General features: G+C 37.7%; 1 protein-coding gene and 1 pseudogene across 1 annotated transcript; one reads left to right on the forward strand and one right to left on the reverse strand.

The window, feature by feature from the left end:
- Positions 1–117767: 117767 nt before the first annotated feature.
- On the reverse strand, positions 117768–240015 carry DPY19L2 (dpy-19 like 2). Its single transcript, XM_030922428.1, has 25 exons — positions 239856–240015; positions 238988–239087; positions 227473–227618; positions 213361–213385; positions 211279–211366; positions 208885–209022; positions 192049–192169; positions 189206–189299; positions 184889–184946; positions 182122–182213; positions 179377–179476; positions 176278–176355; positions 175433–175519; positions 167023–167082; positions 159104–159184; positions 156698–156799; positions 154863–154934; positions 152878–152924; position 152441; positions 141986–142009; positions 140575–140694; positions 138848–139022; positions 128849–128950; positions 127314–127437; positions 117768–118612 (listed from the first exon to the last, which is right to left on the reverse strand). Exons 3-25 carry the CDS (start codon positions 227531–227533, stop codon positions 118462–118464), a joined length of 2001 nt encoding a protein of 666 aa, XP_030778288.1. The 5' UTR covers positions 227534–227618; positions 238988–239087; positions 239856–240015; the 3' UTR covers positions 117768–118461.
- Positions 194084–198900, forward strand: LOC104653520 (annotated as a pseudogene).
- Positions 240016–243793: the final 3778 nt, after the last annotated feature.

A 243793-nucleotide genomic window follows, 5' to 3' on the forward strand; every position in this document is an offset into this window, starting at 1 on the left:
GATATCAGCTGCCAAGCAGTAGATAAAAAGGGATTTCATTTTTCAGAGAACATTGAAGAGAAGCCATTTTCTAATTTTCAGTAACACTTCTTAAGAGCTCCCTTTCTCCACTATCCAACTGTTTAGTCATTCTCCATATTCTAAATCACAAACAATTCAGAGGCTGAAACAGGCTAGCAAAATCACAGATGTAATACATGTGTGCTTATATGAATATGTATGCTAGGTATGATACACATGCAGATATAACGTGTAATATATACATATATATCACATATACACATATTAATACAAATGACTACATAATACATGGGTATATATATACACACACACATGCATATACGTGTTTCAGTTTAAGCATAGATATTCATATAAAAACTACTGAGGCTGGGAACAGGGGCTCACACCTGTAATCCCAATATTTTGGGGGACCCAGGAGGGAGGATTGCTTGAGACCACTTCGAGACAAGCTGGGGCAATAGTGAGACTCTGTCTCTAAAAAAACACAAAAATTAGCCAGACATGGTTGTAGTGCATGCCTGTAGTCTTAGCTAATCAGGAGGCTGAGGTGGCAAGATCATGTGAACCCAGGAGTTTGAGGCTGCAGTGTGCTTTATTTGTACCATGGCACTCCAGCCTGGGAGACAGAGCAAGACACTGTCTCAAAATAAAACAACAACAAAACAACCAACCAATCAAGCAAACAAAAAACCCACAACAACAACAACAACAACAAAACTACTGGAAGTCATTGTAGCAATACACTTAGGATGAGATAATTATCTCCCAGAGCCCCCAGCTTCATATACGATCCCTTTGGGGGTTAGGGCTTCAATATATATATGAGTTGGGGTGGAAAGAGGAGCACAAACAGTCTGTAACAGAGGCCCTCCCTGGTTTTGTTTCTAGGTAACTCTTCTAGGCGTATGAAATATCTTGGTGGGAGGTTTTCATGGACACCCAGCTTCGTTTCTGTTCCTAACTCTAAGATGGCTGAATTGGGCAACAAGATCGATGTCAAGGTAGCACGAATGTCTGTTCAGAGTCCCCTGGGGTGAAGGCAATATTAATCTAGAAATGGCAAAGAACCCTTCAACCTCACATGCTATTTTCAATTTAATGCTAGGAAAAAGAGGCATACACAGAAATTAAAAGAAAAACAAATTCAAAACAGATGTCAGGAAATACTTTGCTCCCCAGAGGAAGAAAAAAAAAAAAAAAAAACAGATGAGAAGAATATTTTAACAAGGCAGTTTACTGAGTTAAGAAACTGTGATCATCATTTAAAAATAGAGACCTGGTGCTGGGCTGGGGGTGAGGTAGGCAGACACTAAATTTGGAGTGAGAAACGTGACCTTCCATAGAGAAAAATAAGCCCAGTGTGAGTTAGTCCCATTTATCATGCACCACTGCCCCCTGCCTTAGTCTCTCCTTGGGTGTTTGAAAAGGTGTGCTAAAGTTGTGTTTATGAGACAGGAAATACATGTTTTAGCAAGAAATAAATCTGTCCCTACAGACATAGATGGCTGTGTATTTCATTAAGTTGGGAGCCAGTTGTACCCCTTTTCACCTTTGTTTCCACTTTAGATGCCATCACATGGACAGACTTTTCCAGACGAAGGTCTCATAGCCAGTTTTCTGAATGACTTTAGGTCGGGTTTACAGACCAACATTTCCTGAGTGATTATGGCGAGTAAAGTCGCCATTCAGCCTCGTGTTTAATCCTCTCTTTTGGCCGGGCGCGGTGGCTCAAGCCTGTAATCCCAGCACTTTGGGAGGCCGAGGCGGGCGGATCACAAGGTCAGGAGGTCGAGACCATCCTGGCTAACACAGTGAAACCCCGTCTGCACTTAAAAAATACAAAAAATTAGCCCGGCGAGGTGGCGGGCGCCTGTAGTCCCAGCTACTCGGGAGGCTGAGGCAGGAGAATGGCGTAAACCCGGGAGGCGGAGCTTGCAGTGAGCTGAGATCCGGCCACTGCACTCCAGCCCGGGCGACAGAGCCAGACTCCGTCTCAAAAAAAAAAAAAAAAAAAAAAAAAAAAAGAAAGAAAATACTCTCTTTTATTTCAAGGGTGAGAGGAGAGTAGCATGGGTTGAGAAGTTGAGGAGAAGTTTTGGACCAAAACATTTTTAGTTCATTTTAGAAATGCTTGTCCAAGAAGACCAAACATTTTAAAGCTTCTCAGACAACATATCACTGTAGTTTCTCCATCTGTCTTGTGAAGTCACCCTCAAGAATGACTCAAGAAATAAGGCTGCTGAATAATGATGCATGAATTAGATGCAACTTTAGAAATGGAAGGTTCTGGCAAATTCTGCATGAATTTTTTTTAATTGTAGTTCTCAATGTTAAAAATATTTACAATATGGTAGAAAATCAATGAAGTATGTGCAGTCTAGTATAGTGAGTCCTGACAAAATTTCATAGAAAATGCTGTTTTTATTGACATGTTCCCAATGTCTAGTACATAACTTGGGATGCAGTAAGTGCACTGTAATTTGCATTGAAGGAATAAATATCCCATGCCCCCACTCGTTGTTGAAATTATTTCTTACTCTTTGTTTTTCACGCAGCGTGCTGTTATTGGATGCATCTCTCATCAGGTAAGTCCCCTTTTGGAATCATTTCAGAGTAAGTCCCCTGCTCCCCCTGCCCCTGCCCCACAAACAATTTGTTGTTCCTTCCTCTGAGCTCCCATAAGCCTCTGGGCAAGCTGCTATTATAGCAATTATAATATCCTATTGTGCTGATGCATCTGTTTGTCTCCCTTCTTCAAAAAAAAAGCTACTCCCCCTTGAGATCAGGAGAATGTGTTATTGCATTACTTGTCTTTAGCCTCTGGTACATTTTTAGCATCGAATTAACAGCCAATGAAAGTTTATTGAACTGAAATGATCTGAGAAATTGTCTTAGTTTGGGTTCATTTATAAAAGGAACCTGAGATAAAGTCTTGAGTGCCTATGGTTTATTTGGAAGATGATTCCAAAAGTGAGGGCTTGAGAAAGTGATGTGAAAATGGTAAAACCTCAGTAAGGGGTGGATTGAGCTGGTATCACCGTGAGCAAGTGAGGTTCATTCCCTGTGAGAACCTTCTGAAAAACTGCATAGCGTGTAATTCATAATTCCCCTCCACCTAAAGAGAGGCTGGGGCATTTCTCTATCCATCCCTCTACCCATCTATTAATAATGGTTGGCCTGGGAACAATCCCCATTATTGCCTGGCTACCCGGACTGCATGAGCTCCCAAGACTTTGGAGACACCAAGAGACAAAAACGCTGATAGTCACACAGGACTGCTTGAGATCAAAGCTATCAGCAACTGAGGACCTGCCTATCCCAGCTGCAGATAAAGACTGAGGTGGGCTGTGGGTGGGGTAAAATAGTATCTACTTAATCCCCAGGAAGTATTTATTGAACAATTTGACTGAGGAATGACTGACTGAGGAATGAACGAGAAGTCTTGTGAAGGTTGAGTGGATGGACTAGTCATGTCTGATTAACAAACGTGCACATAGAGTGCTAGATTTCTTTCACTCCAGCTGATAGGTAACTTCTTTAGGGGTCATAGCATAAGAAAACGCAGACCTACAAAGCCAATTTGCAGCTGCGTATGCATGCATCGAAGAAGTAGGGAGATCAACAAGTTATCTTTCTTGCTGCCTCCAGGAGTAAAGAGGGGCATGCTTGCACGTTTTTGTATATGCGTGGGTGTGTGTCTGTTTAGTGTTCACGTTTATAACCCTCAGACTTCTGGTGCCTCATGTTAAGCTGTAGAAGTAGTTTTTAAAAACCTGTATTAGGTAACCTACAGAATGGGAGAACATTTTTGCCATCTACCCATCTGACAAAGGTCTAATATCCAGAATCTACAAGGAACTTAAACAAACTTACAAGAAAAAAAAAACAAACAACCCCATCAAAATGTGGGCAAATGATATGAACAGACACTTCTCAAAGAAAGACATTTATGCGGCCAAGAAACATAGGGAAAAAAGCTCAACATCACTGATCATTAGAGAAATGCAAATCAAAACCACAGTGAGATGCCATCTCATGCTAGTCAGAATAGTGATTATTAAAAATTCAAGAAACAATAGATGCTGGTGAGGCTGTGGATTAGGAACGCTTTTACACTGTTTGTGGGAATGTAGTTCAACCATTGTGGAGGATAGTGTGGCAATTCTTCAAGGATCTAGAACCAGAAATACCATTTGACCCAGTAATCCCATTACTGGGTATACACCCAAAGGAATATAAATAATTCTACTATAAAGACAGATGCACACATGTATGTTTATTGCAGCACTTATCACAATAGCAAAGACTTAGAACCAACCCAAATACCCATCAATGATAGACTGGATAAAGAAAATGTGGTACATATACAGCCTGTACTAAGCAGTCTTAAAAAGAAATGAGATCGTGTCATTTGCAGGGACATGGATGAAGCTGGAAGCCATCATCCTTAGCAAACAATGAGATTGTGTCATTTGCAGGGACATGGATGAAGCTGGAAGCCATCATCCTTAGCAAACTAGCACAGGAACAGAAAACCAAACACCACACGTTCTCACTGATAAGTGGGAGTTGAACAATGAGAACACATGGACACAGATAAGGGAACAACACACACCAGGGCCTTTTGGGTGGTAGGAGGTGAGGGGAGGGAAACTTGCTAATGGGATAATAGGTGCAGTAGACCATCATGGCACAGTACAGCTATGTAACAAACCTGCAAGTTCTGTACATATATCCCGGAACTTTAAAAAAAAAACTGTATTATGATTTGTCTAGTATCTTTGAAAACTCTTAAATATTCACTTACTCATGCTAACCCTGTCTTTTCATAGACCAGAGAACTCACGTCAAAGGTGAGAAACATCCATGCAGAAATGAGAGTATTCACACTCAGTGGTAATGAGGCAAACAGTTTCTTTACCTTTAACTCCCATGTTACAAAGCAAACAAATCCTTTCATACAAGCCACAGTGAAGGAACTTGCTATAAAGGACAAGTGAAAATTATCCAATTAATGGAGCAATCCAGAAGTTTTTGGCAAACTTTTATCAGATATTTGTAGAATATTTTTGCTGTCAAATTGTTTGCTCTTTTTTTTTTTTTTTTTTTTTTTTTTTTTTTCTTTTTCTTGAGACGGAGTCTCCCTCTGTCACCCAGGCTGGAGTGCAGTGGTGCCATCTCGGCTCACTGCAGCCTTGGCCTCCCAGGTTCAAGTGATTCTCCCACCTCAGCTTCCCCAGTAGGTGGGATTACCGCCCCAACACACCAGGCTAATTTGTTTTTTTTTTTTTTTCTCTGAGACGGAGTCTCACTTGGTTGCCCAGGCTGGAGTGCAGTGGGGCCATCTCGGCTCACTGCAAGCTCCTCCTCCTGGGTTCCTGCCATTCTCCTGCCTCAGTCTCCCTAGTAGCTGGGACCACAGGTGCCCGCCACCACGCCCGGCTAGCTTTTTGTGGTTTTAGTAGAGACGGGGTTTCACCGTGTTAGCCAGGATGGTCTCGATCTCCTGATCTCATGATCCGCCCGCCTCGGCCTCCCAAAGTGCTGGGATTATAGGGGTGAGCCACCGCGCCCGGCCAGATTGTGTTTGACTTTAGAGCGAGAGGAAACTTGGTATTTTATTTAATAGAGAATTAACCTGCTTTAGAATTTAAAGGTTAGGATTCCATAAAAGAATGAGAATGATGTTTAAGCAAAAGAGAGGGTTTCAAAGATTTGGAAAGTTGTCTAATTGGAGATATAAGGCTATAATTTAAAAATAACTGAGCTTTGTGTTTTCTGTAAGACATATTCAGACTAACAGTACATGTTATCTGTGTTTACGTTGAATAAAAAGCAAAATGTTCTATTTCTAAGTAAGAATTCTAGAGCTATACCACGTGGTAGGGGCCCACCAATGCCCGTGGCTTTGAGTGCCTTTGGGATCACAGGTGAATCAAGCGTAGTACTTGAGAAATAAGTGGAAAAGAAGACACTAATGATGAATAGGTTGTTTCAAAAAATAAGGAATAGCAAGTGCTAGGAGATAATTTTGGAAATACATCTTTGAAGGTGTCTTCACAAGTTAGCTGAATTTGGACACATTTATTGATGGGAAATATTTATTCTGTCCAATCACATTTTGAGCAGTGACCTTCTCATGGATAAACCCAAGCTGTACAAATAATGATGTACCAGGTAACAAAGATTAAAGCTATTCAGAAAAGATAAGTTCTGTGGCATTAGAGCAGAATAGTCAATAATTTATTTGGTCTGAAACACACTCTGCATAGCTGCCGAAGCTAAGTAGCGTAAACCAGGGAGTTTGATATTTATCCCATTCTTAAGAGAATAAGACTATAAGAAGACTGGCTAGATTTTTGCAAAGAAGCTTTGAGTTATTCATATATACATGAAATCTAAATGTAAAGTGTAGTCATGGTTCATTCTCCACCGAAGGCTCAGAAGGCTCATCTCTCTCACCTTTCTTGTAATGAACTTAAGCCGGGTGAAAAAAAATGAATTATTATTTTAAGAAATCACATCCTCTCTGGATTGGAAGGAGCATCAGTATTCAAGTCTAATTACTCACATAAAGCTTAAGACTTGTCAGTAACATCCTTATCAATAGTCTGCAGGTATGTGCTTGAGTTTCAGCGTTATTTCAGTATTATTCAATGTTACAAGCATCTCAAACCTCCTACAGCAGTTTATTTTGTATGGAGGTAAATGATTTTTCTGATAGCTTACAATTCCTTGAGTGTTTCTCAGTATGGACTTAGATATTCTTAAAATGTAGTCTCAGGACATTCCAGAAATGATTTTAAAGCACAGAGTATTAAATTCATCATTTTCTAAATTATTCAACTCTTAATGCAGCTGAATAACAAATTAACTTTGGTTTGGCAGTCAGTTCCATTACACTGCTAATTTATAAAAAGCTTAATCTACCTATGACCCCAGAAGGCTCTTTTATGCCTGCTACCATTGAGGCATGAATTGTCAATTGCCTCGTTATAGAGGAAGTATTGAAAAGGGAAGACTGTCTAATAATTTTGAATCCAGAGGGTAATTTTGCCACTGACATTTCAGTATGTTCTAGCATGTCAGACTCTACCTATGCCCTGTATACACACCATTCCAACCACAAAGGCCTAGTGCACCAAGATTATATGGCTCATTCAGGCTGGAATACTCTGCAGGGCTATGCCCTTTCCCTGCTGTGGTCACCTTTATGACCAGCTACTGTGCCGACATGTATCTAGAGCAGTGGTTCTCAGTCAAGGATGATTCTCCCCCGCAGGAGACATTTGGCAATGTCTGAAAACATTTTTGGTTGTCATATCTGGAAGGGGGTGTTACTAGCACCTAGAGGATATTGTCCTCTAGGATACTACTAAGCATCCTACATTGCATAGGACAGCCCCTGTGACAAAGAATTCTGTAGCCCCCAATGATAATAATGCCAAAGTTAAAAATGCTAATGTCAATCATTTATTATCATCGATAATAATTAAGTGCTTATACACATTCACAAGCACCTTCTGGAATTCCAGAAGTGCCTTCCTGTGTGCACCCCTGGACATAAAGTGTTGGATTTAGCTCTTGTCCTCAAGATAGTTATCTTCTTAAACAACCACTCCTAATCAATGGAGTATACGATGTGCTGAGAAACAGTACAACAATCAATACAAGCATGTTTTCTATGGTTTCACGTGGACACATTTAGCAAGAACAGCTGTGGTGATTTCTCCTGAGAGATTAGATATCATAAGTTCCTTAAGTTAGATTTGCACTGCAACACGCAGAAACAAAACCATGTGAACATTTCTGTGAATCATGAGTGCTGGTTTCTATACTATGAACTATAGGTATAAGAATTTATATTTATCAGATTGATGTAAGGTATAACCCTATTAGTAGGTAACACTGATTATAATTCCAGAAAGATAAAGCTTTGTACAAGGCTCTTTTACATCATTTTAAATACATATACACACATACATATATACACACACACACATATATATGTATAAATTTACCAATGCAATCTCAAATTTCAGAATGTATGGCTTCTCGCTCAGCTTCAGTGAAGCTTAAGACTCTGTAGAAATGTATGTTTCTAATGGAAACATTAATTAATTGTTCAATGTAGTAATAAAATGCCCTGATGGATTTGCAAAGTAACTTGATGGAGTCTGCTTTTTCTATGTGATAGCCATTTTTCTTGCAGTGTTCCTTCCTTCAAATTTTAAATTTTGAGACATTTAGGAGGTAGCATCCATAGCACTTGGTGACTGAATAAAAAGGAGGGCTACAAGGACAGGGAATGACGGAAGATTCTTCAAGGTCTCACTTGAGCAATGGCATTCATGGAAGAGACATTCGCCGGATATTGAGGGGAAGAGCAAGAGTTCAGATATGGACATATTCAGCTTAAGACACCTGTATGACTTATAAGTGAGAAGTTCCAGTTATCTAGTTGGATCCAGAGCTCAAGAGAGATGTCAGAGTGGAAATGTAGCTCAGGGACTTTGTATGAGAAGTCATGGAATTAAACCAGAACATCTGTTGGAAATATACAAATTAAGGAAGTGAAGTCAGCAAAGGAGACAGAAGAGATTGGTGGAATTCCAGAAAGGTGCAGAGAAATGGAAACAAAAGAGCAGAGGGTCTCAAGGAGCAAATCATCAACTGTTGTGTGCAACAGAGTGGCCAATGAGACTGTAAACTGCTGCATGTCCATAGGAGAGCTTATACACATTCACAATTAGGAATAAAAAAATAAATTCCACAGCAGCGTCTGAGCTGTGCATAGGCTGAACTTGAGCACAGCAAAGAGAGACTGGGTAACTGTGCAGTGAGAGTGCAGTATTAAAGCTGGGAGTCAACCAGCCTCACTGTTGATGTGAGATATGTCAGTGGATAGCAGGATCAGAACAGTGACCCCAGAAAAAATGAATCCCAGCCACACCAGCTACATTTTCTTTACCACAATCTCTATTAGAGATGTGTCCATAACTGTGGAGCTAATGATCAGGGTTCAGGTTCTGTCTTTCATGAGACCCCATTCAAGACCCTGGAAAGCCACAGAAATTTGGAATGCATCATTTTAAATTAGTTTTGTTAAAGACAGTATGCAAAATTCTTAAACTCTGGGCTTTACACAGCCTGCCATAGCCCAAGATCTTTACCATTACTCATGTGGAAAGACAGTGATGAATATATTTGTTTATATTTAAGGAAACTGTTAAGTATACCTCTGTTATGTGTAAAGCAGTACACATTTAGTTCTATTCAATGAATTGTTTTCTAATCTTTAAAAAATATCAAAGTAAAAAAGCCCCAGCATATCCTTCAGATATTAACTACCAGGTAAATCCAACTATCACTAGTCATTGTGTCAAGATTATGTAGGTGAGATGATGACAATCACTCAACATTTCACAAGAGGATTGGTCTGCTTTTGTTGCTCTGTATTTAAGCCAATACATGCAATATGTTTGGATTGTGACCGGTTTAAAATGTAAACATCCAAAACTAAAGCCATCCAGATTGGCAGCAAGCTACTAGAAGGTAAACACGAGAAGTATTTTTTTGAGTGCACTTGCAAGTTAATCCTTAAAGTAACATGGTATGTATTAGAATGCATGGTGAAAACCAGAGATTGAATGGCAAGTTTTGATTGATAGAAACAAATTGGTACATCTTCCAAGTAACACTACAGCATGTGAATAATGTCCATTTTATGGTTTATTTCCAGAGGCTAACCTAAAGATTGGTTAACTAGCATCCTATCATTTGATCTTTGCAGGAAAGGTGCTGGATGAAAGCTTTTTTTTTTTTAAATTTAATCTTCTTGACTTGTCTATGATGCTTTACTTGGGCATCTTCCTCCATGTGACAAGTAGACACAAGAATGAATAAAACCCATCACTGGTTCCTGGGTCTGGAAACCTTAAGGTCAAGATGCAACCCCGTTAACTTTTGTATACACAGCACTGCAAACAGTGAGCCCAGCGGAGTAGGCTTTAGATAAAGTATGTGGGAGCTGGGCAGAGATTGCAGCCTGGAGGAGTGGGAAAGGCAAAAAGAGGAGTAAGACCAAAGCAAAAGGAGAAAGGCTGCTGAGCTTGGGGCTATCTGGTCACCCACAGCCTCACTCCCTTTGGATATGAAAAGACAGTTCGATGATTTTGATTTCCATCTTCTCCTTTGATTTTAGTTTTCCTTCCTCCTTTTCTCCCTTTCTCTCTTTCTTCCTCCTTCCATCCTCTGTTTTTTTTTTTTTTTTTTTTTTTGGTAAAATAACTAAGATTAAGCTGCTTTTTGTAATTAATGGACTAATTTGTAATCAACTATTTGTAATTAATGGACTAATTAATTTGTAATCAACTATTTGTAATTAATGGACTAATTAATTTGTAATCAACTATTTGTAATTAATGGACTAAAAGTTGTTTTTGTTTTGTTTCCCTAAGTTCAAAGCCATTAATGGCAAATGGGCTTCAGGCAGTCCTTCATCCCACCACACTTTGTTAGTAATTTTCTATTTTTAATTTAGAAAACAGCACTCTCTGCAGAACACTGAATGTGATTTACTCAATTATTTTCCATTAAAATGATAAAAGTTTAAGAAACAAAAAGAATGCAGCATGTCATGTTAGAAATCAGGGTAGATACTCTTATAATTCAGTGTTGTTTCACATGGTTAATAGACCAAGTCTGTGGCTACATGAGACAGGTGATAATAGTTACCACAGCTCCGATCATTAAACTCTCTAAGCTATATCTTTATAAAACATTACCCTCATAGTTGTAAAGATTTCTTCTGGATAACACACATGCCCATGCCTTAATGTCATTCTGACACTGGCCAAATAACAGGCCAATAATTGGATGTTTGACCATTTATGAAAACGGAAAAAGGGCTTTAAAATCACTTAGTGTACATTAGCCCAGGAAGTAGGAGAGGACATCTCACTCTTCAGATTTCTCTGTTTGGCAGATGGCTTCACTTATTCTTAGTGATTGATATTGATGGGATGATTCTTTATTGTAATATGGCAGTTTATTCAATCTCAGGGCCACCCATCATAATTTATGTTGCTATAGTTTGAAATATTGAAGCTAGAATTCATACTTGAGATATTCTTGGATGTGAGATGGAGAGGAAAGGACACTTCCCTTCTAACTTAAAGGCCTCCCTCTTCCTCTTTCTTCAGTTAACGTAGCTTTGCATATATAAAAAAATTTGTCTGTTTTTTTTTTTTTTTTTTTTTTTTTGAGACGGAGTTTCACTCTTGTTGCCCAGGCTGGAGTGCAATGGCATGGTCTTGGCTCACTGCAACCTCTGCCTCCCAGGTTCAAGCGATTCTCCTGCCTCAGCCTCCCAAGTAGCTGGGATTACAGGCACTCGCCACCATGCCCAGCTAATTTTCATACTTTTTGTAGAGGCAGGGTTTCACCATATTGGTCAGTCTGGTCTCGAACCCCTGACCTCAGGTGATCCGCCCACCTTGGCATCCCAAAGTGCTGGGATTACAGGTGTGAGCCACCGCGCCCAGTCCCAAAACTTGTGTATTTTAACATCTGACTGGACATTTTGGAAATTCTTATCACCTTGCCATGATGGAGTTCATCAACCTGTTTTGCAAAATTGCTTGTTTCTCTGTATACAGCCATCTCTATTGCCCATTTATTTTATTACTTCTCCATGATCCTGAAAAGCAGACAACAACAAATATTTAAAACTGGTAACATTGGTTTACTTAAAGAAGTAAAGCTCTTAACAGCTTATGAAGCACACTTATTTTGTAGGTTTTTGTGACTTTATCTCAGTATAAAAAACATAATTAACAAATAATAGGTAAATAAAGAATGACTAAATAGAGCCAACTAAGCAACAAAATATCCATATTCTAGCAACTGCCCTGCTTTCTGCTTCCCCTAAAAGCTTCTCATTCCAATTAGTGGCAATGCCTGCCTTTCAGTTGCTTGGGTCTAAAACTCTGGAGTCATCTTTGATGCCTCCATTTCTCTCATTCCTCATCAGTAAATCTTATCCATGTTGCTTTCAAAGTATCCAGAAATCGACGACTTCTCACCACCTCTGTGGAAGCCATGCTGCCCTCAGCCTCCATCGTCCCTTGCTGGACATTCCAGTAACCTCCCTGCTCTACCCTGGCTTCCTCCTCTTGTCCCTAGAATACAAGTTCAACAGATGAGCCTGACAACCCGTTCATCATCGAAGTAGATCGGGTCACCCACTTCTCAATCTTTTGAGACTTCTCAAAGCAATCTAAGTAAAAGCTGAAGCCTCTAAAATGGCTGATGTAGTTGTCCCTGTTCTAGTTCGGACAGCTCCATCTTTCCAACCTCTTCCCCTTCTTCTCCACCTCTTGCTGATGCCTTTCCAGCTGCAGAGTCCCCTCACCACCCTTCCAACATGCCAAGCCTGCTCCCAACCCCAGGGCCTTGGCACTTGCTATTCTCTCGACCTGGAATGCTCACCCTTCCTGTGTCAGCGTTGCTCAGGGCATCTGCACCTCTTTCTGGGTGGTCCCCACTCAAACAACACTTCAGTGAGGCCTTCTCGTGACCACCTGATTTAAAATGCTCAGCCCTCATGTAACATACAGTGTATTCATATGGCACATTTTGTGTATTATTTTATTACTATAGAATGTGAACTCTCTGAAGCAGGGACGTAGCGAAGCAGTGTGCTTCACTCAGAGCTGTACCACCAGTGCGTGGAGCAGTGCTTGGCACATACATGGAGCCAAAACATATTGGCAAAATGAATGATCCGTAACAAATATGTCTAAACTCTGTTATTAAAAACTCCTGCAGTCCTATTTTCTATTCGCCACAGCACAGTTGCCTTCACATTACCTAAGCTCGCCCACTGCCCAGAAGGCCCTGCTGCAGCCTTTGCAAGCCCCAGCCCAGCTGCTGTCCCTCTTCCTGACACTTCCTGACACTTGCTACTTATCCCTGCTTCTTGAATATTTATACTTCCTAACTTATAGGTACATTAAATTCCTCTAAAGAATTTAATGTATCTTTCCCCTTTCTTTTTTCTTCCTTCCTTCCTTCCTTCCTTCCTTCCTTCCTTTCTTTCTTTTCTTTCTTTCTTTCTTCCTCCCTTCCCTTCCCTTTCTTTCCTTTCCTTTCCTTTCTTTTCTTCCTTTCCCTTCCTTCCTTCCTTCCTTCCTTCCTTCCTTTCTTCCCCTCCCTCCCTCCCTCCCTCCCTCCCTCCCTCCCTTCCTTCCTTCCTTCCTTCCTTCCTTCCTTCCTTCCTTCCTTTCTTTTCTTTCTTTCTTTCTTTCTTCCTCCCTTCCCTTCCCTTTCTTTCCTTTCCTTTCCTTTCTTTTCTTCCTTTCCCTTCCTTCCTTCCTTCCTTCCTTTCTTCCCCTCCCTCCCTCCCTCCCTCCCTCCCTCCCTCCCTCCCTCCCTCCCTCCCTCCCTCCCTCCCTTCCTTCCTTCCTTCCTTCCTTCCTTCCTTCCTTCCTTCCTTCCTTCCTTCCTTCCTTCCTCTTTTTTTGAGACAGGATTTCACTCTATCGCCCAGGCTGGAGTGCAGTGGTGTGATCATGGCTCACTGCAACCTCAACCCCCAACACAAGTGATCCTCCCACTTCAATTTCCCAAGTAGCTGGGACTACAATCAAGTGACACCACACCTAGCCGATTTTTAAAAATTTTTTTTTTTTTTGTAGAGACAGGGTTTCACTGTGCTGCCCAACGTGTTCTTGAACTCCTGAGCTTAAGCTACTCTCCCACAACTGCCTCCCAAAGTGCTGGGATTACAGAGGTGAGCACCGCACCTGGCCTGCAAGAACATAGCTTTTTCAGCAAGGGGTGCGTGTTGTTATTAGTATTTGCTCAATAAATACATGTTGGCTGACCGAAGGAAGACATGCATAAAGGAAAATCAAATGAATGACACATGTTCTGCCCTTTAGCGAGTAGGAAGAGTGTGCAAAATCTGGAAAGGATTTATTTGTGGGCGTATTAGAAATATCCCAAACACACTGTGATGGATTAGGCTGCTGATACTTTTTAATCATACACATCTTTGGTACTTTTTCATCTGATTGAACTTCCTTTGGAAGAGATCATCTATTGAAAAATTACATTATCAAAGCTAAGAGCCACATTTCAAAGACGAAACTCCCTCTTTCCCCCTGCTCCTAGAATTATTCTTTTTTTTCCCCTATTGGAAGTTAACTTTTAAAATTAATTTTATTATCATTAACTATCTTGTTTAGGTACATTCAACTTGAAGAAGTTTTCTAATCAAAGCTAAAACTCATTGTCACATATTCCTGAAAAGAAATGTTCTCAACATACTAATTCAGGCATTCATTACATATTTTATTTTTGATGCAATTTAATCCTAGGAACTTACATAACCTACAATTAGCTACTCCAAGAACTGAAATAATATTTAAGCTACTGCAACAGCAAATTTTCAATTCTTTAACCATGGTTACTATGCAAATACCAACTAAGCAAACTCTCTTAATTTTTTTATAAAAGTAACATACATGTGAATTTAAGTTTACTATTTGTGTGTGTGTACGTGTGTGCATATGTTCACACATATCTGTTTAACAGATATATCTATATGGAATTCTTAGATGTTAAAAGCATGAGAAGCATAATGTATTAGGAGTTCTAATCTAGAAATCCAAATTCATGGATTCTAAATAATATTATGTATGTAACTGGAACTATTTATTAAATACATACTTTGTGCTAAGTGCTTTGCAGACATACCTCAATAATCCTCCCAACAAATGTGTGAAACAATTACTGTTATTCCATTTTGCTGATTAGGAAACTGAGGCACAAGGAAAATAAACGATGATAATGATGACAAACATGACGACCAAGGTTATTCAGCTTATAAATGCTCATCTAACTCTAATGCCCATGTTCTCGCGCTGAAGCTTTGCCAAGATTCAGTCCTATTATTCCAGCGCTGTTAGTGTCTAAACAAGTCACTTGACGGCTACGATATGAATGGTGTTCTCTGGAATCATCTGGAGTACAGCTCTGGAATACAGCTGCTATTCTTCTATGGTCTTGAATGTCTTTATCTGTAAAATGGGGACATAATTGCTGCTTTGTTATCTCACAGATGATTTGCAGTAGAGTTTTCACACCAACTCTATAAAGGACATGAGTGTCAATGGCAGTACTATGGTTGCATTTTGAATACATAAGTGCAGCAATGACAGTGTTCCAGTTTGAATTACTATTTTTTATACAACTAATTGTAGCACAGCTATTATCAGACTCAGCTCCAAGGACACTTCCCTGACTACTGATTCCTTTCTTTCCTTCATATGACTGATGTACATTCATTTTTTCCATCCTAAGTTGCTTGCTTCTTTGAGTGCGGGTACTCTATATTTTTCACAATGCTAAGTGTTCCTGGAATCGTCAGTTCTAATGTACATCTAGTCATCTGTTTCCAGTTTGGGAATAGAGTGATCTCAAACTTTTCCTCGATTGTTTTATTTCATTATTAATTACTTAATAAAGGAATTAATGTACCTAATTCCTTTAATGAGCAAGGTGACCAGCAATCAAGGAATGGCATCTAGGGGCCTTGTGTGTACTCCATGTTATGGCTGTGTTACTTCTCATCTTTTCAGATTTCTTGGCTATGTGCACATAGAATAATAAATCTTTTATTCATATACTTTTTCTGTTCCTGCTTTTAAAAGACATGATTAAAATTGTTATTAAATATATGACTTAATTATTTGCATTTCAATTGAACACAATTACAGGTAAGGGTTCACTTTTATGAATTAACATGTTTATTGACTTTGTATGTATTCACAATATATGGAAGTTTTCTCACTTTCAGAAGTCACATTACATACCACTGCATTGAAGAATTTAAGTTGATAAATGGGTTTTTTAGATCTACCCTAGAACGGTATTTGTTATGTAGCCTCTTTGGAGTAGAGGGAAAAGTTCAGCGTCTGAAATTTGTTTCCAGGCTTCCTGTTTGCCTCACGCACTGGGAAGGGTAGGAAGCTCCCAAACTGCATGCCTGGCTCAGTTCTAGAAAGGCGGGCAACCAGGTGCTTTTCTACCTGTGTCCAACTGCAGATGCTCTCAATCCAAGAGAATGAAGCACTCAAGCCACCTTGAAGTCATCACAATTTTACCTCTTGGAGGAGCCGCCACAGCTGAGATTTACACTTGACCTCGGACCAAGGTCTGTGTCATGGCTCTCACGCATGGACAGTGGTGGAATGTGCAGAAGCAACACCGTGGTGATGCTGCCAGTCGGCCTCTACTGCGTAGATAGGATGGGAAAGGAATGCCTTGTGAAGGCCTGAATAGAAACAGGAATGGAAAGCAGAAACCATGGCTAGCATCCTCCATGTTTAGCTCAGCATTGACACTTGACCCTCAGACACTTTAATTAATGAGTTAGTAATAGTGTATAGCCATTTACTTATTATTATTTTGAGAAATCAAGACAGCCTCATTTTCAGTAGCATCCACTACTGAGTATCATTCATCTACTTAACAGGGACCTGACATGGGTCCACAATTCTTCATCTTGTGCAGGATAGAAGCGATCCAACACCAGGTTTCTACTTCACAGCCTCTTGTACTCTATGTTAGCCTCACTGGGGACTGGATAAGTTATCAGAAAGAATTTACTCATTTATAGTCTTATGGTCTTTTATCATATCCTCACAAACTATAAAGCAATAAAACACAACAAAGTCATTGTAATCTTAGTTTAAATAATTTTAGAAGCAACAGACTCCACTAGCCAACTATGTCTGAACACTCTGATAAAAGACAAAGTGTGATACCCTTATCTTCAGTTTCTTTTGAAGCTTACTTTTTAGAAAATAAATGCATATTGAAATATAACTTGCTTCATACATTCCATTGTATTTAGAACACCGAACTCAATGAATGTCTGTATAAATAAACTGCAGTACAGACATACTTTGCATTCTAAATAATGAAACACTATGGACAGAAGTAACTGTAATGGAACACACATTTCTATAGTTAATATAAATTTATATTGTTTCTACAAAGGACCAAAAAGTAGATATTAACAGGTCAAACTAATATAGCTATCCCAGTTAATTAGTTTAAGGGCTTCACTTAGAGCCTGCTCTAGGTGCTTATGTGTTTACTTTGGCAAAATGTGCACTGTATCAAACCAAAAAGCTAGAGAAATAGATTTCTCAACATAAATATATTACCAAGTAGAATTCCATAATTAGCAACACATAAAATCAGATATAGAAAGAGTAAAACTAGGCATGAAAATTCAAAAATATTTGGGGCTTTAGATTTGAGAAAAGGCACCTGAATTATACATATCTCAGAGAATATATGCTTTTAGCAAACATGGAACACATACACACACATATGTATACATACATACACAGAACACACACACATAAAGATGTATACACACATGCAAATATACACATAGAACACATTTTCATACCAACACATATTCAAATACCAATAGTATTAACTCTTGATCAACAGTAAATTATAAACTATTTTCTTTCTCCTGAATTGCCTGTATTTTTTATTCCACAGGACCAAGCACATTTGGGGCACTCAATAAATATTTGTTAACTTTAGCTTAATTGAATTGCATGAGTTTAGGACTGTGCACAGAGTCCCTGATTTGGGAAAGTCACTTAAATTGGTGTTGGAGGACAGAACTAAATACATTTTTTAATGTCAGTTTCTCCTACTTTGCTTTCATAGTATGTTCAACATTTGCATACCCCCAGGTACAGTGGACAGATTATTCTGAAAGTTTAAGTGTGCCAATTGGTGGCTCCTAACATACCACTAAAAAAAGCAAAAACATATGACTATTTCGAATTCATTTGTCTATTTATGTTTTCAGCTTCTCTGACAATATCAGTTTTCTAACAAGTCTGCAATTGAGAATGGAAACAATGCCCAGCCTTCTGAAAGAGGGAGAAATCGTTAACTTTCCTAACTAAAAGAGTGCATCATTTTGTCAAGCCTGAAGAAGACTTAACATGAAAGGAGGACAAATGAAAACACCCTTCTTAGGATTTTCTTGTGCATATTTTCAAATTTGGTCACAGAAAGACTCTTGTAGAACCTATATTTCTCTTTGAAGCTTTAAAAAATATTTTTTCTCATTGAGGAATAAACTATAAAGAGGGCTTCTATTTTTTCCCTGTGGGTTAAACTGGCAGAGGCAGTGGTTCACTAAGTTTCCCTGGTGTTGCGCCGTTTGCTGCAAGTAAGGTGCAGCCCGTGGTGTCTGAAGTGGAGGTGCTTTCCGGGCAGGAAGTGGACACACGATATGGCTCCTTAAGCAAGACTGTCCTAGACACCTAATCTAAAGCAAATAATGTTTCAATATCCTCAGGTAGAGAGCCCACATTCCTAAAAGCTTTCTTGGGCAAGAAAGGGGTCAGCAAAAATAGCCAAAATAAAACAGCAAACCAGATAAGGCTATCTCATGACAGACCTAAGAACTGCTTGGCAGCGATAGTCAATCTCGGGAAATGTTTGGTCAACACAGGAGCCTTAAAAGGAAGCAGGGGTGCTCCTGAGGGTATTGGTCTCATGGAAACAAAATATCGATCAGGCAGGTAGTTCCACTTGATAATCTTCAAACACTGGTCAAATAATTGGTGACTGATTTGAAGAATAAAACAGATAATGTTTTAAATAGTTGCTTTGGTGTGGAAAAAAATACAATTTCAGTATACAGTACCCTGGACAATGTGCTTATGGTGAATTGCTAATTTAAGGTGATTTTATGTTAGTGGTATAGTTTTCTTTTAAGATAGAATCTTTACCAGCAAAGTACCCAGTGGCAGGACCCCTCTGGCTCATGCATCTGTGAAAACAGACAGAAGTGAAGGATGGAGGATGTCAAACCAGTTACATGCATGCAAATGCCCATATACAGGCACATTAATGTAAATGCATAGTCTCTTTCCTAAAGTGGGAATTGATCATACAATGATTGGGAGTCTTGAATTTCAACTGTGGGGTAGACTTAACTTTACCTGGATTCCAGGTGTGAACATTCATTTCTTGCAGATGTAACACTTTCTGAAAGGGAACTCTTTTGAAGTATGGGAAAAAAGATGAGCCTGGGTGGATGTTTTCTCCTGGGGTCTGTGCTTACAGTCACTGGATAATGTGGACCACGAGGGAAAGCATTTTCATAAAAGCCGGGATCGTTATGATTTTCAGCTATCTCTTTTGATAAAGCAAAATGAAAGGTTATTTTCTGGCATCCTGAGATCATTACTTTTCCCACCATTAAGCTGTCTGAGAAGAATCGAGTCAGTATCTACCAGACACCAAAATACCCTAAGAATGTCTCATCCATTTTGGGTGTTTCTAACTCACTTGTGGTTTATTTCGTGTTCAGAATTTGTGTAGAGTTGCCAATTTGACAATATAAAAGGAAAAATGAAATAGTTTGTTTTTGCTTCTTTGGTTTAAATTAACATCTGCCATCTTTCTGACCTGAATTCTGACAACACAATTGCTGTGAAATATTGGTTTAAACTTAAAACCAGAAATCCCGAGTGTAGCCTCCTGTGAAATAGGTGCTAGTTAGAACCAGCTGCCCAAAGCGGAACTGCTGAATGCTTCAAGGTTGCCTATGATCTGAGCAGATCCTGGACAGTGCCTTTTCAAAGAGGAGCCGCCACTTCCAATATTTCTCCAAGATGCATTAAGATTTATCTATAGCACAACCTATGTGTTGTTTCTCTTCTTGCTTAATTTATCATTGTGGAGATCCCAAACTTAAGCAGAAATAATTAGGATTTGGGTGGTGGTGGGAAGGTGTGCGTGTGGGGGAAATGAAAGAAAAAAGATGGAATATCAATGAATCTGCAAAGCACCGTCATAGAACATATGTTTTGGAAAAGAGGCATTGATTGTGGACATATAACAAAAATTGCAAGTCCAAAAAGGCTCATACCATACCTCTACATATCTTGCTTGCGCAACAGGTGACCCTAGATCATCAAAAAACAATAATAATTTTAACTAATCGAAAAAATCATCTGAGGGTAGAATTGGCCATGGTCATCTCATTAAGCACACAGTTCTGTTTTCAACATAATTAGTCATCTAATTACTTATCCAAAATTAGTTAGTGCATTCATATGCCTAATTAATTATAATTTCATTCAGAGTACCCCGTTGGTAATGCTTTTGTTCTCTGTTCCAACAAATCAAATTACTGAGGGACAGATTTGATTTGGAAATTGGTTTGGGTTGAGTCTCATCATAAACATATTAAAATATTAATGAATAAAACAGTGAGAGTATCAATTTCCATAATGAAGATAACTCCTCAACTGTTAACTATTTCCAAGGAATACTGCCTTTACATGGCGTCATAAATCCCCTAACTTCTCAGATTGAGTGCTGAGGTTGAAGGAGCAAAATCTAAGTTGAAATGGCCCCGTTTCTGTGATAGGGCCCTGTGCACAAAGGACTGAAAATTTCCAGGAGTGTAGCAAACCTGGTGGTGTAAAAGACAGTCTGGTTTCTAATCATCAGTACCGACTGCTCACTACTGTCTGTTCATTATCCATGGCTATCTTTTATCCTAAAAGGTAATCTGCTTATGATAGTTAATTTGTAAGTTAAGCATTTTTTTAGGGAAAAAGAGTAAACAGCTATTACGAGTCTGCTCAAATGGCTTTACATGTTAACTCATGTAATCCCCAAAACAGACCTTTGAGGTAGACACTGTTGTTAGCCTCATTTTACAGAAGAGGAAACTGAGGCAAAGAAAGATCACTTGCCTCAAACCACCAGAGGCAAATAATAAAGAACTGTTTTCTTAGAAAACCAGCCTTTAATGATGCAGCATTTCATGAGCTTTGTCTGAGAAGCGTCATGGAAATAAAACAACTCTGAATATAAAGATGGATTATGGAGAAGGTCAGTAGGGGTTTGCTCTTTTTGTGGGGAGGGCCATAGTTGTGATTTCCACCCACAATCAAGCATGACAACAAGGGAAGGAGATAAAAGCCCACTGTCAGCCTCAACGTCATGGTGCCATTGAGACAAGGTAGGAGAATGTCATCTGATCTTTTCAGAAAACATAAAGGATAATTATCAAGGCACCCTTCTTTGAAGTAAATCTTCATTCTAATAGGGAATAAGAAAGTGAAATGAAGAAGGGAATCCTCATTGCATTCAGCAATCACTGTCAGAAAGACAGAAGTGATGGGACCTACTCTGATATTTCTTATCAAATATCTGTTACTAGTTGCTGTCCTAATCATTTTCCCAATGTCCTGAACTACTGGGGGTACATTATATGACCTAGGGCTGGCCTTGAGGTGTCACCTCTACCATACTCTCATAATTTTATGACGTCTCTAGTATCATGCAACAATATCCAACATAGGTTGTGTGCCAGAGTTCTCTGCTTCATGACCTAGTTACATACAATTCAAATATGTGTGAAATATTTGTATTTCCATGCTGGTTGGATCACCACTGTGCTAAATAACAAGGTGGCTTAGCCTGGTGGGCAGAGCCCTCTCTAGCAGGTCTGAGCCTTGGTTTCAATCCTTCCCCTAGTTAGTTGTGTAGACTTGGGCAAGGGGCTTAATATCTCTGAATCTCCATTCCCATTTTGTAAGATGAAGACTTTTTTTAAGTCTAAAAATGTACCCCATACATAACCCAGCAAAAATTATATATTCTTAATTGCCTTACACACATGATGAAACTAAAAATAGAAATAATAATGAACATACCTTACACCAGGGATTAATGGGTGGTGATAAGTGAAGCGATTGTTTTGGTAACATAAAATGACTTGATTAGGGTTGTCTTGATGTGTTATATAATATCATAACATAGATTTACCTTTTTCTCCTCTTAATTCAAAATTAGCAGCTAAATGCATTTCCAGGATGCTTTACGCACAGAGAAGTCCCTGGTATTGGGGCTTAACTATATTGTAAACTATGTTAAAAAGAATCTACTTTTTAAAAAACTGGGCCACTGACTCATCTTTGTATTATAGTCATAAAAAGAAAAATTTAAACTCCTCAAGGGAAAGAGACAAAGCAAGAGAACCCAATTACCAGCTGAAACTGTACAAATTCTCAGCTCACACACCCAGCCTCAGCACAATAGGTATTGTAATGAATTACCTCTTTTCACGAAAGCCCTGTGTTTCTATCCCCTGGTTTGCTATTTTCTCCTAAGGTTGCCATCTCATTTGAGCTGTAAAGAAATGACGCATGGGTCTCCTTTCCTCAACTCCACCTCTAGAATTCAGTACAAACATTCAACCATACCTTTTCATTCTTCTCAACAGTTTTCTTGCCTTAATGAATGTTTTTATGAGAAGAAAGGAAGGGAAGGAGTGAGAATGAAATATGTGAATAGACTGGAGAAAATCTTAAAAGAGACACACGTGAAAAGAAAGGTGAAGGAGAGAGAGTAAAAGCGTAGAGAATGAGACAATTAAGAAAGAAGAATGGAGCTTGGAAGAAAGTTTCATGTGACCTTTCTTCGTTGTTGGTTTCCCCATCTCTCCTTTCCCTCCTTTCGTTTTCCCCTCCTCCCTCTTTCAGACTGTACCCTTCTTCAGGACTCAACCAGAAAGGCTCCTTCCTCGTCTTTCTTCCCAGATCCACTGTGAATGACAAATTAATCTGAGGTCTATGCATAATTGTTCTGTGCTGTGCAAAAAGCATTTTCTTGAAGGGAGCTTTACACTTTATCTGTTTCAGCGATTAATGTGTGTATAATATGCCTTCATTCCTAATTATTTTGTCACCATTTTGTTAAGTGCCCAGGATCTACATTTGAACTAAGACACTCTAATTACCAAATTAACACAGTTTCATGGTTGATATGTTCAATTTCTCACCAGTGAACTTTTTATATTTTTATGTTTTTTTTGTTGTTGTTTTTTAATTAACTGGCTCCTTTCTGGTCCTTTCCCCTAATGGTACAAAGAGACAATGCCCATATGAATATGTTCCATAAATATCCAGAAATTAAGGGTTGCTAAAGAGCGCCCACACTGGCAACAAAGTCACTCCTTGTGTTTTTTATTAAAACAGGTTAGGAGCTTCAGTTCAGTTGGAAATATAAAATTTTCATAGCTTTTTCTACAACTAATTGCCTGAACTGAGTAGTCCCACAAACAAAAAGAAACAAACAAAAAGAAAAGAAGTCCCACAAACAAAAAGAAAAGAGCTTTGTGTTGATGAAAAATGGGCATCTAAGCCTCTAGCTGACGTTAAACTATGAAAAGAAGACATACAAGAATTTACTTATTTTTTCAGTTGTCAAACAGAAATGATAGGAGCAAAGGGGCAATGACTGAATAAAAAAGTCATTAGAAGAGCCAGGATAATTTCTGAAGTTCTCTATTGAGCTTCTTTATTGTACAATACTTAGCACAGTTTCTATTATGTGTTAGGGGCCCACATGTATTTGCAGTTTTCCTTCTGCCTCTGATAAGCAGACTCAGAGGCAAAGCAACTATAGTAATTCTCAAGTTTAGACATTTATCTTGATGATGCCAAGCGGCTGAGCTCATCTGCCTACGCTGCCATCTTGATAAACATCATTTTTTAAAACAGCTTTATTGAGATGTAATTTGCATACCATAAAATTCTTTTAAGTGTATAATTCAATGAATTGCAGTAAATTCACAGTTATGCAAACATCACCATAATCCAGATTTAGAACATTTTCATCCGTCCGTAAGGAACTGCTGTATTCATTTCCAGTCAATCCCTGTTGCCATCCTCTGGCCCCAGCTCATAGTAATGTGCTTTCTTCTCTATATATTCATTCTTATAGACATTTCATGTAAGTGACATCATATAATATGTGGCCTTTGGCATGAGACTTCCTTTACTTAGCACAGTGGTTTTGAGGTTCATCCACGTTGCAGCAAGATCCTATTATTGACCTCACCTTTACTGTTGCAGCTGCTCTTCCAAAAGTTTTGGTTCAAATTATTTCTCCTGGAGTCAGTTTTTAGTTGGTTACATTGGGTGACGCATTTTTTTGAATTACAAAGATGAACAATACCAAATTATGGAAAGGTGAAAAGATAATTTTTTAGATGATCAAGAGAATATTATGCAGACGTTGTTGAGTGAGAGGCAAGGAAAAGTGTAACTGGAAGAATGGGTTGTTATGTGTTTCGATACGATATTTACAAGGAAGAAATGGCAGCATTCAATGACAGAGTATTTGTTGAAGAAACCTACTCTGAATGAGGGCAGAAGGCAGCGCCTGTGAAAAGTACTTGGGCTGAAATATTTACCTATTTCAGTGTGAAAAAAATCAGAAGTGGAAGTACCTCACTTGGAGAGTGAACAGTTAAGAGGCATCAAATAAGATTAAGTAAGGAACAAAATTAATGAGATGATATCGAGTATTCATCATTTTAGATACTAGATACTTTAAATATACAAAAACACGTTTTCCTGCAGTATTAAAATATATAAATGTCTCTATTAGACCTTGCCCTCTCACTGAATACATTTCATTAAAATCTAGAGTGAATACAGAAGTAATGTGCATGAGAGGGAAAAAAGCCCTCTCTCATGTTGGATGCTTCCTGCCCTCGAACATCAGACTCCAAGTTCTTCAGCTTTTGGGCTCTTGGACTTAAAATCAGTGGTTCTTCAGCCACAGACTGAAGCCTACACTGTCAGCTTCCCTACTTTTGAGGTTTTGGGACTTGGACTGAGCCACTACTGGTTTCCTTGCTCCTCACCTTGCAGACAGCCTGTCGTGGGAGTTCACCTTGTGGTCATGTGAGTCAGTTCTCCTTAATAGACTCCCTTTCATGTATACATCTATCCTATTAGCTCTGTCCCTCTGGAGAACCCTGACTGACATACTGGCTTAGGAGGTGTTGTCAGTTGCCTTTACCCCAAAGTTAGTTTTTCTCCCTTTTCATACTATACTCTGTCATAGGAAGTCACTACTCACAGCCCACACTTACCAAATGAGAAGTATGCTTTATCCTCTTGAGGGTAATCTACGTAAATGATTTGAAATGCTTCTGAATGGGCGATTTGTCTCTTTTTATGTACTTACTAATGCGAGTGCAGGCCCACGGATGTCTGGATGTTCGTTTTACCCTTTGAGTTATATTCCAATACCACTTTATATTGTTGCTTAAATTGTTCTAACTTTGGCCACTGAAACCTACTTTAGTGGGCCTGTGTATCCCTTTGACATACCTTCATAAGCGTAGGATTTTATTTTAGTTTTTGTTTGGTACTTTATTATTTTCTGGCGCTACCAGATGCTACAGCCTCATCATGTATGTTTCCTGTACCAGTCACAGATTCATCCAGTTCTCCAAGGAGCCCTGCTTCTTTTTATTAAAGAATTATACCAGAAACCAAGGTCTGGGCATTAGGTGTTCTTGCTACTCCAGAGGTGTCATTTCTTTCAGATCCTCTTAGCTGGCAGAGCAAAGGAATATATATATGACCACAATATTTTTAAACAATTAAATGTACTTTTTCATATGTGCTGAGATAGCTTTCAAGCTCAAAATAATTATTTTAAATGGATAATATTCTCATTTATGATTTGTTTTTATATTAAAATATTTACATATTTCAGACTAAATGTTTTAGGATATTTTTATTCAACATTTTCACAAGATTGTTTTGAATTTTTTTAAGGGAATTAAATTTAGATGGTACTAATCCATAGCCCTTCTCAGGTTCACTTTAATTTGTTACAAAATATAAAGTTATTCAATTAAAAATAGGACTCTAACAAATGACATTATGCTAAGTTAATTTATTCTAAAATGCAATTATAGAATATCAAGTTTAAATCTTGAACATCATTTAACTGTATGAATTAATTTGTTTGGTTCATTCCTTGCTTTTTTTCAGAACAAGTTAAAATAACTTTCAATTCAAAAGTTTTGTTTTAAATAATTGCAATTTGCTAAAAGCTTCATACGTTAACTTTTTTTGGCATTTCATTCATTAAATAGTCTCATTAAAGATTTTCACTGATTTTGAACAAGATGGTAAACTAAAATGTAAAAAATCTTGTTACCAATGCTCAATAACATTCTAGATATTAAATTGGGATTCTTCAAAGGCTCAGATATGTTACAACCTGATTCAAGATGACTAGCAAAGAGAGTGAACTACCATACTAAGGATTTCTTATATCACGCATCAGCTTTGGGCAATAAACATGTAGGTGAATCTTTCTAAGTATGCATATATCAAATATTTATAATCATCCTACATTGATCCAATATTAAATTATTATTTGGATGCCATTCTAAATTACGTGTATATTTCAACCAAGTCCTTTGATTTATTAATTTAGTAAAATCATTGTTTTATCATAATGTTGACCCAAATTTATATTATGTATTATCAATAGAACCAAACAAAACAACAATACATATTAACTTATCTTTAATGCTGAACTCTTCATTTGATTTTATAACAACATTTGCAATCATGTTTTCCCTGTGGCAGAATTAACTTCCCAAAACCTTACTCTGATTTTGTGAACTGGATGAAAAAGTATAACCGTTATTGGAATTAGCTTATTCTTCCTTCAAAGAATCGGATGACACTGATATAAAACTGGCACTATTTAACATTTGACAAATTCTTCTGCCAATGCGTGAACAGGGATTGCTTCACTTATTTTAGATCCATAAGAAAACCTGTAATATAAAAATGAGTGACATTTATTTAAACAAGAGCCACGATTTATCTGGCACGTCGTGCTTCCTTCACTTTGGGATAGTCCCTGGACCTCTTCTAACGCTGTTAAATAATACTTGGGCCAAGTCTCAAAAATGATAAGGACCTTGTGAAGGAGATGCTGATGCGTCCTTAGAAACTCTGTCTCTTCTGGTGTTCAGGGGATCAGTGGCTTTCCCATGGGCCTGCTCCTCTGCCCTCTGAGGATGATCAACACTGAAAAAAATCTGACCCATGCAAGTTACATGTTTATCACCATCTTGAAAACCAAAACCCCACTGCTTTATTTGCATTAAAAATGCACTAGCCCGTCGCAGTGGCTCACGCCTCTAATCCCAGCATTTTGGGAGGCTGAGGCGGGTGGATTACTTGAGCCTAGGAGTTTGAGATGAGCATGGGCAACATGGTGAAACTCCATCTCTACAAAAAATACGAAAAATACCTGGGCATGGTGGCACACCCATGTGGTCTCAGCTACTCGGGAGGCTGAGGTGGGAGGATTGCTTGAGCCCAGAGGGGTTGAGGCTGCAGTGAACTGTGATCACACCACTGCACTCCAGCCTGGGTGACAGAGTGAGGCCCAGTTTCAAAAACAAACAATCAAAAACAAAGACAGAAAAGCTTAGAAAAACATGCAAAGAGCAAAATGGAGAGAGAACAACATGTCCCACATATAGAACTGGAAGAAGCTGCCTGGGTGAAGCATGATTTTGTAGAGAAATAGTGGTGAGAAAGGAAGCCAAGAAAAGTAAGCAGAAAGTGTCATTAAAACCTTCTTTAAAAGTTTGATCTTTTGCCGTTTTCTAAATAGGTCTTTTAATTAGATTTCAACTAATAATGTGATCCAGTTGCACTATAGGCAAGAACTTTTGGATGTTTTGATTGGAAAGGCAAATAATTTTTCTTTGCATTTACCTACCCCCTCTCTCTTTCTCTCTCTCTCTCTTTCTCTCTTTCCAAGACTGAGACTGGAAACATAAGCCATGAACTCTAACCTTAAGGTCAGGCAAAATGATCCCCACACTTAAAATAACTATGTCGTGATACAAACAGATATAAATAAAACCATAAATTATTTTGCATAGAAAGTCAGGAAGTGAGATCACAACGTGAATTAAGTTAGAGAGGAACAAGAGATGAGTGACTGTCAGCATATTGAGAGACTGAGGAGAAAGGGAAGATGTATTTACGAGAATGATTTTTAAAACTTATATCCCAAAAAATTCCTTTAAAATAAAAGTTGTTTATTTGTTTCTAAGTGGCAATGAACAAGTGACCACAAGCTTACATATCACATATTTTAAGGTGTATTATACAAATGGCAAAAAAGAGATGTGCTTTAAAATATCTCATCCCTGAAAGGATACCCTAGGAATGTCTTTGTGCATTTCCAAAATTTCTCAATTTCCAAACATTTGCAATGCCAGTGTTTCAGGAATAAATTACTTCAAAGAAATAGATGAAAGTAATTTACCTCATTGAAAATTATACATTTGTAACTCCAAATATGTTAGTATTCTGATATCATGTTTTCAGACTACATTTTACTACAGTTTTTTTAACTTTAGTTTTTTATTTTTTTCAATTTGTACATATTTGTTTACCAGTGGAAAGGGTTAACTACAATTGATTTCTTTAAATAGCCTTTAGTTGTTAGGTCATAGCAGAGCATTTTCTCAATAGAAACCCCTCAGGCTTGTTAATCACACTATTTGTGATACTCTGCACACCGTACAGAGAAATAGCCTCCTTCCCAGTGCTGCTTCCATCTGCTCAGCAGGCATTTAAGTGAAGTGAAATGAAGGAGAAGACATTTTAGGCTTTCCTTAATTAATTCCCTAATCTACTGCTGTTTGTGTTTTTAAAAAATCAATCACAGCCTAGCTTCTGAAAAAAAAATTATTTCTGTTGAAACTCCAGTGAATTTAAGAATTGAACCAACTACTGAAAGGATCTAAGACCATCTTTATTTAAGGGTTATACATTTATTTAGAATCCTATCTTTATCTGCAAATCTCAGCTATTTTTGGTAGTATGTTGTTGAGGTCTATAGAGGCAGATACTTTTTACTTAGATTTTACAAGTAATTATTTACATACAAACATAGTACATAATCCAAACTTACAAATTATATTGTGCTTTTTATACAAGCAGGATGATAACTAGATAGATAGACGGTTGAACAGTAAGGAGGAACATTGAACAGTCTATTCAGAAACCTGCGGTGAAGCTAAAGAAAAGAAATACATTTTCAATTTTAAAACATGCTAAGTGATAAGTGAGAAAATTCTGAGACTGTGTTTTCCGATAATATAAAACATAGGTCAGAATGAGTGAGTGTATCAGTCCCTGGCTGCGAGTGCTGTATTAGGCTTTAGGGAAGAAGAATAATAGATCTGGTCTAACTGATGGACAAAGTTTTTAAGAATGGAGAAAACAACATTCTTTGTGTTGTGGAAACAGAAGGGAGAGATTTGAGTCAAACCAACAGAATAAAAAAAAAATCCCTAAATAAGACCCAGGGACAGGAGCGTTACACATATTTGTGTTGGAGATAAGAATGGAAAAGTCATTTTGGTGCATTGTAGAGGGTAGAGAGTGTAAGCTAACTGCTAAGGCGACAGGAAGAAAGTCCTGTGTGAAGATAATCTTAGGTGCATATGCCTGGCAGGAGTATATAAGATTCACCGAAGTTCTGGAAAGGTTGATTTTTGACTATCCCTGTGGTTGAGGGCTTGGATAATGGTGACGACAGAGGAAGCTGAAAAGAAAGTTTAACTGACAGAGGTATAGCGGAAGAAAAAAGTGAAGATGACCTAGCGGTTGGATGTGGTTTGAATAAGCAGAGTACTATCCTCTTATCTGAATGTATGGGCTATTTATGACTGTGTATGCTCTCAGTGCTAACAAGTGGCATGACAGAGAGTGGAAAATAAATATTTGTTGAATGAATGAATGAAAGGATGAAACTGAAGATAACTCCAGAATGTTGACCTTAGGCAACTGAAAAGGATAATTCTATCACTTAGAGGAAAAGAGGCTATAGGGCATGAAGTTGTTTTGGGAGTAAATACAAGAAGTTAGATTTAAACATGCAAGTTGGAAGTGAGGGTATTCTATCCAAGAGAAGATATTCAGCAGCCAATGTAACGAAATGAATTTGGAATGAATTGAATTGCATTGAAGAGGAAGGATCTGGTCATCTTTTGCACAGACAATAGGGGAGGACTTGAGACTTTGGGGAAGAGAGAATGGAAAGCACATTCAGATTCAAATTTTAAAATGCGGTTGCCATTTACGTTCATACTACACACCAGTATTTACACTCTCTCGTAATCATCAGTATAATCCTGTGAGATGAGCATTATCAGTATAATCCTGTGAGATGAACCTCACACACAGAGGAGGAGGAACCTGAGGTTAAGAAAGGTAACCTTGTTGAGAGTCACAGTTTGTGTACAGTACAGCCAAGGGCAGAGCTCTGTCCTCGGGGTAAAGCAGCTTCCTACTGGAGGCCCAAGGAATAGATTACTGGAAACTGAATGCAAGGAGTCAACAGTCAGTCATCACAGACAAGCTCAAATGTAGTTTGCTTTGGGTGGTTTTGATTTCAAAACCAAATAAAAACCAGACCATGCTCTTATACATGCTCTGATTGCTTGTTCATTTCTTTGATGATTTTCCTGTTCCAGTAAGAACTTTCTGCATATTTTTAGTTGCTGGTTTAGATACCTCACATTTCAGTTAAACATGAACCATTAAAATGAGTTACAAGGTTAAATGTAAATATTTTTCCCAGTAAGAGACTTACTTGTATTTTTTTCTTGAAAACAATTAAAGGCCTATTCATGCTTTACAGATTTCTTTCTTCGGACATGCATTTTTATATCACTATTAGCAATTGGTATCAGACATAATATGCTCTCCTTTTCCAGCGATTCACAGAAGAAAAATAAATATGCACTGAATCACACTTAAAGTTATCCACACCTTGGCTAAGTCTTTTATTCGTTACTGTTATTTAACAATGAGATAATGAGACAAATCCTAGTCTGATAGTATAGAAGTAGATACACTAAGATAGCAGAATGGGCCTATTAAGATATTAGGTTCTCACATGCACAGAGCATCACTAGGAAGAATCTTTAATTGCTGTGGATCAAGAGCACCCAAAAATATGGAGGCTGAAATCAAGAAAGAGGGGTTTGCAGAAGCCTTGACTAGTTCAGAAGTGAGAGGAATTAAGCTCAGATTAACTCTTTGCCTCAAAGATTGTGTAATTAATTACTGAGTCTAGATGATTATTTTTCTATCATGTGGAATTAAATAGCACTACATACCTGTAATAGTGCACTGCACTGAGATATCACCTTAACTCAGATGGGGAAACCAAGGTCTACATAATAGGTTGATTTTTCAAATAGTTACTTCAAAATTTTTCCTACATTTCTCTCTTTCCAGGATTATTAACATACTTATCACAGAAATTCATAGTTTTTTTCTTTGAGTCCCCAAATGACTGTCACCGAACTTGACAGATGGTAGGTGCCACAAAATATTTTTTAAATTAATGCATGAATGTGTCACTAGATAAAATTTATAGGAGGCCATTGGTTTGGATGGAGCTCCTGCATTAGGCCCAACGGACCAAAGCGAAATGGAATTACTCATACTGAAGTTCTGCACCACCAAGCTGAAACTAAGATCGTTATCTTACCTTCTGAGAAATCAGGAGAGGGTAAGACAACAGCCAAATTCCCCAACAGGCCAGTTTCAGCAGGCACGAGGAAGTCCCCTCTACTTCAAGCTTTACAAGAAAAATATCCTTGCAACTATCAATCGCCTTTTTGTTTTCTGTTTCTGCTCTCCTCTATGGACAGCCCTTGTCGGTCTATAAAGCCAACATCCTCTGCTCAGCTCATCAGAACATTCATTCTATTTTACAGAATGAGGTGTTGCCTGATTCTAGAATCACAAATAATATGCAATTGAGGTCTCTAAAACCAAGGTAAAGGCCCAAGAATGTGAAGCTAGATGACATTAAAGTCTCTTTTACCTCCCACACTTCTTGAAGTTCATCTTTCACCCTAAGACAATGCTCACATGGTCTGTGGTCCTTTTGTCGCCATCACCCTCACTCCACAAAAAACAACGCAAAAGCAATCTAAATATAAAATGTATTAATGCACAGATAAAAGGAGTTTGAAATTTGACAGCATCACCCAGATTGATAATATAAATTAGTCAAAATAGCAAACATGGATATAATGGTGAAACAGCGGTTTACTCTGTAAACTAGCCTTGTACTGTTTGCGCATAGTTGTAGCAGAGGGTGATTATCAAAGTATTGTTTCTTAAACTATGACTGAGTCCCATAGTGGTTGAAGAAATGAATTCATGGTTTGGAGTAGTGTTGAGCAGTGAAGTGAAGTGAAGAGATGAAAGGAGAAAATTCATGAAACTTTTGATTCACTTATACATGTTAAAGTGCCTAGGCCATGATCACATGGGTGTGATGAGAAGGTCTGAAAAACACTGGTGGGCCGGGTACGGTGGCTCACACCTGTAATCCCAGCACTTTGGGAGGCTGAGGCAGGTGGATCACTTGAGGTCAGGAGTTCAAGACCAGCCTGGCCAACATGGTGAAACTCTGTCTCTACTAAAAATACAAAAAATTAGCAGGGCGTGGTGGCGGGCGCCTGTAATCCTAGCTACTCGGGAGGCTGAGCCAGGAGAATTGCTTGAACCTGGGAGACAGAGGTTGCAGTGAGCCGAGATTGCACCACAGCACTCCAGCCTGGGCAACAAGAGCGAAATTCCGTCTCAAAAGAAAAAAATAAGAAAAGAAAAGAAAGAAAAAAACACTAGTGTAGAGGAATGCTAAAATAAATTATGCTTTTATAGTTGGGAAATTTAATTTTTTTTCTGGGCCTCGATAAAAGGCACAAGAACTTTCTGCATAATCATTTCTGGCAGGCCATATCTACGCTCTGACAAGCCGACCAGTCCCGTGAAATCATTGACTTGGTGTGATATAGGCGTAGCCTCACCAGATAAAAGGCCCTGCCTTTTATGTAGCTTTTTTTTTTTTTCTTTTAAACACTGTAAAACAGCACTAGTTGTGGGGAAGGTCAGACTTATTCTGTTCTACAGCAGAAAAGCCTGTTAAAAAACACATTAAAAGAAATGCTTTTCATTACTTTCTCACCCGTTTGGCTCTCAGCTGACAGGCAAAGGCTTAGAGCATCTGCTAAGTGCTTCACAGAATAACTTAGAAGCAATTGTGAGCACTCATTGTTTGAATGCAAATTATGGCTAGAATGGCCCAGCAAGAATTTGTTGACCTTTGCTGCAAAAAATGCTAAATAATTACCCTTCATTTTCTTAGAAAACCCATTTTCACATAGCTTGCTATTAAATACACTATGTGAAGATTTCCCTTATGGATCTGTTACATATGTTAATAGTATTTAGTCAGCTCCTGTTTACCTGCATTTGTTCATTGACTTTTGATCATATCCCAGGTTATGAGCTGGACACCAGGGAACACGGAGACATGGCTTCTGCCTTCAGTAAGTTTGCAGTCTAGGAGAGGAGAAAGACACGCAGACCAGCCATCACAATGTGGTGCAATCTATTTCATAACAGATGAGGCAGGAATATCAAAATCATTCCCAGAGTCAGGGTAAGCCACCCTGAGGAAGTGATGCTTGAATTAAGGTTTGAAGGATGAAAAATCGCTGGTCTAGTGCAGAAGGAGATAATGGCTGGGGTTCAAAGTGGTAGAGTGGTAGAGGGAAGACCAGAAGAATGGGAAGGGCCAGCACCTTTATAGTACACCATACCCAACCAGTAGGCCTCCTCCTGCTGTATTGTCATAGCCTTTTAACTGGGTTCCTTGACGGCAGTTCCTTCCCCTACAATGTATTCAGCACTCTACGACTGATTTTAAGACCCCAAAGCCTTTGTTCTCATCTATAGTTTCCCTCAGTCATGGAAGATAAATATTATTCTGCCAGCAGAGATCCTGCTTGACTAGGCCCCATCTCCCTTTCTCCCCTCGTCGTCTTCTCATCTCATCTATGTATTATATGCATCACTAAAGCTGGTCTATTGGCTGACCCTGCTTCTGTTATAGGAGTTATTAAGAAATTATTTTAGGCAGATAAAGAGGAAAAGGGGTCCTTGGGAAGTTTTTGTTTCTTTTAAAGCCGCTCCAGAAACATTTCTTGTCTACCAGGAAAGCCCAGGCTCTTGCTAGGCCAGAAAGCTTTGATATGCAAATGCAGGCCATTAGAAACTGGGTCCACCCAAACATGGCTCCCCTCATCCTCTGCTTGCCTGCCCCCACATGTGCCTGGCAACATGGCTGCCCCCACATATCCCCATGTGTGTAGAACATCATGGCGCCCTGTATTTGCATATGAAAAGGCTAGGGTGGGAGGGCCAGGTTTTTCCATGGGCTACATGAATGACATGCTTGGTCAAACCAATCCCCTGAGCCTTATGCAAATCAGACACCACCTCCTCCTGCTTCCTCATATAAGCAGCCACTTTGCTCCCGCACTAGGATTTTCTCTTTGTTTGAATCCCGCCTCCCTCTGTCTCTATACAGGGGAGCTGTTTTCTTCTTCCTTCCCCCTCTCCTGCCCGTTAAACTTGTCGCTTCTTAAAACCACTCCACGGCCGGGCGCGGTGGCTCAAGCCTGTAATCCCAGCACTTTGGGAGGCCGAGATGGGCGGATCACGAGGTCAGGAGATCGAGACCATCCTGGCTAACACGGTGAAACCCCGTCTCTACTAAAAAATACAAAAAACTAGCCAGGCGAGGTGGCGGCGCCTGTAGTCCCAGCTACTCCGGAGGCTGAGGCAGGAGAATGGTGTAAACCCGGGAGGCGGAGCTTGCAGTGAGCTGAGGTCCGGCCACTGCACTCCAGCCTGGGCGACAGAGCGAGACTCCGTCTCAAAAAAAAAAAAAAAAAAAAAAACCACTCCACATGTGTCCGTGTTGTTAATCCTATCAGTGCGAGACCAAGAACCCTCGTGTTCCTCCAACCATCGGAGCCGTATCACTTTGACTTGTGCCTTACTTTCTATTAATTACCCTAAAATATGCATGAAAGAGAGCAGAGATCATTAAACATGCCAATTCCTTTCCTTAATCTCAAGTAAAATTGTTGCTGTATTTGTACCCAATCCCTAGTACCATCCTCCTGGTTCAGGAAAGAGACATATTTTTTCCTTCCTCTCCCTGTCCCATACTGTAAGTGTTCCCTGTGGATTTGTCTTCTCACTGTGTGTGCACATATACACACATGCAAAGACGACTGCATGATGTCACCCATTTGTGTGGCTTCAATTACTACGTAATAACTGGTGAGTGGAAGACCCAAGAGCTCAAGCTGCATTTCCAGCTGTCCACTAGACACACCACCTTATTTTTAGGAAGATGTTTGAGACTGGAGTTAGTCTTGCTTTTCAGCTCAAAGGAGATAGGTTTATGCGTATGTGTGTTTGTGTGTACGTCTCTAATTAGATGAAAATGGATTAATCCACCGGTGCTCATGCAGGAATAATGGTCATCAGTGGCAACTGAGCCCTGAGAACGTAATGCTGCACATTTTCTCTCTCCTATCTCACATAATCCCCATGACAACCCTGTGTGGTAGGCATGATTGTTATCCTAATTTTATTAATAACTAATTAGTCTTAGCGAGACTAACTTATTATTTCCTCAAGGTCATGTACCTCATATCCAGCAGAATCCAGTCACAAACACAGGTCTAATTATATTTCAAAATGCTTGTTTCTAAATATTACATCATACTGCTCTCTCAAATATCTGTGCTTTTTTTTGTTTGTTTGTTGATTTGTTTCAAAGCAGTCAGAAGTGATCTCTGTTCATCTTATTTAAACTCCTATGGGTAAATATGTTGTTTATCTTCCTGTTTTGCCAACTAGAAACTAGAGCACAAAGAATATGAGGAGGGGCTTTCGAAGTCAGTGTGTTGATACAGTGAATGCCAGATCCAGGAGTAGAATGCAAATTTAGGAATGTACATAATACAGCATCATGAAACAGCACAGACTACAGAAAGAAAGTTTTTTAAAAAATGACTCTAACTTGTTATATATTTGAATTTTCATAAAGTTGGAAGATTGTCTATACTATTGATAGAAAAAAGTATTTATTTGATCAAATATAGTTTTTCTAAGCTCACAGAAGCAGGACAATCTCCAAAGAATTAATCGAGAGAGCTTGCCTTTTTCTTTTCACTATTATTTTTGAATGGGCATTCTTAGGAAATATTTACTTTGAGTACATTATAAAGCTACAATTTTTTATGATCTGTCATCTGTGATGACAAAATGAAATATTACTGCAAAATTTCTTTTTTCCCTACAATGAGAGCTAACCGCTGAGACAGCTCCCACGAAAAGGCAGATAACCCAGACTTTAAATGTCAGAAAAAGCAAAAACTAACGTATGAAAATGCCTTACAAATTTAAGCAAAGGAAAGATCATTTTGTTCCTGAATAGTCATTAAGGTCATGAAAAGAAATGATATTAGACTAATTGCTCAACCCAAGGAACTAGGTTTTCATGCTTGTGGCCACATATCTGTACTCTGATCCTCTGAACTCTCTCACAGGGTCATAAAGAAAAGAGCCTTTCCCATGTTGTTGACAAATCAAAAAAAAAAAAAAAAAAAGTATCTAAAGAAGTAATACAAATGAAAAAATAACAGGAAGATGATAAAATGATAAATGCTGGAGTTGAAGAAACTTCTCTCGTGTTGGGTGTAAAAGTATTTGTGGAAAAAAGTTTCTACTTATTTTCAAAGACTGGTGCAGTGTGTCATAATTTTCTCCCAGAAACGACGGAGTCAAAAAATATACATAGTAGCTAAATATAGTACTTTATCAGTATTTGCATTACTTCTGTTCCCAAAGGAAAAACTATTAAATTTCCCCAGCTTAATACCCTTTGCCATCTATTGCTTCCAGAACGTTCCAGACAAGTGCTGATTGAACCTGTTGTGCTTGTTCCTTGGATTTCAGCCAAATGTCCAGTCACTAGTTGATGCTTTTGACATTCTAGGTTGGGACTGAGAGTCTCTGTTGACTTCTATTCTTGTGTGATTATTCAGATTGCTATGGGCTAAGGCCCAAAGCCATGGCAAGTTGCCCCCGCTGCTTCAGGAACAACACCTCACACAGAGCTGGTTGTCTTATGAGTTCTCAGCCACCATTTTCAATACAGCTTAGTAGGTAACTCTATAGCTTTGCATACAGTTTGTAACCAAATTACCCTTAGATAAGATAAGAAGTTTTGTACTTTCTGACTCTCAGTTTAAAGTGTTGTCTGTCTATTTTGATTCTTACACACACAGTCCCATTATGCTGTACGAAATATCATGTTATCAATTTGACAGGTGTTTTAAGAAGAGGTGGCAAAATTTTTCTTGAAAGCTGTTCTTGAGTCTTTTCTTAGAAATATTGAATTTAGATACTGACTAATAAATAAAAACCCTCAATGTCCTTTCTAAAGTAGTTTGGGACCTAGAACTGAAAGACATATTCTAAAAGTTGTTATAACATAAAATTAGTGAGGCAACATTTGACTGAAACATCTTTCTAAAACAATCATCAAATCAAATTAAATATGGAACATAAGCATTCAATTTCACAAAAACTTAAGTTTTTGGCACATATACACCACGGAATACTATGCAGCCATACAAAACGTTGAGTTCATGTCCTTTGCAGGTACATGGATGAAGCTGGAAACCATCATTCTGAGCAAACTATCACAAGGACAGAAAACCAAACACTACATGTTCTCACTCATAGGTGGGAATTGAACAATGAGAACATTTGGACACAGGGCGGGGAACATCACACATGGGGCCTGTCATGGGGTAGGGGGCAGGAGGAGGGATACCATTAGGAGAAATACCTAATGTAAATGATGAGTTAATGGGTGCAGCAAACCAGCATGGCACATGTACACCTATGTAACAAACCTGCACATTGTGCACATGTACCCTAGAATTTAAGTATAATAATTTTTAAAAAATTATCTTTCATAGTTAATTGTGACTTCATAGTTAAAATGTCAGTCATGATGCTGATACATGAAATTCTTGCTACCTGAGTTTAGAAAACAATCACTTCCTCAATAGTTATGGTCATTAGAAAAGTGAGTCCTCACATGTAATGAATGCACACTGCTTACTCTTAGGTTCGTGATTACTATTGTTTTTCCTATTTGATTCATTTGAGAAATTTGACCAATGATAGCAAATTTCTCCCTAGAAAGTTTCTCATTTGAACTTGACATTATCTGTTTGCAAAGATAGTCGAGTTCCGTGGGCTAATCAGCGGTTCAAGCCATTATCTCCCAATTCCAAAGTCAATCACTTGTGATTCTGCTACCAAAACTCTCTGGTTTCCAGCCGTGGAAAGCTCATCCTCTCAGGGAAGTCTTTCTGTACTGCCTCAGGGGAAACTTGAAGCTGACTTGGTTCTGGAGGCCTCCCTTTGTAGCCTTCATAGCAACATGGCAGCAGAAGTTAATCGTAAAGTGCAGAGCACATCTAGTGACTTGTTGAGGTAGGATTTAGTCCCAGGACTGGATTGATACAAAGGCCAACCTCACAAACACTCCTGATCACAAGACAATATTTAAGTGGTTAGATGGTTATATAGTTAGAGTTTTCCTCAGAAACAATATGAGATGTGTGTGTGTGTATGTGTATAGTGTATATACATATATAGTGTATATATAGTGTGTGTGTATATAATACATATACATAGTATGTGTGTGTATGTGTATATATATAGCATGTGTATATACATATATATATTGTGTGTATGTTTAGAGAGAGATTAGTTTAACAAATTGGCTCACAGAATCTATAGAGTAGGCTGAAGACCCAGGGAAAAGTTGCCATCTGGAGGCAGAATTTCTCCTTCCTCAAGGGAGATTGGTCTTTTCTCTTAAGACCTTCAACTGATTGAATGAGGCCCACTCACATGATGGAGGGGAACCTACTTTACCCAAAGGTTACATAGTTAAGTATAGATCTCATCTAAAACATATCTTTGCAGCAATGTCTACATTGGTGCTTAACCCAAAATTCTGTACCATGGCCTAGCCAATTGGAAACATGAAATTCATTATCACAATGTAGTCAAATGTCAAGAGTCTGATTGGTAATTGATGGTTTGGGGGTCCTTCCAAGGTTCCATGATTTCATTGTTCTACACATGAAGGAAAATGCTGGTGGAGTGGATGATTATAACCAAAGGAGACACATAATTGTCTCAAAGAGTTCACTAGCAAATAAGAAAATTGATATGGGCATGAAGAAGTTGTATTAAAGGTCAAGTTCATGCAGTGGTTTTCTTGATCTCTTATAAATAGGTTGTGAACATTTGCCAATGGTTTTCGGTCTTGACCCTTTCCTGAGCTATAGCTGCTGGCCATTTTTCAGGATGAGGGAGCAGAGATCAGAAAGGTCAGTACCATAAGTCAGTGTGACTGAGGGTGAACTGAGAAGTGTTATCTCCCTCCTCATCCTTTTCCTGCTGTCTCAGTTTCTCTGTTTTGCGAGTCCAGTGCAGATTGGTTCAAATGAATGATTCTGGGCATGCAATCAACATTTGTGTATAACTCTGCCCCGGATTTCTAGCAGAGCAGCAGAGCTACTTAGTGGTCAAATAGGGACCCTCCTGTTTTAGACCATATGATTTCATTGTCCACTCAGTTTCAGGCAGAGAACCTGGGGTGTGGTTAGTGGGTGAGAAGATATTGCTAAGAGGAGATCAACTCTACTGACCCTGGTACAGTTGATGAGACCAACATCTCAGACAGTTGTCATTCATATCCGTGATCTAACTTTGACCTGTTGTGCCTCCAGTGAAATGGGTTTTGCTTGTTATCTGGGACCCCATGATGAAACCTAACCTGGGAGTAACACTGCTTGGATTTTAAATGTAAAGTCAATTGACAGCAAATATGATTAATATACTCCCCTACCCTTGCCTGCTCCAAAATTACTCTTCCAGGAAATCTCAGTAATGTTTGGAAAAAAATGATTCTCTTTTATTTCTAACCAAATTTATTGTGCCACCTGCTTTACAGCCCCTTTATCTTGCTGAAGGTCTCAAATCATGACCTGAAGAACAACAACATTTTATTAGTAAAGCTTTTTATACACGTTCTTAATTTACTTTAAAAATGAATAAGCCATTAAAAACCAGACCAGTGTACTGAAAAGATAAATCAACCCTCAGCACCTTAGAGTTTCTAATGTAAAGATAAGATTTTAAAAACCAACTTACTTAAAAATCTGAACAGAAACTTCACACCTGCAGATCATCTTAGAAATGTGCAAAATGCAGACACATTTTTAACAAATATAGAAATAACATCCACACATTGGAAATAGAAACTGAGAAGCATGAAATCTTACAAACTTGCAATAAACTTTTGAAATGAAAAAATTAAATGGCCCCCAAAGAACAGATCAGTGACTTTTAATCATTCGAATGCTAAGATGGGAAGACATTTACTATTTTTTCTAACACATTAATTTTTATCTGAAGACGTTTCAAAAAAATCACTTGACTGAAAATATAAATTTAAAACACTAATGGTTTTACTTACAAGGGAGGCTTTGCTTTTGCTAAGTGCTGTACTGAACTTGAATGATGAGATTAATTATGTTATTGGATTATCCCACTGTTAACCCACCTCTAACTTGTGAAGAGGAACTGCCCTCATGAAGATTATATTAGAAGTATTGGGAGCTTTAGAGTAACAAGCAAGAAACATTTAGAAAGAAATATATGATCAAGTATTAAGTGGTATGATAAAGTCTCCAAACATAGCAGATATCTAGGCAGAGAGGACACTGGAACCAGTCGGGGGGATATCATGATAAATTAAAAATCTTCCTAAGGGAAATGAAGTGTGCGTTTGACTAGACTGGCGTGTACAGAGACAGCAGCAAACTTCATGGTTATTAGCTTGTCAGTAAATAAGTAGATTTAAAAACTGCCTCTTCAAATTTTTGAAATGTTAATCTGTATTCTATGGTTTGATAATGTTAACCTAAAAATGAACACTGTAGTCACCCAAATACAATTTATGGAAAAACTATAAGTAATCTTCACTACTTCTGTCATAAACCATAAAATTAAAAAATCCAATCAGCCAGCAAGTCCAATTCATCACTCTTACCCAAGTAGCTTTCATCTGGCATCTACTGTTCATTCCCAAGGTCGCTGCTACAGTTCATGCTGAGGCTGGCCCGCCGCCTGACCCCGGGGGGCCGTGTTCGTCTTTGTTCTATCAAATGGTTCTCATGGGGTCTGTGTGAGCGGAGCATGAGGTGTGCAGGGCCCAGCCCTGATTCTTGTCCTTACTGTCCCGTCCTTGGGCTCTTGTTACTGTTCTATCTGGTCCCTTCTTTTCTGTTTTGTTTAACGTCCCCTTCTTGCTAAACTGACACAATAACTATCTTTCAGAAACAGAAATGTGACTCTACCATTCCTCTGTTCTGATTTCTTACATCATTTCTTCCTTCCTTCATTTATTCAATCATCAAAACCTGCCATAATCCCCAAATACTCACAGTTTTTATAAGAACTTTACAAAATAACCTTTGAATTACTTGTCCTAGCTTTTTAACTCCATTTCAACAAATACTTGATTATGACATGCCAAAAATTTTGGCAGACCCAGGAGTAGTCAGTGCCGTCTTTATGGAACCCCTTCCACCTCTCCCAAACTCCCAGCTGCTCCTTAGCTTACATATTACACTCCAGCATTTTTGAAGAATCCACAGCAATTGCCAATAACCCATCATGCTGTTCTCTGACTTGCAGCATTAACACATGCCAGTAGCTCTGCCTAAAGTTTCTTTTCTCCATCTTTTCATCATTCAAGTCCCACTGGAATGTCTGCAATGTTAAGCTGCAGGAGGGCTGTTTGTTCACCAATGGATCCGGAGCACCTAGGACAGTGCCTGGCACATAGCAGATACTCAATAACCGTGTGTTCAATGAATGAATGTATGAATGAAGGCCCAGATTATATAGCTTCCTCTGGGAAGCACAGGACATTTCCTAGAACAGATAGCAGGGTGGTATTGTGGAGGTGATTCAGGGGATCCTAGAGGGTTCCCATCCAAGAGTAAGCGGACCAGCTACCAGCAGCTTTCCCAAGAAACCTTTCCTGCAGAGCAACTCATCAACGAAGAAGGAAATGGGAAGGCTGGGAAGCGGAGTTCTGGAAGTGGAGTATGCGGATCTTCAGATGTGCCAGTCTTGTAAAAATGTGCACTTCTTGCTTTGTTCACATTTTGAATTTCACTCATGTATGACTGGACTTCCGACGACTCACAGAAAACACGTTTATCTTCCATATGTGGGATGTATGCATGTGATACATTTCAAATGAAATGAAATGTGAGGAAACGGTAAAACAAACTTTGAACAATGTCAGGAAAGGCTCAAACCCAGGACAAATGAAGTTCATGAAAAATAACAAGTCTTTTTTTTAAATTTGTTTATTTGAAGCAACAAGAACAAAGAAAGCACAGACCTCTGGGAAATATGATGTAATGTTGGCCAAAGGCAAACTGTGCACTTCCATTTGGCCCCAAACTGGAAAGGGTAGGGAAAATCTGATGGAAAAACAAAAAAAGCAACACTCAAGTTAGATGCAAAGAATATTTGAAACAAAAGACACCCAGTTTAAATAAGTTCAAAACTCTGTGTCCATGAGATTACATCCAAATGTGTTAAATAAGTTTATGTAATCTCAGAAAAATTGTTTACAATTTTAAAAATGTGTTCTCAACACAAATAAAAGATGAATGAGGTGATGAATATTCCAGTTGCTCTGATTTCATCATTACACTTTGTATACGGGTATCAAAGTATCACATATACCCCAAAATTTGCACAACGATTATATATTAATTTAAAAAGAAAATAATAAATATATGTGAATGATATGAAGGGTTTTAAAATTTTATTATTTTTTGGCTGAAGAATGGCAACTATTGCAAATCTTCTGGAATTTCTAGAAACTAGGGACTGTTATGAAACTATAGACAACAGTCTACAGTTTCTAGAAATTTTGCCAAACTAATATAATGAATGCTTTTCAGAAGATTGGTTGTAAGTAATTACAAAACAATCTGGTGATTCTAGATTTACCAAGACTATCTCATGCCTGACCAGACCAATTTAAAATTTTTTGTTAGAATTTCAAGGCACACTCTTCATATGTACAAAATGCCAGTGACAGTTACCTTCATAGCAGTGTGACTGTAATGTTGAAATGCCAAAGGAGTAGAAGATACTGGGACATCACAAAGAATTGTGACATCTGGATTCTGTAGGAAGAGTTCATAAGTTCAACATGCTCCTGTCCTTAGAACCATCTTTTTCAAGAGGTTTATTAATAATTTAAATGAAGGCATAAAAGAGAAGCAAATATATTGTATGTTGACAAATTTTTTGAGAAATATCTAATATTCTGTACTGCAAAATGTTTTTATTATGTCTCAGATAATCTAAAATAAATTCTTAACATTGATGTTTATAATTTAGTTCAGATTATCTGGGATACAATAAAGGCGTATTTGGGGGAAAACATTCAATTAATCATGCTAGGTGACAAATAATACAATTTCTAAGCACTTGAAAGACTTTCATTGTTATATAACTAGTTAGGTATTATTTTCTTTATATTAGGACATTCATGGACTAGATTGAGATCTACTGATAATAGGCCATCTTTGTTGCCCTTGTGACCACGGCTGCCATCACCAAACCATTGAACACCTCTTTCTCCAGGTGCAGCTCTACTAAATGCCATGTAAAATTAGTTAATCCAGTCCTATTTCCTGGGTCTCTAGTATGCACGACAGCAAAGCTTTAGCAGAAATCATGGAGAAAGGATGATATTCAAATACAGGAAATAGTAGAAACTTTACATTTTTAAGGATCTGTTTCTGCATTTGTGGGAGCCCTACCATAGGACTCAGAAGGTATGATGGGGTTGAGAAGCCTAACGTCCCCACAGCTGTCATCCAGTAATTATGTATCACAAATTATGTTTATTTAAATGGCTTCACTGTATCTGAGTACTAAATGTCAGTAATTCTGAAATATCACAGCATCAGAGAAGATGTGAAATACCAGTACTGACTCATGCGTCTTCATTTTTCCCACCTTAATTTAATTTAAGGTCAGTTTTCTAAGACAAATCCCTGGTAGCTCGTTGACTTTCCAGTGCATTTTGACATGACCTTGCTCTTTGAAGCTTAGATCCTCTTAATTTCCAACTCAGAAAAGGGATTGCTTCAGTAGGCAGTGGGTCTTTCACTTTTTTTTTTTTTTCCTTTTTTGAAACTACTCTTCGAATACAATTTTAGAAAAAGCCAGTATAGGCTTTTTGGTATAAGCTAAAGCAACAAGTCTGTCCCAAGAAAGTTCAAATAGAGGCCGGCATCTATAGACACAATTTAAAAATTAACTTAAAAGCAAAACAGTTTAGACTTTCCACTCCTGATATATAGTACTTTTATTTTAGACAAGAGGAGGACTATGAAATCTTTTGAAAGAGGTCAAAGTTATGTTCTATTCTCTACTTAAAAAAAAAAAAAAAAAAAAATCCCCACCTGGAGGGCTTTTCCAACACATTATGAACAGTTTTCAGCAAACACATTCTTAAAGATTCTTTCTACTCTGGTTTACACGTACGGTGAGTGGATACATATGTTAATGACGCATGTTTACTGCCAAAGCTGATGCTGAAATAAAACCACTGGCTACTCTTCCATATTGATTCCAACCTCTGTGGTTGGTACAGCAAACTGTGGCTTTTCTTTTCAGTTTTTGCATTTTCTTGTTCTCTCACCCTCGGTTCCTCCACCCACGGAGACAATTTATACACACTCTGCATTGCTTTGCTCCTCCCGCTCTGCCACCTGGAATGTGTTCCCGGCTCCGGATCAGGCTCCACGCCGTCTTCTGTAAAACATTTCCTTTTCTACGATCCATTCCCTCGGTGCCTGCTTTATCACGTTTTGTTGGCTGATGCTCCAAGATGAACTGCGTAAGCGACTGAGTCAGTCACTGAAAGAGACGGATGACGACACAACCAACAGAGTGAATAAGGAAACCCTTTGTGAGGTGGAGGCAGGGTTAAGAGAATCCATGAGAGGAAATGCGGCCTCCCCGAGCTGGCTACGGTAGGAAGCTGCTTCCACCCCCGGGCCAAGCTGCAAGGGTTTGCAACCATATTTCTGGAACCTAGAGAAAGACTGGAGCCTTGGGGAAAGTGACTCCCAATAGAAATTATAGTGCAGCCACTGTTAGAATTACAATCACGGAGGACCCATAGTCTTCGGTTGACCTCACAAGAGGGCAGAGGACAAGGGAGTCTGGCTATAATTGAGAGCCCGTTCTTCATGTTTTAGTGGCCAGTCTCCTGAGCCTATAGGCGTGCGGCAGGGGAGAAGGGGGTGAATAATGGTCTTGGCAGTGGCGGGGTAAATGGAAAATACACAGGACACACCCAATGAGGGACTCCTGGGAACAGGATATTTTAACCTAAAATAATTGGTTTCCCCAAACGTTCCGTGCCTGGAGTTTCAGGCATGAAAAGGACTGCTCGCTTTCAGACAACACTAGTAGGAGCAGGCTGAAAAAGTCCCAAAGTTTGCATAATGCACTGTGCGATGTGAACAAATCTAAATGTGGTAACCAAATTCTTAAATTGTTCAATTCATATGGTAATCTGAATTCCCCCTGGAAATCCTGGAAAGATAAAATAGTTCACAGCTGATACTAAGATTTGACCCACACGACTTGTAAGAAGCAGCACTTGTTCCTGATGAGAGGTAAGGGAGGTTGCACAGTGTATTTTTAGGAGCAGTACAATCTTGACTTTAGGAACCACATAAACACAAGCTCCGAAGTGGTTGCCTGTCTGCTTCTTAAAATCAAATTCTCCTGATTGCCAAGTTTCAAGCTGAGCTGAGGACGGCACCACCAGACAAGTTTCTCTTCTATGACTTTTCAGTTAATTTTAAATTTTTTAATTTTGAAATGATCTTTTCTTATAGAAAAGTCACAAATACAGTACAAAGAATATTTTCTTTCCTGAACTGTCCAAGAATATGTTGTTAACATGATGCCCCATTACTATTCATATTTTAGTGTACATTTCCTATAAACAAGACATTCTTTTATATAACCACATCGCAAACATCAGGAAAATCACATTCATGCTGAACCTACCATCCAACCCTCAGAGCCCATCCAAATTCCTTCCAGCTGTTATAAAAATATCCTTTATAGCCAAACATTTCGGTTCTGAATCACACATTGCATTCAGTTGTCACGAGCCTTTTGCTCACTGAATCTGGAAATGTTCCCCAATTTCTCCTTTGCTTTCATGATTTTGAAGGTTGTAAATATTATAGCCCATTCATTTTGTAGAATACCCCTCAATCTGGATTTGTCAGGGTTCCTCATGAATGAATTCAGGTCATGTTTATAACTGGCTGGAATATCTGAGAAGCCCTGCTGTGTCCTTCATATCACATCTTACCTGGTAGAACAAAACTTTAATTTGTCCCATTACTGATTAAATTAACTTTGATCATTTGATTAATGTGGAGTCTGTCTGGCATCTCCACTTTAAAAAGTCTTTTTCCCCCCTTTGTAATTGATAATTATTTAGGTGTATGGAGTACTTTGAGATTATACATAAATCTTACTCCTCATCAAACGGTGAACATATTCGTGAGCATGAGCATACACCATCAGTATGCACTCATAGATTGCTATTTTATTCAGTGGTTACAATCGGCTATTATCATTATTTATTTTAATGCCCAAGCTGCCCCATATTTGGCCGGTGGGAGCCTTTTAAAAATGATTTCTGTGTCCTTTTGACATGTTCCCATGATTTTTAAAGAGCTTTTTAAATTTTTCTTGCACAAGATGTTTGGGGCTGATTGTGTACTATCTCTGCTCCAGTCTTAGACTCAACCATTTCTTCCAGAAGCCCTAGTTCCTTGTAGTGGAGAATAGAATTAAAAGCCAAGGTCCCAGGCACAAGACCTGCTTATTGTTTTTGTGGATGCTACTAATCTCAGGCCCTCTTAGTGGACACAGCTAAAGACTCCATCAGACAAGTAACTAAATTAAGGGTTATATGAGGCGGTTTTCTCACTGCTGGGAGAGAGGAATTATACATGTATACACACCTTCACAGTCTAAATAATTTCCCATATCTATTTGTATGTTTTGAAAACCATGAGTTCACACTGATACCTTATTTCCAATCCAACTGCACAGGATTCTTTTCTAGTTTTCTCTCTTTTCATATTCTTATGCCCTTCCAACGGTGAGAAACATGCCTCATTAAACCCAGAAATTATTTGCTCATATGATAAAGTCCTCTTTTTGTAGTCCATCTTCCATTGCTACTGCTGTCTCTTCCCCACACAGGCTGTGACACCCCAGCTGCACCAACCTCCATGTGGACACCCACCTCACCTTGCCTGAGCTGCAGCGCTCATCCTGGGCTGGGTTCCCTCCTCATGGAAAGTACCATCCTGGCTCCACACAGGCTCCAGCTCCCTGCGCTGGGCTACCTTCTGTCCAGACACCCTTCTTGCCACCTCTGGTTCCAAAACCCCCCAATGGGCTGTCACCTTCACCCCCATTGAGAGGGTGCCCGCTCATGCTAATGGCCCTTCCTGGCTTTTTATAAGACTTTTGCTCTGTTCTCTGAGAACTCAGAATACATAAAAAGTAAATGTTAAGCTAAATATCACCATAGCATATTCAGGGCAGTAAAGGGTTGGTACATTGGACCATGGCATGCAAATTGTTCAAGAGCTTTTGCTTTGTAAAAGATGATATCATATCAAAAATAATTCCATATCACTGGGAACCAGAAAGATATATCACAAAAATCTGCAGTTTAATGATGGTGGTAGAGGCCATTTGTTCTACATCTTTCAATGTGCATCTGAGCATTTTAAAATATGAATTTCTATTCTTTAGTTTTCCATTTGCAGTTTAGGAAGACTGTTAGCAGGTAGTGGAGATAACCTAGTCATGTGGATATCTCTGCTCTCTTATGTATAAAAATCAAACTTTTTTGAAATGTAAATATTGTAAAGTAAACTTTACACTCAAAAGGTTTTTTAAAGTACAACTTTACTGTCAACACAATTATTTTTCAGTTTTTTAAGCATTGTTTATTCATAATCAAATTTCATGCATTCATTATACTCACTCACTTGTTTAACTGGATGTTGAATGCTGCATCGAATAATACATCCTCAGATCTCTGGACTGCAGAATTCTTCCAACCAGATTCTCTGATTGTGACCACAGGATCCTTTGTTTCTAACCTAGTCAAGTACCACTTAAACAACATTGCTCGGAAAATGGAAAAGGTAGTATTTTTGATTTTGTTTCTCCACTCAATATCCTAAAATTTCTTGCTTCTAAGAATAACATGTGCAGGGAAAATTGTTTAGCCCCAATCAGAGGGAACAGTTTTCAGTGTTGTCTGTTTAGGAAGAAGAGGGAAATTCTCACTCCACTTACTATTTTGGTCTCTCACTGGAATTTAACAACGTTTCATGAGCATATTTCATTGTGACCATAATTCTTGGGAGGAAAAGGTCTGTTTTTTTAAAAAAAGAGGAAATGAAACTGATTTTATTCCAAGTGTGGTTATAATGTTCTTTATTTTGTGGCAATACATCTAATCAAAAGTTCATCTCCAGCTGGTATCATTGATGGGCATTTGAGTTGGTTCCAAGTCTTTGCTGTTGTTAATAGTGCTACAGTAAACACACGTGTGCATGTGTCTTGATAGTAGAATGATTTATAATCTTTTGGGTATATACCTAGTAATGGGACTGCTGGGTCAAATGGTATTTCTGGTTCTAGATCCTTGAGGAATTGCCACACTGTCTTCCACAATGGTTGAACTAATTTGCACTCCCATCAACAGTGTAAAAGCGTTCCTATTTCTCCACATCCTATCCAGCATCCGTTGTTTCCTGACTTTTTAATGATCACCATTCTGATTGGTGTGAGATGGTATCTCATTGTGGTTTTGATTTGCATTTCTCTAATGACCAGTGATGAAGAGCTTTTTATCATATGTTTGTTGGCCACATAAATGTCTTTTGAGAAGCGTCTGTTCATATCCTTAGCCCACTTTTTGATGGGGTTGTTTGCTTTTTTTCTTGTAAATTGTTTAAGTTCCTTGTAGATTCTGGGTATTAGTCCTTTGTCAGATGGATAGATTGCAAAATTTGTCTCCCATTCTGTAAGTTGCCTGTTCAGTCTGATGATAGTTTCCTTTGCTGTGCAGAAGCTCTTTAGTTTAATTAGATCCCATTTGTCAGTTTTGGCTTTTATTGCCATTGCTTTTTGTGCTTTAGTTATGAAGTATTTGCCCATGCCTATGTCCTGAATGGTATTGCCTATGTTTTCTTCTAGGGTTTTTATGGTATTAGGTCTAAGATTTAAGTATTTAATCCATCTTAATTTTCGTATAAGGTGAAAGGAAGGGGTCTAGTTTCAGTTTTCTGCATTTGGCTAAACAGTTTTCTCAACATCATTTATTAAATAGGGAATCCTTTCCCCCATTGCTTGTTTGTGTCAGGTTTGTCAAAGATCAGATGGTTGTAGATGTGTGATGTTATTTTTGAGGCCTCTGTTATGTTCCCTTGGTCTATATATCTGTTTTGGTGCCAATACCATGCTGTTCTGGTTACTGTAGCCTTATAGTATAGTTTGAAGTCAGGTAGAGTGATGCCCTCAGCTTTGTCCTTTTTGCTTAGGATTGTCTTGGCATTGCAGGCTCTTTTTTGGTCCATATGAAATTTAAAGTAGTTTTTTAAATAATTCTGTGAAGAAAGCCAATGGTAGCTTGATGGGGATAGCATGGAATCTATAAATTACTTTGGGCAGTATGGCCATTTTCACAATATTGATTCTGCCTATCCATGAGCATGGAATGTTTTTCCATTTGTTTATGTCCTCTCTTATGTCCTTGAGCAGTGGTTTGTAGTTCTTCTTGAAGAGGTCCTTCACATCCTTGTAACTTGGATTCCTAGGTATCTTATTCTCTTTGTAGCAATTGCGAATGGGAGTTCACTCATGACTTGGCTCTCTGTTTGTCTATTATTGGTGTATAAGAATGCTTGTGATTTTTGCACATTGATTTTGTATCCTGAGACTTTGCTGAAGTTGCTTATCAGCTTAAGAAGATTTTGTGCTGAGACGATGGGGTTTTCTAAATATACAATCATGTCATCTGCAAACAGAGACAATTTGACTTCCTCTCTTCCTGTTTGAATAGGCTTTCTTTCTTTTTGTTGCCTGTTTGCCCTGACCAGAAATTCCAATACTATATTGAATAGGAGTGGAGAGAGAGGGGATCCTTGTCTTGTGCCGGCCGATTTTCAAAGGGAATACTTCCAGCTTTTGCCCATTCAGTATGATATTGCCTGTGGGTTTGTCATGAATAGCTCTTATTATTTTGAGATACATTCCATGAATACCTAGTTTATTGAGAGTTTTTAGCATGAAGGGGTGTTGAATTTTATCAAAGGCCTTTTCTGCATCTATTGAGATAATCATGTGATTTTTTGTCATTGGTTCTGTTTATATGCTGGATTACATTTATTGATTTCCATATGTTGAACCGGACTTGCATCCTAGGGATGAGGCCAACTTGATCCTGGTGGATAAGCTTTTTGATGTGCCACTGGATTCAGTTTGTCAGTATTTTATTGAGGAGTTTCACATCGATGTTCATCAGGGATATTGGCCTGAATTTTTGTTGTTGTTGTTGTGTCTCTGCCAGATTTTGTTATCAGGATGATGCTGGCCTCATAAAATGAGTTAGGGAGGAGTCCCTCTTTTTCTATTGTTTGGAATAGTTTCAGAAAGAATGGTACCAGCCCCTCTTTGTACCTCTTGTAGAATTCGGTTGTGAATCTGTCTGGTCCGGGGTTTTCTTTGATTGGTAGGCTGTTAATTACTGCCTCAATTTCAGAACTTGTTATTGGTCTGTTCAGGGATTTGACTTCTTTCTGGTTTGGTCTTGGGAGGGTGTATGTGTCCAGGCGTTTATTTATTTCTTCTAGATATTCTATTTATTTGTGTAGAGGTGTTAATAGTATTCTCTGATGGTAGTTTGTAGTTCTGTGGGATCAGTGATGATATCCCCTTTATCATTTTTTATTGTGTCTATTTGATTCTACTATCTTTTCTTCTTTATTAGTCTGGTTAGCAGTCTATCTATTTTGTTAATCTTTTCAGAAAACCAGCTCCTGGATTCATTGGTTTTTTGAAGGGTTTTTCATGTCTCTATCTCCTTCAGTTCTGCTCTGATCTTAGTTATTTCTTGTCTTCTTGTAGCTTTTGAATGTGTTTGCTCTTGCTTCTCTAGTTTTTTTACCTGTGATGTTAGGGTGTCAATTTTAGATCTTTTCTGCTTTCTCCTGTGGGCATATACTGCTATAAATTTCCCTCTAAACACTGCTTTAGCTGTATCCCAGAGATTTTGGTATGTTGTGTCTTTGTTCTCATTGGTTTCAAAGAACTTATTTATTTCTGCTTTCATTTTGTTATCAACCCAGTAGTCATTCAGGAGCAGGTTGTTCAGTTTCCATGTAATTGTGTGGTTTTGAGTGATTTTCTTAATCCTGAGTTCCGATTTGATTGCACTGTGTTCTGAGAGACAGTTTGTTGTAATTTCTGTTCTTTTACATTTGCTGAGGAGTGCTTTACTTCCAATTATGTGGTCAATTTTGGAATAAGTGTGATGTGGTGCTGAGAAGAATGTATATTCTGTTGATTTGAGATGGAGAGTTCTGTAGATGTCTATTAGGTCCACTTGGTCGAGAGCTGAGTTCAAGTCCTGAATATCCTTATTAATTTTCTGTCTCATTGATCTGTCTAATATTGACAGTGGGATGTGAAAGTCTCCCACTATTATTGTGTGAGAATCTAAGTCTGTTTGTAGGTCTCTGAGAACTTGCTTTATGAATTTGGGTGCTCCTATATTAATTCCATATATATTTAGGATAGTTAGCTCTTCTTGTTGCATTGATCCCTTTACCATTATGTAATGCTCTTCTTTGTCTTTTTTCATCTTTGTTGGTTTAAAGTCTGTTTTATCAGAGACTAGGATTGCATCCCCTGCTTTTTTTTTTTTTTTTTTTCTTTCCATTGCTTGCAAAATACTCAGCTGGGTATCACCAGTGGAGATTGCAGAACAGCAAAGATTGTTGCCTGTTCCTTCCTCTGGGAAGCTTCATCCCAGAGAGGCACCTGCCAGATGCCAGTAAGAGCTCTCCTGTATGAAGTGTCTGTCAACCCCTGATGGGAGGTGTCTCCCAGTCCGGAGGCATGGGGGTCCAGGACCCACTTGATGAGGCAGTCTGTCCATTATCAGAGTTCAAGTGCTGTGCTGGGAGATCTGCTGCTCTCTTCAGAGATGGCAGGCAGGAAATTTTAAGTCTACTGAAGCTGCATCCACAGCCACTCCTTGCCCCAGGTGCTCTGTCCCAGGGAGATGGGAGTTTTATCTATAAGCCCCTGACTGGGGCTGCTGCCTTTCTTTCAGAGATGCCCTGCCCAGAGAGGAGGAATCTAGAGAGACAGTCTGACTACGGTGGCTTTGTAGCACTGTGGTGGGCTCTGCCCAGTCTGAACTTCCCAGCATCTTTGTTTACTCTGAGAGGGGAAAACCTCCTACTCAAGCCTCAGTAATGACAAAAGCTCCTTCCCCCACCAAGCTCGAGGGTCCCAGATCAACTTCAGACTGTTGTGCTGGCAACAAGAATTTCAAGCCAGTGGATCTTAGCTTGCTGGGCTCCATGGGGGTGGAATCTGCTGAGCTAGACCACTTGGCTCCCTGGCTTCAGCCCCCTTTCCAGAGGGGACCCTGAGGTATGGAAAAAAAAAAAAAAAACCTCCTGCAGCTAGCTCGGTGTCTGCCCAAACGGCTGCCCAGTTTTGTGCTTGAAACCCAGGGCCCTGGTGGTGTAGGCACCCAAGGGAATCTCCTGGTCTGTGGATGGTGAAGACCATGGGAAAAGTGTAGTATCTGGGCTGGAATGCATTATTCCTCACTGCACAGTTTCTCATAGTTTCCCTTGGCTAGGGGAGGGAGTTCCCCAACCCCTTGTGCCTCCTGGGTGAGGTGACGCCCCACCCTGCTTATCTTGTCCTCCGTGGGCTGCACCCACTGTCTAAGCAATCCCTATGAGATGAGCCGGGTACCTCAGTTGGAAAGGCAGAAATCATTCGCCTTTTGTATTGACCTTGCTGGGAGCTGCAGACCAGAGCTGTTCCTATTTGGCCATCTTGCTATTGCTCTGAAGTGAATTTTATAAATGGGTATCACACAAACTAGATTTCACAGATGACAAAGGCCTTGGAGGAAGTTAATGTTTTGCTATTATTAACTTATCAAGCAACCAGAGTCTCAAGGCCCTCTTTCAGGCCATAAACCATATCCCTTTTGTTGTTGGCTCACTCTTTCTTTTTATGGCCCATTAACCAGTGCTGAATTAAAATCAAATTTGTATAAATGATACAATACCCATATAAATAGTCTTGCAAACTAGTTAGTCATCTGAATACCCAGTAAATTGCAATGCCAAAACAAGGTTATGAATCAAGTACATGAATAGATTTTAAATGACTGATGGTCAAAAACATTCTTATTTTAAAAGGATAGCCAAAAATGGGAGACAAAATGTTAAAAAGTGCCGAACAAGATAAATTTGGCATGAACTTTAGCAAACGTTTCATTTACAGAGCAGAACAGGAATTTTTGGCTGAATGAAACACACATTCCGTGTTGGCAAAGGCGCAGAGTACTCTTTAGTGAGTCTTGTTTCTTGGTGTCTTCTTTATTGGCCTTTGGAAGAGTTGAATGTTTCTGGACCAATTTATCCACTTCTTAGTACTAATGACATCAAAATACACTAAAGCTTTTCTCTGTGAATTCATTTGCCACCCTGAACAAAAATGAAGACTAAATAGAATTTTTACGTGGGAAATTTCTGTGATCCTAATGAGAGGTTTGGAGTTCAGCGAACCAGTAATTATAATAATTTGAATCAAATTTTCTTTTTCAAATAATGAGCAGTTTTTATTTTTGAGAGAATAATTGAACTAATTAATTCTCTCCTAAATAAAGAAGGTGAGCCTCTCAGCTCCCATGTGATGGCCACAGAGATCCCTTCAGCTTCACCCCAACCATGACCATGTAGCTGTTGGCGGTAGCTGGAAATGTCACTTGAGGTTCCTGTAGACATATGACAACATCATCACTAGGTAGAAGGTTTTCTCAGGGTATTCACTTCTTACTTTGGGGTGGAGGGGGAGGATTGCTGCAGTGTGGTGATGCATACTGTCCCCAAACATTTCTCCCAAGTGCTTCTCCAAGAATTTTTAGCAAATGTTCAAATCTTTTTCAAGTAGAAATCTATTTGGACTGAAATGTTACACCTTGAAATAGGAAGAGCTTGTGTGGTGGAAAGACAAAGCCTTTGAATCAAGTGAACTTGGCTCCAATCCTAACACCACCATTTAGCATATTTGCTTATTATAGAACTCTTCTGTGAAATAGAAATGATGCTACCTGCCATTGGATTTATGTCAGGAATTAAATGAAACAACATACACAATGCAGTTTAATGCCCAGACATAGCAGAAGCTCAAGAATAGAGATTACTATTAATAAAATAAAACACATATGAGAAGGCTAAGGTATTTGAATCTTCAGTTGGATCAGTTTAATCTGTTGCTTTTTGGATTTCTAGTGCAATTAATTCAGCTACAAAAATAGAAATGTGACGAGAAGTGGTTCTCAAAGCTTGCAAACCCAATGCCCTCCTTTTAAATTCATAAATAGTTTTGCAATGCTTTGCTTATTATCTTGAAATAAAATGCATACGTGAAATTAGATGCTCTTGGTTTATATATATATATATATATACAGCTATCTTAAATATATACAGATTATATATAATCTATATATAATTGTATATAATATATATTACAGACAGTAAAGGCTCAATTAAGGCATACTACTCTACAAGAAATGAAGAAATCAGATGCTCATCCTTTGCTATGGTCTGAATGTTTGTGTCCCACCAAAATTCATATGTTGAGATCTAATCCTCATTGTGTTGGTATTAAGAGATAAGGCCTTTGAGAGATGACTAGGTCATGAGGATGAAGCCCTTGTGAATGGGATGAGTGAGCTTATAAAAGAGGCCTAAGAAAGCTCATCTGCTCCTCTGCCATGTGAGAACTCATCAACAAGGGGCCATCTATGAGGAACAGGCCGTCTCCAGACACCAAATCTGCCAGTGCCTTGATCTGGGACTTCCCAGCCTCCAAGGTTGTGAGAAATACATTCCATTGTTTGAAAAGTACCCAGTCTCAAGCATTTTGTTATAGCAGCATAAATGGCTAAGAAATTCCTATATGTAAAATCTCCATGAATACAACAGATAAAAACTCAGACGGATTCAGATGTTTCATGCTGGTGATGCAAATACCATGGACAACATCATATATATTTTTTAAATGGTGAATAATCCCCAGGAAAGTTCATAATGATAAAAAAAAAAAAAAAAAAAAAAACTTTTCTCACTTTAGGCATAGCTGCATTCCTGAAAAAGACAATCTGTATTAGAACTTTATAAAAGTAGTTTGCATTTATAATTAAACAACTAAATTTTAGGAGCAAACAATTACTAAGCTTTTCTTTACATGAACATCCTATAAAACATGGAAAGCCATGAAAACTGAGATTATTATTTATTGTGCAGGGCAGTTCTATGCTTTGCATAAGATAGCCCTTCCAGGTTCCGGTTCCTCTTTGCTAACCAAACCAACCAACCAACCAAACAACAACAACAGCAACAACAACAACAAAACCCCAAAAAACCAGGTCCACAGGTTTTCAAAATTTCCCCTTGGGTCAGTTCTTCTCTCCAGCAAAAGGCAATTTAGAACAATAGGTCCTGCAGGTAAGAGCAGACTGGGTGTAAATAGGGGACAGGCCTGTAGGTAGTTACCGGGCACCTCAGGGTAGAAAAAAGGATGTAGAGAAAATGTTAAAAAGACTGGAAGACATTGTCAAAGGTAGCTATCTGAGAAAACAGGAACTGGCCCAAAAGTAGAAGCTTCCAGCCATGGATTGGAAATAGGCAAAGAAACCTACATCAGCTCTTGACCAAGGGACTGTCTTAGTCTGTCCAGCCTGCTGTAATAGAATACCATAAACTGGGTGACTTAAAACCAACAGAAATTTATTTCTCATAATTCTGGAGGCTGAGAAATCCAAAGTCAAGGAGCTGGTGGATTTGATGTCTGGTTAGGGTTCACTTCCTGGTTGGTTTATAGAAAGAAGTCTGTGCACTGTCACTTCAAATGGCAAAAAGGGTGAAAAACTCCCTCTGGATTCTTTTATAAGGACACAAATCCCATTCACGAGAATTTTAATATATAAATTTGGGGGAAACACAAACATTCAAACCATAGCAGGGACCAAGTAGGGAAGTAGGGCTGAGTCTCAGAAACAAACATTGAGTTGAATCTGATCACAAGAGTCAGGTGACCCCAGTAGAGGAATCGCAGGAGGCAACTTCTGTGTTTTTCCCTATTCTGGAAAGCAAGGATGAAGCTCTCCAAGAACCTTCTACACTAAGGGTCTTCCCTAGGCCAACACTATTCTCCACTGGCAACAACAAATATCCCAGCACCAAACCACTAGAATCTTTCTCTGTCCACACAACCTGGAGACAGAAAAGAATAATCTGAACTGATTTGTCTTCTGATGAGTCTATTTTGAAGATCCGGAGCAATGGCAAGACATTTTTGTCTTTCTCTATCTAAATAGCTTTTGTTTTGTCTCTTTGAGTATTATTCTATTAAGCTATTTCATTAATGGCTCAATTGGAAACCTGAAAGGTTATAATTATTAGCATAAATGTTTTAGAATGGAAAGTAGTATAATTATAGTATTTTCATTGCTGTAACAAAATAAAATCACACATACAATGTATTGGTTCTTCCTGTTTAACAAGTACCCCATAACATTAACTGTAGTCAGAAACTTACATGAGAAGTTTCACAAGTGAAAATATCAACTTAAGGTTTATTTCTGAGTTATAAGGGCTCAATAGTCTCTGGTTATAAGATTAATATTACTCACCTTTATAAAATTTAGTTAATAAAAAAGTCAAAAATTGTAACCAGATTATCTGTCCCGTTTTGCTTAAATGTCAGAACATTGGTTGTGTTTATCCACAATGTGCCTCTTAATCCATCCTAGTTCACCAGAATGCCCTTCCTGGAACTTGTGCCTTGACCAGCCTGTTTTTTCACCTGCGCTGCATCGCACTGTGGCTCCTTTATTTTGTACTTCTGTGCATATGCATGCCTTAACAGGAACTCAGGAGAACATGTGTCAGGCACACATGATCTGCTGCCATAATGACTGCATGTCTGTCTTGTCAAGTTTCTTGCAGGAAACTTGGTTGTCCTGTGCATCCCCATACACACAGCATCTAGAATATTTCCAGACTTGGAGTAGGCACCCATAATTACCTGTCAAATAAATGAATGACAGGGACCAATATTTCAAATGTATATATATTTTTTCTCCAAGCCAATATATTTAGTCTTCCAAGCCAATATATTTAGATATTAATGTAACAGCTTTATTGAGGTATAAATCATATACCACACAATTCACACATTTAAAATGTATGATTAAATAATTTGTAAAATATTGTTATGGAAACATTACAACAATCAATTTTAGAATATTTTTATCACCCTTGCAAGAAACTCTGTGTCCATTAGCTGTCACTGCTTCATTTCCTCATAATCCCTTAAACTCTACACAACCACCAGTGTACATTCTGTTTCTATAAATGCACCTATTATAGACAATTCATATAAATAAAACTATGTGTGGTCTTTGGTGTGTTGCTTCTTTCACTTAGCATAGTATTTTCAAGGCTCATTTATGTTGTAGTATATCCATCTCTCACTCCTTTTTATGACTGAATAATATTACATTGTGTAGATATTCCTAATTTTGTTTATCCATTCATCATTTGATGGAAGTTTAGGTTGTTTTCAATTTTTAGATGTTTTAAATAATGGTCATATAGACATTCTTGTACACATTTTTATATGGACATATATTTTCAGTTCTCTTGGGCATCTACATAGGAATAGAATTTTGGGGTCATACAGTAGCTCTTCAACATTTCGAGAACTGCCAAAATGTTTTTCAAGTGATGGTAGCATTTATATAAGCAATGTATGAATTCTTCGCATTCTCACCAACACTCGCTACCGCTCATCTTTTTATTGGAACTATCTTAGTGGGTTGAAGTAGTTTCTCATTGTGATTTTGGTTTACATTTCTCAAATGACTAATAATTTTGAGTCTTTTAATGTGCTCATTAACAATTTGTGTGCCCTTTTTGGAGAAATGGTTATTCAAATCCTTGCTCATTTTAAAAACTATGTTGCCTTTCTATTTTGGAAGTGTAAGAATTCATTATTTATTCTGGATGCTGGATCTTTATCACATAATTTGCAAATAAGATTTGCAAATATTTTCTTCTATTTTTGTGGGTGTTTTAGGGTTGTTCACGTCTTTTGTTTCCTTCTGGAACTTCTAACTAGTTCTATTTGTGGTTGAAAATGAAGTATTGAAGTCTTCAAAAATTATTGTTGTGGTTGGGAGTGGTTGCTCACGCCTGCAATCCCAGGTACTTTGGAAAGCTGAGGTAGGCAGACTGCTTGAGCTCAGGAGTTCCAGACGAGCCTGGGCAGCATGGTGAAATTCTGTCTCTACCAAAAATACAAAAAATTAGCTAAGTGTGTTGGCGCATGCCTGTGGTCTCAGCTACTTGAGAGGCCGAGGTGTAAGGATAACTTGAGCCCAGAAGGTGGAGGTTGCAGTAAGCCAAGATTGTGTCAATGTACTCCAACCTGGGTGATAGAGCCAGACCCACTCTCAGGGAAAAAAACAATTATTAAATTGCCTATATCTGCCTTCAATTCTGACATTTTTTGTTTCATGTATTTTGAATCTCTGTTGTTAGGCACCTATTAATATATGTTCATAATTGTTATGTTTTTATGTCAGGTTGGCACTTTTCTCCTTAAAAAATGTTCTTCTTTGTCTATAGGAAAAAAATTTTGTCCTAAAGTCAACTTTTTCTGAAATAGCCATCATAACCCTATTTTGGTTACAGTTTGAATGATATACATTTTTCAATACATTTAACATGAATCTATTGTTTGTTTAAATCTCAAATGTGTCTCTTTTAGACATCATAGGGTTGGGTCACCTCTTTCTTCCATTAAGTCAATCTCTGCTTTTGGATTGGAGTGCTTAATACATTTACTTTTAGTGTAATTACTGATAAAGCAGAATTCACCTTTGCCATCTTGCTATTTATTCTGTATATTCCTTATATCTTTATATCTTTTTTACTCCTTTATTTCTCTATTACTGACTTCATTTGTGTTAGATACACATTTTCTAATATACAATTTTAATTCCCTCGTCTTGTCTTTTACAATGTTTTTTGCTATTTTCTTAGTGTTAGAATTCAAGTCTTATTTTAAAATATTCTGATTCAAATTAATATCAACTTAATTCCAATAGTACACAGAAACTTTTTTTTTTTTTTTTTTTTTTTTTTTTTTTTTTTTTTTTGAGACGGAGTCTTCCTCTGTCGCCCAGGCTGGAGTGCAGTGGCCGGATCTCAGCTCACTGCAACCTCCGCCTCCCGGGTTCACGCCATTCTCCTGCCTCAGCCTCCCGAGTAGCTGGGACCACAGGCGCCCGCCACCTCGCCCGGCTAATTTTTTGTATTTTTAGTAGAGACGGGGTTTCACCGTGTTAGCCAGGATGGTCTCGATCTCCTGACCTCGTGATCCGCCAGTCTCGGCCTCCCAAAGTGCTGGGATTACAGGCTTGAGCCACCGCACCCGGCCCTAGTACACAGAAACTTAATGTACAAAGGTGTGTTTTTGTTTTTGCAAATTTGGAAGCTCAATACATTGAGGATGTTAGTTTGTCCCTTGATACCTTTTTCAAGGAAACAAAATGCACCTTTGCATTTCAGAATTAGGTACTATGTGTGAAACTGTATAATTTACCCTCTATGTATAATAACTTTTAGGCTTGCTTCAGGCCATTCTATAATTCAAAGTGAACACATTAAGATTATTATTATTTTACTTAAAACCTTATTCAAAAATTTCTTAATAATACATAAACTTGCTATTTTAAACCATACTATTTTATTTAATATTGCTGACAGTCATTCTTCTCAAATACAGAATGCCTATTTAGTTTAGGATTTCCTATACACTAGCTCTTCAATTACAGATGTACTAAGAATTAATTCATTTTGCATTTCTTGTCTTTTTACCCATACCTAATCTAATGTGTACATTATAATTTAAGCTTTTAAAAGTTACCACATGACTATAATGCCATTTATTTATTTAAGTTGGTAAGTTTCAGTTTTCAATGTAGAACAAGTGGGTGATGATAAGTTGCCTATCTTTATGTTTTATTTAAATGCATAAATATTTTTCAAAGTTCCTTTATAAGATGTTCAAGTAGAGCCAAAATAAGTCTCATTTAAATACATTCTTACAGAATCAACACATACGAACAGACACATATATTGATACTAGCTTATGACTTAGTCATCCTCATTAAAAAGTTAATCAACAACTCTACAATATGCATCTTCTTTCTCCCAAGCAAGGACGATTACTGTGGAGGAACACAGAGAAGAATAGACTCCAGTGAAACTAAAGGTAACAAAAGTAATATGAGGAAGGCCTAGAATGATGAAATAACTTGAAACTAAATACCTGAAGTGATTGAAGTCTCAAGATATCAAGCCTAGAGACTTGGGAACATACATAAAACTTATCTATATTTAAAGGACTGTCATTTCATGGTGGAGTAATTAGATAATATAGACACGTTTCCACCATGGGTAAAGCTAAGGAGATGAATGTGAGCTATAAGAGATTAAATTCAGGGTAACTGAGAAGGAGATTATGTAATGGTTAGATATTTACAAAGGTGAAAAGGTAGTGAGTTCCTTGTTACTGTCGTGTTCATGTATGGGCTGTGTATACACTTGGTGAGAATTTATGGAAAAAGCTTATATATTATACCAAGTTGATATGTGAAATATTTGACCTTCAGTATCCCTCCAAAACCTGGGTCTTTATGATTTTGTGAGACAGAGTACCAAGAATTATTAAACTTTAAAGCTTATTATGTCACTGGCTCTAAAAAGTAAGTTTCATGGAATGAATAAAATGAAAATTGATGAGATTAAAGCAAAGGTCTTAAAACAACATGATTGAAGGTTGGGTAGATCAAAGGGAGCCCTTGCTGATCTTTCAGCATTAAAGGTCCAGGTCCCTTGACTCAACTCCTTTCTGGAAACCCAAATCATTTTTCACAAGAGAGGATAAAATGGTCTGAGAGTAGAGAAATTCCTGGGACTAGAACACAAAATGTGAAAGTTGATAGGATTATGAAAGTTGAAATGTTTAAGTGGCTCTCTATAAAGTAGTTGTGTCTTCTGTACCTAAATGTTTTATGAAAATGGATACTATGTCTGACTGGGGACTTTTTACCTTATGTAGTACTGTAAAGCAGAGGGCATGTAAATTCATCCATGTTGCAGTATTAATTGGACATGTTAAATGGGGACCGGTGGGATTGTCCAAGACCACAGAGTGTACAGGAGGAGCTGGAAGTGTGGACAATTCTCCACTTGATAGTCCTTGGAGCATTTACTGGGGCCTATGCCAAAGACATGTGGGCACCTCCCATTGAGGACTACTGGGACTCTGGGCTGGAGAATTTCCACTTGAGGGGCATTTACTGCCTTGCGATGGGCAGTCTTAGCAACTGGAAAAGTCTTAGAGACTGGAAAAAAAGTCTTAGAGACTGAAAAAGTCTCTAAGATTTCCAGTTTACTGAGGCTACCCCTGAGACAGAAGGACATAGAATGATCATGACATCTGAGATATCCATGCTGTCTGGGGTGATGCCACAGAGGCACTATGATGGGGATGGCAGTACCCAGAAAGGTTCCATGATAAGGTGAAGCTGGTTTGTATAGAACCATGCTGCCTGGGGAGTTAGGAGGCGATACGCATGAGCAGGGTGCCTCTTTTTCCTTAGGACTGACTCTGGAGCTGTATGAGAAGCAGCTGGATCACATAGGGCCCAACAGAAAACTCCTGACTGACTGAAGAAGAGCTGCTTGTCTTGTGGATAGCAGCTCTGGAGTGAGTGGTCAGCATCCTGTTTGGAGGCTGCTACTCTGATGGAAGAAAAGTAAAGAAAAATATGTATATATTTTCTATTGAGCTCTGTACAGCTTAGAGAAATCGGGAAAGTGGACTTCTATGAGCAAAATTTACCTTTCTCTTTACCTGATTTCCCCAAATTTGGAAAGTATTCATGAGTACCTTGAGTTTATGGCAAAATAGTTATTTGGATAAAATTCATTAAGAATCTGTTTTCTTTTGTAATGGGACATACTTGGAGACATTGGTTATTTTTCCAAGACTTAGAATAGAATGGCATATGTTTGGGTATGACCAGGCTGCTTTGAGGAATTGAGACTGAATTTATAGAGCTGATAAGATGTTCTGTGGAAAGACTGGCTTGGTATCTTGCCTACATAGTTCCCTTATAAGGTTCTTGACTTATGGCAAGTAAAGAATGGCACTTTCTAACACGCCCAGGAATCTCAAGATATTGTGAGTCCTCAAAAAGAAAGAAAACTGTACAGGTATTATAAGCAGTTTGATGGCAAATCCTTGGCCTGGCTTCTGACCTCAAGGCTTTTAAAAAGCCAAATTCAAAATTCTTTATATGACTTCCTGCAAAGTCAACTTAAAAGGAGTCTATATGTCCAGTCACTATTCTTGCTGCACTCTATACAAATAAGCAGGCTGAATATAATGAGACTAAAATTTACTTGCAAATAAATTAGTCTTACTATGATTTATCCTTGGTAGAAATAAGAAAACTGAAGGAAGAAAAATTTAGATTCTAGTCCTGACCATTATGTTTGAGTTTTTGTATTTGCCTATAATTTGGGCTGAATTCTGAATTATTTCTTGGCTATAAGAAGTCTCTAAAGAAGAATCAGGTTTTAATTTTCTTCATGATCCTTTTAGTTGGCTGCCTAATGTAATAGGTTCTTTTTGGTTTTTGTTGTTCTGGACTTGTATGCATTATACTTCTACTATTCAAATTATTAATGTTATGTATCTCATTATTTTACCACTTCTGAAAAAACTGAAATTACGGTATTCTGTAGTAGGGATTAATCAGATCCTGTGAATCTCCCTCAATTGGAATTCCATTGTTTCCGTCGCTAATGCACGGCTGCTGCTGCTAAACAATATCAAGAACCATCCCTAAAGGCTTGGGGTCCATTGGGGAAAAGGAGAGCACGTGGGACTGTAAGAGCCAGATTATGGGTGGAGTGTGGGACTAAAGCAACTCCATCTTGAATGCTAATCCACCATGTTGACTTCTGTTTAACTTCAGTTCTGGAAAAGTCTCTAAGATTTCCAATTTATCCATTGTTCCTTGTGTAGAGCACATATAAATCCTGCCATTGAACAATTGTCCTACACATCCCTTTGGAAGCCCAGATACCCTTTCCCTGTGGTATATAAGCCCTGGGTCTGGCAGGTAATGGCACGGGGATCCACTGTCTTGCCTTGCTGCCACCTGAGACAAAGACATGGTTTCTGCTCATAAGTCAGTCCATATTAAGTGTTTGTTTCTGAGAAAAATAAAATAAATAAAAAGGAAAATTCAGAAGGGTGAGAAGGCTGAAAAAGAGAGATAAGCATTTTGGAGGAGAATCAGGGTTGTGAGGATGTTCTAAGGAAATCTGCAGAGGAGGGTAAAAATTATCAAACATATGCAATTTGGTAAAGTGAAGATTCTTGTAGAATTGTGTAAAAACTGGGCTCAGTGAGATACAATGTGATACAAGGTATGGGAGGAAAAGAGAGATTTTGCCAACTGAGAAACACTATACAAGTATATAAGTGTTAAGTGTTATTCTATTTTTAGTAAGAAACTTGAACTGGGTGGTGAAGTGTCAGGAAGCCTAGTACCAGGTGATGACCAGGTCCACAGTAGACAACAAGTGTGTGATTCAGCAGTAGAGAGCCCCCGTTTCTAGGAGATGGCAGGCTATGCATACAGTTGACCTCAAGAGACAGGACTCTGGCTACCCAGAGATACTCGGAAGAGTGAGGCAATAAATAAATCTCAAAATAAGGATGTATCCTTCACAAGTCACCAAGATACGACCTCAGATCTGACACCATAAGCAAAAAAATCTCAAGATGTCAAAGCCCAGTAAAACAGAGCTAAAATATGAGATTAGAGTGGCACCAGTAAGGATACTGGCTTGTTTCTGAGTTTTCAAAATACTTATGTGAGGTTTCTTACATTTTTTAACCTTACTGGGAAGATTGGCCTCAGAGCCTGGAGTAGAGCTGGATTAGAGACAAGCTGAAGGGTCCTAACCATGAGAAAGCAATGGGTGAAGAAGACACTAACGAACAGCAGATGCATTGTAACTTGCAGCTTCACCCTGACCCCTTGCTAACAGCTACCTGGAGCATGACACTGTGAAGAGTTGAGAACACGTTTTACAACTTGGAAGGAAATAATGCCACAATCAAGTGACAGTGCCTGAAACAGGCATGGGACAGAGGTCAATGTGTGCATCCAATGTTCGTCACTCCTGCATGAGACCATTCTAAATTCAGGATACAGCTCTGGAATGAAGTAGAGAGAGTGTATGGCAGATCTTGATTACCAGATTGAAAGGTTATAATTTCGTATGAGAGCTAAGGGAAACCAGTTAAAGATCATGGCCAACAGAGATGCCTTTGGTGCTGGACTGGGTTAACTGAACAGGGTTGGAAGGAAGATAGGTTAATCATAATAGCAGCAATTCCTCAACATCTGTGTTTGTGGCTCTCAGTTTTCACCCTAGTGTGAGAAGTGGGATTCAGTGCCCTCGTGTTAAATTTTCTGTGCAGTGAATTGTAAAAGCAATTGCCAATAAGAATGATATCATGTACACATATTCCCCCATGCAGCATGCTGCAAATTTATTCATAATCTTCTCCAGCTAATATGAGGAAACTCAGCTGTAGTGCCAAAATGACAGGATGATTTATATACAAAACTGAAATCCACATTAAAAGTTTCCTATTTGATCTTCTGCTCTGGAATTTGTAAGGGAGAACAAAGGATGTTTAAGAAATAACCCTTCCTGGCCGGGCGCGGTGGCTCAAGCCTGTAATCCCAGCACTTTGGGAGGCCGAGACGGGCGGATCACAAAGTCAGGAGATCGAGACCATCCTGGCTAACCCGGTGAAACCCCGTCTCTACTAAAAAATACAAAAAAATAAAAAATAATAATAACCCTTCCTAAGGTAAAATGTACAGGCAGGAGATTAACATCATTGCCTGTGTCAAGTAGAATTTATGCATTGTGTTATATGAATGTATGGAATAAAGATACTTAAGAAATGACACCAAAACTAATATCTAAAACAAGCAAAAATGATAGAATTTTAATCTGAAGATTAAAAATATATATATTTGACTGCAAACCCATTTAATAGATGAAAAAAAGGAGTCCCAAAGAATTGTAGAGACTTGAAGTTTCTATAACTTTAGGGACAGAAACGTAACTAGATATTAGATCTGCCAAGTGCAAAGCTTTTGCGCTTTCCACCTCACCATGACATATTTTGAGTTTTCTACTTCTTAGAGTGCTACCGTTATCCTCCAGTTGCTGAGAGCAAAAGCCTTAGACATTTTCCCACTGACTGTACTCCTTCTTGTATCCTCCTACTGAACTCCTTGCTGCCTCACTCTCAGGTGCTGATTTATACCCATTCTTCTGCTTATCTAGCTTTTGGATTTGTCTCTTTTTTTCCTTCTTCATTTACTCTTAAATTTCTCAAGTGGACTTTTGTAAGTGCCTCTTCATTACCTTGATGGCTTTTATGTTTTGTTTCCTGTTTGTTATAAACCACCCTCAGATTTATGTGCATAAAACATAATTTAAATCAACTCTCCCGGGATCAAAAGCCTTCAATGGCATCCAGTTTTCTACCAACTTAGGTTCAACCTCTCTACTGCACTCAAAGATAGTGCTCCACAAACCACCCCCAACTCCTAACCCACCTCTAGAGAAAATTGCTTCTTTAGTGCTTCTGGATTATATTATATACAATATACAAATGTGTAGACACACAAAATACACACACACATACACATATATATGTGTGTCACCTTGAAAACTTATATACATTTATTACATTACACTTCCCTGAATTCCATTCTTTGTTTGCACGCTGATCTCTCCCCAGAGGCTTTGTCCTCAGAGAACATGCCTGCCCTGACTCACCCGGGCTTCTCAGATTCTTGACTGCTTCATTATCAGTGCTCATGCATTTGGTAAGTAAATGAAACCCCCTCCCTTCTTTTTATGTGCCACGAATTCATTACACAAGCATTGCCATTCCAGTCTAACTAGTCTAGCCTCTGCCCCAAGAGTAGACATTGTACTGTCCCTCCTTTACACACACTTCCCCACCAATCTCTTGCTTTTTCTCTGTGAAATATAGTATTCAAAATGGTTTCACTCTGGTTCAGACTTCTGAAGTGGAGTTGGAAAGTCACTCCAAGAAGCACTACCTGCACAGCTTACACCCTTGCAAAACAAAAATTTGCCTTGAGCCTTTACCTGAGCCCAACCTTCACAACGACAACATCCAGGAAAGTAGCTAAATTTCACCAGCACTGCGACTTCTGAACAGAGACACCCAGTGAACCATGACCTCATAGAACTCCTAACCCACCTCCAGAGGAAATTGCCAGCAGCCTCCACCAATGATCATTCTTTCAAAACAACTTGTGCAATCACACTTCACTTCCTTTAAAAAGTTCCTACTCCCCTTCCTCTCTTTGGAACACAATTTGGCTTCTAGCCGAATCTGTGTCTCCCAAATTAGAATTCCTAAGACCCACATAAACGCCTTGTCTGACTGTTTTGCAATCTGGTCCTTCATCTCTTGGTTGACGCTTCCCTTCTCACTCATCCATACTGCATTCTTTTCTACCACTGTAGTCCCTACACATTGTACTCAAATGCTACTTCCTTTATGCACCCTTTCTTGATTATAACAATAGAACAACATCTTTTTTTTTTTTTTTTTTTTTTACTTCAGACCTACAACTTAAGAATTGCAATACAAAACACTTAGGATAAGGACCCCCAAAACCCTGGGTTGCAATTATTTATTTGCAGGTTTTATTTATTTATGGATAACAAGGTTGTCTTACCAATATTTGTATTTCCTAGAGCAGTTAGTGCCAAATATAAGAGCAAATATGAAATGCTGGTTTAAGACAGAGCACTGACTATATTACTCACAAATATAATCACAAAAATGGCACTGCCAGTGAAAAGAAAGGGTATTGTTAGTAAACCAAAACTTATAGAAATACCTAAAAAGCAGGAAAAAACCATATATATATGGTTTATATATATATACACATATATAAAATATATATGTCTGTATATAAAATATATATAAATATATGTGAGGGTTTATATATATATATTATATATACACACACACATATAGAAACACACAGGAGAACATTTCAGAAGTCCACAGGTAAAGAAAAATTCTAAAATTTGTTTTTAAAAATAACAGCAAATATTAAACAAGCATCAGACTTCTCACTAACAAAATCTAGTCGTTGACAACAATGGAGGAACAATGATGAACAGGAAAATCACACTAGCTTTCAAGCATGAGGGAAAAATTAAGGTGCTTTTCAAACATAAAGTGGCTCAAAGAGTTTATTTGGCCATGCACCTTTTTTAAAACTATAAACAATTTTCTCAAAAATTTAAGAAACAAAGCAAAAAAGGAATCTGAGAAAAAAGAGTATATCAGTTTCAAGGAAGATGGAACTAACTTATAACTGTGAAGAAAAAATAAATCTCAGAATAACTCCTTTACTGCTGGCATAGAAATAATCATTCCAAATTAGAACACAAAGTCTGAGGGCTACATGAAAGTGTCTTCAAGAAGAAAATAGATAGCATCATACAAAATGAGTGATTATTCTTTCTGTCAAGAAAAATGTAAGGCAATTATAAAGTAAGGCTAAGAAGAACATGAAAATAAATCATGACCTCAACATGAAATTTTGACATAATCTGTTAGCAATTGATGGAGTTTAAAGAGCAGTGTCTTTTGAAATAACAAAATCAAACATTATTCAGTCAATTCGTAGGAAAACAGAAGCCTGACTGATATTCTCAATTCAAATATAATCACTTTGGATTTATGATAGCCAGAAAATATAATTACTTTACCATTATTTTCTTTTCTAGAAAGTGATTTATCACTTTTTCTATAATGACCCACCTTCTAAAGTTTTTGAAAAATGTTAACTTTATGGGAATATAAGAATATATATATATATATAATATAAAATATAATTAGTTCTGTGGCTGTGAACATTATAATTAAAATATATATATATATGTTGAGAGAATGTTTTTATTCTAAGTTCAATAAGTTCTTTATTTTATTTCAGTTTCTTTTTTCCAATACATTTGAATAAAATTAAATTTAACACTTTAAAATATTAACAGTTGTTTTTTCATAATTATTCTTTTATCTACTTTTTCCAAATTTTAGATTGCAAGTGTATTAGTTCATTCTCATGCTGCTAATAAAGACATACCTGAGACTAGGTAATTTATAAAGGAAAGAGGTTTAATTGACTCACAGTTCCACGTGGCTGGGGAGGCCTCATGAAACTTACAACCATGGCAGAAGGCACCTCTTCACAGGGTGGCAGGAGAGAGAATGAGAGCCAAGAGAAGGGGATAGCCCCTTATAAAACCATCAGATCTCATGAGAATTTACTCAATATCATGAGAATAGCATGAGGGAAACCACCCCCATGATTCAATTACCTCCCACCAGGTGCCTCCCATGACACATGGACATTATGGGAACTACAATTCAAGATGAGATTTGGGTGGGGACACAGCCAAGCCATATAATTCCACCCCTGGCTCCTTCCAAATCTCATGTCCTCACATTTTAAAACACAATCATGCCCTTCCAATAGTCCCCCAAATTCTTAACTAATTCCAGCATTAACTCAAAAGTCCAAGTCCAGTGTCTCATCTGAGACAATGCAAATCCCTTCTGCCTATGAGCCTGCAAAATCAAAAGCAAGTTAATTACTTCTTAGATACAATGGGGGTACTTTGGGTAAATACACTCATTCCAATGGGAGAAATCGGCCCAAACAAAGGTCCCATGAAAGCCTGAAATCCAATAGGGCAGTCATTAAACCTTAATGTTCCAAAATGATCTCCTTTGGCTCCATGTCTGACATCCAGGTCACGCTGATGCAAGAGGTAGGCTACCATGGCCTTGGGTAGCTCCATCCCTGTGGCTCTACAGGGTACAGCCCCTCTTCTGGCTGCTTTCACAGGCTAGAGTTGAGTGTCTGCAGTTTTTCTGAGAGAAGAGAGAAAGAGACCCCCTATATTGTTCTATATTGATTTCTACTCAGTACCTGTTTTAAGAAGAAACAAGCAAAACCAAAGGCAGGCAGCTCGGTACCAGGCACCAGACCCAAAACCAGGCTTGGGCCTGCCTGACCTTAGCTAAATTAGTTAAAATTCAACCCATGACCTAGCAACTGATGTTATCCATAGATTTCACACATTGTATGGAAGGACGTTGTGAAACTTCTCGTTCTGTTCTGTTTGACTCTGACTACCAGTGCATGAAGCCCCTGTCACATACCCCTAGATTGCTCAATCAATTACGGCCCTTTCATGTAAAATCTTTAGTGTTGTGAGCCCTTGAAAGGGACAGAAATTGTGCACTTGAGAAGCTCGGATTTTTAAGCTGCTAGTCTGCCGATGCTTCCAGCTGATTAAAGCTACTTCCTTCACTATCTCGGTGTCCGTGGGGTTTTGTCCATGGCCTGTCCTGCTACATTTCTTGGTTCCTTGACTGGGAAGTGAGGTGACTGATGGACAGTCAAGGCAGCCCCTTAGGCAGCTTGGACCTGCCCTGTGGAGCATCCCTGTGGGGGACTCCGGCCCACCTGAGCAAGGCAATCTAAAGAGTGCTCCCCAGTAGGCAATTGCGCCGGTGGAATGCCTCACCAGAACAGAGCGTGGCAGTCCCCTGTGGAGGAGCAATGCAGTGGCTGAACACTGGGAAGGATCTGGCACTTGGAGTCCAGACATCTGAAACTTGGTAAGACTAGTCTTTGAAACTTGCTCACTCCATTTGAGTGGAAGCGTGGCCTGATCACTCACAGTGTGCCTGTATCAGCACTTTTGTTCTGGTTTTGACTTGACTTGAATTGCTTGATACTTTGGTTTTGGTTTTGACTTGTCTTGAATTTCTTGGTACTCTGATTTTGGTTTGGTATAAATGATAAAGGTGTACGTGTGCCCTCTTTACCCGTTCTTTGTTTTGTAGTGAGTGTGTGGTATGAGTGTGATATTTTGTCTTGAGAAAACATGGGCCAGGTGCAAAGTAAGCCCACCGCATTGGGAATTATGTTAAAGAATTTCAAGAAAGGATTCAAAGGAGACTATGGAGTCACTATGACTCCAGGAAAACTAAGAACTTTGTGTGAAATAGATTGGCCAGAATTAGAGGTAGGTTGGCCATCAGAAGGAAGCCTGGACAGGTCTCTTGTTTCAAAGGTATGGCACAAAGTAACTGGCAAGCCAGGACACACAGATCAGTTCCCAATATAGATTCCTGGTTACAGCTAGTTTTAGGTCCCCCGCAGTGCTTAAGGGGACAGGCAGCAGCAGTACTAGTAGCAAAAGGACAGTTAGTTAAGGAAGAATCTTGCTCCACCCACTGAGGGAAGCCAGCCTTTAAAGTTCTCTCTAACCTGGAGCCCACAGACTCATGGCAGGAGATGGCACCAACAGTGCCTCCCCCTTACCAAGCAGAGAGGCCCCCTACTCCTGAGCCCACAGCCCCTAGACCACACACAGTAGACAAGAAAGGAAGTGAAGCTGCAGGAGAAACTCCTCCCTTGGCAGCCATTTTATGCCGCAAGACTGGCCTTGGGGAAAATTACCCAGACAATCTCAACTTGGGTAAATGAGGGGTGCCCGGTCAGCTTATTCTCCCCAGTTCACCCTTTTTCTCCAGGTGACCATGTGTGAATCAGGGACTGGAACGTAGCTCCTTTGTGGCCGCAGTGGAAAGGAGCCCAGACCGTTATCCTGACCACTCCCACAGCTGTAAAGGTGGAAAGAATCCCGGCCTGGGTTCACCACCGCTGTGTAAAGCCCGCAGCCACTGAAACCTGGGAGGCCAAACCAAACCTAGACAATCCCTGCAAAGTAACCCTGAGGACGATGACAAGCCCTGCTCCAGTCACACCTGGAAACTGACTGGTCTACACACAGCCGAAGCATGAGGAAAATTGTCATGAGACTTATTTTTCTTATAACATGGACTTGTGTGGTAAAAGCTTCCACTGCTTCTTCCCACACAGAGGACTGCTTTCAGTGCATTCATCAGGTCACTGACGTAGGACAACAAGTTAAGACAAACTTTTTGTTCTATAGTTATTATAAATGCCTAGGAATTCCAAAAGGAACAATGTTTGTATAATAACACTCAGTACAAAGTCTGTAATCCAGGAAGTGACCAGCCCGATGTGTACTATGACCCCTCTGAACCTCCCATTTCCACAGTTTTTGAAATAAGATTAAGGACTGAAGACTGGTGGGGACTCATAAATAATACAAGTAAAGTATTAGACAGAACAGAAGAAAAAGGGGTGCCCAAATGCATAATCTTAAAATTTGATGCTTGTGCTGTCATTAATAGCAATAAGTTAGGAGCAGGATGTGGCTCTTTTAATTGGGAATAAAGCTACATGACCAAAAATAAGTACATCTGTCATGAATTAAGATTGTGTAGAAAAGAATGTAGCCAGGAGTTTGAGACTGGCCTGGTCAACATGGGAAAGCACCATATCTACTAAAAATACCAAAGTGAGCCGAGTGTGGTGGTGCATGCTTGCAGTCTCAGCTGCTCAGGAGGCTGAGGCATGAGAATTGCTTGAAATCAGGAGACGGAGGTTGTAGTGAACCGAGATGATGCCACTGCATTCCAGCCTTGGCAACAGAGCCAGACTGTCTCAAAAAAGAAAAAAACAAAAGTCTAAGACAGGCCTGCACAGCATATTGAAACCTGTCCTTAAAAAAAAAAAAAAAAAAAAAAATCAATCAAATTGCCCTATTTACATTGCATGTAGAATTACTTCTAAGTAAATTAAATAAATATTACTAGGAGTATGTAATTCAAGATTATTCACCTTTTATTTTAAGAAGAATAAATCACTTGTTTTTGTTTTGATATTAAGTTTTGCTCTGTCACCCTGGCCAGAGAGCAGTTTCATGATCTCGGCTCACTGCAACCTCTACCTCCTGTCTTCAAGTCATTCTTTTTCCTCAGCCTCTAGAGTAGCTGGGACTGCAGGCACATGCCACCATGCCTGACTAATTTTTGTATTTTTAGTAGAAACAGGGTTTCACTATCTTGGCAAGGCTGGTCTCGAACTCTGGATCTTAAGTGATCCACTCGCCTCATCTTCCCAAAGTGTTAGGATTACAGGCATGAGCCACCGCGCCCAGCCAACCTCAAGATTTTTAATGAAAATCATTTATTAATAGATTCAATAAGAAAAAATGTTGCTCCAAAGACAATGGTGAAGTCAATCCATGTATTAGGCTCTTTTTATTTTAGTGGTTAAATGTAAGGCACTTAAACATAGACCAACTTATAGTGAAGCATACACACAATCAGGAGAAGCAAAATCTGGGAAGGAGAAGGGTCAGAGGAACCTGGACTCCTGGATTGGTCAGTGGTAAATGAGAAGATGGTCTGTGGATTTGTGACTGTTAGACCTCACCTGGGATGTGATAGATCCAGAACCATGGTCCAGTGGGAAGAAGGAGGCCAGTGGAACTGGGTGGAGCTGGCTGGGAGCACAGCTGCAGGCCTAGTGTAATTAGGTCCAAGTTTGAGGAAAGGAACTGTAGACCAATGTCAGTGGCCAAAACAGACAAATGCAGGCTTTGAAGTCAAAGAGACCTGGGACGAAACCTAGCACTGCAGTTATACAACCAAATTATTTTTTCTTATTTTCAAAACAATAACAACAATCCTTACCTAAGTTCTTATCTCATAAACTCACTATGTGATCAAAAGAGATTTGTGCAAAGCAGGTGGCATAGTGCTTGTATGTGGCATGCACTCCATGCATGGCACTTACCAGGTTGGTGCAAAAGTAATTGCAGTTTTTGCAAGTAATAGCAAAAACCTAATACTACCGCTATTCCTCTGGTGGCCATGGAGATCAGGGAGACCCAGCCTGGCAAAAGTTTCGGGTAGCTGGCCATGTCTGGGCAGGTGCCACTGCTGTGACCTCAGAGTAATTTAAAGATGGTTGGGGGTTCAGAAAAGAGCTTGGGTCCCAATAGAACTGAAGTGCTGACCAGATATTCATGCAGAAAATAATTGGTATGAAATGGATGTGCACAGAAATTGCTAGGAAAGACTAAGCCCCGGGATTCCTGGGTTCACACAAGGCATGGGTGCTACTGGATGTATTTTGACAAAGCCAGTTTGTTTTAGACCTCTGTCTGCTTGCGGGCAGGCTGGGTCTCCTAAAGTCCGCATTTCATAATGGCTTCATTACTCAAAATTCAGTTCAACTGAATTTATAAGTAATGGCTCTTACCTATACATTTGAATGATTGATAAAGTTTTGAAAAATATGTTTATATCTGGAACCCACTCTTTGGGATTTTTCTTCAATTAGTCTAATGCATAGCAGGGATTGAAGACCCCTGAAGTAAATTCCTTAATATCTACAACTAAATGAAGTTAAAATCTTAGGGATGCAAATGAATTCCTCAGTCACATAAAGATGCTACCAACCACATGCTCCTGACTCCAGTTCTAGAAATGATGACTCAATATCAAGTTCTAATTTAACTTAGACACTATGAATGCTTTCCACAGTTTAAAGGCTATGTGATAGCTCTTTAAGTTAGGTAATTCCCTGTAAGACGTTCTCTTGGATAAAATCTTAAACAAATAGAAAACACCTGTACAAAGGTACTGGGAGAGTCTAGTGTCATGTGAACATGTGAACATGATGTTAAGATCACAGCCATATTTGTCAAGTACTTAAACACACTTTATGTGTATTTGCATTAAAATAATCCTCTTTAGCAATGGCTTGTCTGTACAAGGCTCTCCAAGACAAGTCAAGACTGTTCAAGCCTGTTCATGCGTATTCTTGCCTTAGCTCTCAACAAGGACAGACTTTACCCTACTGATGGCACTCCTGGGGTGAATGTTTCTGACATCAGCGTATCTCTGTTTTTAGATTTCTTATTATTCCACCCTAACATACATACACTTCTTGACTGATGGATTAATTAATTAATTTACTTACTTATTTAGTCCATTTGACTTTCCAGCAAAGACTAAGACAAGAAGGCTTCTGACCCATAGCCATGATCCCACTTCCCATACCCTCTTTTGCAGAGTGTGTCCCAGGGCTGCAGTCTAGGTGTGGTGGCTGGGCTGATGAGAGGCATGTTGGTTTGCCTGTTTAAACACCCGGAGTCAGTGTGATGTGGTTGCTTTCTGTTCATTTACTCATTGCTCCATATGGCCCATTGACAGCCGATAGCAACTTTGCTCATCTTTACAGTTGGGTGTTTGACTGATGACAGATGTCAGTTGGAGATGGCTCTCTTACACATGGCCGACCAATCACCAGGCAATCCCCAAAGGTGGGGACAAGATCCCAGCCAACAGATGGTTTGGCCTGTCTCAAATAAGCAGTAATTAAACATTTTGGCTAGAAATCTCCCTTTTTAGGTTTCCATTAAGAAGTTGTCACTCAATCCCATATGCACTGATTTTTTCCATCTCCAAACATTCTTTCGCTGTCATTCAGGCACTTGACAGAAGTTCACATGAGTGCATTTTCAGAGATTCTGATCAAACAAATCCTAGAAAACCAAAAGATGAAGCTACCAGTGTTCAATGCGTGGCAGAGAAATAACTGAATTATAGACAGCAGCTTTGTAAAAGGCAGAGGTGGTTTCAGTAGAAGACGTTGCTTCTGTTTACAAAAAGACGTTCTAAAGGGCAGTTTATTTTTCTTACAGCACTCTTCATATTATTGCTAATGTTTATGTTTCGAGAATATTGTTCTGTTTCCCGATGGGGGATCTTCATCTGATTATTTGTGTAAAAAAAAGTCCTATGTAGTTTGGACAAAAGCATGACTTTTCAGATTGGGATCTATAAGCTCATTGCCGAACACAGGCCTGCAATTGAAAGTCACGACTTCATTAATGAAGAAAGGAGGCAGCTTTCTCTGGAAAATTCTTCATCTCAACACTTCTTTGATGCTCACTTCTAGGTATTCTCTGCTTTATGCGTTTTTGTTTGTTTGTTTTTTGTTTTTGTTTTCCATTTCACAGCATTTTACTTCTGGCAGATTTCTCTGTTTCACAAATATAAAAAATATTTTTAAAATCCTACATGTGTACCTAGTGAAGGAACACAATGAATAATTTAGAAGGCTATAAAATGTTTTGATGTAAAAATATGAAAGGTGCTACTAAAGTCATGTTTCTTTTGTTCTTGCCTCTTAGTAAAAGAACTAACTTTCCCCAACACAAACGGTAATACCTCTAAAAAATCATGTTGAGGTTTTCCTAAAGGAAAGGAAAATACCTCTTTAAAAATCTGAGCCTCTTTGTCTTAGCAAGTGTTCTAGAGAAAAAAGCATGTATAATGAAAATAAATTCACATCCGTGATTTGTTGAAGAAAAAAGCTACATAATAAATTATGATTATCAATGTGTTTGCTTTCATCAAACACTATGTGTTACAGAATTTTCTAAGTATTTTCTTCTTCAAGTATTTTTTCTTAAAGAAAAGTTAAGCACAAAACACCACAGTCAATAAAAACACAGGTCTGGAATTGAATTGCACTGTATATCTGCAACCTCTTCCTGGTATTGCCACTAGTGACCACACTGCTCACGTATGCAGCTATCCACACTTCATCTATCACTGACTTGTTGGAGCTTCAAACTGAACACAAGTCGTTACCATGTGTGGCAAAGGCATACACTGACGATCTCTCAATCCATGATTCACAGACAGGACAAGGTCACATATAGCTTCAAACATCCACAACACACTAAGCCAGAGCACACTTGTTATACACCCTGTTTATCCTGTTCCGTTTGGAGTCACCCTCATACATAATATTTAAATTCACTCAAGAGTTCTCACCGTTGGGCTAGTATTAGAAGCCTTTTGGAATTTATGCAGCTCACTTTAGTAATGCTTTGTGTAATCCACGTATTTGCCATCCACATACTGGAAAACCAAGTCATTAGAGATCATATTGAAGAATAATGTATAATATAATATAATTTATGCTCTGTTTAACTTAATCTTCAAATGTTTTTACTTTACAAGATTCTCACTTGTAAGAGTTCATAGAATTACTTAGCAAAAATGAAGCTAAACATAAAAAATTTCTAGATACTGATTCTTCATAGATGCTGTTATCCCTCCCATCTGTGGCCATTGGTTCTTATGCTGTAACTAAGGCCAGGAAACACAGATCAGAGCTGAGCTTGGTGACCTTTAGGTTGTCCAGCTGGCCTGAGCATGCAAGTGTGCATCCTCTCACCAGCGGTTTCTGAGGCAGCATTTCCACTGCAAGGTATTTATTAGTTAATTCTCTCAGGAGTCAGGAAGGCAAGACAGAGAAGGGAAAGCTTAGCAAGGGTGAGACTGCAGATGGAGTCCCAGGCTCCCCCAGTCTCTGCAGGGGGGCTCTAGAGCCTTGTCCAGCCTCAGAGCATAGTACTGGGTGTACTAGCACTGGCGGTGGTGGTGCTCAGGGTGATTTGAACTCCCAGGCCCCCTGGTCCTCTTTACTAGTTGAGCAGCCAACTCATTGCCCAGAAGCAATATCTGAAACTGGCTGGTGTGAGCCATCAGCGGGCAGTTAACAGAAGCTGAGGGCTGGATGCATGGATGCACAGAACTGATAAAAAGCAGAGATTCCATGTTCGTTGCAGATGGGGAAGGAGTGGTGGGCACAGATCCTGCCTGCTACCACACCCTTGGGGAAATTACACTCTCAGAAGACCAGGCTTCTTACCTGTAAGTAAAAAGGTCAGTTGTGAGGGGCAGGTAAAACACTATGCTTTTTGGATGCTGGAAGATTAGATGACATAATACTGCAAGTGCCTGGCACAGAACCTGAAACATGTTATTCAATTAGCAAGTGTTACTCTCTCTCCATTCTTGTGAGTACCCATCCTATTCCTGCTTAGCAATGTTCACTGTTCCTTGTTTCCTACAGAAAACATCTCGTTTTGTCATGTACCCTTGTGAATGCAAAATTTTTACCAACTGCTCCACAGATCAAAACTGCGTAACCTGAAGGTGTTGGAGTCTGGGAAGTCAATAAACCCTCTGAAATTGTGTAGGAAACCCAGAAAGCATGTTTTCATGGAAAAAGGCCCCATTGCTTGGAGAGGCAGGATTGTGTCTGAGCCCAAATTCCAGCTAACTCATTTCTTGCTGAGTGACCTTGGGCTGGTCTTATTTAAACCATGTGCACTTAACTTTTGTCATCTCTTAAAGGGAGATGGTGACTATATGACCTCATAGGTCTATTAGGATGATTAAATTAATTAATATATGAAAAGCACTTATGTAAAAACACTGCATATCACATTGAAATTGTTTGTGTTACTATTTATATTACTACTATTACTGCTGCTGTTATTATTATCATCATCTCATTCTATGCAGAAAGGGTATATGACTGAAAGCTGTTTGGGAATTACTGCCCGTGAGGCATTTGCTGCTCTAACAAAGTTAATTCAACTTACTGTCCTCTAAACATAACCCTGTATCTATGTCTTTGCTCTGCATGAATTTCCCCCTGAAGTTTCCTCTTCTCATAAGCCACTTGCAGCCATCTTTAAGGGTCACGTCTTCCTCCAACTTCTCACAGTCTCTGGCCTGCAGAAACCTGGCTCTCCCTCTGAATCTCCATCTCATTGCCAGTTTATTCAGCCAGTCAACTGTAATCCCACATTGTTGGGGCTACTACCAAAGCTCCCAACTGTGTTTCTTCCCTCTTAAAAAAATGGTAAGCAATATGGGAGGCAAGGCCTTGCCTCTGTGACTTGATGTTCTACTCACCAACAGTCTTACAGAATAAGCAAATCCTAAGCACACAGAGTAGACACTCATTCAAATGCAGCTCATCCCTGTTGCCAAAGTAACTACCAAACAAGGAGTGAGTCAATCATATTGTAGGTGCTTAATAAATATAGACAGTGAATAAATAAATCAGTGGTGAAACTTTACTTAATTACTGTGTTTGGAGTTGGCACCAATATTGATGAATTTTATGGTTAATGTTAAAGTTTTAAAGCAGAACTGCAAGTAAAAGAATAGACTTTTTCAAGCATGACCGTTTTTGAAGTAGCACAGGGTATCACTAACTACAGCAAGCTATTGCCAGGCACTAAAATAACTGTTGCTGTGGGGCTGGTTAATGATACCTCGTTAGTGACAGAAGATAATGAGATGATAAGGGCAAGATTCATTGACCTTTCAAAGCCTTTTGATTTACTAAATGACACTGTTGGATAAGCTAATTAAATTTGGCTTTTCTCCTGCAGTGATAGCTGGGTTCTGATCTCATTTGATTAGTAAGAAAAATCAGAAGCTGTTTCAAAGCTATCAACCTGATTTATTACTATTCCTATCTGATGGTGCCTTGGGGCTCAATAACCAATTGGTTTTATTTTATTTATTTTAAAATTATCTTTCTGATGCTAGAGATGATCCAGGAATTCACTTATAGAGCAATGATAATGCCACTTCAAGTAATGTTTCTCTTAGAGTCCCAGAACTTAATATGCTTTCCTTCTGAGTCACTACATTTGCCAACAAGGAAGATTCTGAAAGATAAGCTTACTGATAATGAAAACATCATTTGGTGGCCAACCTCCTCATTACACATAAAGGCAAACAAATCTGAATCTAAGAAAAACAGAAAAGCAAACAGTTTGGGTACAGTGCTGTTAGTGAGTAAGTTACCTAATTGTCAGTTTCCAGGGAATTTGTTGCCCGTCCACGCACTTCTGTTTCAATGGTAAAAACATGGCATTTTCCTCCATAAATACTGGTTTGGCTCTGCTAAACCAAGTCCTATGTTGAACTACAGACTTCTCAGTAATGGGAAAAAATTAGCTATATTTACTTTTTAGACAGGCATAGATTTAAAATGTTTCACACCTATAAAAAGTTTTAAATTCTATTTTTGCCAGATTACAAATTTTAATTCTATTCTTCATTGACTAAATGTAGAATGTAAAGAATGTTAAATGTAAAGAATATGAAACAATACTCTTTTGAAACTGAAATGAGTTTATTTTTTAGAACTTGAAAGTGTAGATTTATTTCCCCTAGATTTTCCAAGACACACCTGTAAATAGTAATTCAAAAAGTTGAGTTCAACTCTAATAATGAAACAGATCATAATTCACAGCTAGAATTTATGAGAATGATAAATTGAGCTTCTGACTTCTCTATTATATAACAGAAAACCACAAGAGTTAAAGGCCCACATTAGCAACAGACATCTACCATATGACCCCACAGCCATTCCACTTCTAGGCATTTGCCCAAGAGAAATTAAAAGCATGGATCCATAGAAAAACCTGTACATAAATGTTCAGGGCAAATTTATTTGTAATAGTCCCGAACTAGAAAAAACTTAAATGCTTACCAACAGATGAATAGATTTTTTAAAAACTGTGGTATTGGCCCGGTGCGGGGTATTGGCTCACCCCTGTCATCCCAGCACTTTGAGAGGCAGAGGCAGGAAGATCACTTGAGCCCAGGAGTTTGAGAACCACCTGGGCAACATAGTGAGGCACTATCTCTACAAAAATTGATAATAAAATAGCCAGGCATGGTGGCACATATCTGTAGTCACAACTATTCAGGAGGTGGAGGCAGGAGGGTCGCTTGAGTTTGGGAAGTTGAGGCTACAGTCAGCTATGATCGAGCCACTGCACTTCAGCCTGGGTGATAGAACAAAACCTGGTCTCAAAACAAATAAAAAAGAAAAAATTGTGATATAAACGTACTATGCTACATGATTCATCAGTTAAAAGAAAAATTATTGATACATGCAAAAGCATTCATGAATTTCAACGTTATTGCGCTGAATGCAAGAAGCCAGCAAATTAAAAAAACATGAAATACATACTGCATTATTCCCTATGTATACAGCTCTTAAAGATGCAAAGTCATCATTTGTGACAGAAAGCAGATCAGTTGTTGCCTGGGGAACAGGTGTGGGGAGAGAGCAGGGACAGGGATGGAGAGACAGGGAGTGTATTGGTCAGGGTTTTCCAGGGAAACAGAACCAACAGGATGTGTGCTTGTGTGTATGTGTGTGCGCATGTATGTATACACACAGGAAAGTGTGAATTTATTTTATGGAATTGGCTCACGCGATTGTGGAGGGGCAAGTCCAAAATCCACAGGGTAAGGCCAGCTGACTAGTGGCCCAGGGAGGCGTTGCATTCTGAGTCCCAAGGCAGTCTGCTGGCAGAACTTCTTGCTTGGGGGAAGTCAATCTTTGTTCTGTTAAGGCCTTAAACTACTTGCATGATGCCCACTCAAGCTATGGAGGGCAATTTGCTTGACTCAAAGTCTACCAATTTAAATGCTCATCTCATCCAAAAGACACCTTCACAGAAACAACCAGAATAATGTTTGACCAAATATATGAGCACAGTGGTCTAGCCAAGTTAACACAGAATTAACTAACACAAAGAGGGACAGGACTAAAGGGTTAAGAAGGGCTATGAGGAAATTTGGAGGGTTCTACATATGCTGATTTTCTTAATTGCAATCGTTTCACAGGTGTATACATGTTAGTTCATCAACCTGTGCGGTTTACATAAGCAGAGTTTATTTTATGTCAACCATATTTCAATAAAGTTGTTTTAAAAATTGCTGAGATAATTGATTTTTAATGTTTTTATCACAAAAAATGAAAATTTGGTGATATGATGAATATGTTAATTAGCTTGATTGAATCTCTCTGCCACGTATACATAGATCCAAACATCATAGTGTGCCCCGTAAATATACACAATTAGTATTTGTCAATTATAATACATTTTAAAAATCCCTTTTACAAAAAGAAAGCAATGTAAGTCTTACCCAAAAGATAATAGCTGAGCCACTGCAGTCAGAGGAGTGGAGAGAAAGACTACCGTGGCCTGACCTACATGTCTTAAATGACTTCTGAATAAAGATCATTGGCAGAGAAATAAAAACTTTACATATAAAAATAATGTATTGAGGCCGGGCGCAGTGGCTCAAGCCTGTAATCCCAGCACTTTGGGAGGCCGAGACGGGCGGATCACAAGGTCAGGAGATCGAGACCATCCTGGCTAACACGGTGAAACCCCGTCTCTACTAAAAAATACAAAAAACTAGCCGGGCGAGGTGGCGGGCGCCAATAGTCCCAGCTACTCGGGAGGCTGAGGCAGGAGAATGGCGTAAACCCGGGAGGCAGAGCTTGCAGTGAGCTGAGATCCGGCCACTGCACTCCAGCCCGGGCGACAGAGTGAGACTCCGTCTCAAAAAAATAAAAAAATAAATAATAATAATAATGTATTGAAACTGCCCACAAGTTCTGCTTTTTGAAAATTACCTGCTGAAAAAATATGTATGGTGTGCATACTTTTGAGTCTTCTGGGCATAATTGAAGACTACATCTTTAATATGTACAACTTTCTTTAAGTTATATTGTTTTGTTAAAGGGTCTGTTCTTTGAGTGTGTGGCTATCTGGTCGTGAGAAATGGACCACTGTCCTGATGCAGTACACGGCTTCCTGCTGGCGGGGCTCGTGTGCTGATGGAGGTCGCAAATAAAACACCCTTGCTTCGTTTATCCTTTCTCCTCGAGCCCACTCCTGCATCCTCCACTAGCAATTGGTAGATAATGATTTTAGTAGCAAAACAAAACCTTCCAATTATGCACTCTTATGTGAAAAAAAATGACTTAAATTTATTTCACAGTTGTCAATGCTAATGAGAACCAGAGATAGGTGTTAAATGTAAGTCCAGATGGGAAATTAATGTCATTTGGGCCCTGTAGGCTCAAGCCTTTCTAAAAGAATGATGAGTCATTCATGACACTGAGGAGAATCTTTAAAATAATAACTATGTTGAATTTTCTAAAAATCTTGTTTGTAAGAGTTTTCAAATTGTACATGTGGGATTGAAAGCTGACATGACCATCCATGGGGACAATGAAATATTTCTCTATGGCTGCTTCTCTCATTGATCTTCACCTCCTATAACTGATTCCCTGAGTCGACCCAGGTGAAAATGTCCCCCAGAATTTGCCTGTATCAGCAAAGAGGAGGATCCTGCCAGAGACCTTGAGGATTCAGAATCCTACTCCACGCTGAATTCCAGGAGGCTACTACCAACCAATTGTGGGGAACAAGATTTATTCTCATCATGCCCAATGGCACAGTAAACCTACAAAGACCAACTCTGAAGACATTTGGTAGTACCACAGATCTAAACTATAAACAGACCCAAATGCTTCTTTAACCTGCATCTTACAAGCATACCCCTTTCTTAGCCTCCATTTGTATAGAAAGATTCTACTTTAACCATGTCTAGAAAGCTGAGGGTAGAGGAGGGAAGACTATGTCTGGGAGAAGTTTCTCCTTTTTCTGGGCGGAGAAAAGTAGCACAAGATTATTCAGTCTGTACTTAACGTTCACGGTGTCTGATTCCAGGAAAAACTGTAGTAGGCTGTGATTCCTTATTTGTATTCTCTACAGGATAGTGCAGTCACTCTTATTAATAACCCAAAAGGAATATTCACTTGTGAATCTTAAACACCTTTGTGGTTACTGAATAATTTCTATTTTTTTTTTCATAACACTCCTGTAAAGAAGTTACAGAGTGGTCAACACTATTACTTCTACTTCACTTGCCAGGAGGCAGAGCCAGAAGGAAGTTAAATAATTTGGTTAGGGGCAGACTAGTTCAGGCAGAGGGAGAAAAATGCATCACCATTTATTGTTGCAAATTAGTTTATGTCTCCCCTTACACTCTCCCATCCACCACTCTCTAGTTTCTTAAAATTAGCTAGTGCTTCTCCCATAAATATGTGTGTTTCCTCTTATAACCCTGTAACTAGGACTTCGTCACTTACTTATTTTTTTCTTGAGGCAGCCCATTTCTTGACTGTTGTTTCCCCAGCAACACTAATAACCACAGAAAGGCTTGGACTATCTTTTAAATACAGGCATAAGTATTCTATGTGTTCTGAGCAATCGGGAGGGGAGGCATTTGCTGGCTGTTCATTTATTGTGCATCACTACAGGGTAAAGGGATACTTTCCAAAATACTTGTCTGATGTCCCCAAATTAAATCCTGTGTCTCTGAGCAGGCTTTTCCACTCCTGCCCTGCCTGTGTCTCCTGTGATCACTTCATACTCAGACAGGAGAAAACGACTTCAGTAATTGCCTGCTTAATTGGTAAGCATGGATCTCCAGACTGCACTTGCCTGTCTCGTCATGTCAAGCTGCTCCACTACTCTCAGTTGTTCCAGCATCACGTTATTCCCCAGATGGGCACGTGATGACTTCCATTTTCAATCACGGTACTAAATCCCACACTTCGTTCCCACTGGTTTCAACTAGCAAGGACGGAGGAGAGAGGAACACACCTGCAGCCGCTTTGGCAAGTCACAGGGAGGCTCCCTTGTGCATGTGTGCATGTCTGTTTGCAAACCCCATCCCTGAAATCAACCCGCTGGTGGTTCTCTGCTAGCGGAGAGGGAGGAGCCCCTCGGGGTGTGCACAGTACACGGGCCCCACAGGGTTGTGGCAGGAGAACACAGGCTATGAATTTCTCAGTAGGCTGAAGATGAAATTGCTTATTGAAACTGGAAATGAAAATAATGAAACCATAAGATCACACAAATCCAAGGATTTTAGAGTTGAAAGCAACCATAGAGAACATCTAGCTTAATTCCCTCGTCTATGATAAAATGCGAGTCTGAGTCCCAGTGAGGCTAAAAGATTTTAGGAAGGATAATCTCATGTTTTTCTTTGCTTTCTTTCTCAAGGGCTAACAATATTTTTTGTTTATTTTGGTCTGTACCATGCCTTCTTTTAGAACTCTTAATTACACTTGTTATTGGGGTGGGAAAGGCAGATAAAAGGAAAATCACTTTTATCTTTATTTCTGGACTTTACACATGAATGTATGATATCAGAAAGTTACAGCATTTTTATGTTAAAGAACAAAGTTATAGCATTACAACCATTCTAATGTCATAACGTAAATTTACTGGAAGAGGTCCAAATTTCTTGTTTTGACTTCTGTTCATATGTAAGTCCTATCTTCTTTCTTCCTATTTTTCTTCATCCCTATGAAGAAAATAGGAAGAAAGAATAGAATAGAATAGAATAGAATAGAATAGAATAGAATAGAAGAATATATTCTTATATTAATATATATAATATAATATAATATAGAATAATATTAGAATATAATATATATTAATATATTAATATATAAAATATATAATATATAATATATAATATATAAATTAATATATAATAATAATAGAATATAATATAAGTCTGAGGAATATAACACTCCAGGGCCAAGAACCTTGATTATGGCTTTTATAAATCAGGGTTTTCCAGAGGGACAGAACTAATAGGGTAGATGTATGTATGAAAGGGAGCTTTTTAAGGAGAATTGATTCACATGATCACAAGGTGAAGTCCCATTATAGGTCATCTGCAAGCTGGGGAAAGAAGAAGCCAGTAGTGGTTTAGTCCCAGTCAGAAACCCACAAAAAGGAGGGAAGCCAACAGTGCAACTTTCAGCCTTCAGTGCAGTCAAAGGCCTGAAAGTTTTGGCAAACCACTGGTATAAAGTCCCAGAGTCCAAAGGCCAAATAACCTGAAGTCTGATGTCCAAGAGCAGGAGGAGTGGGAAGAAGCATCCAGCACAGAAAAGGAAGGAAGCCAGAAGACCCAGCAAGCAACCTCGTCCCACCTTCCTTTGCCTGCTTTGTTCTGGCCCCACTAGCAGCCAATTGAATGGTGCTGACCACATTGAAGGTGAGTCTTCCTCTCCTAGTCCACCGACTCAAATGCCCATCTCCTCTGCCAACACCCTCATAGACACACCCAAAAATACTACTTCACCAGCCATCTAGGCGTCATTCAATCTAATCAAGTTGACACCTAGTATTAACCATCACATGATTTATCTATAAGAAACAAATTCTAGGCCAGGCTTGTGGCTCAGGCCTGTAATCTCAGCACTTTTGGAGGCCAAGGTGGGTGGACCACAAGGTCAGGAGGTCGAGACCAGCCTGACCAACATGGTGAAACCCCGTCTATACAAAAAATACAAAAATTAGTGGGGCACGGCAGCATGTGCCCATAATCCCAGCTACTCAGGAGGCTGAGTCAGGAGAATCACTTGAACCCAGGAGGTGGAGGTTGCAGTGAGCCGAGATTGCACCACGGCACTCCAGCCTGGGTGACAGAGCGAAACGCTGTCTCAAAAAAAGAAAAAAGAAAAAAGAAAAAAAGAAACAAATTCTATTGTTTTACAAGTGATCTAAGAGCTGTTAAGTTTAGTGTCAAGCTAAACTTAACAGACCAGTCAATACTAAGAACTAAAAGAGATACTGCAGGACTTATACATGGAACTGAGACTGAGCTCAGTGAAGACGCCGTTAACCAGACCAAAGGCATTTGAAATAACGGAAACCTCTTGCAAATTGACATAATGGAGCATCACCAATAAATAATTGCGAACCCCTTAATGGGAAATATGCAGAATATACAAACGAGATTAAAAGGTGTTAATAAAATGTTTCAGTAAATTTTATTATTTCAATAGAACCTAAAGTGTGGGGTGCATGTGTGGTTAAAATATAAAAGAGGTTTCTAAAACAACCCTCCCATCAAAAGTGAGCCAAATGTCAAAGTAATGTAATCCATATAGAATGTGTGTATTTCAAGAAAAGCAGAATTATGCGATGAAGTTGCAATGCATAGAGAGTTAAAGAAAATAAATGTAGTGCACTGGACCTTGAAAATTCCTGAGTTTACTCTTTGATGAAATACCAGAAACACTTTAGAGGTGGGATCTTGATGAGGATAATTCATTAGCCAAGATTCAGGAATTCTAGAAAATGGAGCACGTGCATATTTCATTGAAAGATACACAAGTTTTGGTAATTATACAGCTCAAGGACAAAGGGCAAGTTGTAAATTTAAAGAGTCATAATTTAATGCAATTATTTATTGAATAATAATGATCATTTTTTGCCATGAGGCTAGATATCATAGGGAGGGAGGGGAGTGGCCTGAGGTGACTATTAAAATCAGTATTTCTACACAGAAGAAAATACTGAGAAGAAATAATGTACATAAAGCTGCTATATAATAATATGAGGCAGCATTCAAGTATTGGTATTAGGAATAATTTTTAAAATAAATAAACATGAAGGAAGAGATCTATGAAGACATATTTGGAGGACATTTTTCTGGAGGAGGTAAAATTACTTTGGATTTTTATTGTGAAGAAGATATGGAGAAGGGAACAATGTAGGGATGGAGAACCTGTTGTTCTTAGTCTTACCTAGTGCTGTGTTAAAATAGTTCCTTGCACTTTGAGTTGTAGGCTGAAGGAAGTATTCTAGTTAGTTTACCAGTTACTTTAGCTGGAGACCAGGCTTGCCACACCACCTCCCTCACGGCAGTTTGTGATGCCCCTGCCATTTTGTAAAAGGTACAACCAATTGATTCAGCAAATAGATTAACCAACAGGGTTGTTTAGTATCATGTAGACAGAGCAACAGGGTGGAGTGCCTAAATCTGTTATTTTTATCAAGCTATTCTTTGGAAGACAGGCAATCGGATCGTCTCACTTTGTACTGTAGTCTTCGAGGGTATCCAGCTTAATGAAAATAAGGAGTAAGATGTTCTGAGAATGGAGGAAAAAGATATTCTCCTTGACAGGAAAGAATTGCCTTCTGAGTGGAAATTCTTATATGGTTGTTTCCAAGGAAGACATGAAGAAAAGAAAAAATGTATTATTTATTTGGGGGAAAAGGGATGATATGCTTTGCTCTGTGTCTCCACCCAAATCTCATTTCCGACTGTGATCCCCATGTGTCAGGGGAGGGACCTGGTGGGAGGTGATTGGATCATGGAAGCAGTTTCCCCCATGCTGTTCTCATGATGGTGAGGGAGTTCTCACAAGATCTGATGGTTTAAAGTTTGTGGCAATTCCTCCTCCTCTCTCTCTCTCCTGTCACCTTGTGAAGAAGGGGCTTCTTTCCCCTTTCCCCTTCCACCATGATTGTAAGTTTCCTGAGGCCTTCACAGCCACGTGGAACTGTGAGTCAATTAAACTTCTTTTCTTTATAAATTACCCAGTCTCAGGTAGTATCTTTATAGCAGTGTGAGAATGGACTTACGCAGGGGTTTTGCAAACAGAGCGGCGTACATCCCAGGTTACACTCTAGATTTACTCAAACAATGTCAAACAAATGCATGCCTTTAGTAACTGTGATGATTTATCTGAATTATTTCAAATATAAAAGTACTAGGTTTTTTGTATGCTTTAGCCTGTAGAAACTGTGCCATCTTGGTGTGGATTCTCCAAGTGCAGTCAGGTCCCTGTTACCATGGACACCAGACAGGGTTTTATGTTTGTTTTTACTTTGAAAAAACTACTATTTCTACTACTCTGGTAAACAGAAAATTCTTCTTTAGTGTCCTTTGAAATGTACAGATTGAAAATTGCAAAACAAAGAAATTATAATATTGAGTGTGCCTTTCAACTACTCACTCCTTGGAGATTTGGAAATGTCAGATTGGTGAATTTGACTCTCCATACACACCCCCTTTTTAGTATTCTGTAAAGAAAGTGAGAGAGATTTTAGTGTCTACAAAATTGGGAACTTATTTTTCTTCCCTGCCTTTTGTGCCCTCACTCTTCATTTTCAGATGGGTCTTTGTAAGTTCAAAACTACCACTTTGATACAGCAGTAAGCAAACGAGAAAGGGGAAACTCAACACAAATAGGCAATTATATACTCAAGGAATACATCATCAGTTGAAACTCAGAATTTGGGAAACATGGGTGTTTCCACGGGAGGGAGTCTAAGTTCTGTATGTCATGTGACTCAGACACATCCACATAAGTCTGAAGGGCCAGAACCTACACAGATCTATTTGCATATCGTGTGGAAAACCACTCACCAAAGTGGAGAGGGGGTTGATGAGACTCCCTGCACACAACAGCTATGCATCATGGTTAGAGTGAAAGAAAGAAGTAGAGATGTGATTTTGAGAAACTCGGTATCATTCAGGTCAATTTTCAGCCCAAGGCTGATGAAGCCACACCAGGCTCCTAGGATGAGAAAAGCTTGGTGGAGAGTGAGTAAAGAGAGAAGAGGTGCATAGGTAAAATCTCTCAAATATTCCATAGCATGGAAAAGCAATGCCTGGTGCCCCGTGGACAGAATGAAGCAGAACTGAAGGACAGTATCTCCCCTACTCTTATTCTCCCCTGAGGGGCCAGCAGTGTAGGAGAACAGGAATGGGGGCACTGTGGACAGTGCAGTCAATGCCAGCAGCAGAAAGCTGACCCTACCTACTTCTGGGGTGCAGTTACAGGAAAGGGACAGCTGCCAGAGAGCCACATGGTTTTCAGGGGAAGTGAAACCTCACCATGGTGCCCCAGATGGCCCTTCATATAACCCTATAGTAAATCCACATCTCAGTCCAACCTGGGAGGGACTTCAGGGATTTGAGAAAATCCCTTGATGCTCCAGCTGGAGCCTGAGCCAGGGATCCTGTTATTGTTACCCCAGGAAAACACGGGACACTCCTATTCTTAGTCTAGTCCAAGATGCTTAAAAAAAAAAAAAAAAAAAAAAAAAAAAAAAAAAAAAAACAAACAAACAAACAAACAAACAAACAAAAAAACTAAAGAGCATTTCTTATGTCTTCAATTTTCACTGAATAATAAACCATTCTGGTTTTGTTCAATTCTGCCAGGAGTGAGACTCCCCAGGGTTTGAATTCCAGCTCCTGCTGTTCACTAACCATCTGGCTTTGGTCAAGTATTTAATCTCCTGAATGTTAGTTTTATTCATCTGTAAAACCTGGATAAAGTAACTACCTCATCAAATTATTTTCAGATTAAATGAGATGCATGTGAAATGCTTCCACTGTGCAGTTGATGGGGCTGGATGCTCCCTTTCTGCCAGGTCCTGTGGCGCTTCTCCAGCTACACCTGCACCCCTGGTTTTTCCTTAGGCCTCTTGGGCTGACTTGCATCTTTATGCTGACAACCTCTCTCTGTTCTACACTCATATACCCAACTGTCTCCAAGGCCTTCCGAAGGGTGTCAGCATAACAGAGAGGTTAGAGGTGCCAAAATTACTTGCTATGACTCAGTGTCCTCATTTTTAATTGACACAATAATACTTATCTCTGCTGTGTTAGGAAGATTAAATAAGTTAATACACGTAATACATTTAAAACATGCTTGGTCCATAGTAAGTACTGTGTATTTTTAGAGCTCATCATTGCCACTGAATTCCTACAAGGCATCTGAGATTTAACACATCTAAACAGAACTCAAACTTCTGCCATCTCCAATCTCATTCAACAAACATTTGCAGAGCAACTATTCAATGCTGGACTGGGTTTCTGCCTTCCTAGAGCTAACATGTCCGGGGCATACTGTCAACGTGTGAATACAGAGTGCAGTTTTGGTCTTCCCTATGTGCGCCAAGAGCCCCTCCAGCTGTGTTTCCAAGCCCTGTGGTCTGAAACGTGGCTGACTCTCCCACTTCATCTCATGCACAACCTTGTCCCCTCAAGCTGCTGCAGCCACATTGGCCTTCTTTCTGGTCCAGAGGATGCTGGGCTGTTTCTAGACTTTCAACCTACTGCTCTCTCTGCCTGGAATGCCCTTTTCCAAGATCTCTTCATGGATGGCCCCATCTTGCCATCCAGAGTTCTGTCCCTATACCTCCGTTTCAAGGAGACTGCCTGGCCTATTCAGTGTGCCCAGAACCCACCCTTCTGTCCCTATACCTCCGTTTCAAGGAGACTGCCTGGCCTATTCAGTGTGCCCAGAACCCACCCTTCTGTCCCTATACCTCCGTTTCAAGGAGACTGCCTGGCCTATTCAGTGTGCCCAGAACCCACCCTCTGTCCTCTCTGGTTCCTCATCCTGTTTACTCTCTTTATAGGTTTGCCCTGTCTGAAATCACTTAGGTTTTCCTTCTCTATTGTCTGACACCAGAATGAAAGCTCTATGAGGGCAGAGATCTTGTCTGCCTTGTGTATTGCTGTTTCCCTTCAGCTGCAACAGCACGTAACCTTGGAAAATGCTCCACAGGGCTTAAATGTCAATCACTAAATGATTGCCAGGGCTGCAACCATTCCTCCCAAGTGAGGCCTCATTATAATCTACGTGGTCCACGTCTCATTGTAAAAGAAGCCTTCAAATTTAGACTTTAAATGAGGTAATACATGCATTAATTGCATGTGTGTTAAAATATCATTAATGAGTTATAAGAAAGCTTTGACATGTGAAAAATTGATTAATCCTGTTTAGGCATTTCCTCATTTTTAAATATAAGTAGCTGCAGGCCTTGCTTAGCGTCTCAGATCCTGCCATGACATCAGACCCTTCCCTTATTCCTGCAAAGCTTTGCTCTGCTGCCTGCTCTTGAGGAGGTAGAGATGTGCCTTTTGTTTATGGTTACTCCTGAACCGTATGTCCATACAATTATACAACCCAGATAGCACTCAGATAGAAATAGTGAGGTTAGTTACACAAAACATGTTTTTAAATTTTTATCATTATACATATTGTCGTATAGAAATTACAGGATATATGCGCAATATTTTGTTATTTTAGTTGTCCAGTCATTTATCAAATATTTCCAAAGTTTTTGCTCTGTGATAGGTATCATGCTAATAGTTAGAGATACAGAGGAAAGTGTGAAATGATCTCGGGGAGCTTAAAATTAAATGGGAGAGATAGGTGTGAGAAATACATTAGGGTATAGCATGGTCTTTTCATATGGTTAAATATGTACAGTGCTATTGAAAGCAGAGAGTAACCAAATACTTCTGCCATCGGGTCAGGGAAGGCTCCATGAGGGAGGTAAAATTTGTATTGAGTCTTCATAGGCGTTTCCCCAGTGAGGAAGGGTATGAGAAGGGCAAGAAGGGCCATCTGAATTGCTGCAAGCATTTGTCGGTTGTAAGAGAAGCTGACACATTGGAGGATGTAGTAGAAATGAGGTTGGACAAAGGTGCCAGAAGGAACTGTAGATAGGAGCTGACTTAAAGGTCTTTGTTGCGCAGAATTATTTGCATTTTGTATTTTGGACAGTCAACAGAATAGAATAAGCATGGGAGTTTCTTGATCAATTATTTTTTAAGGATTATTTTAACAATGATATTGAATAAAAGAGTTGAGTTATGCATGATTGGAAGTCAGGACAAAACTACTGTCAGAAAAACTTGAAGGAGATTGTTTTAGTAGTACATGGGAAAAATAACAGGGTCACATCAATGTTAGAGTAAGTGGGATGGAGTGCTACAATTTAAAAACCCACTGGAGAATCAAGGAAATTTAGTTGTTATAGAAGGTTGCAAATCTTCTAGTCTGGAAGGTTAGATGACAATGAGGTTATCAATTAAGATCTAGAATATAGAAGGCAGAACATGGTTTAAGATGAAAAAAATTAATTCTACTCTAGTCCTACAAGACTGTAACTAGCTGTATGTGTTATAGTCAGTGAGACATAATGATCTAGAAAGTGGGACAAGTGATTTGTTATTCATATATATGGCGTTTGGAGCCTGTGCATGGATAATATCCTTTACAAAAAAGAAGAAAAGGCCACTATAGATACAGTAGAGTAGAGTAGGGTAGAGTAGATAGAGTAGACACTCCTACCATGTTATCCAGCAGCTGTCCTGATAAGTCCAAAACCTGTCATGATAAGGCCAAAATCTAAAGAAGTGAAAACCATAAAGGAAGGATAAAGAAACACACAGACACTGAAAACACTGTGTAACCAGCAGCAGATAAAGTAGAAATGAGCATATCTGGAAAAGTGAATGCAGAGAATAGCAGAATCATATTTACGGTGGAGAAACATAATGAAAATCCAAGAATTCTTACAAACTTTTGATTTCAATGTTGGGATTGCTGAGAACAGTTTCTTGATGGCCCCATAATTTCTGTTCTGTAACAGTTTGGCTTTCCTCCAGGCTCCTGACATAGTTTGGGTCTGCGTACCCACCCAAATCTCATGTCAAATTGTAATCCCCAATGTTGAAGGTGGGACCTGGTGGGAGGTGATTGGATCATGGGGGTGGATTTCCCCACTGGTGCTGTTCTCATGATAGTGAGTGAGTTCTCACAAGATCTGGTTGTTTAAAAGTGTGTAGCACCTCCCCACCTCTTCCTCTCACTCTGGCCATGTGAAGTGCTGGCTCTCCCTTCATCTTCTGCTATTATGGTACATTTCCCGAGGCCTCCTCAGCTATGCCTCCTGTACAGCCTGTGTAACTGTGAGTCAATTAAACATTTTTTCTTTTAAAATTACCCAGTCTCAAGTCTTCCTTCCTTCCTTCCTTCCTTCTTTCCCTCCCTCCCCCCCCCGCCTGCCTCCCTCCTTCCTTCTTTCCTTCCTTCCTTCCTTCCTTCCTTCCTTCCTTCCTTCCTTCCTTCCTTCCTTCCTTCCTTCCTTCCTTCTTTTTCTCTCTCTCTCTCTCTTGCTCTCTCTCTTTCTTTCTTTCTGAGATGGAGTCTTGCTCTGTCACCCAGGCTTGAGTGCAGTGGCACGATCTCAGCTCGCTGCAACCTCTGCCTCCTGGGTTCAAGCGATTCTCCTGACTCAGCCTCCTGAGTAGCTGGAACTATAGGTGTACACCACCATGCTCAGCTAATTTTTGTATTTTTAGTAGAGATGAGGTTTTGCCATGTTGGTCAGGCTAGTTTCAAATGCTTCACCTCACGTAATCTGCCTGCCTTGGCCTCCCAAAGTGCTGGGATTATAGTTGTAAACCACCATGCCCAGCCTCAAGCATTTCTTTATAGCAATGCAAGAACAACCTAATACGACTCCCTTCCAAATGTGTCTTTATAATACCCTCACTCCATTCCTAGTTCTTAAGACACTTGAATGGGCAACTGTCCCTTTCAATTAAAAGAGGCTAACTTTTCAACTGCTTATGAGAGAATAAATTTCTAAAATTTATTTGCATGAATATCTAGCCATATATGTTAGTATATTACAACTTCATGTACCTATGTACCCAGAATGTCTAAAGGAAAGTGTTGATTTCATTAGCACAAATCTGAAAACCACCTAAATAGATAATATCCTCCCAAAATTCATGTCCACTTGGAACCTCAGAATGTGACCTCACTTAGAACTGAGATCTCTGCAGATGTCATTAGTTAAGATGAGGTCATATTGGATTAGGATGGACCCTAAGTTCAATGACTGTGTCCTTATTAGAAAGGAGAGGACACCAGACACACACACACACACACACACACACACACACACACACACACACACACACACAGAGAGAGAGAGAGAGAGAGAGAGAGAAAGATACCATGTTAACACAAAGGCAGAAATTGGAGTGGTTCAGCTGTAAGCCAAGGAACACAAAAAGCAATCTCTAATTTAAACAATCTCTTGCTAACAATCAGAAGTTAGCATGAGTCAAGGAAGGGGTTTCCCTAGAAATTTCAGAGACATCATGCTCTGTAGACACCTTGATTTCAGATATCTGGTCTCCAGAACTGTGAGAAAATAATTTTCTCTTATGTGAAGCCACTATTTTAAGGTGTCTGTGGGGTTGGTTTTTTTCTGAAGGCAGTGAGGAAGAATCTGTTCCAGGCCTTTTCCCTAGCTTCTCTGGTGGCTCACTGAGCATCTCTGGCATTTTTTTGTCTTGCAGAGGCATCACCCAGTCTCTACCTTTGTCTTTGTATGGCATTCTCCTTGTGTTTGTGTGTCTTTCTCAGTCTCCAAATTTCCCCTTATTAAATAAGAATACCAGTCATATTGGACTAAGGCCTACCCCAATGACCCCATTTTGACTTAGTTACTTCTATAAAAATTCTACTCTAAATAAGGCCACATTCTCATCTATTGGGGTTAAGATTTCAACCTTTCTTTCCTGGGGGACATGATTCAATTTGAACTCATCCTGTAGGTTGCCTCAAGTGTTTCCAAGTTACTCCCAGACTTTCATGAACAGGTTCTAAGAATCAAAGAGACCCTATGACATCCCAGGAAGTAAACCTGGAACCATCCTCTGCTCTGTCTCTAATTAGAGGATTCACAGTCCCCTGACTCTCATACTTGGTCATATGAAGCCTTCCCTGACAACACTACTATGTTTGCCTCAGATGAAGTGTCAGTGCAAGGTTTTTCAGATCGCCAAAGAAGGAGGAGCTGGGACTTCACAGCTCACATAACACGTTGTTTGTGCAACTTATTTGCCCTCAAATTTGCAAGTATGACAGAATTTTGCTGAGATCAATTATCCTTATAACTAGGGTGACAATATAATCAAATATGCTCTACATAGTCATGGTTTATTCCTGCTGTCTAAGTGTAATTATGAACAGGTCTCCACTTCAAGTCTCAAACAGGACCTGGTTTGGTAGCAAGGTTGGAAAGAAGTGTCTCACCCCATTTATTTCTAAACCATTGACAGAAGATGATACTTGTGCATCATCAAATTGTCTTAGGTGAGGTCAAAGAAAGGTACCACATGGGTTCCGGTGGACAGGACCCCAAAACAAGTCATATTGGAGCTGAAGGTGAACAATCTCACATCCACATTTGCTATGGAGAGAAAGGATTTGTCTGTAAGTCTTGAAAGAAGACATATGCTTGAACTGTGAGTGGCTGGATTTACAATGCTGCCTTGGAGGTCAGAGGTTCTTCTCCAAGTTTCTGAATTCAGCAAGTTCAGACTTCACCTATGGGTTCCTTGTAATGACAGACAGTGGTCAATATCACATGTTAAAGATTCAAGCCAGATCAAATTTAATGGATCTGTTGAATCATCAATATTGGACAATTCTTGTTCCCATATTTGGGGTGCTCTTTTATGTTCATTATGGTAGTTTAGAAGAACATAATTATTTAAACTATCCTAAATAGATGATGTACAGCCATGTAGAATCAAAATGGAAAGACTCAGTTATCTTTCGCCTCCTTTCAGGTTGCCCAAAACAAGTATCAGTGTAACCCAATGTAGACTCACTGACTTATGAGACAAGGAAGGTGAAAATGTTCCTACCTACATTGCTCCTCAAGATTTATTTTGACTAAGTTTATACTAAATTATAACAAAAAGTTACATTGTTTTTAATACCCCATGGAACCCATGACTATTCCATTTCTTTTTTGGCTACTGAAATTCCAACATTATTTAGTTTACTGATTGACAAGCAGTGGGCATCAAATATTTGCTATATTGAATTTAAGCCTGAGTTTCTGTTGATTAATGTTTAGGTTAAAATCTTGGCATCAGTTAGCCTATTAACCAATTAATATCTAGTATGGATTGAACATTGGGCTAATACAGATTTCCATCTGCAAAATCACCTACTATTATGCAGGTTAAAAGCTACTTGATCTATTTCCAATGAACTGCTCTTTGTATTCATACATAACCTCTGAAATGTTCAGAAGTCTCATATAATAGATATCTACTTCTGCATAACAAATTTTCACAAACTTAGCACTCAAAACAACACACATTTATTTTTCTCACAATTTCCATGGGTCTGAAGTATAGACCAGGATGGTTAGATTCCTTCTCAACTTCTCATCTGGGTGAGAATCCGGGTGTTGGGTTGGCCTGTGCTCTCATCAGTGGCTTGGAGTCCTCCCTGGTTGCTGGCAGGATCCAGGTTGTTGTGGTTGTATGACTGCAGTCCCCAGCTCCTAAAGGCTGCCTGCCATTCCCTACCATGTAGCCTTCTCCACACCAAGGCAGTTTGCTTCTTCAAGGCCAATAGGAGAATGTTTGCTGCTGCTTTGAGTCTCTCTGTTACCTTCAGAATCTGATCTCTAGACTTTTGCAGATTAATCTCCCTTTCATTAGCTTAAATTTGACTAATTAGAAATCTTAATAACATTTGCAAATCCCTTCTCCATTGTCAGATAATACACACTAATAATAAGAATATTTCACTATATTTATAGGACCTGCCCATGCTCAAAGGGAACAGGTTGAATGGGAAATGTATATGAGTGGGGAAGAATCTTGGCTGCCATCTTAAAATATGAAGAACATCTCTTGTTCCATTGAAAAGAGGCAAAGCTATTGTACTCATCTGTAAAATGGGCATAATAATGCTTTAACTCATATGAGTGTGGTGAGGATTAAGTGACATAAAGCATGCATTTACCAAAGCACTCAGCAACATGATCATGCTCAGTGTAACTGATTAAAAAGAACACTATTCAACACACCAAGAAACCTAGTGTTGCTTCATATTCCTGGCAGACCAGGATTTAACATACTTCATGGCCATGATTCCATCCTGCCTTTCAACCTTCTTCCCAGGACTGCCCGGTGCACAAAAAATAAAAAGATGCCATGGAACACTTGCAGTAGTTTCAACACCCAGGCCATTTCCAGATGACCGGTAGTACCCACTAACACTCCAGCTGATGCTCTGCATTAAGAAAAATCTGAAGCTCTGTCTAGACTCTGGTAAGAGTGCCCTGTTGATTAGTCATGCACGTCATGTGTGTAAAAAGAGGCTTCTTAAAATACTTCTCAAATGGCGGCCATTCCTTATATTGTTCAAGCCCGTTCACTTTAAAATTTGGAAAATTGAGATTTAAAGGAATGAACTACCTGTATGCTGATTTACCTCTCCACAGTGAATCATCCTGGGAGGAGAAAAGAATAACTGATTTTCTAATCTTGGGGATAACTGGTCTTTCATTATCCTCTTCACTATGAAGAATAAAACATTCCACCTTATTGGGAATTATGTTGGATCTGCAAGTCCAATGTCTCGGTTTAGATATGGTGTAGTTATAAAGACCTTCAGCCACAGCTTGGACCTGAGTCTTTATGAATGTTTAGGAGAAGAAAGGCTTTATGTCTAATACATTGCTATAATGTTTAATTCAAGTCCTATATAGAATTAAAATTGGCAAGGGATAATGTGTAGTGAGGAAACCAGAGACAAGTTTGGAGGAACTTTGATGGTATGTGGAAGATGAGCATTTAATGAAGAACTTTGAATGCCATGGAGGATTCTGGAATCAGTCATGTAGGCCAGGATTTTTCAACCTTGGCACTACTGACTTTGAGTCGGATACTTCTTTACAGTGGGAGGGACTGTTTGGACATTAAAGGGCATTTTGTAGCATCCCTGTCTTCTACTCAATAAATGCAGGAAACACTCCCCAGCCAACCTGTAAAAACCAAAAATACCACCTTTCCCTTGGGGGACAAAAATCATTGCAGTTGAGAAGCACTGATATAACTACATCAGTAGCTAGAAATCTCTTGCAATTATTTTAAAAAAGAATTCTATGATAAAGGCTTTAAGATTAATTTGTCATCCTCGTTAGTATGGGTTATTTATTTAAACTTTATAACCTATTTATTTAAACTCCATAACCTATTTTTATGATAATTTAGAGCGTTTTAAATGGATGATTTAAAAGGAAGATGGCAGAAGAAGAAAAGTCTTTTAGGAAGCCATAATTTGACAAGTTATGTTAATTACTACTGGCAGCTGGCTCCTAAAAAACTCTATACTTCCTAAGCAGGGTCATATCTGCCCTAAAAGGAGATTAAAAGAAATTATCTTTTTCCCCCTCTGTGAAGGCATCCCCTATGTGCACTGAGATATGTACATATCATCCCTGGAGAAGACAAATAACAGACTCCATTCTCTGAAATGTCTGTCTTTCTGGGGAGTACTTTAAGGATGGTGGAATTGATATTGTCTTCCTGCCTTAGGCGGATAATCTTCATCACCTTCATTCTTGTTAAAACGTGGAGTTTTCTGATAGCTCTCTTAAATCATTCTCTATTCCAAATACTTTATTACTGCCTTGCAGTTCTCCAAAGGTTAATTTTGTAATATTTTGGTTATGAGAACATTCTTTTAAATGATTGCAGCTAAGAGTACCTCAAACTGTCAAGATAATAACAACACTTTGTGCTTATCAAGAGCTTTTTTTAATTAAAAATCCATTTTAATTATTTCAATCCATTAACACAAGATATAATAAATTTATTTGTGCCCTCTTCAATTTTTTTCATCAGTGTTTTGTAGTTTTCAGTGTAGAGATTTTTCAGCTACCTGGAAAAACTTATCCTAGGTATTTTATCTTTTTGTAGCTATTGTAAATGAGATGGTTTTCTCGATTTCTTGTTTAGATAGTATGCTATTAGCATAGCATAAAAATGCTACTCATTTTTGTATTTTGATTTCTGTATTCTGTAGCTTTACCAAATTTATTTATTAGTTTTAACAGTTTTTTGATGGAGTCTTCAGTGTTCATTATATATAAAACCCTGTCATGTGCAAACAGAGACAGTTCTTTCTTTTCTATTCGTTTATCTTTTCTTTCTTTCTCTTGTCTAATTGCTCCTATTAGGATTTCAAGTATTATACTGAATAGAAATGAAGAAATTAGGCGTCTTTGTCTTATTCCAAATCTCAGAGAAAATGGCTTAACTTTTTTCTGTTCATATGGTGTCAGCTGTGAGTTTGCCAAATGCAACTTTTATAGTGTTAAGGTGCATAGCTTCTATGCCTAATTGGTGGAGACTTTTTTTTTTTCGTGAAGTGATGTTAAATTTTGTCAAGTGCTTTTTCTGCATCTATTGAAATAATTATATGTTTTTTCCCTTTATTTTGTTAATGCAGAGAGTCACATTTTTTTGATTTGCGTATGTTGAACTGTCTTTGCATCTCTGGGATGAATCCATTTGAGCATGGTGAATGACTTTTTTTAAGGTGCTGCTGAATTGGGTTTGCTAGTATTTTATTGAGGGTTTTTGCATCTGTGTTCATCAGGGTTATTGTCCTGTAGTTTTCTTTTTCAGTTGTGTTAATATATGCCTTTGGTATGAGGGTAATGCTAACCTTGTAGAATGAGTTTGGAAGAAATCCCTCCTCCTCAATTTTCTGGAATAGTTTGAGGAGAAGAGTTATCAATTCTTCTTTCAATGTTTGGTAGAATTCAGCAATAAATCTGACAGGTGCTTGGTTTTTCTTTGATGGGAGACTTTTTATTACTGATTAAATTTCATTATTCATTATTGGTATGTTCAGTTTAAAAATTGTTTTATTATTTAATCATGGTTAGTTGTACTCATCCAGAAATTTATGATTTTATTCTAGGTTTTCCAATTTGTTTTCTAACAATTATTCAGAATAGTCTCATCTGATCGTTTGTATTTCTGTGGTATTAGTTGTAATGTCTCCTTTTCGAATCTCTGGTTTTATTTATTTGAGTCTTCTCTTTTTAGTTTAATTAAAAGTTTGTTGTTTCTACTTATCTTCTCAAAAAACCAACTTTTCATTTGGTTGAATATTTTGTATATTTTTAGTCTCTATCTCATTTGTTTCTGCTCTGATATTTATTATTGCTTTTCTTCTACTAATTTTGTTCCTAGTTTGTTCTTATTTTTCTAGTTCCTGGAGGTACAATGTTAGGTTGTTTATTTGAGATCTTTCTAATTTTTTGACATAGGTGTTTATTGCTATAAACTTCCCTCTGAATACTGCTTTTACTGTATACCATAGGTTTATATATGTTTTGTTTCCATTTTCATTTGTCCCTAGAAATTTTTTGATGTCACTTTTAATTTCATTTTATCTTAGTGGTTGTTCAGGAGCATGTTGTTTACTTTTCATGTATTAGTATAACTTCTGAAAATTCCTCTTGTTATTTGTTGTTGTTGTTCATTTTTATTACTCTTAAAATTTATTTTCAATAGACATATAATAATCGTGCATATTTATTACTGGGAATATAGTGAGGTTTCCATACATATAAGGTACAGTGATCAGATCAGGGTAAGTAACCTATTCATCATCTCAAACATTTATTATTTCTTCATGTTGGGAAAATTCAATATCCATTTTATAGCTATTTGAAACCATATATTATTGTTAATGAGAGTTATCCTATAGTGGTACAGAGCAATAGAATCAGGGCTGGGCTCTGTGGCACATGCCTGCCATCCCAGCACTTTGGGTGGCCAAGAAGGGAAGAACACTTGAGGCCAGGAGTTTGAGACCGGCCTAAGTAACATAGTGAGACCTTTGTCTCTAAGACATATTTCTCTCATCTAGCTATGATTTTCTATCCTTTACCGAATCTCTCCCTATCTCCTTCTCTTTCCCCTACCCTTCCCAGTCTCTAGTATCCTCTGGTCTACTTTTTATTTCTATGAGATCAACTCTTCTTTAGCATCCATCCATCAGTGAGAACATGTGGTATTTAACTTTCTGTTCTTGGCTTATTTAACTTAATGTAGTGTCCTCCAGTTCCATCCATGTTGCTGTGAATGACAGGATTTCATTCTTTTTAATGTCTGAATAGTATTCCATTATGTGCAATGTATATCACATTTTGTTTATCCATTTTTCTGTTGTTGGACACCTAGGTGATTCCATATCTTGGCAATTGTGAATACTGCTGTAATAAATGTGGGGGTGCAGCTGTCTCTTTGACATACTGATTTTCTTTTCTTTGGATAAATGCCTGGTAGTGGGATTGCTAGATCATGTGATAGTTCTATTTGTAGTTTTTTGAGGAACCTCTGTACTGTTTTCTATAGTGGCTGTACTAGTTGACATTCTCACCAACAGCACCTAAGAGTACTCTTTTGTCCACATCCTTACCAGCATGCGTTATTTCTTTATTTTTATAATTGCCATCCTAAATGGGGTGAGATGGTACCTTATTGTGATTTTGATCCTTCTGTTATTGATTTCTAGTGTCACCACTGCAATCAGAAACAATACAGACAGACCTTAGAGATACTGCAGGTTTGGTTCCAGACCAACACAATAAATTGAATATCACAATAAAGTAAGTAACATACATTTTTTTAGTTTCCCGGTACATATAAAAGTTGCATTTGTATAATACTGTAACCCATCAAGTGTGCAACAGCATTGTGTCTAAAAAATATACATACCTTAACTGAAAACATTTTATTATTTGAGAATGCTAACAATCACTTGAGCGCTCAGCAAGTCACAATATTTTTGCTAGTGGATTGTCTTGCCTTGATGTTTGTGGCTACTGACTGGTTAGGGTGGTGGTTGCTGAAAGTTGGGGTGCCTGGCAATTTCTTAAAGTATGACATCAATGAAGTTCACTGCATGGTTTGACTCTTTCATGAGAGATTTCTCTGTAAAATATGATGATGTTTGATAACATTTTACACACAATAGAACTGTCAAATTTAGAGCCAAACCTTTCAAATTCTGCTACTGCTTTATCAACTAAGTGTATGTAACATTAAAATGCTTTGTTGTCGTGTAAACAATGTTCACAGCATCTTCACCAGGATCTCTATCTCAAGAAACCACTTTCTTTGTTCATCCATAAGAAATGACTCCTCATTCGTTCAAGTTTGATAATGAGATTGCACAATTCAATCACATCGTCAGGCTCCACTTCTAGTTCTAGTTTGCTAGTTCTCTTGCTATTTCCACCACATTTGCAATGTCATCCGTGAGGGCTGGAATCAACTTTTTTCATACTGCTGTTTTTTTTTTTTTTTTTTTTTTTTTTTGAGACGGAGTCTCGCTCTGTCGCCTGGGCTGGAGTGCAGTGGCCTGATCTTAGCTCACTGCAAGCTCCGCCTCCCGGGTTTACCGCCATTCTCCTGCCTCAGCCTCCTGAGTAGCTGGGACTACAGGCGCCCGCCACCTCGCCCGGCTAGTTTTTTGTATTTTTTAGTAGAGACGGGGTTTCACCGTGTTAGCCAGGATGGTCTCGATCTCCTGACCTCATGATCCGCCCGTCTCGGCCTCCCAAAGTGCTGGGACTACAGGCTTGAGCCACCGCGCTCGGCCATACTGCTGTTAATACTGATATTTTGAACTCCTCCCATGAATCATGAATGTCCTTAGTATCATCTAGAATGGTGAATCCTTTCCAGAAGGTTTTCAAATTACTATGCAAAAATCCATTAGAGGAACCTATCTATGGCAGCTATAGCCTTAAAAATGTATTTCTTACACAATAAGATTTGAAAGCCAAAATTCTTCCTTGATCCCTGGATTGCTGAATAGATGCTGTGTTAGCAAGCATGAAAAACCCGTAAATCTCTTTTTATATCTCCGTCAGAGATTTTGTGTTACTAGGTATATTGTCAATGAGCAGGTAATATTTTGAAAGGAATCTTTTTTTTTCCCCTCTGAGCAGTAGGTCTCAACAATGGACTTAAAATATTCAGTAAACCATATGGTAAATAGATCTGTTATCATCCAGGCATTGTAGTTTCATTTACAGAGTAGATTTAGCATAATTTCTTAAGGGTCCTAGAACTTAGAGCATGGTCAATGAACATTGGCTTCAACTTAAGGTCACAAGCTGTGTTAGCCTCTAACAAGGAAGTCAGCCTGTCCTTTGAAGCAAGGCACTGACTTCTCCTTTCTAGCTATTAAAGTCCTAGATGACATTTTCTTCCAATAAGGCTGTTGCATCTACATTGTATATCTGTTGTTTAGTGTAGTCATCTTCATTAATTATCTTAGGTAGATCTTCTGGATAACTTGCTACAGGTTTACATCAGCACTTGTTGCTTCACCTTACACTTTTAGGTTATAGAGATAGCTTTTTTCCTTAAACCTCATGAACCAACTTCTGCTAGCATCCAACTTTTCTTCTGCACCTTCCTCACCTCTCTCAACTTTCAGAGAATTGAAGAGAGTAGAACTTTGCTCTTAATTAGGCTTTGGCTTCAGGGAATGTTGTGGTTGGTTTGATCTATGCAGATCACTAAAACTTTCTCCATATCATTGATAAGGCATTTCTACTTTTTTTTAAAATCAGATGTGTGATCACTGGAGTAGCACTTTTAATTTCTTCCAGAACTTTTTCTTTGCCTTCACAACTTAGATAACTGTCATAAGAGGCTTAGCTTTCAGCTGATTTTAGATTTCAATAGGCCTTCCTCCTTAAACCCAATCGTTTATAGCTTTTGATTCAAAATGAGAGATGTGTCACTCTTCCTTCCACTTAAACACTTTGAGGCCATTGTGAGGTTATTAATTGGCCTAATTTCAGTATTGTGTCTCAGGGAATAGAGAGGCCTGAGGAAAGGTAGATAAATGAAATAAAGGCTGGTTAGTGGAACTATCAGGACACACATAATATTTATCTATGAAGTTTACTGTTTTATATGGGCACAGTGTGTGGCACTCCAAACTGTTACAATAGTAGTATCAAGGATCACTGATCACAGATCTCTGTAACAAATATAATAATAATAATGCTTAAAATACTGTGTGAGTTACTCAAATGTGATGCAGAGACACAAACTGAACACACGCTATTGGAAAAATGGTTTCAATAGACTTGCTCAACTCAGGGTTGCCATAAACCTTAGAGGTGTAAAAAATGTGCTGTGTATGAAGCTCAGTAAAAGGAAGCACAATAAAAAAAGGTGTACTTGTACTTGATATAATTTTATTCTTAAAAATTTGTTAAGACTTGTTTTGTGGCTTGCCAACTGTTCTATCCTGAAGATTGTTCCATGTGCACTGGAGAAGAACATGTATTTTGTTGCCTTTGAATGCAAAGTTCTTTATATATCTGTTAGGTTTATTTTGTCTAAAGTGCAGCTCAGTCTCAGTATTTCCTTATTAACTTTCTATCTGGGTGGTCTGGCCCTTGTTAAAAGTGGAGTATTGAAGTCCCTTACTATTATGTATTTCTCCCTTCATCCTCGTTAACATTTGTTCTATATATTTAGGTGCTCCAATGTTGCATGTATATATATTTATAATGTTTCCATCTTATTGATGGATTGTGCCCTTTATCATTAGACAATGTCACTCTTTGTCCCTTGTGACTATTTTTGACATGAAGTCTATTTTATCTGATATAAGTGTAGCCATCTCTGCTCTTTTTGGTTATCATTGGTGTGGATTACCTCCTTCTATCTCATTACTTTCAGTCTATGGGTGTCCTTAAGGCTAAAGTGAGTCTTTTATTGTTTCTTTAATTGGATAATTTAATCCATTTATATTCAAAGTAATTATTTATAGGTAAGACCTTAACACTGCCATTTGGTTGGTTGTTTTCTCATTGTTTTGCAGATATTTTGAATTTTTCTGCCCCCCCCCCACCTTGTTGTTTGTCTTGATTTAGAGGTTTTCTTTAACACTGTTTTAACTTCCTACTCTATTATTCATTCATTGGCTATAGTTTCTTGCTTTGTGGCTTACACATAGATTGTTTTACACTGATAAAAACTTAACTTCACTTGCATACAAAAACTCTAGACTTCTACAATGTATATTTTTTATGTCACAATTTACATCCCTTTATATTATGTATTGCTTAACAACCTATCGTAGCTATCATTTGTTTACTGTATTGAATTTTGATCTTCCTACTAGAGATACATATCATTTAAAGAGTACCATAAAGGTCTTAAGGTATTCAGAATTTAGTTATATATTTACCTCTACATCTACATTTTAACTTTTATGTTTCCAGGTTACTACTTAGCAACCTGTTGTTTCTACTTGAAGAACTGCTTAAACATTTCTTACAGGGCAGGTCTAGTAGTCATGAATTCTGTCAACTTTTGTTTGACTGGGAAAGACATTATTTCTTCCTCATTTGTGAAGGACAGCTTTGTTGAGTATAGTACTTTTGGTTGATACATTTTTTCTTTCAGTATATTGAATATATTAGTCCCTTCTCGCCTGACCTTCAGGTTTCTGCTGACAACTCCACTGATAGTCTAATGGAATTTCCTTATATGACTTGATACTTTTCTCTTGCTGCTTTTAATTTTTATCTTTGTCTTTGGACAGTTTAATTATAGAGTTCCTCAGTAAGAACTTCCTTTGATTGAATCTCTTGGGGCACCTTTTAGCTTCATGTATCTGGATGTCCATATCTCTTCCAAGACTTAAGAATTTTTGAGTAATTGTTTCACTATACTTTCTGTCCCTATTTTTGTCTCTTTTCCTGTAACCCTCATAATTTGATAATTTATTTGTTTAATAGTGTCCTATAGATCCTATAGGACGTTTTGACTTCTTTTTATTCCTATTTGTTTTTATTGCCTCTGACTGAGTCATTTCAAATAATCTGTACTCAAGTTCAAAGACTATTTCTTTTTGCTTGATCTAGTTTGGTGTTGAAGCTCTCTGTTGTATTTTTTTTTTTCTTGAGATGGAGTCTCACTGTGTCGCCCAGGTTGGAGTGCAGTGGTGCGATCTCAGCTCACTGCAAGCTCCACCTCCCGGGTTCCTGCCATTCTCCTGCCTCAGCGTTTCGAGTAGCTAGGACTACAGGTGCCCGCCACCACAACTGGCTATTTTTTTTTTTTTTTTTTGTATTTTTAGTAGAGACCCAGTTTCACCATGTTAGCAAGGATGGTCTCGATCTCCTGACCTCGTCATCTGCCCCCTCGGCCTCCCAAAGCGCTGAGATTACAGGCATAAGCCACCACACACAGCCTCTGTTGTACTTTTTTTTTTAATATCAGTCATTGAATTCTTCAGATGCAAGATTTCCCTTTGGTTATTTTTCATGGTAACTCTTCATTAAATTTCTTCTTAATATCATGAATTGTTTGCCTGATTTTGTTGAATTGTCCATCTGTATTTTCACCTGAACTTGGGGATCCTCCATGGATTACTGGTCCTACCTGAATTATTTTTCCTGCTTGTTCTCTGCCTTATTTGTCCTTCTACTTCCTGAGTCCCTAATTTATTCATGTGAAAAAGCAAAATTGTACAATGTAAATTCTGTGAGAACAGCTTCACTCTAAGGTAAATTGTAATGTCTTGTCTTATTCAGGAAATGACTGGTTGTTGATGGTCATGTATATCATCTACTAAAATGATAGAATGAATGCTTTAGACACTCTAGAAATAGTTTGTTCCATTTTTCTCTACTTAACTAATGATCTCTTGGGATCAGAACAGATACTCACAATATTAAAACTATAGTAAATTGTTTTGTGGTTGTAACCAATGACAAATAATTTTTTATCTTTGAATCTGACATCCTCCACATCTACTCTCTGGGATGGAAATGTCTTTAGTGGTACTGCCAAAAGAAGCATCAAAGAGCAATTAGATAGAGATGACCTTTCCATGAATTTTAAGAGGAAGACTCTGATATGATTTGGCTTTGTGTCCCCACTGAAACCTCATCTTGAATTGTAATCCTCAGATGTCAAGGGAAGAACCTGGTGGAAGGTGATTGGATCATGGGCATGGTTTCCCCCATGCTATTCTCATGATAGTGAGTGAGTTCTCATGAGGTCTGATAGTTTTAAAGTGTGATACTTCCTGACTCTCTCTCTCTGTCTTTCTCTGTCATTCTCTCTCTCTGTGTTGCCTGCCGCATGTAAAATGTGCCTCCCTTCCCCTTCACCTTCTACCATGATTATAAGTTTCCTGAGGCCTCCCCAGCAATGCAGAACTATGAGTCAATTAAACCTCCTTTCTTTATAAATGCTCAGTCTCTGGTGGTATTCTTCATAGCAGTGTGAAAACGGACTAATACAAAGAATTGGTACTGAGGTAGTGGGGTATTGCTATAAAGATAACTTGAGAATGTGGAAGCAACTTTGGAACTGGATAATATGCAGAGGTTGGAACCATTTGGAAGGCTCAGACAAAGACAGGAGGATGAATGAAAGTTTGGAATTTCCTAGAGACTTGTTGAATTGTTTTGACCAAAATGCTGATAGTGATCTAGACAATGAAGTCCAGGCTGAGATGGTCTTAGATGGAAATGAGGAACCTGCTGGGAACTGGACTAAAGGTCACTCTTACTATGCTTTTAGCAAAGAGACTGGCAGCATTTTGCACCTGCTCCAGAGATCTGTGAAACTTTAAATTTAAGAGAGATGATTTAGGTTGTCTGGCAGAAGAAATTTCTAAGCAGCAAAGCATTCAAGAGGTAATCTGGTTGATTCTGAAAGCATTCAGTTACATGAGCTCACAAAGAGATGGTTTGAAATTGGAACTTACATTTAAAAGGGAAGCAGAGCATAAAGATTTGGAAAATGTGCAGCCTGACCATGTGGTAGAAATTTTTCTAGGAAGAAATTCAAGCCAGCTGCAGAAATTTGCATAAGTAACAAGGAGCCAAATGTTAATCACCAAGACAATGGGGGAAATGTCTGCAGGGCATTTCAGAGATCTTCAAAGTAGCCCCTCTCATCACAGGCCCAAAAGCCTAGGATGGAAAATGTTTTCAGGGCTCTGGGCCCTGCTGCTCTGTGCAGCCTTGGGACATGGTGTCCTGCATCCCAGCCACTCCAGCTCCAGCTGTGGCTAAGAGGGGCCAAGGTACAGCTAAGGCCATTGCTTCAGAGAATGCAAACCCCAAACCTTAGCAGCTTCCACATGATGTTGGGCCTGTGGGTATTCAGAAGACAAGAGTTGAGCTTTTGGAACCTCCTTCTGGATTTCAGAGGATGTATGGAAAAGTCTGGATGTCCAGGCAGAAGTCTGCTACAGGGGTGGAGCCCTTATGGAGAACCTCTGTTATGGCAGTGCAGAAGGGAAATGTGGGGTTGGAGCTCCCATACAGAGTCCCCACTGAGGTATTTACTACCTTGTGAAGCTGTGAGAAGAGGGCTACCATCCTCCAGACCCCAGAAAGGTAGATCCACTGACAGCTTGCACCTTGCATCTGAAAAAGCCACAGGCATTCAATGCCAGCCCATGAAAGCAGCTAGAGGGGCTGTACCCTGCTGAGCCACAGGGGTGGAGCTGTTCAAGGCCATGGGAACCCACCCCTTGCATCAGCGTGCCCTGGGAGTGAGAAGTGGAGTCAAAGGAGATCATTTTAGAGCTTTAAGATTTAATGACTGCCCAGCTGGGTTTTAGATTTTCATGTGGCCTGTGGGCCCTTTGTTTTGGCCAATTTCTCCCATTTGGATGGGAACACTTACCCAATGCCTGTAACCCTATTGTACCTTTTTTTTCTTTTTGAGATGGAGTCTCCCTCTGTCACCCAGGCTGGAGTGCACTGGTGTGATCTTGGCTCACTGCAACCTCCACCTCCCACATTCAAGCAGTTCTCCTGCCTCAGCCTCCCGAGTAGCTGGGACTACAGGTGCTGGCCACCACACCCAGCTAATTTTTGTATCTTTAGTAGAGATGGGGTTTCACCATGTTGGGTAGGCTGGTCTTGAACTCCTCACCTCAGGTGATCCATCTGCCTCGGCCTCCCAAAGTGCTGGAATTACAGGTGTGAGCCACAGCACCCAGCCTCCTATTGTATCTTGGAAGTAACTAACTTGCTTTTGATTTTACAGACTCATAGGTAGAAGGAACTTGCCTTGTCTCAGATGAGACTCTGGGCTTGGACTTTCAGGTTAATATTGGAATGAGGACTGTTGGGAAGGAATGGTTGGTTTTGAAATGTGAAAGGGACATGAAATTTTGGAGGGACCAGGGGTGAAATAATATGGTTTGTCTCTGTGTTCGCACCAAAATCTCATCTCAAATTGTAATTCTCAGGTGTCAAGGGAGAAATCTGGTGGGAGGTGATTGGATCATGGAGGTGGTTTCCCCCATGCTGTTTTCATGATAGTGAGTGAGTTCTCATGAGAGCTAATGGTTTTAAAGTGTGGCACTTCCTGGTTCTCTCTCTCTCTCTCTCTCTCTCTCTCTCTCTCTCTCTCTCTGCTCACCTGCTGCCATGTAAGATATACCTTGTCTTCCACCATGATTGTGAATTTCCTGAGGCCACCCCCAGCCATGCAGAACTGTGAGTCAATTAAACCTCCTTTCTTTATAAATTACCCAGTCTCTGGTGATATTCTTTATAGCAGTGTAAAAATAGACTAATACAGACTCCTTCCCTGGACACTAGAACCATGATGGCATTAGGGATGGACTTATTAATGCATAATAGCAGAAAGCTCTTTACCTCAACATTATAAAGATAATAAAGGTATAGTTAACAGTGATTGGACACACATTGTAGGAAAAGAAATGTGTGGATTCCGTTACAGTATTAAATTGAGCAATAGTGTTTGCAGCAAACTATGGGCGTTATTCTTTAATTTCCCCTCCCATTAAAGGAGAGGGTGGTCTCTTTTCCAGTAAGGATTGCTCATCTCTTTCTTCTGCATGCCTCATGCCATGCAGGCCCCATGCAGGGGTAAGCTAGATGACATTCTGTATGTCAGGACCATTTTTCATTACTGCAAAATAGTCAACCTGTTTTAAAGAAAAGAATTTGTATCATGTGCATTGCTATAAGGCTTTTTATTCCAATGTATGGTATTAAATAGGAGTTGTGTGCTCAACTGTGAATTTATATGAAAAGGAGATTAGGACACAACAGGCATAGAGGAAAGATCATGTGAAGACACAGGGAGAAAACACTCACTGCAAATCAAGAAGAAAGATCCCAGAAGAAACTAACCCTGCTGATATATACCTTGATCTCCAATACCTGTCTGTGGTACTTGGTGATGGCAGCCCTAGCAAACTAATATAATTATAATTATGATGAAACACAGGGGCCCAAGAGTGGCCCTATGTTTCATTTCAGTGCTGTAAGTTCTGGCCAGTTGTCTGTCATCTTCTTTTGTGTGTGAATGAGTCCCCCATGGGCAAAAGCAGAGGCCACCCTTGGAGGCATACCTAGAGGGGTGGCAGGCAGACAGCCACTATCTGTCATCTACCCAACCACCTCTTATATCGTTTTCCCTCCACATCCCTCCTCTTTCACCATCCCTCCCCTCCTACTCACCTTCTTCAGGTAGCAGGAGTGGGAGGCAGGAAAAAGCAATAGACTTACTAATATTAAAGATCCAAGCTGCAAACCTTTAACTCTGATTAGGTTTTTGGTTTCAGACTCCTTCTCATGGCAAAATTTTCTCAAAATTATCTGCTACAAAAACAGGAATCCAGAGAAACATTTACAAACTCTAAAAGTAGACAGATACCACTGCCTTCCCCATCCTCCACCCAACCAAGCTGTGACAGTAGGTAAAATCTGTACCCCAAACACCAATTTCCTTGGTGGTATTTGGATCCATTTCCAATTGAGAAAAGTCATCTATCCTTTTTCCTTTGCTTCACCATACATTATTTGCATGAATGTTCTGTTTCCAGCATAATGGCTTTTACAAATTAAAGATATAAATTAGCTATTATTAGAGAAACAGCACAATAGTAAAACTCCCCTAAATTGGCATAACAAAATGTTAATAATAGACTCTAGAGGGGACAGTCTCTAAAGAATAAACAAACCATTGAGTAGAGAGCAGAAATCCCACCCAACCAGTAAGTGCTCTCTGCTGATCTTCAAATAATGGGTTCCTGGGTCTTAACAATAACAACAAAAACAGCTCACCACTAACCGAGTGTTTACTGAATCTCATATGCTTTACATGTATTACTTTATTTTTTCTTCCAAATGTCATTTTTGAAGAAAATAACTTTAATATTTCCACTTAACAGATGATGAAATTTTAAAATGTTAAATAAACTGCCCAACTAGTAAATGGTAGAGGAGGGATTCAAACCCAGTCTTAATATATATACTATTATTTTGATTCCCAGAGCACTCAAGATAGTGTTGGGTACTTTAAAAAGAATGAAGAAATGTTGAACCGTACGGGGGGTGATTCAGCCATACTGTAGGGACAGAAAACAGGAAAAGTGACCCAAATACCCTATCTTTAAAATGTTTCTATGTTTTAACCATTTATTTTCCACATTATTTTTGGTACAATGTTTGCTGAGCATCTATGTTCCAGGTACTGTGTCAGGTGGAAAACAGGAATAAATAATATACAAACACTTTTATTAAGTAAATCAGAGTTCAATAAAAGACTTCAAAGGAAACCAGATCATTTTGAAATGATTGAACTGTGTGACAGGTGGAGTGGCATTAGCAGATCACAGAGGAGTCAGGACTGGCTGCTGGAGGGAGGGGACATCTGAGCAGGTGAGAGGCAGGGTGTGGGAGGAAGACAGGTAAGACCTTAACAGGCAAGGGGACAGTGTGAGCACTGGCAGGAAAAAGAGTTGCTGGACATTTCCAGCAGTTCATTGTTGCTGAAGCAAAAGGTGTGATGTCAGGTGAGTCCCTGATCCTGGAGCACAAGTGGGATGCAAAGCCTGAAGACCCTTTTAAGGCACCAGAGGAGGGAGAGAGATTGAATAAATAGAAGAAGTGGGTGGGTGAGGGAGAGAAGAGCCACTGAGATCATCACAACTCAAACAAAACTAAAACAAGTGTAGTTCATGTCCTTGAGTTCTCTTCCTTTCTCCCATTTTCTATTAAAATGTGCAAACTAGCACCTTAACACTTTTTGTAATTTCATGACAAATGCTATCATATTTCATAGCCAGCAGATGGCACTAAGTATACATAAAAGGAACATTTTGCACACCATCACTTTTTTTTTTTTTTTTTCTTGAAATAGAGTCTCACTCTGTTGCCCACACTGGAGTGCAGTGGCGCAATCATCTCTTTCTGCATCCTGGGCTCAAGGGATCCTCCTGCCTCAGCTTCCCGAGTAGTTGGGACCACAGGCGCCTACCTCCTACTTATTTTAAGAGTTCAATCCAGGCTCTACTGTTCTCAAGGGACTTTTCTCCATACTAGAACTCTAAAATTTGACAGTGGTCTGGATCTCTGAGATAGGGCAGGCATCTTATAGGTACAGGGTCCTCTCTTCTGCCAGGGGCTACTGTGCCGTATTCTCGGAGGGATTTCGTCAGGGCATCCCAGTAAGGTTGTAAAATGAATAATGGTCTTGGTGGCACCATCTCTGTGTAGTGAGGAAAACTTATGTAAAACTGGAATGCGTGAAGGAGTGAAACTAGGAAGGTATCATAGCTGTTAGAGGAGGGGGAGCAGGATTGGGCAGGTAAAGCCTTCAGCTGTGAGGCCCGTTGATATCTATGAAAGAGGAAGAAAGCAGGAGAGCCTCTAGCTGCAAAGGACGGCTGACCAGGGCTTGACTTGCTCAGTGAGGAGCTTAGAGCAAAGATTGCCTGATGAAGCAGTTCAGCATCGGGTCAAAACAGCCAGGCTCTACAGTACCCTTCTCATCTGGTTTGGCTCTGTCCCCACCCAAAATCTCATCTTGAATTGTAATCCCCATAATCCCCACATGTCAAGGGAGAGACCAGGTGGATGTAATTGAATCATGGGGGTGTTTTCTCCCATGCTGTTCTCGTGACAGTGAGTTCTCACGAGAGCTGATTATTTGGTAAGTGTTTGGTAGTTTCTCCTGCATTCATTTCTCTTTCCTGCCACCTTATGAAGAAGGTGGCTTGCTTCCCCGTCACCTTCTGCCATGATTGTAAGTTTCCAGAGGCCTCCCCAGCCATACTGAAATGTGAGTCAATTAAACCTCTTTCCTTTATAAATTACCCAGTCTTGGGTATTTCCTTCCTTATAGCAATGTGAGAACAGACTAGTATATCTTCCTTGCTCAGTCATTGACTGGGGGTTGCCTAGGAAGAATGTGAAGCAGCGTGAATGCCATGCAGATGCTCACGGTGCTGCAGTTGATGGCTGTCAGTTAACTCTGCTCCCTGCAGCTGGACAGCAGGTTCTCAGAGGAATACTCTAGAGGTGGTGTACTTTTGTGGCTGCCACACCATCCTTGTTAAATAAGTAACTCTTTTGTGTATGATCCCCATTGTATTTCTTAGGTCTGTATGAAGCTGTATAAACAGGCTTGCTCGTTTCAATAGCTGAGGTGCTTTTAAAATAACATTCGTAGGTTCTTGGATATGATTCAATCCAGTATATTCCATGAACTGGCTTTGCAGCTTCATCTGAATAATCTCAATATTTGTATATGAATTATACGTATCTCTTGGATGAAAATTTTAAAAGTAAAGGCCATTATTTATATGTGCTCAAAGGATATGAAAGAATTTTCATCTCAGAAAAGCATAAGAAGGAAGTCAATATCTATTTTAATCTCAGGCAAGCATACTAAGGAAGTCAGTAGCTGCAAAAGCACCTCAAAAATTATTCAAAGTCAAATATAAATAATCTTATTTGCTTTTTGGATTATGAATACATCATAGCTTTTTTGTTAGCATCCAATTCAAAGTTGGCCAATTGTCTGGTGGTATTAAAATGGATCACATGTGTAGCCCTTAATAATGCACATTGACATGGAACACCTTGCTTAATCCTCATAATTCTATGAGGTAGGTATTATCACCTATGTACAGATGAAGAAACACATCCTGAGAGATGTGAATTTTAATGCAATTTCTATGAATGACACCTTTTTTTCAGAATCCTATGAAACACAATCCAGTAATTTTTAAGAAGCTATACCACTCCTTCTTTACACCGTATACAAAAATCAACTCAAGATGGATGAAAGATTTGAATGTAAAACTTAAAACTATAAAAACCCTAGAAGAACACAGAAAAGGCCATGGACATAAGCCTTGGCAAAGACTTCATGATGAAGGTGCCAAAAGCAATTGCAGCAAAAACAAAAATTGACAAATGGGATCTAATAAAACTGAAGAGCTCCTGCACAGTAAAAGAAACTATCAACAGAGTAAACATACAACCTACAGAATGGGGGAAGAACACCTGCAAACTGTGCATCTGACAAAGATCAAATATCCAGCACCTGTAAGGAACTTAAATCAACAAGCAAAACAGTCTATTTGACATTGGTTCCTGCTGATGCTTGTGACTGTAGATCACACTCACTCCTTCACAATATTACGTTGTATGGAAGTATTCATTTTGTCCATTCTGTTGGTGGGGCTTTGAGTTGTTTCCAGCATTTTTTTCCTCAGGTGCAAATAATGCTTCCATGAAGATTCTTGTAATTGATTTCCTTGGTATATTTGTACCAACATTTCTTTAGGGTGAAACTATAAATTGCAGAGACTACATACTTTAAAACTTATTAGGTAACAATGACTTATTTTCTAAGGTGGCTGTACCAATTTACACTGCTACTATAATTTCATGAGAGTTCTTCTGGCACCCTGTCCTCACCAATTCTTATCCAACATATGAATGTTACCATGTGGTTTTCATCTGTATTTCCCTATTTTCTTCTAAGACTTTAAAAGTTTTGCTTTCATTTAAGTCCTTGACCCATTTAAATTTGACTTTTGTGCATGAAATTATATACCTGCCCTTTTGAAAATTTCCTTATATTTCTCATATTAAGAATTTTCAAAGATTTTTCTTTCCCCTTGTCTCAATCCCCATCCTTTATGAAGAGACTCAATGAATTAAAGAATATGAACCCATACAGAACTTCAGAGATGTAAACTTTCTAAAGAATATGGTGAGTTTTTTGGACACAGAACAAATACAAATGAAAATAATAACAAATACTATGTTGGGCCTCACAAATTAGCAGAATATATTCTTAATAAGGCTAATTAATCTCAGAGTGTTGTAAAACGAGCATTGTTATACACACTAACTTTTGGTGGTGCATACAATCCAAAAGGTGCATGCATACCTACCTTTGCAAAAGTAATTTGAGTCTAACTGCATGGAAGGCTTTAAGGGTGTCCACAATTTTTTAAGGAAATTTAACTTTATGAAATCTATGGAAATAACTTTAAAATCATAAAGTATGCACTAAGATGTTCATCGCAGTGTCTGTCTATATATCTTAATCACTTTCGACCTATTGCCATTTTTGCTACTATGTGTGTGTATATATGTAATTGTCCCCTTCTGTAAAATATCCTGTGTTTTTCAAAACTAATTTTTCTATGAGTTTGTCCTTCATATATAACAAACATGTAATGTAGAAAAATATAAACATAATTTTGTTATTAAAGTACTCAGATTTTTTGGTATCTGTCAGCAGCAAAGTGGTAGGATACAGATATTATTTGTCAAGCTGTGCATTAGCTTCTGACAACTGGATGATGGAAGGAATTGTTGCAGCTTGTGTTCGCCTCGCTTCTGGCCATAGTTTCAGATTAGTGTGCAAAAATAGGATCCTAGAAACTATGGAAAAAGCTTCATTGCATTAAGTGAAAATCTTCTCATGTTTCAAAAGAATAAAAAATAAAATATATACAGGCAAGAATTCAGTAGAACAATTTGTATAACAAGCTGCAGCCCAGTACTCCTATTTGTTGACATCAAATAAAGGTGAGACTATTTGGAATTCTGAAATGAGCTAACCTCACTCTGTAACTTGATATTACTGAAATGGTTATTAGTGAGCTGTAGGGGGCGGTACAGAAGAAACTAGTGTTTGTTGAGTGCCTTTATGTGCCAGGTACTTCAAAACATTGTTTCACTAATCCTCATAATGATCCTGCCAAGTAGGTACTGTGAGTTCTGCTTTACAGGTGAAGAAAGCTCATGGAGTTAAGCAACATGACGAACTTTGGCACGGTGCCTGAAATACAGTAAGTGTTCAATGAATATCTTTTGAATAGATGGTAGGCAATATACCTAACTAATGGAAGAACCAGTATTCATACTTAGATCCATCTCATTGCATAGCTCACACTATTTCCATCAGTGTATTGCCTTTGTGTAAGACTATACAGAATCATTTTTAAATGCCTGAGAAACAGCACTGCCAATGTAAACATAGCTAGTAAGCCCTGCAACCTGTGATTTCTCCTTCTACATCAGAACAATTTCAATTTCAAAATGTGTGCATTGTGAAGGATGAGAAAAGACAGAAAACAGGATCTTCAAGGGCTTTACTGTTACTTAACACCGAGAGTGCATGAAAAGAACATATATATATATGAAAACATCATATGTGTATGGAACATTTTATTAATATATCTCATCCATTTTTTTGTTGAGTTCTACTGACGTTTTAAAATTTATTTTACTTTAAGTCCTGGGATACATGTGCAGAACGTGCAGGTTTGTGACATAGGTACATGTGCCATGGTGGTTTGCTGCACTTATCGACCTGTCAGTTAGGGTTTAAGTCCCGCATACATTAGGTATTTGTCCTAATGCTCTCCCTCCCCTTGCCCCCAACCCCCACCCCCAACCAACAGGCCTTGGTGTGTGATGTTCTCCCGTCTGTGTCCACGTGTTCTCATTGTTCAACTCCCACTTATGAGAACATGTGGTGTTTGGTTTTCTGTTTTTGTGTTAGTTTGCTGAGAACTATGGCTTCCAGCTTCATCTATGTCCCTGCAACGGACATGAACTCATCCTTTTTTGTGGCTGCATAGTATTCCATGGTGTGTATGTGACATATTTTCTTTATGCAGTCTATCATTGATGGGTATTTAGGTTAGTTCCAAGTCTTTGCTACTGTAACATCATCTGAAATGTGTTACTTTAATTTTATGAATGTTAGGTATTATGTCTCTTTTCCTTTTTTGCCCCACACATCACTGAAATGGATTATTTGAAAATGCTAAAATAAGTACAATGTGTGGCATGCTTTCTTAGATGCTTTGTCTCCTGTACCAAAATAATTTACAAATACAAAAGTTGAAAATAATTTTATTAGTTTTAATGCATAAATCCAAACATATATTTGTACTGAATGTTTTATTAGCTAATACAGTAGCATTTTAAAAATTCTACCAACTTATTAAAAATATTTCCTGTAAAAACATCATCCAAAATGTACTTTGTTAATTTTTATGAATGTTAGGTGTTATGTCTCTTCTCTTTGACACTTTCTTTTTATCCCGTGCTTACATCAAAAACAAATTATTTGACAATGCTAAAATAAATAAAATGTGGCATGTTTTCTTAGCTGCTTTGTATCCTGTTATAAAATATTTTACAACTGTGAAAGTTGAAAAGTAGCTTTCTTGGTTTTGCTGCATGTAACTGCCTGTCTACTGTAAGAGAACTGACCTATACAATTAAGGCATTTTGTTATTTCAAGTACAGAGGGGCAAGAATATAAGGGAATTATAAAAACCCCAAGATGACTCATTTAAAGTAGATGCACATTAAAATACTATAAATCTGGCATATTTCATATTTATAAAGCAGACAAAAAGAATGTTTATCTTTGCATTTGGCAAGAGTATCTTCAAGATAACTATTTACCACTTTTCAAAGCACGATTGTTGGGAAGGTTTTATTAGGGGAGAGGACTTAGAGAACATGACTTTACTCATCCAAAACCAAAAATAAATGAGGGCTTAAAAATATATTATTTAAGAAGATAGTGGCCAGAAATAATTAAAGACCATGACAAACAAGCTTTGGGGCCATCAAGATGAAAGACCTTTGCTTTATTCAAGATCTAGGATCTGAAAATCTCACTTGATAAATTTAACTGGATTTTCTTTTCTGATTATGTTTAACTCCAAAATTTGGTTGGATACTATAGCAATTTCTATTTTACCTGGATGTTAAAAGAAAAACCACTGGAATCTAAAGAGAGATGAATAACCTCTTGAGCTCAGATGGAGAGCTAGCCAGTGGCAAATATGTATCTAGTGGGGTAAATACATCTCAAGAGAGTCAAACCATTACAAAACAAGATGTTTTTAAAAACACTTCAACTTGAAATTATAAAAAAAAAAAAAAAGCATTAAAAGGTATTAGAGATCTTTCTTAAGTGCTGCTAAAATAAAAACACCTTAAAAGACACACTGTTACAATTTTCTCACAGAGGTTAAAGAGGTTGTGACCAGTATCAGCATCTTAAGGATGTCATTTCAGAGCTTCATTCTTCTGCCCTAAGTGGTTCAGAGTTTGAGCAGGTACACTATGGTACTAGAGAAAATCTGAAGCAATTCACCTAGTTGGAAAAAGGACTTACATACCCTTGATTTATTAAAATTTTATCTTATTTTTAAGTGTCTGTTATTAAAGCTTGTGATTTTTATTAATGTAAACAAGCCAAAGGGTGATTGTTTTTGACACACGGCATTGTACCATAGTTCTTAGTTGACCTTTAATACTCTGTACACACTATTCTGAAATACTGTGGTGAAGTAAGGACTCGCATCTTCGAGCAGGACGCTACATAAGGGAGGGTTCGCTGCATTGCAAGGGTCTTCCACATCCCAGATTTCAAGCATACTGCAACCAGGCCTGAAAAAAGATAGCCATATATATCCATATTAGAAATGTATTCCTGTCTAGAGAAAATAGATACATAACACAACATCTAGATTTTCAGAGACAAATTTATTAAATATTTTAAAGCGTCATTTCAAAAAACATAATTTCAGTGTTTAGAAATTTAAAAAATAGAATGAAATTAAGTATGTTGCATTTTCACATCTCATTTAACCAAATGAAAGATATATCCTAATAAAGCTTCAATATACATTCATAAATATACATTTAAAAGCTCACTTTCAAGATGAAACAAACACAAATATACTTTCCCAGTACCATCACCATCTAAACATAAGGCCCATTTGTAGTAAAATAAGACAAATTAAAACCTAATGGAATTCCTGATGAATTTCATATTTTTTTTAGCATAAACTGCCTTGGATTAGCATGAAATCATCCAAGGCAGGAACAGGAGACTCTCATGGCAATTTGTTTTTCTTCAGTGTTTTCCCATTTTGGGTGGCTCTATGACTAGGCTAAATGAGACACTATTCCTCCCGAGAGAGTAACCCTGCATGGCAGTCATTAAAGGGAAGGAGTCAGGGAAAATTGATTTCTAATTTTTTAACATCTATACTGAAGCATAAGTTAAAATAAAATTCACCTATTTTATGTATAAAGTTTGGCAGGCATGGGCAAATGTGTATAGATGTGTAAGCACTCCCACAATCATAATACAGAAAATTTCCATCACCCCCACAAGTTCCCTGTGCCCTTTTGCGATCTACCTCCTTCCCCAAACATGGCCTCAGGCAACTACTGTGCTTTCTGCACTAGAGTTTTGCTTTTTCTAGGATTTCATATTATGTAGTCTCTTCACTTTTGGCTTCTTTACCATAGCATGTTTTTAATATTTATATCTGAGCTGTAGTTCCTACAACTCCTGTTGTGGTTCAGTAGTTCCTTCCTTTTCGTTGCTAAATAATATTTCATTGTATACAGACAACACAATTTGTTTATCCATTTGCAAGTTAATGAACATTTGAGATGTTTTGAGTTTTTGGTGACCATGAACAATGCCGCTATAAACATTCATGGACAAGGCTTTTTGTGGACGTGTGTTATCATTTCTCTTAGGGAAACACCTAGAAGTGGAATTGCTGGGTTGCGTGGTTATGTATGATTAAGTGTGGATTTATTTTTTTATAAGCAAGTTCAAAACTGTTTTCCAAAGTATACCCATTTTCCATTTCTACCAACAATGCATGCGAGTTTAAGTTGTATCAGTTTTTGTAATTTTAATCATTATGGTATGGTTATGGATGATTCAAAATATCTTCTTTGGTGGAATGTCTATTCAAGTATTTTGCCAAATTTTGTGTTGTTTCTTATTGAGGCTGTGAGAGTTCTTTGTATATTCTGCGTAAAAGTCTGCCAGATTTTTTAGCAGATATAGTAAGGTGTAATTGCTCAATAATTACCCAATAAGCTGCACATATTTAGTATCCACTTTGATACATATTAACATATGTATACACCTGTAAAACAGCAGGCACAATAAAAATCATGAATATATCCATCTCTCCCAAAATTTTACTTCCATCCCTTCTGTAAACCTAATTGTTGCATGCTTTCTTTTTTGTCTGGCCTCTTGTCCTCAGTAGAATTATTTTGAGATCCATCCATATTGCTGAATCAATAGTTTGTTCATTTTTATTAGTGAGTAGTATTTTTTTTTTTTTTTTGTATTTTTTAGTAGAGACGGGGTTTCAACGTGTTAGCCAGGATGGTCTCGATCTCCTGACCTCGTGATCCACCCGTCTTGGCCTCCCAAAGTGCTGGGATTACAGGCTTGAGCCACCGCGCCCGGCTAGTGAGTAGTATTTACATTGTTTGGATATTCTAGTAGTGTGTTTATACATTCATCTGTTGATAAATAAGTGGATGGTTTCCGGTTTGGGGCTATTACAGAAAATAAAGTGCTATGAACATTTGTGTACAATTACTTAGATGGATATATGCTTTCTTTTATCTTAATAAATATAGTAGTTGTATGTTTAACTTTTAATAAAATTGCTAAACTGTCTTGCAGAGTGGTTGTACCATATTACTTTTGCACCACTGGTGTATGAATGTCCTAAGTCCTGCAAAGTGTCAGCAACGCTTGGCATCATCAGGTTTTTTCTTTCAATTATAGCTATTTATTAAGTGTTTAGTTATATCTCACTGTAATTTTCATTTGCATTTCACAAATCACTAGTAACATCAAGCAGCTTTGTGTGTGATTATTTGCCATCGGTGCATTTGTCCCTTTTTTTTTTTTTTTTTTTTTTTTTTTAGACAAGGTCTTGCTGTCATGAAGGCTGGAGTGCAACAGCACAATCTCGGCTCACTGCAACCTCCGCCTCATGGGTTCAAGCGATTATCCTGCTTCAGCCTCCCAGGTAGCTGAGATTATATGCGCTCACCATCATGCCTGGCTAACTTTTTGTATTTTTAGTAGAGATGGAGTTTAGCCATGTTGGCCAGGCTGATCTCAAACTCCTGACCTCAGGTGATCCACCTGCCTCGGCCTCCCAAAATTCTGGGATTACAGACATGAGTCACCCACTGCGCTCAGCCTATTTTGTCCATTTTTAATTGGGTGGTTTTCTTATTATGGGTTTTAAGAGTTCTTTATACATCTAGAGAAAGTCCTTTATCAGACATAGGCTTTGAAAATATTTTCTCCCAGACTGGTTTATCCTGTAATTCTTCCTAACACTGTTTGTAAAAAAGCAGAGTTTTACAGTTTTAATGAAGTCCTATTTATCAATGTGTTCTCTTGTGGATCGTGATTATGTTACTGTAGCTGAGAAATCTTAGCCTAATCCAAGGTTACAATAATTTTCTTCCACATTTTCTTCTAGAAATTTTATATTCTTAGATTCTTAGTAGCAAGTTACCTTCTACTCTTAGTTTGCTGAGAGGTTTTAATCAGTTATGGATACTGAATTGTGTCAAATACTTTTTCCTGAATGTGCTGAGAGGATGATGCGGTCTTTCTTTTTCAGTTTGTTACTATGGTGAATTCACCTGATTGGTTTTCAAATAGTGAGACAACTCTGCATTCCTGGGATAAACTCCACTGGTACATTATGATGTATTGTCTTTCTTTAATATATTGCTGGATCCATTTGTTGCAGTTTTACTTAAAAAGTTCACATAGGTGTTCATGATACATTTTGATTGGTTGTTTCCTTTTATTATAATGTTTCTCTCATGTTGGTTTCAGGATAATGCTGACCTCACAGAACCAGCTGGGAAGTAATCCCTCCTTTGAATTTTCTGGAATAGTTTGTAGAATTGAAATTATTTCCAGTGAAGATATCTGTCTTAAAGTTTTCTTTGTGACAATTCTTTTTACTACAAATATAATTTTATTAATAGATATAAGGTCATTCATAATAAGGTAATAGATATAAGATTTTCTATTTCTTAAGTGAACTTTGGTTTTGCATCTTTCAAGGAACTTGTCCATTTTATCTATTTTGTCCCACTTAGTGGAGTAAAGTTGTTCCTAAAATTCCCTCATTATCCTTTTCATTTCTTCAGATCCTGTAGTGATAAAATATTTCTTATTCCTGATATTAGTAATTTCTGTCTTCAATCTTTTAGTTTGGGTAGGAGTTAATCAGTTTTATTAATCTTCTCAAGAATCAGTGTTCGGTTTTATTGACTTTTCCCTGTTTTGGAGGGGGGGGAATTCACACTGATTTTGATTCTAATCTTTATGCTTTCTTTTCTTCTCCTTACTTTAGAGTTTACTTGCTCTTTTTTTCTAGTTCCTTAAGGTGAAGCCGAATGACTGATATGAGGCCTTGCTTCTTTTTCTATTATAGGCATTCAACATAAAAACAAATCTCTCTACTGCTGTATCTGCATCCCACAAATAGCGGGATGGTGTTCTCATTTTCCCTGAGGTCAAAATACCTTGAACCTCACCCTCCTTTTGTTTCTTCTTGACCATGGATTATCTGGAGGTGTATTACCTAGTTTCCAAACATTCGAGAGAATTTCCATATAGAATTCTGTTACTGATTTCTAATTTAATTTCATTGTAGTCAGAGATTGTACTTTACATGATCTAAAGTATATTAAATGTGTCAATACTTGTTTTGTGGCCTAGCAAATGGTCTTTTTTGATAAATAGTCTGTGTGTGCTTGAATGTCTATTTTGCTGTTATAGGGTGGTGTGTACTATAAATGTCAATTAGGTCATATTGGTTGATGGCATCATTCAAGTCTTCCGTATTCTTACCAAATTTCTTTTTATTTGTTCTACAAATTATTTAGAGAAGGCTATGAAAATTTATAAATATAATGTAGATTTGTCTACTTTTCCTAAGTTCTATCAGTTGTGCTTCATATATTTGAAGCTCTGTCATCTGAGTGCATAGATGTTCAGGGTTGCTACCTCCTCTTGAAATATAAATCTCTTCTTCATTTAAAAATCCTTGTTTAACCTTGATAATATTCTTAGCATTCAAGTGTACTTTTATGTTGTTACAGCCACACCAGCTTTCACTGACTAGTAGTAGCATCACATGTCCTTTTCCTATCTGTTAACTTCTAACCTCTTCATTTCATTATATTTAAATACATTTCTTGAAAGTAGCCTATAGTAGAGTCTTACTTTGCTATGCAATCTGACAATTCTTGCTTTTCATTTGTGGCATTTAGAGCTATATTTGTTTCCTATTGCTGCTATAGCAAATTACCACAAACAGTTGCTTAAAGCAACATGTATTTATTCTCTTTCAAATTTTGGAGCTCATAAGTCTAAAATCACAGTATTGGCAGGACTCCAATCCTTCAGGAGGTTCTAGAAGAAAATCTACTTCCTTGCCTTTTCCAGCTTCTAGAAGCAGGCCTCATTCCTTGGCTTTTGGCCTTATATCACTCCAACTTCTGCTTCTACCATCACATCACCTTTTTGATCTCTTACTCTTTTGCCTCCTCCTTATAAAGACTTTGTGATTACATTTGTCCTTCCTGGATAATGAGGATAATCTCCACATCTCACAGCATCAATTTAATCACATTTGCAAATTTCCTTTTTCCATGTGAGTAACGTAATTCACAATTTCTGGGAATTAGGACATGGCCATCATGGGGGGCTCATTATTCAGCCTACCACAAGTCCATTTACACTTAATGTGATAATTAATATGGTTAGATTTAAGTCTATAATCTCGGTGCTTTCTCTTTGTTCCATCTGATCTTTGTCTCCCTTTTCCACTTCTTCTGTCTTATTTTGGATTGAGTGATTTTTATAATTCCATTTTAATCTTGTTTGTTGCCTTTTGGGTTCTGTCAATTTTTGCTTCATATATTTTGAAATTCTCTTTTAAGTTCATACGCACTCAAATGATTACATCTTTCTCCTGTACTGAACTCTTTTGCATTATCAAACATAGTCATTTTGAGTAATATTATATGTCTTAACATCTATCTTATCTGATGATATTTATACATTTTTCACTTCAGCTTTCTAATGTTTACTCACATGGTATCTTTTCCATTCTCTTTCCTTCAGCCAACATACTTATTTGTATTTAAAATGCACCTCTTGCAGGCAAGCCTATAGATAGGTTTTGCTCTTGTATTCAGTTTGCCAATCTCCGCCTTTTGTTTGGAAAAGTTTACTCCTCTTTCACTTTGAAATTACTGATATAGGCTTGCTATTATGCTCTTTTTTTTTTAAACTTTTTATTTCAAGACATTTGGAGATTCACATTAAGTGAGAGATAATACACACAGCTCTTGTACAGTCTTTAGACAGTGTCCCCCGCCATGGTAACATCTTGAACATTTGTATAATATCACAGTCACATAATTCACATTGATAGAATGGCGATAGAGTGCATTTACATCACCACAGAGATCCCTTGTATAGCCACACATACTATACTTCTCCCACATTCCCACCCCACCCTAACCCCTCGCAACCATAAATCATTATCCATATCTATAATTTTATCATTTGAAGACAGTTATATAAATGAAATCATACAGTATGTAACCTTTGGGGATTGTCTTTTCTTCATTCAAACAATTCTCTGGAGATTCATCCAGGATCTTGAGTGTATCAATAGTCTGATCCTATTGCTGAGCAGGATCCCATGGTATGAATAGATCACTATTATTTAACCATTCACCTTGCGAAAAACATCTGGGTCGTATGAGGTTTAGGCTATTACAAATAAAGTTGCTATAGACATTTTTCTACAGAATTTTGTGTGAAAACAACTTTTCACCTTGCTTAGAAAAATACCCAGTACAATTGCTGGGTCTTAAGTTAGTTATATGTTTAGGTTTTTTCCCCTTTTAGTTTTAGTTGACAAGTAATACTTGTACATACTTATGGAGTATAGAGTGATATTTCAGTGCATAATTACAATGTGTAATGATCAAATCAAGGTAATTAGGATATCCATCACCTCAAACATTTACCATCTGTTTGTGCTGGGAACATTCAAAATCCTCTGTTCTGGCTTTCTTGACATATACGATAAATTACTGTTAACTAATATTCACTCTACAGTACCAGAGAACACTAGAACTTATTCCTTCTATTTATCTGTAGTTTTGTATCTCTTAACCAACCTCTCCTTATCTTCTTCTCCTCCCCGCCCTTCCCATCTAGGCCTCTAATTACCACAATTCTACTCTACTTCTATGAGCTACTTCTTTGAGCTTCCATATGAGTGACAACATGCACTATTCATCTTTCTGTGGCTGACTGATTTCACTTAATGTATCCAGGCTCATCCATGTCTAGGCTTGCCATTATGCTCTTTTTTTTCCCCTACTGTTTTATTTTTTGAGTGGTTTTGCTAGGGATGACAACAAGCATCTTTAACATATCATGATTTACTTACCATTTACATTGGGTTATTTCTAGTAAATCATACATTTCCATGGTTTACTCAATTTTTGTGCTATTGTCATGTATGTTTAATTTCTGTCATAAACTAAAAAATATAATGGTATCACCTTTGCCTTAAATAACGTCTTTTAAAGATTTTCAGAGAAGAAAAACGCATAGTGATTAATATCCACATATTTACCATTTCCAGCTGCATTTCAGTATTTCTTGTATATCTGAGTTACCATCTGGCATCATTTCTCATCAGCTGATAGAACTTCTTGTCCATCTTGAAGTATAAATCTGTTACCAACAAATTATCTTAGATTTTGTTGATCTGAAAATGTATTTTTGGCCTCCATTTTAAAAAGATAATTTCATTAAATATATAATTGTTGATTTTTCTTCTTCAGCACTTTGAATTATCATTCCAGTGTCTGTTAATTTCCACTATTTATGTTGAGAAGTCAAATGTTATCATTTTTTTCTCTTATATTCAAGATTTTCTCTTAATCTTTGATTTTACCATTTTGACTATAATGCGCCTTGCTTTGGTTTTCTTTGGGCGTATCCAGTTGGATTTGTTGAGCTTAGCAGATCTCTAAGTTAGTAATTTTTATCAAACTCGAGAAATTTTTGGCCAACATTTCTTCAATATTTTTCTGTCGTGTTCTTTTTTTTTTCATTACATCTAATACTAAAATTATGCATGTGTTGAACTACTTAATGTTACATAGGTCTATGACGTTGGTTATTTTTCAATCTTTTTGGTTCCTGTTCTTTTGATTAACTATTCTCTCTTGATCTATCTTCAAATTCACTGAATTTTCTGTTCAGATGTTCTGCTTTTCATCTCAAAATTGTTGTTGAGTACATTTAAATAGTGTTCATTTCATTTATTATACTTTTCATCTCTAGGATTTCCATGGGGGCTGGAGTGTTTCTACTTCTCTGCTAAGATTCCATATCTCTTCACTCATGGATACCATATTTTCTTTTAATCCATTGAATATATTTTTCTTAAGACTTTAAATGTATTTGTAATAGTGGCTTTGCAGTCTTTGGCTGCTAAATCCAACATCTGGACCTACTTGAATCGATTTCTATTAACTTATTTTTTTCAGAGTATTAGTCATACTCTCTCATTTTAGTTTGCATCTCTGAAACTTTTTTGACATTGTAAACGATATTTTGAGTGACTGTACAATCTGTTTCGTTCTTCTGATTGCTAATGTGCTGTTCTAGGAGACAATTAATATGCCTGAATTTCCTGTCATGTGCAGCAGCTAGTATCTCTGCTTAGGAGCCTAAACAAAGGCCTCAAAAGATCAATTACACATCTTAGAAGTTTTATGATTTTTAGAGATTCAAAATTCAGAAATTAAAAAATTTTAATTAGGAATGTTTTTCTTATGTCATGTTGGGTTTTGTCACTTTTCTTTTAAGTCTTACAAATCCATTATAATTCAGCTATATAGTACAGAATGGCAATATCTCACTTTGTTGTAAACGGAAATCCATATTTCAGATATCTAATAAAAATTTTCATTAATATTTCAAAAATTATGAAAAAAGCTAAGTGGAAGATGTCAAATTAAATTGAAAAATCAGGATATTAAAATATACTATAATGTTTGGAATTAAATTCTACTTCAGTGATAGTATAGTTTTATTTCTCCAGATGAAATAATTTAAGATACCAGGATAACATTTTAATAAATTTAAAATAAAAATTCTTAAAGAATCAGAACTACTGTAATAAACTGAAACATTTGTTGCTTAAAAATATACCATATTGGATAGCATAGGGTTAATACTCACTTAGTTCTCACAACACACCATGCCTCTTCTAAAACATAATAATTCACATGTAACTCCGACAATTTATCTCTTACTTCTTTGGCAGATTTTCGACTATATGTAGAATAAACTATTTTTGTCCAGGGCCCTTTAAATTTAAACAATAGTTTAAAAGATTTTAAAATGAATGATAATAGAATAGACTAAAAAAATCGTACTAGCAAATTGAAATCTCAGTACTCACTGGATGGAACACTGATATACATGACTCGAAACAGCATCAATTATTTTGGGGATGGCAGTTTCCACATTCATACTTATATTTTGAATGTAATAAAACTTATAGAAATTTAATTTTGCATATACCGCTCATTATTGTATAAAATAGTCTAAAGTTGTACTGGGTAGCAGACAGCAGCTTAGGATATAAAATTTTCTTCTCATAATTCACAAAGTTTTCAGAGAATATATTCTGACAGAGACTGAATGTAGTGAAAACATATCTTTAAATGCTTAATTTCATCTGAAGAAGCTCTGGCAAACACATGAATTGAAATTGAGTGTATCAAGTAGAACATTTAGACAATGGGCATCCAGGGTGTCAGAACAGGTAGGAAAAGCACCTCTGTAACAGAATCTTGAGAAATGGGAATCGTCACCTAAATATGGTACAATAGGTGATTTGACCATAGTGGGAGTTCTTACAAAATCCTGACAGACTATCACTTATGCATTGGATGTTGCTTAGAATTTCAAGCATATGGGATGCTCAGTCACCACAGTGGTTTCCATGCCAGTTCACTGCAGTAGAACAGAGAGAGCATCAGGTACATTTCTAAGGTGTCTGACTCCAAGCCCTGGCTCCTAGACAGCAGACCTAAAACTTTTAAATAATTTAAATATTTGCCTCTAACAATAGGCCAAAAATCCACTTTTAAAAATGATTACCCTGACAACTACTAGAATTACCAAAATAATTTTTTAAACTAGCCATTTAAGGAAAGCAAAACTTTTAGACATCAATGGAAATTAGAGTTCTCATAATCGGCTAGCAAAAATACTCTAAATTTTCACGAAAGCACGTAATATATAATAGCAACTTTCAAGTACTTTTTCTACCTGTCACAAAAGGCTAGTGATTGGCCACCAGGAAGATCCAGAAATCATTTCTTAAATCAGAGTGGGGCTTGTGGTGTAGAGCAGGGGTTGGCAAACCATGGCTGTGAGTAAAATCCATCCTACCTCCTCTTCCAACTACCTAGTAGTTTTACTGGAATACACACACATTATAAATATGTGACACATTTGTCACTTTGGGAAGAACTGGCTTTTGCATTTTTTGGTTTTCAGAGGTCAGCTTGCTCCAGAGGCAACGGGTACATACTGTCATTTCTGGATGGTCATTGTCATTTTTTTTGAACTTCCATCATGAAAATGAGGATGAGTGTGTGTGTGTGTGTGTGTGTGTGTGTGTGTGTATGTGTGTAAATATTTTCCCAATTCCTAAGAATTGGGAGTCACCAAATGATTCTTGATGAAATACTCATCAGCTGCCAACCTCAAGTCTGCATCTTCATAATGTGGATGATTCACAATGGGATGAAGTGTAGACAACTTGACACTTGCCATTGTAGGCATGGCACCTGCGAAGACGGCATCTGAAAAAAAAAAAAAAAAAGGCTATATTCTTCAATGAAATGTTTTAAAGAAAATCAGAAGTTAAACTTACCTCTAATATGTGAACCCAGATTAAGAAGGATGATGCCTATTTACATGACCATGGATCTCATTCCTTTTATTGACTCAATAGTTACTCATTGTCTACTATAATAATAGCTGACTTTTGTTCAAACACTATCTTGGTGCTAGAAATTGTGCTTCATATTTTAACAAGAATTAAATAACTTAATTTGCACAATTCTAAGAGGTAGATCCTCTGTTCTTACTTTGTAGAATCTACAAACTGAGCATGTGAGGGGTCTGGGTTGCGCACTCATTAGAATCTAATGCCTGATGATCTGAGGTGGAACAATTTCATCCAGAAACCACCCCCCATCCCCCAGTTCTGTGGAAAAAATGGTCTTCCATGAAACCAGTCCCTGGTGCCAAAAAGGCTGGGGACTGCTGTTGTAGATGATGAAGAGACAGCCAATTTAAGTGACTTGCCCAAGACTGCACAGCCAGGAAGTTCCAGAGCCTGCCCTCTTAGCTGCTTCACTAAAGCTTCCTGCCATGCTAGAGCACTATGCTAACAACAGGACTATAGACACACATGAAACTAAAAGAATATAAAATGTCATATCTGTTCCAATAATGTGAAATGCCAGGAACTGAGAGACTGCTATGTAGGGCAAGTCTCATGGGACATTTTTTCAAATGACTTTTGTGGCTTGTGAACTGTGGTCCTGTGGATGTGCCCAAAAAAAAAGAAAAGCATTGTTTTCTTCCCTCAGATCATCTTTAATTTTCTCAGAGTTACCATTTGACTTGACACCATTTATACATGCCATGAAATCATTTCATTACTTGCTGGTAGTACTTTTTGGAGTAATGACATGTATAAATTTGGTCATAACTAGAGATACATCAAAATCTACTATCTGGCTTCCATTTCATCTCTCAAAACACCAGAAGACCAAATGCTTACTTCTTGGTACTTTTGTATAAAAAACAATTATATAATTGTGAAAGTTATTATCATTTTTAATCAGTACAATAAAATCAGTAATAAAGACAAGACATATTTTTCAGATCTACTGTAAAAAACTGTATGTTGGAGAGGAGGTGGAGCATGATAACCAAACAGAAGCTTCCACTGTTCATCCTCCCCTCAGGAACACCAAATTTGATAAGGATCTACACAAAAAGCACCTTCATAAGAACCAAAAATCAGCTTAGGTACCAGTGTGGCCACAGTGGGGAGGAACACCAAGAAGGTTCTTGTGGTCCCCGATTCCAGGCCTTAGCTCTTGGATGGCATTTCTCCACCTGCCATGGGCTGGAAGAGAGCCCATTGCCCCGAAGGGTGAGTCCCAGGCCTGGCAGCACTCACCACAAGCTGACTGAAGGGTCCTTGGGCCTTAAGTGGATGTTGGCGGTAGCCAGGCAGTAACTCCTATGGGCCTGTGGTAGTGGTGGAAATGGAGAGAGACCCCTCTGCCTGTGGAAAGGGGAAGGAACAGTGGGAAGGACTTTGGTGGTTTCAGCACCAGCTCAGCTGTGGTAGAATACAGCATCAGGTAGATTTCTAAGGTGTCTGACTCCAGGCCCTGGCTCCTGGACAGCAGCAGCATCTCTGGACCTGACTATGACCTGGTTGATCTTGCCACCCTGAAGGGAAGGTCACCAAAGCAAAGTCTGGTTTGCTTTGCCACCTGCTGACTGTAGAGCCCTACACCTTGAGCAAACATAGGTGGTGGCCAGGCAGTAGTTACAATGAGCCTTGGGCAAGACCCACTGCTGTGCTAGCTGCAAGTCTGACCCAATACATTCCCAGTAGTGGTGGCCACAGAGGTGCTTATATCACCCCACTCCTAGCTCCAGGCAGCTTAGCACAAAGAGAGAAGGAGAGAGAGAGAGACTCCATATGGGAGAGAGTAAGGGAAGAGAACAAGAGCTTCTGCCTGCTAATCCTGAGAATTCTGGATTTTATCCAAGACCACCAAGGTAGTACCTCTAAAAGTCTGCAATAGCTTCAGCATTACTGGGCATGGGGTGCCTCCTAGTGCAGATACAGCTGCAGTGACCAGAAACTTAGATCACAACACTGAAGTCCCTTTGAATACCCAGAAAGCCTTTCCAAGAAGGATGGGTACAAACAAGCCTGGACTGCAAAAACTACAATAAATACCTAACTCTTCAATGCCCAGACACTGACAAACATCCACAAGCATCAAGACCATCTAGGAAAACATGACCTCACCAAACAAACTAAATGAGGCACTAGGAGGCCAATCCTGGAGAGACAGAGATATGTGACCTTTCAGACAATTCAAAATAGCTGTGCTGAGGAAACTCAAAGAAATTCAAGATAACACAGAGAAGGAATTAGTAATCTTACCAGATAAAGTTAACAAATTGAAATAATTAAAAAGAACCAGAAATTCTGGAGCTGAAAAATGCAACTGACATACTGAAGAATGCATCAGTCTCTTAATAGCAGAACTGATCAAGCAGAAGAAAGAATTAGTGAGCTTGAAGACAGGCTGCTTGAAAATACACAGTCAGAGGAAATAAAAGAATAGAAAAGAATGAAGCATAATTTCAAGATCTAGAAGTAGCCTTTAAAGGGAAAAATCTAAGAGTTATTGGCCTTAAAGAGGAGGTAGAGAGAGAGATAGCAATAGGAAGTTTATTCAAAAGTATAACAGAGAACTTCTCAAAGCTAGAGAAAATATCAGTATTCACGCACAAGAAGGTTATAGACCACCAAGCAGATTTAACCCAAAGACTAACTCATTTAATATCAAATTCCCAAAGGTCAAGGATAAAGAAAGGATCCTAAAAGCTGCAAGCGAAAAGAAACAAATAACGTACAATGGAGCTCTAATACATCTGGCAGCAGACTTTTCAGTGGAAACCTTACAGGCCAGGAGAGCATGCCAAGACATATTTAAAGTGAAGGAAAAAACCTTTTACCCAAGAGTAGTGTAGCCAGAGAAAATGTCCTTCAAACCTAAAGGAGAAGACTTTCCCAGTCAAACAAAAGCTGTGAAATTTCATTAACACCAGACCTATCCTACAAGAAATGCTAAAGGAAGTTCTTCAATCTGAAAGAAAAGGACATTAATGAGGAAGAAATAATTGGCAGACACAAAAGTCACTGGCAATAGTAAGTACACAGAGAAACACAGAATATTATAGCAATGTAATTATGGTATATAAACTACTTATATGATAAGCAGAAAGACAAAAAGATGAACCAATAAAAAATAACTACAACAACTTTTCAAGAGAGAGACAGTACAATAAGATATAAATAGAAACAACAAAAAGATAAAAAGTGGGGAGATGAAGTTAAAGTTTAGAATTTTTATTAGCTTTCCTTTGGCTTGTTTGTTTATGCAATCAGTGTTGTCATCAGTTTAAAATAATGGGTTAATAAGATATTATTTGCAAGTGTCATGGTAACCTCAAGTTTAAAAACATATAGTGAATATACACAAAATAAAAAGCAATAAATTAAAACACACCACCAGAGAAAAATCACCTTCAATGAAAGAAAAAGAGGAAGGAAAAGAAGACCACAAAACAATGAGAAAACAAATAATGAAATGGCAGGGGTAAGTCCTTATCAGTAATAACACTGAGTGTAAATGGACTGAACTCTCCAATCAAAAGACAAAGAGTGGGTGAATAAGCAAAGAAAACCCTAAGAATCTGTAACCTGCAAGAAACACACTTTAACTTATAATGGCACATACAGACTGAAAACAGAGTGATGGAAAATTATATTCCATGCCGATGGAAACCGTAAAAGAGCAGGAATAGCCATACTTATATCAGATACAATAGATTACAAGATAAAAGCTATAAAAAGAGATAAAGGTCATTATATAATGATAAAGGGGTTAATTCAGCAAGAGTACATAACAATTGTAATATATATACACCCAGTACTGGAGCATGCAGATATATAAAGCAAATATTATCAGAGCAAAAGAGAGCGACAGATCCCAATACGATAATAGCCTGGACTTCAACACCCCACCTTCAGCAGTGGACAGATCATCTAGACAGAAAATCAACAAAGAAACAGTGAACTTAATCTGCACTATAGAGCAAAAGGACCTAATAGATACTTACAGAACATTTCATCCAATATCTACAGAATACACATCCTTCTCCTCAGCACATGGATCATTCCTCAAGGATAGACCACAAAACAAGGATAGGCCACAAAACAAGTCTTAAAACATTTTTTAAAAAATTGAAACAATAATGTGTCTTCTCCGACCACAATGGAAAAAAAAAAAAAAACTAGAAATCAGTAGCAAAAGGAATTTTGGAAACTCTACAAACATAGAAATTAAAGAATATGCTCCTGAATGACCAGTGACTAAAGAAATTAAGAAGGAAATTGAAAATGTTCTTGAAACAAATGACAATGAAAACACACATATACCAAAACCTATGAGATACAGCGAAAGCAGTATTAAGAGGGAAGTCTTATAGCTATAAGTGCCTACATCAAAAAAGAAGTAAAACCTCAAATTAACAACCCAATGATGCATCTTAAAAAACTAGAAAAGGGCAAACAAAACCCATAGTTGGTAGGAGAAATGAAATAATAAAGATCAGAGCAGAAATAAATGGAATTTCAATGAAGAAAACTATATAAAAGATCAACTGGTTTTCTGAAAAGATAAAATTAATAAACCTTTAGCCAGATGAAGAAAAAAAGAGAGAAGGCCCAAATAAATAAAATCAGAGATTAGAAAAAAGAGATATTACAACCAATAGCTCAGGAATTAAAGGATCATTAGAGACTACCATGAGCAACTGTATGCCGATAAATTAAAGGATCGCAGAAATTAAGGGATCTCTAATAGACTACCATGAGCAACTGTATGCCAATAAATTGGAAAACCTAGAAATCAATAAATCTCTAGATACTAAAACCTACCAAGATTGAACTGTATAGAAATCCAAAACCTGAACAGACCAATCACAAGTAATGAGATCAAATCTCTAATGAAAGGTCTCTCAGCAAAGAAAAGCCCAGGACCTGAGGGCTTCACTGCTGAATTTTATCAAACATTTAAAGAAGAACTATTATCAATCCTACTCTAACGATTCTAGGAAATAGAGGAGGAGGGAATACTTCCAAATCCGCTGTATGAGACCAAGTATCACTTTAATACCGAAACCATACAAAGACCCATCAAAAAAAGAAAACTATGGGCCAATATCTCTGATTAATGTTAATGCAAAAATCCTCAACAAAATACTAGCAAACTGAATTCAGTAACACATTAAAAAGATTATTCATCATGACCAAATAGAATTTATCTCAGGGACACAAAGATGGTTCAACACAGCAAATCAATGTGATACGTAATATCAACAAAATGAAGGGGAAAAATCATATGATCATCTCATCTCCATAGATGCAGAAAAATCATTTGATAAAATTCAACATCCCTTCATGATAAAAATCTTCAAAAAAAAAAACTGGGTATAGAAGGAATATTAATCAACATAATAGAAGCCATATACAGCAGACCCACAGCTAGTATCATACTGAGAGAGGAAACATCAAAAGCCTTTCTTCTAAGATCTGGGACGTGACAAGGATGCTCACTTTTTACCAGCATTATTCAACATAGTACTGTAAATCCTCACTAGAGCAATCAGACAAGAGAAAGAAATAATAAAGCATCCAAATTTAAAAGGAAGAGGTCAAATTATCATTGTTTGCAGATAATATGATCTTATATTTAGCAAAACCTAAAGTCTCCACCAAAAAAAAAAAATTATTAGAACTAATAAATTCAGTAATGTTGTAGGATACAAAATCGTACAAAAATCATTAACATTACTATATGCCAACAGAGAACAATCTGAAAAAGAAAATTTAAGAAGTAATTCCATTTACAGTAGACAGACATAAAATTAAATACCTAGAAATTAACCAAAGAAATGAAATATCTCTAAAATGAAAGCTATAGAAAACTGGAGAAAGAAATTGAAGAAGACACAAAAAAAATGGAAAGCTATTCCATATTCAAGCATTGGAAGAATCAATATTGTTAAAATGTCTATGCTATTCAAAGCAATATACAGATTCAACGCAATCCCCATCAAACTACTAATGATATTCCTCACAGAAATAGAAAAAACAATCCTTATTTATATGAAAAGACCTAGAATAGCCAAAGCTACCCTGAGCAAGGACAACAAAACTGAAGGAATCACAATACCTGACTTCAAATTATACTACAGAAGTATAGTAACCAAAACATCACGGTACTGCCATAAAAACAGACACACAGACCAGTGGAACAGAATGGAGAACCCAGAAAGAAATCCATACATCTACAGTAAACTCATTTTTTACAGCAGTCCCAAAAACATCCATTGGGGAAAAGGCAATCTCTTCAATAAATGGTGCTGGGAAAACTGGATATCCATATGTGGAAGAATGAATATACACTCCTATCTCTTGCCATATGCAAAAATCAAATCCAAATGGATTAAAGACTTAAATCTAAGACCTCAAACTCTGAAATTACTGCAAGAAAACGTTGGGGAAACTCTCCAGGACTTTTGTATTGGGCAAAGATTTCTTGAGTAAATACCTGGAAAGCACAGGCAACCAAAGCAAAAATGAACAAATGGGATCACATCAAGTACAAAAGCTTCTGCACAGCAAAGGAAACAATCAGCAAAGTGAAGAGACAACAGAAAGAACGGGTGAAAATATTTGCAAACTACCAATCTGACAAGGAATTAATAACCAGAGTATACAAGGAGCTCAAACAACTCTGTAGGAAAAAACATCTAAAAATCTACTTTAAAAATGGGCAAAAGATCTGAATAGACATTTCTCAAAAGAAAACATAAAAGTGGCAAACAGGTACATGAAAAGGTGCTCAACATCAATGATCATCAGAGAAATGCAAATCAAAAGTACAGTGAAATGGCATCTCACTCCAATTAAAATGGCTATTACTCAAAAGACAGGCAATAACAAATGGCTGTTATCCAAAAGACAGGAAAAGATGTGGAGAAAAGGGAACTCTCGTATACTTTTGGTGAAAATGTAAATTAGTACAACCACTATTTAGAAGAGTTTGGAGGTTCCTCAAAAAACTAAAAATAGAGTTACCAAATGATCCAGCAATCCTACTCTTAGATATATACCCCAAAGAAAGGAAATAAATGTTTAGAAGAGGTATCTGCACTCCCGTGTTTATTGTGGCACTTCTCACAATAGCCTAGATTTGGAATCAACCTAAGTGTCCATCAACAGGTGAATGGATAAGGAAAATGTGGTACACTGACACAACGCAGTGCTATTCAGCCATAAAAAAGAATGAGATCCTGTCATAAAAAAAGAATGAGATCCTATCCATTACATGGATGGAACTGGAGGTCATTACATTAACTGAAATAAGCCAGGTACAGAAAGACAAACTTTGCATGTTCTTACTTATTTCTGGTAGCCAAAAATTAAGAGTTGAACTCATGGAGATCAAGAATAGAATGATGGTTACCAGAGGCTGGGAAGGATAGTGAGGGGGTGGAGGGGAAGTGAGGATGGTTAATGTGCACAAACAAAATAGAATGGATAAGATGTAGTGTTTGGTAACACAGAAGGGTGACTATAGTCAACAGAATTTTACTGTTCATTTAAAAATAACTGAGAGAGTATAACTGGCTTGTTTGTAACACAAAGGATCAATGCTTCAGGTGATGGATACTCCATTTACCCTGATGTGATTATTACACTATTGTATGCCTGTATCAAAATATCCCATCTACCCCATAAATATACACACCTGCTACGTACCCACATAAATTAAAAACTTTGAGAACCCTGAGTGTTTACTTTCCAATATACTAAGCATTCTAAATACAACTTTGAATGAAAATTTCTTTATATGCCTCAAATTTGAAAATATGTCAGCCAATCAAAGAATGTGTATTTATTATTGGAGACTCAATAATTAATGATGACAAGCTGTTAAGCTAGAGAAGTGGTTCTCAAGCAGGCATGATTTTGCTCCCTAGGGAGCACTATCAACTTCTGGAGACATTTTTGGATGTCATGCTATGGGGAGGAGGGAGGAGATGCTGTTGGCATCTTGTAGATAGAAGCCAAGGATTTCTTGTAATACATAGGACAGCCTCAATGTCAACAGTGCTAAGGTTGGGAAATGCTGGGCAAGAAGAATTGAAAGCCTTGGGCCAGGGTCTTCCAAAAAAAAACTAGGCACACCTGTCCAGCAAGAGCTGGACCCACTGAGTTGTCATCTATGGCAGACAGGGAGGAAGAAATACCCTCCCCCTCCACCTTCTGTCTTTTTGGCTGTGAAGTAAATGACCGTAACAAGGAAAAATAAGGTATTTTCCTATCACTGTATGGAAGTTTCCATTTAGCCTACTACACAGATTAGAAAAAGGTATTTCCCTGACTTGTACATGGCTTGATAAGTGGACCACAAGCTGGATTTAAGCTTTCACTTACCCTCTCAATTGGTCACCTTTGTGCAGTGCACAAACTATACAGCCTTACATGGCGGGCCTCAATATAAGCACTAGTCCCGCTAATACTACAAAACTTCATACAGCTTTTAATATGTGGTAACCATGAGATAACTCATAATAAGAGTAATTAACAGGAGAATAAGACTAGATTGAAAGAAGATCAAAGAAGAGGCATCTAAAAGTGAGATGGGGGTTTGTGGCAGTTATCTTAGAAGGATAAGTTGCCAAATGTAGGCTCTCTGTCAGGAACCCAGTACAAACACCTGGAACAAAGAAAGACACAAGAAAAGATTATAAGGGCAGCTATCTTTAAAAGCTTGGGAAAAATAGCCATAACTGGGGAGGGGCAAGGCAGAGTAAAGAAAGGGAGTGATTACCTTGAGCTCCTATGTGGAAAAAGGTCAGTTGGGGATTACTTTTGAAATTCGAATTAAACTGGCTTGGCACTTTAACTGAGGCGCTGTCACCTACATCCTTTGAAAGCTATAGACCGAATATCTCAGTTAAAGCTTATAAAGATTTACCTTAATGATGGTTAATGAGTAAAAAAGTGGCTATCAAATAAGAAATAACAGGAAACAAGCTCAGGAGTCATAAGAAAATTTAAATAAACCATAGTGAAGAACTTGTGCCAGAGAAAGTTTCTAAATATCAAAAATAATCTTAGATTTACAAATTTAGTTGCAGAAAATGTTATAGAATATACTTGATTCTCTGGAAAGATATTTAAAAATATGTATCTGCTTGAGGTAGTTCTGAATAAAGACAGGAAGAAAAGGAGCTAAGCTAAAAAGAACATTTTGGAGTATTTAAAAGTAGGATGTATACTATCTCTGTGAGATGATTTCGTGAAGAAAATAGAATATCCAAGACTTTAACTCTTCTGCCGATGACCTGTTTACAGAATTAGAGGAGATGGCACTGATTGGAGTGACAGAAGCGGTGCCAGTTCTCCCCACCATCAAGAGTATCTTCTGCTATGCCTGACACAAGGTGTGAAGTTTCATTTTTAAAGATTTACTTCTTTGATTTGTCATTGTTATGGTTAAAATGCTGTAGTGCTCTCTGAGAGTTAAAGGACATAACTTGTGAAAAGTCATTAATTTCCTGGTACTAATTTAAATTTGATAATTATCAGGAGGGGCTTAAAGGGGGTGCAAAGTTACCTTTTGGAAGGGTTTAATTGACATTGCAATAGTCTGCTCAAAGTCTGTGAGAGTATGAATGCCTACTTGTAAATCTGTCATACACACATATATCAGAAATGACAATTATACAGTATACACAAATGTGTTTGTGAGTATGTTTGCGTACAACTATGGATTAACCAAATACCTACACACCTGGTGTGGTATTGTATTTGATCCACTGTAAAAGTTCTTCCTGAGGCAAATTATTAAATTCTCCTATTATGTTCCATTGATTACGGAGGTTTGCATAACCTTGTATTGACATCACTGTTAGAATGCCAAAGATAACATTCTCAAAACGAACTCTGCGAAAAAGCCAGCCAAAGAGCTGAAACGACAGAAACCATTTATTTATAGTTCTTATATGAAGAGTACTGTAGGGTCAACAATAAATTCTCACCTTGTTATTCAAACCAATGTGAATTACCCTTTGATATCAGCACACACATATATAGAATTACCATCTCTGGTTGTTTCTAAAGCAACGAATATGTTGGCATTACAGGGCCCAGGTGAAAATGGAACTTTCTCTCCCCTGGGAAGAATTAAGGAAGGAATGCCTGATCCTTCTAGTACTAATTTACTACCAAGGATTAAAATAAACAAATCACAACTGTGAAACATCTTAGAACTAAATCCTTTCATCCTTGGCTGCCTTTTGTGGACATCGTTAGTAGACAGGGAAGCCCTATTATCTTGACATATATAGATTCTTCTCAGGAAAACAGGCATTATGGTATTTTAAGGCTATAAACTCAAACTAAGTTGTTTGTAGAAGTACCTTAGGCCCAATATTCCAATTTATATAGTTCTTTTGTATGTTAGATACACTGATAGAACCCCAGAATTTCTCATAGATTCTTCGAGCCAAACAGGACCATAGTAGAGCAATTACTCTGCATCTACTCTGGTATTGGATGAGTACTTCAGGGTAGTTTTGGTGAACCAGGAAACTCTTTTTTTTTTTTTTTTTTTTTGGAATACAGAGAGTCTCACTCGTCTCCCAGACTGAAGTGCAGTGGTACGACCTCAGCTCACTTCAACCTCCACTTCTCGGGTTCAAACAATATTCCTGCCTCAGCGTCCTGAGTAGCTGGGATTACAGGCACACACCACCATGCCCAGCTAATTTTTGTATTTTAGTAGAGAGAGGGTTTCACCATGTTGCCCAGGCTGGTCTTGAACTCCTGACCTCAAGTGATCTGCCCTACCTCGGCCTTCCAAAGTGCTGGGATTTCACGTGTGAGCCACTGTGCCCTAGCCACCAGGAAACTCTTTTTTTTTTTTTTTTTTTTTTGAGACAGAGTCTCACTCTGTCACCCAGGTTAGAGTGTTGTGGCGCGATCGTGGCTGACTGCAGCCTCTGCCTCCCAGGTTCAAGCTAATTCTCCTGCCTCAGCCTCCCAAGTAGCTAGAATTACAGGCACTTGCCACCATGCCTGGCTAATTTTTGAATTTTAGTAGAGATGGGGTTTCACCATGTTGGCCAGGAAGGTCTCGAACTCCTGGCCTCAAGTGATCCACCCATCTCAGCCTCCCAAAGTGCTGGGATTACAGGTGTGAGCCACTGTGCCGAGGCACTCTTACACAAACCCGAACTCCAAAAGGTTATGTTCATGGACAGGACGTAACAGAGGGGAAATGTTTGCCTAATCACTTGTTATAGAACTATCAATTAAAATCTAGAAATACTTTTCAAAGTCACTTGAAACTTTTTTTCTTGCTTATAGTGAATCATGAAGTCATATTTTAAATCCTTTAAGTTAGTTAAGTTAAAAACACTTAGTGTGTTTATATTTTGAATCAGCAAAGCCGCAGTAACTACTAAGTGTAGCTGCTATAGTTTTTACAGTATTGTTACACAAGAATGAATTCCTTACCTGTCTAGAGCATAACAAGGAAGCGATAACACACATGTGCGGTGTCAAAAACAGCTTTAGCCTCATAATTAAAATGGCAAGGGCAGTAAACGCTAACAACTGCAATGTGTGAAAAGCCAGCTACAGAAACACAAATAAGGACACAATCACATTTTTATATTTCATACTTTTTAAATTAATGAACTATATTAAAACTATATTATTCATTAAGATAAGGATCTTCTAACTTAGTAACTGAGCCTATTAGTATTCATTCATTCAACAATAATTTATCGAATGCCTACTATGTTCCAGGTACTCTTCTGGGTGCTTCAGATACAACAGTGAGCAATTTCTGCCCTTGTATTACATTTAAGTACATTTAGTACCGAAAGACAGACAATACATAGACATAGCAATAAATAAATCCATTACATAGTCTACTGTAAGGCAATAAGTGCAGCTGGCAAGAAAATGGAGCAGGCAGAGGAGCCAGGGAGAGCAGGAGGTGGTGTGAGGAGACGGAGGACCAACACAGTGGGCCTCACTGTAAAGTGACAAAGTTACTAATGCATCCCTGATGCAAAAATCTGAAATCTACAATGCTCCGAAATCTGAAACTTTTGAGTACCAATATGATGTTCAAAGGTTATGCTAAAACAAATGCTCATTGAAGCATTTTGGATTTTAGATTTTCAGATTAGGGATCTCAACTAGTAACTACAGTGTAAATATTCCAAAATTCAATAAAATCTGAAGTCTGAAACGTCCTCTAGTCCTAAGCACTTTGAATAAGGGATACTCAACATGTGTCATAAACTATCCCTATTAAGTTCAAATCAGTTACCCACTCCTGTAAATTTGAACTTTACCTCAACACCCACTTAAAGTTCTATCAAATAGGAAATATTTCCAGCCCACACTGATCTTTTCCTTTTTATGCCACAAAATAATTTTACACCATATAAAATGTTGTCGTATTTGTCTCCTTTGTAAAATTACACATACTGAAGGGCAGCAACATTACTTTAGTATCTTTTGTATCCTTCAACACTTCTGAGCTTGTCGCTAACTGACCAGCAAATCTATGTGATGGCAGATGGCCACCAGTCACAGGGCCAGGGGTGCCTGCCCTAATGGACTGTAGCTGATTAGCTCAGCAGGCTAGAAACCAAATGCTTGTTATTGTAAAATGAATGCAATTTAATTTAATTCTGTACTATAGTCACAAATCAGCCTTCTAGCTTTTAAATCCTTATTACTACTCAAAAGTGAGAGCAGATGAAAGAGTAAGGAGGATCAGCAGAAATGTATCACCAATGCTGACAACTCATGACTGATGGTGCGTCAGCAGCAGGCTATACCTTTGTCAATTATCCTCAAACTACAATGTAATACACAAGTCTACCAGAGATTAAAATGAAAGCTTTACCTCACCATGTTCAAGGAGCTTTTTCTAGAATAAAACAAAAATATTATCTATTTACTGAATGTCTCTTCTACTATGAATACATAAAAATAAGTTTCATTTGTTTGATCTGAGATTTTAAAAATCTATCTTCTAAACTACTTAAGAACATACATAAAAATAAAAATATCAGATAATACTATAAAAATTACAACAATTTAAAAGTCATAATTGACTTATTTGGTTAAGACAAAGTAGATTTTACAGATCCCTGGAGATTGTACCTCTCATGAATAAATGAATAGGATGACCTTCTATTCAATCTATATCTACAGTGTATACAATACTTTAGATGACCGCTGTTCAACTTTTGAGTTGTTTTCATTTTTCACAATTACAAATAGCATGGACACTCATGCATAAAACTTTGTAAGCATCTCTGAATATTTCCTTAGCATAAATTTCCAGAAGAAAAATTATTGGGTAAAACACAAATATTTTTAGTTTCAGAAAAGTTATCCCTTTACAAAATATTTATAGTGCACCTACTGTATTCTAGGCACTGTGTAACGAAATGAATACCACAGTCCCTGCTTATCCTCTGATCCTCACATTCCACAGTTTCAGTTACCATGTGGTCAACTGCAGTCCAAAAATATTAAATGAAAAGTTCCAGGAAGTAAACAATTCCTTAGTTTTAAATTGTGCACCATACTGAATAGTGAAATCTCAAGTCACCCTGCTTCATCCTACCTGGGATGTGACTCACCCCTTTGTCCAGCATATCCATGCTGTATACATCACCGGCCTGTTAGTCACGTAGTTACCATTTCAGTTATCAGATGGACTCTAGGTGGTATCTCAGTGCTTGTTTTCAAGTAACCCTTTTCTGACTTAATAATGGCCCCAAAGTGCAAGAGCAGGGATGCTGGCAGTTGAGATATGCCAAAGAGAAGCTGTAAAGTGCTTTCTTTAAGAAAAAAAGGTGAAAGTTCTCAAAAGAAAAAGCATCATATGCTGAGGTTGCTAAGATCTACGGTAAGAACAAATCTATCCATGAAATTGTGAAGAAGAAAAAATTAATGCTGGTTTTGCTGTTGCACCTAAAACTGCAAAAGTTATGGCCACAGTCCATGATAAGTGCTTAGTTAAGATGGGAAAGGCATGAAATCTGTGGGTGGAAGACATGAACAGAAATGTGTTCCAATGATGGCAGTCAGGTGTGTTACTCTCTGCAGTTTCAAGACTGGGGGTCTTGGGATGCATCGCCCTGCAGATAAGGGCAACTGCTGTGCAGCATGAACAGTATGGACACAACACTTACCTTCATGGAGTTTATATTAGAGTAAGACAAGAGGTAGGAGGCTGCCTATTTTATTCTTCTCTTGAAAAGACTGGGTATTTTACTTTCATGCAAGGCTTTATAGCCTGCAGCTGCATTCTAATATGGATTTTGGCAGTGAAGAGAGAAACAAGTGTGGAAAGTAAGTTCAGGGGTACACAGACCCATAGGTTTTTTAAAACAGAAGTCAGGGGAAGGTCTCTTAAGGTAGTAGTGGAGCCCAAATTATTCTATCTCCCTTGTAGCTCCTACCCTTTGTATGCAGTAGTATTTTTTTTTTTTTTAATAGAAGACAGGGAAGGTCTCTTAAGGTAATAGTGGAGATCAAATTATTCTATTTCCCTTGTAGCTCCTTCCCTGTGTATGCAGTTAATGGAGTGGGGTTTCCCCACTTGTCCCAAAATCTTCTAGGCACAACAGATTTCTTCTAGGCACAACTCAGCCTGGTAGGTGAGTAATTATTAAAATCACCAAGAACCCTGAAAGTAACTACTGATACTTTATTTAAATCAAGTAGGTAATTAAAAATGTGAATATACAATCAAATCCCAAGACACAAATACCATGAAAAGGAAACACCAGGCCGGGCACGGTGGCTCAAGCCTGTAATCCCAGCACTTTGGGAGGCCGAGACGGGCGCATCACGAGGTCAGGAGATCGAGACCATCCTGGCTAACACGGTGAAACCCCGTCTCTACTAAAAAAATACAAAAAACTAGCTGGGTGAGGTGGCGGGCACCTGTAGTCCCAGCTACTGGGGAGGCTGAGGCAGGAGAATGGCGTAAACCCGGGAGGCGGAGCTTGCGGTGAGCTGAGATCTGGCCACTGCACTCCAGCCCGGGTGACAGAGCAAGACTCCGTCTCAAAAAAAAAAAAAAAAAAAAAAAAAAGAAGAAGAAGAAAAGGAAACACCAAAATAAATGAGCAAAAAACTTGACCTCTCATGAAACAGCTAATACAAATGAAAACTCCAATTATTATTTTCACAGAAGTTTAAGAGGATAATGCATTCATATAATTAAAATAAGCTCCAGTGAAAAGGAGTTTTCAGAAATTCTAAGAAAAATATATTTGCCTAATTTAAAGCCTCAAAAGAAGGTTAAAGAGCAACATGTACACAGCTGAAATTGACAGTATTAAAGACTCAGTGATGATATTCTCTGATAACACAGAAAGAAAAGAAATGGATAATATGATAAAAGCAGTAACAGAAATTAAAAAAAGAGAGACTAAAGTGAAAGAATAAGAGAACAACAATGCACATATATCACCCCTCCAAACGTTATAGATTTCCAGAGAGAAAAACTATATAGGAATTTTCATCTGTAATGCTCAATGCTAGAACACAAAGAAGCAATGTAAACAAAATGTTGAATGAACCCCACAAGTATCTATTAACCAATCTATCCATCAAATATGAGGGCAAAATAAAGCCATTTTTCAGGTGAGAAAGCACCCAGAAGGCAGTGCCAATTCTACATGTCAAGGAAAAATAAATTAGTAAAATTTGAAGTCAAGTCCAAAGATTGCTGGTGTCTTTAATGTAAATGTTCAGAGACTTCTTAACAGATAAGACAACAATCTAGAAGTAAATTTCAGCATAACCTGGAAGGAGAGGCTGTGTAGGCAGGGACAAGTAAAAAATATTCTGACAGATCAGTGCTGAAGCAAGCAGGTCTCTAAGTACAGAGCCTGAATATGAATTCTGCCTCTACTACTCACTAGCTGTGTGCCTTTTGGAAAATTACTTACCTTCTTACTGGTTTCCTCATCTGTAAATAATGGGAATAACTGACTCTCTTCTCACAAGCTAGTTGTGAGGATTTACTGAGTTAATACTGGTAAGAAGCTTAAAATACTATCAGACACACAGGAAATAATAACTGTTAGCTACTATTGTTGGTGGTAACAGGTTTTAGATGCTGATGAATTCTTAATATCAAGATGAATATATTTGCTAATAATTTAAGAAAAACCACCAGGAAATACAGAAATGGGATATAGCTAACAATTCAGTAAGTATCAAGAAAATAATTTTTGAAAAGCACAATGAATAGAAAACATAAAATCAGATGGCAGGAAGAAGTACAAACACAGCAGTTATCACAGTTAATATGAAAATGGGTTAAATTCACCAATTAGAAAATGAGTATTAGAGAAATTTGAATAGAAAAAACCTAACAATGAGAAATATACCTACACCAAATATGTCACAAAAATGTTAAAAAAAATAAAGCATAAATATGGGTAAACCAGGCAAATCTATAAAAAGGAAAGCAGATGTGGCAATATTAATTTTCTACAAAGAAAAATTTACAGCAAAAACCACCAAGTAAAGCAAAGAATATCCTTTATAATAATCAAAAGTACAATCCCTATAATAATCATGCAATGAACAGCACTATCTATATAAAGCAAACACTATTAAAATTACAAGACAATTTTGAGAAATTCATTTTTAATGTTGTATGTGAAGATAGCATTCTAAGAAAACAGATAAAGTAGAAAAATAAGTTGGTATACTAGACCATTTAGAATAGCACATTAACAACACAATATAACATGTAACTTTGAATTTCCCCCAAATTAGAAATGAACATTTAAAACATCCTCATAGAGCATTTACTAAAACTGAACATCCATCTCAATAAATAGCAAGTTAATTTTAAAGGCAAAATATACAACAGAAGAAACTAGTTAGACATTTTTTAAAATTATTATTTTGGAGACGGAGTCTCGCTCCATTGCCAGTCTGGACCGCAGTAGCGATCTTGGCTCACTGCAACCTCCGACTGCTGGGTTCCAGAGATTCTCCTGCCTCAGCCTCTCAAGTAGCTGGGACTACAGGTGCATGCACCACACCCGGCTAATTTTTGTATTTTTAGTAGAGATGACAGTTCACTGTGTTGGCCAGGATGGTCTCGATCTCCTGACCTCGTGATCTGCCCGCCTTGGCCTCCCAAAGTGCTGGGATTACAGGCATGAGCCACTGCACCTGGCCTAAAACTAGTTAGACATTTTAAGACATTCTTCTAATTGATTTTGGATTAAATGACCAAAACTCAAATCACAGACTACACAGAAATCAACATTAATGGTAATGCTACACACAGCATGGGATACAGTGTGAATTTTCTTCAGAGAAAAAGTTAAAACTTTTAAATGTATTTACTAGGACACAATCATGATTGATAATAAATGATGTGAACTTTAAACACAGAAAAACAAAAAAATGCACCAAAAGAAAAACTAAGGACATAAAAATATAAGCAGAGATTAATAAAATGGAGAACAACCTTCATAAATATAATAAATAAAACGAAAAGCTGGTTTTAGGAAAAATCCAAAACAGAATTACCTTGTCATGGACTACTGCAGCTGGCGACTTTCAGCTGAAGCCAATGTTCATTTACCACTTTGAAAATCCTGAGGCCTTTTTTCAGAATTATGCTAAATCTACTCTGCTTCTACTCTACAAATGGAACAAGCCCGGATGACAGCACATCTGTCACAGCATGGTTTACTGAATATTTTAAACCCATTCTTGAGACCCACTTCCCAGAAAAAAAGATTCCTTTCAAAATATTACTGCTCACTGAAAATGCGGCTGGTCACCCAAGAGTTCTGATAGAGATGGACAAGGAGATTAAGGTTGCAGGAAAGCAGTCTGGATCAACGAGTTATTTCAACTTTCAAGTCTTATTATTTAAGAAATATATTTCATAAGGCTGTAGCTGTCATAGATAGTGATTCCTCTGATGGATTTGGGTAAATTTTAAACCTCTGGAAAGGATTCACCATTTTAGATGCCATTAAGGATATTTGTGAGTCATGGATGGAGGTCAAAATACTAACATCAATAAGAGATGGGAAGCAGTTGATTCCAACTTATTTTCTACTTTATATGTTATTTTCTTAGAATGCTTTCTTCTCATATAACACTAAAAATGATTCCAACCCTCATGGGTGACTCTGAGGGCTCCAAGACTTCAGCAGAGGAAGTCACTGCAGATGTGGTGGAAACAGCAAGAGAACTAGAATTAAAAGTGGAGCCTGAAGATATGACTGAATTGCTGCAATTTCATGATAAAACTTGAATGGATGAGGAGTTGCTTCTTATGGATAAGCAAAGAGTATGGTTTCTTCAGATGGAATCTACTCCTGGTGAACATGCTGTGAACATTGTTGAAATGAAAACAAAGGATTCAGAATATGACATAAATTTGGTTGATAAAGCGTGGCAGGGTTTGAGAGGACTAACTCCAATTTTGAAAGTAGTTCTACTGTGGGTAAAATGCTATCAAACAGTATTGTATGCTACCGAGAAATTTTTCACGAAAGGAAGAGTCAATCAATGTGGCAAACTTCATTGTTGTCTTATTTTAAGAAATTGCCACAGTCACCTGATCAGTCAGAAGCTATCACCATTGAAGCAAGACCTTCTACCAGCAGAAAGATTACAACTCTAATGTATATGTCAGGATAGACATTATCCAAAAAACAAAAGATAATTAATGTTGGCAAGAATGTAGATAAATTGAAATCCTTGCACAGGTGGAATTGCAAATGGTGCACCTGCTATGGAATACAGGATGGAGGTTCACCAGAAAAACTTTAAAAAATTAAAAGTAGAACTACCATAAAACCCAGTAATCCCACTTCTAGGTATTTATCCAAAAGAGTTGAAATCAAAATCTCAACGCGATATTAACACTCTCATGTTCACTGCAGTGCTATTCATAGTAATCAAGATGTGGAAACCGACTAAATGTCCATCAACAGATGAATAATGAAAACGCAGCATGCACAAACAATGGAATATTGTTCAGCCTAAAAAAAAAAGGAAGGAAATTCTTCAATGTGAGACAGCACGGATGAACCTGAAGGGCATTATGCTAACTGAAATAAGCCAATCCCACAAGATATATAATGCACAATTCCACTTATATGAAGTATCTAAAATAGACAACGTCATAGAGTCAAAGAGTGGAATGGTGTCACCAGGAGCTGGAATGAGGGGAAATGGGGAGTTACTATTCAACAGCCTTAAAGTTTCAGTTAAGCCAGATGAATAAGTTCGAGAAATCGACTATAGAATGTTATACTTAGAGTCCACAATACTGTATTATACAGCTAAAAAATTGTTAAGAGGGTAGATCACGTTAAGTGTTTTTACCACAATTTTAAAAACAAGTGTAGTTATTAATAAGGAGAAAAAATATATAATAATACCCCAAATATTTTTAAAGCCATTTTTAAAAAATTTAACATTTTTTACTGCTTTATTGAGTTACAATTCACACATTATACACTTTCAACATGTTTTTAATTTTTAAAATGATCCTGGTTTATATAAACCAAAAGAAAACTTTCCTATTTATTTATTTTGAAACTGAGTCTCACTCTGTCGCCCAGACTGGAGTGCAGTGGCGCCATCTCGGCTCACTGCAACCTCCGCCTCCCGGGTTCACGCCATTCTCCTGCCTCAGCCTCCTGAGTAGCTGGGACAACAGGTGCCCGCTACCACGCCCGGCTAATTTTTTGTATTCTTAGTAGAGATGGGGTTTCATATTAGCCAGGATGGCCTCAATATCCTGACCTCGTGATCTGCCCACCTCAGCCTCCCAAAATGCTGGGATCACAGGTGTGAGCCACCGTGCCTGGCCAAGGAAACTTTCTTAATGAAATAAAGGCTATCTATGATATACGAACAGCAAATGAAACAGTGAGACAACAAAGGCATTCTTCACTTTAGAGTCAGGAGCAAACTAAGAGCAAGCTCATTATCACTGCAATTCAAAGTTGTTCTGGAAGTTCTAGCTAATACACAAGACAAGACAATAGAGAAGTATAAATATTAAAAAGCTATTACTATTTGTAGATTATATGATAACCTGCCTAGAAAATCCAGAGCATCAATGGTAAAACTATTAGAACCAGAAAGAAAGTTTGGTAATGTGGCTAGATACAAATGTGTTGCCAAAAATAGAAAAAAAAAAAAAAAAGTAAAGCAGCTTTCCTATAAACTAAGAGATCAATATAAGAGACAATCTAAAACAGACTCAAATACAATGAGAATTGGTAAGTGATAAAAACTGACATTTGGAAAAAAGATTTATGCAATACTGTGTTGGGACAATACCTCATTAGAGGGGGGAAAAGGTAGACTCCCTCTATGTCACTATACCACAAAATTAATGCAAGAATAATTAATCACCTATATGTAAATAGCAAATTATGAAAGAATATATGAAAAAATATTTTAATGTTTTTGGTGTAGGGAAGTGTTTCTAAGCAACATATGAACCCAGAAAAAATTATATAACGGTGATTGTACAGAAATTTCGAAGTTCTACAAAGCAGAGACCATAAATGAACTATAAGCTGACATCTTGGAAGAAACTATGTAATACACGTAAAAGACAAAATGTTATGTCTATGGAAAAAGCAAAAACATAACAAATGGCCGGGCACGGTGGCTCATGCCTGCAATCCCAGCACTTCGGGAGGCCGAGGTGGCCAGATCCCTTGAGGTCAGGAGTTCGAGACCAGCCTGGCCAACATGGCAAAGCCCTGTCTCTACTAAAAGTACAAAAATTAGCTGGGTGTGGTGACGGGCGCCTGTTATCTCAGCTACTCCAGAGGCCGGGGCAGGAGAATTGCTTGAACCCAGGAGGCAGAGGTTGCAGTGAGCCAAGATCGTGCCACTGCATACACAGCAGTGAGACAAAAAAAAAAAAAAAAAAAAGAAAGAAAAACCCACAAAACAACTTTTAGAGGTCAAAAAGAAACAGTTAATAAACACATGAAAAGCTGCAAAACTCCACTGACAAAGAATTTATACAATAAAATGAACTGTTTTTAACCTATCAGAAAAAATTAAAAGCTTTCTAACGATGTTGGTGGAGGGGCAGGGAAATGGACACTCTTCATCAGTATTATTTCTCAGTATTTATCAAATTCTAAAATATGCAAGCCTCATAATCAGCAGTCCAAATTCAAATATTTTATACTATAGAAATACTTAGAATAAGTGTACCAAGATACAGAAACGAGGATGTTCAATCCTCACAACATTGGGCTTTTTTATGACAAAAGTTATATATAATCTAAACTTTCATTGATATGGGAAAGGCTAACCACATGGCAGTCACGCATGACGGTCAACAATAAAATCCTAATACCATTATAAAGTATAATGAAGATCAAGGCAGAGGCCCAAGACACACTATTAAATACAAGTAACAAGCTGCAGATAAGAAGAACAGTACAATTCTATTTTTAAAAAATACTGTGTTTCTATATGTGTTTTCTTTTTTTTTTTTTGAGACGGAGTCTTGCTCTGTCGCCTGGGCTGGAGTGCAGTGGCCGGATCTCAGCTCACTGCAAGCTCCGCCTCCCGGGTTTATGCCATTCTCCTGCCTCAGCCTCCGGAGTAGCTGGGACTACAGGCGCCGCCACCTCGCCCGGCTATTTTTTTGTATTTTTAGTAGAGACGGGGTTTCACCGTGTTAGCCAGGATGGTCTCGATCTCCTGACCTCGTGATCCGCCCATCTCGGCCTCCCAAAGTGCTGGGATTACAGGCTTGAGCCACCGCACCCGGCCTCTATATGTGTTTTCTAAAACAAAACATACAAAGCTACTTACAATTAGCACCCGGAGGAGCAGACCTAAGAGAAGGGAGTATTCCCTGTCTTTTTGATACACTAGTTTTTCAGAATGTATTACTACTAGCCCCTGCTATTATTATTTTTGCGATTTAACCCAGAACCCTCTGCCCATACACAACAGGCCTGTCACTTTCAAATATGTAATCAATACATAAGACTTCCATATTCTGAGTAATTATCTTCCATCCACTGGCCCCCGCGAGTCTGTCGCTTCCACATTACACCCTCTGCAATATATGAAGACAGTTGCCACATACCCTTCAATCTTCTATTATCCAATTAAATATCCCAAGTTCCTTCATGCACTCCTTATGGGAATAGTGTCCAGGGTTTGCCATTCATTCTTTTTTAGAATGCCAAGACACATTTTCCTGGGCTCCTTCTGTCCAGAACAATATAGAATGGGTCTATCATCCCCTTTATTTTGCAAACAATTTCAACAGATGCACCTAGGAGCTTAATTAGCTCTTCTGATAACCATACACAGCTGTTTATTAAAAATACAAGCATGGAGTATGGGGTTTATGGAAATTCTCTCTACTGTCTTCACAATTTTTCTATAAATCTAAAACTATTCTATAACGTAGAAGTCACAAAATAAAATCAAATATTCTATTTACAAATATAAAATGTAACTTGAAAACTACTATTAGGTACTATGCTCACTACCTGGGTACAATATACCCATGTAACAAGCCTGTACATGTGCCCCCTGTATCTAAAATAAAAGTTGAACATTAAAAAACATGTCATTTGAGATATTTCCCTCAGAAGGAAATTTTCTTCACAATTTACTTCTTGAGTCCTGTAGCAATTTACTTATGTGTGACTGACAACGATACATTTTGCTGGCATCTGCTTATGCTAGTGACATTACTAAAACCATCCAAAAATGTTCTACAATAAATATTTTTAACAGTAAGTTTAGAAGAAAATTCATAAATATTCAGGAACACAAATAATTATATCCCCTCTGAAAGTTAAAAAAGAAAGAAAAAGAAAAGCCTGACCAACATGGTGAAACCCCCTCTCTACAAAAAAATACAAAAATTAGCTGGGCATGGTGATGCACACCTGTAGTCCCAGTTGCTTGGCAGAGCTGAGATGAGATGATCGCTTCAGCCCAGGATGTCCAGGCTGCAGTGAGCAGAGATCATGCCACTGCACTCCAGCCTGGGTGACAGAGCAAGGCTCTGTCAAAAGAAAGAAGAGAGAAGAGAGGAGGAGAGGGGAGGAGAGGGGAGGGGAGGGAAGGGGAGGGGAGGGGAGGGGAGGAGGAAGGGAGGAATTCCAAAAATAAATCTTTAGCTTACTGACTTTAAATTCTAATGATATATTATAATTTATCAAATTAAACTTTGAGTTAGTTCACAAATACAAATATCTCCAAAACAAGTCCAAATACATGTAAGAAATCTGTAAGAATAATATATATATATATATATTTTTTTGAGATGGAGTCTCACTCTGCCGCCCGGGCTGGAGTGCAGTGGCCGGATCTCAGCTCACTTCAGCTCACTGCAAGCTCCGCCTCCCGGGTTCACGCCATTCTCCTGCCTCAGCCTCCCGAGTAGCTGGGACTACAGGCGCCCGCCACCACGCCTGGCTAGGTTTTTGTATTTTTTAGTAGAGACGTGGTTTCACCGTGTTAGCCAGGATAGTCTCGATCTCCTGACCTCGTGATCCACCCGTCTCGGCCTCCCAAAGTGCTAGGATTACAGGCTTGAGCCACCGCGCCCGGCCAAGAATAGTAATTTTAAGAAAACATTTAAGTTTGGTTCATATCTCCTTTCTTAATCATAATGCTAAAGTTTAATGCATATTCATTTGAAAAATTAATGTTATAGTAAGTTATTTAATAATTGAATACAGTATGTTTTAAAAACAATGATGATATAATTACCTTAGATTAATGTTTGTAGCTAAAACACACGAAATATCACGAACAGTCTGTGAACAGAATCAAATCAATGAAACTTTTCTAAGGAATACTGCAATATTTAAAGAAAGAAATTGATCCATTAATGTAAACACTCCGCCAAGGAAAGAAGTATTTTTTAATGTTTAAGAGAGTCCACAGGAATGGGACGGTCGTACTATATATGCCTTCCTTTTCTCCTTCCAAGAAGTGACTTCACATGATTGAAAACTAAATGACCATCAGAAGTATCCTTGGGGTGAAAAATAAGCCACAGTAGGACAAATAAAGACTGAGGGGTTTATAAGAAAGCAGAAAGGAAGGAGTGAAACTTGGCTGGCTGCAGGGATGAGAGAGAGAGTGTGTGTGTGAGAGAGAGAGAGAGAGAGTGTGTGTGTGTGTCTCTGTGTGTGTGAGAATGTGTGTGTGTGTGTATGAAACTTGGCCGGCTACGGGGATTAGTGTGTGTGTGTAAGTGTGTATGTGTGTATGAAACTTGGCTGGCTTCAGGGATGAGTGTGTGTGTGCACGCACATTTGAGTATGTGTGTGTGAAACTTGGCTAGCTGCAGGGATGTTTGTATGTGTGTGTGTGTGTGTGTGTGCATGTGTGTGTGTATGAAACGTGGGTGGCTGCAAGGACGTGTGCATGTGTTTGTGTGTGTGTGTGTGTACGCACATGCCCCTGTTAGTGCACATGCATAGTTCAGGATGTGGTGTGTTTGGAGACTAGTAATGTATTTATAAGTCTTGGATCTTAATTTTTTAAAATATAGCAGTTGCGGATCTAGCTATCAGTTTCTCTCACATTGGCTGACTCTCCGCTGAATAGTTAATTCACGCACTGGCCCCTCGAAGTGGAGCCTTATAAGAATAACTTGACATTTTGACTTGATGGAAAAGAAACAGGTCAGTGAGAAAATCTTCATTCTAAGCCAGCATGGGCCGAAAGGATGCAGGGCAGTAAACCTGCTCACATTTTACTCATTCCTCCTTGTTTCCTTTATCTTGACTCTTTCCATGTGGTCACCAGGGAACTGGATCAAGGGTAAAACAACAGAGATGTTGAGGGAAGAGTTTCCCACTCTTAAATTATTCACATCTATGTGTAAACAAAGGAGTGAGAAGTGTGGCAACTAAAACTACATAGAGAAGATATGCAATTTGACTTTAAATACAGAAAACTCCTTTCAACAAGAACACAACTGGTATGGTGGTAGGGAAATCGCATTGCTATCTGCTTAAAAGTATAAAATAAATACATACTGGCTTAAAACTAGATAGCTTGTAAATAATATAAATAAAGATGATGGCTCAACACTGCTACGAAAAAAAAAAAAACAAAAAAACCCCACTGTCTTTAACCATGCTTTTAGATAAACTCTACCCAGACCAAGAAAACCTGCCACTGGTATTTTGAAGATTATTTCTTTCATTGAGATGTTCTTTTCTTCTGTCATGGAAACAGTGAACATGTAGAAAAATATTTTTTAATTAGCTATACAAATTTCTTCTACTCAGGCCCACTCAAAATAGATCAAGACTTCACTGTGCTTTGTATTTGAAAGATACTAATGTTGTTGTCAAGGACTTTTCTTTCATAGCACCTATAAAAATTTTAATTCTTTAGACATTTGTGCAATTATTTGCTTCACGTTTGCACCCCCCACCCCCAATACTCCAGGACTGTAAGTTCCAAGACAGGAGTGGCCACATCTTATTTGTTCGGGTGTACCTACAATGTTAATGTAGTCTTTGATACACAGCTGGTGACTGGTATGTATCTTTTGAAAGAAAAAATAAGAATACCTTTTATCATGGCTTTTTATAAAAAGATCGATAATGAAAGATCTAAATAAAAAGCAAACTTTTATAAAGAGTTCATCCTAAAAATAACATAGAATTCTGAGCAATTTGCATTATTATAGTCCTTATATTGATGCCAAAAACAAATAATTTGTTTAAAAATACCTTTTTAAAGATAACACATGTAATCACCATAACAACTGGAAGCAATAATGTCTTTGTGTATCTCAGCGGAGTCTGAAATATACCAAATTATTCAAAATAGTTACTTACGAATTTTACATTAAATTAGTAAACATCTATGTCAAACTAAGTGCCATGATAACATTCCTTAAAAGTAAAAGGTAAAATTTCCTTGTCACCAGCAGTATATATATTTATTGTCTTCCACGCCTTAATAAAATAATTAAAATTACAAAAATACTTATAAAAAGTATTCCAAAATTTTAATGATAAATTTCTTATTTTAATAAAACTAGAATTGCTATATCTATTTTTTTCTTTTCTTTTTTTTTAATTTACATAATACTAAGTTTTAAAATGTGTGTTTACCGATCCCTGGGTCCTACATTGTAATTTTCTGTACTACACAGCTCCATTATTTTCATTAGTGAAACTAGAGCTAACGAGAAAGAAAGCTAACCAAAGTTAATTACTAAAACTATGAATAAATACAGAAATAACATTGGCTAACTAATTCTGATGACCTGTTACTGTGATAAGGAGTAATTTACCATGTAACTAAATTACACATTTCTTAAAAGCAAGAAACCAGTTCATTTTCCTCTTTATCGTGCTATAGCAAACTGCCTCACAGATAACTAGTGGTCAGTAATAGTTTTTGAATGAATGGATGACTGGTTGGATGGATAAGAGAAGAATGTAAAATTTTATTATTTACCACTAATTCAGAATTCATAATGATTACACAAGGAATAATCAATCCAGCAGCAACTTTGTTATGTTCTATGAAAAAAATTAAGCTTCAGATAGAGGAAAGAGCCCTGGATTGAGAGTTCTAGAATCTATTAGAATCCATGATCTGATCTTGGCTTGTGTGTGCTTTAGGCAAATCTTTTAAGCTTTTCTTTGTCTGCAAATAAAGAACTTTACGGCATGGTCTCTAAGAGCCCTTCCTGATCTTGTGTTCCATGATTCTACAAAGAAGCCAATTTTTTTTTTTTTTGATACAGAGTCTCACTCTGTCACCCACGTTGGAGTGCACTGGCATGATCTCAGCTCACTGCAATCTCCGCCTCCTGGGTTCAAGCAATTCTTCTGTCTCAGCCTCCTACTCAGGCTGGGACTACAGGCATGCACCAACATGCCTGGTTTTGTATTTTTAGTAGAGATGGGGTTACCACCATGTTGGCCAGGCTGGTCCCAAACGCCTGACCTCAAGTGATCCAACCGCCTTGGCCTCCCAAAGTGCTGGGATTACAGGGATGAACCACCACGTCCAGCCTATATTTTAAAGCTTTATAACATGAACTTTTTAAAAAGAATACCTTGCATTTGTATAATTTAAAATGAATTTTTATATGTTCATTAAAACTCATCAGTAGCATACCTTTCTTGGTAACACCTTGTTAAAAATGTTATAATATTTGGGGTGTTAACTATAATAAAACTGAATTTCTTAAAAACAGAAACAAGAATTGAGACTTTTTCCTGAATGGTCCCATATTTCCTATTGGCCTAGATTATTGAAAGTAATTGATTTGTAATAATAGTAATTATTATGGGTCATATTGTATGTTAAACACTCTCTCAGATTATCTCATTTAACCATCATCAATAACTCTATAAGATAGAGGCTACCTTTTTTTTTTTTAACAGACAAAAAAACAAGTGAGGAAGGTAGATTAGCAAAAGTTACAGTAAAAAAAAAATATATATATAAAATAAGTTGACTGTTTCTGAGTAAAAATTTTGAGTTTCAGATTAAAACTAGAGCAAAAACTCCTATTAGTAGAGAAGGAGAAAAGAAACATTCATACCGCTTTTTCCATGAAGTCAAATTCAGGAGCACAGGTGTATATTAAAGTATCAAAATCTGTATACCTTAAGATTCTGGCTGCTATAAGATCACTCAGGCGAATCTGGGAGAAAATAAAGTAAAATGAATTAAAATTACACAAATGAGTATAGCCTATAGCCAGTAATACTTTATTGATGTAAGAATAACAAAGTTTATAGAGCAGATAAATCCAATGTATTTAGACATCCCTCTAAGAAAACAAAAAACTACAGTGAAACAAACATACGATGTGCTGACTTCTCAAGATAACTGAAAATAGAGAAATATCATGAAAAATGAAAAGTAGAAAGAAGACAGAAAAAAATAGAATATGATAAAGAGTGAGCTAAAATAAATATCTGCTGAGAAGAAACCATCATGTAGTTAATTACACTTTATAATATGACAATTTATGATGAAAAACTATTTTACTTAACCTCTTTCAACATACATTGTAGGTCATAAGCTTTCTGTGCACTGTCATTTTCACAAAGCCTCACAGACTGATTACAATATTTGGTACTTCTTGATGTTTTAACAGACATATATTCAAACCACTGAATATGAGACCTGATCCTCCTAAGAATTACAACAATTATACATACCACTCTGATCTTTGACTTAGCTATTTGATCTCCAAGGCTAAAAATAGATACCAACAACCAAACCCAATGCAGAACTTCTATTTTTCTATTGATTATTTACAACCTGCTCTTGGTGAGACAATTATTTTTCCATAGCATCCTCGGAAGGCCAGAAAAAGGAAAATATTTGGCAAGTAAACTTTTAATTCAAATTATTTTATAGGGATAGGAATTATTTTATAACAAGTTTGATGATTATCAGTGGTCTTCATTCAATTAGTTTAACCAAACCACTATAATTTCAGGTCTTCCTCATAACTGTCACATAAAGGAAGTCACTCAGGACTACCAAGGAAGTGTGTTTGTATTTTTTTTTTTTTTAATTTGTACAGCAGGCGTGGTGGTTCACACCTGTAATCCCAGCACTTTGGGAGGCCAAAGCAGGCAGATCGCTTGAGGTCAGGAGTTTGAGACCAGGCTGGCCAACATGCTGGAACCCCATCTCTACTAATAATATAAAAATTAGCCGGGCGTCGTGGCACGTGCCTATAATCTCAGCTACTCAGGAAGCTGAGGTACGAGAATCGCTTAAGCCCAGGAGGTGGAGGCTGCAGTGACCCAGGATTGGCCACTGCACTCCAGCCTGGGTGACAGAGTGAGACTGTGTTTCAAAAAAAAAAAAAAAAAAAAAAACAGATTTGTAAAGAGCTGGGGATCAATGTGAAGTAAGTGTGAAGTAAGTAAAGAAACATAATCATGAACAAACTTAAATAAATAAATAACTTAGAAGATCTAAATAAAGTTTATCATAAGACATATATAATAAAGTTAAAAACAATAAAAAGGAGAGAATGGGGAAATGTGTCAGACATACCAGAGAACAGCAGCAACAAATAAACTAATAAACCACCATGCAAAGCTAGCAACAAATGGCATACACTTACATTTAGAAATTTTATTTAATATAAACATGTTGCATGTTATATTGCATAGAGATAGCATTTGACTTTTTAGAGAAGTAATACTATAATCCTTTGCCAAAATACATAATTTCAGCACCAAACAGGGCCCTAACTGGATAGCATTAAATGAGGTAAATTTCAAAATTGATTATTGTATGATATACTCATGTATGCTTATTTCTAAACAGAAAGTGCTAGAAATAAAAAGTAGATTCGTGCATTGTTTTCTATTCCCCAAACCAGTTAGTTAAGCAGGGACTTAGGCCTTGAAAAGGGCTACTCTTTAAGACATTAACAAACAGAAATACCACATGAGAGATAAATGCCCTGCATGTATTTCCTAGAAAATGAAAAGATCAAAAATTTTTAACATTCTCTTTTTATATAACAAGAAAGGCCTTAAAACATCAAATCATACATTGATTTTAGTCCACAGTTACAAATAAATAAAACAATACTGAGATTTTAAGAGTTCTATGTTTTCAAAGCTGAGGACAGTCTCCCATATGTTAACATCTGCAATAAATGGATAACTTATGATGTAAACAACTAATTATTTGTATTTTTACTGAAATATAAACAAATAACTACTTAACAAACTATTAGTATTTTTTTCATAAAAGGCCAAGTCAGCATTGATGAATATTCTTTCTTTTTACTGGGTTGCAAAGATCACTGAACTGCAAGATTTTATTATTGACTCTGCCAGTAACTCGTCTAAAGACCTTAAAGAAGACATTTAACCTCTGTAAAATGAAGAGGTAAGAACAGATGGTTTCAAAGTTTTCATTAAGCTGCATATTTATAAGAACTTTTATGTTTTAACTAAAAAGTACTTACGTGGTCCGAAACGCCTAAGATTTTAGATGTCAGAAATTTCAAAATGATTGTTCCAAACCACCAGGCACTACCTTGAATTACCTAGAAAATAAAATAGAAGTCCAGTATTTAAAACTACAAATCACCCAGTTAAAGTATTCAATTATATCTATAAATGACATATAAAAATTTTAATTATGTGAGGTATAAATGGTAAGTTTTTTAAAAAATTTCCTTTAGAAAATCTTGTTTAAAAGCAAAGAATTAAAACTGATGACACTGGTATAAAATATATATAGCAACACTAGAATTCTACATATCCTAAATCTTTTTTTTTTTTTTTTTGTCTTAAGGAGTGAAAGGTTAATAGGCAAGAAAGAAGGAAAAAGAAAATAGCTTCCTGTACAGAGACAGAGGGAGGGGGGATTTGAACAAAGAGAAAACCCCATGTGCATCGGAAAAGTGGCTGCTCATACATATCCTAATCTAAAGGAAGTTTTAAAAGGTTACTTCCTTTTGATTTCTGTTAAGAAAAGGGAGTGTTTATGTGTTTGTTTCTAAATATTATTTCTCAGCTGAAAATCCATTTTTTAAAACACTACCTTAAAAGTTCTTCTACCACTCCTGTGGAAATATGAGCCCATCTTCAAGAAATAATAGTTTGAAATGTGAAAACTGAAGCTTTCCTTTAAGAAAGAGGAATATGAACTAGAATGGCAATGAGGTTTCTGTGTTATTGTTGATTTTTTGACTAGCCTTGATTAAAAAGGGAACAATTGTGTGCTTCTGGTTACCCTAAATTCAAATCTTTGCATATATCAACCAAGTAGAACAATACAACCACATATATGGAAAAAAGGTAACAGCACAAACTTCAAATCACCTATGAATTGAAAAGGAAGCAACGAATATATAGAGTTATACCTCAAGTCCCTGACCTAAGCCTTTGCAGAGAATGAGGGGAGACCCACAAAAGGATAAAGAAGAAAAGGAAAGACAGGGGTCAAAATTGGAACTAAAATAACCCAAGAAAGAGAAAAGTCCACTCTATGTGTAAAAAGAGCCCTGGGAGATTGGTAAATGGGAGTACACAGCAGGGCCTAAGAGTGAGTAGGGACAAAAACACTGATGTCAGAAAGGCATCATTTCTGGAAAGAAAGGAGGATAAAAAAGGGGAGTGCAAGAAGGAAAAAGTATCCAGCAGGAAAAACGAGAACCCAAACCAAAAGACTATCCATCACTACTGCCATCACGCACAAAAAAAGAAAAAAGTTATTCACTGGAAAAAATCACACTATGCTACATTCTCAGAAGAGGTTTGCACTTGGACTAGAAAACACAAAATAATTAATAGATGAAAAAATGCCTATATAAATATCCAAAGCTTCTTTAAGAAGATAACAAACATGAAAGTCAAATTATTTCAGTTAATGAAATCCACAGCACTGAACAATAAAATCTCACAAAGCAGAAGAAAATTATGTAGAATTAAAAGTTGAATTAAATATCCTCAAACAAGCATTCAGAAATATTAAAAAAGCAATTTAAACAAGAAATTCAAAAACCAAGAACAGAAATGGGGAAAAAAGCAGAGAGAAATAGTTTAGACATAGAAAGGGAATGGAAGAAAAGGAGATTATCATCAAAAAAATAAAAACTAAATCACAAGATGATGAAAAGAAATTCAAATAAGTTAATGAAGGAATTGAAGTAAAAGCACTAAAACAATGATGAAGAATGAAAATGATACCAGAGAAAGAAGTGAGAAGTAACAGAGAACGTGGCAGAAATGGAAGAAAGGCACATACTTACAACTGGAGTGCCTGAAAAAGAAAACCAGAGCAATGAATCAAAACTAGTGTTTAAATTATAATCCAAGAAAACTTTCCAAAAATAAAAGAAGACCTGAATCGGCATTTGGAAAGGATCCAGGGGGTACTGGAAAAAATTAATCTGGTATGGTAAACTAACTCAAGACATCTTTCAGTAGAATGATGAAAAATGAAGAAAAATTCTTCAGAACCTCCAGGCACAAAAGTCACATAATTTACAAGGGACAGAAGAATTTGGCTAGCATCAGACTTGTTAAAAGAAACACATAAACCAAAGCAGTGGTGTAGAGGCATTTTTAAGAAACTTTAAAAAGTGAGAACCAAGGATTTTATATCTAGCTAATCTGTCATTCAAGTATAGACGTTATAAAAAAAAAGTTTCAAATATGCGACAATTGAGGAATAGTAACCTTCCTAAATACAAAAAGTTTGAAATAAAAGAGAATCATATACAGAAACAAAGCAAATATAGTCAAATACACATAAAACTTACAACAAAGGTTTTCACATTATCTCACAAAGCAAAGACAGACTCAACTTATGCTACACAGGGAAGACAAACAAAAACAGATTCAGAAAGGTGAAAAATAGAATGATGGCAGCAGCATGGCAGGCAAATACCATTTCCATATGGAAACTAAGGAAGACATTTAAAGCAAAGATAAGAAGCAAATTCATGGCCTCAAACGCTTTATCAATAAAAACGAAAGAGTGAAAATAAATGAATTAAATCCTTGACTTAAAAATCTAAATAAAGAATAACAAAATAAAGCAGAAAAAGTACACAAAAAGAAATATTCATGAGAAGAATAGTCTATTATATCTACCCCTCTGTGTATCTATTTTGCTGTTTTATATTTCTTCCCTATATTCTAGGATTCCTTCTTGCGTTTCCTTTTTGTTTCCAGAACTTTTTAAATTTTAAGTTCCAGCGTACCTGTGCAGGACGTGCATGTTTGCTACATAGGTAAACATGTGCCTTGGTGGTTTGCTGCACCATTATCTAGGTATTAAGCCCAGCATTCATTAGCTATTTTTCCTGATGCTCTCTCTCCCCCTACCCTCCCCTGACAAGGCCCAGTGTGTATTATTCCCCTCCCTGTGTCCATGTGTACTCGGTGTTCAGCTCCCACTTATAAGTGAGAACATGCAGTGTTTGGATTTCTGTTTCTACATTAGTTTGCTGAGAATAATGGCTTCCAACTCCATCCATGTCCCTGCCAAAAACATGATCTCATTTCTTTTTATGACTGCATAATATCCCATGGTGTATATGTATCACGTTTTCTTATCCAGTCTATCATTCATGGGCATTTGGGATGATTCCATGCTATCAAAAAAGAGCTCATATAGCCAAGACAATCCTAAGCAAAAAGAACAAACCTGGAGGCCTCAGACTACCTGAATTCAAACTATATTACAAGGCTACAGTAACCAAAACAGCATGGTACTTGTACAAAAACAGGCACATCGACGAATGGAAGAGAATAGAGAACTCAGAAATAAAACCACGTAGCTACAACCATCTGGTCTTCAACAAACCTGACAAAAGAACTTCAATTAACCATTCTTTAAGGTTCTCTGCTAGCCACAAATTATCTTTATTTTCCTTGATTGGAGAATGTCTATTTCCCCTTCATTCCTAAAGGAAATATACACTGAATATGTAATTCATCTTCACAAATGTTCTGCCACAATCTTCTGGCCTCCTTAGTTTCACATGAGAAGTCTGCTACAATTCAAATCAATTTTGCCCTATAGGTGATGTGTCATTTCTCCGTACCTGCTTTCAGGATTTTTTTCTTTTAGTTTTAAAAGTTAACTTATAATGTATCTTGGCATGGATTTCTCTGGGTTTGTCTTACTTGAGAATCGCTCAGTGTCTTCACTCTGCAGGTGTGTCTTTCACCAAATTTGGGGAGTTTTTAGCAATTACTTCTTAAAATACTGTTTGGCCCCCCACTCTCTTTTTCCATTTCTTCTGAAATTTTGATGATATATTAGATCTTTTGTTACTACACCATAGGTCCCGGAGGCTCTGTCCTTTTTCCTGTGATTTTCTCTCAATTTAGATTGGGAGATTCCTATTGTTCTATCTTCAAGAGCACTGATTGCTTCCTCTGTAATATAATATTCACTCTGCTACCAACTCCATTTACTGAATTTTAATTTGCTATTGTATTTTTCAGTTCTATAATCACCAAGTTGTTCTTTAAAAAAAAAATTATTTGGTGAGATTTTATAGCCTTTTCATTTGCTTCCAGAGTATTTAAAACAGCTCATTGAAGTGCTTTTATGATGACTGCTTTAAAACCCTTGTCAAATAATCCCCACATCCTATTCATCTCAGTGTTGACATCTGTTGTCTTTTCTCATTCAAGTTGTTATTTTCTCCATTCTTGCTTGTGATGAGTGGTTTTTCTATTGTGTCCAGTACATTTTTTATATTATGTTAGAGACTGCGGATCCTATTTTAAATTTCTATTTCAGCAGACAGTCACTTTGTTTTTAGGTTTATCATGCAAGTCCTGGCCTACTTCTGTGTGCTATAGTTACAGTGACAGTTTAGTTTTCAGAGCCTTTGCAGTGCTAGTGCTATTCCGGTCAGCTCGATTCATCTGGTGCCCTGGTGCTCTGTCTCTGCCCCAAATCATGCTGCTGATGCAGGAAGAATGTACTTCCCATGTCCTGTTGCCATGAGGTGGAGGGTGAGAGACACCAGGATTGTGGGGTAGTGAGTTGGCAGAGGCAGAAGGCTCTTTCCTGGGCTGCCTAGTCCTAGCAGGGCAACTATTAGATCCCTGCTGCTGCTACCTGCATGGGCAGCCTCCCTGGAGGGAATAGTAGATACCAGACCCACAGGATGGAGAGCATTTCCCTGGACCCTCTTTCTGAGTGTCTTCTGCCACTGGATGGAGTTTCAGGAGATGGCAGTCTGTGGTGTTTTTCTGTGAGTTCTGAGGTACCTAACTAGGCTGCCTTTCTATAGCATTGGGCTGGGATTGGAGCTCTAGTTATGAAATCATGATTTCATACACACACACGTGTACCCATATGTGCAGTGAAAGGGCCTAGAAACAAGGACACACTGGTAGTAACGACTGCACATACCACTCAGGCCTTGGTGTCCAAATACCATTCTCCTCTAAAAGGAACCAGGGCTCCTTGGAAAAAAATGGCTGATTCCAAGGCTAGCACAAGGAAAACTGAGAAAAGCATGGAGCATTATAAATTTATAAAGACATGTCAAAAAGACATCCAGCTTAGGAACATTCAAAACGGCTAGGCCTGGAACTGATATTTGTGTATAACATATGGTTTTTCTCATATAGATAGACTATTCCAGCATCATTTAGTGAAAAGTGACCTGCAAGACAATCTTGCTGAAATTGCTTTGAATCTGAACATCAACTGGGGAGAACTGCATTACATGAATCTTCATACATATAAATGTGTTTTATTTTTCTATTTATATCTTAAAATTTTTAAATAAATTTCACAATACAAATACTACATGTATTTTGTTAGATTCATTCAGATCCTATGCATTTTTCTTCCTAATACATAAGGCATGTTTTTAAAAAAATGTTTTCTGTTTGTTGCCAAAGAATAGAAATGCAATTGATTTTTGAATATTAAACTTATATCTAGCCATGGTATTGAATTATTCTAATTTCTAATAATTTGTCATTATTTTATTCTTTCTAGGTAAATATTGATACTATAATAAATTTTGCTTCCTTCGGTTTCTTTCCTTTTCCTATTATTTACTTTTCTTGCATTACTAGGCTAGTTTGGACCTTTAATAAAATGTGAAAAAGCACATTTATCTTTATCTTGATTTTGAACAGAACACTCTTATTATCAGTAAGACTAACGACTGCTGAAGAATTTTACTGGGTTAAGAAAACTGTTATTTGTATTGTGTTAAATGTTTTCATTATGAATGGGTGTTCAATTTTATCAATTTTATTTTCTGCATCTAATGGGATGATCATAAAGTATTTTTCTCTTTTAATCTGTTAGTATGATAATTTACATTTTTGAATTTTCCAGAAACATCTTTGGATTCCTAGAAGAAGCCAGATTTATCACAAGTGGATTATCTTTATCATATAGATGGCTGTTCTTGAGTTACTAATCTTTTATACTTTTGTGTGTAAGGAATGTTTTTAATTGAGGTGAAATTTTGAATCTAAGCTCACGATTAACAATATCCTTTCTCATACTATCCTTATCTGGCCTTAGTACTGAGCTTTAGATTATCTTGGAGGTTCCGTTTCCCTTCTTGTAATGATTCTCATGCCTCATGGCACACACAAAGTTCCCCTTTGTAAATTTCAGCATGAGCTCAATTCAATAATTACCTTGCCACCAAAAACTGGAGTCTCCCATTAAACAGAGAATTTGCTTCTACTGACGTTAAACTCTAAAATGAATCACTTAGATCTAAAAATACCTTGTTCAGGTTGTGTGTAATAAATACTTATTTTTGCCAAAGATATACAGAGCTAAAAACAGAAAATCATACCTAGGGAGGCTTAAAAACATGTAAGCTGAACACTTGGTTAAATCTCAACTTTTCCCTCCTTAGATATTTTGTTTCTTTGATATTCTTGAATTTAAAACTTAGTCAATTCATGTTCTTTCCAGTCTACTACTGAAAAGGTTGTTGAAAATGAAGACAGCAAATGTTCCTTTGAGTGCAGCCTTGGCAGAATTTTTTTGATGTTTATGGACACTCTTCTATTTATTGTCATTTTTCAATAGTTTGCAACTGAAATTCTGACCTTCTTTTGAATTATTAAACTGCTCAATTTTTCTGAAGTGAAAGAATTATATATTACAAGTGTAATGTCGATATGTGAATTTCTACAAAGCCTGCATGCCTAAGGACAGGTGGCCTGGGTAAAGTCAAATTGGTAGAACCAATAAAGAATAATAAAAAGACAAAAAAAGCATCATATCATTCATTCAACAACTTAGTGGACAAATCTTTCTATATTTTCACCATAAAGGATGGGAGAATGCCTCCAACAAGGAGAAAACAGCAACTCCTTCCATTTTATTCTCTTGTATTGTGGGTGGGAACCTACTTCCTCAACTTGTAACATTTCCAGACTTACCCTCTCAATATATAACATGTAAACATACAGTTCATTTCTTCTGTCACCCAGCGTGGAGTGCAGTGGGGTGATCATGGCTCACTGTAACCTTCCTGGGCTCAAGCAATCCTCCCACCTCAGCTTCCTGAATAGTTGGGATCACAGGCTCATGCCACCATGCCCAACTAGTTTTTCTATTTTTTGTAGAGACGCGGTTTTGCCATGTTGCCCAGGCTGGTCTCAAACTCCTGGGCTGAAGCTCTCTGTCCGCATTGGCCTCCCAAAGTGCTGTGATTACAGGCATGAGCCATTGTGTGTGGCCCAGGGTTTATTTTTTAATAGAAGTACATCACAGACCAGAGAAAAAGAATATCATCTGTCTCATATTAAGAGAATTTAGGAGTTGCACTCCTGCCTAATAACCTATTTCACTAGGAAACCATAGAGGTAATATGGGCCATCCATCTGCATATTTGGAAAGAAGCCAAGCAAAGATTAGGTAGTGGCTGAGTTCAAATTAGAAGGGGCTGGGAGACTGGAGGGAAAATGTTAAAAGGACGAAAGTAATAGAGTCTAAAGTTGGAAGCAGAAGGAAAGAGAGATAGATGATGGATAGATGCAGAGGAAAGAAAAGGAGAAAGCTGGAAAGAAACTACAAACGAGTTATTTTGAAGGGAAGGTTAATTGAAGCTAAACAGAGAAACTCAAGACAAACACATTTTAAAAAGCAAGGCTGTGTGGATATAGCAGGATGAAACATAAAGGAAGAGTGGCCTGGAAGTGAGTTGTGAAATACGTGTGCTAACTTCTTGAAAATGATTTCTAGTCCTTGCTAAGGACTATTTCCTTATGTATCTATCTACCTTAGATAGTAGCTATTTTTAAGTCAGTAGCTATTTATTAGCTATAAATCATTAGCATTTTAAAGATTATTAACTGTGTTCAGTTTATAGAAATAAAAAGTAGAATTTAAATAAACTGCATTAAAAACATTGAATCTTACCCAAAAGTTGAATTTAGATACTCCCAGTTTTTGAATTTCATTTCTCTTTAGAATTATTGCCTAAAATGCACATAAGGGAAAAATGAAACAATTCAATACAATTAACATTCATATTTTGTATAAATGGTACATTTCAAAAATTACATGGCCACCCTGTTCCATCTCAGCTATCACCAGCCATTTTCCTCCTTAACTGTTGATTTTAAATTTTGGACATGGCAAATTTCCTTGAGGTGAGACTTAAATGGTTTGGGTGTCAAAAAGTTGCCTCATTATTTCCTCACTTAGATACCCTGGCCGTTTTCTGCAGGATAATTCCTCTACAAAGGTAAACGGTGTATGAGCATATGACAGCATCCATGCAAGTCTGTATTTGAGTTATCCAGCAACATTAGTGAACTAAACTAATATGAAAATCCTTCTTCTCCAAACTGCCAAATAAAATATTTAAACATGTTTAAAAAGTGTATACTCATGTGAAAGAGAAGGAACTTCTCTGATGCTTGAAAAAAGGTGGTTTTTAAAAAATACAGTATTAATTAGCAGAAAATCACCACCCCTGGCAGTCTTTACAAAGGCCTGTAGAATAAGGTTACAACCATAGGCTTGTATTGTAAGGGGAGGGCAGCAGAAGAGGCCTTGGGTCTATGCAAGGTAAGAAGTTGGAATTGAGACTAATACATAAAGCTAGGGTCCTCAAAAACTATACCTGCAGTGCTATGGACTGAGTATTTGTGTCCACCTCAAATTCATAGACTGAATCTTTAATCCCCAGTGTGATAGTGTTTGGAGGGTGGGCCTCTGGGAAGTAACTGAGTCATGAGGGTGAACCCTCATGAATGGGATTAGTGTGCTCATGTTACAAGAGACTAGAGAGCTGATGTCTCTCTACCACGTGAGGACACAGCAAAAAGGCTTCTGTCTGCAAACCACCAAAAGGGCTTTCACCAAGAACCAAATCAGCTAGCACCTCAATTTTGAACTGCTCAGCCTCCAGAACTGTGAGAAATAAATTCCTGTTGGTTAAGTCATCCTGTCTGTGGTACTTCTGTTATAACAGCCCAAACTGACTAAGACACACAGTGACTAGGAATACTTCACCTGCCATCTCTATGAGTTGATAGGTTATTTGTTTATTCCCAAGTTTGGGGTGAAAACAGTGCTCTCATGAGAAACTGAATTCTTGGACTTGCATATTATTTAGATTTGGATTCAAATTTTGTATCATTTAGTTGGTGTAGAAATTCTCAAAGTGAGCCAGGATTACTGAACTTCCAATAGGAAGATATAAATGTATCAGATTACTCATTGCAACATTGTTTGTAAATGCAAAAGTTAGGCAACAACCTAAATGCCCAGACATAGGAGAGTGACTGAATGACAGTAAATCCACAGTAGAACACTAGGAAACCACCAGAAAGAATGAGGAAAATCTCTATGAACTGATATCCAAGATAGGCTGTTAATTGAAAAAAAAAAAAAGTACAAAAGACTATCTTTAATATAAGAAGAGGAGATATAAAAAATATACATGTAACAGTTACTAGAACTCAAAAAAGCCCAACTAAATGGGTCAACTAGAAAACTAATGAGATTTCTTTCTTAAAGGGAACAGGCAGTAACAGGGTGAAAACAAAGGTAGAGAGAATGGGCTGGAAGGAATAGTGGGGAATATTTTCTGAGTATAATTTTATATATATATATATATATAGTCCTCATTGAAATATGGTAATGTTTCACCCAAAGTAACTAAAATCAATCAGAATGAAACTTCTGCTTCTGTCCAAGTTTGTATAACAGGAACCACATTTACTTCCTTACCCTAAAAACCAAAATACCAAGCAAAATAGATTATAGAGACAACTATGAACAATTATATGCCAACAAATTAGATAACTTATAAGAAATAAATTTCTAGAAACATACAACCTACCAAGAGTAACTTATGAAAACACAAAAAAAACTCAACAGACTTATAACTAATATGGAGAGTAAATCAGTAATAAAAATTTTCTCAACAAAGGAAAACCTCAAACCAGATGGCTTCACTGGAGAATTCCGTGAAACATTTAAATAAGAATTCATAAGTTCTTCCAAAAAACTGAAGAGAACACTTCTATACACATTTTATGAGGCCAGCATTACTCTGATACCAAATCCAGAAAAAGATACTACAAGAAAACTATAGGCCAGTATTTCTGATGAATATAGCAAAATCTATATATATATTTCTATTAAAAATGAGCAAAAATGTTTATGCTTTGGGGAATAAACATTTCCCCAAAGAATAAATACAAATGTCCAACAGGTATTTAAAATGGTGTTCAACATCACTAATCATCAGGGAAATGTAAGTCAAAACCACAATGAGATACCACCTCAAACCTGTTTGGATGGCCATTATAAAACAAAACAAAACCAGAAGTAACAAATCTTGGCAAAAACGTAGAAAAATTGGAATGCTTATGCATTGTTGGTGGGAACATACAATGGTGCAGCCAAAGGGCACATCAGGTAGTCTACATGGAAGAGTTTGTTTCCGAGTGCAGCAATATTAACCATAAACTAACCACTACTTTAATTCCAGCTAATAAATCTTAAAAGCAAGGCCCAGAAAGATCAGCCTATGTTCAAGTGGCTTACCTACATCACAGAAAAAAGCTCAATAATATCTCTAGGAATAAGAAAATACCCAGCAGCTAACAAGGTAAAATTCACAAAGCCTGGCATCCAAGTAAACATTGCCAAGCATGCAAACACTCAAGAAAACACAACCCTGATATGAGGAGAGGAAACAATTAATTGAAACTGACACAGACGACAGTATTAGCAGGTGGAGGCACTGAGGCAGTTACTATAACCGTATTACACATGGTGAAGAAGTGGTAACAGAGAGAGAACATTTAACTAGAGACACAAAAATACTTCAAAGATCCAAAAGGAACTTTTAGATATGAAAACTACAATGACTTAAATGAGAAATACACTGGATGTGATTAACAACAGGTTGGATATTGCAGAAAAACAACTAATGAGCTCTTGAAGACACAGCAATAGTAACTATCCAAAATTAAATAAAGAACAAAAATAAACAAAGGCTCCATGAACCACTGAACGATTTCAAGCAGCCCAATATGCATGTAGTGAGAGTCCCTAAGTAAAAGTGAGGTGGGGAAGCAGAAAAATATTTGAAGAAATAATGGCCAAAATTTTTCCAAATTTGATAAAAATGGTAAACCTAAAGATCTAAGAATTTCAAAGAATCCTAAATACAAGAAACATAAAGAAAACTATAGTAAGGCACATTATATAAACAAACTGCTCAAAATCAGTGGTAAACACAAAATCTTATCTCTAGCTGGGAATAGCTAGAGAACTAACATATTATTTACAGATGAAAGCACAGGGATGTCAACAGATTTCATAAGAAAAAAATGCAAACAACAAGACAAGTCAAGCAGCATCTTTTAAATTCTTAAAGAAAATTGCTGTTAACCTGCAATTCTACACCCAGGAAACATACCTTTCAAAAATGAAGGCAAAATAAAGACTTCATGACCAGGTGATTTGCACTGAAAGAAATGTTACAGGAGGTCTTTCAGACAGCAGGAATACAGTAGGTCAATCTGGCTGTACACAAGTAAAAGGCACTGAAAATGGTAACTACAGGGTAAATATATAACATTTTAAAAATGTCAAATACTTTTAAAAGGTAATTTCTGTTTAAATGAAAACAAAAAGTCATTGAGATTTATGTATCATATGTTTCAGTAAAATGTATGACAATAACATGAAACAAATTTAAAAATGCACTTTATCAAAATATGTGGGATGCTGATAAAGCAGTGCTTGGAGAAAAGTTTATAGCACTAAACACCCGTGTTTAAAAAAAAAAAAAAGAAAGAAGGTTCTCAAGTCAATGACCTTGCTTTATACCTTAAAAAACAAAACAAAAAAACTAGAAAAGAAGGAGAGCAAAACCCAAAGTAAGCAGAAGAAATGAGGCAATAAAGATCGAGTATAAATCAATGAAACAGAAAACAAAAACAGTAGAGCAAATCAATGAAACCAAATGCTGGTTCCTTGAGAAAATTAATAAAATTGATACACCTCTAACCAGACTGATCAGAGAAAACAAAATAGAACACAAACATCTAATACCAGGAATGAAAGACGAACTATCACTACAGATACTATAGATACATAAAAGATATAAAATATTATGCCTTTGTCAATAAATTTGACATCATAAATAAAATTTAAAAATTCCTTGAAAGATACAAGCAAAGTTCACTCAAGAGGAAATGGATAACATGAATAGCTGTATATCTTATTAATGAAATGGAACTTGCAGTTAAAAACATTCCTACAAAGAAAGTCCTAGATAGCTTCATTGGTAAATTCTACCAAATATTTAGGGAAGCAATCATAATGATTTTACCCAAATTCTTCAGAAAACTGGGGAAGAGAGAACACTTCATAACCCATTTTATGAGGCCAGCATTGCCATGTAACCAAAAAAGACAAAGATGTCATAAGAAAACTATGAACCAATTATTGTCCTGAACTTAGGTGCAAAATCATAAACACAATTTTAGAAAGCTGTATCCAACAAAAAATAATAAAACAGCATGGCCAAAGTGAGGTCTATTCAAGGAATGCAAAGATGCTTTAACATTTGAAAATCAACCAATATAATGCAGCACATTAACAGAAAAGAGAAACTATATGATTACATCATATCTTCAAAATTCATTTTTGAAAAAACTCAGCAAACTGAACAGAAGGGAACTTCTTCAACCTGATAAAGGGCTTCTCTGAAAAATCCTATGGCTAACACCATTACTTAAAAATGAAAGACTGAATAATTAAACAAAACTTACATTTCAAAATGGCCATTTAAAATAAGACATTTAAAAATACTAAAATATGTGAAAGAATGACACAAATCAAAATGAGAAAAACTGAGAAATGAGCTGACAGAAATCAAATAATTTGAATTAAAACAAAAATAATTTCAGACACAAAAAGCTAGAAGGAATATGAGGAAATGAACATAATAATACTGCCTTAAGAGCTATGAAAGGTGACCAGAAGGAGAAGAAACTTTTAGAAATAAAAAAAGAAATAAGATAAAAAGTATTCAAGAGAAAGTGATACGTTTATAACGTATCAAAACTTCTAACACTTTTAATTAGCAACCCTTTTGGACAGAAGTAAAACAAGTATTCAAAGAGACAGGTGGGCATGGTGGCTCATACCTGAAATCGCAGCACTTTGGGAGGCAGAGGTGGGCAGATCACCTGAGGTCAGGAGTTTGAGACCAGCCTGGCCAACATGGTGAAACCCCGTCTCTACTAAAACTACAAAAATTAGCTGGGCATGGTGGTGGGCACCTGTAATCCCAGCTACTCGGGAGGCTGAGGCACGAGAATCTCTTGAACCCAGGAGTTGGAGGTTGCAGTGAGTCAAGATGGCACCATTGCACTCCAGCCTGGGCAACAAGAGTGAAACTCCATCTCAAAAAAAAAAAAAAAAAAGAAAAGAAAAGAAAAGAAAGAAAAGAAAAGAAAAGAAAGAAAAAAGTGAAAGAGACAAAAATTTTACACAGAGCCAGCTTAACTTTCAAGTAAAAGGTGACAAAACAAACTGTGACAAACACATCAGAATTGAAGGAATTCTCTTGTAGAACAAGACTAAAATAACCAAGATAACTAGGAGATAACGGCATAAAGACTGCTGATAAATAAATGTGTATAAAGAGTTAAGTAAAAACCCTATATTCTTGAATTTGATTTGGAAATATCCATCAGAACTTGTGAGCTAGTTTACCATAAATGCATGCACGCACACACATGCACACACACACATATTTTCATGGCAGATTTTTAAAGAGAGAGCCTGCACCCTATGATATTTCCTAGCTCTGTCCACTAAGAAGGCCTAGAAACAATGACCTACTCAGTAGCAATGAGTATCCTTGGGTCCCAGACTGTGGTCTTAAAACACCATTTCCCCAATAAACGCAAGGAGGGTGTCTCGCAGGAATGGCTTCCTCCAGGTTTTGGACAGGAGTCCACAAGAGAGACCTGGAAAAACTTGTCATACATGACACAAGTATGCTATCAGACCACCAGGGTCATGTCAGAGAACTTAGGAGAAACCTAAAGAGGCTCCCCTGGTCAACAATGAAACAATCTGAGAATGAGTAAAGATAATAATTTCCATTAACTTGAAATACATCAAAAATGTTTAAATCCCTATGTTCCTAATGAAACTTAAACACACACATAAACAGTCCAAACAGCCCACATTTGGAAGATGACAGGGAATCAATTGATTATTTTTAAAGCTTGCAAATAAAGAGGTAAATCAACATCTACTTAACTTTTCCTAAATGAACTTTATATGACGGATTAGAATGTGACCACTTTGCAATCCCTATTGAATTAACAGATCCATCATAAGGCACTGAGGGCTAGTACCATAAAGAGAGACATTATGTGCCTTTTGATGGAAGAACAATACTATAGACTTGCCAAAGTGATCAAGGCTGAAGCAATCCAAGTTTCAGATACGGTTTCTAATATATTAAGCTATACCATGAGACAAAGGACCATGCTTAGCTACACCACAAGAACTCAAAAAGCAAAATCTGGACCATGAAATCCTCCACATGTTCTGACTCCGGTTCTTCAGCAAATAAATTTCATGAGGATAAAACCAGGCAGACACGCAGGAAACTTGTAGCAAAAAGAGAAATTTCAGTGATGAAACTAAAAAGGAATGCTGGGAAGTTACTATCATAGCAATCAAGACAGTCATTATTGTTTTAGGGCAGTACAAGGGAGTGCTTTGGGACAGGCCACATGGAGGGCTTTTACACTCATTTAGAAAATTATAATTTTGATATAATGGTAGTTTAAGAATGTTTGCCACATAATACATAACACAGTCAGCCCTCCACATCCATGGGTTCCAATTGCTGCAGATTCAACCAATGGCAGAAAGAAAATATTTGAAATAATAATAACACAACAGTTTAAAAAGTACAAATGAAAAAACAATACAGTACACAACTATTTGCATAGTATTTATATTGCATTAGATGTCAAGAGTAATCTAGAGATGATTTAAAGTACATAGGAAGATGGGCATAGGTTATATGCAAATAACACACCATTTTACATAAGGAACTTCAACATCTGTAGATTTTGGTATCCACAGGGGTTGGGGATGTCCTGGAATCAATCCCTGCAGACACTGAGGGGAGATTGTACTCATCAGTATTAGCCAGCACTAAGTCAGCACACAAAACCTTTGCTTTATGCAGTTTTTATCTGTACTATATTTCAAAATAAAAAAAATTTCATTAAAAGAGGTAGATAAGCACACTATTAGGAGTCCTCTACTCTAAATGGTGAAATAGTTTGACAAAATGTTGGAAAGAGCGAGCATTTTTTCTGGGAGAGAAAGAGGAGGAATTACTATGAGGGAAAAAGGATATGAAAAGCAAAAACGTTAAAACATAAGGGAAATACCAAAAGATTAAACCACTGCACCATACATGGGAAAAGGGCTATATTTTGGCGTTACTGTAGTTGGTATCATTTCTGATCAGTGTGGAGATGGGAGGTACAGGGGAATATTCTATGTTCTGGCTTACAGATATCAGAAGTATAACTACAATGTAATATAACTGATTTACTAAACCACCTTTCCAAACACATATCCAAAAATGTCATTCCATGTAGTTCCTGTGAGGAGACTACACACTTATTCTAATTATCTTGCCATTGCTCAAAGTAGTTTGGAACTACACTTTCTAAACTGCTTTCAGAAATAATTTAGTTATAGGTGCAAAATAATCGGTCTTATGACTTTACTGTCACACCATCATTTGAGTAAGGTCTGTATTACCCAGTCCAATTACACAAAATATTCACAAAATTTTGGTCATTTCCAAAAATCAAATCCACTCTTGAAAGGCAAAGATTTGCCATCAGTGAAGACATTCTAAAGAATGTGCCGTATCTGTGAAGGAAACTCAGAGGAGTTCCAAAAATGTTTTGGGCAGTGGCAGTGTCACTGCAATGAGTACTTAACCTCCTCAAGTGACTTAGGAGAAAAGAAGTCATTTTTATCATAAAATGGGATATGATTAAAGTAAGTCTAATTATATTATGATAATTTTTAAATATTTACTTGGGCATTGTCTTAAAAAGAAAAACTTTCTACTATAATATTTTTCAAGGATAAGACAGATAAAAAGGTTTGCTTGGGAAGAACTGTGTCATGTTGAATGATAATCAGGAAAGGGCCTATTTATTCTCTTATACCTGTTTTAGACAGGAAAACATGCTATTTGGTAGGTTAAAAAAAAACCCAACTTTATTAACTAAATACTTACCCACGTCATTAATAAAGATGAAGAATAATAAGAAGATAAGTACACTGAATTTCCAAACATCAAAATGAAACTAAGGATAACCGAAATCTGAAAAAAAAGTGAAAAAAATCCATTTTATGGTTATTACATATATTGGCATAATGCATATTTTGTAGGTATATAGCCATTTCTAATGCAAATCTATTTGCATAAAGATGAATAACTCTTGGCCAAATGATAATAGAATTTCAAGTCACTGCTAAATTGTAAGTATTAAAATTCAAGACTATAAACTCTATCTGGCAGAATTTCACTTTTTCTCCATCTGCTACTTGGAACAATGAAAAATAAGTCTATGATTTCTACTGTTTTAACAATGGAGTAATATAACAAGAAAGACTTAGTTATAAATACCAGTTTTACTAATCTTATTTTTGTTAGACTTCAGAACTTCTATTATTTATGAAGCTTTACTAACTTTTTATATTTTTAAGGAAGCTATGTTTGGGACCGAAGCCAAAAACAAAATTGCAAGAATATAAAATTTCAGTTAGAGTGTCATTCAGGCAAAATGCTAAAATCTCATGTCTGAGAAAGAAAAGGCAGTTTTAAAAGTAGTAATAATAATAATAAATAAAACATAAACGTTTTAGAGAATAAAACACATCTATAGTCTAGTTGAAAGTATAATCTATTATAATATGACATCTATAATATACATTTCCAGTTTTCCTTCTGGATATCACCAGTACCATATGTATTAAATATTACCAAAGAGGAGGTACCCTATAAAACAGAATCACTTCGATTTTATAAACTCTGAGGACCTATCTTAACATTTGACTTATATATATTAAAAATGTTACCATGTTCACATAAATGATCTTCTGAAATTTGCTTGGTTCAATGTATCCCACAACATACATGGGAAATAATGATGCTATCTGAAATAACACAAAAAAGCAAAAGTGAAAAAAAGTATAGAAAACTAACACTTTACTATTCATAGGCAAAGTAAATATAAGAGGAGGGCTACATTTCTAATAATGGTAAGCAAAGGAATTTGAACCAACCTTCCCACTAAGAACTAGAATGTCTAGGAAAAGTATAAATATATAAATAAAAATATTTTAAAAATATGTATAAAAGCCACAGATTATTAACAAAGCAAATGAGGAATTAAAAAGATAGATGGCAATCTATAGCAATGAGCATGACATTTTGGACCACTTTTCTCCCAGAGGTATCTGCCAATTTCAACAGAGGCAGATGCCTGCCAGCTGAGAGGCAGTTGGGAGACCAGCAAGCTGAGCAGGCATTTCAGCAGATTCAGCACTCAGAGTGCACCAAGAAGGGTGCTTTAGTTTGGAGTTTCAAAAGGCCATACTATAATAGTGAACCAGAAAACAAGCAGCCCTCAGAAAGACTAAAACCCATCTATGGATCATCTCAATCTGATTGCATGAAGGTGGTTCAAGATTAATTAGTGCTTTTGACTTGCCTCTCCAATTTTTCATGTATAATGTCCAGCACCAAATAAAAATAACCCAGCATAGATGAAGATAAGACACTATCACTAACACAATAGAAACAGATCCACAAAAGATTTATATCAGGGATCAGCATATTTGTTATATAAAAGGCCAGATAATAAGTATGTTATGCTTTGTTGGTCACATACAGTCTCTTGTATATTCTTTCTCATTTTTGTTCTATATCCCTTTAAATACATAAAAACTATTCTTAGCTTGGAGATCACTCAAACACTTGTCTGGTGCAATCAGATATGTCTTTAAACTATGCTTCAAATGTTCAAGGAAATAAATGATAGAATTGAAAATTCCAGGAGAGCACAGAAGTCATAAAAAAAATTGGGCTAGGCATGGTGGCTCACGCCTATAATCCCAGCATTTTGGGAGGCCCAGATAGGAGGACTGCTTGAGCCCAGGAGTTCAAGAGCAGCCTGGGCAAGATGGTGCTACCTCATTTCTACAAAAAATTAAAAAATTAGCCAGATGTGGTGGCACAATGAACTAAGTTTAACCTTAATCTATGAAAAACACAATTAAGAATAAAATCTTAAAGTACACCCAGAAAATAACATTGAATTATCCCTCTGTAAGCATGAAATGCACAAATACAAACAAAACTATATACATTAGCAAAGAAAAATAAAAGCCTAGTATATATCCAGAGAATGGCTAGAAAATCATTACAGCAATATCAAGCTTACCCAAAGACCCTTTTTTTTTTTTTTTTTGGAACTGAGTCTCACTCTGTTACCCAGGATGGAGTGCAGTGGCACGATCTCAGCCCACTGCAATATCTAACTCCCATGTTCAAGCAATTCTCTGCCTCAGCCTCCCAAGTAGCTGAGATTACAGGAGCCTGCCACCATGCCCGGCTAATTTTTTTGTAGTTTTAGTAGAGACGGGGTTTCACCATCTTGGCCAGGCTGGTCTTGAACTCCTGACCTCGTGATCCACCCGCCTCAGCCTCCCAAAGTTCTGGGATTACAGGCATGAGCCATCGTGCCTGGCCCCAAAGAGCTGCTTGGTTGCATCAGTACCACTGGATTAATAAATGTGCTTGCAATGAAGTGCTGCTCACTAAAAACCAATTCTACTCTGTTGGCATTTGCAAATAATGAAAACCATAGAATATGTCCATGTTATAACCTGAAAGGAGCCAACTATTATGAAGTAAAGCAGAGGGAATACTTTAAACATGCAGCACCAATTGAGCTGGGGTTATAATTTCATTCTTTGTAGGCTATTGGCAGCATAAGACTTCTTGGCAGAATTTCTCACTTCCAATATAGAGTATTATTATTATCATCAGTATTTATTATGCAGAAAGGAGCTCTGATGGAAAATCTTAGAATCATGAAATTTCCTCAAAATTCTCCATTTACTCTCTGCTTCCCCAGTTCAATTTCTTGGCACTAGTTATGTAGTTACTTTAGAAACAGGATATGGGCTCAGCTCACTTAAGCAATGATGAGCTTTATGATTAAAGCTCATAGAAATGGTGCCAGGTAAAATTCTGCTCCACAGACAAAACAGCCAACATTTAGCTGGATTGGAAGCAGAACGTCCTGCTGTGAAGAGTAGGATTGGCCCTTAGAATGCTGTGTAGCTTGGCACCCAGAATGATCACCAGGACAAAAGGAAAATCTATAGGTAGTTATATACAGATAATATCTCAAACACCAAAAATAACATTTGTGAATAAAAATAACAGAAAAACTCTTTCACATGTCGAGCCTTAAAATCTGTCAAACTAACTAATACAGTAAAAGAATGTGGAATTATATTATTTCATAAAAATCATACCTTTATGTAAACTTTATTCCCTATTTTGAAAATCTTTTAGGGCATAAATGTAACTATATTTAAAAATTTCTATGGAAACAACCAAGGACATCTTGCATTCAACTTAATTAATATACCCAAAGGAATATAAATCATTCTATTACAAAGATACATGTGTTCATTGCAGCACTGTTCACAATAGCAAAGACATGGAATTAACACAAATGCTCATCAGTGACAGAGTGGATAAAGAAAATGTGGTACATATACACCATGGAATACTATGCAGCCATAAAAAGGAACGAGATCAGGTCCTTTGCAGGGACATGAATGGAGCTGGAGGCCATTATCCTCAGCAACAGGAACAGAAAACCAAACACCACATGTTCTCACTTATAAGTGGTTGCTGAACAATGAGAATACATAGACACAGGGAGGGGAACAACACACACTGGGGCCTGTCGGGGTATGGGGTGGGGAGAGCATTAGGAAAAACAGCTAATGCATGCTGGGCTTAATACCTAGGTAATGAGTTGATAGGTGCAAAAACCACCATGGCATACATTTACCTAAGTAACAAACCTGTACATCCCACACATGTACCCCAGAACTTAAAATAAAAATAAAAATTAATTTAAAAAATCATCTTACCTGTGTAAAAAGTATAAACTGAGCAAATTGCCAGGGAAGCATAAAAGCCACATTGGAAAGACAGAGTGCAACGAAGGGTCTTCTATCATTGCTCGAGGTCCTTAATAGAGAGAATTGATACGAATAAGTTTTACCCTAAAAATAGGCTGTCACTGAAAAGAAAGACTAGTTGCAAAATGATAAATCTAAAGTATTCCATTACCTTTACTGTAAAACAACAAAATATAGGTAACTTTTTAAAGCACACTAAAAAGAACTTGAAATACTTCATGCCTTGCATGAAGCAATCAAAATTAGAGTTTTAAAAATAACATTGTAATTTACCACTAAATATTTTAAATACAAAAGTTTGTTTTCCTCTACATATGCATGATATTAGAAATTTAATACTCCAGCAAGGAGGTCAGAAAATAGGATGCGGTGCTGCCCCTGCACACCTCAACATGCTTCTCCTGTATGTGTAGCAACAACTTTATATACCACCACTTTTCTGTTTCCAAAAACATTGAAGAGAAATGTAAGTGCTGACAAAGTAATAAGTTAACAACCATGGGAAAATTTTGAGGAAAAGGAATCTTAAAAAATTAAAAAATCATTCTAGAATTCAGTTGAAGCGTGTGGAAGTTTAAATTGTCCATTCTCCATTACTGAGATGTATTGGGAACCAGTATCTTTTACCACAGAGAATTACAATAACTTTTAGACATGAAAAAAGAAACACAAATGTTTTACATAAATAATAAAACTGTAACTGTTCCTTTTATAAATGCTGTGTTGGATTTTGATGAATCTTTGTACAATCGTATATAAATTTTCAAAAACAAAATTCTACATGTTCATATTGTTCACTGTTATCATAAAATACTCATTATGTACTTTGTAATCTTACATTTTTCAAACAAAAATTACTTTTGACTAAGATACAGAGTATAGCACATGCCCTCAATGATACAACCCTAAATGTTCTAATTAAGACATTTTATTCCATGAAACCCCTGACTGACCAGACTGATATTACTTCAAAAAAAATATAACCCACCTTCCTAGGAATTAAACTGGGAATGAATAGCAAGGGGTGATGGAGAATGGGCAGCTTCCATCACCTAATCTTTGAGAGAAGGCAAAGTGTAGAGCAAAGATGCAGAGATCTGAATGAGGAGGAGGTTCCTAAATCCAAATTCAACCCCAGAATATACACGTCAGGTTGATAAGAAATCAGAAGTTAGCCTGCTCCATTGTCAAAGTATGTGCTACCCCAGTACACTACTATTTACCACTCTTCAATTAGCTTTATCTGAGTGCCACAAATATTTGCACGGATGTATGCACCAGTGGTATTTTAAAATACATATAACTGGCTGGGCACAGTGGCTCACACCTGTAATCCCAGCACTTTGGGAGGCCGAAGTGGGCGGATCACTTGAGGTCAGGAGTTTGAGACCAGCCTGGCCAACGTGGTAAAACCCTGCCTCTACTAAAAATACAAAAATTAGCTGGGGGTGGTGGTGTGCACCTGTAATCCCAGCTACTTGGGAGGCTGAGGCAGGAGAATCGCTTAAACCCGGGAAGCAGAGGTTGCAGTGAGCCGATTGTGCCACTGCACTCCAGCCTGGGTGACAGAGCAAGACTTCATGTCTAAATAAATAAATAAAAATTTATGTATGTGTGGATGATTCATAAATTTAATGTTTTAAAAAATAAGGAAGACAAACAAATGATTTTTATATAAGGCAGAATCTGCCAGGGACTAGTAGGTGAAGAATGGGGTCCTCTGGGAGTTTGGAGGAGATAGTGATCATTATTTCATTCAGTGAAAGTTCTCATTAGTATTCTATCAAACTTATTTCTCTGATAAGGCTATTTATACTACCTACCACTGACGGGGTTTTTTGTTCATTTCTCAGACCTCTTAAATACCTAAAATGCTTATAAATGTAATCCCTACAAAAAAAGTGTATCCAAAAAAAAAAAACTTTGAAATGAAACTGGTTGTCCTGTTGGAAACATTGGTTGTTCAGAAATGCTTCATAAATAAGAGAATATATGTACTCCTTATCCATCTAACTCCGCATTTCCCAAATTCGTTTGCACACAAAACACTTTTTTCATGGCACAGTCATCAAAACCACAGGTTAGAAAACAATGTCAGAGTACCTAAACTTTGAAGAGAAAATGTAACTGTTTCTCAACAACTTTTGAATCTTGGCAAACTATATACAAACACATACCTTTTGGTTTATTAAAACATAATGTAGTTATCTAAAACCTGTAGCCTACACTCTTAAATGGACAGCCATTTTTACATAGCAATTTTGAATTATTTTCTTAACTCTATACTCAATTTACTTTTAAAATAACTAAAAAATGGTCTAAACTTGGTAATTACAACTTCATAGGTTGAAGAATATATATATATTTACAATTTTTTAGAGGGAGTCTTGCTCTATTGCCCAGGCTGGAGTGCAGTGGCACAATCTCGGGTCACTACAACCTCCGCCTCCCAGGTTCAAGCAATTCTCCTGCCTCAGCCTCCCAAGTAGCTGGGATTACAGGTGCACACCACCATGCCTGGCTAATTTTTGTATTTTAGTAGAGACGGGGCTTCACCGTGTTGGCCAGGCTGGTCTCGAACTCCTGACCTCAAGTGATCCGCCCAACCTCGGCTTCCTAAAGTGCTGAATTGAAGTATATTTTAAGAAACTTAAATTATAATGTATTTGCCTTCATTTTATAAATCAAAGTTACCTGAGAATCAAAGTTAAAATATACATCTGAAGTACAAGGAATGGATAGGAAAAACTTTCACGGAGAGGTGGTGTCCACATCACACGGGTGGCCTGAAATCAACAAAATGCCCACTTTACATCATGTTTACTACAACAAACATATTTAAAAACCAGGGGTGAGTTTGTTTTAGTAATTTTAATACTAGGTTCACTAGATCCCATTTCTCAGTGTCTGGCATAGCTTCTCAGTTTTTGAAGCTCTCTTAACACATGAGGCCATTAAGTAGAGAGCAATTAACTACCATGTCCAGAAACCAGCAACAGATATATCAGACCCAGCAAAAGGAAACCCAAGGGACAAACAAGATTGTACATATAAGAGTTGTGAGAATTCTGTGACTAACCAACTAGATCCACAGTCCAGCTCTGAAGGTATGATCCTGGCATATGATCCTGGCATCCCAGGCTTTGGGATATATGCATGCCAAGACAAATACCTGAACAAATGTCACCTAGATCATTCGCAACCACCAAGAGAGTTTCTACATAACAAGTTTGAATGAATATAAATACACACTTCGAATAGCTAAGATTGCCTCAGAATTTGTAAAATGTACCTTAAAAAGGTTAAGTATGTATTTTTAAAACAACTAGAAGTATTTGGGAACTACAAATGTGATGCATGTAATGAAAGTATTAAATTTTCATACAAACTTTAAAATTACTTCTAAGACATATGGGTCAGAGTATTAGAAAAAATTTCCATCAAAAACTCTGAAATTCTAGAAAGAAAGTGAACTCATTACTTTGCAAGAGTCTTAATTATTGCTCCTCTTCCAAGATACCAAAACTGTAAATGTTGGAAGAGGAATTATGATACATATAAGAAAGTCAATTTGGCCGGGCGCAGTTGCTCAAGCCTGTAATCCCAGCACTTTGGGAGGCCGAGATGGGCGGATCACGAGGTCAGGAGATCGAGACCATCCTGGCTAACACAGTGAAACCCCATCTCTACTAAAAAATACAAAAAACTAGCCGGGCGAGGTGGCGGGCGCCTGTAGTCCCAGCTACAGGGAGGCTGAGCTCATAGAAGCTTATTTCGGGAGGCTGAGGCAGGAGGATGGCGTAAACCCGGGAGGCGGAGCTTGCAGTGAGCTGAGATCCGGCCACTGCACTCCAGCCTGGGCGACAGAGCAAGGCTCCGTCTCAAAAAAAAAAAAAAAAAAAAAAAAAAAGAAAGTCAACTTATACCAACAGTTGTCTGTCACACTCAAAGAAAAAGTTTTGTCTTTATATCAGCACATTGTTGAATGACAATGCATTTGTTTGCTTTAAAATAATATACATGACTTTTATGTATAATTTTTATGATTACTTTATCTAACTGATTTTTAAAAATTAACCCAACAGCAATGGATACTTCTACCTGGCTGGGCGTGGTGGCTCATGCCTGTAATCCCCAGTACTTTGGGAGGCCAAGGTGGGTGGATCATGAGGTCAGGAGTTTGAGACTAACCTGGCCAACATGGTGAAACCCCATGTCTAGTAAAAATACAAAAATTTAGCTGGGCATGGTGGCACATGCCTGTAATCCCAGCTTCTCGGGAGGCTGAGGCAAGAGAATTGTTTGCATCTGGGAGGCGGAGGTTGCAGTGAGCCAAGATCATACCACTGCACTCCAGCCTGGGCGACAGAGCAAGACTCCATCTTGGAAAAAAAAAAAAAAGTACTTCTACCCTATGTAACTTGCATCATACCTATTAAATATTTTGCTACCAAGAGCTAGTAGTCAGAATCTTTCTCTTTTTCATTGTCATATCCTCAGCATTAACAGAGCATGGACATGGTATGTACTCAATATTTTGTTGAATGAATCCATCGTATTTGAAATAAGCTTCTATGAGCTCTTTTTTAGGTGGACTATGTTTCACTGGGCTGAATTTGTAAGTTAATGTCTATTTTGAATTCAGCATTTTGCATTACTGAACAGACAGCATGATGTAACAGAAAGAAGTGAGGCAGCAGGTGGCAGTGTCTTAACTGTGTCAGGCCTGAGGCCTCTTTCATTGTCAAGGGAAGTGCAATGCATACAAAGTTTCAGTTAGGCAAGATGAGTAAGTTCTAGAGATCTGCTGTACAACATTGTGTTAATACTGTATTGTACACTTAAAAATCTGTTAAGAGGGCAGATATCATGTTACTTATTCTTACCACAATAAAAAAGTTGAATATATGTTATATATAATACATATGTTTTTATAAAATATAATTTTATAATTTATAAAATATAAAATAATATATATGTGAGATTTTAGAGGCAGAAAGACATAGAATGGGAAATCCAGCTTCATCATGTAGTAAATGTGGAATGTGGATAAATAACTTAACTTTCTCTAAATTTAAATTTCATAACTTGTATGGTGAGGCTGCCACCACCCACAAAAAAAGTTTAGTGGGAATACATCAGATAATGTGCATGACATGATTCAACACAAGTATACTATTTCCTTTTCTCTACAGAATATATGTGCATGTATATATTTACTAAAAATAAGGCAAGAGATTTTATGTTTGAAATTCTAGCTATTTAAACATTTCAATCAACATGATTAAAATATCAGCTTATAACATAAGGGTCTTTAAAATATTGTGAAGTCATAAGTAGTATACAATTATATATTGTTTTGATGAGTATATTTCCTTGTTCCTCTGTAGCCCCTTCTATTTCTTAAAAATTCTAGCATTTCTAGAATGTTCATGTAGCATTAACTTTCTAGAAAACAAACCTCTCCATGGTTGAAAAAGAAGCACAGTACTGTAATAAGACCTCCTAGTTGAGTCCCACTGTAAAAAAAAAAAAAAAAAAAGAGTATACAATCAAATTAAAACCATAGTTTAAATAATATTTAAAACATAATAGTACAAAACCATACCCATGTGGTTGATGTTTAAATCCTGAATGTACAATTCTAAAAAGTGTACATATAAATTAATCTCAATTTTATAATTTATTATAGCTAAAATACTTTCTAAATAAAATACATAACGTGTGAACATAAAATGATTTTTTTTTTTGAGATGGGGTCTTGCTCTGCTGCCCAGGCTGGAGTGCAATGGCGAAATCTCGGCTCACTGCAACCTCCGCCTCTGAGTTCCAATGATTCTCCTGCCTCGGATTCCCAGGTAGCTGGGATTACAGGCGTGTGCCACCATGCCCGGCTAATTTTTTTACTTTGAGCAGAGATGGGGTGTCACTATGTGGGCCAAGCTGGTCTCAAACTCCTGACCTCGTGATCCACCCGCCTCGGCTTCCCAAAGTGCTGGGATTACAGGCATGAACCACTGCACCCAGCCACATAAAATATTTTTTAAGAAACAAGCTAGCACTTTAGAGTCTAGATCACATCCTTTGAATACTCTGAATAAAGGCAACTTTTTATCTTTTGAAATTGGATTTTAGGGATTGAGAGATGAAGACAAGAGTCTAACAGTTTCACGTAGCATTAACTTAGAACTGTCTAAACTACTGCAAATATTCTTTACTTGACTGCCAGAGAAACAATAATACAGAATACAAAAATCAGATGAAAGATAAAAACCATTTCTTTTCTTATTGTTGTTTTGGTTTTTTGTTTGTTTGAGAAGGAGTCTAGCTCTGTCACCCAGGCTAGAGTGCACGGGCGGGATCTCAGCTCACTGCAACCTCTGCCTCTCCGGTTCAAGCCAATTCTTCTGCCTCAGCCTCCCGAGTAGCTGGGATTATAGGCGCCCGAAACCACACCTGGCTAATTTTTTTGTATTTTTAGTAGAGACGGGGTTTCACCATGTTAGCCAGGATGGTCTCGATCTCCTGACCTCATGATCCGCCCGCCTCGGTCTCCCAAAGTGCTGGGATTACAGGCGTGAGCCACTGTGCCCAGCCCAAAAATCGAACTTTTTTTAAAAAAATAGAACATTTTTAAACCTGCCCAAACAATCTCAAAGCAATCCTTTTCCCTCAAAATACTTTAATGAGCTTATATTTTTCTATATGGCATATAGAAAAGTGTGTAAAATTTCTAGCTTGTAGAATTATTGTAAAGGGAACGTCCATGTAGTCACCATATAATTAACTGAAATAGAGAAATGATTATACTGAGTCTCCACTTGCCAGCCTCCAAGATAAGCATCAGCTACTGACGTGATTTGAGATTATCAACATAATTCTTTCTATATACATATCAAACTACGATTTACTTTAATCTGTTTTTAAACAACATACAAATGGAAGAATGCAGTATTTTTAAAACTTTTGTACCTGGATTCACTCATTCAAAATTATATCTGTAAGAATCAACCATGCTGTGTGTAGCCGTATAGTTCATTCATTCTCATTATTGTATACTGTTCCACCATATTAATAAACCAAAATGTATTCATTTCTCTGTTAATGGATATTTGGGTTGTTTCCAGTTTGAAACTTTTGCAAATGATGCTACTATATTATTGTATGTACTTCCTAGTCCACATGTGCAAGACTTTTTTGGGAATATATACTTTAAATTAGAATTGCTGAGTTACAAAGTATCTGTACCTTTAACGTTACCAGATAATGTACACTGTTCACCAAAATAGTTGTGCCAATTTATGTGTCCACCTGTGGTGGATGAAAGCTCCTTTATCAATCTATTAGATGTGAGTTGGTATTTCACTGTGGTTTGAATGTGTATTTTCTTCATGACTAATGATGGTGGTCAACTTTACACATGTTTATTGACCATTTGGTGTTCTTCTGGGAAATATCAGTTCATAAACATTTTGTCCATTTTTCTATCAGGTTGTCTTTCTTCTTTATCTTCCCACTCTAATATAAACTTCACAAGGACAGAGATTTCTGTTCTGTATTCCAAGCACCCAGAACAGTGCTCCTGGTCACAACAGGCTTTCAATAAATATTTATATCAAGTTAATGAATGGAATTTCTGGATAGTAGGTGGGGTATGTACTTTGTAAATATCTTCACTCACTTGGAGGTTTTTTTTTTTATCCTATAGTTCTTTTGAGGAACTGAAGTTCTTTTCATCCAATTTATCAGTTTTTCTTCATGGCTGGATTTTTGTATCTTGTTTAAGAAATCACTTCTTATTCCAAGTGACTTCTTCTATATAATATGCTGAACAGTTTATAAATTCGTCTTTCATATTTGAGTGTTTAATCCAGCTTGGATTTATTATTTATATAGTTCCAATTTCTCCTTGTTCCATATGATCTCCCAATTATTCCAGCACCATTTATTAAAATGCCTGTCCTTACCCACCAATCTGTGATACCCACTCCTCCATATATCGAATGCCTTTAAATGTACATTTCTGCTTCTGGGCTGTACTCTATTTCAGTTATCTATTTGTCTATTCCTGTGCCAATATCATAGTGTCGTTTTACATTGGCTTTAAAATATAGCAACAATTGATAGTGCAAATCCTCCTTTTTCAAGAATACCTTAACTGTATTTGGCCCTTTGCATTTCTGAATAACTTTTAAATCAGCTCACCAAAGTCAACAAAAAATATGTTGGAATTTTGACTGGTAGAGCATTGAATCTATAAATCTTTTTAACATCAAGTCTTCAATCAATGAATGTAGAATATCTCTCCAATTAGATTTTCCTAGACATATCTCAGGAAAGTTCTAATCATGTTCCCATAGCTGTCATATATATCTTTTGTTGGATTTATTCTGAGGAATGTCATGCTTTTAATGCTATTCTAAATAGCATCCTTTCAAAATTTCATTTTCTATTTGATGCTAAAGTATAAAATTTATAATTTTGAATTTTAATATTAATGCTTACATCGAGTAACATTGTAAATTTTCTTATGATTACAAATACTATATCCATACACTTTAAAAATTTTTCTAGATACACTATGTAATCTACTTTTAAGAACACTTATTTCTTTTTTTTTCAAGTTTTCCAATGCTTACACTTATTACTACTTTTCTTTTCATGTACTGTGCTGGATAGCATCCCTGGTACAACACTGACTATGTCACTAGTTTTCATTGATTCTATGCTAGTCTTTTTTACGCTGAAAACTTCCTAAGAGTGTGTATATTTATTAATCTCTATATTGACATAAGCACTATGAAAACTCAATAAATATTTGTTGAAAGATAAAACTATTAATTTTAATTTTAAATGTTTTGCACGACAAGAACAACATTATAAAGAAATCTGATGATTCATCTAGGAATATGTTCCACTGAAAGAAACAGAAAACCTAACAAAGGTGGCTTACACAATATGGATGTTGTTTCTTATATCATTCAACAAGAAAATGAAAGGTAAGTATCTGTTGGCATTGGTTCAGCAGCAGAAGGATGGCAGGCCAGATACATCTCCTACGTTTACGGCCTTTCCCTTATGGTCACAAGACGACTGCTGCAGCTCTGGGCATGACATCCTAGTGTAATCAAAGCAGGAAGAAACAGAGAAGGGGCAGCTAAGTCTGTCCTTTTGTGAGAAAGGCAGATACTTTCCTAGATGTAACCAAAACTGACTTCACCTTAGTTTTCATTGCAAAAACTAGCTGATATGGCTATCTCAGGGAGCAATTAAGTGTGGGGGCAAAACACATGGCCGTTGAAATTAATTTCAACTTATCACCTGAGACAGGTCTCACTGCTGCTTCCCGTGGTACTCTTATCAAGATAGACAGGCTTGCAGACGTAAGTGCCCAACACATGTGATACACAGTTTTTCCTACTGCTTTCTTAATTTCATCCTTAGAGAACACAATTAGAAATAAGCTGCTATTACTGCTAACAAAAGATTTCCTCCAATGATTTATTAATTTTACACATGAACTAGGGGATATTCCATTAAAGCCTTTGTTAGGAAATCTGTTTAAACAACAGAATAAAAGGGATGATTTTGAGATAGAATTTTAGTGACATTTCCAGTTCTGGTTACATATTGGTTAAGCTTCTGAAAAATCAAATAAATCCACAAACTTTCCTGATATGAATCTAATCTCGTTAATTTTCCTTTTCATTTAATCAACCAATATCAGCCAGTCTGTATAAGCCCACTGGAAGGTCTCTTAATTCAGTAGTAGTCTTACCTCAGGTATGCTCCATACATGAAGAACAATCCCATCATTAGTCCATTTAAAATAAAGATTACACCAACATAAAAGCAAGCAGGATCTCCCAATCCTTTGAAAAGATACAGATAATCAGTGTTTAATGAATATACGACTCTAAAGCAATTGGGCATAATTATCTCAGTGCTTTGCAATCATGAGCTCATGAATTTGCTGAAAGCATTTGCTTTCCAGATTGCTGCTGTGTTTAATTCTTTACCCTTATAAGAGTTTGTATGTGTGTGTGTGTGCATGCAGACACATATATATGTATGTGTGTGTGTATATATATATATGTGTGTGTGTATATAGACACATACACATATGTAAGCTCACTCTTAATGAGGTATTATATAGTTACATTTATACCTTATACTTTTTATAATTGCATTTGTACTTTCCTCTAAGGAATTACTATTATACTGTAATGATTTGTTGGGGATTCACATTTATTTAGCTGATGCTGCTAGTGTTCAGTGTCTGGAACTGTCTGTAGAACCACTTAATGAATACAAAAGAAAAACCATTGCATTATCTTTATCTTTTGCTAGGCTGTAGGAAGAGTTAAGATATGGTTTTGACTTCAGGGTACAGCTTTAGTCTATATGAAATGATCCAGTCATTTGATCCATTATTATGTATAGCTAGAATCTTAGTATATTCCACATAGAAGATTATGCATGTGTGTGGCAACATGTACTTTATGGTCATCCCACATTTTTCTCAGAACAAGTTTATAATATTAGCTGGTATAAAAGTATTTTTCTTATGTTCGAGAAAACAGAACATAAGATATTCAACTTGTCAAAGGTTATTTCACTTTAATTGGCTGCAGCAAAGGTCTGAAGGCTGGCCTTCTGATTCCCCCTGCCTCTCTGATCACTCCTTTCAGTCAGTTCCAGTAACTTCTCGTTTTATTTACCACTCTTTAATATTGGACCACCTTAGGCTCTGTCATATGCCCCCTTCATTTCTCCATCTGCACATTCTCCATAAAGAAATTCTTCCACATCCATGGCTCCAATGATCTATATACAGATGACTCCAACTCTACATTTAATCCAGAACTTTCTCCTTATTCTCATACCCAGATAGCCACTTCATGTCCCCACTCTGAGGTGTCTTAAGTACCTCAAATTAATGCATACACAATGTAACATAACAATACAAACCTGCTGCTGTTCAAATGCTTCCTACCATTCAAAGGAGCTCAGTTACTTAAGCTAGAAACCCAACTGTGTTTCACATGATTCTTCACTCACCTTCCCCTTTCTTACCAAACAATTACCAAGTCTTGTCCATGGTACTTCCAAAATCTCTCTCACACCCAGGCATTTCCACATTATCTTTCCTGCAGTCACTTGCTGAGAACATAATAGTCTCCTACCTGGCCTCCCTGAACCTACTTTTGTCCCTTTACTAATATTCTTTCCATACCATTGACTAAATAATGTTTTAAAATGAAACTCTGTTAAAATTCTTCAATGGATAAAGTATAAAATCCTTCGCCAGTGCACGGCTTTCATGATCTGATCCTTCCTTATATTCCCAGCACCATTTCACATCATTTTTCTTCTCCATTACTTCCAGGAATTCTAGCCTTCTTTCAGTTCTCTCTTGCTTCAGGATATTTGAATATGTTATTCCCTATTCTTAAAATACTTACCCTCTCTTACTCCTAATGTCGGGAACCTTATTTTCTTATTTATAACATCCATCACAGTTGTAACTGCTAACAGCTCCCTTACAGCATAAACTCGATGAGGGTAAGGCTCCACGCCTAGCTGGTTCATCTCTGTGTCCCAAGTGCCAAACACGAAACTATCACTTATCAGGAATGTAACTAACACCATACTTAGGTGATCATTTTCACCACTCAGACAGGGTCACACCTTCCAGCTGACTGAATCATTGCTAAGCCTCTCATTTTATGAGGCATTTTCTCCAATCCTTTACATCGTACCCAAAAAAGTGTAATTGCCCCTCAAACATCCTCATCAATTCTATTTTTACTGAGGGAATCAGCAAAAACTGTAAGGAAAATAGATTTAGTTTATATCCCAAGAGTTGAATGTTGTTACAAACAAGTCTAAAAATTCATTTATAAAATATACTAAGTCATGTTGTTAAAAATTTGAAGAAATAAAGAAAAAACAACAATGTTAGTGTTATGAAAAGAGATACATGTGGCGGTGAACGAGAGTCTCAAGGGACAGCACCGTACTTGAATTGTAAAAGTGCTGAAATGCAAACATCTTAAATAGAAGTGACCACTATGTATCCTGGAAAGCTGTTAAGATGATTCCAAAAGCGGTTCTTTGACAAAGAAACCAATGTAGAAGATAAACAGGATGAGTTTTATTAATACTACTCATGGACTATGAGCATATATAAAAAAGTAATATTTCTAAATCAATCTATTATTACATATCTAATTTTTAAATATGTATGCATAAATTTATATATTAGCTATTACAAATAGATATCTGACTATTTCATCTATCCTCAAAATTTATATATTGAAGCTACCCCAAAAAACATCTTTCTGTATCTCGCATTCTGAAATAGAAGACTGACTTATAGTCAAGATTGCCTTACAATGGGATATGTTAATACTCAAATTCCAAAATTTGTACTCAAATTTGTAAGTACACAGCCTTCTCAGAAAACTACTTTAAAATGGAAAATACTCATTGAGGTGAGTCAGTTCTAATTTTTTTAAGTCAACAACAGTATTTTACAATAACTCTTAAAAGTGAATCATAATATTATTACATGTTTATGAATGTTTACAAATGACAGCATTTTTGGAAGAAACATGCCTTCACAGCTTTGAACTTCATTAAGAGGTTCTATTCTGGTGACATTCCAGCAGGTCTTAGCTTCTAGTCCAAATAAATTCATTATTCCCATGAATGTGCGATACCAGGAGGCTATGACTACCTTAAAAAAGATAAAAACAAAGAGATAATGAAGGAAAATACATTCTCTTCATAATAATAATCTTTCCAAAACACGATTTTGTGATGGTTGCCTTAGACATTATAAACTCTGACAAATTCATTTAGATCATTTCACTTGGGAATCAGTCACTTCAAAATTATACATTATGCTTCTATATACAAAGATATTATATATGTGGTAACCAATTCTGTAATATAAATAATGGTAACTGTAAGTCAATATAAAAGCATATAATTAAAATATGGTGATTAATAGAAAAATACAAAGATTTACAGAAACATTTTATAATTCATTTCATTTAGATCCTTGAATTTATTTCTTCATAAAATATAAAATATATTATAAACACTGGAACAGAATGGAATAATAGCACCTGTGCCCATTACAATTTTAACCAAGCAGAAGATTTAATTGACCAGTTCTTTCCAATCTGCAAGCTATTTTTAAATGTTCAAAGACAAAGAAAAAATAAGAAAAAAAAATCCCAACAGAATGTTCATGTCTCAGAGGTCTTTTAAAAATAACAGTATACATTCTGGAAAACTAATGTGAGATCACTAGGGGAAAAAGTCAAAAAATAAAGAGTTGAAAAGAGAAAGTAAGCACCTCTTAGAGCTAAACATTTTTAATATTTTGGTGATTGGCTAGTCGCAGTGGCTCATGCCTGTAATCCCAGCACTTTGGGAGGCCAACGCGGGTGGATCACAAGGTCAGGAGTTCGAGACTAGCCTGGCCAACATGATGAAACCACATGTCTACTAAAAATACAAAAATTAGCTGGGCGTGGTGGTGGGCACCTGCAATGCCGGCTACTCGGGAGGCTGAGGCAGGAGAATCACTTGAAATCGGAAGGCACAGGCAGCAGTGAGCCAAGATCATACCACAGCACTCCAGCCTGGGTGACAAGACCGAAACTCCATCTCAAAAAAGAAAAAAGCTGGTGATTATCTTTCCAGTCCTCCCCCTAAGCATTTAAAACATGAAATTAGAGTTACTCAATACTACCTAATGAGATCACATTATCAATGTTAATGTAATATGCATTGCTAAACATCATAAACATCTCTCCACATCTCACAAGTGTAGATTTATTATACAGCTTGATATAGCAGGAAAAGCATAGCTTTGATGTCAGAATTGAACTCAAATTGTGACTCTACAAGTTATAGTTTCTACGGTCTCAAGTAATCCTTCAACAGCTGTCAATCACTTCATCTCTCAAATGAGTTTAATAATAACTATGCTACAAGAGAAGTGAGATAAGAGCTCACATATACAGTCATATATGTCCTAAGTATAGTCCTGGCACATAGTATGCAGTGAATGCTTTTACCTTTTTAAAACATTCTGTTCTAAACTTACATTTTTATTTGTAAATGAGAAATTTATCTCCTGTGAACACAATAAGTATGAACATAAAATTCAACATTGCAGTACTACGTAGTGTTGGAGTAAATCTAGATCCTCTCAATTTTTTATCTCTGTGATGTGAAAAGACTGGGAACAACTCCTGTTCTTCATAATGCTACCAAGTTTTAAAAACAACTGAACTACATTATAATTACTTTTGACATTTTTGATAGCGTCAAAAAAGAAATTGAAAACTGTGCTAATTATTCAATAAACATTGTTGAATAAGTAAAAAAGAAAGTTATCACTGAGACCATACTGTTAGAAATTAATGAAACAAGAAATAGAGAATTTTACTGTATAATTAAGATTCAGGTATAACCAAAAAATTAAAAATACTAAGTATCAAACACTGAGAGAAATGGGGCTAGTGTAATAAGTTAAACCCTCATTTTATATATACAGAGAAAGTCAACATTAACTGAAATTGAAGATACAGGAAATAGGTTTTTGCATTTGGGTTTTTGCATTTACATTAGAGTTATGAAGATAGCCATTAGAGTAAATAAAAACAGAAGAGTGCCTTCAAAGAGTAAGAAGGGATGCAGAGAAAGTCGGTGCAGAAAACTGAGGCTTTAATCTTAGGCAGATCTATATTATCCAATTGTTACTATTACAGATTACATTAAACACTTACAGAAATCAAAATCTGAGAAATTTTCCAAGTACCTGGAAATTAAGCCACATGATTTTATTTTATTTTGTTATTTGTGTGTGTGTGTGTTTCTAGAAGGTTTTTAAAAATTATTATTATTTTTAAGTTCCGGGATACATGTGCAGGATGTGCAGGTTACATAAGTAAACGTGTGCCATGGTGGTTTGCTGCACCTATTGACCCATCATCTAAGTATTAAGCCCAGCATGCATTTGCCCTTTTCCCTGATGCTTTCCCCTGCCCTGCCCTTCCCCTGCAAGCCCCAGTGAGTGTTGTTCCCCTCCCTGTGTCCATAATAATACAATTTTAAACTGCTGATGGATCAAAGAAGAAATCACACGAGAAATTAGAAAATAATTTGAACGGAATGAAAATGAAAATACTATATATAAATATTTAAGTAATACAAATGTTTGCTATTGGGAAGATGGAGTGGATATACTTTTCCTGATTACTCCCTTGAAGTACAACTGAAAACCCTTTGAGTTACATACAAATCAAACATAAGAAGACTGAAAAGTAGAGAAAAGACAGACTTGAGACCCAAAGTACAGCATGGTTATGAGTTCCATGGGCTCTCTCTGTGCCTCATTTTCTCAGATTTGGAGTTAAAGAGGCTGGCAATCCAGAAATGCCAATGGCCACTGCTATGGTTTGAATATGTCTCCTCCAAAATTCAGGTGTTGAAACTTAATGGTCAATGTGATAGTATTAAGAGATGGGACCTGTAAGGGGTGATTAGGCCATGAGGACTCCCCCGTCATGAGTGAGATTAAAGCTCTCTTACTCTCCTACTGTCGGCCATGTGAGGACATACTATTCCTTTCCTTTAGAAGACGCAACATCAAGGCACCATCTTGGAAGCGGAGAGCAACCTTCACCAGACACCAAATCTGCTGGCACCTTCATCTTGGACTTCCTTGGACTCCAGAATTCTTAGACTCCAGAATTGTGAGACATAAATTTCTATTCTTTCTAAATTACCTAATCTCAGATACTTTGTTCAAACAACACAAAACAGACTAAGACAAATATATAAAAAGTACCAAAAATCTCAAAAGAAAAAAAAAATGTGGTTCCATCCCTACCATATAAACAAAGGCCAAGTGGGGAAGTTAGATTTCCATCTTCCCTGGGCCTTTTCTTTTTCTTTTCTTTTCTTTTTTTTTTTTTAGATGGAGTCTCACTCTTTTCAGTCAGACTGGAGTGCAGTGGTGCAATCTTGGCTCACTGCAACCTCTTCCACCTGGGTTCAAGCCAATTCTCCTGCCTAAGCTTCCCAAGTAGCTGGGATTACAAGTGCCTGCCACCATGCCTGGCTAATTTTTGTATCTTTTGTAGAGACAGGGTTTCACCATGTTGACCAGGCTAGTCTCAAACTCCTGACCTCAGGTGATGCTGAAAGCAAAAAGATGATGCCTTCCCCCTTTTCCCCTTCCTTTGCTTGAGTGATGCCAGAGGTATCCAGTTAAAATAGCAAGTTTAAATAAAATCCAGTCTCATAACATAATACTCAAAATGTCTAGGTTTCAAGTGAAAATCACTCATCAAGAACCAGAAAGGTCTCAAACTGAATGAGAAAATAAATGGATTCCAATACTGAGATGAAAGAAATATTAGTATTATCAAGGATTTTAAAGCAACAATCATAAATATACTCTAATGAGCATGCTTAAAACAAATGGAAAAATTGAAAAACTTGCCAGAGGAATGAAAGTCTCAGCAAAAAAAAAACATAAATCAACACTAAGAACATCTCTCAAAACCACACAATTACATGGAAATTAAACAACCTGCCCCTGAATGACTTTTTGAGTCAACAAAGAAATTATGGTGGAAATCAAGAAATTCTTTGAAACTAATGAAAATAAAGATACAACATAACAGGATTGCTGGAACATAGTTAAAGCAGTGTTAAGAGGAAAGTTTACAGAGCTAAACGCCGACATCAAAAAGTTAGAAAGATCTCAAATTAAAAACCTAACATCACACCTAGAGGAACCAAAAAAGTAAGAGCAAACCAACCCAAAATCTAGCAGAAGATAAGAAATAACCAAATCAGAGATGAACTGAATGAAATTGAGACAAAAACACCATACAAAAGATCAACAAAACCATGAGTTGATTCTTTGAAAGAACAAGTAAGTTTAATAGACCACTAGCTAGACTAATAAAGAGAAAGAGAGAGAAGACCCAGATAAACACAATCAGAAATGACAAAGGAGATATTACCATTGACCCCATAGAAAAGCAAAAAACTCTGAGAGACTGTTACGAACAACTCCATAGACACAAACTGGGAAACCTAGAAGAAATGGCTGAATTCCTGGAAATACATAACCTCCAAAGATTGAACCAAGAAGAAATGAAAACCCTGAATAGACCAATAACAAGTTCCAAGACTGAATCACCAATAAAAAGCCTACCAGCCAGAAAAAGCCCTGGAACAGATGACTTCACAACCAAATTCTACCAGACATATAAGGAAAGTGGATACCAATCATACTGAAACTATTCCAAAAAACTGAGGAGGGATTCCTCCCTTACTCATTCTATAAGGCCAGCATCATTCTGACGCCAAAACATGGCAGAGCCATAATGTAAAAAAGAAAACTTCAAGCCAATATCTCTGATGAATATAGATGCAAAATCCTCAACAAAATACTAACATACTGAATCCATCAGCATATCAAAAAGCTAATCCATCACGATCAAGTAGGCTTTATTGCTAGGATGAAAGGTTGGTTCAACCCAGGCAAATCAATAAATATGATTGATCACATAAAAGAACTAAAAAAAAAAACCCACATGATTATCGAAACAGATGCAGAAAAGGCTTTTGATAAAATTCAACATCCTTTCACTTTAAAAACCTTCAACAAAGTAGGCATTGAAGGAACATATCTCAAAATTAGAAGAGCCATCTATGACAAACTCATAGCCAACACCATACTGAACATGCAAAAGCTAGAAACACTTGCTTTGAGAACTGGAACAACAAAAGGATGTTCACTTTCCCCATTGCTATTCAACATAGTAGTGGATGTCCCAGCCAGAGCAACCAGGCAAGAGAAAGAAAGAAAATAAATCCATATGGAAGACAGAAATTCACACTATCTTTTTTCTAAATGATATAATTTTATACCTAGAAAGCCCCATAGTCTCTAATTAAAAGCTCCTAGATATGTCTTTTTGAAAACTTTAGCAAACTTTCTGGATGTAAAATCAATGTACCAAAGTCAGTAGTATTTCTATGCACCAACAATGTCCAAGCTGGGAGCCAAATCAAGAATGCAATCTCATTCACAATAGGCAGAGAAAAGTAATAAAAAACTTATAAAAGAATACTTAGGAATACAACTAACTAGAGAGGAGAAAGATCTCTACAATGAGAATTACAAAACACTGTTGAAAGAAATCAGAGACAATAAAAACAAATGGAAAAACATTCCATGCTCATGGGTAGGAAAATTCAATATTGTTAAAATGACCATACTACAGAAAGCAGTTTACAGATTCAATGCTATTCCTATCAAACTACCAATGACATTTTTCACATAATTACAAAAACTACCCTAAAACTTATAGGGATACTCCTTCAATGTAAATAAGGTTAAAATTAATTAAAATAAAACATATGAAACCAAAAAATAGTTCAAATAGCCAAAGCAATCCTAAACAAAAAGGACAAAGCCAGAGGCATCATACTACCCAACTTCAAACTATATTTCAAGGCTACAATAACCAAAACAGCATGGTGCTAGCACAAAAACAGACACATAGACCAATGGAACAGAGAGTCCAGAAATAAAGTCACACACCTAGAACCATCTGATTTTCAACAAACCTGACAAAACAAGTGAATAGGAAAAAGGACTTCTTATTCAGTAAATGATGCTGGGATAACTGGCTAGCCATATGCAGAAGACTGAAACTTCACCCTTTCTTTTCCCTATACACAAAAATCAACTCAAGATGAATTAAACACTGCAATGTAAAACCTAAAACAATGAAAATCCTAGAAGAAAACATAGAAAATACCATTCTGGACATAGACCCTGGCAAAAATTTCATGACGAAGATGCCAAAAGGAATTGCAACAAAACAAAGATTGACAAATGCAACCTAATTAAAGAGCTTCTGCATGGCAAAAGAAACTACCAAGAGAGTAATCAGACAACCTACAGAAAGGGAGAAATATTTGCAAACTATTCATCTGACAAAGGTCTAATATCCAGAATCCACAAGGAACAAATCAAAAGTAAAAAAACAACCCCATTAAAAAATGGGTACTCCGTGCCACTCCCAGTCACAGCCTCCTGGGCATCGCTCAGCTCCAACACGGCAAAAATCTCCAGCCTTACAGAGACTGCGTGGTGCACTGAGTCCCTGATTGCTGTTTTCCAAAAGTATGCTGGAAAGGATGGTTACAACTGCAGTCTCTCCAAGACGGAGTTCCTAAGCTTCATGAATACAGAGCTGGCTGCCTTCACAAAGAACCAGAAGGACCCCGGTGTCCTTGACCGCATGAAGAAACTGGAATGGGCAGTTAGATTTCCCAGAATTTCTTAATCTGATTGGTAGCCTAGCTATGGCTTGCCATGACTCCTTCCTTAAGGCTGTCCCTTCCCAGAAATGGACCTGAGGACCCCTTGGGCCTGGCCTTCAAACCCACCTCCTTTCCTTCCAGCCTTTCTGTCATCATCTCCTCCTCACAGCCCACACGTCCCCTGAGCCCAGCACATCCACCACATCATGCAGGCCCCACCTGTGGATAGTAATAAAACAATGTCACTTTTTTAAAACATGAAAAAAAAGTGGGTGAAGGACATGAACACAAATTTTTCAAAATTAGATATTTATGCAGCAATTAATCATATGAAAACGTGTTCAACATCACTAATCATTAGAGAAATGCAAATCAAAACCACACTAACCCAATCGGAATGGCTATTATTAAGTAGGGCTGGGCGCGGTGGCTCAAGCCTGTAATCCCAGCACTTTGGGAGGCCGAGACCGGCGGATCACAAGGTCAGGAGATTAAGACCATCCTGGCTAACACGGTGAAACCCCGTCTCTACTAAAAAATACAAAAAAACTAGCCCGGCGAGGTGGTGGCACCTGTAGTCCCAACTCTTCGGGAGGCTGAGGCAGGAGAATGGCCTAAACCCGGGAGGGGGAGCTTGCAGTGAGCTGAGATCCGGCCACTGCAACAGATGCTGGTGAGGTTGTGGAGAAAAGGGGATGCTTATACACTGCTGGTGGGAATGTAAACTAGTTCAAACACTGTGGAAAGCAGTTTGGAAATATCTCAAAGAACTTAAAACTGAACTACCATTTGACCCAGCAATCCCCTTACTGGGTATATACCCAAAGGAATATAAATTAGCCTACCATAAAGACACATGCACATGTATGTTCACTGCAGCACTAGTCACAATAGCAAAGACATGGAATCAATCTAAATGCCATCAATAGTGGAATGGATAAAGAAAATGTGGTACATATACCCCATGAATATTACGCAGCCATTATAAAGAACAAGATAATGCCCTTTGCAGCAACATGGAAGGAGCTAGAGGCCAGAATGCTGAGTGAATTAATGCAGGAACAGAAAACTAAATACTGCGTGTTCTCATTTATAAGCAGAGCTAAACACTGAGTACACACAGACACAAAGAAGGGAACAACAGACACTGGGGCCTACTTGAGGGTGAAGGGTGGGAAGAGGGTGAAGACTGAAAAACTGCCTATTGAGTACTATGCTTATTACCTGGGTGACAAAATACTGAATACACCAAACCCCCACTGCATGCAATTACCTATATAGCAAACCCACACATGTACCCCATGAACCTAAAACAGAAGTTGGAAGAAGAAAAAGTGTCAGCAGAAAAACAGAAGACATAAAGAAAAGTCAAAATTTTCAGAACTCAAAAATAAAATAATCAAAATAAAAAATCTTAATGGATGGTACAAGAGGAGAATGGCAGAGATAGAAGAAAATAACCAGTAAATTAGAAGACAGAACAATAGAAATTAATCTGAGCAAAAGAGAAAAAACAAATGCTAACAGAATAACAATAATAAAAAAAAACGCAACAGCCCTAGGAACCTGTGGAACTTTAACAAAGGATCCTGCATTCATGTCATTGGAGTCTTGGAAGGAGACGGGAAAGAGGCAGGGCTGAAAAAGAATTCAAGGAAATAATTACTGAGGCTGGTCCTGGTGGCTCATGCCTGTAATCCCAGCAGTTTGGGTGACCAGGGCAGGCAGACTGCTTGAGCCCAGGAGTTTCAGACCATCCTGAGCAACATAGTGAAACCCCATGTCTACAGAAAACTCAAAAAAATTAGCCAGGTATGGTGGTTGCTGATCTCGGAAGGCTGAGGTAGGCAGATCACTGGACTTCAGGAGTCAGAGGTTGCAGTGAGCTGAGATTGCACCATTGCACTCCAGCCTGGGCGACAGAATGAGATCCTATCTCAAAATAAATACATACATACATACATACATACATACATACATACATACATACCAAAGAAAGAAAGGCCGGGTGCGGTGGCTCAAGTCTGTAATCCCAGCACTTTGGGAGGCCGAGATGGGCGGATCACGAGGTCAGGAGATAGAGACCATCCTGGCTAACACGGTGAAACCCCGTCTTTACTAAAAAATACAAAAAACTAGCCAGGCGAGGTGGCAGGCGTCTATAGTCCCAGCTACTTGGGAGGCTGAGGCAGGAGAATGGCGTGAACCCGGGAGGTGGAGCTTGCAGTGAGCTGAGATCTGGCCACTGAACTCCAGCCTGGGTGACAGAGTGAGACTCCGTCTCAAAAAAAAAAAAAAAGGAAAGAAAAATAAATATGACTGGACTTCCCACATATGGCAAAAGATATAAACCTAAATATTCAAGGGGCTGAGCAAATCTCAAACAGAAAAAATCTAAAGAAATCTACACTAAAACACAACATACTTTAGAAAACATTTGAACTTTGAGTATTATACTTTGATACATTTTTGAAGACTAAATTAAAAAAAAAATACTGAAAACAACAAGAGAAAAACAAAATCTTACCTAAAAAAGAAAAAGAATTCAACTAACAGTGGATTTCTCATCAGAAACTATGGAGGGCCAGAACAAAACGGCACAACACTTGCCGAATGCTGAAAGAAAGGAACTATCGACCCAGAAGCCTATGTCCGGCAAAAATATCCTTCAGTAATGAAAAGAAACTGCATTCTCTGAGTTAAGAAAAACTACAAAAAAAAAAAAAAAAAAAAAAAAAGCAGCCAGCAGCACTTTTAGAATAGACATCTATTCTAAATGTGTAGCTAAAGAAAATTCCCTAAACTGAAATGAAATGATAAAAGGAATCTTGGAACATCAAAAAGGAAGAAATAAAAAACATAGATAAAACAAGCCTTCACTTTCTTCCTGAGTTTATAAAATATGTGTAAAACTTGAGTTTAAAATGTTTGATGATTAAAACATGCAGTAAAATGACAGCAGCAACAGATTGTAATAAACTGTGTTGATATAATCACTAGAACCACTAAAAACAGCTTTGTAAAGTGATATATTTTAAAAATAGATAAATCAAAATAAAACTCTAAACAATGTTCAAATAAAATGTTCTGCCACAAGAAGGTTAAAAACAAAGAAAACAGAAATTGAAAACCACGAATAGAAACCACAAAATAAAATCTCAGACTTAAACTCCAACATATTAATAACTATATTAAATATAAGTGGCCAACTGGTAAATACACCAATTAAGACACACATTGACAGATTGGATTTAAAATTATTACCCAATTGTTTACAAGAAACTCACTTCAAATATAATAATAAAGTCAGACTGAAAGTAAAAGGATGGAAAATGATGAATTTATCATACACACAGTAATGAAAAGAAAGCAGAAGTGATGATGCCGTTATCAGAAAAAAGCACACTTCAGAGCAAACAAAATTATCAGAGAAGGAAGAAAAAGTCATCGTTAAATTATTTTTTTAAAAATCCAACAAGAAGACCCTGCAATCCTAAATGCATATGCACCAAACATAGAGCGACAAAATATGTGAAGAAAAACAGATGACATCAAAGGAGAAATGCACAAATAAATAATTTTACTAGACTTCAGAATCCCTCTGTCAAAAAACTAAAATTAGTATTTTCAACTAGTTCTGTTAGTTGATAGAACTAGACAGAAATTCCCCCAAAATTGAGACAAATTCAACAATACTATGATAAAGACCCTGTTTAAGAGAATGAAAAGACAAGCTACAGACTAGGAAAATATATTTGCAAGTCATATATATGAAAAATAATTAGCATCTATAATATGAAAAGAACATCCTAAGATCCAAAATTAATACAACCAACAATTCAAATAGAAATGGAACAAAATACATAAAGACACGTTTCACATACAGATGGCAAATAAACACAAAAAGATGTACATCATCATTAGTCAATAGGGAAATGCAAATTAAAACCATAATGATATGTCACTACATATGTGTAAGAATGAGTAAAATAAAAAATAGTGACAATACCAAATGCAGGTGAGGATACAGATAAACCTAATTTTGGTTGTGCTTCGGTTGTATCCATTGACTACTGAGTATGTAGCATAAGGAAATCTGCACAGTTTCATTCACTCAACAAATATGATATTGAATCAACTCCATATTCCAGGAAGTAGGCACCTAGGATACAGCTAAGAAATACATAATGGGCACAGGAAAACAGGAGAACACAAGGTCATTCGCTGAGAATGAAAGGGGGAGAGGAGGTTTGGGATAACTGGAGAGAGAAGATATGAAACAGGCATCAAGGGGTTAGCAAAAGTAAGACTCAAGGACCATATCAGGATCTGTGGCCTAGTTTTGTACCAATAATGTGAAAAGGACAGTGTTTATTACCTTTCCCCTAGCAGTTTAAGATAAGAGAGTTTAAGACTTATAGGGGAGATAAGAGGGGGGTGGATGGGTTTCATGTCTTTCTCTAAGTGGCTCCTGTTCTCCCAGGCTTTACCATGGAGGATGCTTTCTGAGCACTCTTGCTAATCTTTTGTCAGCACCTTATGAGATCTGTGTAAAAATGTCTGTAAGCAATTGCAAATTCCCTTGTTAACTCATACTAGGCATTTACCCACTGACTGGTGAACAATTTGAGTTGAATTCTTTACCATTGTGTCTAGTGGCATGACCCGTGTAATTAAATGCTTGTTTCTGTTCTCCTTGCACGTGCTTTTTCGTTTTAATTTACTTTGGGTTATTTGGCCCTGTGATCTCAGCTCCCTGACTGCTGCAGGAAAAGTTATAAATTTGAAGACTGTCTGGCTTTTGTTGTTTTTGCTGCTGACATTGCTGGAAGGCCACGAGCAATGTTCTTTTTGGCTTTCTACATCCAAGGGAAAGCTGACCCGACATGATGAAATTCCACTCTCCATTTTCTCCGTGTTCATACTTGGGAATCTGAGTATAGCTGGAGAAACACAATTCTGTTGGCTGGTTTTGTTCTCAGTTCAACACCATCAACCTCAAATGAAGCCCTTGGTGCTGTCCAAGAAACTCACATTATATCCCTAGTCTATTCATTCTCTTAGATAAGAGGTCAGCAAGCTTTTCCTATAAAGCGCCAGATGATAAGTATTTTAGGCTTTGTGAGATAGGCTCTGTCTCATACTCTTTAATGTGCTTACATTTACCCCTAGGTTTGTATACACGTTTGGTTTATCATGTATACACATGTTTGGTTTGTTTATCTATTCATTCATCCATTTGTTTGGTATTTATCCTTTTTGATGTTCTCTGAGTTTCTTGGATCTGTGGTTTGGTATCTGTCGCTAATTTTGGAAAATTCTCAGTCATTTATTTTTCAAATATTTATTCTTCCTCATCTTTCGTCTCCCACCGGGATTCTAATTATGCTTATATTAGAATATTTGATATGGTGTCACAGCTCTTAGATGCTCTATCGTTTCCTTCCACCACTTTTTTTTCTCTTTGCATTCCTATTGACCTATCTTCAAACTCACTATTTCTTCTGCTGTGCTATGTCTGTTGATGAGCCCACCTAAGGCATTTTTTACTTCTTTCTTTTATGTCTAGCATTTCCCTTTGATTCTTATAGTGTCCATCTCTCTGCTAAAATTACCTGTCTGATCTTGCATATCATCTATCTTTTCCACTTGGGTCTTTAAAATATTAATCATAGTGACTTAAATCTCCTGTCCAGTTGTTCCAGTATCTGTATCTTCTTTGGGTCTGGCTGATGATTGCTCTGTCTCTTCAGACTGTGCTTTTTCTTACCTTTAGGTATGCCTCAAAATTTTTGCTGAAAGTTAAGACATATTGTAAAAGACAATAGGCACAGAGGTCAGTATTTTTACGCTTGAAAATAAGAACATCTTTCTTACTGTTAGGTCTTTATTGTAGGGAGGGATTTGTGTTAATATAGTTAGGGTGGGCTGGATTTGAAGTTTGTAATTGCTATAGTTACCAAAGCTGGAGTTTGTTGCTGCTGTGGACACTGGCGATTTCAAATTCCTCTAGTGGTACCTTGTTTTGAACTTGGTTTTGGGTTTTCCTTTGTGCTGCTCCCTAGAAAGAAAATGCCTTGAAAAACTCACTCAGTCACATTCCACTGTGATTTTTACCAAAGGCTTGTTAATGTAATGGGGAAAGAGTGACAGGTTTTCTGATGTTCCAATTAAGCCTCAGTCTTAGGCAGGTACTGTGAATTTGGGACTTGGGGGCTGTACCCTTCGTAAGTGTTCCCTCCTCAAGGAATATGACTGTTTTTTAACATTTAGGGTTTCTTTTTTTTTTTTTTTTTTCCTGCCTGTTCTCTTTCAGAAGTTTCACTGGATACCCACCTGTGTCCTCAGACAATGGGTTTGATACCGTTCTCCCTGCAGATCATGGCTTTCTTTTCCTTAGGAGAGATTTCACAACATGGGTGTGCACAGAGTATGAGCAATGATTGCTTTTCCTGTCCCCTAACCAGCATCATAGGGAAAGCTTTATCTAAATACTTCCCCAGTCTTCCCTGAGAGAGCCTGCTCACCTTCACATTTCATGCCAGCTCACACTAAGTCAGTAGCAGTTCATTAAAAAATTTCTGGTTTAATCTTTGTACCAGCTTATATGCCATTCAAAAGCATCTATCTCAGTCAAGCAGTCCCTATTCCAGAATGCTCAGTTCCTATTGCTTTCTGCAGGCACCTGTCCTTCTTGAAATTCTGTGTTGGTTGTCCTCTGACTTCAGTTTTCTGAAGGGTTCAAGAAAAGGTGTTATCTTGCAGTTTGTCCAGCTATTTTCCTGTCGCAGGAATGAGAATGTCATCATTCCAACTCTCTTCATCACCAAACTGACACCTGAAGCCTCCAGAAGCTAAATATATAAAGAATTAAGAGTTCTTTATATATTAGATGTATTAGCCCTTTATCTGTGAGGTATATTGCAAGTATTTTCTCCTGGCCGGGCATGATGGCTCATGCCTGTAATCCCAGCACTTTGGGAGGCCAAGGCAGGAGGATCACTGGAGGCCAGGAGTTTGAGACTAGCCTGGCCAACATGGTGAAACCCCGTTTCTACTAAAAATACAAAAATTAGCCAGGTGTGGTGGCACGCATCTGTAATCCCAGCTATTCGGAGGCTGAAGCTGGAGAATCGCTTCAACCTGGGAGGCGGAGGCTGCAGGGAGCCAAGATCACGCCACTGCACTTCAATCTGGGCGATGAAGTGAGACTGTCTCAGAACAAACAAAAAGAAACCAAACAAATATCTTCTCCCAGTTTGTCAACTTTCGATTTATTTTCTTTTTTAAACTCTGCATGTATTACCTTTCCCATAGAAACCCCAATAAAAGCGATGGCTTAGGCTTTACCCTCAGTACTGCTTATGCCTGACCAAACTGTATCTCTCCTGTGGCTCTGTGTGATGTGACTTGTCCTCTTCTCCATGGAAGTATTAATCATAAATTCTTCTTTCAGTGGCACTGATCTATCTGTGTCATCACTCAAGTCAACCACACAAATTAAGACCTAGGCACAGAACAACTCTGATTCTATTTCTATAAAATTCTAGAAAATGCAAACTAAACCATAATGACAAAAAGAATAGTAGTTGTTTCCTAGGGATGGGATGTGGGCAAAGAGAGATGAAGGAAGGAGGGATTATCAAGGAGCACAGGGAAATTTCGGGATGAGGATATGCTCATTGTCTTGACTGGTGATGGTTTTACAGGTGGGCCAAAACTAATCAAACTTTACACTTCATCTATATGACCAGCTATTATACGTCAATTATACCTCAATAAAGCCGTTTTTAAAACATTTAGGGTATACCTACTGAAAATAAAACTGCTTTTAATTACAGACTGTATCATCATGTGCACAGAAAAACCCAAAGGATTCTACAAACAAGCTGCTAGAAATGCTGACTTCATCAAGATGCAGATACAAAGTTAATATTCAAAATCAACTATATGTCTATACAAAAGGAACAAACAATGGAAAAATAAAAATTTTTAAATAATACCATTTATAATAAAAGAGTACTGGGGAAGACTGTACATTGAAAAACTACAAAACACTGCTGAGACAAATTAAAAATAATCAACAAAATGGAGATGTATACTATGATCATGGATTAGAAAATTCAATATTGTTAAGATGTCAGTTCTTCCCAAAATACATGTACAAATCCAACATAATCCCAACCAAAATCCCAGTAGGTTCTTTTTTTTTTTGAGAAATTAATAAGCTGACCCTAACATTTAGATAGAAATGCAATTTTAAAAAGGAAAAACAAAGTTAGAGAACTATCTACTTTCAAGATTTATTGTAAAGCTACAGTAATCAAGATAGTGTGGTACTGGCATAATTATAGATCAAGAGAATAACAGAGTCCAGAAACAGATTCACACATAACGTGATCAATCAATTTTCAACGAATGTACCGAGACAATTAATTCAATGGGGGAAAAGACAGTTACCACAATGGAGCATTTTCTGGCATTCTGAAAATGTTTTGTAACTCAATTGTGGTGATGGATATATAGCTTCATACCCTTGTCAAAACTCAGAGAATGGTACACTCAAAATTGGCACATTTTATTACATGTAAGTCATAACTCTAAAAAGCTGAGTTGGCGACAAAGATTTATATATGTTGTTGATAGAAGAACAAATCCAAATGCTTATTAAACATGGAAATATATTTATCCCCATAAATAATAAGGGAAGCACAAATTAAAACAAAAAGCATATCACAGCCATCATAAGAGTAAAAATCACATGGTCTGACAATTCAAAATCTAATAAGGATATGAGAAAATTCTAGACAGCAGTGTGAACTGCTACATTTGCTTCAGACAGCAATTTAGCAATATCTGGTAAAGCTAAAAAAGCACACACTCTATAACAGCAATTCCACTTCTAGGTATATATCCAAGACAAAATACTGCACATATACAGAAGAAAACCACACAGAAGTGCACATTTTAGATTACATTGCTTGTAATTGAAAAATTGGAAATAATATATTAAGATGGGGAAATACATAAACTTTAGAATTCATAAAATGGTTAAAATTAAAAAAATTATATATATACAGAAAGTTCAAAAATATAATTTTGAAGAAAACATCCTACAGTGACACATTCAGTGTGACATCATTTAGGTGAACTTAAAGCACATAATAAAACAATCTCTGAAAACAGAGATTGGATGGATACACACACCAAATTTTAATAAAGGTATGTTGGACTAGAAGCAGAACAAAGGTGATTTTAACTGTATTTATAATATTTTAATTATTGTAAAATAGTTGATGCAAAAATGACAAAGACCAGCATTTATTTATTTTAGATGGTTGATCACACACATTTGAATATTATTTTCTAAGTCTCTGTAGTTTTAAGCATTTTAAAATCCAAAGAATAATAATTTTACAATACTATAAAATATGAATAAAGGACTAGAAATCAGTAACTTTTAATTAATATGCTGGATTCTGAGACAACTTTAAACTCGACAGTAGTATTTACCATGGTGTCAAATTTAGCATTTATCTTGAGTTCACAAACCGAATTCACTAATTTTATCTCCATTTTTCAAATTTTTAGCATTTGTAGACTACTATAACAATCATACTCTTTTAGGCTAAGTGTTGGAAGATAGTAATAGATTTCTGGCTGTGTGACTAAAGAAATCTTACCGTACTAATGTAACTCCAAGATCACTATTCAAGCTCATGACTTTCACTGTCCCTTCATGTGGTCATTGTGCCCATGTATGAGGTGTCCAAAGCCAAAAGCCCATGCCCATTTAGAACCTTTTTGGCTCCCATGACTCTCTTTTCCATTTGGCTTGTCTATTACTCTGGCCATTATTTACACACTAAAGTTCATTCTTTGAGTTCATGAGAGAACAGTTTGTGAGGTCTTTAAATTTTACGAGAGGAACTTATGATATTCTGCTCAACTGTAAGGATACACACAATTAATACACCTGAAAGTTCCCCTCCCTTTCTTTTTAACAAGATTGTGCTGACTATTTTTATCTGATAAAGAGGATCGCTCTACAAATATTATTTGTCTCAAATGATGACTCACCTCTGGATAAAGATGGAAGCGTTTTACTGTATTAATTACAAGAGGATATTCAGTAAGCCTGTCATTCATAATCATCCACAGTCCTTCCAAAAATGAAGGTGCTTCAATAATGGTCTTGAAGTAGGAATAATAAAGTCCCTTTAAAAAAAAAAAAAAAAGCACATATTGTCAACGTAATTAAAACTTTAATTATTTTTATCACTTCTATAGAACATTTTTTTCTGAAAAAAAAAAGGTCAATAATAAGACTTCCTAATTACTCCTCGCTATTTTGCTTTCTTGGACTTTAAAAAGCATGTATTTTCAGGAGATCACTGTACTATTCTTTCAAATTTTCTATAGGCTTTCAAATTAAAGAGTTGGAGGGATGGTCAAATGATTTACAGAGTATCTCTAATAATGTTTTAAAAGGTGTAGACAGTATATGTTTAATTTTCCCAAATCTGGTTTTATCCCTCACATTTGAGATGCTTCAAGGCTGACATCTGATTAATTCTATCATAAACAGGGATGTCTTCATGCCTCTGTACAACTTTGCATATAGAAAATTACTTTTTTCCCATGCTCTTAGGAAATAAAATATAATGACCATAAGCATCATGAGCAACGAATCCAATGTTTCTAGCTTACTTCATAGCTCCATCAAATCCTCTGTGCAAGGTGAAAGCTCAATGTCGATTGACTATTGTTGCTCACAAATGCTATGTACTAAAAAGCACATTATTTTAGTGTCTTACACTTCAGCATATAAAATAAAGGCTTCATAAGGATAGTAAAAGTGCTGTTGAGTTAAAATTCATAGATTAACAACAGCATGTTGTGTCTTATTTCCCCATCAGTTTCTTGCTTTCACTCCTAAAATCTAAAAAGCTAAAAAGGGCCACATTGTTTAAAATGCACTCTCCCTAAAAAATGCTATATGCCATAATCACATCTGCCTCATCCAACACGAGTAACGGCTAAATTAAAGGTCTGTTTTAGCTGATGTCTGAAAGGCCATTACCTCATAGTTGATTGGCAAAATATGAGTTCATAAAGAATTTTCCTTTCTGCTTAGGAAGATAACAAAACAATACAACAATTAAAGGATACCTAATAAGCAAAAGTCTATATTTAGGGAAATATTAAATATATAAATAAGTTACTAATAGCAGCTATTGTTTTGTGTTAAGTATTATGCTATGTGTTGCCATTCACTATCCCCCTTAATTTTCCCTAAACTCCTCTAAGGTTGGCATTGTTTTTATTGAGCAGATGAAATTACTGAGAATCTGAGAGGTTACATGACTAGCCATCATACAGTAAAGCACAGAACTGCTATTAGAATCCAGTGATCGGTCACCAAAGTCCACACTCTGCCACAGTTACACTCTTTAATAATATTTTATATTCTGTCTTTGGAAATACCTTTAAAATGTTCAAATATCATACATATGTTAATGTATCCAATGCTTTGTAACTTTATAGGGGCGATATAGGGATGAAAATTAAAAAGCAGTGATTGAGGGGCCTAGCACAGGCAAATTCATAGAGACAGAAAATACAGTGGGGTGTGATTAGTGTTTAGTGGGTAGAGTTTCTGTTTTGGATAGCAAAAGGTTCTGGATGTGGACAGTGGTAATAGTTGCAAGACATCACAAATGTACTTAATGCCACTGAATTGTACGCTTAAATGATAAACATTGAAATTTTTTATTACAAATTTAAATCTAAATTTTATCATAATTTAAATAAAAAGCAATGGCCAGAGTGAGGAGAGCCAGTTTCAATGCTTCACTAGGCCCCTGACCAGCTGCGAGCAGATCTGGAAGATGGACGGTTGTGGTGTCTTCTAAATCTAAAATTGTGCAATTTTGGCATTCGCTATCCCACTTACTCCTCACAATAATTATGTGAGATGTGTATGGCAGAAAACTCCATTTTAAAGATTAAGCATGGAAAAACAGAAAATTATTTAAAAATTATATCAAAAGTTATCTCTTAAAAGAGATTATCTTGAAATCAAAAGAGAGCCAAATCATCATCATCATCACTAAAAGACCCAGGTGAAACATGGGATCTATCAACTGTAGCCAAAGAGAAAGCAATTTCTGATAATATCTCATTTCATTCCCCTTTATCACTTCCTCAGTGCTTCCTTTGTCCTCCCTCCTCACCTATTATAATTCATCTTTATTATCTTAAAAAGAAGTCTGCATTAGGAAAGAGTGAGAGAGAATGAAATAAGCAACAGAAAAATAATCTCAAACACTTCACTATTTAAATAATAAACCTGAGTTATAGCTTATAAAACAGTGCAGCTCGCCAAGTTTGTTTCAATGCCTAATACATTTCTACCTCATAGTCTCGCCATTGTTAAACCACAAATTAATTCGTTAGAAGAAGAAACCTAACCATTTCAGTGCGAAAAGTTATCTCCCGTTCCAAAGATGAGAGGTGAGAGAAATGATGATCGTTTTCAAACAGTGTTACTAAATGTAACCTAGAAAAAAATGAAGCATCATATTACAATAAGAACAAGTTTTAAAAGCAACACTAAAATAAGCGATAAGCAAAGAAAGCCATAAAAAGGAAAATAAATTGTTATAATAGTAATTTTATAATTTGCTTGCTACCTTGTATGTTTTTAGGCATTTATAATCCAGTATGGCACACACCTGAAATTCCTTAACTCAGTGGTTTTTAAGCTTAATTGTGGCCTGGTGCGTTGGCTCATGCCTGTAATCCCAGCACTTTGGGAGCCCAAGGCAAGCAGATCACTTGAGGTGAGGAGTTCGAGACCAGCCTGGCCAATATGGTGAAACCCCCACCTCTACTAAAAATATAAAAATTAGCCAGCCATGGTAGTGCATGTCTGTAATCCTGGCTGCTAGGGAGGCTGAGGCAGGAGAACTGCTTGAACCCAGGGGCGGATGATGCAGTGAGCAGACATCATGCCACTGCACTCCAGCCTGGGCGACAGAGTGAGATTCTCTCTCCAAAAAAACCACCTTAATTGTACATCTAAAATTCATGTGGCTTTTTTCACCCTTCCTTCCATCCCAGGCCTCTAAATAAGAACAGAGGCAGGTTATTGTTTGTTTTTTAAGATTCAAGTGATTCTAATGTACCAGCCTTGGGAAATACCTCCATAACTGTTGAAAAAGGTTCAAAATATAATTTTAAATAAAATTACTTTAGATCAAAGCAGATTTACAGTAAGTATAATATCACATAAGGGATCAACTTCCAGTGCCAAAGAAGGCAGGTGTGTGCTCAAAGACATTTTAGTAGTGAAACCCAACAGCTGCAGGCAGTGAAGAAAGGAGCATATGTGATAAACAAAATTAGCTGTGGTCAACAATCATGCTACAGCTAACTTATGTAGTCAGGACTTCCCAGTGAAGTTGAAAATAAAGCAAAGTTCCATATATTAACCCTGTTTTCCACCAATGCTTCTTTACATGTAGGACATATGCCAGGGTACCAAAAACTGCAGGAATATTCCCTACCATTGCAGCCTCAGTTCTAACATCAAAATCTCCCTGCAGACTAAATGTCTAGAGCAGCACTGTGTCAACAGAACATAGAGGCAGATCTCGGATCTCCCAAGGGTAGAAATCGCTGAGTACAGGTAAAAATAAAATATTCCAGAGAGAAATATTATTTTACAAAGTTTTTAAAACACTTTTGTAAAATAATATACACAGGCTTGCACACTGAAAGACTCAAAGCCATTTAACTCTGTATAACCACTGCAGAATCTTTCTCTTCTTTTTTACCTGATTTCCAATTGGCAGGTGTTACTAAACTTTATCACCAAAGTTATTTCACTGGCTGGGTGTGCTGGCTCATACCTGTAATCCCAACACTTTGGGAGGCCGAGGCAGGTGGATCATTTGAGGCCAGGAGTTTGACACCAGCCTGGCCAACACGGTGAAACCTCGCCTCCACTAAAAATACAACAAATTGGCTAGGTGTGGTGGTGCACACGTGTAATCCCAGCTACTCGGAAGGCTGAGGCACGAGAATCACTTGAGCCTGGGAGGCAGAGGTTACAGTGAGTCAAGATCGTGCCACCACACTCCAGCCTAGGAGACAGAGCAAGACTCTGTCTCAAAAAAAAAAAAAAAAAAAAAAAAGAAAAAGAAAAAAGTTATTTCACTAGCAACATATAATTATCATAAAATAAAGGAGGGTTTTAAATGAACTACACATGCAAAATACACTGGAAAAGCTAGATATTTAAAGAAACATGTAGTGAATTATTTGGTAAAGCAAAAATATTTTAATTTGTAAGTTACGATTCCCCTAATGCATCTATTTTGTAAATGCTGTTTCACATGTTTGTAAAAAAGCAAAATATATGCATAAATTGGTGCACATAAAGATGTTTTACAACTACAGCCAGAAGTTATTGTTTTACTGTATGCAAAGAGTGATGGCAATTTTTAATTCAAATGTTGTTAAATATTTCAAACTGAAACTAAATCTTACCAATGTAAAACTGCCACAGAGACGGCTGGAAAAAAGAAAAAAAGGAAAGTTATTAAAAGCTGCTTTATTATAAAATGCCTTTAAAACAAGTATTTCAAATGTATTATTTTACATGTCTAGAAAGATAGCACATAAAGCAAGATGGCCAGCTAATCCTGTCTCTATGAACACAGGAAAAAATCTAGGACACAAAGTAAATCCTGAACAGAGCTTACCTCTCTGCAGAGGGGCTTGACAAGCAAAGGGAGAGACTTGAGAGGGTTTTTTTACTTCAGGTAATTGGAAAGAGTGATGGAATTATGGAAGATTGTGACCTTTTCTGGGTTTTCTTTTTTCAGTATTATTTTCTATTCCCTTATATGAAATTTTTAAAAGAAGTAAATATATACAGTATGCTTCACTAGTTATAACCAAGAGGAGCCACTCTAGATCAGTTTCCCTAGCATTCATCAGAAGACGATTAAATGCAGGCAATCACTTCCTCAGCAGCACATCTAAACGCCTCATTGTGCAAGTCAACCCTTGATGAACTGCAAGCTCTTTGCAAGCGCCCAGACCTAGGAGCTACTAGATGGCCTAGGAGACTAATCTGGAGTCACCTGTGCCAGCGCCCCATGTATACATAAGACTTCACCAGGGAGCTGGGAGACACTGCTCTGGGTATGGAGCTTTTACAGGAGCTGCAAATGCAGCCTGTGCCCCTGTTTGGTTGGGGAATTGCTTGTTTTCAAAGGTACCATAGAGCTGGGGAGAGAAGAGTGGGGAATAGGACAAGTTAAAACACCACAAACTTTGCTGTTCTTATAGAGGTTCAGCAGCTTTTCTTCAATTAATGCCCTTTAGATTGTTGTAAACCTTTGGTTAATTTCCAAAGTTTTGAAGAAAATGATTTTGATAATTTTCCAAGTATTTTCATTGTCGTCATGGAGGAGTGCATTTCCTTGGCTATTCCAGAAGTCCCACCTCCCTTCTAAGATTTTATAATGGTATTTTTTATGGTTATCCCAAATATACTTGGCAAGTCATCTTATAACCACCAATAATAGCCTCTTAAAAATTCAAAAATTACTCCACTTGGCTAACAAAATAAATGCAAATTAATTCAATAATAATTGACGAAATTGAATTTTTAAAAATTAAAAAATTGCAATGTTGAAATTCTCAACCATACTTATCCAGATCTTTTCCTACATCACTAACTGTCCTGGGCTTATCTTAAATACTTCTCAAAAGATTTACTTGTTTTATATCAGGATAGGCAAAGAATGACCCATGGTGTCTTTCTGGACTGTCTGCAAGTGCGGTTGCTGTAATTTTTAAAACACTGAAAATTGTAAAAGGTTGTAAAGATGCTCATTAACTGTTTATTAGGCTTCATTAATTTTAAAATATACAGAGACTATTCTATTCAACTATATTTGTATCCTATTTCTAATTCTCCTAACAATTATATACACTGGCAAAAACTCTTCAGATGATATATAAGGAAAAGGTCAAATATACTACCAAATACATCCAGCTTTCCAAAGATGCTCAAAATCTTTGTGTCTCTCCCTCCCTTAACCCACATACCATATCTGAAAAAAAAGGATACTGTGTAGTGATGCCAGTATTCTAAATGCTTGAAGGGCTTATCACATGCCCTTTCCAAGCTGTGACAGAAGCATGTCCCCTGGACCCGGGCATCCTATCAATCTCACCTCTGAAGGTGAACCAGCCTCATACTTCACTGAAACAGACCATTAGTCGCCAGCACTCCCAACTTCTTTTATCTCCACTTTAACATTTCTGCTTATAGTAATCCTCACTTTTTTAGTTCCTGCCATCTCAGAAAAGGAATTCTCTCTCCTCTTTTCCACAGTTAGCTTCTCAGATTTGTGTCTTTAATTCTACCCTCCCAAATATTCCAAGCCTTGCTCCACTAATTATTTCCTCTCCTGGAATCTTAATCTCATCCTCTTCCCTTGATCCTTCCCCTCAGCCTTTAAAACTCCTAGACCTTAAAACACTCTGCGATCTGACAGCCCCTCAAACTAATATACTCCCCATCTCTCTCTCTCTCCCCTGGTTCAGTGACAAGATCTTTGGCCAACTCCTTTCTACTCGGACCTTGCTATTATTTACTACTAGGCACCCACAAACCCTTGCTTGTTAAACTGCTCTCCTTCAAGACTCAAGAAAAGCTCCATGCGGCTCCCTCTAGGGCTCTCCTGCTGTCTCCTCACCGATGCCGAGACTGGTCCTGGTGGAGAACCGCGGCGCCTGCAGTTGGTGCACCTTTTCCCGGAGCTGTGCCAGGAAATTATGGACGAATTGTAAGGGGCCGAGAATAAATGTGTTGGCCATCACCTCCCACTCCAAGCCATTTCGCGCTCTCGGATTTCGGATCCTCCGCGAGGAGGACCTCCTGGCGCCCCTTGGCCGGTTCCCGCGGCATAGGGCCGACCTTCCCACCTCCTCCTCCACTTTGGGCTGCTGGGCAGGGGAGGCCCCCCGCCATGACTTAGGCTGACTGTGGGGGGAAGATTGTAGCGGCTTTGAGCCTACTGCTTGCTTTCTCATAATCCTTGGTGGAGCTGGGTCAATTTCAGGCACAGCCCAGGCGAGTCCGGGGACGTTCAGAAAGGCCTGACTTGTCTGGCAGCCTTAACGGACCTGGCAGTCCGTTGAAGCAGCCTCAACGGACCTCCAACGGACCTCAACGGTCCGCAGCCCTTGCGGACCTCCCGGTCGTCATGGCGACTGTGAAATCTGGGGTGGGGCGTGTGCATTGGAAGGCATTCCCCCGGGCACTCCCTGAGTGTCCGCCCACTTGCTCCCCGGCGCGGGCAGCACCCCCGCCTCCGCGCTTTCTCGAGCGTGCAGCCTCCGGTGAGGGCAGCACCATGCACAGCCCACTAAACCTTCCCCAGCGCCTGCAGCCCCCAGTGCGCCCAGTCCCCAAGCCTGCACGTGCAGTCGCCACCTTGCGCGCAGCTCCACCTACAGCTCCCCACAGGCTGCCAGTCCCCCGGCGCAGAAGCCATCACCGCTCCCCCTTCATGCGCTTCACTGGGAGTGCAGCCCCCGCCCCGCCCGCGGAGCATACAGCTTCACGCAACCTCTCCACCCTCTCCACAGTGCCGGCTGAACCCCCTGTGCCCACAGCTCTGCCAATCGCTTCCCCGCATGCCGCCCGTGCACTGCTTCGGGCCACAACCTTGCTGGCGACTAAGTCTGAAGAACTTCCTGTGGTTTCATTCCTTCGGGTTTAGTCTTAGCTTTGACATTTTAACCAAAAGGTTACACGTTAATTAACGAGGTATTAAAGGGGAAGATCTCAGCTGCAAGAAATGACTGTAGGAAGTGTGTCAGGGAAGCCAGGGGACCCGCCCGTGGTGCACCAGGCATTAGGAACGTCTCTGCTCTCCTATGATCACTGGGGTATCGGACAGTCGGTGCCTATTGCCCACACGGACGGAACGGGCCGAGACTGTGGGCAACAAGTGGCAGAGCAGGCCTTAATCTGGTGGGTCTGACCCCAGACCCTCAGGTTGACGCCAGTTCCTTGACACGGGACAGCGTTTACTGAATCTTAAAGCAAAATGCTTTTCCAGTATGATTCCTCAGAAGTCGTCAGCCCTAGGAGCGGTGTGCTCAGGCACTTTCAGAACCACCCAGGACCAACTAAGAAGGGAGCGCTTAGCTCCCAGTCACCACAACGCCCTACAGGAGGCCAAAGCGGCTGGCACGGATGCACTGGGACCGCTGACATTTTCCGTGGCCTCTGTCACGGCCCCATGCTGGAGCCCACACCACTTCACTTCCCATCTGTTTGATGATGGATCAAACTGAACTCCCATATCCTAACTGACCAGTCTAAATCATGGCTCATCGTGGTCAGGTTAGTTTTTCCTGATGCAACACAACACAAAAATGTTCATGGCTCCCCATAGCCCACAAATCAAGTCCTAGGCTTGCTCACCAATGCCTTGAATAATTGCCCAATATACATTTTCAACTTTAATTTCCCACTATCTCGGGCACAAATCTTCCATCCCAGTCATTTCAGGTGAGGTCCACAGCCTGAGACACCATAACTACTGAATTCCTTTACTCACATGAAAAAGTCACCCCTTGGCTTTTAAAACCTTTCCTCCCCGCCCATCTGAATGCTATCACCTTCCAAGCCCCAGCCCATTTCTCCAGCCCATATTAATTATGATTTTTCTGAAGGTCTAGAGCACTTAACTGACAGTACTATTTATCTTGTCACTCATTTAAATTCAGTAAGTGCTATTACTGTTCATTTTTTGTTTTGGGAGTTTTTCTTCAAGGAGCATTTCTACATTCCTGGCATTGTGTTTGGTGCTCAAAACGTTTTCTCACTTAATTCATGCAATAACTATATGGACATTTTAAAATCAAGCATCAAGATGTATCAAGTTATTTGCCAAAGTTTTAACAGTCAAAAAATTCTATCTGTCCAATACTGCATTTAAAATACAAAGTATTTATGGTGGTTGATAAGAATATATTCTTGAATGGCTAGGCAAACTCAAAATAAAGCACCTTATTTTAAAATATGACTGTTTTAATGTTTTTTGAAACAATAAGTGAAGTGGAGTGATTGTTTTTCTTTTTGGTCAGTTTGTTTTTTCTGGAGTTTCCAATTGCCTTTTGCATCTCTTGGTGTCCTGGTGGGATATAAAATGCTCTTACCCATGGTCTAGCCCTTGAAAGTACAAATCTGGTCATTTTTATCATTTAAAAAATTAATATTTTTATAAGAATGTTCATTGTGCTATTATTTATATCGTTGGAAAATAGAAATGGCCTCAGTGTCAAACACTAAGTTATGAAACATTCATATAGTGAAGCATTACAGCCACTAAAGTCATTTTGCATGGATATTTAATGATACAGGAAAATAGTCATGACACAGTAGTGTTAAAGGAAAAAAGCAGGATATATTTTATGATTCATATATTTAGTGAACACATAAAATTAACTGTGTGCCATATGCTGCTCTAAATCTCATATAGGAAGAATACTGTATAGAGGACTCATATAGGAATATTACCAATGTATGACCATGAGCTAGTAATTTAGCCACTCTAGGATTAATTTTCTCATCTGAAAAATGAAGACAGTTATATTTGTCTTACTGATGGTATGATTGAATGAATGAATGCTTACGAAGCATCAAAAACACAGCACATGCTTAAACAAATGTTCCTTTATTATGTTCTAGACTGACCATCCTATAGGGCACTAGTGAGTATTTTTAGGTTGGTGCAAAAGTAATTGCTATTTTTGCCAATACTTCCAATTAATATTTTGCTCACTTGGTTTCTTTGTCACCAAGTGATATGCTAGTAATTATTGAACAGTAATACATGTTTTAGGTTCATTAGTTAACTGAGAGATAGTTGCCTAAATAATTACGTATCTACTCCTACTAAGGAGAGGAGTAGATTTGTGTGTAAGAGGGAAATCCTGACACTTAGTTTTATGTGCAGTTAAATAGAATCATGGATGTTTTCATCTTTTTACAGCCTCTCTAACAGTGGTCACTTATTTTGACCTCATTATTTTGAATGGTTATTTGAGTCACATTTTAGCTGCATACTAACTAATGACAATAATTTAAAGCAGTTAGCCTGATACTTTATGATGAACTGACAATTAAAATAGCACATTATAATTAGGTATGATGCAGTATGTTCTTGCATTATCTTATCATCTTTGAAACAGAGATGCCTCATGATTTAGCTTTTTGTTGTTGTTGTTCTCAAGATAGGGTCTCACTCTGTCACACAGGCTAAAGTGTAATGGTGTTCACTGCAACCTTGAACTCCTGGGCTCAAGAGATCCTCCTGCCTCAGCCCCCTGAATAGCTTGGACTACAGGGGCAGGCCACCACACACAGCTAATTTGTTTATTTTTGCAGAGACGGGTATCACTATGTTGCCCAGGCTGGTCTAAAACTTCTAGCCTCAAGCACTCCTGCCGCGTCTGCCTCTCAAAATATTGGGATTACAGGCATGAGCCACTGCACCTGGCTGCAAATTATTTGTCTTACACAGAGATCTCTAATCCAGTTATGGATATCTAAAACTTGCCTCAGTTTTTCCTCTGTCTTTTAGTAAAGCAATTGGGGGAAAAAATGCAGTTAAACTATGGAAACAGCAGATGGCAATAATGACCTGTAAATCAAAATTTCAAAACTTTCACTTATTAAATTCATTCTTTAAAAAAATCACTGTTCTTATAATAAATCCACTTACTAAATATGAAATGTAGGAAAATTCCAAACGTAACCCCACACAAAAATTACATTGCACATTTCATATATCAAAACAAATAAGATATTCATCATGGTGAAGATTTAGTTTTCCAAATAATAATGACTGTTTTAATTGATTCAGATAATTTATTAGATTTAAAGTTTTAGCTTTGCACAAATACATAGATATGAATTTAAGTGGATAGTTAAGTTCCATCTCTAGCCTCCAGGCTAGATATAGTTCAGTGAAGACCATTTTGAAAACATTACAAACGTTTCCACTTATAATTTGGTAATTTAAAATATGAATTTCACTTTAATTGAAACTTTCCACATAAAAGATTGGTTTTTACTTCTGCTGTCTCATAATTTCTTGTGCATTAAGATACTTTTCCCCCTTTGTACAGTGCAAGGAGTTGGAATTGGCACCAAAGTATTAGTCTCTAGTTTATCAGCATAGTTATTCCCAAAGATGGTGGCAAAATTCTTAGGATCTCATAGTTATTTTATTTGTAATTTTATTTATTTTCATTATCCAGCTCTAAGACCGTTTCTACAAATTCAAACATGAAATACATCCTTTGTTTGATTTTGTAACTCCATTTTTGTCTTCAAAAAATGGGATAGCCATAGGTATGTTCTTCTTGGAGCCTACTTATTTTCTAAGTAATTTCAAATTGGTCTGTTTATAAATGTTAAAAGATCCTTTCAAATTCTTCTTCAGCAAGTTGCCTCCACTAAAAAAAAGTGTCTTTGGACATGTGTATTGTATAAAACCACTGCTTCAGTCTAAAACTTTTCTTGGATTTACATATCTTGGATTGACTCAATCCTAAGTAGCATATTTGCTGCTGTTGAATTACTTTACAGAACCTCTTTAAATTCATATTGGATGCAGGTGCTTCGTCAAGGAGACAGTGAAAAGACACCAACTTGCCGTGTCAATCAGAAAAGGCCACAAGCCTGAGTCTGAGAGAAAAAAGGAAAACAAAAATACATGTAGCAGGAAATAAAGTGATTCTACTCTTCTAGAATTGTCTTAGGTGAGCTACAGACCTGCTGCTAACTCCCATTTTTTCATCATCATTTGAACATACCTCATCTTATAGGCAGATCGACTAGTGTTCCCTGAAGCTTTCCAATTGCATTTAATTGAAGGGAGACCGCTGTAACTGTTTAGGTGCCAATCTCTGTGTTTTTGGAAACATGAAAAACCCATGCCTCATTTCTCTGCAATTGCATTTTAAGAATACATTATCCACAACAGGGCTGGTCCAGTTAACATTTTAAAAGTGCAATTCCAGGCTTACAGAATGTTAAAGTGGATGGAGTCTTCTATCATCTGGTCTCATGGTTTTCAGATTGCTCAGACTCCAAAGCTGATCCAAGGAGGTGACCCAATATTAATATTTTTACATGGCCAGGCATGGTGGCTCATGCCTGTAATCCCAGCACTTTGGGAGGCCGAGGAGGGTGGATCACCTGAGGTCAGGAGTTTGAGATCAGCCTGGCCAACATGGTGAAACCCCGTCTCTACTAAAAATACAAAAATTGGCCGGGTATGGTGGCGGGCTACTTGGGAGGCTGAGACAGGAGAATCACTTAAATCTGGGAGGAGAAGGTTGCAGTGAGCCGAGATTGCACCATTGAACTCCAGCCTGGGCAACAAGGGGGAAACTCCGCCTAAAAAAACAATTCTTACACACAACAATAGCATAGAAATCGAGAGGCGAATAAATGTAGTTAAATAGTTTCAAGTTCCTTAATTGTCTTCCATGAAAAATGTGGATTAAGATTAGTCATTGATGCACCGAGAATGCATGTTACAATTTCAGGGTCATCACTAAAATAATAGAAATGCAAACATATATATCCTTCAGACTAAAAGAGAAGAAAAGCTGAGTGACAAGTCACTCAAACAATTTGAAAGAAAGCAAGAAAAGAGAGAAACAGGGACATAAAACAGCTGGAATAAATAGAAAACACATAGGAAGATGGTGGATTTCTTTTACCCAAACTTACTAGCAATTGTAAGTGCAAAGAGATTAAATGCCCCAGTTAATAATCAAAGACTATCAGACTGATTTTTTAAAAATAAATAACTGTCTGTTGTTTACAAAAGACATGCCTAAAACATAAGGATACAGAAAGTTTGAAAATCAAAGAATGGATCCAGGTATTCCATGGAAACTATAGCTAAAAGAAGCTGGTTAGGCTATATTAATAAAGACTAAATACACGTTAAGGCCAAAAGTATTAGTAGAGTTAAACAGGGACACTTCATAACGATGAACATTTTAGTTTAATAAGATGAAGTAAAAATTCTAAATTTCCATGCATTTAAAAACATGGCCTCAAAATATATACTTTTAAAAGTTGTTGGAACTGTAAAACAAATAGAAAAATTCGCAACCATAATGGGGAATTTTATCACACTTAATGCCAGTAATTAAAGCAGACAAAAATCAGGAATGATCTGAATAATTTGAACAACATGAATAACACAGGTAGAGCACTTTGCCTTACCACCCCCAAATAGACATTTTTTTCAAACACATATGAAGCAGTTACCAAAGTTGACCGCACGCCAGGCCATAAAACAAGCTTCAACACTTTCACGAGATTGAATTCATATAGTCTGGTTTTTCTGATCACGCTATAATTATGCTAGAACTCAAGAGTAAGAGGATAATTAGAAATTCTGATAGGTTTGGAAATTAGGAAATACACTTCTAAATAACTTATTGCCAAAGAAGAAAGTATATGAACATTAGAAAACAATTGTACTGAAGGTTAATGAAAATATTATATATTAAATGTATGGGATACAAATAAAGCAATACTTAAAGAAAAAAGAGAAGGATGAAAAATCAATAAACAAATTACCTATCTTATGAAGTTAGAAAAATTTTCCAAATTAAACTCAAGGGAAGTAGAAAGAATAAAATAATATGAATAGGAAAAAAGAAGTAAACATAATAAAAAGCCTCAACAAATATCAAATTGTATTCTTGAAAAAAATTAAATTAATAAACATCTGATGAGACTGACCAAAGGAAGAAAAAGAGAGAAGGCACAAATAAACAGTATTTTTTAAAGGATATCACTATAGATCCTGGAGTCAATCAAAAGATATTAAAAGGATATTATGATCCAGCTTATGTCAAAACAAATTGAAAATATAGATAAATGGGAAAACATGTAATTGACCTAAGAAGAAACAAAATCAGAATGGTAGCGTAACTGCTAAAGAAAGAGAATGTCTTCATTGGTGAGCTCTACCAAAATTTAAGGACAAAGCAACACCAATTTTATAGTCTTCAGTAAAACAGAAAAAGTGTGACTTTTCAGATTATTTATGAGGCTAAAGAAACTTCAATACCAAAATCTACAAAGGCATTACATGAAAAAAATTGCAAGTCAATTTTGCCATAAAAATACATGTAAAAATTCCAAAAACAAAAATTACCGATCAAATCCAGCAAAAAACATACCAAGGCTAACATACGTGACAAAACTGGTTTCATTCCAGGAATGCAATGTTGGCTTACTATTAGAAAATCACTGAACTCATTATATTAATAGATTACAGTATAAAACAATATATTAACAGATGCAGAAAAAATGTTTGATAAATGTTTTTGACCTCCAATTATGCTAAAAGATTTTCACAAACTTGGGATAGAACACAATTTCTTAAACCTTAAAGTTTATCTGCAAGAAAGCTACAGGACACGTATACTTAATGGTGAAGCTTTGAAGATGTTCCTTTTAAAATAGTGAGTGAGTGAAGAATGCCAGCATCCTCACTTCTATTCAACGTTGTAAGAGATCCTAACTAATGCAGTAAAACAAGAAAAAAAAAAAAGATAAAAGGTATATGGATTCCAAATAAATAATAAAAACTGACATTATAGATATAAATATATAGCTGAATATCCACAATAATATAGATAAATTATTAGAATTTATCAGAAAGTTTAATAAGGTTGCAAGATATAAAAATCAATGTTTTTCCACATAACAGCAATAAATAAAAAATTTAATTTTTAAAGTTTTGTAGCAATGAAGGGAAAGCTTCCTTTTGCCCTTGGAGGCTTCACTGAAAAATCAAGTCATAAAAACGCAGATAGATAAGAGAAAAAGCATATGAATTTATTTCTCCTATGCACACGGGGAAAATCGGAGTGATTGGCCAATACTTCAATGGGTACAGATGCTTGTAGAGCCTTCTTCTTAGGGGAGAGATGGGGAAGTGTGGATGATTTCAGGGGAATAATAAATGATTTTTAGGAATTTGGTGGGCTTGAAGAAAACAATGGTCCAGGACAGAGTCTATTGGACTCACAGAGCAGACTTCTGTTTGTGACAAAAGTCTGTCCAGGTTTGTTGATAGACGTTAGTCTTCCTTCTTGTGATATGGGTTCAGTTAAGGAAAACTCAGGGAAGGGACCGGAAGTCATTGTTTTCTTCTTTGGTAAGTTTAGAATTAGGCAGATAAGGAAACTTCAGGATTGAGAGGCAGGAGGAGTGAGAGGAGAAACAATTGTTCTCCCTGGTAAGAGAACTGAAAACTAGTCCAGTCTTTATGTAGATAGGGGGGAAAAATCTCTTCCAGCATCTGTTGATCTCTAAGGGATTTTAATTCAAAATACTCATTACAATACCATGAAGCCATATTTTACGGTGAAGTTCCATGAGCTCCTGCATTCGTTATTTACAATAGCCTTAAAAAATGAAATTCGTAGGAGTAAATTTATAAAAGGTATGTAAATCTCTGTGGAGAAATTATAATACTATTGAGATATATTCTAAAAACTGGTGAAATGCAGAAATATATCATGACTATTGTTTGGAAACTGAATGTCTTAAGATGATCAATTTTCAATTGATCTCTGAAGATTCAGTAGAATGCCAAAGCCCCAAGAGGAATTTGGTCGAACTTGATAAGTTGTCTCCAAAATTTATATGGAAATGCTAAGGGCCAAGAAGGGCCGTGACACTGTTGACTCAAAAATGGGAGAGTTTAACTGACCACGTATCAAACTTATCATGAAAGAATAATAATGAAAGCTGTGGTATGGGCACTAAAGTAGACAACTTCACAAATGGAATAGAAAAGGAATCCAGGGAAAGATGCCCACATATAGGTAAACTCGACTTGTTTCACAGGTAACAATGCAAAGCAGTAAGAAAAGGGTGTTCTTTTCAATTATATAAAAAACTGGACATTTATGTGGGAGAAAATTTAAATGAAAACCTACTGGATTGTATGTCAAATTGGTTCCAGGTGGATTATAGACCTAAATTCACAAGACAATACAACATTGAAAAAATAATATGAGGGAATATCCTTAAAGATTTCAGGGGAAAGAAAGAGCTCTTAAACAAAACACAAAACCACTGTACTCAAGAAGGAAAATATTGATACATTTAATTACCTAAAACTAGAAATTTCTGTTCATCAAAGTATATTAAAAATGTGAAAAGACAAGCTATAGAATGGAAAATGACATTTGCAAAATATATAACTGACCAAGATCTAGTATTTGTAATATATAAAAACTGCAAATCAGTAAGAAAAAGATTTAAAAAGACAATAGAAGACATAGAAAAATGGGCAAGAATTAACTTCAGAAAAGAGGTTATCCAAATGGATAACAAACCTATGAAAAGGTGTTTAATCTCATTAAAAAGTGAGGAAAGGTAAATTAAATCACAGTGATATATAAGTGTGCATATTGGCATAACTTAAAACCTTTGACAATATCAAAATTGGTGAGGATGTAGAGCATCAGAAATGCTGATCTTGTGTGGACTGGAGAATAATTAGTACAACTATTCTGAAAAATTACATGGCTTAAACTACTAAAACTAAGGATTTGTGTTTCCTGTGACCTTGAAATGCCACACGGAGTACACACACTTCAGAAGTGTGAATTATGTGCACCATAATAGATATGAAAAAATATTCATAATAGCACTAATTATAAGAGCTTAAAATTGGAGGCAAAACAAATGCCTATTAGTAGTAGAATAGATAAATACATTATGGTATATTTCACACAATGGAATACTTTACAGCAACTCAAAAAATGAAGAAACTGCATATGCTTGTAGCAACATAAAAAAACTTTAAGGCCGGGCGCGGTGGCTCAAGCCTGTAATCCCAGCACTTTGGGAGGCCGAGACGGGCGGATCACAAGGTCAGGAGATCGAGACCATCCTGGCTAACACAGTGAAACCCCATCTCTACTAAAAAAATACAAAAAACTAGCCGGGCGAGGTGGTGGGCGCCTGTAGTCCCAGCTACTCGGGAGGCTGAGGCGTAAACCCGGGAGGCGGAGCTTGCAGTGAGCTGAGATCCAGCCACTGCGCTCCAGTCTGGGCGACACAGCAAGACTCCGTCTCAAAAAAAAAAAAAAAAAAAAAAAAAAAAACTTTAAAAAACATAATATAAAGGTCAAAGACAGAGTCATTAAAGATACCATATGATCTCATTTATATGAAATTCAAAACTAGCCAAAATTAAATGGTATTTGGCAGTGCACACATAGGTAATTGTATTAGTCCGTTTTTCACACTGCTGATAAAGACATACCGAAGACTGGGCAATTTACAAAAGAAAGAGGTTTATTGGACTTACAGGTCCACATGGCTGGGGAGTTTTCACAATCATGGCAGAAGGCAAGGAGAAGCAAGTCACATCTTACGTGGATGGCAGCAGGCAAAGAGCAAGCTTGTGCAGAGAAACTCCCATTTTTAAAACCATCAGATCTTGTGAGACCCATTCACTATCATGAGAACAGCACAGGAAAGACCCGTCCCCGTGATTCGGTCATCTCCCACTGGGTCCCTTCCACAACATGTGGGAATTATGGGAGCTACAAGATGAGATTTGGGTGGGGACACAGAGCCAAACCCTATCAGTGATAAAACTCTAAAGCAAAGCATGAAATCACTTTTTATAGGAGTCCAGACTGAAATATATTTGCAGGGAGAGGGAGAAGATGTACAGAGAGGGGATGTCAGAGTCTCTTTTTTGCTCTAGGTGGCAGGTTCAAGGGTGTTCACTTTATTTTGGAAGCAGTGCAGAGAAGGGAGCAAGACTAGAAACGGAGGTGATCAACTGGGTCTCAGTTATATACAGAAAACAGCAGAGACAACTGAAAGATCCTTCTCTGTGTTCAGAGCCATCATCTATCATTAGCATCCAGTGACAGCAGGAATATTGATGCCAATATTTTTCAAAGTCTGCAGAAACGACTTGGCTCCTCTGCAGAGCCTTGTGAGTCACTTCAGAAGAAATCAATATCCATCTTCTGTTCTCTTCTTGCCTGCAGAGGGGACCTGGAATCCTTAAGCTTTTGTTTCTGGTTTCCCACTTCAATATTCATCCAAAGAGTCTCCTCCTGCTTGTCCTCTTTCTTTCTGCCCTTCCTTGTTCCCCAGGGTGGAGATCTCAAGTGTATGATACCCCACTATGTGGTGATGCTAGCCCCGGAGCACAGCTGAACACAGCATACCTCAGGAGAGGATTCATCCTCTATATAGGGAACACTGGAGATACTGCTGCCCTAACCCCAAAGAACTAATCACCAAAGCTTGGTACTTTGGGCCCATGGTAGGAAACTGGAAGAGCTATTTGGGGCAAACAGTGTAACTCGAACATCATCATAATTATCTGACAAACTTTAGGCCGATCCAATGTTCTCAAACCTGGCTGCATCATGAATCACTCAAGGAATTTATTTTTTATCCAGATTTCTGAACCCCCAACCTCAGAGATTCTGACTTACTGGGTTCTCGGTAGAACATGGAAATCTATATTTGTAGCAACTCACCCAGGTGATGTATCCAGGTGGCTCTCAGGCAACTCTTCAATGGACTGGTACTTAAGAGCATCCCAGGGGGTCAGAGCTCAAGTACCTCATGGCCAGGAACTCTGTAGGCCTCCTTTGCTTACATCAAAGTGGTTTCCCTGGTCCAACTGGAACACGAATGTTATCTCCTAAGAGTCCAACTTTATCACTTCTAACCATCTAGATATCTGCTGGTAAACTCAAGACATCTCTAATTCTTTCTCTTTCCACTAGAGATTAAATGCATTTTTTTCACATAAAGATAGACTTTAATCTAATATAGTTATGCATGCATATAAATGCCCAAACAAGAGCCAAGTTGGGAAATATGGCCATGTGTTGATGTGATGTCTTGGAACAAGTAAGGACACCTCTGTGGGGTGTTTTCAGGGCTACACCAACATGCTGATGTGATACCTTATCATAGCACTCTAGAGCAGCCATTCTTAAATATTTTGGCCTCAAAAAGACCAAACAAGTCCTTTATGATTGCTTATGTGTGTTGTATGCATTGATATTTATTTACATGGATATTTATAATCCATTCATGTTAAAAATTTTAAATGAAAAAATGTTTGTTTATAAATCATTTACAAATAATAATAAACTCACTGTATTAACATAAATATCTATTCTATGAAAATAACATTTTCAACAAAATTTAGTGAAAAAAGTGACATTGTTTTAACTTTATGCAAATCTCTTTAAGTTTGACTTAATAGAAGACAGATTTTCCTATCTTCTGCATTCAATCTGTTGCAATATGCTGTTTTGATGGAAATATATAAGGAAAATCAGTCCTCACAAATATGTAGTTAGCAAAAAAAAAAAAAAAAAGGAGTGTTTTAATCTGTCTCTGCACTTAATCTGTTGCATTATAACATGCCATGTAACCTCTGGAAAATTCCACTGTACACATGACAGAACAAAAATGAAAAAGGCAAGTAACATCTTAGTACTATTAAAAAAAATAGTTTTGACCTCACAGACCCCCAAGATTTTCAGACTTTGCCCCACCTTCCCCACTCATCCCACCCCCATCCTAGATCTAGACCATGCTTTGGAGACTGAAGACTGTTTCTTCAAAAGGAGCAGTGTACTCCTTTCTTTGCCAATAGACAGCCATTGCTGTAACACTGTTCTCTTGGACAGCAAAGCTGAGGCAGGTGAGGTGGGCAAGCTAAGGGATCATTCGCATCCATTTGCAGAGCTGGTGAAAGCGCTAACTATAGCCAATGATGATTGAGGCTTCGTTCCAGGCAACAAACACCTCAGCAGGTTCACCTGGTGATTAAACCCGCCGCTGCTAGGGGCAAGAACCTGATGCCCTGCTCCCACTGGGGACAGGTGATTGCTTGAATTGAGGAAGAGAAGAGTCAAAATTCACCTCAAAGTCAATGGCATTTGCCAGGGTTCTGAGTTTGAGCAACAAACAGCACTCCTGTTTGTCAGAATGAGCTTCTGAGCCACCTTCTCATGAACTTGAGCACTTCCCCCTCTGAGAATATGTTTCCCCCAGATATCTGCTTGTCCAACATCCTTGCTTTCCTCAGATCTTTGCCCACATAGTACTTTCTAAGAGAGGCCCACCCAGACTACATCATTTAATACTGCAGCTGCCAGCCCAGCAATCCGGATGCCCGACCATCCGGCATTTTTCTTTTGTAGTAGTATGTATTGCTTTTTAACATACTGTACAATGTGCTTATAGGCTATGTTTATTGTTTATTGTTGATATTTCCCATGAGACAGAGATCTTTGTTTTATTCAATGGTGTATTCCCAAGAACAGAACCATACCCAAAATTGAGTAGATACCAATAAATATTAACTCAATGAATGCACAGGTAATGTTTACACATGGAGGGGCAGAGGAGAACATCAGCTTCCTGTAAGCAGTCTACTCCCAAGAGAAGGAGAAGGCAGAGCTGAGCATACTTGGTTTATTCTCTGCAAATTCATGATGCATGGTTCAGCCATTCCTTTTCATCAGAGTGATTGAAGGGCAAATAGGAATTGGGAATGTGACATCTCCAAAGTGAAAGAAGACATCAGGAATGGAAAAGAAGAACCCACCCCGATATCCCCAACTGTTTGTTATTAACTCATTTGCACTTAACTTCTAAGCCCATGCTCAGTTTAAGCCTGTGGTGATCCTCAGAGATCAGAAGTTCCAGCAAGAGCATTCTGCTCCCTCTTCAACAGGCACTCCCCCAGTGCCAACCATTGCACCTGTGCCCTTTATTTCCCTATTGTTTCTCAGCTGCAAAGCCACTTTTCTATTCCCTTCTCTTGATGGTGGGGCAAGTACCTTGCAAACCAAATTTCTCAGACTACCTCAGTCATTGACTTACTGTCTGCCAAAAGGAGATAGGCAGGAGACTGGAAGCAAGCAAGAACATAATTGCAGCAGGGAGGTCAGGGGTGGCAGCAGGCAGTTCTCCCTCCAAGCCCTACCCTTGCCATCTTCTCAGTTACTAGCAGCATCCAGGCACTATTTGTCCTCAGTTGCATGGAGCTCACCCCTAGAGTCCCAGCATCAGCCCTGGGGCCTCCTCTGAACTCTCAGGACAATTCTACCACTTTTTGTTCCTCCAGTCTTAGGAATATTAGCAGTTTTCTGCAGTTAGAATTTCTATGTTACTCCTCCTTCCTGCTCTTTCAGTCCTCTAATAGCCATGGGATCAGTTCCCTGCATTGAGTCTCTCTATCTGAAATACCTAGTGTGGTTTCTCTTTCCTTGCCTGGATGGACCCTAACGCATACAGCTTCTCTGTAGATACTTTTGGGAACATCACTGGACAAGTTAAAATTCATCCCCAGGGAGCTCTAATGTGGGTCAGAACATTTACTAATTAAATTTCTAAAAGACTGCAAAAACATTCCTTATTCCATTTATCTTTCCAAAGTATGCTGTTCTGAGTTGCCTAATGTAACTGGGGTGACCATAAACACCAATGCACCCAAGACAGTCCAGGTTTTTGCCTGTTATCCCAGCAAAATCATTAATATAGCCTCCTTTCTCTCTCAAAACTATCTAGTTTCAGTGATAAATTATACGGTCACTCTAAATATAGACCATCATATGTTCTACAGCAAAATTCAATGACAACACTAAGATACTCCAGCAAGGAGGCATCATGCTACCTAACTTCAAACTATACTACAAGGCTACAGTAACCAAAACAGCATGGTACTGTGTACAAAAACAGATATATAGACCTATGGAACAGAACAGAGGCCTCAGAAATAATGCCACACATCTGCAACCATCTGATCTTTGACAAACCTGACAAAAACAACCAATGGGAAAAGTATTCCCTATTTAATATATTGTGTTGGGGAAAGAGGCTAGCCATATGCAGAAAACTAAAAGTGGACCCATTCCTTACACCTTATACAAAAATTAACTCAAGATGGATTAAAAACTTCAATGTAAGACCTAAAACCATAAAAACCCTAGAAGAAAACCTAGGTAATACCATTAGGACATAGGCATGGGCAAAGACTTCATGACTAAAACACCAAAAGCAATGGCAACAGAAGTAAAAATTGACAAATGAGATCTAATTAAACTAAAGAGCATCTGCACAGCAAAAGAAACTAACATCAGAGTGAGCAGGCAACCTATAGAATGGGAGAAAATTTTTGCAATCTATCCATCTGACAAAGGGCTAATATCCAGAATCTACAAAGAACTTAAAACAAATTTATAAGAATAAAACAGCCCCATCAAAAAGTGGGTGAAGGATATGAACTGACACTTCTCAAAAGAAGACATTTATGTGGCCAACAAACGTATGAAAGAAGGTCATCATCAATGCTCATTAGAGAAAGGCAAATCAAAACCACAATGAGATACCATCTCACGCCAGTTAGAACAGCACTCATTAAAAAGCCAGGAAACAAGAGATGCTGGAGAGGATGTAGAGAAATAGGAACGCTTTTACACTTTGGTGGGAGTGTAAATTAGTTCAACCACTGTGGAAGACAGTGTGGCAATTCCTCAAGGATCTAGAACCAGTAATACCATTTGACCCAGCAATCCCATTACTGGATATATACCCAAAGGATTATAAATCATTCTACTATAAAGACACATGCACACATTTGTTTATTGCAGCACTATTCACAATAGCAAAGACTTGGAACCAACCCAAATGCCCATCAATGATAGACTGGATAAAGAAAACGTGGCACATATGTGCCATGGAATACTATGCAACCATAAAAAAAGGATGAATTCATGTCCTTTGCAGGGACATGGATGAAGCTGGAAACCATCATTCTCAGCAAACTAACACAGGAACAGAAAACCAAACACTGCATGTCCTCACTCATAAGTGTCAGCTGAACAATGAGAACACATGGACACAGGGAGGGGAACGTCACACACTGGGGCCTGTCAGCAGTTGGAAGGCTAGGGGAGGGATAGCATTAGGAGAAACATCTAATGTAGATGACAGGTTGATGGGTGCAGCAAATCACCATGGCATGTGTATACCTATGTATCAAACCTGCACATTCTGCACATGTATCCCAGAACTTAAAGTATAATAAGAAAAAAAAAGACAAAAAAAGATACTCCAGCAATAAAATACCAATTACAAGATGTTCCAAATTAGAATATAAACTCCTTCTCATCATGAATTTTCTGAAATTAAAATTAAATGGTTAAGTTCAATGATTAATGTACAAAGATATTAAACCCCAAAGGAGTTAAAATCCAAAATCATATTCTCTTCACCTTGTAATTTAAAGTTCAAAGAAAATTAATGTCCAAAATATATCCCAATTTCTTATCCAACTGCTTTGTTATATTTCTCAATGTTCCCAGGCCATGCACAAAATGTTGGAGTTGAGACGTCCAAATATAACTTCTTTTTTCCTCATGAGCATCTTGAACAGATTATAAAATAAAGAGAACAGAGAAGAAACTAAAACAACACTCTTATTACTAACAAACGTAGCTTGTGCCTACAGGCAAGAAAGCCTGCTAACAGTGAACTCTAGAACTAGTCTTCCCCACTGTGACATAAACAGCTACTGTTCACCCATGTCTGTGTTTGTCCCCTCTTCTGGGCACAGCTACGCTATATCTTTCTCAGCCTCCCTTACGGTTAACTCTGTTCATGTGATTGAATTTTGGCCAATGGAATGTGGAAAAAAATTCTGTGCACCCTCCTAATATGGTGCATAAAAATTTCCCAAGTGTATTTCATGCTTTCACAGCCTCCCCTCATTTGCAAGCTGAATGAAGAGGACTCTCAGGGCTTAGAAGAGGGCAAAGCCGCCAGATGGAAGAACACTAGGTCTCAGCATTACTGCATGCAACAGAGCCTGTTTCTTTACCACCAGTCCTCATTGAACAGTGACATAAGTGAGGAACAAACATTTATTTTTGTTCAGCTACGGAATGTTTGCAAGTTGTTTGTTTCACTGGTTAGCCTATCCTGCCTGATACACCCAGAAAATCCCTGGAAGCCCTGATGCAGGACAGGTTTCCTGTGGCAGGAAGTGAACTGCTCAGGTGATCCAGAGATGCAGAAGAAACCTCTGACCCTATGGACAGCTCCCCCCATGAAAAAGAGGGCCAGGCTGAGCTGAGCATGCTCAGTAGAATCTTTCCACATTCAATCCAAGCAGCGTAAGCCCCTCTTTCTTCCCTGGTAGGAGTGAGGGAGCTTCTTTCCAGAGGCTAAAATAATCACACCACCACATGGAAGGAAATAGCTCCCCACTGAAAATGTGTTTTCTTTTTGTGCAGCTCTTTTCTTGATCTCTAGAAATCTTTCCCTTTGTTCCCCATCCAGATTCTATACACTGTTTCTCAAGACACACCCGCTCTTAGCATCCTTAGCAGGTGTAAGACAGAGGGGCACTACATTTCTGTCTTCTGACTAGCCCATGAATGTCAGTCATATGGTCCCCTTTGGGCAAGCTTGGGTGAGAGTTAAAGGAGAAACAGCCCTTCCCAACCTCTCTCCCCACCTGCTTCAGATTGCGGAGTCCATGAAGGGTCATTCTCAGCAGACATAATAAGGATCCTGGATGTATTCTTCTATTTAACAATGAAGTCATTTCCTCACAAATCACCAGGCTCTTCCTAAGGGAAGTTTGTGCCCACAGCAATGCCCAGAGTCCACCTGCCTTTCAGACCCACCTTCCTTCTCTGCCTTTATTTGAAAAGGAAAGAGAAAAGCTCCAATCTTCATCATAACAAAACTAATGTTGGGATGAATCCACTTCAATGTGCTTGCCATGCTCATAGTCCCTACTGAGGGACAATGCCTTGCATAGCCCTGGATACTTGGGCCAACATTTGGTCCCACATGGCCTCCATCTCCCAACCAAAACAGATGAGGCAGAGGTGGATGCCCATAGATTGGTCGGCACACTATGGCTGAGAGATAAGCCAGTTAATGGGAATTGAAACCCAAAGTTCATGATGTAGAATTCAAATGAGATAAGTCACAACGAACCATCTCAAAACCATAAGACAGCAGGAGCCGTGAGTAAACAGAGGAAATCAGCTCATGGAGAAAGGACAATGGCACAGTTGTAGAGAGACAAGCAAATGATGAGAGGATAGCGGAGGGACAGGAGGCAGAGCGCACAGCCTGGAGGAAACTATTCACAGAGATATTGTGGAACCTGTCCATTGTTCAGTGCTTTCTTTCCATGTCTATGTTTATAATAAGCCCCTTTTTCCTTGACCTGACTTGGGTGGTCAAGGTCACTGTGCCTTGCCTGATTGAAACAACTCATTTGCACAGTTGCATAATGAGACTGTGATAAGTGATCCAGAAAACCGTGATCATACAGGCTTCTCCTCTTCCTACCTAAAATAGCAGATGCCTTGAGCTACAAACTTTGGGAAAAGGGTATGAATAAGCACTAGATAGTTTTGCAAGATTTGCACTTTAGGGAGAAAGGAGAGTAAGCTAGGTGAATTATTGGGATATTCTTTAGGTTACTTTGAGGTTTGGAGGTTACGGTTAGAAAAAAAAGTTTCCTGCAGCAAAACCCCTGCCAAATTGAAAAATTCTTTAGACCATATGGGGGGTCTTCAAGGAAATCATGGTGCTGGTAAAAAAAAAAAAAAAAAAAAAAAAAAGATTTTGACTTTCTCTTCTTTTGGGGATGGGAGAACTAACGTCAGGCCTCAGTGTCATCTTTCCACCCAGGAGCAAGACCGAGCCCTTCCACTGTGGGACGTTGAGGCCTGAATAAGACCCTTCTAAGCAAAGGTGAAAGAGGCTCTGAGTACAAGTACCCATAAACATGGGCTGCTGTAACACAGGAACCCAGAACCCTAATCATCAAAGCCAATGAATGTCTCTAAGAAAGGTACTGACTGTCCTGACAGAGTTTGAAGAGCCAAAAGCTTTGTAGACTGAACCTCCAAAACAGAGCAGATGGGAGGAGGGATGGTGAGAAGGCGTATTAAGCCAAGCCCTGGAGAGGATGGCAAAGTGGCAGGTGGAAAGTGTGGTAGGTGTGGAGTGCCATGTGAGATAGGATATCCCAGTTGATGCCTCACAAGTCCTGGTACTTGCTGCCTCTCATTGCACCTCCTGTTTCTATCTTCAGTAAAGGCTTGAGGCTATTTGGAGTCCAGAAGCCAGCAGCTGGAGGGAACAGGAAATCGGCCAGGCCCACTCCTCAGCCCAAGGAAGGCAGGCCTGGGGCAATGCCCACTGGCCAGCAACATCAGAGGGCCCATAGGAAACACATCCAAGTCCCCGTGACTCACAACTGTCATAGCTGTGAGGCAGTGTCATCTTTCTTCCTGAAGATTTCCCGTATCACCCCAGGAGCAACAGGGATGATTGATTTTTGCTCTGGAAATAAATAATGGGTCACTGGGGACACGAATAGAACTATAGCTTCCTTAAGAAGCAATCTATCTTAAGAAATTATAAAGCAAGTGGCTCCCCTGCTCAGTGGTGTCTGTGGCATTGTACTCCCAGTGTTTCAGGATAAGTCTAAAACAGTTTGGCACTCAATTCCAAGCGTACCTATGGAAAAGGGAGAACTTCGAAATCTGTAGAATAAATAAAGTAATGAGGTATGCCTACCCTAAATGGAGAAAGTCCAGCCAGCATTATTAAAACTTTTCAGTCTTTAAAATTTATAACATGGAAAGCTATACTATACTAAAGTATCTGAGTCTCCCCAAAAAACAATGACGCTAGGGAGGAAATCAAATGAGAGCAATCTAAGATTGACAGTTCAACTAGCCAAATCCCCAAATAATCTGCAGGCACAGTGGGATAGTGGGCTGTTATTAAATAAATCCCTGGTAAATTTTCTTTATTAAAGAGCAAGAAGTCAGCAGGATTCAAAGCCCCAGGAATGTGGGGATGTAGGCCCTCTCAACGATAGCCAAAAGTGAGAGTTAGGAAGGATCTAAAACCTCTGCTCCCCCTTCACTAGAAAGCCAGCCCTGGGGAGGGAGGGACCAGGCGGCAGCCTCACTGCACCACACAGCCCGCTGTTACTCCCGACTGGCCTATTAGTCTCTCCTTTAGCCTGACCTAAGCAACTTCAGCAAAGTCTCAGGATACAAAATTAATGTGCAAAAGTCACAAGCATTCTTATACACCAGTAACAGACAAACAGAAAGCCAAATCATGAATGAACTTCCATTCACAATTGCTTCAAAGAGAATAAAATACCTAGGAATCCAACTTACAAGGGATGTCAAGGACCTCTTCAAGGAGAACTACAAACCACTGCTCAATGAAATAAAAGAGGACACTAACAAATGGAAGAGCATACCATGCTCATGGACAGGAAGAATCAGTATCGTGAAAATGGCCATACTGCCCAAGGTAATTTATAGATTCAATGCCATCCCCATCAAGCTACCAATGAGTTTCTTCACAGAACTGGAAAAAACTGCTTTAAAGTTCATATGGAACCAAAAAAGAGCCGCATTGCCAAGACAATCCTAAGTCAAAAGAACAAAGCTGGAGGCGTCATGCTACCTGACTTCAAACTATACTACAAGGCTACAGTAACCAAAACAGCATGCCAGTGGTACCAAAACAGAGATATAGACCAATGGAATAGAACAGAGTCCTCAGAAATAATACCACACATCGACAGCCATCTGATCATTGATAAACTTGAGAAAAACAAGAAATGGGGAAAGGATTCCCTATTTAATAAATGGTGCTGGGAAAATTGGCTAGCCATAAGTAGAAAGCTAAAACTGGATCCTTTCCTTACTCCTTATACAAAAATTAATTCAAGATGGATTAGAGACTTAAATGTTAGACCTAATACCATAAAAACCCTAGAAGAAAACCTAGGTAATACCATTCAGGACATAGGCATGGGCAAGGACTTCATGTCTAAAACACCAAAAGCAACGGCAACAAAAGCCAAAATTGACAAATAAGATCTAATTAAACTAAAGAGCTTTTGCACAGCAAAAGAAACTACCATCAGAGTGAACAGGCAACCTACAGAATGGGAGAACATTTTTGCATCTACTCATCTGACAAAGGGCTAATATCCAGAACCTACAAAGAACTCAAACAAATATACGAGAAAAAAACAAACAACCCCATCAAAAAGTGGGCAAAGGATATGAACAGACATTTCTCAAAAGAAGACATTCATACAGCCAACAGACACATGAAAAAATGCTCATCATCACTCGCCATCAGAGAAATGCAAATCAAAACCACAATGAGATACCATCTCACACCAGTTAGAATGGCAATCATTCAAAAGTCAGGAAACAACAGATGCTGGAGAGGATGTGGAGAAATAGGGACACTTTTACACTGTTGGTGGGATTGTAAACTAGTTCAACCATTATGGAAAACAGTATGGCAATTCCTCAAGGATCTAGAACTAGATGTACCATATGACCCAGCCATCGCACTACTGGGTATATACCCAAAGGATTATAAATCATGCTGCTATAAAGACACATGCACACGCATGTTTATTTCGGCACTATTCACAATAGCAAAGACTTAGAATCAACCCAAATGTCCATCAGTGACAGACTGGATTAAGAAAATGTGGCACAGTGCACCCAGGAAGCGGAGCTTGCAGTGACCTGAGATCCGGCCACTGCAGTCCAGCCTGGGCCACAGAGCAAGACTCCGTCTCAAAAAAAAAAAGAAAAAAGAAAAAAGAAAATGTGGCACATATACATCATGGAATACTATGCAGCCATAAAAAAGGACGAGTCTGTGTCCTTTGTAGGGACATGGATGCAGCTGGAAACCATCATTCTCAGCAAACTATCGCAAGAACAGAAAACCAAACACCGCCTGTTCTCACTCATAGGTGGGAACTGAACAATGAGATCCCTTGGACTTAGGAAGGGAAACAATCACACACCAGGGCCTATCATGGGGAGGGGGGAGGGAAGAGGGATTGCATTAGGAGTTATACCTGATGTAAATGACGAGTTGATGGGTGCAGCACACCAACATGGCACAAGTATACATATGTAACAAACCTGCACGTTATGCACATGTACCCTAGAACTTAAGGTACAATCATAACAAAAAATAATAATAATAATAACTGAGCTACTAAAAAAAAAAGATTCACCTAATCACTTAGAAAATGAATAGTTTCACCTGCCTTAGAAACTGCATGAAAAGGCCGGGCGCGGTGGCTCAAGCCTGTAATCCCAGCACTTTGGGAGGCCGAGACGGGCGGATCACGAGGTCAGGAGATCGAGACCATCCTGGCTAACACGGTGAAACCCCGTCTCTACTAAAAAATACAAAAAACTAGCCGGGCGACGAGGCGGGCGCCTGTAGTCCCAACTACTCGGGAGGCTGAGACAGGAGAATGGCGTGAACCCGGGAGGCGGAGCTTGCAGTGAGCTGAGAGCCGGCCACTGCACTCCAGCCTTGGTGGCAGAGCAAGACTCCGTCTCAAAAAAAAAAAAAAAAAAAAAAAAAGAAACTGCATGAAAAATTAAATTTAAAAAACATAATTTAGACCACACGTCTCTAAATTATTTTCTAAAGTCTCAAAAAAATCTTAAAAAAACAGAATACACCCAAGATCTTTCTAACAGTGTATATTGGTGAAAACCAGAATAAACTCCTCTTTGAATGGGATTCTATTTCAAATCATTTCTCCAAACTCAAGAAAAATCACCTATGAGAAAATCTTAATAAACACTCTAAGCTAAACTCTTCAGGGAGGTACAGGATGAAAAGAACTTAGACATTTTAGAGCCCTGTTGACCTGTGGGAAAGTGCTATAGTATGATTTCTTTTTTCTGTCTGGTAGAGAAGATGGCCCCCAATGTTGTCGCTTTCCTGCCCTGTGAAGGCTTAACAGATTTGCTTAGAGCTTAGCAGTCTTATTTCAGCCTTCTGCTCCCCGACTCGATAAGCCTCAGTTCATCATATCCTTTTGGAACATTCCTCATTACTTTGCTGGTGTCTTCCACTCACTGTCCCTTTGCATGGAAGGTTTGTTTTGATGATGCAAGACTGTGCACTGACCTCAAGCCTGCGTCTTCATAATGTGGATGATTCACAATGGGCCGAAGTGCAGAGAGCTTAACACTTGCCATCGTGGGCATGGCACCCGCAAACACTGCATCTGGAAAGCAAGAGGAAGGTCTCAGGAAGACACTCAGTAAGGTGAGAAGGGGTCTCCTTCAAGTTTAAATCAATTATTTCACAGGTAACAGAGCGGAGGCCCAGCAGGTTCATGACTTCAAGATTCAATGGCAGAACTAGAATGAAGTCAGATGGCTGATAAAGTAGCAGTTGGCAGCCAGGTCTGGGTAAACTATTTTCCTTGCAAAACAGAGCTTCATCATCTCATTATTAAAGATTTCTTTCTTTCTTTCAAGAAAAAAATCTTAGAAATCTTCCCTGAATCTAGAAAAGAAGTATCAAATGGACTAGGAAAGCTTTATAGTAACAAGAAATTCTAGAAGATAATTTAGCATTCAAAAATTTGACACTCAGATGACAACAAAGACTCCCTGTCCACACGAGTAAAACATCACATTCTAGGAGTTTATTTCAAGAAGGAATGTGAAGGACTAATATTAAAAATTCATGAAGAAAATAAGCACAGTAAAAATTATTTTAAATGTGGCATTTATGACTGTGAATAAATTTTGAAAAAATTAAAATCTATAAAAAATGGCACAATAAATTACTAAGAACATATGTATAACGTTTCCCCAGAAAACCATTTAAACAGGATTGATATTTCCTTTGTTTTAGATATTCTAAACGCAACATTGCTTAGAAAGAGTAAGATCAGTGGAAGTAACTAGGGTTTAAGCATTTGCAGTGGTATACCAAATTGTGGGAAAAACAGCTAAAAAAAATGGCTTTTTTTTTTTTTTTTAACCTGGTTTAGTACTATATTTGATCCACTCTATAAGTTCTTCTTGTGGCAAATTGCTGAACTCCCCTACAATATTCCACTGGGTTTGCGGATTTGCTGAACCTTGTATTGACATTGCTGCTAATATAACAAAAACAACAGCACCAGGATGTACTTTGCAAAAGAGCCATCCAAATAGCTGAAACCAAATTAAGAATACATTGGTAATTGTTAGTATAAAGTAGTATGCATCTGTTATGCAAAACTTCTTCCCAGAGAAGAATGTGGCCTCTGCTAGAGTCCCCAAAAAAGGATTAATTATCCTAAAGAAAAAGCCCCAAAATAATAATCTTTGGGATCAAAAGAATTCTACCATCAGCCTCATATAAGTGGAACACAATGTAGGAAGCTCTTTTCTCAACCTGCTTTCTCTACTCCCAGATTCAAGTAAAGCCACAACCACTGACGCAATTTACAAGGCCCAGTGCAAAACAAAAATGTGGGGTCTCTTATTAAAAAATTATTAAGACGTTCAAAACAGAAGCAGCAAACATTCAACCAATTTCAGGGTCCTTCTGAATGCAAGGTCCTGTGTGACCAGCAGGAACCCCACATTTGCAAAACCTGCCCTAGTGACACTTTCTATTAGGATGCTGCAAAAGTGCGTGTTTTGCTATTTTGACAAAACCCGCAATGACTTTTGTACCAACCTGTATCATCAGTCATACTATCGGATAAAGACTCAAGATTAAAGGTTTCCAACCAGCCTCCTCTCCTGTGCCAGCCTAAAGGGGTCAGAAAGGAGGAAAGTAGTGCCTTTCTAACATAATCAACATTCTGCTTGGGAACCTCGAGGCTGGCTACTTTTTTCGACATTCAAATAGTCCACACTCCATAACAACACTTTGTTCTCTTGATCTTTCTCTACCAGTCTACAGAGCTAGATTTCAAGTTTTTTGAAGGCTTATAAACACTGGCTTCTGACTTTTCTGCCCACTACTCTATCCTCCATCTCTAGAGTGCACAGTGTAGGTGCTTAGTGACTATCTGCTACGTTTAAGGGAGGTGCTGCTGTTGTATGTAGGCTGGTTGACTGATGGAAAGGTGACACTATGAAGAAGCATCAGTCTGCGAATACAGAGCAAGGAGGCAGTTATCCAGGAAAAATTAGCAGCAAATCACCAAGGAAAGCTTAAACTAAATTTTAAAAAGCACAAGTCAAGAATGTACATACAAATGTGTACCAAATGAAAAAAAAAAGTTTAAGTTTGATACAAAAAAAGACCATATAATTTTCAAGCACTTATAACTTGAAATTGTTAGAATTCTTTGCGATATGAATGTCAAAACAAAAAAAGAAAGTTACTATTTGTACAATTAAGCTCTGCTTTCTATCAGCACCTGCAATAATCACCCATGAACTCAGTCTGTACTAAATCAGTGTTTGTTGTACACCTGTTGTATACCAGGTTATTTTCAAGATGATTGCTGACAATTCCCAACAAAGTTAGAAACTGGAATTAGAAAGGAAAGTCCAAATGCATGCAACTTTAAGATAAATAAAATTATAGTGATATTAAGTCTTTACCTCTCCAACAATTATTTTAAAGTCTTCAGAAAGATAGAAAATGATCAGCTTTGGCCCTTACCCTTTAAGAAAGATAAGTACAAAACCATGAAGAGCTTTAACTATAATCACTTAAAAGACTTTGTAATTCATTATTTTAGGGCCACTCAATAATAAAGGCTAAAATTATTATAGTAGCTATACTCCAACATAACATGTTACCTGTCTTGAGCAGATCAGTGCTGCCATAACACACGTGTGGTGTCAAGAAGAGTTTTAGTCTCATAATTAAAATACCAAGGGCTGTATATGCTAACAATTGCAATGCATGATACACCAGCTGAAAGAAAGAAGAAAATATTTTTTACTCCTACTGTTAGTGAAGTTTAAGAATACTAAGCTGGCAATATGTAGAAAGGGTATGTTCTCCTTAGTAACAAAAAGTACTACTACTTAGGTTTCTGAAATTTCTAAATCAATTCTTAAAATTCACTTTCAAACTGTTCCATTTTGGTGGAAGGCTAAAATTATAAAGTCATTAAGGCAAGTGCGTCTGTGATTCTCAGAGTCAAACCTGTGGTTAATAAAGCCCACATTTTTGAATCTACCTGGATGCTACCATCAGAACAAGAAAAGACAGTGGTAAAAGAAATGACTGCTGCCTCAAGATTTGAGGGCTCCATTTTGGAACTGCCCTCAAAACCAGACTGAACCACCAGGAGATGGGAGCAGTACCCAACCACATCTCTGAGGCCTCCAGCAAGGTGAGCAGAGAGGAAAGTGATTTCCAATTGTGCAACAGACATCTCATATGTATGTCTAAATGGGCTCCAGAAATCAACTGTCAGAGCAGAACAAATGAGTTTCCTAGTTAATTTTAACAAATGAATGCTCACTGAATCTGCACGTAGCATTCTCACAAAAACACATACCAGGTTATTTTCAAGATGATTGCTGACAATTGCCAACAAAGTTAGAAACTGGAACTAGAAAGGAAAGTCCAAATGCATGCAACTTTAAAATAAGTAAAATTATAGTGATATTAAGTCTTTACCTCTCCATGATCAAACTGGTGTTTTCTGGAACAGAAAACAATGTATTTCTATCAATTCATTATTGAAGCACTTCATATATTTGCATTTCAGCTTGCAAATAGGAGTTTTACAACTTCTGTAACATTCTCTCAGGACACATAGAGGCAAATCAAAATAACTAAAAGTCACATGCCAAAACTAGTGCTATACTCTTTTAAGAAAGTTAATGAAGAAGGACAATGTTGTGTTATATCCTAACTATTTGACTAGATGGGTATTTATTAGGACAACAAAGGCACACTGTGCTGTCCCAGCTCCCTCACTAGTGATACCCCAGCAAAGCATGGAATGAAAAAAATCTTCGAGATTTTCACTAGGCAACCAAGCACAGATGACAAATAAGTGATTATATGTGTAAATCTGAGTTCAAGGGAGAAGTCTGGGTCAGATACGGGAATGTGTGAGTTGACAACACACACCTTCTCTTTCTTAAGCACTGATATGTTCCCAAGACCCAGAGTAAGACCTGGCACTTAGAGCTCAACATTCTATAAACTGTTAATCCAGGTAGCATATAATCTAATTTGAGAATCTGGCCTCAAAAAGACTGATGTATTAGCAAACTCAGGACACATAAGGGGGTAGTGAAGGAGATGAAGCAGTTCTTTCTTTATTCTTTTTTCACACCAAGTAAAAACTATCAGTTACCATTTGTTGAGTACTTACAATGTTAATATGCTTAGTACATTCCATTCACTCTAATCCTACAACCATTTATTACCCCAATTTACAGCCAAGGAAAGGGAGTCACAGAGCTACTAAGTAGCAGCCAGGAATATATTCTGACTGACTTCAGAACCAATATACTTTTTACTACGTCATGCTGCCTCTATCCCACTTTACTTCCTGGGTCTTTGAGTAAAGAGAATATTGGCATTCACGTCTTTCATAGATAAAATTTATGTCCTACTCTTCCCCTTTTTACATGGGCTTTCGTAGTTATGCAAAATAAAATGTCAACATGCCACTCCTCTTCCAAAAAAGAGCTCTGATCCTATTTGAACTGAAAACCCCATGAAACTCAATGGTTCCCTGTCATTATTTCTATAGGTAAGTTATTATTCTTGAAGGGACAGCTTTGTTTCTGTGAAAAGTTCTACCTTCCTCTTCCAGAGTTGCATACTAGAGCTGAAACTTCATAGCTTCTTCCTCAGCTCTTCAAAAATAATTGCACCTCAAATGAAGAAAAATTTTGGCATTGTGAACCAGAACCTTTTCTTTCCCCCTCAGTCCTCCACTCAAATGTTACAGGTATAAACAAGGGCATAGTTACAGCAAATTGTTTCTAAATGAGAACAAGG

This window comes from Rhinopithecus roxellana, chromosome 18 (genome assembly GCF_007565055.1).
Source record: "Rhinopithecus roxellana isolate Shanxi Qingling chromosome 18, ASM756505v1, whole genome shotgun sequence".
NCBI classification, from domain to species: Eukaryota; Metazoa; Chordata; class Mammalia; order Primates; family Cercopithecidae; genus Rhinopithecus; species Rhinopithecus roxellana.

What these genes read in the sequence shown, in the direction of transcription:
- DPY19L2 (XM_030922428.1), bottom strand. Translation starts at nt 227,533, where the DNA reads ATGCTCTTAAGTACCAGTCCATTGAAGAGTTGCCTGAGAGCCACCTGG. An exon ending in CACCTGGATACATCACCTGG is followed by an intron (nt 213,386 to 227,472) that starts GTGAGTTGCTAC and finishes TCTTTTTTCCAG; the next exon opens with CCGTCTCTGTGGCAGTTTTA. An exon ending in TGAAGTTCAAAGCTGTGAAG is followed by an intron (nt 189,300 to 192,048) that starts GCATGTTTCTTC and finishes ATCTTTTCAAAG; the next exon opens with GATTGGGAGATCCTGCTTGC.